Raw genomic sequence first — 246,201 nt, 5'->3', positions numbered from 1 at the left:
CTGGGGCGTGGCTCTCCTGGGGCGTGCCTTCTCCGGGGGCGTGCCTTCTCCTGGGGCGTGCCTTCTCCTGGGGCGTGCCTTCTCCTGGGGCGTGGCTCTCCTGGGGCGTGGCTTCTCCTGGGGCGTGGCTCTCCTGGGGCGTGGCTCTCCTGGGGCGTGGCTTCTCCTGGGGCGTGGCTCTCCTGGGGCGTGGCTCTCCTGGGGCGTGGCTTCTCCTGGGGCGTGCCTTCTCCTGGGGCGTGCCTTCTCCTGGGGCGTGGCTCTCCTGGGGCGTGGCTCTCCTGGGGCGTGCCTTCTCCTGGGGCGTGGCTCTCCTGGGGCGTGGCTTCTCCTGGGGCGTGGCTCTCCTGGGGCGTGCCTTCTCCTGGGGCGCGCCTTCTCCTGGGGCGTGGCTCTCCTGGGGCGTGCCTTCTCACAGAGCTTGGCTTCTAATGGGGCAGAGCACAGCCTTGGCTCTGCACATGCTTGCTTCTGCCCTCCCTTCCTCCTCACAGTAACTGGCTGCCACCATCTTTTTCCTCCTCCAGCTGTCATGCTTCCTGCCTCTTCCTGTCTACCCAGCCACCTCATCTCGCTTGAAGCTTTTTCACTGAGGTATAATTGATATAAACACTATATTAGTTTCAGGCATACAACAAAATAATGCAATATTTGAATGTATTGTGAAAGGGCCACCGTAAGTTTAGGTAACATCCATCATCACAGTTACAGAATTTTTTTTCTTATGGTTCAGTTCAGTCCAGTTCAGTCACGTCCGACTCTTTGTAACCCCATGAATCGCAGCACGCCAGGCGTCCCTGTCCATCACCAACTCCCAGAGTTCACTCAGACTCACGTCCATTGAGTCAGCGATGCCATCCAGCCATCTCATCCTCTGTCGTCCCCTTCTCCTCCTGACCCCCAATCCCTCCCAGCATCAGAATCTTTTCCAATGAGTCAACTCTTCGCATGAGGTGGCCAAAGTACTGGAGTTTCAGCTTTAGCATCATTCCTTAACTTTTAAAACCTACTCTTAGCAACTTTCAAACATGCAATACGGTATTATTATCTATTGTTGCCATGCTACACATTAGATCCCTGGGACTTATAAACTGGAAGTTTATACATTTTGACCCCTTTCACTCATTTCATCCACTCCCACCCTCTGCCTCTCTGGCAACCACCAGTGTGTTCTCTGTAGCTCACCTTTTTTATTTTCAGATTCCACACATTAGTGAGATCTTAATGCTATTTGCGTTTTTCTGTCTGACTTATTTCACTAAGCATGATGCCCTCAACTTCCGTCCATGTTTTCACAAATGGCAAGATTTAAATTTTCATGACTGAAAATATTCTGTTGTATATAAGTGCCACATTTTTTAATCCATTTATCCATCAGTGGACACTTAATTTTATAAACTGGCTTAATGCTGCAGTGAACATGGGGCACAGATATGTTTTCATTTTGTTTGGATAAATACCCAGAGGTGGAATTGCTGGATTGTTTGGTAGCTCTATTTTGAAATTTTTGAGGACCCTCCATATTGTTTTACATAGTGGTTGCACCAATATGCATTTGCACCAACAGTGCACCCACCCCCACAGCTGTGACAACCAAAAGCATCACCAACATTGCCAGATATCCCCTGAGGACAAAATCCCAGCTGAGGGCCGCTTAGCTGGACGTGGTCCTGTCCTACTGTGGGCATTAGTTCTAATGCTATCTTAACTAGCAGCTTGGCAGTTTTAGAGATTACTAATTTTAGCCGTTACCTGCTCCTCCATTTACCACCTACGTGCCCTGAGTAAATTACTTAATCTTCCCATGCCTCACTTTAATCATGTGTACAATGGAATTTTTACAGGCTTCATCTGATACCAGAGACCACTGTGGTAAGGAATACTGGTAAGGCTTTTGGAGTTCGTATTGAAATTGGAAAGCCCTCAGGGCATATTGGCCAATGTTAGGCTGCTTTAGTGTGCCAGGGCTGCTTTCCAGAGAGGCTAAGACTCAGATACATCTTAGGGAGTGCTAACAGCACAGAGGAGAAATGGATGTGCCGCAAGCCTGGAGCACAGAGCAGCTCCTGTCCTGGGTACACACCAGTCATCTGGGGAGGATGCTCATTCACTGAGCACTGGCCTGGACTTCCTCTCTGAGGCAGCTACTGTGCCCATTTCACAGATGAGAAATGCTTGGAAGACTCCGGTAAGAAGCTTAGGGTCTCAGAGAGGTAGGTCTGCTCGCAGAGCCAAGTTGTCCTGGACCTCGAATCTGGAGTAATCATTTGGCGTAATGCTTGGTTCTTTTCTGTCCTGTCTCCTGAGGGCTGGTCTGCCCGGTGGCATCACAGGGCCACATCACCACAAAATGTCCTGCCTCATCTGCACGGCGCCATCATTCTCATCCCCCCCTGCTCCCCTGGGGCTGTATGCCCAACCAGGACAGGGAAGGTGTGCATGTCCTCATCTGTGCGGCCTGACATGCTTCCTCTCATGTGAGAAGTGCTGCCCAAGTTCTTGCTGAGAGCAGGACTGGGGGACGAATGTGCACACTCCTTCAGAAAGTTTCAGACTGTGTCAGCCTTTAAAAACATTTTTTTTTTTTTTAGTGTGTCTGTTTATTTTTTAGCATATGCTAGAAAAAAAATTAACACATTCAGCCTGGACTTTTACAAATATTATGGCTTGAAATATAGCTGAGTTTAAAAACTTGAATTGACTTTTTTTTAATGCATTAAGTAGATAATTGTCCTTATTTTTGGCAGCTGCAGGGGCTGGGATGAGGAATGATGAGGTTAGCATGCTCCCTGCAAGGAAGCAGATCCATACAAGCCCTTGGGAAGCACCAAACACCATATGCTGTGTTTTACCATGTGTATCTGTTTTCATCATCATCACCAACCTATGAGGTAGTCTCACCTCCACATTAGAGGTGAGGAAACTGAAGCAGGGAGTGAGACATCAGTAAGGGCCCATGGTGAGCGGTCCTAAGGCCAGGACTGCAACTGAAGCAGTCAGATTCCGGAGCCCACACATAGACCCTGAATACAAGGTGAAGCGGGAGTTGAAGGCAGGTGGAGCCTAGGATGCTCAAGGGTCTGATTCCTTAGGGTCAAACCCAGATAAGGATGATGCAGTGCACACTGGAGGGGTTGGGGTGGCCACTAGGGAGAAGATTGTTCCTCAAAGGAATGGATTCTGGGCTCCAGCCCAAGCACTTCAGCCAAAACGGGAGCCAAGGTCTTCCGACCCGCCTCGAGGGCTCCGTTTTGCCCGGGTTATTTCAGTTCTGGCTACTGCAAAGTCAAGAGCATTCCTGGTGGTGGTAAATCTCCAAGTGCCCTCAGCAGGGTCCTGGCCCTCACACCCTTCAGTAGCTCTGGAATGCAGGCACTCTCTGTGCCTGGCAGTTTCTAGTGTGCAGTAGTGGCTTTTAAGTGCTCTATGCAAATGACAGTGTGTCCACTAATAGTCTAGTCTTGAGGGAAAAGCCTTCCTGAGTGACAGGGAACTTTTCATTTAGCAAACTTGTCCACCCGTTTTCATAAAAATCACTAAAGTTGACATCTGCAATTTTGTTCATTTTCCTCCTGAAATAGGCTGCCTAATCATTACTTATCACATTTCCAATTAGTTTTTGTTTTTTGAACTTGGATAATTATAGCTCCAGACCATGAGTGTGGGGCCATGGCTTTGGGACCTACTTTGCAAACTGTTCAGATAAAGACAAGACTGGGAACTTTCCCCCATTACATGGCCTGCCAATCAGCCTCATGTGGTGAAATTTAATTCTAATATACCTCCTGATATTGGTGCATTTAAAAATAGCTTATTAAGAGTCTTCCTATTCTAATTAAGCTAAAACTGCACATGCTATGAAATGTGTGCTGTCTCACTTTTCCCACACACACACCCCTTCCTGAAAAGTCACACTTGTGCAGCCTATGCGAAACAGCACTGCTAAAACTGTCCTCTAATCTTCCCCCTCTGTGTCTGCAATGTAGACAGTAATGATAGCCCTGGTGCTAGAGAGTCATCAAAAACAATGACGTGTTATCAAAATGTCATATTTTGTGTATTCATAACAAAATCATTAAAATTGGGACCTCTGGAGCCAGACTTCCTTCAGTTCAGTCGCTCAGTGGTGTCCGACTCTTTGTGACCCCATAAATCGCAGCATGCCAGGCCTCCCTGTCCATCACCATCTCCCAGAGTTCACTCAAACTCAGGTCCATCAAGTCGGTGATGCCATCCAGCCATCTCATCTTCTGTCGTCCCCTTCTCCTCCTGCCCCCAATCCCTCCCAGCATCAGAGTATTTTCCAATGAGTCAACTCTTCACATGAGGTGGCCAAAGTACTGGAGTTTCAGCTTTAGCATCATTCCTTCCAAAGAAATCCCAGGGCTGATCTCCTTTAGAATGGACTGGTTGAATCTCCTGGCAGTCCAAGGGACTCTCAAGAGTCTTCTCCAACACCACAGTTCAAAAGCATCAATTCTTCAGCACTCAGCTTTCTTCACAGTCCAACTCTCACATTCATACACGACTACTGGAAAAACCATAGCCTTGACTAAACAGAACTTTGTTGGCAAAGTAATATCTCTGCTTTTGAATATGCTATCTAGGTTGGTCATAACTTTTCTTCCAAGGAATAAGCGTCTTTTAATTTCATGGCTGCAATCACCATCTGCAGTGATTTTGGAGCCCCCCCAAAAAAATAAAGTCTGACACTGTTTCCATTGTTTCCCCATCTATTTCCCATGAAGTGATGGAACCAGATGCCATGATCTTCGTTTTCTGAATGTTGAGCTTTAAGCCAACTTTTTCACTCTCCTCTTTCACTTTCATCAAGAGGCTTGTTAGTTCCTCTTCATTTTCTGCCATAAGGGTGGTGTCATCTGCATATGTGAGGTTATTGATATTTCTCCCAGCAATCTTGATTCCAGCTTGTGCTTCTTCCAGCCCAGCGTTTCTCATGATGTACTCTGCATATAAATTAAATAAGCAGGGTGATAATACACAGCCTTGACGTACTCCTTTTCCTATTTGGACCCAGTCTGTTGTTCCATGTCCAGTTGGTTTGGTTCAAATCCTAGCTCTGCACTGACTATCTGACATGGTGTGAGCCTTTTAATCATTCTATTTGATTCCTTACCAAATAAAATGGAACCTACCTGGGAGAGTAGTAAGAATAACTATAAAAATAGAGTTCACTATTTCCAAAGTGGTTAGGGCAGAGATAGGTGCATGTAAGTATTGATTTCTATTCAGTTCAGTTCAGCCGCTCAGTTGTGCCTGACTTTGCAACCCCATGGACTGCAGCACACCAGGCTTCCCTGTCCATTACTAACTCCCAGAGCTTGCTCAAACTCATGTCCATTGAGTCAGTGATGCCATCCAACCATCTCATCCACTGTCATCCCCTTCTCCTCCTGCCTTCAATCTTTCCCAGCGTCAGGGTCTTTTCCAGTGAGTCAGTTCTTCAGATCAAGTGGCCAAAAGACTGGAGTTTCAGCTTCAGCATCAGTCCTTCCAGTGAATATTCATGACTGATTTCCTTTAGGATGGACTGGTTGGATCTCCATGAAGTCCAAGGGACTCTCAAGACTCTTTTCTAACACCACAGTTCAAAAGCATCAATTCTTTGGCACTCGGCCTTCTTTATGGTCCGACCTTCACATCCATACATAACTACTAGAAAAACCATAGCTTTGACTAGATGTACCTTTGTTGGCAAAGTAATGTCTCTGCTTTTTAACATGCTGTCCAGGTTGGTCACAGCTTTTCCTCCAAGGGGCAAGCATCTTTTATTTTCATGCTGCAGTTACCATCTGCAGTGACTTAGGAGCACAAAAAAATAAAGTCTGTTACTGTTTCCACTGTTTTCCCCATCAATTTGCCATGAAGTGATGGGGCCAGGTGCCATGATCTTAGTTTTTTAAATGTTGAGCTTTAAGCCAGCTTTTTCCCTTTCTTCTTTCACTTTTGTCAAGAGGCTCTTGAATTCCTTTGCTTTCTGCCATAATCGTGGCCTGCATATCTGAGGTTATTGATATTTCTCCCAGCAATCTTGATTCCAGCTTATGCTTCATCCAGCCTGGCATTTTGCATGATGTACTCTGCATATAAGTTAAATAAGCAGGGTGACAGTATACAGCCTTGACATACTCCTTTGCCAATTTGGAACCAGTCTGTTGTTCCACGTCTGGTTCCAATTGTTGCTTCCTGCCCTGCATACAGATTTCTCAAGAGGCAGGTAAGGTGGTCTGGTATTCCCATCTCATTCAGAATTTTCCACAGTTAGCTGTGATCCACAAAGTCAAAGGCTTTGGCATAGTCAATAAAGCAGAAACAGATGTTTTTCTGGAACTGTCTTGCTTTTTTGATGATCCAACGGATGTTGACAATTTGATCTATTATCTACTCCAAAATGAAGTTATGATGGTGTCATATTTTAGAGACATAATATCTCAACATCACTATCAGAGAAATGCAAATCAAATCTACAATAAGGTATCAGCTCACACTCTTCAGAATGGCCATCATCAAAAAATCTACAGACAATAAATTCTAGAGAAGGTGTGGAAAAAAGGGAATACCCTTACATCACTGGTAGAAATGTAAATTGGTAACAGCTTCTGTGGAGAACAGTACGGAGGTTCCGTAAAAAACGAAGATATACCATATGATCCAGCAATCCCACTCCTGGGCGTGTATATAAAGAAAACCATAATTCAAAAATACACATTCACCTCAATGTTCACTACTGCACTATTTAAAATATCCAGGACATGGAAGCAATCTAAATGTCCATTGACAAATGAACGCATAAAGAAGTAGAGAGAGAGTGTGTGTGTGTGTGTGTGTGTGTGTGTGTGTACATATATACAGTGACCTCGGACTCGGGGTAGCTCCTCTCGGCTGCCGCCCCTGACCTCGAATGCAGGGTACCTCCTCTCGGCCGTTCCTGTGCCATCGCAGCCTGGCACTCTAGGCCGCTGCCCCTGACCTCGGACCTGGAGTAGCTCCTCTCACAGCCGCCTGTGCCTAGTGCGCCGGCTCTCGGCAGCCGCCTGCGCTTAGTCTCCGAGGTCAGTGGCAGCCGAGAGGAGCTACCCCGCGTCCGAGGTCAGGGGTGGCGGCCGGGAGGAGACACCCCACCTCCGAGGTCAGGGGCGGTGGCCGAGAGGAGCTACCCCACGTCCGAGGTCACTGGCGGCCAGGAGGAGACATCCCGCGTCTGAGGTCAGGGGCGGCGGCTGGGAGGAGCTATCCTGCATCCGAGGGCAGGGGCGGCAGGGAGGAGACACCCCACGTCCGAGGTCAGGGGCGTCCAGGAGAAGCCACCTCGCACCCAAGGCCAAGGGCGGTGACCCTGAAGAGCCACCCCGAGCCCGAGGCCAGGGGCGGCAGCTGGGAGGAGCCACCCACGCCCAAGGCCAGGGCCGGCAGCTGGGCGGCCAGGAGGAACATCCCCAGGAGCGGAGGCTGCGTAGGTGCAGGAGGGCCTAGAGAAGCTATCCCACGTTGAAGGTCAGGAACAGCGGCGGTAAGGAGATACCCCTTGTCCAAGGTAAGGAGCAGCGGCCTGTGCTTTGCTGGAGCAGCCGTGAAGAGATACCCCACGCCCAAGGTAAAAGAAACCCAAGTAAGATGGTAGGTGTTGCAAGAGGGCATCAGAGGGCAGACACACTGAAACCATACTCACAGAAAACTAGTCAATCTAATCACACTCTGACAGAGTGTGGTCCAATGGAGAAGGGAATGGCAAGCCACTTCAGTATTCTTGCCTTGAGAACCCCATGAACAGTATGAAAAGGCAAAATGATAGGATACCAAAAGAGGAACTCCCCAGGTCATTAGGTGCCCAATATGCTACTGGAGATCAGTGGAGAAATAATGCTAGAAGGAATGAAGGGATGGAGCCAAAGCAAAAACAATACCCAGTTATGGATGTGACTGGTGATAGAAGCAAGATCCGATGCTGTAAAGAGCAATATTGCATAGGAACCTGGAATGTCAGGTCCATGAATCAAGGCAAATTGGAAGTGGTCAAACAAGATATGGCAAGGGTGAACGTTGACATTCTAGGAATCAGCAAACTAAAATGGACTGGAATGAGTGAGTTTAACTCAGATGACCATTATATCTACTACTGAGGACAGGAATCCCTCAGAAGAAATGGGAGTAGCCATCATGGTCAACAAGAGTCTGAAATGCAGTACTTGGATGCAATCTCAAAAACGACAGAATGATCTCTGTTCATCTCCAAGGCAAACCATTCAATATCACAGTTATCCAAGTCTATGCCCCAACCAGTAACACTGAAGAAGCTGAAATTGGACGGTTCTATGAAGACCTACAAGAACTTTTAGAAGTAACACCCAAAAAAGATGTCCTTTTCATTATAGGGGACTGGAATGCAAAAGTAGGAAGTCAAGAAACACTTGGAGTAACAGGCAAATTTGGCCTTGGAATGCAGAATGAAGCAGGGCAAAGACTAATAGAGTTTTGCCAAGAAAATGCACTGGTCATAGCAAACATCCTCTTCCAACAACACTAGAGAAGACTCTACACATGGACATCACCAGATGGTCAACACCGAAATCAGATTGATTATATTCTCTGCAGCCAAAGATGGAGAAGCTCTATACAGTCAACAAAAACAAGACCAGGAGCTGACTGTGGCTCAGAGCATGAACTCCTTATTGCAAAATTCAGACTTAAATTGAAGAAAGTAGGGAAAACCGCTAGACCATTCAGGTATGACCTAAATCAAATCCCTTATGATTATACAGTGGAAGTGAGGAATAGATTTAAGGGCCTAGATCTGATAGCTAGAGTGCCTGATGAACTATGGAATGAGGTTCGTGACATTGTACAGGAGACAGGGATCAAGACCATCCCCATGGAAAAGAAATGCAAAAAAGCAAAATGGCTGTCTGGGGAGGCCTTACAAATAGCTGTGAAAAGAAGAGAGGCAAAAAGCAAAGGAGAAAAGGAAAGATATATGCATCTGAATGCAGAGTTCCAAAGAATAGCAAGAAGAGATTAAAAAGCCTTCTTCAGCAATCAATGCAAAGAAATAGAGGAAAACAACAGAATGGGAAAGACTAGAGATCTCTTCAAGAAAATTAGAGATACCAAGGGAACATTTCATGCAAAGATGGCCTCAATAAAGGACAGAAATGGTCTGGACCTAACAGAAGCAGAAGATATTAAGAAGAGATGGCAAGAATACACAGAAGAGCTGTACAAAAAAGATCTTCACAACCCAGATAGTCATGATGATGTGATCACTAATCTAGAGCCAGACATCCTGGAATGTGAAGTCAAGTGGGCCTTAGAAAGCATCACTATGAACAAAGCTAAAAGAGGTGACGGAATTCCAGTTGAGCTGTTTCAAATCCTGAAAGATGATGCTGTGAAGGTGCTGCACTCAATATGCCAGCAAATTTGAAAAACTCAGCAGTGGCCACAGGACTGGAAAAGGTCAGTTTTCATTCCAATTCCAAAGAAAGGCAATGCCAAAGAATGCTCAAACTACCGCACAATTGCACTCATCTCACATGCTAGTAAAGTAATGCTCAAAATTCTCCAAGCCAGGCTTCAGCAATACATGAACCGTGAACTCCCTGATGTTCAAGCTGGTTTTAGAAAAGGCAGAGGAACCAGAGATCAAATTGCCAACATCTGCTGGATCATGGAAAAAGCAAGAGAATTCCAGAAAAACATCTATTTCTGCTTTATTGACTACGCCAAAGCCTTTGACTGTATGGATCACAATAAACTGTGCAAAATTCTGAAAGAGATGGGAATTCCAGACCCCCTGACCTACCTCTTGAGAAATCTGTATGCAGGTCAGGAAGCAACAGTTAGAACTGGACATGGAACAACAGACTGGTTCCAAACAGGAAAAGGAGTGCATCAAGGCTATATATTGTCACCCTGCTTATTTAACTTCTATGCAGAGTACATCATGAGAAATGCTGGACTGGAAGAAACACAAGCTGGAATCAACATTGCCAGGAGAAATATCAATAACCTCAGATACACAGATGACACCACCCTTATGGCAGAAAGTGAAGAGGAGCTAAAAAGCCTCTTGATGAAAGTGAAAGAGGAGAGCGAAAAAGTTGGCTTAAAGTTCAACATTCAGAAAACGAAGGTCATGGCATCCAGTCCCATCACTTCATGGGAAATAGATGGGGAAACAGTGGAAACAGTGTCACACTTTATTTTTTGGGTCTCCAAAATCACTGCAGATGGTGATTGCAGCCATGAAATTAAAAAACACTTACTCCTTGGAAGAAAAGTTATGACCAACCTAGATAGTATATTCAAAAGCAGAGACATTACTTTGCCGACTAAGGTCCGTCTAGTCAAGGCTATGGTTTTTCCAGTAGTCATGTATGGATGTGAGAGTTGGACTGTGAAGAAGGCTGAGCACCGAAGAATTGATGCTTTTGAACTGTGGTGTTGGAGAAGACTCTTGAGAGTCCCTTGGACTACAAGGAGATCCAACCAGTCCATTCTGAAGAAGATCAGCCCTGGGATTTCTTTGGAAAGAATGATGCTAAAGCTGAAACTCCAGTACTTTGGCCACCTCATGAGAAGAGTTGAATCATTGGAAAAGACTCTGATGCTGGGAGAGATTGGGGGTAGGAGGAGAAGGCGACAACAGAGCATGAGATGGCTGGATGGCATGACGGACTCGATGGACGTGAGTCTGAGTGAGCTCCGGGAGATGGTGATGGACAGGGAGGCTTGGCGTGCTGCGATTCATGGGGTTGCAAAGAGTCGGACACGACTGAGTGACTGAACTGAAGTGATATACAGTGAAATATTACTCAGCCATAAAAAAGAATGAACTAATGCCATTTGCTGCAGCAGGAATGGGCCTAGAGATGATCCTACTAAGTGACCTAAGTTAGAGCATGATAAATATATCAATTTCACTCCTATGTGAAATCTAATTTAAAAAAAAAAACACAGAAATGAATTTATTACAAAACAAAAACAGACTCAAAGATTTAAAAAACAAACTTATGGTTCCCAAAGGGGAAATGTTGTGGTGGGGGAACAATTTAGTAGCTTGTGGTTAATATACACACACTGCTATATATAAAATAAATAATCAACAACGACCTACAGTATAGCACAGGGAACTCTGTATTCTGTAATAACTAATACGGAATAGAATCTGAAAAAGAATGAGTGTATATATATATTCAATCACTTTCTTGTATACCTGAAACTAACACAACATTGTAAATCAACTATACTCCAGTAAATTAAAAAAAAAAATACACAGTGTTCCCCAAGTCATTGGGTAAAATCATCCCATGAAGAAGATGAGCCATGTCTTCTGTATAAAAACCTTGCCACTAGCTCCCTTCCATGAAGTACTTCTAACTACTGATGGTTTGGCACTCCCCTATTCAAATAGATGTTTTCTGTAAGTCTTCACAATTTATTATGGTTCAGTTTACCTTTTAAAACACAAATACACCACAATTTCTTCATTTTCCTTATTCAAAGACACTGGGATTTTTCTTTCTTTCTTTTTTTATTACAAAATTCAGAATAGACAGTATGGATATATCAAAGAAGGAAATATATCAAAGTTAAAAGAAGTAAGATGATTTGGATTTTAGAATTCATTGCAAAATAGACAGATTGAGGATGCTAGTGAAGAAACTGGACAAGAGTAGAAGACAGCATAATGGCGACTTCCCCAAAGTAAGAAAAGCTCTACCAGCTTAAACACTAACAAAATGTATGCAGGATCTAGGTACTGGAAACCACAGTAAATTGATGAATATAAAAGACCAAAATAAACTGAATGCTATTCTTTGATCATGAATTGGAAGTTTCAGTATTGTTAAGATATCTATTCTCTCCAATCTGATCTGTAGAGTCAAGACAATTCAATCAAGATTCTAACTTTTTTTGGATAGATATCAGTAAGAAAATTCTAAAATGTATGTACAAGTTCAAAGGAACTAGGATGGCACAAACAATTCTGAAAGAACTAAGTTGGAAGGCGTACTCTACTTTGAAAACACACTATAAAGCTATGCTGACCTAAAGTAAATATTCTTCATTCATTTCTCTGGCAAAAAATGGGTTTATTTTGGATCCTCAAGAAATTGCAATTTGGAGGGGCGGTCCTAAGATGGCAGAGGAATAGGACAGAGAGACTACTTTCTCCCCACAACATTCATCGGAAGATCATTTGAACACCGAGCAAATTCCACAAAACAACTTCTGAACATTGGCGGAGGGCACAAGGCATCCAGAAACGAAGCCATTCTCTGTGAAAGGAGGTAGGACAAAATATAAAAGATAAAAAGAGACAAAAGAGTTAGGGACAGAGACCTGTCCCGGGGAGGGAGTCATGAAGGAGAAGTTTCTAAACACCAGGAAACCCTCTTACTGGCCGGTCTGTGGGGAGTTTTGGAATCTCAGAGGGCAACATAAGCGGGAGGAAATAAAAAAAAAGAACCCACAGATTACGTGCCTACCCGTGAGTCCCAGTGGAGAGGTAGCCCAGAAACTCGCGTCCGCCAGCAGCAGTGGGGGCTGAACAGGGAGGCGCGGGCTGCATGCATAGGGTGGGTACCGGGCCTGAATGCCCTGAGGACAATCCAAGGGAGCTAACCTGAGATAGCAACCCAAACTGTGGGATAGCCAGAGAGAAAAAAAAGAGAGAAAGAACTTTCTGTGAAAAGCTCTGAGGCACAGCCTAGCCCACTCACAGAACAAAGGATTGAGCAAATACCAGAGAAGAGCTAGCCGGGGGCAGACTGGGCCCTCCCCCCGCTGGAGGCAGGGAGGCAGGTGGGCAACAGCCAGAGCTGGAAGGCAAGTGGCATCCTCCACCAAACTGTGAGCAGGCTCCCAGTTAGTAACAAAGTCTTCCTGGGATCCTGGATGGTTGACATCCACCAGGAGGGTCACAGTCAGAGATCAGCTCCCCAGAGACGGCACACGGCACACCTGAGACACCGCTCACGCTGCCACCCAGGAAACCGAGGGGCTGGGACTGGGGAGGCGATAAGACGCACCCCCACCTGGAGAGAGAGCACTCACCAAACACCAGGTCGCCTGAGCTGCTCAGACCTGGGAAGGGCACAAAACGCAGGCCCAACCGAGTCTGCGCCTTTGTGGAGTACCTAAGAACCTGAACCTGAGCGGCTTAGACTCGGGAAGTGCACGCTACCCAGGGCCCACTTTAGACAGTTCCCCTGCAGAGCAACCTGGAGCCTAAGCAGTGTAGACCGGGAAAGCATACACATCATGAGCGGGGGCAAACCCAGTGTGGCCCAGACACTGCGAGCATTCCCCACACATGCCAGTGATATTTGTTTGCAGTGTTCCTCCCTCCCCACAGCACAACTGAACAAGTGAGCCTAAATTAGCGACCACCTTCACCCCCTTGTTGTCAGGGTGGAAATTAGACACTGAAGAAACTTGCAAACAGAGGCAGCCAAAACAAAGAAGAGGGACTGCTCTGGAAGTGACAGGTGCCACAGATTAAAACCCTGTAGTTAGCACCGACTACACTGGAAGGGGCCTGTAGACCTTGAGAAGAAGTATAAGCTGGAACAAGGAACTATCAGAACTGAACTGACCCCACACTGCCCTCAACAGCTCCAGAAAAATTCCTAGATATATTTTACTATTATCATTTTTTAATGTTTTCAATTTTTATTATTTTTAAGTTCTTTATTACTCCTTTAATTCTTTTTATAACCTAATATTACTTTGCAAAAAACGACCTTATTTTTAAAGCAAATTTCATATATATATTTTTTATAATTTTTGTGATTTTTTTTTTAATATTGTATTTTTGAGAGTCTAACCTCTACTCTAGATTTTTAATCTTTGCTTTTTGGTTTTTGTTATCAATTTTGTACCTTTAAGAATCCAATCTTCAGTGCCAATTTTTACTTAGGAGTATGATTGATTACTTTTTATTATCAATTTTGTACCTTTAAGAATTCAATCTTCAGTGCCAATTTTTACTTAGGAGTATGAAAGCTTGACTGCTCTCTCCCCCTTTTGACTCTCCTTTCTCTCCCCAGGTCACCTTTATCTCATCCCTCCCCCTTCTCTTCTCTACTTAACTCTGTGAATCTTCTTAGGTGTCCCGGGCTTTGGAGAACACTTAGGGAACTGATTAATGGCCAGATCTCTCTCTCCTTTTGACTCCCTCTCTTCTCCTGGTCACCGCTATCTCTTTCCTCCCTCTTCTCTTCTCTATGGAACTCCATGAACATATCTAAGTGTTCCAGACTGTGGAAAACACATACGGAATTGATTACTGGCCAGACTGCTCTCGCCTCTTTTGATTCCTCCTCTTCTTCTCCTGGTCACCTCTATCTCCCTCCTCCCTCTTCTCTTCTCCATGTAACTCTGTGAACCTCTCTGGGTGTCCCTCACTGTGGAGAATCTTTTCACCATTAACCCAGATGTTTTATCATCAGTGCTGTATGGATGGAGAAGTCTTGAGGCTACTGTAAGAATAAGACTGAAAGCCAGAGGCAGGAGGCTTAAATCCAAAACTTGAGAACTCCAGAAAACTCCTGACTCCAGGGAACATTAATCAACAAGGGCTTGTCCAAAAGCCTCCATACCTACACTGAAGCCAAGCTCCACCCGAGAGTCAACAAGTTTCAGAGCAAGACGTACCAAACTAATTCTCCAACAATGCAGGAACATAACCCTGAGCATTAAAATACAGGCAGCCAAAAGTCACACCAAACACACAGACACCTCAAAACTCACTACTGGACACTTCACTGCACTCCAGAGAGAGGAGATTCAGCTCCACCCACCAGAACACCAACGCACACTTCCCTAACCAGGAAACCTTGACAAGCCACTTGTCCAACCTTACCCACAGGAAGGAACCTCCACAATAAAGAGGAACAACAAACTACCAGCATACAGAAAGGCCACCCCAAACACAACAACCTAAACAAGATGAAAAGGCCGAGAAATATTCAGTAGGTAAACGAACATGATAAATGCCCACCAAACCAAACCAAACCAAAGAGGAGCAGATAGGAAGTCTACCTGAAAAAGAATTGAGAATAAGGACAGTAAAAATGATGCAAAATCTTGAAAACAAAATGGAGTTACAGATAAATAGTCTGGACACAAGGATTGAGAAGATGCAAGACATGTTTAACGAGGACCTAGAAGAAATAAAAGAGAGTCAATCAGTAATGAATAATGCGGTAACTGAGATCAAAAGCATTCTGGAGGGAACCAACAGTAGAATAACTGAGGCAGAAGACAGGATAAGTGAGGTGGAAGATAGAACGGCGGAAATAAATGAAGCAGAGAGGAAAAAAGAAAAATGAATTAAAAGAAATGAGGACAACCTCAGAGACCTCTGGGACAATGTCAAATGCCCCAACATTCAAATCATAGGAGTCCCAGAAGAAGAAGACAAAAAGAAAGGCCATGAGAAAATACTTGAGGAGATAATAGTTGAAAACTTTCCTAAAATGGGGAAGGAAATAGCCACCCAAGTCCAAGAAACCCAGAGTCCCAAACAGGATAAACCCAAGGTGAAACACCCCAAGACACATATTAATCAAACTAACAAAAATCAAATGCAAAGAACAAGTATTAAAAGCAGCAGGGGAAAAACAACAAATAACACACAAAGGGATTCCCATAAGGAATAACAGCTGATCTTTCAATAGAAACTCTTCAGGCCAGAAGAGAATAGCAGGACATACTTAAAGTGATGAAAGAGAAAAACCTGCAGCCCAGATTACTGTACCCAGCAAGGAGCTCATTCAAATATGAAGGAGAAATCAAAAGCTTTACAGACAAGCAAAAGTTCAGAATTCAGCACCACCAAACCAGCTCTTCAACAAATGCTAAAGGATCTTCTCTAGACAGGAAATACAGAAAAGGTTTATAAACTCAAACCCGAAACAACAAAGTAATGGCAATGGGATCATATTTATCAATAAATACCTTCAATGTAAATGGGTTGAATGGCCCAACCAAAAGACAAAGACTGGCTGAATAGATACAAAAACAAGACCCCTATATATGCTGTCTACAAGAGACCCACCTCAAACCAAGGGACACATACAGACTGAAAGTGAAGGGCTGAGAAGAAGATATTTCATGCAAATAGAGATCAAAAGAAAGCAGGAGTAGCAATACTCATATCAGATAAAATAGACTTTGAAATAAAGGCTGCGAAAGGAGACAAAGAAGGACACTACATAATGATCAAAGGATCAATCCAAGAAGAAGATATAACAATTATAAATATATATGCACCCAACCTAGGAGCACCACAATATGTAAGGCAAATGCTAACAAGTATGAAAGGGGAAATTAACAATAACACAATAATAGTGGGAGACTTTAATACCCCACTCTCACCTATGGATGGATCAACTAAACAGAAAATTAGCAAGGAAACACAAACTTTAAATGATACAATGGACCAGTTAGACCTAATTGATATCTATAGGACATTTCACCCCAAAACAATGAATTTCACGTTTTTCTCAAGTGCACATGGAACCTTCTCCAGGATAGATCACTTCCTGGGCCATAAATCTAGCCTTGGTAAATTAAAAAAAGTTTAAGTCATTTCAAGCATCTTTTCTGATCACAGTGAGGTAAGATTAGATGTCGACTACAGGAAAAAAGCTATTAAAAATACAAACACATGGAGGCTAAACAACATGCTTCTGAATAACCAACAAATCACAGCAGAAATTTTAAAAGGAATCAAAATATGCATAGAAACAAATGAAAATGAAAACACAACAACCCAAAACCTATGGGATTCAGTAAAAGCAGTGCTAAGGGGAGGGTTCATAGCAATACAAGCTTACCTCAAGAAACAAGAGAAAAATAAAATAAATAACCTAACTCTACACCTAAAGCAACTAGAAAAAGAAGAAATGAAGAACCCCAGGGTTAGTAGAAGGAAAGAAATCATAAAAATTAGGGCAGAAATAAATGAAAAAGAAACAAAGAAGACCACAGAAAAACTCAACAAAGCTAAAAGCTGGATCTTGGAGAAGATAAATAAAATAGACAATCCATTAGCCAGACTCATCAAGAGAAAAAAAGGGAGAAGGATCAAATCAACAAAATTAGAAATGAAAATAGAGAAATCACAACAGACAACACAGAAATACAAAGGATCATAAGAGACTACCATCAGCAACTATATGCCAATAAAATGGACAATTTGGAAGAAATGGAAAAATACTTAGAAAAGTACAACTTTCCAAACTGAACCAGGAAGAAATAGAAAATCTTAACAGACCCATCACAAGCACGGAAATTGAAACTGTAATCAGAAATCATCCAAAAAACAAAAGCCCAGGACCAGACAGCTTCACAGCTGACTTCTACCAAAAATTTAAAGAGCTAACACGTATCCTACTCAAACTCTTCCAGAAAATTGCAGAGGAAGGTAAACTTCCAAACTCATTCTAAGAGGCCAATATCACCCTAATACCAAAACCTGACAAAGATGACACAAAAAAAGAAAACTACAGGCCAGTATCACTGATGAACATAGATGCAAATATCCTTAACAAAATTCCAGCAAATAGAATCCAACAACATGTTAAAAAGATCATATATCATGACCAAGTGGGATTTATCCCAGGGATGCAAGGATTCTTCAACATTTGCAAATCGTACAATGTGATATATCACATTAACAAATTGAAAGATAAAAACCATATGATTATCTCAATAGATGCAGAGAAAGCCTTTGACAAAATTCAACATCCATTTATGATAAAAACCCTCCAGAAAGCAGGCATAGAAGGAACATACCTCAACATAATAAAACCCATATATGATAAACCACGGCAAACATTATCCTCAATGGTGAAAAATTGAAAGCATTTCCCCTAAAGTCAGGAACAAGTCAAGGGTGCCCACTCTCACCACTACTATTCAACACAGTTCTGGAAGTTTTGGCCACAGCAATCAGAGCAGAAAAAGAAATAAAAGGAATCCAAATTAGAAAAGAAGAAGTAAAACTCTCACTGTTTGCAGATGACATGATCCTCTACATAGAAAACCCTAAAGACTCCACCAGAAAATTACTAGAGCTAATCAATGAATATAGTAAAGTTACAGGATATAAAATCAACACACAGAAATCCCTTGCATTCCTATACACTAATAATGAGAAAGCAGAAAAAGAAATTAAGGAAATAATTCCATTCACCATTGCAACAAAAAGAATAAAATACTTAGGAATATATCTACCTAAAGAAATTAAAGACCTATATAAAGAAAACTATAAAACACTGGTGAAAGAAATCAAAGAGGACACTAATAGATGGAGAAATATACCGTGTTCATGGATTGGAAGAATCAATATAGTGAAAATGAGTACACTACCCAAAGCAATCTACAGATTCAAGGCAATCCCTATCAAGCTACCAGTGGTATTTTTCACAGAGCTAGAACAAATAATTTCACAATTTGTATGGAAATACAAAAAACCTCAAATAGCCAAAGCAATCTTGAGAAAGAAGAATGGAACTGGAGGAATCAACCTGCCTGACTTCAGGCTCTACTACAAAGCCATAGTCATCAAGACAGTATGGTGCTGGCACAAAGACAGAAAAATAGATCAATGGAACAAAATAGCAAGCCCAGAGATAAATCCACGCACCTATGGACACCTTATCTTTGACAAAGGAAGCAAGAAACAAGAAAAATCTCAAATACACTAATCTATAACAAAAGCAGTTCTTAGAGAGAAGTTTATATGGGTCTTCTTTAAGAAACAAGAAAAATCTCAAATACACTAACCTACCACCTAAAAGAAATCAGAAAGAGAAGAACAAACAAAACCTAAAGTCAGAAGAAGGAGATGACACAGATTAGAGAGGAAATAAAGAAAATACAGATTGAAAAAGCAATAGAAGGCATAAAACTAAGAGATGGTTCTTTGAAAGGGTAAACAAAATTGACAAATCTCTGGCCAGGCTCACCAAGAAGAAAAGAGAGAAGATCCAAATAAACAAAATAGGAAATGAAAGAGGAGAAATTACAACTGATACCACAGAAATACAAAAAATAAAAAAAAAAAACCCACAAGAGAATACTATGAACAGTTACATGCCAACAAATTTGACAACCTAGAAGAAACGGACAATCTTCTAGACACATACAAGCCCACCAAAATTGAGTCAGGAAGAAACAGATAACTTGAGTAGGTCAATCATTAGAAATGAAATAGAATCCATAATTTAAAAATAAATTTTAAAAACCCTCCCTTCAAACAAAAGTCTAGGACCAGATGGCTTCACTGGGGAATTCTATCAAACATACAAAGAACGTATATTTATCCTTCTCAAACTATTCCAAAAGATTGAAGAGGAAAGAACACTCCCAGAGACATTCTATGAACCCACCATTACCCTGACACCAAAATCAGACAAAGAAACCATGAAAAAGGAACATTTCAGGCCAATATCTTTGTTGAATATAGATGTAAAAATTATCAATAAAATATTACCAGCACATAAAAAAGGTCATACACCACAACCAAGTTGGATTCATTCCAGCATCACAAGGTTGGGTCAACATATGCAATAATCAGTGTAATACACAAATGAATGAAATGAGAAAAACCATATGATCAACTCCACAGATACAGAAAAAGCACTTGACAAAATTCAACATCCATTTATGATAAAAACCATTCTGAAAATGGATATGGGGGAACATATCTCAATGTAATAAAAGCCATTTATGACAAACCCACGGCCAATATAATACTCAATGATAATAAGCTGAAAGCCTTCCTGCTGAAATGTGGAACAAGATAAGGATACCCACACTCACCACTTCTCTTCAACATAGTATTGGAATTCTTAATTGCAGCAATCAGACAAGAAAAAGAAATAAAATGTATTCAAATTGCTAAGAGGTAAAATTGTTATTATATACAGATGACAAAATACTAGATAGAGAAAATCCTAAACACTCCACACAGAAACTACTAGAAATGATAAACAAATTCCATGAGGTAGCAAGACATAAGATTAACATACACAAATTGATTTCATTTCTTTAACAATGAAATATCAAAAAGGGAATGTAAACAAACAATCCCTTTTAAAAACACGTAAAACATACTTAGAAATAAACCTCACCAAGGTGGTAAAAGACTTAGATGCTGATAACTACAAAACATTAATAAAGGAAATTAAAGTTGATTCAAAGAAATGGAAACATATCCCATGCTCTTGGATTGGAAAAATTAATATTGTTAAAGTAGCAATAGTACCCAAAGCAATCTACAGATTTAATGTGATTCTTATCAAATTACCCATGACATTTTTCACAGAACTGAAACAAATAATGCTAAAATTTATAGGGAACCATGAGATCCAGCATTGCCAAAGCAATCCTGAGGAAAAAGAACAAAGCAGGAGGCCTAATCGCCTAGGCCTAAGACAATACTATAAAGCTATAGTAATCAAAACAGTGTGGTATTGGCACAAACACAGACATACTGATCAACTGGCCAGAACAGAAACTCAAGAAAAAAAGCCCACACCCCTACAGTCAGTTAACCTTCAACAGAGGAGGCAAGAATATAAAATGGAAAAAAGATCGTCTCTGCAAGTGATGCTGGAAAAGCTGTACAGCTGCATGTAAATCAATGAAGTTAGAACACATCATACAAAAAAAATAAACTCAAAACGGCATAACAACTGAAGCCTAAGGCAGGACACCATAAAACTCCTAGAAGAGATCATAGGTGAAACATTCTCTGACAGAAATAATACCAATGTTTTCTTAGGTCAGTCTCTCAAGGCAATAGAAAATTAAAACAAAAATAAACAAATAGGACCTAATCCAACTTAGAAGCTTTTGCAAAGCTTTTGCTAAGCAAAGGAAACCATAAACAAAAACCCAACCTATGGAATAGGAGAAAATATTTGCAAACAGTGTGACTGACAAGAGCTTAATTTCCAAAATATACAAACAGCTTATATAACTCAATAATAAAACAGAAAACCCAATTGGAAAATGGGCAGAAGACCTAAATAGACATTTCTCCAAAGGAGACATACAGGTGGCCAACAGACACATGAAAAAGATGCTCAGCATCACTAATTGTTACAGACACCAGTCAGAATGCCCATCATTAAAATGTCTACAAGTAACAAATGCTGGAGAGGGTGTGGAGAAATGGGAGCCCTCCTACACTGTTGTTGGGAATGTAAACTGGACCACTGTTGAGAATAATTTGGAGGTTCCTCAAAAAACTAAAAATAGAGTTGCCATATGATCCAACAATCCCACTCCTGGGCATATATCCCAATAAGACTATAATTCAAAAAGATACATGTTCACACCAGCACTATTTTCAATAGCCGAGACATGAAAGCAACCTAAATGTCCATTCAACAAGTGAATGGCTGAAGAGGATATGGTACATATACACAATGGAATATTACTCAGCCATAAAAACGAACAAAATAATGCCATTTGCAGCGACGTAGATGGACCTAGAAATGATCATACTAAGTAAAGTAAGTCAGAAAGAGAAAGACAAAAAACCTGTGATACCACTTACACTTGGAACCTCAAACATGACACAAATGAGCCTATCTACAAAACAGAAACAGCCTCACGGATGTGGAGAGCAGACTCCTGGTTGCCATGGGCGAGGGCTGGAGGGGGAGGCTGGGGTTAGCAGGTGTAAGCCTTTAAATACAGGATGGGTAAACAAGAAGAGCCTACTAGAGAGCATAAGGAACTGTATTCAATATCTGTGATAAACCATAACGGAAAATAAGAACATAGAAAAGTTTTCTTGGATAAGCCAATCTACATTAATTTCCAGGGGGAACCGTTCTCTTTTCCTGCAGGAGCACATATACTAACCAGAACAAGTGACATTTCAGTTTGTAGCACGTGCTGTAAGAAGTTGACTTAAGAGCTTTCTCTAAGACATGAATTAGTTATGTTTCATGTATGTTTCCAGGAGTTCCCCAAATAAAGAAGTTATATCCAAAGGCAAACTAGCGTGCCTACTGGCCAATCCTCCTGCCATGATTATTAACTACTATGTGCTAAGCCCCAGATATTACAGTTCAATTTTCTAATGCATAGAGAGAGATAATTACAAATAGTGATACATGTATTTTAAGAAAAGTATAGAGAGCTTATATTGGGGCAGACCTCCTTTTGGGTGGGTAGAAGACAGGCAGAGAACATCCCTAAGAAACAAAGAGATCTGAACTGTAGGCAGAAATTTCGCTGGGGGGGTGGGGGGAGGGCAGCATTGCAGGAAGAGGCAGGACCACATCCCAAGATTTTCAACAGCTGGTGTAAAGAGGAGTGGTGGGATCTGAAAACAGCCCAGCTTCTGGCTCCCATCAGGGCAGAGACAGTGCTACACAGCCTCTACGGGACAGGAAGGACACAACGCCTTGGCAGCCACTTCCAGCATTTGATCTTTATACTGGGAATTAAAACCACTTGCCTTCGTATAGCTTAACTATCGGGACTGCAATCACCTACATCAACATGATTTAGTTTTGTCCCAGGAGACTTTCGCTCAGAAAGTTCATGTTGTAAATCAGTGAGTGACTTCACTGTTTGCTTCAGGAAATTCCTGCCAACCCACTTATCCAAACACCTGACTCATCTCTTCCATCAGGATAAGAGGGCTCAGCCTGCTTATCACACAAAACAGTTTATGTATAGAGACCTGTGCCAAGATGCTCCCCTTGCTGTGCCTACCAACCCCACACTGTTACATGATGGACTATGTCCCAACCAGTTTGCCTTGAAAGACCCACCTTAAGCCACCTGAGTGCACACACCTGAAGCCTATAAACAGGCGTCTCCAGCCCCTGATTCCGAGATCCCACTGAGGCTCACTCAGGGCAGTGTTGGCCCCTACTCAGTCAGGCTAATAAATTTTTAATTAGCTTTCCTTGACCAATAGCTTTCCTAAAGGTCTTTTGCAGAGTTTGTAGTTGTCAATCCTAACAGCAAACAAAGTGAGAGATAGGACCAGTCTGTGTTTTAATCTGGTTGTAGTTTGGTGAGCAGATGGGACAAAGTCCAGAATCAATGCGTAGATGCAGTAAGCAGGCTACAACTGTAGTCCAGAGGAGAGGTGAGAGGAGCTTGGAATCTGGCCACGACAATGGAGCTGGGATAAGCGGATGGGCTGGAGGCAGGTTCTGCAGGTGAATCCACAAGGTCTGCTGATAGGCTAGATGGTGGCGGAAAGGCAGAGACAGAGATACAAGCTATCATCTGTAAACGTTGGTTTGACAAACTAGATAGACAACGATGTCATTCACTGAGATGGAAACACAGACAAAGGAACGTGTTTGAGGAGGGATATGGGGCTGGGGACAGAAAACCTTGAGTCAGTTTTGAGTTTGGGTGAGACCACTGAGTGATGTTGTCAAGTAAGCATGTGCACACGTAGACATGGAACTCACAAAGGTCTAGGAAGAAAGCAACAGCCAAATACTCAAAATATTCTCACCTCCGCTGCTGCTGCTGCTGCTGCTAAGTCGCTTCAGTTGTGTCCGACTCTGTGAGACCCCATAGACGGCAGCCCACCAGGCTCCCTCGTCCCTGGGATTCTCCAGGCAAGAACCTGGAGTGGGTTGCCATTTCCTTCTCCAATGCATGAAAGTGAAAAGTGAAAGTGAAGTCGCTCAGTTGTGTCTGACTCCTAGCGACCCCATGGACTGCAGCCTACCAGGCTCCTCCATCCATGGGAGTTTCCAGGCAAGAGTACTGGAGTGGCCTGCCACTGCCTTCTCCCACCTCTGCCCTGTAAAAAAAAATTACTGTTTCAAATAAAAAGGACCTCTAGACTGTTATCCTCTAACTTCAGTGGCAAAAACCAGACAGGAAAATTCCTATCTTCTGGTTTGAAAAACGGGACATGACAGTATGATATAATTATTGCCTCTTCAGTTCAGTTCAGTCGCTCAGCTGTGTCCGACTCTTTGAGACCCCATGGACTGCAGCACGCCAGGCCTCCCTGTCCATCACCAACTCCCGGAGTCCACCCAAACCCATGTCCATTGAGTCGGTGATGCCATCCAGCCATCTCATTCTCTGTCGTCCCCTTCTCCTCCTGCCCTCAACCCCTCCCAGCATCAGGGTCTTTTCCAATGAGTCAGCTGTTCGCATCAGGTGGGCAAAGTATTGGAGTTTCAGCTTCAGCATCAGAAGGCAATAATGAGAGCCTGGTTCTCGATGCTTTGTTTGCCTGGTGACTGTGGGACATCAGGCACAGTCAGGTGGCAAGATTAGTCCAGGGTGACCCTCTTCTGTCCATACATTTTCAGCAATCAAAGTGAGGACATTTACAGCCTGGGCTCTGGGGAGAGGTGGACTTAGGCTTGACTCCAGGGTCTACCACTCAGTAGTCTGATAATCTTGGAGAAATTTCTCACACAGTTTGAATGCCAGTTTCCTCAAATGAAAAATGAGGATAAGTCTCCCACCTTGATAGAGTTTTGTGACATGTGAATAAGACCATGTAAACGCACTAGCTGGCATGCAGTATGGACTCATAAAGGTTAGTGATTGCCACCACCCTTGGTCTTCTGCATTAGAGGAGGCTCAAACTTGTGGACTTTGCCATGAGAAACACCACACCTGCAGGACCAATAGATTAAAGAAACAGAAAACCTGCATCATTTTTTCTCCTTTTGGCTATGGCACTCCACATACTCCCCCCACCCCACAGGCATTTATTTGAAGGGTCTTGGTGTCCAGTGCTTCCCTGGTTCAGTCTCATGTCCCCTGGAAGTTGAGACTCGTAAGTAATTTCTTGTATGTATCTGGTTGGCTGATGTACAGACAGCTCATATTGTATGTGACTAAAACCAGGCAGAGCTTCTCTTCTTACAGCCCTCATGCCAAGAGCTGGCAAGTCCTTTTTTGAAGTTGTCCAAGCCAAAGATAAGTGAAACTATCCTCGATTTCTCACCCCTTTTAAAAAATGCTCAACTCCACTAGCCAAACCTACGGACTCCACCTTACAACACCTCCAGGATTACAGCCCTTTCCGCCGCTTCCCTCGCTACTCCTCTAGCATAAATGACCGTGGTTTCTTCCTTGCACTATTGCAGTTGCCCCCTATTTGAACTCCCTGAGCCCACCCTTCCCCACACATACCCTGTTCTCCAAACAGCAGTCAGAGTGATCCTCTGAAAATAGAAGCTGTCACGTCAATACCCTGCTCCGATGCTCCAATGTGTATCCGTCTGAGTCCCACCTATACAGTATCCTGACTCCCAGAGGCGTCCCTGACTCCTTTGCCCCATCTTGACTACCACTCACCCCATTGTTCCCTCCACTCCAGCCACACTGCCTTCACACTGGTCCTTGGATGGACCCCAAGTATGGCTCCTCAGCCTTCAGCTGACCAAGCCCTCCACCTGGAACACCCTGTCTCCAGATACCCACAGGGCTCTCCCCACTTCCCTGACCTCTGTGCAGAGGTTCCCTCGTCAAAGAGACTTTGCCTAACCGACTTCTCTCCAGCAGCCAAGTCCATCCTCAGTGACACCACGCTCCACCCCCTCACTCCCTTTTTCTTAAAAATACACACTGCCACCTGCCTTGTATTAAAAAGCAGACATCGCTTTGCTGACAAAGATCTCTACAGTCAAAGCTATGTTTTTTCCAGTAGTCATGTACAGATGTGAGAGTTGGACCATAGAGAAGGCTGGGTACCAAAGAGCTGAGCTCCCAAAACTGTGGTGCTGGAGAAGACTCGAGTCCCTTGGACAGCAAGGAGATCAAACCAGTCAATTCTAAAGGAAATCGATCTTAAATATTTATTGGAAGGATGAATGCAGAAGCTGAAGCTTCAATACTCTGGCCACCTGATGCAAAGAGCTGACTCACTGGAGAAGACCCTAATGCTGGAAAAGGTTGAGGGCAGGAAGAGAAGGAGATGACAGAGGATGAAGTGGTTGGATGGCATCACCGACTCAACGGACATGAGTCTCAGCAAGCTCCAGGAGGGTGAAGGACAGGGAAGCCTGACACGCTATAGCCCATGGGGTCACAAAGAGTCGGACACAACTTAGTGACTGAACAGCAGCAACCACCTGCCTCATTACAGGCTGGCTTGCTGACTATCTGCTCTTCACATGAGCAGGGACTTTTGTCTGCTTCACTCACCGTGCATCCCCCCACACCTAGACAATGGCCTGGGACAGCAGGCCCACTAGCAATATGTTTAAAGGTCGAATGAATTACAATTAACCTTTTATCAAAAGGGCCTCCCTGGTAGCTCAGCTGGTAAAAAAAATCCACCTACAATGCAGGATTCCATTGTACCCTGGTTCCATTCCTGGGTCAGGAAGATCTGCCACAGAAGGGAATGGCTTCCTACTCTAGTATTCTGACCTAGAGAATTCCATGGATTGTACAGACCATAGGGGTCACAAAGAGTCACACACGACTGAGCGACCTTCACTTTCCCTTTTATAAAAAAATGTTTCTCGATCATTCAGTCAAATATCTGATTGGGGGATGGTATGTCTGTACATTTTTTTTTTAAATGTCTGTACATTTTAAGGAGAAAGAAGTGGGATGTTTGAAGTACCTGGTAACATTATTCTTCCCCATTGAGCAAGAAACTGTGTCCTCACAAAAAAAGGCCTGACAAGAGTTGAACCTGGGGCTGTGGGGTCTCCCGTGGCCTGCCCAGATGAAGACAGACTGAATGAGAGGCAAACCCACACTGGTTATAACCGGTTTCTCTACTTCATGTAAGATGTTAACTAAAAAACAGACCACTTCCAACCTCAAGTATTATCTCAATAATTATCTCAATTATTTAACTAAAACACCAACAGAGCCCAATTCACTTCTAAAATGTACTGGCACCAAATAAACTAATTTACAAAAGAGAAACAGACTCACAGACTTATATAGAAAACTAACTTAAGGTTACCAAAGGGGAAAGGTGGGGGGAGCATAAAATAGGAGTTTGGGATTAACATATGCACAGTAATATACATATATATGTATGTGTGTATATGTGTGTGTACATATATATATATATAAAACAGATAATCAACTGTGCTCAACACTGTTATATATATATATAACTGAATCAAGCTGCTGAATCAATCAACTTATCACAAACAACACTGTAAATCAACTATACTCCAATATAAAATAAGGTTTTAAAAGATTTTAACACCTAAAAAATTAAAATGTGCCGGGGTCCAGCCCCGGTGGATCCAGGGTGATTCGAAGGTGGGGACGGAGTCGGCGTCTTTGGAAAAATACATATTTAATCACAGATAAAGAGAGATTAGAAATGGATAGTGCAGTAGGAAGATCAGTGGAGAAAAAGAGGCTGAATAACTTGGATTACGTGGAATAGCATCCATGCTCCAGATGGGAATTCAGCCAGAAAACAGGAGCAAGAAAGAAGCGACATGGGGGAATCAGTCTTTCTGGAAACTGATCCGATTTCTTTATTTTTGGGTTTGCTTATATACCTTTTGTTACACATAGGGATGAATACAGAGTCACGCAGGGGTCAGCAGTCCTGACCTTTATCAAAATCAGGTGCTTCACATAAATGTATAAAAAAGGTACATCATCTTCTGGCCGTGAGTGAGACCTGCTGACATTTTATGATCCTTTCTTTCTGATAACCAAAAAACTTATTTCTTCCAAGGGTGTTTTTTCTTAAACCAGGCACCACCCTCCAAATAAAGTTACATTCCTATGGGGTGAGGGTGTAGTGAGTTACAATCAAGAGAGGAATTTATTTAACCCAAGGTTAACATGATTAATCTTAAAAGTTAATACTTATTTCTCCTATATGCTTAAAGGTTAATACTCATTTCTTCCTATATGCTAGTTATATTCATTATAAGGGTAGGGAACATGGAGATTTAGCAGCAAACATCAGCCTAACAAATGAAAATCCTTTCACCAATGCTCCTCTTAAGATCTGTTTAGTCTTAAGATATGATAAAGTTACATTCTTACATAGCAAGGACACAGTGATTTATAACAAAGTACAGTGATCTATTACGAAAGAGAAAATCCATTAACTCAAAAAGTCTAGTATTGCTAACATCAGAAACTACTATATTTCCTTTGCTATATTCCAAATACATTAATTAATATATTCCCAGGTGCCTAAGGATATGGAGGCCTGGCGGCAATCATTGACTCAACAAGAAGAAAAAGCCCTATGCTAATTAAGACTCTCCAAATACTCCAAAACTCTCTGTGCTATTTATGGTTGAGAGGTAGTAAACAATCATGTGGCAGGAGTATGGATAATCCTGTCACACAAGCTAGTCTGTCAGCAGAGAGGTTTGACTTGAGACATCCTTGTCCCACCCAGAGCAGGGAATTAGCAGCAATTATTGACACAACAAATGAAAAACCCTTCACCAATATAATTCCTAACCAACCCATTATACTAATAATTTCTAACTCCCCAAAATAATTTGCCTTTAGTAAGTCTAAAACATCTCGTGCCTCTCAGATTGGGAGGCTGTAAATCACATGTGGCCAGACGAACCTATACAGGTGGGCTAGATAACCTTCAGAGGAGTCCGTAAGCTGAAACACTCCTGTCACGCCCAAGAATTTTTATTGCCTTGGAGCTGCACGTTTACTCCTTCTCTGAGAGAAACGGTTATGGGGGAGAGCCCCCCGTAAAGTCAGAGGTGTAGGTGAGAGCATAAAACAGACTCTGGTTTTGGGGTTAGATGCTCGGGAACAGGGGGTTTCCTGAGGCTTGATCACGCCTTTGCGTATGCCAAGCCTCCTTCCTCATGACCTTTGCCATGGGCAGAATTCCTCACGCTGGCCCCCCGAAAAAATGATTATCTATTGCTTACAAAATAAATAAATAACATGTATTGGTACAATCCAGTGAAAAGGGAAAGACAGGAAAAGAAAAGCCAAACACACTGTGTGCTCACATTGCTTTTTTATTTCATTAGACACAAATTATTGCAAACCTCAGTTTCAGAACATTTTAGGGAGATGTTTAAACAAAAAGGCAACAAGGGATGCAATACACATACCACAGATTAAAGTAGTTCAGAGAAAGTTTAAGATATTCTTTGACCGATAGAGATACTGAGAAACCACACACTCTAAAATGAAAATACGGAACACAAGGAAATAGTACATATCTGCTTTTTAACTCTTCAAAATTTAAACGGCGCAGGTTAGTGATGGCATACGAGATGGGTACTGAACATGCTACGTCTAATGTCTGAACACTCAGTCACAAGCCTTCCAAAGCGGAGCTCTAACCAGAGGTGTAACTGTGCCTTGCTGGCCCCTGCTCCCGTCTGCTGCCTGAGAACTCTCCTTCACTTGCCTTCCAGAGGGGAGCTCTAATGCGAGTCATCATTGTACCTTGTTGACCTCTGCTCCCACACCTCTGAATTCTGTTTATTTCTTAGTCAAAGGAAATTCTGCTAGAGATCTAGGACCAGGATTAGAGACAGAATTACAATTATCCACTCCCAGGATAAATGGCGGAGGTGTGTGCCCCAAAAGACCTCTAATTCCCTGATTCTCTGCCCAATATAAACCCTTTAATAGCCTACACTGCCATTTTAAAGCTTGAGAAAGGGAATGTCGTATAACCCTGGACGTCATTCTTGTTATTTCCTACAAGCAGAGAGCAAGATAAGAAAGGGGCCCCTCAAGCTAAGAGGCATCTAATTAGAGACATGTATACCTAACGTACTCCCAATTAATGACATGAACGATTTGGGGAAATGAATTAGGGATGTTGCTTTGATTAAAAGGCTACACTACAAAAGTCTGTCTTTTATCCTTAGCTCTAATTCAGATACTTTATAATAGATAGTGGTTAATTTTAACTTTTGAGAATAAACATTTAGCCTGAATAAAAGATACCTTTTCATAAAGTAAACATCTTCTATATATTATAGTTTCTCTTTTAAAAACAGCTTTGCTATACTTCTGATGCCCCTAAACATTAGTACTAAGAGGCCACAGCTGCATTTTCAGAGCCACCAAAGTATCCGATATCCCTTGCGGGCAAACACATCAGAGTGAGTAGTAGTCAGTTAATTCAACGTTGCGTTAAGTTAAACTGCTGGCTCTCAGATTTTACCTTGCCTAAGAAGCACCTGGAAGGCTCCGTGAAGTTCAGAGCACTCAGCTTCCCCCACCCGCCAGGGTTTCTGATTCAGTGGGTCTGGGGCAAGGCTGAGGCCAGGCATTTCTAACAGGATTCCCAGGCTGCTGGTCTCTGGGTCACACATCGTAAACCACTCTTCCACTCGCTAATTCAGCGGCTTTTTCAAGAGCAATGAGCCCAGAGCCCACCTGGTACTGAACCCTTTGGGGTTCTGTCCCAGGGGTCGTCCCAGAGAAGACCCACCTCTCACTACCTCCTTTATTGCAGCAGTAGGCCCCTGGCACCTAGAGAGTACTTCACACTACTTGCTTAGTATTTCGGTTTTGCTGGGCAAGGATGGGGCATGTGTCCTACTCGCTCCAGAAGGGCTGCAGTCTGTGTGTCCCCAGATGCCCTGGACCCTTACCCTCAGGGCAGGACCCGTGCCTCTGGGGGACCCAAAGCCACAGCTACATGTCCCTCCCCAGGAGGTCTATCTCATCCAGCAGGAAGTCCATGTCCTCCCGGCTGACTTGAGGGCTGATCACCACCTGCCGGAAGAAGTTGACCTTCCCCCGGTGGGGCTGGTAGCCCAGCATGAGGCTCCCCTTCTTCATCATTCGCTCCTTAATGGCCGGGGCCACCTGCACGGGAGAGGAGGGAGACGGTGAAAGACCAGAACACTAAGTGTCATGACAGCATCGCACCCAGGCACTGGCAGCTCATAGCGTGGCCCCTGCTGCGGAAGCCACTCTCAGGCACACAGCGAGGTCAGCGTTAGTACCAGCAGCCGGCTGAGCACTCGTGGCACAGAAGTAGTGATTCCAGCATCTTAGACAGATGAAGTCACTTAATCTTCACAATAAGTCCACGCAAGAGATACTATTAACATGCCCTTTCTAGGTGAGGAAATTGAGGTGCATGGAGATTAAATAGCCTGAGGTCCTATGTTTGGTAAGGGGGAGAGCTGAAAGTTAAAACCAGATAGTCCCACCCAAGTCCTTGCTCAGAACCTTAAATCACGATGCAACACTGTCGCGTTAAAAACAAACCAGTGTCTGCAGGGGTCACACTTTCAAAGGTGTCAAATGTTACGTACCAAATTTGTCAGAACTAAAAAATACTTCAATTCAGGGAACTCAAATACAGATTAGTCAGAGATGGATACAAATCACCCAAAATAACAGCCATGCCTTGACAGTCTACCAAGGAAAAGACTAAAACAGGTGCTATGTGCAGTTCTATTTTGAAGACTACCTTTATTAGCTTATTCATAGGACATATTGGTTTATTAACAGTAAATAAAAACATTGTGTCCTTTATTAAGAGTGCACAGTGGTAATTAAATAGGAACTACATATGTGAAGGGCTTCTGGTGAGCACAGGGAGAACAGGCCATGAACGGCCAAAGGCACAGATCTGTCTCCTTCTCCATCTCAACTCACAGCTGCTGAGCGTGTCCTAAGTGAATACGGGAGAGAGACTGCAAGGAGTGTGTGTTCTCTCGTCAGGACATGGAGTGAGCTAATAGGGAGAAACACATACGTAGCTAAAGTCAGACGCAGTGTGGTATAAGATGCCTGAGGGGAGGGGCATGAACCTCTGTTCCCAGGACTCGTCTCAGAGTGTGACCACCCCACCCCTCCCCACCCAGCACCACTCTGGTTTGAACCACACCTATGACTTGCCAGGTACTTCTTCCCTGGTGGCTCAGAGGTTAAAGCGTCTTCCCGCAATGTGGGAGACCTGGGTTCGATCCCTGGGTCAGGAAGATCCCCTGGAGAAGGAAATGGCAACCCACTCCAGTACTCTTGCCTGGAGAATCCCATGGACGGAGGAGCCTGGTGGGCTACAGTCCACGGGGTCACAAAGAGTCGGACATGACTGAGCGACTTCACTTTCACTTCACTTCACTTTCCCTGAAGACATGCCAAACTGCTTCATCCAGCTCTCAACTTAGGGATCTGTCCCAAGCTTCTGGGAAGATCAATGCTTCAGACCTCTGGAGATCTATGTTGGACTCAACTAGAGTCTTATCAAGGGATGTACAAGGATCCTTTTCATATGATAAAAGGATTTTTTCATCATATGCTCATTTTAGAACCTAAATCTTATAACGCATGGACCATAACCTGCTTAAAACAGCAAAAGCAAAGATCTACTAAGCTCAATCACACTGTCATTCCAGTGAAGGACTGAATGTCTCTCAAGGTATAAGGAACATAGAAAGAAAATACATGTTTTAACAAAAGGTAAATGTAGAAAAAGAAGATGAAGTCAGAGGTCATGTAAGTGAAAAAATACAGACCATCAGATTCTATACATTTTGGGAACTGTGTCAAAAATTTAATCTTGAACTTTTTAGAGATGAGGAAAACAGCTGAATCAGTACTACCTCCATCCTCTTTGCATAACTTAGAGACAAAAGTCCAGTGGATTATGAAGCTGGTAGGTAACTCTATGCACGTCCATTTGAAACCCTTCAGCTTTTATGGTCTTAGTATCAGCTTTCTTCCAAAGTTGTTTATGCAAGTACCATGTCTTATTAGATTTTACAATCTAGTGAAATAATACATAAGCAAATGAAAGTGAAGCGTGTTCTCCATAAAAACTAAGTTGAATCCTTTGGAAAGACGAAATAAGGGGGAAGAGGGGACTGCCAAACATTACTGCTAACGAGTTAGGTGTGATGGAAGAACTATAAAAGCTTTACAACAAAGCTTTGAGCGTCCAGGCCAAGTCTGTACACAGGTGGCTGCCCAGGTGCTGAGCACGCTCTCCATGTAAAGACTCCTGAGCTGGACATGACAGATGATTCCTGAAGAGTGTAGTTTATGCAAGAACCATAGGTGCTCTCTGAGCATCAGACTTCTGCTCAAGACAAGCCTCACTGGCTCTTGGAAATCCTCACTTGATGGGGAAAAAAAGTTCTATCAAAAGATGTAGAAATTGAAATGCACATAGATGTGTTTTAAGTTAAAATAGTTAAGTTATGTATGCATCACATTTTTTTCTAGGATTATTTGCTTTAACTTGACCAATCCGCATTCCCTTAGGTAGGCAGGCTTCCAGTGCAGCTGGGGATGTGAATGTGCATGTATGTGCGTGCATGTGTGTATTCATGTATGTGTATGCATGTGCACTTGTGTGTATGTGTGTGCCTGGGGTGTGAATGTGCATGTATGTGTATTCATGTGTGTGTATGCATGTGCACTTGTGTATATGTGTGTACCTGGGGGTGTGAATGTATGTGTTTTCATGTATGTGTAAGCATGTGCACTTGTATGTGTGTACCTATGGGTGTGCACGTTTGCATGCTTTGTGTACATGTATGTGTGTGCACGTGCATGCATAATCACATGTAATTTAAACTTCCAACCCCCATCTGTCATTTACAGCTCTTAAAATCCTTCCTATTCAGTCACAGGGCAGTGCAGAACTGTGGGCTGACTTAGGCTCACGCCAAAGGCACGTTTGTTTCTAACTCCCAGACTGCGTGGGCTCTTGCCTGTAACCTGCAGGTGTGAGGCAGGTGAGAAAGCATCACCACAGTGCCTGTGCTTACCCACCCCAGGAAGACCCGGTCCAGGTAGACAAAGGTCTGCCCAGGAGAGGCACAGACTGTCAGTTTTAGAGCTAACAGCTTGTGGCTCTGTAGATTTTTTTTTAAATAAAAACATCCCTTGTATTTACCTCTATCTTCCTCTAGGTACCCAGGGTATAACCTGCTCTGGCTTATAGCCAATTTTAAATTTAAAACAGGCATGTTCTGGGCTCAAACTTAATTTGCATTGTCTATTCCTGTTTACTTTTCCTCTATTTTTCTTCCCCAAATGATAATTTATGCCTTACCTTTGGAGAGCAGTAGAATTCTGATTCTGGCCCCTAATGTTATCAGGGGCTCACAGGGGGTGCTTATCAAAATGAATGTCAGGTCTGCATTTCCTGTAAGCAAACCCAAAACACCTTCTAACATGAGCAAGGAAGATAAAACTAAGAGGGCCACTTGGATGTTTTAACATAAAAATATTTTTGATCTTTAAATTCTTATTCCTTGTAAGACATAAAAATGTGCTTTCACGGGTAGAACACATGACCTAAGGACCAAACTTCTGAGACAAATTTTGTCACAGATTTTCAAAAATTATAAAGAAATGACTACCTTTGTGAGTCAGAGAACCAGCTAAGTAAGGGTTTGGCAGTAACAGCACACATCTTATCTTTGTACCCATGATATAAGCTTAACTCCTATAGGTAATTTCTCCAGATCAAGAGGGAAAAACCATCTTTGTTTATGAATACTTCATGGAAAAAGTAAACTGTAAGCAACACCAAGGCTGGTATTCATGAAATCTGCAACTGTATCGATAACAGTAGTATCGATTATTACTGTTGTTGTGGTTACTGTTAAATATTTTACCAGCTCTAAAATCTGCAATGGGCTTTCATGTGTCTCATTCTCATGAACCCAAATTAAAAACGAATCCACATTTTAGCAATTTAGAGACCAAGAATGTTCTTGTTAACAGCCAGCTTGTCACGTTTGAACCTAAAAACAAACAAACAAAAAAAAAACGAAAACAACAAAACCAAACCAAAAAAAACCCCACTTCCTATTTATAGAGCTTCAGGCATAACCCAGCACTGGGCAACTCGGAATATTCTCTTTTGCTGATCACAGCAGAGCAACAGTCCTAATCCGACAGGATGGAATATTCACAAGGGAAAGAAAATATGCACAAACTAAACATAAGCATTCGAATCTCGCCTCTAAATGGAGCACACACGGAGGAAAGCAATTTGGCGGGAATAAGATTGCTTTCCAGCTCTCAATTATCTTACTGCTGGTTTTCCTTCAAATTGTAAATCAAATTCTTTCCTTATGCCTCAGTGCACTTGTCCCTGCATCTTAAATGGAGGAAGATCCTGACATTTCTATTTGGTTGCACAGGAACTTAATCGACACATTTCTGTAGGATTGCTGTCCTCCCCCCACCCCCGCCTCTACCTTAAAATATGTTTCAGCAGTGATTTAGCCATTTAAATAGAATTCTGTTGTCACACCCCTGCCACATAAAGCAGCATCTGGTATTTAAAAGTTGTTTAAACCTAAGGGAAAAAAAGACAACTCTCTCCTTCTGGTCAAGCACAGTAATTTGATAGCAAATAACTGACCAGATGTTACCACAGCCTTTTATTAAAATAAAATTGTCATGTCTGTAAAATGACATTTCTTTTTTAAAATGTGTAACTTATTTAATGTTAAACAACATGTTTTTTCCCCCCAATATACAGTGTTTCTTAAACTCTCTGTAAGGAAGTTCGTTTTTTCCAGTCCATTACAGACATACATTTGTGAAATACAATAAAAGTGAATTACTAAATAAAAATAAAATAAAAAAGACATAAAAACAAGGTCCTATTGTATAGCACAGGGAACTATACTTAATATCCTGTGATAAACCATAATAGAATAGAATATTAAAAATAACACATACACACACATATATATATACATAACTGAGTCATTTTGCTATATAGCAGAAATAAATACAACATTATAAATCAACTATACTCCAATAAAATGAATTAAAAAAAATTTTTTAAGACACAAAAAGAAAAGTAAGAAGGTAAAAAAGACAAAAAATACAAGCTAAATTAGTTTTTTAAATTAACAGTAAAGTTACTGCTATTACACAAGTTTCTGAACAGTTACTCTGGATTCCCATACTTTTCCTGTCTCGGACTGGTAACACCCAGCTCACGTACCTAACAGGGGCTAGAGACCACATTTTGAGGACTGAAGCTGTGTTTTCCCTCCCTCGGTTCCTTAGGGGTGTACCTCACTTTAGTTATGAATCTGGGTGTTATTCTGCATACTTACTTTTGCATACTGGCATGATCTCCATACCATTTTGAGACATGATTCTGTTTTCACGATGCCACTGTGCCATAGCTTATCTAAATATGTCCCACTTGTTGACTCTTGGAGCTGCTCCAGTTTAAATGGCATTTCCGTGAAATCATGAACCTAATTGTGAAACCTCTATATCAGTTCTTCAAAGTCTGGTTCAGAGATGATTAGAGTAAATGTCTCAAAAGCTTCTAAACTTCAGGATCTTTATACAACTTTTTCCCATCATTTGCTATAGGAGTGAGTTAGTCACATTTTCACCTGGAAGACATGGGCTGCACAACACCCAGAGTGACTGAGAAGATACTCCCATAATTAAAGGAAGTGATCCTTTTCAGCAAATACAAGGGACGAAGACTACATACATGTCTGCTGTGATTCTGAGACAGCAGCATCATTCAGAGCTTCTAATAAATCTAGCGAGATCTGTGTTTGCTAAATTCTCCCCTGAATTGATGTTCTTCAGACTCAATTTTAGGGTTGTTTTCTCAACTTCATTTTAATTAAATCTTCATTCTTAATCTCCAAAGAGTCTTTGAGGAGTAGGAAGCTAAACTCATAATAACTTGCACATCTTGTGGGCGGAGCATGGGGTGGAAAGCTGGACTAAAAAACTGGAGAATAAACTTTAAGAGTTTTCTTGTAATTGATACTTTTTTTAGGATTATCTTGTCTAAAAGAGAGCTAGTTGTATTGAATGCAGAAAATTATCTACATTTTTTTTTCCTATGAAAGTCACTTGAAAGGAGTTTTTTATTTCTTTATATTAATATTTACATTAAGTTTCACACATCTTTGGCCTCTTCTGTATTTCCCAGAACAGAGTTTATAGCCATCCCAAAGCCACTCATTACAATACATGGTTAAGGAAATTGACACCAAAAAAACTTTATAGTGGGTGCTTAGTCAGCTGCCATGCTGAATGTTAGCTGTCCTGGCTCTAGGGTGACAAGTTTTCTTTTCTTCTGTGAAATGCCAGGCAGTACATGTTCGGGGCTCTGTGAAGTCACACGAGCTCTGCTGCAAGCACTCTACTCCGCCACTGTGGCATGAAAGCAGCCCTGGGCAATATATAGACAAACGAGCGCAGCTATTCAGGGACTTGATTCAGGGGCAACGAAATTTAATAGCATGTGGTTTTCAAATGTCAGGAAATAGCAACTGCTTTTCATTATTTTTCAACTTCTTAAAAATATTAAGCCATTTGTAGCTCCTACGTTGTACATAAAGAGGTGATAAGCTAGATTTTGTTTTGGACATAATTTACTAATTCCCTGGTCAAAATGGAAAAAAATGTATAATGATATGTAAAATCTACCCCTTATAAGGAAAAAGTGAATGAAAATTAGGTTCACTGGGCTTCTTCCAGAAATTTTGATTGAGCCAGGAAATGAAGAAGCTCTTCCTGGCCCTTTTTCTCCAGCACAGCATGAACCCAGAGCCACAGACGGGTGGGCAGGGTGGCCACAGTTATTCTTGAACCATCATTAACAAGTAGCTTGCTTTATATTGTTTTCCCAAATAACCTGGGTTATGAACTTGAGGTGAGTTCTTCTGAGGAGGATATTAACATTTAGCTCATGAAAAGAGTTGGTACAAAATGTCCACACTTGATAGCTGGTACCTAACACAAAAATGTTTCTGAAACTTATAATAAGCTATATAACTCCTTTCCCCTTTAAGTCACTTTTTTGGTATAGTCTGGGGACATCCCAGATTTGCTGAGCCCAGACAGAGATGCAGTGCAGATCAAAGTCAGGGCCAGAATTCCAGTCCTGAGGAGAACCAGCATGACTACACCGTTCAGAGTGCTTGAGTGGGCTTTCCAGGTGCCTCTCTTCTTCCAAGGTAAGTGCAGGCCAGGCCAGTGACAATCTAGGAGGCACCCAGAGCCTTCCCAGTGCATATAAGCTGAAGGCCAACCAATCATTGGGGAAGGGCTACCCTGAAGAGACTCCCCAGGCAGTCCTGAATGCCGTTTTGCTGTTGACAGAAAATAAGATGTGAGAAAAGGTGTAGCTCCTGAATTTGTGCATGAATTTCTCTGGAATCTGTCTCCATAACTAAAGCATCATGATGGTCTTTGCATGAGCCAGTAAATGGAAAGTGATCAGAACACCTATAACTGAATTATAGTCTAAACACAGATTTGCATCTCATTTTCTTCTCAGCATCAATTAAGAAATGAGATGTACTCTTCAGCAGAAAAGTGTTCCATCAATTTTCGATCATGAAAGAGCTCAAACATACAAAAACTTTCTAAAACTTAAATGAACATTTTTAATTGTGATTTCTTCTGACTATACACAGAACTGGCTTTTCCAAGTTTTAAAATTTGTATGAAAACACAGAAGACCGCAAATAACCAAAGCTGTCCTGAGAAAGAAAAACACAGCTGGAGCTATCAGGCTCCCTAACTTCAGACTATACTACTGCTGCTACTGCTAAGTCGCTTCAGTCATGTTCGACTCTGTGCGACCCCAGAGACGGCAGCCCACCAGGCTCCTCCGTCCCTGGGATTCTCCAGGCAAGAACACTGGAGTGGGTTGCCATTTCCTTCTCCAAAGTGAAAAGTGAAAGTGAATTTGCTCAGTCGTGTCCGACTTTTCACGACCCCATGGACTGCAGCCCACCAGGCTTCTCTGTCCATGGGATTTTCCAGGCAAGAGTACTGGAGTGGGGTGCCATTGCCTTCTCCGTAGACTATACAGAGCTATAGTAATCAGAACAGTACGGAACTAGCTCTGAAACAGAAATATAGATCACTAGAACAGAATAGAAAGTCCAGAAATCAACCCATGGACCTATGATTAATTAATTTATGACAAAGTAGGCAAGAATATATAATGGACAAAAAAAAGTCTCTTTAATCAGTGATGCTAGGAAAACTGGACAGCTATTGTAAAAGAAGGAAATTAGAACATTCTCTAACCATACACAAAAACAAACTGCAAATGGATCAAAGACCTAAATTTAAGGTTATTTACATACTGACTTAAAGCTCATCATTCAGAAAACGAAGATCATGGCATCCGGTCCCATCACTTCATGGGAAATAGATGGGGAAACAGTGGAAACAGTGTCAGACTTTATTGTGGGGAGTTTCAAAATCACTGCAGATGGTGACTGCAGCCATGAAATTAAAAGACGCTTACTCCTTGGAAGAAAAGTTATGACCAACCTAGATAGCATATTCAAAAGCAGAGACATTACTTTGCCAACTAAGGTCCGGCTAGTCAAGGCTATGGTTTTTCCAGTCGTCATGTATGGATGTGAGAGTTGGACTGTGAAGAAGGCTGAGTGCCTAAGAACTGATGCTTTTGAACTGTGGTGTTGGAGAAGACTCTTGAGAGTCCCTTGGACTGCAAGGAGATCCAACCAATCCATTCTGAAGGAGATCAGCCCTGGGATTTCTTTGGAAGGAATGATGCTAAAGCTGAAACTCCAGTACTTTGGCCACCTCATGCAAAGAGTTGACTCATTGGAAAAGACTCTGATGCTTGGAGGGATTGGGGGCAGGAGGAGAAGGGGACAACATAAGATGGCTGGATGGCATCACTGACTCGATGGACATGAGTCTGAGTGAACTCTGGGAGTTGGTGATGGACAGGGAGGCCTGGCGTGCTGCGATTCATGGGGTCACAAAGAGTCGGACACGACTGAGGGACTGACCTGAACTGAACATATTATTTACATACATTTACACTATAAAGCTCAGAAAAAAATATAAACAGAACACTCTCTGACATAAATTGCAGCTATATCTTTTTTGATCCACCTCCCTAGTGTAATGAAAATAAAAGCAAAAATTAAAAAAAAAAAAAAAAGAATGAGACTGGAGAAGAGTATGGAGGTTACTTAACAAACTAAAAATACAACTACCATATGACCCAGCAATCCTAGTCCTGGGCATATATACTGAGAAAACCATAATTCAAACATATTATCAACCCCTGTGTTCATTGCCACACTATTTACAATGGCCAAGACGTGGAAACAACTTAGATGTCCACCAACAGATGAACGGATAAAGAAAGTGTGGTATATGCACACAACGGAGTACCACTCAGCCATAAAAACTGACATGATGCCATCTGCAGCAACATGGCTGGACCCAGAGGTCATGACACTAAGGCAGACAGAGAAAGACAGATATCTTATGACATCACTTCCTTGCAGAATCTAAAAAATTATACAAATGAACTCATTTACAAAACAGAAACAGACTTTAAAAACAAGTTCATGGTTATCAAAAGGAAAAGGTCGGGGGAGGCATAAATTAGGAGCTATACACACTACTTTACATAAAACAGATAACCAACAAGGACCTACTGTGTACTACTGCGTATAGCACAGAGAGCTCAATATTCTGTAATAGCCTATATGGGAAAGAATCTTAAAAAGAATATATATATATGCGTGCGTGTGTGTGTGTATATATATACATATATATATGTATGTTTGTGTAACTGAATGGTTTTGCTATCACCTGAAACTAACACAACATTGTAAATCAACTATACAGCGATAAAATTGAGAAAAAATTTATTTTCATGGGTTTAACATATTTCTGCTATTTGGATATATGTGCTGCTGCTGCTGCTAAGTCACTTCAGTCGTGTCCGACTCTCTGTGACCCCATAGATGGCAGCCCACCAAGCTCCCCCGTCCCTGAGATTCTCCAGGCAAGAACACTGGAATGGGTTGCCATTTCCTTCTCCAATGCATGAAAGTGAAAGTGAAGTCGCTCAGTCGTGGCCGACCCTCAGCGACCCCATGGACTGCAGCTCACCAGGCTCCTCCGTGAGCTCCTCCAGGATTTTCCAGGCAGGATATATGTGATATCTACATAAATGAACACTACTGTAACAGTGAAACTTTCAACCAAAGAAAAAAGAGAACTGGCTTTTCCTTTACACATGCAGTTCAAAACATATTGAAATGGATTTTGAATTCAGCTAAATATACATTCTCCAGTTTGCAACCTCTACATTACACAGGGAAGTTATTGCTAAATGAGCAGCTATTGAAAGAAAGCATTTCCTTACAATCTAAACATGCTACAGTCCAAAGGAGAAAGTGATTTTTTAGTATTGTACAAAAAGTTCCTTGTGGTAATGGTTAGCTTTACATCTTTTAAATGGAGTAAAAGGAATCTCTCACCCATTACTAAAGTAATAGTTGCTACCTCACAATATAGAAACTGTTCCATTGTATTTCCAAGCACGTTGGAGTCATTTGCCCCAAATGTGATATTCTGTATAGCATAGGCATTTGCCCTCCTAACATAGTTTGCTTTTGTCTATAAAATTGTTCTGAGCTCACAGCCCTAAACTGCAGAAATCTTCTTTATGGCTGATCACAAAGGCAGTTTCCACCTCCCTCCGACCCCCATCAAGGAAAAAACCAGTATCTGCCAGAACATTAATGCACTTGCACATTTCTGAGAGCGTTTCTGACTCAAAGGTGGAAAACCATGATATTATAGTGCTGGATACATGATCACTGGTCTACAAACTCTGTTCAAAGCTGGGTCTTCACTTTATTTTTCTTTATATCCCTCAAAAGGTAATGTAAATCCTTGCCAGGAAATAATGCTTTACACTTGTCAAAACCCACAGAACTGCACACCTTAAAAGGTGAAGTTTACCTAAAGCTTGTCAATTTAGAAATGAATACATAAATTAATTAAGAGAGAGCACACAGATATGTGAGAGGAGGCTAATAACTTCAGTTCCTGGTGCCCCAGTCTCCTTACCTCTAGGAAGGAGATGAGAACAACAGTACAGACCTTTCCCTAGGATTGATAAAATATGGAGTGTGATGTTGTGGGTGAAGTGCTTAATGCTGTGAACAAGCAGTCTGTGATGGAGATTAATATTCTCACTCAAGAAGAGTCTAGAAATGCAAATAAAACCCACAATGGGGGTACCACCTCACACGGGTCAGAATGGCCATCATCACAAAGTTTATAAACAATAAATGCTGGAGAGGGTGTGGAGAAAAGGGAACCCTCCCACACAGCCGGTGGGAATGTAAATTGGTACAGCCGATTGTGAAGAATAGTACGGAGATTTCTTAAGAAACTAAAGCTAGGCCTACCATATGATCCAGCAGCCCCACTCCTGGGCACATAGGCAGACAAAATTTTAATTCAAAATGACCCACACACTCCTATGTTCAGGGCAGAACTATTCACAATAGCCAAGACATGGAAACAACCTAAATGTCCGTCCTCAGATGAATGAATAAAGATGTGGTGCACACGAACAATGGAATACCACTCAGTCATGAAAGAGAAGGAAATAATGCCATTGCAGCAACATGGATGCAAGCAGAGATCATCACAGTAAGTGAAGTCAGAAAGAGAGGGACAAATACCATATGACGTCACTTACATGTGGAATCTAAAATACGGCACCAGTGAACCTATGGAGCAGAAACAGGATCATGGACACAGATAACAGGCCCGTGGTTGCCAAGGGGAGGGGTTGGGGAAGGACGGAGTGGGAGGCTGAGGTTAGGAGACTTAAGTTTTTATATATAGAATGGATAGAAAACAAGGTCCTGCTGCACAGCACAGAGAACTATGTTTAATATTCTGTGATAAACCATAATGGAAATGAATATAAAAAGATATATGTATGTGTGTATATTATATATATATCTAACTGAATCACTGTGCTGTACAGCAGAAATTAATAACAGCATTATAAATCAACTGTACTTCCATAAAAAGATATTAAGACTGGAAAAAAAAAAAGAAGGAGAGTCTAGAGAACAAAATCTAGAAAGGAAATGGAGCCTGAATCAGGAGGTTTCTTTCTAGTTCTGCCACTAGTTGCTTGTCCCACTGCGACCACCTACGTTCTCTGTAGGTCTGAAAAGTCACGCTGACCACTCTTACGTGCTGTAAAGGGCATTTTGGACATGGTGGCACTTGAAGCTTTCCTTCATGGTGGACAGTGGCAACTATTGGAAACTGGCCTGAGGGTTTCTGGAGGCTCTGCAGCACACAAGATCAAATGGACTGTGACAAGGAAGACCAAACCTGGCTCTGCCTTAGACCTGCCCCTCTGCTTTACCCTTTGTGCTCTGTTGCTGGTGCTTAGCCACAGTGTCTGCACCTTTTGTTAGACGATGCTGCCTACAGCCTGAAACATACAGGAGAGCCCATTCTCAAGATTCTGAACTTTAAGAATCTGTTCATATACAGAACAGAGAATAACGTGTGTTTTCGTGGAGGTTTACAGGAGCATTGTGACCTGCCCTACGTGACGGCTGCAAGAATGAAGAATTCCAGAAGTCTGTAACAGCTAACCAGACCCCTTCTCCCAAGTTTGCCTTAAAAAGTGCTTGCTGACACCCTCTGGGGAGTCTGGGGTTTCTTTGGGCACGAGCCATCCGTCACCTTCCATGTCCCTGCGATAAATCTTTTCTCTGTTCCAAACTCCAATGTTTCGGTTCGTTTAGCCTCACTGCATGCAGGCACACAGACTTTAGTAACAATACCGCTATACTGATTGACTAGAATTCACATAAAATTATAGAGGATCTCAGCTGAGTTGTGACTAAGTTAACATAATCTTTCATTATGTTTGAATTTGCAGTTTTTCTTTTGTATGCTGGAGCCATCTTTAGAAGCTAGCAAGTATTTTTCAATGCCCTCATTCAATTTCTATGTCCCATCCCCATGCTTAAGTTGCCTGATGACTAGATAAACTAGCTTTATCCACATTACAGCGGCCAAACACCCAGTGTTCTCTACCTGTAATTATCAACAGCACGCCTTTTCACTTGTAAGAGTGTCTGAGTCTAGATGCTAAATTGTATGGTTTAAACTAACCATAAACAGACCGAGAGAATAGTTTATGGACCAGGGATCCAACTCCTGAAATTCCACATGACTCTGGACAAGCATTTAATTCCTCTCTGACTTACAGGTTTCTCCTATGAAGAATGATAACCCTTGTAGGACTGTTATGTGGACTAAATGAAATAATATACATAAAAAACCAACCATAGAATTGGCATCTGCTAGGCACTCAGTATGAACTGGTATTATTAATTTCTTAAAATGAATTTGCTTTTAATTGATTTACAGTCACACCTGGCCTTTTACTACTCCATTTCATTATCTTTCAAGACAATTTGAAAGTGTTGTGAAAACATGACTTGTAATTTATTCTTTCTCCCCAAAGCATCTAACTGTATTAAATAATTCTGTGAGTTAGCAGTTTTAGAAATTAAATCATACACTTCATGCATGCTGCCTTAATATTAATCTTCTACTTATGTTCTAGGTTTTTTTCAAATCAGACAGAAAATAACAAAATAAACTCTTTTTTTCCTTTAAAATGTAAAGCAGTTGTTGATTATCTTGGCAGTCTGGTAGTGGGGAGAGAAGTTTTCATGGAAACATTTTCTGAATGGGGATGGGTTCCCATTGTATGCTGGAAATTTCTATGTGTTATATAATTTTGCAAATTACAGAATCATTTCAAAGTAAAGAAGTTCCTTCTTTTTTGGACACATGAAAAGGTCATTCACATTCATGAGCTCTGTCCAAACTTCAGTGTCTTTGGGTTGTCCTGCCACATACATTTTCATCAAAGGATGATCAAAGAACTGTGTTAGGTGCTTCCCAAACGTGCCTGATGATACAGGGCACCTGGATCCAGACCCCAGTCCAGAGCAACTTAATTCGAATCTTGACAGGATAGGCTGCTAGTCAGTCTGTTTACTGACCAGGCACTCAAGTTCCTGCTATCGTGATGCAAGCCTGGGAACTTGGACAATGGCAGTCCTTTAACTAGGATGCTGCAGACATAGGGTGTGGTGAGGTACTGGACAGGAAAAACAATTTTGAGAAGGGAAGGATGTGAGATTGGGAGTGAACTGCTTATGTCAATTTCACAATAAACAAGTGACCTTCAAAAGAAGTGTGAGCCAACTTTTCTATTAACTATTAAACGCGAAAAAGTGTTCAAAACAATTATGGCCCAGGAAACAATGAAATTCTTGGCACTGATGCTTAAAAGATCAATTTGCCTCTCCCCATATATTTCCTGCCATTCCTCACCTCATCAATTCTCCTGCTCCTCTGCCTTCACTCATTTCCCCTGAAGCCCTGCCTGCTGCCATCATATAGAGGTGAGCAGCACTGGCATGCCTCCCAAGCCTACACCACGGAAACCTGAGTGTCTAAAGGCCATGAAATCATTTACATCTTAGAGGTCATTCCAGCCTGGCAGACATGGAGGAACCAGCCACGCTCAGAGCATACCTTTTTACAAGTATGGATTTTTACCCTTATGCTGCTCCGGAGTATATCTCAATTTAAGCACTGCCCTGTCCATATGCCTCCAATACAGATGAGCAGAGCCACGGAAGTGGAGAGCTCAGACCTCCAGGAAGAGTGAGGACCACAGTTAGCTCCACATGTGGTGTTTACATCGCAGAAACGACCAGGACGGCATCTTCAATAAACTTAATGTCAGTCATATATTCAAGGCAGCCGAAATGAACGCTCATAAAAAGAAACCAAACTGAACTGAAAGCTTTAACTGAAGTATGGACACAATAAACGTTTTATATCCTCTATAAAGCAAAGCCTTAATGCTCAGCGGTGTCACACCTGAGCTCACAGCTCCTCGGTAACTGCTGCGGGCCACTCCCCAGACAGCAGCCCACACTGGGAGATCCCTACATTGTCCCTTAGAGTGGCAAGGTCTGCAGGAATGCCTAGCCAGGGCTGACACCACCCCTCGGGGGCAAATATTTGGAGAGGAGTGCAAGCATTCCAGGTCATTGCAATGACGGCTGCATGCTTCTTGCACTTGATGTCTGAGGTCAAGGGTGCCAAATGCTTCTTAGACTCAACTGGCCCAAGGAAGAAGCATGTGGCCCCGAATGCCTATAATTCCCTGCTGAGAGAGGCTGGTCAGGAGCCATGTGGGCTCCAGGAACACCTTCTACACTTGGTCGTGACACCTCTTGGTCCTTTCAGATTCTCCTGCGAGTTACTGACCTTGCTTTGAGTCATAACAGGTGACTAGACTGGTGGGTCAGTCAAGTAAATGGAATCCTCAAGGCAGGGGGGGAACCCAGTGTTTTGTTGTTTGCCTAAGACTCTTTTTTAATGCTTTACTTTAATTTCATTTTTTTTCCAGCTTTATGAGGTCAATTTGAGAAGTACGAATGGTATGTATTTCTAAGTGTTTGACGCGATGTTTTGACATACACTTAGGTAACAAAATGCTTTAGGTTTGCACATTTTGAGCAAATTAATAAACGTGACTATACAGTCTCCCTTATGGAGCTCACTCAACACTGCTGAACCCAGTGCTTAAAATTAGAAGTTGCTTTTGAAACCACATACAAGCCCCCTGGTCTTTTGAAGTAAAAGGCTGATTCAAGAATTAACGACTGGGGAATGAGAAGATGCAGAGACAAAGAACAGCTATTGGGCTGCGGAACTGGTAATGATTTAGACTATAAATCCACCACATAGCAGAATCACGAAGTTCCCTGAAAGATTTTTTTTTTTAAGACTTGACACATATTCCTAAGTTGTTTTTACAGGAAGCAGACTTCTACCAGATGAAAACTGCTGACCAAAAGCAGACAGACCCTAGACTGGTTGGAACCAGAAGGTTGATGATGCTGACTCCCAATGACTTCACCACCAACCAATCAGAAAAATGTCTGCAAGGTGATAACCCCCTGCTCTTTGAACCATTCCTATAAAACTCCTTCCTACTCCCTCCAGAGTGGGACACACAGGCCTGAGGGCATGAACCTGCTGTGTCCCCCTTTGCCTGGCAAAGCAATAAAGCTATTTCTTTCTACTTCACCCAAAACTCTGTCTCCAACATTTACTCTGGCACTGGTGTACAGAGGCCAGATTCTGGTAACATTTTTTCCTTGAAGTCATGGTCCAGTTGTGTTCCAGGGCGCTGCAGGGTGCTGCCCTGGGGGAAAGGGGCTGCCACAAGTGGCCAGAAGGAAGCAAAGCAGACGGGGGCCTTTGTGGCCTCAACCCTCCACTTCACCTGTCTCACTACATGTCTGGGTTCTATGTAAGAATTTGACAGAAAGAGATCTGCCACTTTAAAAGACCAACTTTAAATCTGATTGGCAATGTGTTTATTATTGGGGAATCCCAGATGGCTCAGTGGTAAAGAACTCGCCTGCCAATGCAGGAGACACAGGAGACATGGGTTCCACCCCTGGGTCGGGAAGAGCCCCTGGAGGAGGAAATGGCAACCCACTCCAGTATTCTTGCCTGGGAAATCCCATGGACAGAAAAATCTGGTGGGCTACAGTTCATGTGATTGCAAGAGTCTGACATGACTGAGCATACATGCAGCTGTTTATTATTATTAATTTCAGATCTATCATTTTGGGATACCTGCAAAATAGCCCTCAAGATGTTGGCCAAGGAATGGTCCCTAGATGCAGAGTCTAAGGGCAGAGAGTGGAACCTAGGGTCTGACATTCTGAACTGGGTTGGGGAAGCTAAGAAAAGTCACAGAGAAACATGTCTCTTTGCTAAAGCCAAATTTCTTTTGTTTAAGAGGTAAGAATAAGCCATACATCATCGAGTCACATTCAAGTTTAATAATGACAAGTAGCCAATGGCCATCTGACATAACCAGACTTCAAGTACGTCCCACCCACAGCTAGGTAACAAAGCTGCATCAACCTCCTGTCGAGGGGCTCTGCTGCCTCCGGCAGGTAATCACCATTCCACTCCTGGGCTCCTACTCCCCAACAAGTGCCCCAGGGTTTCAACTCCGCTGCTGGCTCCTCGAATGTCCTCCTCTTAAAAAATGCTCATTCATGTTCTTTGCCCATTTTGGGTGGTCATCTTTTTCTTTTGATTTGGAAGAACTCTTTGTTGGTAAGAACAGTATCCAAGGGCTTTACATGTTGCAAGTGATTTATCTGCATTTAATTTTGTTTTTAGTTATTACAAGTACAGTTTTAATATTTATATAATCAGACCTGTCAGCTATACATATATAGTTTTCTAATACTGCTGTTAGAAAGCCTGATCCATACTAAGATTTAAAAAAAATATGTGGGTTTTTTTTTCTGATTTGATTCTGACTCTTAAAACTTTGAATCCATCTGAACATTCCATTTGCACCCTGTGTAAATTGCAGGTGCACTCCCTACACTCTCACATTTAACCAGCCATGTCAGTACCACTGATGGAATAAGCCCTCCTTTCCCCAGCACATACTGGGAACATGCATGATTGCCACATTCCTACTTGGAAAACTTGGATTACTTCAGTCCGAGTTTTCCATTCCATAAGATTGATATGTCTATTCTTAGAATAATCAAGTGCTTTTATTCACAGTTGTCTATGAAGTATTAAACTGCTTGCAAAGGGACTCCTCTTGTAATATTCATCCTTCTCAAAATGTTCTTATGTATTATTATCCATCAATTGCTTTAGATAACAGATATCTAGATAGAAACAAGTTTTAAAAGACCCTCTAACCCTCCTACACTCTTAGTCAGAATCTTAATTGGTGCAGCTACTATGGAGAACAGTATGGAGTTTCCTCTTAAAAAAAAATAAAATCTCAAAATAAAATTACCAGATGATCCAACAGTCCCACTTCTGGGCATATATCTAGAAAAGATGAAAACTCTAATTCAAAAAGATATATGCATGCAATATTCATAGCAGCACTACTCACAACAGCCAAGACATGGAAGCAACCTAAACGTCCGTCAACAGATAAATGGAGTAGATACGGTAGATATGTTAAAAGTTCAAATTAAACCATATATAAGCCAGAATGACTTTCCCATATCTCCATATGTGAAAATTTCTTCCACTGTTTTCCCCTTTTAATTGCAAATCTTTCCATAGAATGCACTGATCATCAATACACTTTTCCATCATTGCCAGAGTAGCTCAGTTGCCTGCTCTGGGTCCAGTCATGTCTCTTGATATTCGGTCTACATTTTGTTTATCTATCTGCCTAATTACCCATGTTGGGGGAAAACTAATCAGACAGAACAAACAAGGACAGAGAGGTATGCTGATGGAGAAACATTTCTTGGGCCATACTTTTAGCACTTATACCATATTGTCACATAAGCATTGTACATGTGCTTTGGGCAGTGAACTTAAGCCAACAGTGACATGTCGTATTCTGATAACATTGCTAGACAATTTTTTCCATCCTAACATTAGGGTCAAAAATATGGTTTGAGGCAAAACAACTTTTCCATTCGAATCCTTTAGATTTCTTACTAGTTTGGCAGTGTGATCTGAAAGTTATCCAACGTCTTCCATATAATTTAGTATACCAGATAATCCTAGTTACTTAAATATTTCCTTCTGAGATGCCCAGGAGACGTCTGGAATTCTCCAAGTTAGCTAGAGAAAGAAACTTGCAATTTGTTATCAAAAGCAGCTCAATATTTCAGGAAAATGTGTTCTCTTAACAGGGAGAACATTATCTGGGGACCAGTAAAAGAAAGAAAATCAAATTCCAGTCTTGTACCAGCTTAGTACAACCGGTCAGAATTCTGAAAACAGTATTTTATAAAGCTAGCTTTCTCTAACTGCATATGCAAAAAGAACCAGTTTTGGAATTTCAAGAGTTTCATCTTCACCATTTTTTCTGGAATCTAAAAAATACTGTTGTTGTATATTGTTAAAAAATTATCTTTTTCTTTAATCATAAAATCACAGCTAAATTTTTTCTCATGAAGTGAACCTGAATTTCCCATTTTACAAAAGGCAACAAGAATACCAATCACACAAATACACACACACCCACATACCAGAAGATAGAACTGTCACAAACCCTCCAACAAGCATGACCAATACAGAATCCCAAAAAAACACTTCCCAACACAAGTGGGCCTTGACGTCAGATACACGTCAGAACCAGCTGGCAAAACACCCAAAAGACCCTCAGTGCTCACAAAGGGTCCTCAATGGCAGACACACATCAGAACCAAGTGGCAAAACACCCAAATAGCTCTTTGTGCTCAAAAGAAAAGTTAGCTGGGTACACACCGATGGGCTGACTGGGTCTTGGAGCTCGTCGGCTTGTCCAGAGGCATCTTTCTGTTCCATCAGGGAAAAGCATAGTTGGGAGTCAGTGCCGGGCAGGGGAGAAACAGGGAGGATCCCTGAGACAAATGGTATAGGCAGCTGCTAGGAACTTCCCCCCAAATCCCTTGCAGAGGGGCCAGCGAGCCACAAGCAGCGGCTCCTCGAAGCCTTCCAGGTGCATCATGGGGGCAGCCTCACTGGGGAAAAACCGTGGGGAGCCAGATATCGCGAGAGGGGAGTCAGATATCGCGAGAGTGCAGCCTCAAGTGGGCGCCAATATCCATTAGTGAAAGTGGGTCCAGGTGCTCCCGGCTCCAAAGCCAATAAAGAAAAGGTTGGTGGAAAGGAAGGTTTGCTTTATTTAAAAGGCCAGCAACTTGGGCTGAGGGAAGGATATGGACTTCTGTCCCGAGGCCGATCCCCTCCTCCACCCACCAATCAGGGGGCAAGAAAGTTTAAAGGCGGGGTCTACATGCAGAAACAGCACTGTCAGCTCCGAAGGTCATCTTGAAATTGGTCGTCAGAGGTCTGACCAACGTCCTCCTGATTGTTTTAAGTACATGTGGTCTTTAGTTCCAGGTTTGGTTTGTTACCATTTCCTGGAGGCCGGTTATCGGAACTGCAGCATCTCCATGACTATAGCCTGGTCACCATGTAGTTAATGCCTTCCTCCTGGTGGGTGTCTTGGTCTCGAGAGAGACACGGGACATGGCTCAGAATATTATCTGTAGCCCTTGAGAAGGAACTAAAGCCTTGCCTTTGCTTACTGACTAAACTATTATTAGTCTCGTTGGACTGTTTTCCTTTTTTTCTGCATTTTCTCACTTCCCTGATTATATTTATTGTTTGGCTAAGGTTTTTACCCAGACAAAAGGCAGGCAGAAGACATGGGGTCAAGGACCCATAAGGTCCTGCTCCATTTCAGATGGACCTAGAGATAATCGTACTAAGAAAGACAATTACCACATATCACTTATATGTGGAATCTAAAAAATTGATACAAATGATTTTATTGAAAAGACAGAAGCAAATTCACAGACATAAAAATCAAACTTATGGTTACCAAAGGGGAAAGTGGAGGATGGATAAATAAGGAGTTTAGCAGTAACAGATATATACTACTGTTTATAAAATCAACAACAAATACCTACTATATAGCACAGGGACTATATTTAATATCTAGTAATAACCAAAATTTAAAACTGAAAAAAATATATATATATAGCTAAACCATTTTGTTGTACTCCTTAAACTAATACAACACTATAAACTAAGTATCTTTCAATTAAAAAAGATGGGATAAAAAGAGGATTAAAAAAAGACCCTTACATTGATATGACTAGAATTATATTAGGCCTATATATTATTTAGGGGAAATTGATCTTCTAATCTAAAATTATGGTGTTTCCTAATAAGGTGATTTTTAAAATATGGCTGCAAATTCTTTGGCACTGTTCTCAGAGATTTCCTGAACTGGAGAGGATCTGTGGCAGGTTAGTGAACAGTAGAAAGCAGTGGATGTTGTATGGCCTCGAGGTGAGGTCAGGGGAGTGGGGAGTCCAGCTGGTTCTCAGGCACTCTCACCTTTTGAGGTCCAACTGTCCTGGGCCCCAGCCCCCTGGGGAGGCCTCAAGCAGGTGCCCTGGTTGAAAGCCCCAGATGGGGTTCCCGCCCAGGGCCAACCATCAGACACAAGCATGAGATGCTTCCAGAATGTTCCAGACCCAGCCACTGCATCACCCTTGGTCTTGTGATCCCATTTGCTTTGTGCTGTCCAAATTCCTACCCACAAAATCTGGGAGCATAATAAAAAGGCTGTTTAAAGCTGCCACACTTGAAATAATTTATAACACAGAAATTGTTCCCAGAACATTAAGGGTATGTTTTTGGTCCTCCAAGTTTTATAGAGTTTTCTTCTGAAGGTACTATATTTCATTTAACTCTTATTTATTTTTCAAGTATTTTTTGCTAGTGTGGTGATAAAATTATTTTGACTAAAAATATGCCTTGTGATATAAGTTTCAATTTTCAAGCTCCTAATTTCTTACTCTGTATGTAAGGAAACTGTTTTTAGGTATTCAACTTTGATCTACTACGAAAAAGTTCTAAAGGTTTTTTTCTTTGCTGCCCTTGGATCTTACAGGTTTATAGTTATGCAATCTAAAATAAATGTATTTGGATCGTCTCCTTTTAAGTATTTTAAAACCCATGCCTTCTTCTGACCATTAAACTGGTAGTGCTCGTTAAACAACATTAATGCACAGCAGCATGGGCAGATGCACCTTATTTGTTCCTCAGTTTAATGGGAAGACTTTTGTGTTTAATACATATTAATCTAATACATCATACAAGCAAACAAAATGATATAACCATGAGATAACCTCTAGACCTTATTTTTTTTAATTGAAGTATAGTTAATTTACAGTGTTGTATTAGTTCAAAGTTGTGTTGCCGTGTTTGTACAGCAGTGCTTCAGTTACATACACATGCATATACATATAAATATTTTTTAGATTTTTTTCCATTTGGGTTATTAGAAGATACTGAGTATAGCTCCCTGTGCTATACAGTAGGTCCTTCTCATTTATTTTATGTTTAGTAGTGTATCTGTTAATCCCAAAGTCCTAACATTAATTTTGAAGGTCAGTCAACATGTATATTTCATTTTTCAATTTCTAAGGATTTGTCAGCATTTTAAGTGGGAGAAATACTTTTGGACTACTTTCTTGATTTACTTGTCCAGCGTTAGGTATAAAATGATGAAATTGCTTTTTCGAACCTGCGTTGGCTTAGCTTTGGAAATAATGGAGTACAGAAGATGGACCCTCCGCCACGTGGCTGACTAATCCATCTCCTTGGACCATTTTGGGGAGTCCAGAAACACTGTATAAATTAAGTTGGTCAACTTGTGTGAGTGGGTTATTGTGCGGCTTCCTGAAATCAGCCTCTCATCTTTTACCACAGTTCTGACCTAGTTTTGCGTAGGATCTTTAATATCTTTTTCTGCTTCCCCGACCTTGAGGCAGACTAGCCAGAAATACCTGCATTTAACTGGCAACTTTCATCTTCAGGCTCACAAAGCGGTCAGCTTTCTTAAAACTTATCCCACAAGGTGTCTTCCTAGGCGATCTGACTTTCTCTGTCGTGACCCCGACAGATGGAAAGCAGAGACCTGAAATGACTGAAGTGCTCAGAAAGGCACCCACCCGCTGATGGAAGTGAGTCAGGAGCGGCCGACGGGACCTGCTTAACCTCACCACTGATTGTCCGTCGAGTTACAGGCACTCGCCCAGAAAGAAGAACAGGAACATGCGGTGTGGAAGGTGAGGTAAGGCTGTGGGGTTAGAACAGGACACAGACAATAACCTACCCTGAAGAAGAGGGGGATTGTGACCTGCTTACGGGAAGCATAGCTCTGAGATTTCACAACACACCCTGGTTATTTACAGGATGCTTAGGAGGTTAGGGGTCCTCTAATGGTGGATGGGAGATTCTATTATTGTCCTCAGTTATCCACAGGCCCTTCTCGCTGTGGCTCCCTGCCAGTGCCTGGTAGCCTGAGGGGCCTCTCTGCAGCAGGAATGTGTAACATCCTCCCATTGGCACATGGCCAAGTGCTGGCTGAAACTTTAAGAGCCCTTGTGTGTTTCTGTCAGCTCTTTCCTTTCTCTTTGCTGTGAGGATGGCATATCCCAGATGGGGCCCTCCTTCAGTCAGGCTGTAAGGATGAGGGCCCTGTAGCAGAGCAGAGCATGAAATGTGATCAAGAAATAGACGTGCGATTGGGGTGGGGGAGCTCCTTTGCTCTGTATTACTACGTGAAAGCTAATGGATGTGATTCAAACTAAGGTGGAGAAGCTGAGATCTAGGACTCACAAAATCAAGCGAGTCCCACTTTACTTTAACTTCATTTTTTAAACATTTATTTACTGGCTGTGTGGGGTCTTAGTTGCTCCAGGGCACGTGGGACCGTAGTTCCCAAACCACTGATGAACCCATGTCCCCTGCATTGCAAGGTGGATTCTTAACCACTGGACCACTAGGGAAGTCCCTGAGTACCATTTTAGAAGAATCCAGGTAATTCCTCTTTGTCTGGAAGTTTGTGTGTGCGTGCTCAGTCATATCCGACTCTTTGCGACCCCCATGCACTATCGCCCGCCAGGCTCCTCTGTCCAGAATACTGAAACAAGTAGCCATTTCCTTCTCCAGGGGGTCTTCCCAACCCAGGATTCAAACCTGCATCTCCTGCGGCTCTTGCACTGGCAGGCGGATTCTTTACCACTGAGCCACCTGCGTGCCCAGTCTGGAAGTCTGGCTGTAACTAATTCTCCTCGCATTAGACAGGGGAGACTAAAGCCCTCAGGCTCTCAGGACACCACACACTTAGATTTCCACAGGCAGAATCAAGGCCACAGTCTAAACATTCAAAACTATTATTCAGGGCTTCCCTGGCGGCTCCGTGGTAAAGAACCCGCCTCCCAATGCATGAAATGTGGGTTTGATCCCTAGGTCTGGAAGATGCCCTGGAGAAGGGAAAGGCAAACCACTCCAATATTCTTGCCTGGAAAATTCCACAGACAGAGCAGCCTGGCAGGCTACAGTCCATGGAGTCTCAAAGAGTCAGACACAATTTGGTGGCTAAACAAGAACAAGATTCATTGAGGACCTATACTAGGGTTATCTAGGTTAGGGTGCAATAGAAACATTAAAAAAAAAACAACCCTAAACTATTACTTGATGAGTATCTGCCATCCTGAAAGTAGCTTAGTCATACAGAAACATCTTTGACCTGTAGTGCAAGGGTTGGCTAGGTTTTTCTGTAAAGGACCAGACAGTAAACACCTTAGGCTTTGAAGGCCATATAACTTCTGCTGCAACTACTCAGGTTGTAAGTGAAAGCAACTGTAGATAATAAAGAACACAAGCTTGTGGTCATGTTCCAATAAAACTGAATTTATAAGAACAAACAATGGGCTGGATTTGGTCTGTGGGCTGACACTGCCATAGCATAAGAGAACTTAAAAAACACACAACCAAGAAGCCTAAAGTCTTACATCCATGTTTATAGTGTTTTAACATTGAAAGCTAGCCAGTGGTCATGGAAAGACATGGGTAATTTCTCAGTTTTGCCACAGAAGTAATAAAAGCCACTTCATAAGGCTTTTGGAGGAATTAATTAAGATAAATATAAAGTGTCAATGAGTAAGCACTCAGTGAATCTCACTCCCGGCATCCATCTTTGTCCTGTTCTGCAGACTCAGGGTGGATTCTCAGTGAAGATCTATTTAACACACGTGAGTTAACACATGAGGCCAAACAGTAATGCGATGAAGCAGAGAATCCTTTACGTCAACATTTGCTAAACAATTGGTTTGATAAGACAAACAGGGTAACTGAGAATAAATATTAATATCTGTCATGACTTCCATGCCCATTAATTAGATTCTTAATTATATTGCCCTGACATGGAAGTGCTTTATTTTCAATTCTGTGTATTGAGCAACAGATTATAATTCTGTGTTCTACAGCAAAGTTAAGAAATTCCTGAAGCCTTGCATTAGAGCTTGTCCTGCATGGACAAGGGATAGAAAACAAGACCTCAGTGTCATCTGCTCAGGTACACAGAAGTCAGTTTTCTGACTTATTGAACTCAGACTGGGAAGTCAAGCTTTCTTTTAAAAGACAGTGAATCTCAATACTACATTGCTCTGTGTCCTGTCACTTCTGTTTTCTAACATCAACCATGAGCATCAGATGAGCTTAGGACCTCCCCACCTATATCCACCATCTTTGGCACACGGGCCACAGAGACAATTGTTGAGATAACTGAACCAACTTTTTTTCTCCCTGTAAATGTAAATGCCACCAGAGAAAAATATATTTAGTTTTCTGATACATTTTTTGGCCTGATGTAGCATTTTAAATTTATCTTCCAGGACTTCTGGATTCACTGCATCCCTGAATTAAAAGAATCCCCTCCCCTCCATCCTTCTCACGTCTTCTACTGCCAAACTAATGACCAACATCTTTAGCAACCACACAGTGTCTTTTCTGTCTCAGAAATGGATGATCTGATTCGCACCTTATCTATCACTGTTCCCTCAGAAGACCCAAGGCAGGTCTGAATGCCTGCCTCCTGGCATAGTGTACAGAGGGAGGGAGAAATATCCTTCTGTAAATTCTGCAGATATACTTAAGGAAGCTTGTACTTATTCACAGGGTTGCTGCTGCTGCTAAGTCACTTCAGTCATGTCTGACTCTGTGTGACCCCATAGATGGCAGCCCACCAGGCTCCCCCATCCCTGGGATTCTCCAGGCAAGAACACTGGAGTGGGTTGCCATTTCCTTCTCCAATGCATGAAAATGAAAAGTGATAGGGAAGTCGCTCAGTTGTGTCCGACTCTTCGCGACCCCATGGACCGCAGCCTACCAGGCTCCTCTTGTCCATGGGATTTTCCAGGCAAGAGTAGGGTGCCATCGCCTTCTCGGATTCACAGGGTAGAGGAGATTTTTAAAGTAAGTGAAATTGCTCTGAGGTGATGGTATGGTTGTGTGTTTTACAAAACATGTGGAGAAGGGAGTAAAGAACAGGAAAGTGATTTAATATTTGTTTAATCCTGACATCAACATACTTCAAGTGTAGTGGTGGGTGAAGACTGTAGCATTTACATGAGGCCCCAAAGCACCCTGTCTAGTATTTCTGGAATTTACATACCATGCCTGTGAATCATCTGGAGATGCTTGATAAAAATACGGATGTTGGTGTACCACCCACTGCAGACCTCCTGAGCCTTCATTCTGTAAGAAATTGAGCCTGGAAATCTGATTTTTACCATAACTGCCCTGTGATTCTGAGGTGAAGTCAAGGATGGGAACCTCCTTATTAAAGACACATGAAGATCAGGATAGAGGCAAAGAGGCATCCCCATCAGCATTTTCACGGCAACGTGAAGAGTGTACTGGGGTCCGTCCCACTGGGCAACAGGGTGACAGGTGGGCTAACATTTCTGTGAGAACCATCTTTCTCTTCCTCCTTTGTACTGTTCTCTAGGCCATTGGGCATCTCACACTCAGGAACATCAACAAATAAAAATGAAATATAATTTGGGGATGCAAGAAAAACAATTGTTAAAATAACTGTCAATTAAAATTGCCATTTGAATGCTTGAAAAAATGAACCAGATGGATCACATGCACAAAAATAATTTTCTGTGGATTCAGTGTTGTCTTTGAGCATTTAGGCTGGCTATGAAGGAGAGTAGAGATGAGCTAGTGTGAGTTAGCATCACAGAGCAGAGGACCACTGAAAGATCCCTTCATGAATGAATACAATCGAGACCAGGAACTCCCACCCTTTAACTTCACAGGCCCTCTTGGTCCCTTGGGAAACCAAAGCAGTTGTATACGATGGCATGTTTCTCTTTGTTGCTCAGATAATTTTCATCACCATTGGCCCAGCCTAAGCCTTGCACACGAAGCATATCCTCAGAACAGTCCAACAGAATTGGGCTCTCCCCTGTCTACGGTGATAGCAGAGTCATCTCAAGTGGAACCAGGCCATTGTTCCCTCCCAGGGATTTCAGACCCAACCCGCTGGGGTGTCTAAAAGTGTTTTTTTTTTTTTTCATGAAGCTGCCTCCAGACTCAAACGTGTCATGAAAAAATTCAGTCTCCTTGGCTACTGATGATAATGAATCAACTGCTTATACAGCTGTCAATGTGATGGTATGTTTAGCTATCTGAATAATCGAGCAGCCAGGGCAGGCCGGAGTGAGGAACTGTGGAGCCAAGTAGGACAAGTTCATGTCTATTCATACATCACATTGGACTGTTGTTTTTAGAGCATCCTAAAATACAGTTTGTTTTTGAAAGATGGTCTCCAACATCTTTTGTGAATCAAGTGACTTTTTCAGTATTTAAGTAAAACAACAGTAACTCATCATTTCCTTTGAAATAAAGACCCTAGACACAGTGCTAAGAAACACAGATCCAGGGTCTACATATGTGGGCACAAGTGTGCAGACTTCTGGGGCCTATCACCTTCTGTAAATATTTCTATTCATTACTCATCTGTCTACCTCACCCACCACCCTGGGTTTCAGTTCCTGCCGTGACAGTGGCCTGTGGTTTCAACCGGCCGTCTTCAACCAGGGAGTTAGGATGTATTTGTTTGTGATTTCCAGCACCAGCAAGAGTCAAGGGACTGCCGCTGATGGGTCTAGCAAAGCTTCCTGCCAATCACACCCAAACGCCTCCGGTCAGAACCCCCCTCCCCGCACAGATGCTGAAGAGCATGGCCTGTGAAACAGCTCCACAATACGCACACCTGCACACCTACTCACTGGCTAGCGGGGAGAGGTCCAGCCATTCTTGGAGCCAGAGGGAGGGACCGCGGTCGGTCACAGAGGGATGGCTCTGTGTTTCCCCCATTTTCCTGGACCAAAGCAACCACGTAGAGACTGTGGATTGACATGGAACGCCATCTAGTGAAGGATCTGAGGAAGTGCAGGGACAGAGAGGAAATCCCAAGCCCAGTTCCGATTCAATTCTTTGGGACTCTCAGGTGTGTCTGAAATGACGATGGTGTGATTTTTAAAGTGAGGGCCACAGCCAAACAGGATGACCTGCGTGTACTCCAGCCAAGACCAGCTGCGGCTAGTTACCCGCCCGCCCCTTGGGGCAGACAGGCGAGGCTCCCCTAGCACCTTCCCCTAGATCGTGGTAGGAATGGAGGGGGCACCTCGGTAGTCACCGCAATCAACAGCCCAACCAACCAGAGGCCACATCTGGGAACGACACTGAGACCCGGGAAGGATGAGGCTAGGCGCCAGGTTTTCAAACACGCATCTATCAACTGCCGTGTTTTCAGTTGAATAGTACATGTCAGAGGCCTTAGCTGCCAAAACGTTGAAAAAATTTCTAGAACTCAATCGCTTTTATTGGCAGAAAATGAGGACCAACAGCACCTTTTTCACAGTGGGCTGCACACAGAAAGTGCCCAATAAAGGTAAGATTGTTCAATAACGAGAGGTGGGTGTGAGAATTTTTAACTGGGGAGGAACGCTGAATATAATTCAACTATTACATTTTGAATTCTCCTGTATAAAGCTGTGTTCTTTGCTTACTTCTTCATTCGTTCAATTATCTATAACTTCTTCAAGGTCGCACCCCTCATGCAGTACGTCTGCATGCTCTTGGCTTTCAATAAATGTCATGTGACTCCTCTGAACTTCAAGAGGAAGAAATGAAGCAAACCACAAGCCCCATACCCCACCCTGTGGTGTGTGCACGTCTGCGTGCAGTCACTTCAGATGTGTCCGACTCTTTGTGACCCCATGGACTGTACCCCACCAGACTCCTCTGTCCATAAGATTTCCCAGGCATGAATACTGCTGTGGGTTGCCATGCCCTTCTTCAGGGGATCTTCCCAGCCCGGGGATCGAACCTGCATCTCCTGCGTTGACAGGTGGGTTCTTTACCACTAGCACCACCAGGGAAACTCAATATTACTTTGACTATGATTAACTATCAGTAGTTTCTAACAAATCTTCATTCATCTTATTCTGACTTTCAAAAAACCTGACTTCACTTTCTGGATCGGAGGCTTACTTTGTCATTTCTAGCTGTTGCTCAGAAGTTACACTTCCCATTTGCCATCTGGGGCATCACCGTTCCTAGGATAACTGATTCTAGCTATTCTAAATGGAAGTAAATGCTGTATTTGTTTCTCGTGTTGCTGAGTTTTTCAGTTCAGGTGAAGAAAAGCCTCCATCAGGTCTCCCAGCCTGGATCACTGGTCCCTGGGGAGACAGAGACGTTCCGTCTTACCCTTGGTCTTTCTCTAATCAGAAGGGAAGAGAAGCAGCCAGAATGCTGGGTGGCTGTCTTGCTTCCTCCTTGAACTCTCCCGTTGTGTGACAAATGGCATATTTGTGTGTGTACTCAGTCACTCAGTCATACCCGACTCTTTGTGACGTCATGGACTGTAGCCTGCTAGGCTTCTCTGTCCATGGGATTTCCCAGGCAAGAATACTGGAGTGAGTTGCCATTTCCTTCTCCAGGGATCTTCCTGACCCAGGGATCAAACCCACGTCTCTTTCATCTCCTGAACTGGCAGGCAGATTCTTTACCACTGTACCACCTGGGAAGCCCCAAATGGTATATTACCCATCATTATTGTAATCCAGCCCAGCTTATTTTTCAGCAACAAGTGACTCTTGGGGAATTTCTTCAAGAAGCCTATATATATATACATACATATATGTTAGTAGCTCACTTGTGTCCTACCCTTTGTGACCCCATGGACTGTAGCCCACCAGGCTCATCTGTCCATAGAATTCTCCAGGCAAGAATACTGGAGTGTGTTGCCATTTCCTTCTCCTGGGGATCTTGTCAATCCAGGGACTGAACCCAGGTCTCTCACACTGCAGGCAGATTCTTTGCCATCTGAGCCACCGGGGAAGTCCTCAAGAAGACAATAGTTTAAACCAACTGGACTTACTTTGAACTTGAGAATACAGCAGTTTTCAAACATTTCAGCTATGCTTTCCATGTATTTATTGGTGGTCCTATAACTAAGAAAGAGGGAAGCTCTTTCTCTGGCAGTACATCCTCAGTCTGCTAGACACCGTGAAGAGTGCCTGGAGGCAGGCAGAGGAGCGGGAGGCTGCTGCTTAGGGGCTTGAGTCCCCCTGCCCATGTCTTCTGCCCTAGCTCAGCACCTCGCATAAACCAGCCGCTGAGGGCGCTAGCAGGGAGTGAGCAGGAAAAGGCACATCACTTCACACAGAAGGGTGAGAACCCATGAAAATGACAGGAAATGAAGCTGGCTAAATATCAGAACTGAAGAACCAAATGTGATGGAGATTTAAGACTTGGTGGTCCACAGGCAGAGATCGGAGGTGGTGGCAAAGGATGCTTTGGGTAGGAGAGTTTGTACTTTAGAGAAGGTTCCAGAGATACTGCTGGCACTCAACAGGTGTATGGTGTGTGGGCAACTTATTATTAATCGAGTTATAGTACAGGAATTTGCAAGTAATACCTCCTCTTCATCCTCTTTCTTAAAAGTTAAAAGCATTTCAGATTATTCCCCATATAACATCTCCCTCACTCCTCTGACGTGCTTTTGTGAAAGACAGGGAAGGAGTTAAAATTACAATCAGAAGAATGTAAACCAGAGCATTCACCTGGTTATGAATGCTAAAAATGTAGAGGGGAGGGACAAAGTAGCTTGGGACTAACATATACACATTGCTATATATAAAATAGATAATCAACAAGGACCTACTGTATAGCACAGGGAACTCGACTAAATAATAGAGTTATTATTATATTATTAGTTATTATTATTATTAAAGCACAGGGAACTCTATTCTGTAATAACCAATATGGGAAAAGAATCTGAAAAAGAATATATATGTGTGTGTGTATAACTGAATTACTCTGCTGTATGCCTGAAAGTAACACAACATTGTAAATCAACTATGTGCTAAGTCACTTCAGTCGTGTCTGACTGTGTGCGACCCTGTGGACTGCAGCCTGCCAGTCTCTTCTGTCCACGGGACTCTCCAGGCAAGAACACTGGAGTGGGTTGCCATGCCCCTCTCCAGGGGATCTTCCTGATCCAGGGATTGAACCTGGGTCTCCTCTGTCTCCTGCATTGGCAAGCAAGTTCTTTACTACTAGCGCAACCTGGGAAGCCAACTACACTCCAATATAAAACAAAAACGAAATTAAAAAATGTAGAAACCGAAGGTTAATAATGCAAGACTGAGTTGTGTAAAATGATGGCGCATGCATTCTCTTGTGTGGATAGCCATTAAAATGATGCAAACCCACCCTGGACACCATGGAAAGATGCCTGAGTGTTCACTGAAAGCAAGCAGATTTGTAGAACATTATATATCATTTGATTCCATTTGTGTAAGAGTACATGTGTGTTTCTGTGCATGTATGGGAAATAGATGGGGAAACAGTGGAAACAGTGTCAGACTTTATTTTGGGGGGCTCCAAAATCACTGCAGATGGTGATTGCAGCCATGAAATTAAAAGACGCTTACTCCTTGGAAGAAAAGTTATGACCAACCTAGATAGCGTATTCAAAAGCAGAGACATTACTTTGCTAACAAAGTTCTGTCTAGTCAAGGCTATGGTTTTTCCAGTGGTCATGTATGGATGTGAGAGTTGGACTGTGAAGAAAGCTGAGCGCCGAAGAATTGATGGTGTTGGAGAAGACTCTTGAGAGTCCCTTGGACTGTAAGGAGATCCAACCAGTCCATTCTGAAGGAGATCAGTCCTGGGGTTTCTTTGGAAGGAATGATGCTAAAGCTGAAACTTCAGTACTTTGGCCACCTCATGCAAAGAGCTGACTCATTGGAAAAGACTCTGATGCTGGGAGGGATTGGGGGCAGGAGGAGAAGGGGGCGACAGAGGATGACATGGCTGGATGGCATCACCGACTCGATGGACGTGAGTTTGAGTGGGGTCACAAACAGTCGGACACAACTGAGCGACTGAACTGATATGCATATTTAGAGAAGACCAGAAGGATGTTCCCCAAACCGTGAGCAGTAGTTGCCTCTGGGTTCTGGCACTGCGACAGACTTTTCCTTGCCTTGCACTTTCTGTATTGTTGGGTTTTTCAAGTTGCTTTCACAATGAGTGTATATCATTCTCACTACAAAGGTCTCTTTTTCTAAGAAGATTCTGGTTTAATCAAACACATATATCAAAACAGAATTAAAATGTGCTTTCTGCTTTTGGAACTCGCCAGAGGAATAATCATGAGCAAGAACAACAAAGGGGCATATAACCAGGAATGCTGCTTCGCTCCAAGCTGTGTTTCTCTGGTATAATTATTAATACCATCCACTCCACTTTCAGAAGTGTCTTGAGTTGAGCATACATTCTGGGTCTCCAGACCCACTCTGACAGTCTGCCTGGTGGATGCTGCGTAAGTGTATGGAGTTGCCCACATGGGCCCGATGCACTAACATCGCCTACTGGCCCGGGAGCCTGTTGGTCTCCCCTCTGCTAAGGTTTCTGAAATGCTGGGTCTCCCAAGATAGCCAAACAACATTCCAAATGGTGAGGCTGTAAGAAACGTCACGGTGGCCATTGAGAGGGCACCACTGTATGCTTTCAAATGTCGTAGAGGATACGGCAAGTACAAATTTACGTCTCTCCCTTCCTTCCCCTGTGCCAATCTTTTGCCATAAGTGCTAACTAATTGCCAGTATTAGCAACACACACACACACACACACACACACACAGAAGCGTGCGTGCATATATGTAGTTTGTTCTGTGGTTTCATATTGCTTGATTTAAATTAGTATCTTTGTCAAATTAACTTATTTTCAGCTGGACTCCCAGTAAGTGCTAATTCATGAGCTTGACTTGGCTCATTTTTTATTTACAATGAACATCAGACCCTGATAAAGCAGCTAAGAAATAGAACATGATATATTCTACATAGTTTGGAAGATATAGGACTTCATCTGTTTCCCAAGGTCAACGTCTGCAGCAAAGCTAAAAGAGTATCTTTGGTAAAGAAAGAAGTAAACAGTCATTTCTTAGGCAAACTGAATATAAACAAGCAGAGCAGAAAAAAGCCCTCCAGGTTCGGAATGGCGGCATCTGTGGAATACAGGCTAATATATAAATTCAAAGACAAATGACTGGAGAGGTGGCCTCGCCTCCCCGAGTCTAGGTGCCACAGCTGTGTCCCAGAGACCATGGACAATTAGATTTCTGCTGCACTGGCGCCCCCCGCTGGTCTCACCACCTCACTGCTCTGCTCACAGTTTCAGAGGAAAGCCCTTTGGAAGTTTTTCACAGGTTTTTGTCACAGTCTGCGGCAGGATTTAAACAGCAAAATTAATCCAGCTTTCCTCTTCACCCCTAGCCAATTTCCTTTCTCTCTCTTTCCAGCAAGTGAACGGCAAAGGGTAATGAGGCCAAAAATGAAAAGGACCAAAAAAAAAAAAAAAAAAAGATGTGCCGATGGATGGATAGCTGTCTGAATAAAGCAGGCTGAGGTTCTGAAAGGACACCCAGCAGGCTGAATCTTCCCAAGACTGCCTGACCTGACGGCTGAAGCCTTTCATCCCAGTTCCCAGTGCTGTTCTCGGTCCACACACAGAGGGACCTTCACTGCCATAGCTGCGCTGGGGCCCGCTTCCTGGGTTTCCTCAGGTAATTTCAGGGCCATTACCAGGCAGATTCACAAACGGAGCGCTGGTGCAGGCTGCCAGGAGACAAAGCCTACTGCTCTCTTGTTTCAGACCCCGTGGGGCTTGTGCCTCTGATCTGACAGTGACAGGCACAGTTTAAGCATAAATCCACGTAAGTGGTGTGCTGTGCACGGAGGTGAAGAAATTCATGGCACAGGATGATGGGAATAGCAGAGGAGTCTGCACCGCGCCAACCTCAGCTTCGGCGAATGCCTTGCATCTATCTCATGGTTACCATAGTTACCGTGCCTCTAGGGTGCGGTGACATGGAAGTCTTTGCTTCTTTGAATCACCAGAACCACTCTGAGACCCCTGTCTCAAGGAGCTTCAGGTGACTCTTCCCTTGTTTTTTGTCTCCTCACCTCTCCCCCTTTACCAGCTGAGGATTGCTGGGAAACTGTGGTTAGAGCTCACTCCACAGCAGACGGCAGGAGCCAGAGGGCAGCATGGATTGTTCTAGAAGCAATTTCCCCATCTCCTAGTTCACCTGTAGGTTTCTAGAAAGTGCTGGAGTCCAAAGATTTGTTTGTTAGCGTCTGATGCTAATCAGCTATTAAAACAACCCAATTGTTGGGAGGTTGGTGTCTGTTTTATTTACATTAACAGGATAACTATTTCTTAAAGACTCAAAAATAGATGCTAAAAAAGGTGGATGGAAGTCAAACCAGTATAAGTGGATGACAGCAAACAGGTAAGACCTTTGAAGTCAGCTGAGAAGACAGACGCTTCATCCTCACCACCTTTCATCGGTGTAGGACACTCTACCATCCGTATCAATGAAGCCTGTCTTTGTGTTTTATTATGTTATTGAAGCACGGCTGTTTTACAGTGTTGTCTTAATTTCTGCTGTGCAGCAAAGTGGTTCAGTTTTATGTGCACACACTCTTTCCCATTATGGTTTATCACAGGGCACTGACTCTAGCTCCCAGCGCCATACAGGAGGATCTGACCTTGTTGTTTATCCACCCTGTACAGGCTGCCTCTGCCAGTCCCAAACTCCCACCCCATCCCTCCCCGGATGTCATCTTAAATTACACTTCAAGTATATTCAGATTCATAGAGAAGAGTCATAAGAGGCATCTTCATAAACAACTCCTCTTTAAAACAAGTCACTGCCAGCAAACAAATGCAATGCTTTCCCTCACTAATGAGACAGGGATTTATGGCCTCTGTGATCTCAATCTGCTAAGGAGGCTTGTGAAATATTAACCATACTCTAGAAACCCCCACCCACAACTGCAGACATGCACAGGACCTGCCTTCAGAGTGCGTGTGTGGGGACGGTTCCAACTGATGGTACACTGTGTGTCCATAACAGCATTTTTTTCTCCGACAGTCATTCCTTCGATTCAGAAGGCTTTCCTCAAAAGCAGCTTCCATAGATACAAATACAGCTTTAAGGACACCAGGGACAGGTTTGCATACAATATGCACTTTGCTTATTTATTTTGTTTAATTGGGGTTCCTGCTTATTGTCTATTTTTATATTTTCTTAATTTTAACATTTAGGGAAAACAGAATATAATACTCTAAGTAATCATTTTTTTTTTCAATTTAAAAAGAAACCAAACTGCAAAAATTGAACATAACACCGTAAATCAATTATATTTCAACAAAATGTTTTTAAAAAGAAAGCAAACTACTTCTGTTAAGAGTGGTTTCTTGCTGTTGTTCAGTCGTTAAGTCATGTCCAACTCATTGTGACCCCGTGAACTGCAACCCCAGGCTCCCCTGTCCTCCACTAACTCCTAAAGTTTACTCAAACTCATGTTCATTGAGTCAGGGATGTTATCTACCCATCTCATCTTCTGTCACCCACTTTCCTTTTGGCTTCGATCATTCCCAGCATTGGGGTTTTTCCCAATGAGTCGGCTCTTCACAACAGGTGGCCAAAATATTGGAGCTTCAGCAATTGTCCTTCCAATGAATATTCAGGGTTGATTTCCTTTAGGATTGACTGGGTTGATTTCCTTGCTGTCCAAGGGACTCTCGGAAGTCTTCTCCGGCACCACATTTCAAAATCAGTTCTTCTGTGTTCAGCTCTCTTTATGGTTCACCTCTCACATCCATACATAACACTGAAAAAACTATATGGACCGTTGTCAGCAAAGTGATTTCTTTGCTTCTTAATATGGTGTCTAGGTTTGTCACAGCTTTCCCTCCAAGGAGCAAGTATCTTTCGATTTCATGGCTGCAGTTTACTGTCTGCAGTGATTTTGGAGACCAAAAAAATAAAATTTGTCACTGCTTCCACTTTCCCATAAAGTGATGGGACCAGATGGCCATGATCTTAGTTTTTTGAATGTTAAGTTTTAAGCCAGCTTTTTCACTCTCCTCTTTCACCCTCAGCAAGAGGTTCCTCTTCACTTTTTACCCTTAGAGTGGTATCATCTGCATATCTGAGGTTGTTAATATTTTTTTCTGGCAATCTTGATTCTAGCTTGCGATACAACCAGCCCAGCATGTCACAAGATGTACTCTATATATAAATTAAATAACCAGGGTGACAATATACATCCTTGTCATATTCCTTTCCCAATTTTGAACCAGTCTGCTGTTCCATGTCCAGTTCTAACTGTTGCTTCTTGATCCGCATACAGGTTTCTCAGGAGACAGGTAAGGTGGTCTGGTATTTCTATCTCTTTAAGAATTTTCCAGTTTTTTATGATCCACACAGTCAAAGGCTTTAGCATAGTCAATGAAGCAGAAGTAAACGTTTTTCTGGTATTCCTTTGCTTTCTCCATGATCCAGTGAATGTTGGCAATTTGATATCTGATTCCTCTGCCTCTTTGAAACCCAGCTTGTCCAGCTGGAAGTTCTTGGTTCATGTGCTGCCGTAGCCTAGCTTGAAGGATTTTGAGCGTAACCTTACTAGCCAGTGAAATGAGCACAGTTGAGCAGTAGTTGGAACATTCTTTGGCATAGCTCTTCCTTAGGATTGGAATGAAAACTGACCTTTGCCAATCCTGAGGCTACTGCTAAGTTTTCCAAATTTGCTGACATACGAAGTGCAACACTTCACAGCATCATCTTTCAGGATTTTAAATAGCTCAGCTGGAATTCCATCACCTCCACTCACTTTGTTCATAGTGATGCTCCCTAAGGCCCACTTGACTTCACACTCCAGGATGTCTGGCTCTGAGGTGAGTGATCTCACCATCGTGGTTACCCAGTTCATTAAGACCCCCCCCCTTTTTTTTTGTATAGTTCTGTGTGTTCTTGCCATGTCTTATTTATCTCTTCTGCTTCTGTTATGCCCTTACCATTTCTGTCCTTTATTGTGCCCATCCTTGAATGAGATGTTCCCTTGATATCTCCGTTGATGGTAATTAACGAGAAATTCTTTCCCCACACACTAACACTGAGCTCATCCAACAAAACCAAAGACCACAGATGTTACAGGATAACTGGTTAGTCCCCCTCCTGATCAATATTTAAATCCACCCTCCTAACCTCACGTTTACCTGAAGGATGAGGCCTCCAGTCTGCCTCACTGACACATGTGTAATCATATGAGGAAGCCCAAATATGAAGTACCATGAAAAATAAACCTTGACAATCTCATCTGATTCTTAACTATTAAACTTGGAAGGCATGGATTTCTAGGTGAAATTTAGCTAATTATCATAAACTGCAAGAAAACAGGCACGTCTACTTGACCCCTTAACTCACTTATGAGCTGACTCAGTACCTTAGTTTTAGCAGCCTCTGCAAAAATAGGTAACAAGAAACTCGACTAAAGGACATCATCTGTTGGCTAGGAGCAAACTAAAATCATGGCCATGTGCAAGATTTTCCCGAGGGTGCTTAGGGCCACTTGCATCGCAAATTTTATCCTGTCTTCAACCTTCAGGTGAAAAACTCAACTAGTGACATAGCCTCCTATTAAAAAAAAAAAAAATGTACCTGATAGATATGTGGCCTCTAGATGATTAAAAGCTCTTTTAATAAAAAGTGAAATGGAAATGTATTAGTTTGCCTTTGACATATGATTCCATCCTTTTAACTTCCTCCATGGGTCACAAGTCCAGTTGTGTGTGTGGGAGGGGCAGCAAGCCCACCGTTGATTTTTATTAAAAAAAAAAAATGCACTTATTTGGCTGTGCCAGGTCTTACTTGCAGCATGTGGGATTAGTTTCCTGACTAGGGATCATATTCGGGCCCTTTGCATTGGGAGCTTGGAGTCGGAGCCACTGAACCGCCAGGGAAGTCCCTATTGTTCCAAGATATATAAAAACAGTGCTACACACAAGCGTGCAAACTGTAATCTTAAACAACAAATGAAATGAAAGCTATCAAGTAAAATCACCATGGGCTTTCCAGGTAGCACTAGTGGTAAAGAGCTTGCCTGCCAATGCAGAAGATGTAAGAGGCGTGGGTTCGATCCCTAGGTGGGGAAGATCCCTTGGAGGAGGGCATGGCAACCCACTCCAGTGTTCTTGCCTGGAGAAGCCCATGAACAGTGGGGCTGGTGGGCTACAGTCCATGGGGTTGCAAAGAGTCAGACATGACTGAAGTGACTTAGCCCGCAGCAGTACCACCTTATGGATTCCTTCAGAGAAGAAAAGTGGAGTCTGTTGTGACTGCCTTTTGAAAGTCACAATGCAGTGATGATAAATATTATGAAGCCTAAATCCTAGAGGGATCCAGAAAGAGGGAGCGTCACAGGATGCTCGTGGCAGGCTTCTGAAGCCTCAGGGGCCTGGGAGCATGAGTGTGGAGTCCAGCTTCCCCAGCTGGGCTGACGATGGTAAAGCGTGTATTACCTCAGTGGCTAAAGATGTGAGCTTCATGGAGTGGGGGATATTTGACCGTAAAGGAGCCAAGAGTACAAAATTAGAAGGAAAAATCTGCCTGCGAAATTATGCTGCAGATATAAATCCTCAGCTGCCCCAGAGCCCCAGTTTTTAAAAGCCGTGGTTGACAGAACAAATTAAGTAGTGAGATGTTTACTACGGTTAACAGAGATAAACCGGAGTGTGCGAAAGATGTAATTACCCAGCATGTTTTCCTAAAAATGAATCGTAACTCTGGGCCATGTGAGCACTGGTTTATTTTCCTCTTTTTCTTCCTTTCTGAAAAATCATCTCAGGTGCTTGGGGAGAGTTTTAAAACTTTTCTTTAGAAACTAAGCAGATGGTCAAATACTGAAAAAAAAAAAAAAACTGAGCCTTTCCCTGAGAAAGCATGACAGCCTCTCTGCAGAGGATTTCCAGGGTGAAGACTATTATTTGGGCTAGCAAGAAATCCAGAAGACTCACATTACTATCAAGGACTAACCTTTCCCTGCCTGTAAATTATATCGCAACTAGTTATGTCTTGTATATAACAGGAGGTAATTATTTATTGACTAGGAGGTAAAAACACAGAGATGTTTATATTACAAAACCATAAACCTGACTTATTAAAGAAATTGGTTTTTTTGTATTACTAAATAGCAGCATTAAAAGAGGGCAATTCCAATCTAGTTCTTGAAAAAAGAGAAGCAGTGTAATAAAGTTTTCTACATGCTGAAATGCTTAAAAAGTTAAATTTTCTCTAAGCCAATACTGGAGTAAATAGAAGGATGATGACTCACGCATTAAAACATATATTAAGCTAAACCCTTTGTGAAGAGTCTTCCTCTTTGTAAGCCCTTCCGTGAGCCTCTCCTAGAAGGGTTACGTTCTTTGCAATACTGTTAAGACAGAAAATTCTCAGGGGCTTTTGTTAGGGTGTGCCTTTGGAGAAAATATATACTTGCTGACTGATGATAAAATTATAGTTACTTATATATCTGTCTGTGTATTTAAGAAAGTGAAAGTCTCTCAGTCATGTCTGACTCTTTGTGACCCCATGGACTATACAGTCCATGGAATTCTCCAGGCCAGAATACTGGAGTGGGTAGCCTTTCCCTTCTCCAGGGGATCTTCCCAACCCAGGGACTGAACCCAGGTCTCCCACATTGCAGGCGGATTCTTTACCAGCTGAGCCACCAGGGAAGACCCTGTATATTTATATGTATTAATATATATTTTTTATACATATGTACATATACATGTATATATGGTCTGTACTTATATACACTAATGTAATGTTATTTCTTCATCTGTGTGTTATACAGTATACACACATATGTACACACATACATACGCATGTATAAGCACATGCAAACATACATGTATATATAGTTCCTTTATATATTTATACCATAGTATATCAATATATATAGAATATTTATGTGTTGTCTGTATCTCCCATTAGACCTCAAGCTGAGAACAGTGCCCAACACATGGGAAATGCTCACTAAGCATTTATTAAATGAGCGAATAAAATAAAAGCTGAACGTCCAGAAACGTGTTATGATAGAAAGTGATTTAAACATGTACAGAAGTACCCTCTTTTCCTCCTAAAGACAGTGCGAGGTACTCATCTGTACACCCAACCTTCGTCCCGGCAACCCCAAGTCAGCCTCATAGGGCGGTGCCCCGGGACCCCCGGCACCACCGCCCAGGGCGCGTGAAGAGCCGGCGGCAGACACGCACCGCGCAGGGGACGCTCACCGAGCCCGCGGAGCCGCCCAGGATGCCCAGGCGGTGTGGAGCCAGCGGAAGCAGAGACAAAATCACTCACGCGCTCCGGACACACACGATCTAGCCACATCAAGAGCACTGCTTGCCCCTTAATCATCTTCTCACACGCCAGGAACACAACACGGGCATGGTTACAGTTAAGAACCAAATGCATCCTTAATTTCTGCTTCTATTTTCTCATTATTAGTGTATAGGAATGCAAGGGATTTCTGTGTGTTGCTTTTATATTCTGCAACTTCACTATATTCGTTGATTAGCTCTAGTAATTTTCTGGTGGAGTCTTTTGGGTTTTCTATGTAGAGGATCATGTCATCTGGCATTGAAACGTATAATATCATATAAGAAACGAATCGCCAGTCCAGGTTCAATGCAGGATACAGGATGCTTGGGGCTGGTGCACTGGGATGACCCAGAGGGATGGTACCGGGAGGGAGGTGGGAGGGGGGGTTCAGGATGGGGAACATGTGTATACCTGTGGCGGATTCATGTTGATGTATGGCAAAACCAATACAATATTGTAAAGTAATTAGCCTCCAATTAAAATAAATAAACTTAAATTTGAAAAAAAAGAACCAAGTGTAGGTCCTGGCTCCACCCCAGCTCCACTGAGTTATCTACCTCATGAGCCAATCTAGACCTCAGTTTCTTTATATGGAAGATGGGGAATGATCATCAGAATTAAACTGACTTTACAGGATTCTTAGGCAAGTCGGGTGAGATTGTGGATGTGGAAACACTTGCCAAGCCGCAGAACATACTTTGCTGTACACCGTTATGCAGAAGACAGTCTGTGTGGCAGAATGCTAATTTCCTATCCCTCCGCCACGCTTTGCAGCGTGACTTCTAAGTCCTCACCAGCACTGGTGGCATCTATTCCTCCACTGCACTGCCTCTCTAATCTGGCTGGCTTCGCAATTTGCTCTGGTCTATAAAAAACCAGCAGAGGATGGTGTGCCAGTGCTGATGCCAAGAAGTCCTGCAAACTCTCATCTGTGCTCTTAGAACCTACCGCCCCCGGGACGATATGCCCAGAACAGCCTGGTGAGGATTAGCGTTGTTGGGAGGTGAGCTCAGTTGTCCCCGCCGAGGCTGTTCCTGGCCCAGGAAACAAAGCCATGGTGAGCAGAACCACACAGACCGTCTGATAGTTCATCAGGACTGAGAACAGCTTCCTGTTTGAAACCACTGGGTTTGGGGGTAGTCTGCCATGTGGCCATCACTAACTGACCCAGCATCACAGCTTCCCTCAAGAGCCCTCAGGAACATGTCCAGAGCAGAGCGCTCACGTGGTCAGAAACTGGGTGAGTCCGTGGCAACTGTATGGGATAGCTTTCCCCTTCGACTCCCTTCAGCATTTCCCAGGTGGCTTCAACCAGTTTCTGGCTGACCTCAGGACGAAGGCTGAGAGCTTCTGATCTCAGCAGAAAGCCTGCCCTGAGTTCACAAGACACCATGAGAGCAGCTGCGGTTTTGCTTCCAAGACGCGATCTAAAAGCAAGAGAAGGAACGGCCTCCTGGATCTCATCCCTCTTGAAGTATGCTGTCTCAGTAAAGAGCCAAAGATGCAGGCAGGTCTCTTTTTAAATATAGCTTCTGAAATCAACCTGCTCAGACTGACATTTAAAAATCAGCTGATATAGGAAGGCAGGAAGGGCCTAGCTGACAAAAATGGAGAAGGGAGAAGAGAGGCTAGAACATCAGAAGCCTGTAAAAACCATAAATGCTATGGACAGTCTGCATTGGGGAATGGAAAGGTGCTTAAGAAATAAGGGAAGGGTAAAAGCCATTTAGTCTTCTTGATGAGCAACTGTGTCTGCACTCACAGAGGTCTCGCCACCAAAGCCACAGCTAACATGATGCCCTTTGTGAACATTCTGAGGATAATCACAGGCCCAGGGATTAACGTTTCTCTGTGTTTCTATCTTACTGTTAGTGTTTTGTTTATTTCCCAGGACTTAACTCTCCCACAGAGTGTATATAAGCCTGGGATGAGGGCCCAGGACTCCAGTCATCCAAATATGTCTCAGGATTAATGGATTAGGTTCCCAAAGCAATGAGGACTTGAAGGAATTCTGCAATGCCTACAAATCTCTCCCCACCCTGGCCTGAAGGGTTTTCTCTTTATATTGTAACTTCTGCATACCCAGCATTGCCTCTTTCTTCTTTATTATCAAAATATACCAGCAGCAAAGCTGTTCAAACTACAAGCAATTCAGCAAAAACAGAAAAAGCCACTGAGCTTAAAATGAGAAGGCCAGGGACCTATCACCAATGACTGCAGGTAACATTTACCAAGTCCTTTACGAGGTACTGAGGAAGCCCAGGTGGCTCAGCGGTAAAGAATCCACCTGCAATGCAGGAGACATGGGTTTAATCGCTAAGGATTCCCTGGAGTAGGAAATAGCAACCCACTCCAGTATTCTTGTTGGGAAAACCCCATGGACAGAGGAACCTGGTGGGTTATAGTCCATGGGGTCACAGAGAGTCAGACCCAACTGAGCAACTGAACACGAGCACGTATGAGGTACTGAGGACCACCTGTTCATCCATTATCTCAAATTTGTCTTCTCAACAATTCCATGAGTCGGCATTATTAAGCCTACTTTACAGATGAGACTTGGCAAGATACGGTGGCTTGTCCCAAGGTCTCAGAGGTCATTACTGGCAGAACCGAGAGCCAAGCTAAGTCTGAAGATGACACCAAAGCACTTCCCTCCCAACAACCGCTTGAACCTCCAGCTTTGACTCCAGCCAAAATTCTTTGCATTTTAAAGTAATGCTTATTCAACATGTTACAAACTATCAAGTGTTTTCAGCTGCCTGCACCAAAGGTTTCCTCTCCCAGGGGCAGCCCTTTCCTCAGCCGAACTTGGTCCAGCTGCCTGCAGAGTCCCTTCTGGCTGATGATTTTCCTCGGGGACCCCTCTTTGCAGCCTCTTCCAGATCTGCCTTTTGCCCGAGCTTCACTACGTACACTTTGCCTTTTGTTTGTTTTTTCTTCCTTCCTTTTTCTGAGAGCCATGGTGCCTGGACTTAAGAACTTTAGGGTTAGACTAGCTGAGGGTCGGACACGACTGAGCGACTTTAGTTTCACTTTTCACTTTCCTGCATTGGAGAAGGAACCCACTCCAGTGTTCTTGCCTGGAGAATCCCAGGGACGGGGGAGCCTGATGGGCTGCCGTCTATGGGGTCGCACAGAGTCAGACACGACTGAAGTGACATAGCAGCAGCAGCAGCAGCTCTGTTGCTAAGAGACTAATTAACATGTGATGTCCCACATGTAACTTACCTTCTCTGAAGATAACAATAGAATCTACTTCATAGAAAAGACTAAAATACATAGGGCCCCAAACAACTCTCAACAAATTTAAGAGGACAGAAATTATTTCAAGCATGTGTTCTGGTCACAGCTGCATGAAACTAGAAATTCATCACAGAAAGAAAAAGCAGAAAGAAACAGTTACATGAAGACTGAGCAACATGTCACTAAAAAACTGTGGGTGAACAACGAAATCAAATTAGAAATTTAAAAATACTCTGAGACAAATGACAGTGAAAACACAACCATACATAGCAAAAACAAGCCTCAGAGGGAAGTTTATGGTGATACAGGCCTTCCTTAAGAAACAAGAGAAGTCTCAAATAAACAACCTAACCTACCACCTAAAAGAATTAGAAAAAGAACAACAACAACAAAAAAACCCTAGAGTCAGCAGAAGGAAGGAAATAATAAAGATCAGAGCTCAGGTTTTATTGATTTTTTCTATTGCTTTTTGATCTGTATTTTATTTATTTCCTCTCTGATCTTTATTTTTAAAGATAAAAAAGTATAAAAGCTCAAAAAATGTTATGGAAAAATAAATACAGGACTTCTATGAACATGCAGATTTGGTGGGAGAAGTCAAACCTAGATTCTACATTCTCATTTCTAAGAAGAAGTTCTCCATGGTGGCCCCATTCAAGAGGACTCCATTGGAAGTCCATAAAGCAAGCCTTCTTTATATTTGCTTGCTGCTTTACAATTTATAAAGTACTTCAATAAACAGAATGCTATGTTATCTTTGCTACAGGCAGCACTTTCTAAGTCCTGGTACCAATGTCACCCTCTCAATGACGTCTTCCTTGAACTTCCTGTAGGAGACATTCAGGATTCATTCAGCATCACCCAACCTCCTTCTCAATAAAGTCCACTCCTATCCTGAAGATGCTTGTACATTTCCAAGACTTCCTTGCAGCCAGGGTGTCTGGTGTGACTGCTAATCAGAGGCATGCATATAAGTCATCATTTTAGAACTGACTGGGAGAAGAGGCATAATGGTAGGGATCCACTTTTGCTGGGAAGTTCACGGTGTTGGCATCTCTCATGGCAGACTCACAATTAAACAGGCCACTCCAGGCTCAGGCAGGAGCAGCAGTACCCCGAGTGGCCCAGTTCTGGGGCAGCGCTTTGAAACGTGTCTTTTCAGCCCTTTGATGATTATGTAAGTCTTTAGTTTCCTAGAAATCCCTTTCTCCTTAAATTAGCCCCAGCATGCTCTATGTTCAGTACTTGATCTGTAAGCGGTCACTTAGAAGAGAATTCTTCCTGACTGCCTTCTTGTGCGCATCGCACTTTGTTCCTGCCCATAATTCTTGTGACATTTGACTTTTCATTACAGTAACTTTTTAAAACAGATAACTATCTCTCCTTCCAGTTGAAGGCTGCTTGATAGAAGACATCATGTTCATTTTTGATTTTCCCCACAACGCTCAGAACAATGCGTGTGCTGAATGGAATGCAGACAGGCTTCCTCAGCAGCGCCATGACTGACCAAAGGCTGATTTTGAATTATCACCAGGTTTTATTATTCCATGTCTGGGCTCTTTATGAAATCATGCCTAAATGCAAGACTTCAAAGTGGCCATCTTTATCTGTGGTCGGTTAGGTAACTCTTCAGAAATATTTCTTCTGCCTGCCTCTCTTCTAAGGGAGTCATATATTGATTTTGGCCATAGGGCTTGATTTGCCCTTGCACCGGCATGGGACATCTCTCCACATCTTTTCCTGTTGGGCTCACTTATGTGATTTTCTTTGGCCAGTCATCTGCTAGCAGACAATGATGGAGACGTTTGAAAAGCTCTTATGTAGTAGGTTTGCACAATTGCACTCACCTCACACGCTAGTAAAGTAATGCTCAAAATTCTCCAAGCCAGGCTTCAGCAATACGTGAACCATGAACTTCCAGATGTTCAAGCTGGTTTTAGAAGAGGCAGAGGAACCAGAGATCAAATTGCCAACATCCGCTGGATCATCGAAAAAGTAAGAGAGTTCCATAAAAACATCTACTTCTGCTTTATTGACTATGCCAAAGCCTTTGACTGTGTGGATCACAATAAACTGTGGAAAATTCTGAAAGAGATGGGAATTCCAGACCATCTGACCTGCCTCTTGAGAAACCTATATGCAGGTCAGGAAGCAACAGTTAGAACTGGACATGGAACAACAGACTGGTTCCAAATAGGAAAAGGAGTACGTCAAGGCTGTATACTGTCACCCTGCTTATTTAACTTTTGCAGAGTATGTCATGAGAAACACTGGGCTGGAAGAAGCACAAGCTGGAATCAAGATTGCCGGGAGAAATATCAATAACCTCAGATATGCAGATGACACCACCCTTATGGCAGAAAGTGAAGAGGAACTAAAAAGCCTCTTGATGAAAGTGAAAGAGGAGAGTGAAAAAGTTGGCTTAAAGCTCAACATTCAGAAAACGAAGATCATAGCATCTGGTCCCATCACTTCATGGCAAATAGAAGGGGAAACAGTGTCAGACTTTATTCTTTTGGGCTCCAAAATCACTGCAGATGGTGATTGCAGCCATGAAATTAAAAGACACTTACATCTTAGAAGGAAAGTTATGAACAAATTAGATAGCATATTCAAAAGCAGAGACATTACTTTGCCAATAAAGGTCCATCTAGTTAAGGCTATGGTTTTTCCCGTGGTCATGTATGGATGTGAAAGTTGGACTGTGAAGAAAGCTGAGTGCCAAAGAATTGATGCTTGTGAACTGTGGTGTTGGAGAAGACTCTTGAGAGTCCCTTGGACTGCAAGGAGTTCCAACCAGTCCATTCTAAAGGAGATCAGTCCTGGGTGTTCTTTGGAAGGACTGATGCTAAAGCTGAAATTCCAGTACTTTGGCCACCTCATGGGAAGAGTTGACTCATTGGAAAAGACTCTGATGCTGGTTGTGATTGGGGTCAGGAGGAGAAGGGGACGACCGAGGATGAGACGGCTGGATGGTATCACTGACTCGATGGACGTGAGTCTGAGTGAACTCCAGGAGATGGTAATGGACAGGGAGGCCTGGTGTGCTGCGATTCATGGGGTCACAAAGAGTGGGACACAACTGAGCGACTGACCTGAACTGAACTGAGTAGGTTTGTGCTCGTGGGTCTCTGCCATTGTCCTAGCATCATGCCCAGAGAGTCCACTGGCTTGAGGAGGAGGATAAGGGACCCATGGAGCAGAAAGCTCCCCACAAGAGTCCAATCTACATCCTTCCCCCTTTCCCCTCCCCGCTCATCTGTTTACTGTTGCTGATCACTGAGGTTTGTGACTGTTGGTTACACAGCGCAGTTGTAACAATAATCATATTCCTAGAGAGGTGAAGAGGGAAGCTCTCCTTTTCAAAGACGACTGGATGTGTTAGAAAGAGGAGGTGTCTCCTGAAGTTTAAGGCCTTCCTTAAACGCCTTTCCTTCTTCCACCCCCCGCCTTCGCTCAGCTCCTTCGTCTCCACACAGCATGCACTGCGCTGTGTGTTGGGGCTGCTCTCTGCCCTGCCTGCCTCAGCCTCCCGCGCTTCTCAGTAGATTGTGGATTCTCTTCACTGAGTCCTCTGCTTTCCTCTCTCTATCATTTCCCAGGACTTGTATCACTCTCTGTGGAAAATGCCCCTGTCCCTGAGTTGTCCTTAAGTCACACCCACTGAGTTCCAGGGGCCCAGCACCTCTCTGCGGCTGGCAGTCCTCTGGGATCTCACACAGAGCTCCCAGACCATGCCCAGCCACTTCTTCTAACTCATTCTTCTCTCTCCTCCTGCTTTGACTGACCATCTTCCAGGTCTGCTGCTGCTGCTGCTAAGTCGCTGCTGTTGTGTCCAACTCTGTGCGACCCCACAGACGGCAGCCCACCAGGCTCCCCCATCCCTGTGATTCTCCAGGCAAGAACACCCAACTGCAAAAAACTCAGGATTAAATAGTTCTCTTCCTGTCACCAGGAACCTGCCAAATACCTTGCAGGTGAACCAATGTGGCTTTCAGAAGCATGCAGAGGGAGTTACTTAGGTTCATGGAGAACTCTCTTTAGAAGCAGAGTGACTGTGGCAATGTGACTTTGCCATGAGTGTGTTCCCTAATTTCAGGATTTTTACTGTACACATTTTCCTTGAACTGGGGGTGGGTGGTGAAGGACAAAAGACAGAGCCTCACCTGTAAAAAGGCTGCAGGAACCAGTGAGGGTCTTGGTGGGAGAGAAAGGACATAGGGAGACCATGGCCTTGCGTGCTTTGATTTTCAAAATTAAAGGCTGATATCCTGTACTGTCTTATCAAAAATCAATGACTGGAGCTTTCTTGGTAGTCTAGTGGTTGAGAATCTGCCTGCCAGTGCTGGGGACATGGGTTCAATCCCTGGTCCAGGAAAATCTCACATGTCACGGAGCAATTAAGCCCGTTGCTACAACTACTGAAGCCCATGCTCAGAGACGCCACCACAATGAGAGAAGCTTCTCTTCAGAGAGAAGCCTGTGCATCACAGCACAGAGCAGCCCCCACTGGCCAGCTAGCGAGGATCCACACACAACAGTGAAGACCCAGCCCATGCAAAAACAGCAAAATAAACAAGTAAATAAAACTTTAAAAATAACTATAAAAATCAATGGCTAATAAACATGTACACAATATTAACTTGGGCTGACAAAGTAGGGATTAAAATTTACCATGCAGAACACAGCCCATAAAAATTTTGCAACTACATTTTTTTCTTTTGCCATTCTAAAAGGCAATTCTAAAAGGCATTCTAAAAACACTCTCAGTTTTTAGATAGGCATTTAACAAACGACCTCTGAACAGACCCTGGGCATAAACCTCATACTGGATGCTTTATCTACCTTGTCTTATATAATCCCAGCTTTTCTTCCAGTCTGGCTGACTTTCCATCACACTGTTGTCGAGAGATGTCTGTCACTGGAGAAAGTACTGAGAATTCTGGGCACAGCCTCCAGGGGGGAGGCCAGGAGAGCCTATGACAGCCCCTTACCAATTGCTGAGTTAAAATTGACTCAGAGAATATTTATTTGGTGGATTCTAGGAATGAATAACAACCGTTTACTGAGTATGTGTGGGGCTTATGAACAAAACAAGTGGCTAAGGCTTCTCCCAGGCACCCAGTGTCTGCGGCAAACACATTTTCACATCCCATTAACTGCAGAACCTGAGGTTGTATATGTTTATTTTTATTTCATGGTATATTTTAGCTCCTGTGCTGGCCAAGATGTTTTGTACAGATGGAAATTGGGTAAACTTCCTTCCCTGACTCTCTAGCTGATCCTTGTTCTTCACCTGAAAAAAGCCTCTGAATCTGGACTAAACTTTATCCAAACTGAAAATATCAGTATTTAGCAGACTGCAGTGATCACAAAGTGGGCTGGGATAAGATTTTCAGAGGTGTGTATGGAGAGAAACAGAGAAAAAATGAATTTAGTGGACCAGCATTAAGTCAAAAAGTCACATTGGAATTCTTATTCTACCATACGTACAATCAAGCACCCAAACACACACCAACTGTGGCCAAACCTAAGGGTGAGTATTTTAAGACAGTGCTGAAATAGTATACCACATCAATGTGCTGTCTTTGGCCTTATATATAAGAAACGTGTGTATGTGTATACACAGGTATGTGTATGTGGTATTTCAGGAAGATGGGGCCATCGGTGCAGTGAGATTCTAGGGAAAGGGGGCACCAGAACTGAATTAATTACAGAAGGGAGGGCAGAGGCCTTGAGCTTGGAGCTCTGGGATCTGTAAGGAACTCGTGTGGCCTGGACAGGTGAGAGATACAGATGTGCAAGGTGAAGCCACGTCTCCAAACACCCCAGTGGCCCTGCTCAGGCACCTGCATTTTCTAGAGAAGGTGGTGGGGAAGCCTTTAGTTGGATGGAACACGATTCAGTGTCTATTTACATATAGCCCACAACGCCTAAGGACAGAGGCTCGGAGCAGTGCTGGTGTTGGAAGCAGAGGGTAGCTGGAGACTCTGGGGCAATAATCTACGCAGGAAAAGAGGAGTGAGGAAATAGGTCTAAAACAGCCTCTGGTTCACCCAGCACCTCAATACAATATTCCTTTGGAAGGCTACAGTCAAGGTTTCCGTGTGATTTTTCTGAACTGCCATGACTTGAAAAAATACACAGCATATAGATCTGAGTTCTCCAGTGCAACAAGCTTACCTCCAAAATCAGAGATGAGAAATTTAACAAACATATTTTTATAAACGGTTTTTTAAACATACTCTCCACCGTCCGACTTCTATTAAAAATCTAAGTGTGTGAATATAAATAAATGTATATACACATATTAAAATTATATATATAGAGATATATTATACACATATATCTGTGTCTATATGTGCATATTTATATGGGTGTTTATGCGTATGCATGTGTGCTAAGTTGCTCAGTAGTGTCCAACTCTTTACAACTCTATGAACTTTAGCCTATTAGGCTCCTCTGTCCATGGGATTCTCCAGGCAAGAATACTGGAGTGAGTTGCCATACCCTCCTCCAGGGATCCTCCTGGTCCAGGGATAGAACCCACATCTCCTGCATTGCAGGCAGATTCTTTATCACTGAGCTACTGGGGAAGCCTCCTTTATATGTATATATACATATAAAATCTTTAGTCAGCTTTTGACCAGAAATTTAAAAATTATGTAACAAAGTTAGTACATCTACAAAGTGAAAAAATGTACAAGTATCAGAAAATATCTTTTTTTGAAATGATGTAGAATATGGCAATCTAAATTTAGAAAAAATATGGCTTTGTAACACAAAAGAAACTATCTTTCCATTGATTTTTTTCTTTGTAACAAAAAGAACCAAAATATCGCAGGGTGTTCTCATTATCTAACTTTAAATATCTGAATGGGGCTCTCAGGCCATAAAATGTTTATTTAATATGCTGCTGCTGCTAAGTCGCTTCAGTCGTGGCCGACTCTGTGCGATCCCATAGACGGCAGCTCACCAGGCTCCCCCGTCCCTGGGATTCCCCAGGCAAGAACACTGGAGTGGGTTGCCATTTCCTTCTCCAATGCATGAAAGTGAAAAGTGAAAGTGAAGTCGCTCAGTCGTGCCCGACTCTTAGCGACCCCATGGTCTGCAGCCCACCAGGCTCCTCTGTCCATGGGATTTTCCAGGCAAGAGTACTGAATTTTATGATAATAGCATAGAAAAATTTAATAACAGTTTTTTACAAAGATGTAAGTTTGCATGTTACATAGTGAAGCTATTTTATGTTTAAACTTCATACCAAAGCATAAATAAACTGCTTTACGAAACTTTCAAAATTTAGTTCTCTTAAGTAATAAATGAAGATATAAAAGGGGAGAAAATTTCTTAATAGAATTATAAGATTTTAGATTCAAGTTATTTTCTTTGTTCAGACTATAAGAAGATACACAGTATCCATCTTGGAAAATAGTTTCTAAGACATGAGCTGATAGATTCTGATGGTTAGAGTATAATAGAAATCATAACTCAGCTTTGCAAAATTTATGTTAGATTATACTTACAATGTAATGTATGCCTGTCAGAACAACAGAACTGCAGGACCACTGCATTATAAACTAAAAACCAAGCTAAACCTTCATTTGTAAAAACTGAGGAATGATTCAGTTTTAATTTTTAAAATCTTTCCTGTTATCCTTCATAAAAACTCAGCCTCTAGTTACAGTGTTTCCAAGCTCTGATCAACATTGTATTAGAGAAGTTACTCAACAACAGAGATGCGCTCCAAGCACCTAGAAGAGAATCTGCCACGTGGTAGGTGCTAGATATGCTTTCTGAATGAATGGGCAGATTCCAAAGCGAATTCTGACTCCCTGATTGTCTTTTTACACTGAAGCATTGTTAACACACATGAAAGATATGAGGAAGAGCCAATTCACTACCTACAAGATTCTGGTCCACTGTAGTACCACCTGAAAAAGCAGCTCCCCCAGGCTGTAGGCCGAAAGCCTCCATTCTGAGTCAGATAGGAGGCATTACAGTCAACTAAAGCAAGCTCTGCTGCTGTATTTCTAGCATTTGAATTACCCCTGCCCCTCCCCCAAACAGTGGGGTGCTATCATTTTTAAGACCTTTTAGATAAGGGGATATTTCCATAGGAAGCAGAGCATGATTCACAGACAGATAGTAGGAAAAGTCTGGACTAAAATTAAGAGAGCCATCTGAAGTCACACTTTAAACATCATGACTTCCAAAAAACGTTTTTTTTGCATTCTGAACTAATGATGATTTGGCCAACAGAAGACAACCACAAGACCAGCCTGCTGGATTCCCATGGAGACAGACGACTGGCCTCCTCCAATTCCCAAGTGTCTTCCTTACCAAGCTGCCCTTGTCCGGAGAATCCCCCACACAGATCATTCATGAGATGTGATGGTTCTCAGACCTTCCTGCATGTCAGAAGCCAGATAGAACAGACAATCCCAGAGCGTCACTCTGGACCAACCAAATCAGTTGAGAATAAGCAGTCACAGATTTTAAAATGTCTATGGGTGAGCTGATGGGCAAGAAAGATAAAAACAACTCACGTCTCTAGGAAACCACTGTAAGCATGTGAGCCAGTCACCCACAGGGCAACCTATTAGGCCATGTCTCTACTCACCAACTCATTCATTTATTGAGCGTCTGGTGCATGTTAGCAGCATTGTGAGATAATGCAAAGGCGCAACACTAGTAACTGCCCTCTTATTGGAGACACCAGATGAGTGTAGGTGATCACTAGGACGGGTTCACAAGTGTGCAACATGCAGCTGCAAAGGACCCTGGGTGTGGAAGAGCCTCGGGCTTGGTTTAAGGCCCTGCTGTCACTATCTTGAAATTTCTGATAATTTTGGAACAAAGGGCTCTGTATTTTTGCTTTTGGCTGGGCTCTATACTAGCCTGGCATAGGCTGTGAAAGCTGGAATATGGCTAACCCCAGTGGGACACCCTGTCACTTTCTTCATCTCCCTTTCCATCAACAGTGTCATCAACACAAATAAGTGAATTTTTGCTGATCGCAGGGATTGTCAATGCATCTTCCTTCCTTGTGCTAAAATCCATCAGCTATTTCCTCCAACAGGTGACTCCTGACTGCCTGCCGTCCTCTTCCCTGCTTTGTTGCCGTCTTTTCCACTCCCTGCCCCGGATGTTGCTGTCTCACAGTAACTGCCAAGACAGGGTAGCAAAGACATCCCAGGAGTATAGGGAAAGGGTGGTGGTGGTGGGTTAGTCGCTAAATCATGTCCGACTCGTGCAACCTCATGGACTGTCACCAGCCGAGAATACTGGAGTGGGTTGCCATTCCCTTCTCCAGGGGATCTTCTTGACCCAGGGATCAAAGCTGCGTCTCCTCCTCCTTACCAACAGCCACCAAGGGCACCCCATATGGAAAGGGTACTCATGCTCTGCTAAAGCGCTTGAGCCACTCAGGAAGTGCTCTCAGGGCAAGTTGGGGTTTGACAGCTTAATTGGAGGTTGACTCAGACCCCCAAATTCCCCATCTACTAGGTTGAAAGCTGCATTGAGGCTAGCAGAAGGCTAGGTCATAACCATGTTCCTTCAGAGAAGGAAACAGGTACGGTATCTCTGGAGCCTCCAGGAGGAGATCGCACGTGAAGATGGTGAGCAGGAGGCTGAATTAAATCAGATCTCCGTAGGTCCTGAATGACTGTGGACTCTCTCCTCTGGGACGAAGGGAAAGCTAAGCAGTGACATGATCAGGGTGGCATTTTAGAAAGTTCACCGTTATAATGGTATTGAAGTTGATCTGGAGGGGGACAAGAAAAAAGACATGAAGAAAGTGTTTAAGGCTCATACAGCCCTTCAAACATGGGGAAACAAGATTAATAATAATGAAAGGTAGTATTTAATGTACACTGACTCTGTGCCAGACACTGTACCTGAGTGATGCCAACCCTATCAAAACCCTTATGGTATGTGCTTTTTATTATCCCCCATGCTATTGAAGGGAAAGAGGAAGCAAAGGGACTTTAAGCAGCTTGTCTCTGGTTACACAGCCAGCAGGCAACAAGGGTGTTATTTATTCAACTCCAGATCTGGTGATTTTAAACTCCAATAAAAATCTTAACATGATACCTAAAAAAAAAAAAAAAGTTCTACGAGACGTACACAAAGTTTTAAATATTATATTAAAAACTGTTCTTTTAAAAACATCCAGATGGGTAGCATTTTAGCAGCCTTGAGAACTCATTATAAAGCAACACCATTTAAAACCTTTTGTTCCTGGAACAAAAACAGAAACACGTATCAATAGAACAGATTGGAAGATCCAGAAATAGAAAAATGGTTTTTAAAAAATGTGACACATGATAACACAAGCTTCCCATAACAAAAAGTGCTAGAAAGAATTATTTAATAAATCAAATTGAAATAACTAGATAATAATTTGGGGAACTGATCAGGTTAGATATATACTTTATACTGTACATAAAAATAGCCTCTGCATGGATTAAGGAGTTAAATACAAATAAAAAAAAATTGAATGACAGAAAAACCAACAGGAGATGGAATAGAATATTTATCAGATTTGGGAAAGAACAGTAACTTCCGCTTTGAAGCAGTGGAATAAATCATGAAGGGAAGGACTGACAGATTTGAATACATAAAAAATTTAAAACTTCTGTACAATGAGAAAACAGCAAGACTAAAATAAAAAGGACATTATACTGAGGCATTATTTGCATTCCATCTGACAAAAAGGGCTTTTAAACTCAAACTCTATATACCCTCATTCAAATTTATAAGGAAAACATCAGATCTGCAAATATAAATATGTAATATAAGGAAAAAATAATGGATACACAGAGAAGCACCATAGGTAAAGAAAAAATAGAAAATGGCTCAGTCCACCAACGATTAAAACAATAAAAGGAAAACAAACTTAAGATGGGAGTTTTTACCTTCCTAAGCAACATTCCCCCCAAGCAGACAACACACAGGTTGCTGCTGCACTTGGATGGAAGACTGGTTGCTTACTGGTGGGTGCGACCTTCTTAAAACTCAGTATCACAACACACAGCTGGAGTCAGGCTCCAAACCACAGTGATTTCCACAATCAGCAATTACATACTGAGCCCTTTTATCTTCCGGAAATAATAAAAGCAAAAGTGGACTGAGCCTGGAGACGGTCATTCATTATCGCTCACAAGGGGAAAATGCTGTAAACCACCTGAACATCACAGATTATGGGAATGGTTTTATAAACTGTGACACACACTATTACACAAGGTGAGACACTTTAAGCTTTTCAGAATTTTAGTCCAAAAGGATGGAGAGAGACAGGTAGCTATCCTGAGAGGGAAACAGTATGAAGAGCAAATCATAAAATGATTTCCTTTAAGGTTGTTAGAGCCTGGATGAGCTCACCATTGGAGGGGAGCAATATATTAGAGAAAAAAGAAGGAACATGTGAGAAAGAGAGAGAGAGAATCAAGGAGAGGAAGGCTGGGAGCAGAGGAGAGGGGAGTGCGTGGTGAGAGTGCAGGGGGGCTGAAGTCCGACAGCAGATGTCTGCCAAGGTAAGCACAGACGGGAAGACGAAGAGCTACAGGCACATGCTTGAAGTGGAGGCTCAAGGGTCAACTTTATCGTTCGAGAATTCCTCACCTAGGTAAGCTGTCCTTGATTTGGCAGGACCCTGTGCCCTTGATATCAGCGGTGCTATAATTCTGTAACCTTTTATAACAGCCAGCTTTTAGTGTCACTTCCCAGCTAGGAAAGGAAAAATGCACAGAAGTGCCACCAGGGGGCAAGTTTGGTACTGGCAAAGGGACTTCAAACAGAACATGCAAAAAAATATATATCTATTTTTCTTTCAGCACAGGGTCCATTCGCTGTTTTGCAACAGTAAATACTGCATCAAGTCCCAAGCAATTTCCTTAATGGGTGTGTAGTGGGTATGAATTTCGCTCAGGTGTACAAGAAATGTCACAGTGCTTCACAACCTTTACATAAAATTAAATCCAACCTCAAGCGGTCATCCTACTAGTTCAGGTTGAAAGTCAATTCAGTCATCATCACGGCTCCCGCAGCCTCGCAGGGTCCAGCAGAGATTCTTGGGGGAGTCTCAGTCAGGGCTGACATTTGGTCTTTGGTTCAGTATGTGAAAGGCTTATGGTTTGAACCAACATGGGCCCCTGATAGGCTGTGACTTTTTAGGAATGGGCAGACAGCCACCTGAAACACACTCACTCACACACACACACACACACACACACACACACACACACACACAAAGGTACCTCCTTAGAGCTCTCAGGGGAGGGAAGCTGGGGATCAAGGCCTCCTCTGCAGAGCCCTTATCTCCAGCATGCCATGCCCCTCTCTGCTCCTCTTCACTGTGCCTGCCACTCTGCCTCCACGGTCCTCACCTTCCTCTGCGGGTTTTGTCTCTGGCCAGCTGAAGCTTGCAGAAAATCTAGGAAGACAGACGTCTTCAAAACTACAGAAGTCCCAAGAGAAGCACGGAGTCCAGAGGGCAGGCCTCCCCTCAGGACAGGGACGGCTGAAAACACAACAGCAGCAAACACACCTATACCCTAAGTATGCTGCCACACTGCCCACAAGAACACAGTTCAAAAACCCCACTCACAAGTCCGCCAGCATGAGACAGTGAATTTTCTTTTTCTGGCAGATGACACAGAACTCAGCTATCCCTCAGAGTTGATGGCGGGCCAGGACTGGCCATCAGATTATCTGCCCTGGGGGAGCAAAGATAAGGGTGGGGCACATCCTCATCTCAAGGAACTTCTGGTGGCACACACACAGAAACGTGGGATCAGGTACTAGCGGATTTAGGGAAGAGTTGCAAGCTAAAAGCCTGAAGGCCAGATCCCACTGGCCTTAACACATTTTCCATTTGCCAACATTTACGACATTTAAAAGCAAAGGCCAGTTCTATTCACAATTTTTTAAGGAATCTCCACACTGTTCTCCACAGTGGCTGTACTAGTTTGCATTCCCACCAACAGTGTAAGAGGGTTCCCTTTTCTCCACACCCTCTCCAGCATTTATTGCTTGCAGACTTTTGGATCACAGCCATTCTGACTGGTGTGAAATGGTACCTCATTGTGGTCTTGATTTGCATTTCTCTGATAATGAGTGATGTTAAGCATTTTTCATGTGTTTGTTAGCCATCCATATGTCTTCTTTGGAGAAATGTCTATTTAGTTCTTTGGCCCATTTTTTGATTGGGTTGTTTATTTTTCTGGAATTTAGCTGCATAAGTTGCTTGTATATTTTTGAGATTAGTTGTTTGTCAGTTGCTTCATTTGCTATTATTTTCTCCCGTTCAGAAGGCTGTCTTTTCACCTTGCTTATAGTTTCCTTTGTTGTGCAGAAGCTTTTAATTTTAATTAGATCCCATTTGTTTATTTTTGCTTTTATTTCCAGTATTCTGGGAGGTGGGTCATAGAGGATCCTGCTGTGATTTATGTCAGAGACTGTTTTGCCTATGCCTTATGACCCAGCAATCCCACTGCTGGGCATACACAGCGAGGAAGCCAGAATTGAAAAAGACACATGTACCCCAGTGTTCATCGCAGCACTGTTTATAATAGCCAGGACATGGAAATAACCTAGATGTCCATCAGCAGATGAATGGATAAGTAAGCTGTGGTACATATACACGATGGAGTATTACTCAGCCATTATAAAGAATACATTTGAATCGGTTCTAATGAGATGGATGAAACTGGAGCCAATTATACAGAATGAAGTAAGCCAGAAAGAAAAACACCAATACAGTATACTAACACATATATATGGAATTTAGAAAGATGGTAATGATGACCCTGTATGCGAGACAGCAAAAGAGTCACAGATGTATAGAATGGACTTTTGGACTCTGAGGGAGAGGGAGAGGGTGGGATGATTTGGGAGAATGGCATTGAAACATGTATACTATCATGTAAGAAATGAACCGCCAGTCTATGTTCGATACAGGATACAGGATGCTTGGGGCTGGTGCATGGGGATGATCCAGAGAGATGATACGGCGTGGGAGGTGGGAGGGGGGTTCAGGATTGGGAACTCATGTACACCCGTGGTGGATTCATGTCAATGTATGGCAAAAACAATACAGTATTATAAAGTAAAATAAAGTAACAATAAAAATTAAAAAAAAGCAAAGGCCAGTTTATATAAGTTTCTATAAATCTAGACTCTCTTAAAAAAAATAAGGGGGCCTGGAAAGCCAGGTCTGCATCCCCATGGCAGCCATCCCTAGGGACTGAGCGGAGGCTGCTCCCGGCGCCTGGAACCAGCGCTCCCCGCCAGCTGGCCACAGCCCTCACCACTCCCTGCGGTACCATCCCCGTCTGCTTCCTTCCTGTGTGCTGCTGGCTCACCGCTACAGGTTTTAGGTTTGCAACTCCTGACTGAGTGGACTAAATGACGTTATACTCAGGACACAGCGGTAAGCGTTCCATGAAACTAACAGCGTCTTCAGTTCTTCAGGGCTCAGCGTGATGGATCTGGAGATTCAGGATTATTTCAGACAAGCCTGAAGATCTGAGCAGAGTAAAGAAACTGCTGTGTTTAAGTGACCGACTTGTTTCATCTGCAGATGTTACAGACCAGGCCAGTCATCCTCCCAGCTTCACACAGATAGTATGTATGACTGTGTGCCGAAGACCAAACCTGAGGCACGAACAGGAATTTGGGAAATGCGGCTGCGGCTCTGTTCTCTGGCCTCATTTCCCGTCACTGCTATCCTGATGGATCAGCCAGTCACACGGGGACAAGTGTGTGCTGCAGTGAGTGAGCTGCCAGAGGACATACCCACGGACATTCTTCTCTCAGACACAGCCCTGTCCTGACCTCGGGTCCACGGGCTCAGCCCTAGCCTTTAGGGACACCGGCTTCATTTTTCTGAACTTAAATTTGCAACAGATCATTAAAAGCTCAGAACTTCTTGCACAGTTAGAAAAGTCTAACAGAAATGTGAGAGACTGTTAAACTTAGCAGACAAAAATAAAGGAAGGAAAATAATAATTTTTTATTGAGAACATCTAGACTTGTTTGGCTTTCTTGGGGGGGTGTGGTTCAAGTAACAATCTGGGGAAACTCTTCCCTATATGTCTGAAAATAATGCTTAAAGACCAGAAAGCAATATATGAAATAAATTAACAACACCAATTTGACAAATGTATCCTACATGTTGAAAAGTGTTACTGAACACAAAGGACCATTCGTGTGAACCTCCCCTTTATACACACATCCCCAACATGCAGCCGTGTGAACCTTTAACTGCTTGAAACTGTACTGACCCAACAAAGGAGAGCTACTTCGAAAGACCATGAGGAAACACAGGGAAAAGAGATAGGCATCAAAGCGGCCCGACGAAGCACCCACCTCCTTCTGCAGAAGGGGCAGCCAGCCTCCCGGGCTGACTCTGAAGAGGCTGCATGCAAGGGACTAAGAGGCCCCTTGACCCCTGCTGACCCAAAAGAAACTGCTTACAACTAACAGAGTATCTGGCAGATTGTACAAAATAACATCTTTCCCTGAGAGAATACCTAAGAGAAGAGCATTTTATCTCTGGTCTTAATAGTTTGGGGAAAGAGGATATAGTATCTGTCCCCGATGGCTCAGCATGTGAACCCAACTCCCAATGCAGGAGACACGGGGGAGACGTAAATTCAATCCCTGGGTCAGGAAAAATCCCCTGGAGGAGGAAATGGCATCCTGCTCCAGTGTTCTTGCCTGGAAAATTCCACGGACAGAGGGGCCCGTTGGTCTATAGTTCAAAGGGTCGCAAATACTCAGACATGATTGAGCAACTAAGCAGGCACGCAGGCAAGACATAATAGAGTATTTTCAAAATTGACATCCCAGCCATCATCAGGAGGACGCCATCTCAAGTTACACTTGGAAATATTTTGGGCTTCCCTCATGGCTCAGCTGGTAAAGAAGCCGCCTGTAATGCAGGAGACCCTGGTTCGATTCCTGGGTCGGGAAGATCTGCTGGAGAAGGGATAGGCTACCCACTCCAGTATTCTTGGGCTTCCCTGGTGGTTTAGCTGGTAGAGAATCCACCTGCAATATGGGAGACCTGGGTTTGATCCCTGGGTTGGGAAGATCCCCTGGAGAAGGGAAAGGCTACCCACTCCAGTATTCTGGCCTGGAGAATTCCATGGACTATATAGTCCATGGGGTCGTGAAGAGTCAGACACGACTGAGCGACTTTCACTTTCTTTTCAAGACACTTCTATATTAGCTGCTGCTGCTAATTCGCTTCAGTCGCGTCCAACTCTGTGCGACCCCATAGATGGCAGCCCACCAGGCTCCTCTGTCCCTGAGATTCTCCAGGCAAGAATACTGGAGTGGGTTGCTATTTCCTTCTTCCTTCTATATTAGAATATTCTTAAATATGATTTTTAAAGTTTGGCTTTAAAATGAAGGATATCCACTAGCAAACAGGATTTTTAAAGATGTTATAATTTTTGTATCACAGGGTTAAAAAAGAATCTCATGTTTGGAAAAAAAACAAACACTGTCATGCTTTTAAAGAAAAGCATGGGGTTTTTAAGGGTTTTTAGTTCACAGTCAAAAAATGAGTTATTGATAAGCCAATGTCACAGATGATGAGGAAAAGAAAATCAAAATCAAGTCCCCAAAATACACAGAAGACTTAAAAACGTGTACGGACTCATACGCACTCGTGTGAATGCACACCCACAGAGGAAGTGAGTGAAGCACAGCCAGGGCACTGAGGCCCTCCCTGCCGCAGACCCGGGAGTGGGCATCCTTGGAAGCACACGACCCTCCCCGGTGTTCACGTCTCAAATGCTGTTCATCGGAAACCCACCAGGGAGAACAGGAGATTCCCTCCAAAGATATCCAGAGTGCCGTATCAAGCTATACCACCAAATAAGCAATAAAACAACAAAGCCATTAAGCAGGTTCTAAATGATTTAGTCTTCAACCAGAAATTAAATTGCCAACATCCGCTGGATCATGGAAAAAGCAAGAGAGTTCCAGAAAAACATCTATTTCTGCTTTCTTGACTATGCCAAAGCCTTTGACTGTATGGATCACAATAAACTGTGGAAAATTCTGAAAGAAACGGGAATACCAGACCACCTGACCTGCCTCTTGGGAAACCTGTATGCAGGTCAGGAAGCAACAGTTAGAACTGGACATGGAACAACACACTGGTTCCAAATAGGAAAAGGAGTATGTCAAGGCTGTATATTGTCACCTTGCTTATTTAACTTATATGCAGAGTACATCATGAGAAATGCTGCAGTCAGCAATCCTGATTCCAGGGAGAAATATCAATAACCTCAGATATGCAGATAACACCACCCTTATGGCAGAAAGTGAAGACGAACTAAAGAGCCTCTTGATGAAAGAGGAGAGTGAGAAAGTTGGCTTAAAGCTCAACATTCAGAAAACTAAGATCATGGCATCCAGTCCCATCACTTCATGGCAAATAGATGGGGAAACAGTAGAAACAGTGGCTGACTTTATTTCTCTGGGCTCCAAAATCACGGTAGATGGTGATTGCAGCCATGAAATGGAAAGATGTTACTCCTTGGAAGGAAAGTTATAACCAACCTAGACAGCATATTAAAAAGCAGAGACATTACTTTGTCAACAAAGTTCTGTCTAGTCAAGGCTATGGTTTTTCCAGTAGTCATGTATGGATGTGAGAGTTGGACTATAAAGAAAGCTGAGCACCGAAGAACTGGTGCTTTTAAACTGTGGTGTTGGAGAAGACTCTTGAAAGTCCCTTGGACAGCAAGGAGATACAGCCAATCCATCCTAAAGGAGATCAGTCCTGGGTGTTCATTGGAAGGACTGATGTTGAAGGTGAAACTTCAATACTTTAGCCACCTGATGCGAAGAGCTGACTCATTTGAAAAGACCCTGGTGCTGGTAAAGATTGAGGGCAGGAGAAGGGGATGACAGAGGATGAGATAGTTGGATGGCATCACCAACTCAATGGACATGAGTTTGGGTGAACTCCGGGGGTTGGTGATGGATGGGGAGGCCTGGCGTGCTGCGGTTCATGGGGTCGCAAGGAGTAGGACACGACTGAGCCACTGACCTGACTGACTGTTGAGGAGAAAGGAGCCTGTTATAAATGTCCAACATTAGTCACAAATCTGCAGGTCTGTGAACGAAAAAAAAATGTTGAAATGACCATGCCTGATTACAAAACACACTTTATTGATTACCTTTAAGAATGTGAATTGTGGTGGTGGAACGCAGAGCTGTTGAAGAGACGGCGACCGAGGAGGAAGCCTTCTGCATCGGAACACTGAGTGATGATGAAATAAAACAAGCTGACCAAGCTTCAGTTACATTCCCCAGGCCTTATGGCTTCAGCTTTCTCTCTGTTCCCTCTCCCCAGCTCCCCTGCCCCTCCCACCCAGTCACCGAGTGAGAAGAAAGAAAGTCGCCTTAGGGAGTGATGTGTTCTTGACCACAGAGCAGGCAGCCTTTAGAAGCCCTGGGCAGCCTGCTGAAGCTCTCGCTCTGGACCCAGGGGCACTGTCTCTGAACCTGAAATCAGTGCAGATAGTGGGTGTTTCAGCAAGGAGATGAGAGGAAGAAAAAGAGAAGTGGGCAGGGAACGCAAATGTTTGCAAACTAATTGATTGACTATGGCATAGTCATGGCCTCCAAACAAGACAGTCCCTTTGGTATAAGAAGACAAGATTAGAGCATCTCTGAGTAATTAAACATTTTAAGTCCATTCCTAAAAACACTTATTTGCTCTGTGACAATTGTGAAAGTCACTCAGTTGTGTCTGACTCTTTGGGACCCCACAGACTATACAGTTCATGGAATTTTCCAGGCCAGAATACTGGAGTGGGTAGCCTTTCCCTTCTCCAGGGGATCTTCCCAACCCAGGGATCGAACCCTGGTCTCCCACATTGCAGGTGGATTCTTTAGCAGCTGAGCCACTAGGGAAGCCCAATACTTATTTTGTGTATTATTTAAATGTACATACCATTTTTAAAATGAATACATGCAGGGGACTTTCCTGGTGGCCCACCTTGCAATGCAGGGGATGTGGGTCTGATCCCTGGTCGGGAACTAAGATGTCACATGCTGCAGACTAATTAAGCCTGCATTCCACAACTAGAGAGCCCACGCGCCAGAAGATCTCGAGTGCCGCAACTGAGACCTGATGTGGCCAAATAAATAAAGGGAAATTTTAAAAAATTAATACATATAGATGATTTAAAAACAACTAACACATATTGGGGTAAAGACTCAATTAAAAATTTTTTTTCTAACTGTTACAAGATTGTGGTCAAAACTTGGATAGCCTTTGTCCGGATAAACACTCAAGAACCTCTCTGCCTTCATTGGGTCTATACTTTGGTTTGCTATTATTATTGCTGTCATTCCTATCACCTTCACAAAAGCAATATATATTAAAGAAATTAAGGTATCACAGAGGAATAGAAAAGAAAGGGAAAATCACCTGTAACTCTGTCTAAAGTAGTTTGGTGTCTATCGTCTGCCGCTTCCCTACCCACATAAACAATATTTCATATGCACATGAGTATCTATGTCTATACAAACTATGGGCTTTCCAGGTGGCACTAGTGGCAAAGAATCCACCTGCCAAAGCAGGAGACGCAAGTTTGGTTCCTGGGTCAGGAAGATCCCCTGGAGGAAGAAATGTCAACCCATTCAAGTATTCTCACCTGGAAAACTCCATGGATTGAGGAGCCTGGCGGGCTACACTGCATGGGCGTTGCAAAGAGTGAGACACGACTGATTGAGCACACACACACAAACAGTAATTTTTCAAAATTCACATCACGCTGCTGCTGCTGCTGCTGCTAAGTTGCTTCAGTCGTGTCTGACTCTGTGCGACCCCATAGATGGCAGCCCACCAGGCTCCCCCGTCCCTGGGACTCTCCAGGCAAGAATACTGGAGTGGGTTGCCATTTCCTTCTCCAATGCATGAAAGTGAAAAGTGAAAGCGAAGTCGCTCAGTCGTGTCCGACTCTTAGCGACCCCATGGACTGCAGCCTGCCAGGCCCCCTGTTTCTGGGATTCTCCAGGCAAGAACAGTGGAGTGGTTGCCATTTCCTTCTCCAATGCGTGAAAGTGAAGTTGCTCACTCGTGTCCGACTCTTAGCGACCCCATGGACTGCAGCCCACCAGGCTCCTCCATCCATGGATTTTTCAGGCAAGGGTACTGGAGTGGGGCGCCATTGCCTTCTCCCGCATCATGCTATAATGACTGTTCTATAACTTATCTTTCCGGTTAATAACAAATTATGAATATGTTATTCTGGAACAAAATTTTAATAATCTATACACTACAAATTTGCATATAAATTGCATACTATATTTGAACCAATTCCCTATAGCTGAATATTGAAGTTTTTAAAAATGTCTTGCTATTTTAATGCCAGACCTTTGGAGGCCAAGCAAAATGGACTAGATTGTACCCTGTGGATCAGTCATTCTCAGGGGAACAGTACTACACCTCCAGGGAATATTCTGGAAAGTCAGGCAGATGCTTTTGGTTTTCTTGATGTTTGGGGGTTGCTACTGGTATTCAGTAGCTTGGGCACCCAGATGCCAGCTGCTCTGCCCTGTGCAGAGCAGTCCTGAGCCAGAAAAAGCTGCCCCACATCCTGCAGGACTTTCAAACGTCCTGCTGGAAATGCAGGAGCCCAGGAGCCTGATTATAGTTACCAGAACCTGTTTCACAAGCAAATGCAAACTATTCTATGCTCGTTTTAAAAAAATACTAAGTTTTCTACTATCATGTAAATCAAGGGGAAATATTTTCTTCAATGCTTTACCAGGAGTTGTGTGTCTTGTTTTGAAAATTATGGGGCTTTCCCCAGTGGCCCAGTGGCTGAGACTCTGCTTCCAGTGCAGCAGGCATGGGTTCAATCCCTGATCAGGAAACTAAGATCCCACATGCCGCACAGCACAGCCAAAAAGTAAAAATTAAAAAAAAGAGAAAAAAGAAAATTATGTCTTTAATATCATCACCCCATTCCTATTATTTGTATCAGCAACAACTTTTAAGAGTCATGTTCATGGTGATTCTAAGAGGATATATGAGGATCTTATCACTTCCTCATGTCTTCTAATCTTGTTGTGCCAAATGTTTAGGTAATAAAATACATATCTTTAAAGATTATTATTCCTTCATATGACCAGTAACACCTTCTGCTACCTTTTACAAAATTCCATGTAGGTAGGCCTTATTTTCTATTGGTTTCATCTTCAGAGAATAAAGAGAACATCAACAGAATTTATTATAAACAGTAGTTGGTGGTCGATCGGGTGGAAAGCTGTGACTAGAAGAACAAGGAAAGCATTCAGAGGCCTTCAGGAGGAAAGGGAGGAGGTAAAACAGGGCAGCAGGTATGACTGTGTGGAGAGAAGAAAAAACAAACAGGAGACAGAGACCAGAAAAGATGCAGGAACAATCTGCTTGGGGAACTGATGAAGACCTAGAAGGCCGCAATGTCGGAAAAAAAAATAAATAATAGCTCTAACGGAGGGCAACTTAAAAAGGAGTCTGGAACCCAGTGGATGCGCAGGGTCCGGGAGGGGCTGCCACAGCAGCAGGAGAATGACTGTGTTCTCAACAAGTCTCAGGTGTGCACGTGAGCGCACACAGAAACACACACTCTTACACACCGACATACTCAAACTCCAGATTCATTACCAAACAGTCTTCCTCCCCTCCTCCTGCCAGAGGGAAGCCTTCTCACACCATTGATTCCGAACCCTGACAGCTCCATCTGACACGAGTCTGAGGCAGGCGGGCAAAGCCTTATTCGGCTTATTTATTTGTTTGTGATTCTCCAACCAAGATAAACCCCGAAACAAATTTCAAGTGTGCTTTAAGTACGCTCTAGGTTATAAATCACACGCTTGCATTCTCATACTACAGTAAGCATGAAATCGCATAGATCATCAATAGATACATATGCCTCCCTGCCTTGCCGAATCCACGCACACGCTTCTACACCAAGAGAGAGGCTAAAAGGGAACTTAGACTGGGCACCCACGATGATTCACCTGCAACATATGTGTTTATGAATCAGAAGAAACCAGAACAATTAAAATCAGATGATACCAGACTGAGCCAGGGCCCCAAGGTTCTAACCAGCAGAAAAGCGTTCCCAAAATGAAAGGATGGAGATTCACGGATGTTAATCATGAAAGCACAAATGCTGGCCAAAACTGTAGGGAGAAGAGACGGCCCCGATTCATATTCAATTTCCAGTTAAGATTAAAACTGTATTATGTGCTGACTTATCTGATTTTAACTTATATACCCATCTTGATTTCAAATTTTCTGAGATTAGATCATGTAAACACTTCTTTAAACAAAGGAAGAGTGAGGGCACAGTATCCCCAAACATAAAAGGGACTATTTGGTTGTCCTGATCCATGTCCGTGCAATGGTCCATAAAAGATGAACATCACCTTCTCATGTGCTTTTCTTAACAATCAGAAAGACAGAATGGCCACCATATTTTTCTCAGCTGTTAGCAATTATCCCCCACATCGCCAAACAATGTCTGATGCATTCCATCAAAGCCAACAATGTCCCTGGAAACATCATGATTAAATTCTCACACCATTAAGCTCTTGTTTCTTTTTGAGTCACTTACCGTCTAAAATGTGTTTTTTAGTACTTTCTCATTTGCACTGTATGACATGAAAGGCAAGCCAGATCCTGCCTGAAATGGCCCATGGAGGGCTTGTCTAGGCAAAGGCACAGGTAACTCTGTCCATCTCTCCCTATCTCTGCAAGCTGATCGCAGGTTCAAGGAGCGGTAGAGTATTTATATACTGGGTATGTGCTGTGCTACCTTGCAGGAGAATAAATGAGCCACGAATAAACAGAAAGTGACCCAAGGCAAAAGAAGATGCTGCAGGTAAGGACCCAGGTGGCTATGGCTTAAAGGTCATGATCATCCCACCTCCATCCAACTAAGCACAAATTCCAAGCACCTCGCTGTGGGAGACGGGCCTCCATCTGCGCCCGCCACTCATCCTACCCTCCGCACCGTCCCCCACCCCACTCTGTTGGTCTTCCACCACGCCTGCCTCTCTCGAGCCTCTGGGCCAGCACACTGTGATTCTTCCTGCAACCCGCCTGTCAGGCAGCTACTTACTATTCAAGACTCCGATCTTCTGACACACACACTAGGGTGATATCCTTTCTCTCTGCCTTTATAGGGTTTCTCTCCCTCTAGGCACCTATGAGTCCCTTTGTGATGATCTCTTTACTTGCCTGTCTCCTAGAATTCGAGATTCCCAGGATGGGGACCAAGTCCCTTACGTGTGTATCTCCTGGGCCGGGCATAGAGAGCACCTGATTGGAAAGTTCTCCCTTTTCTTCTAGAGGGCAAGGAGAAGGGATACCGTCTATCGAAGCTGTTAAAACTATCATTTATTTCCCCACTGAGCGCAGAGAGGGGTTTGTATATAGTAGCTGTTACTGCCAGGCCCATATAGCTAGCTCACTGTGCTGGAGAGGGAGCAGGCAGGGGATACAGGGATACAGGGCTCCTGACATGACGGGACCCAAGAACTTGCCCTTTACTTGATGGGCACAGAGTGCTCAGGGGATGCTCATTCAATTCAATCTGCACTCCGTCCATGCAGCAGGGAGGTGGGGTCACAGAAGGTCGACTTGGGAGACTTCAGAGTTCTTGGGAACGTGGGTTAGGAGGAGGATGCTCCCTGGCAGGGCCATGCTGGGGGAGGGGCAGGAGGGACACAAGAGGTCCCCAGCGCCCGAGGCCTCTCCTCACTCTGGATGGCCAGCCCTCCCAAGCTGTGTGTGAAGGTTCCCTGCAGCATATTCAGTTCGATGGTGAGCTGACATTCATTGCTGGCATCTCTTTCTTTTTTATCACATTAGTCCCTTGGGCAAAAGATGCAGGGTCTTTGTTGACAGAAAGAACAGAAAGGCTCACATTCACCAAGGGGAGCAGATTTAGACGTTAAGGTTACTTTCTAGCGAGGTGATTCAAACAGTCACAGACAAGCACCAGTGGAGATGAAGAAAGAAGCATTTCATCACGTGACATTAGCCATTGCCAGATCACATGCTCTGAAGCGCACCGAGAATTAGAACTTCGTATAAATTCTACAGCCACTTTGCAAACAGCACAATTATTTTGAATTTGTGTGTGTGTGTGTGTCAAGTGTGTTGGCTGGTCAAATGTAAACAGTGCTTACAACTGTTCGGCGTGTGCTTAGCTTTTAATATACTAAGAACCACCTCTCCAGAACTTCAAGAAGATCTTGCCAGTCTGGGATTATTTACAGGCTCAATAGACAACAGGCATCGGATCTGCTTCATTGGAAGGAAAGATGTAATGTGCTTATTACTCACCAAATGAAGTTTTGCCCAGAATTCAGGTCCTTCTTCCATCTGTCTGAGGCTTGGTGGAATGTACCAAAAGCAAATATTGGCATATTCAGGCTGAAGAGGAAGAAAGTTTGAAAGCTGTTAATTAATCTTAGAATGCTGTTCAACTCTAAGCTAGCTTCTCTGAGTCATCATATGTGTCTAACGTTGGTAATATCAGAATCTGATAGATTAGACATCCATCCTGCCTTACTTTCAGTACTTACTGGGAAATTTTCTTCTCCATTGGCGTACCCAGAGAGTGCTATTTCCTCTGGATACAGGATGAGCACAAGATCAAGAATAAACACAATTAAGTTAGAAGCTGACCCAATGCAGATCTAACTAATCATTTGTTATAGCGTCTGACAAGCAAACACCCAGAGGTGCCCTCATTTGTCCCTCTGGTGTGATCACTCACCTAGAGCCAGACATCCTGGAATGCAAAGTCAAGTGGGCCTTAGAAAGCATCACTATGAACAAAGCTAGTGGAGGTGATGGAATTCCAGTTGAGCTATTTCAAATCCTAAAAGATGATGCTGTGAAAGTGCTGCACTCAATATGCCAGCAAGTTTGGAAAACTCAGTAGCGGCCACAGGACTGGAAAAGGTCAGTTTTCATTCCAATCCCAAAGAAAGGCAATGCCAAAGAATGCTCAAACTACCGCACAATTGCACTCATCTCACACACTAGTAAAGTAATACTCAAAATTCTCCAAGCCAGGCTTCAGCAATACGTGAACCACGAACTTCCAGATGTTCAAGCTGGTTTTAGAAAAGGCAGAGGAACCAGAGATCAAATTGCCAACATCGGCTGGATCATGGAAAAAGTAAGAGAGTTCCAGAAAAACATCTACTTCTGCTTTATTCACGATGTCAAAGCCTTTGACTCTGTGGATCACAATAAACTGTGGAAAATTCTGAGAGAGATGGGAATACCAGACCACCTGACCTGCCTCTTGAGAAACCCGTATGCAGGTCAGGAAGCCACAGTTAGAACTGGACATGGAACAACAGACTGGTTTCAAATAAGAAAAGGAGTATGTCAAGGCTGTATATTGTCACCCTGCTTATTTAGCTTTGCAGAGTATATCATAAGAAATACTGGGCTGGAGGAAGCACAAGCTGGAATCAAGATTGCCAGGAGAAATATCAATAACCTCACGTATGCAGATGACACCACCCTTATGGCAGAAAGTGAAGACGAACTAATGAGCCTCTTGATGAAAGTGAAAGAGCAGAGTAAAAAAGTTGGCTTAAAGCTCAACATTCAAAAAATGAAGATCACGGCATCCAGTCCCATCACTTCATGGCAAATAGATGGGGAGACAGTGGAAACAGTGACTGACTTTATTTTTGGGGGCCCCAAAATCACTGCAGATAGTGATTGCAGCCATGAAATGAAAAGATGCTTACTCCTTGGAAGGAAAGTTATGACCAACCTAGATAGCATATTCAAAAGCAGAGACATTACTTTGTCAACAAAGGTTTATCTAGTCAAGGCTATGGTTTTTCCAGTAGTCATGTATGGATGTGAGAGTTGGACTGTGAAGAAAGCTGAGCACTGAAGAATTGACGGTTTTGAACTGTGGTGTTGGAGAGGACTCTTGAGAGTCCCTTGGACTGCAAGGAGATCCAACCAGTCCATCCTAAAAGACATCAGTCCTGGGTGTTCATTGGAAGGACTGATGCTGAAGCTGAAACTCCAATACTTTGGCCACCTGATGTGAAGAGCTGACTCATTTGAAAAGACCCTGATGCTGGGAAAGATTGAGGGCAGGAGGAGAAGTGGACGACAGAGGATGAGATAGTTGGATGGTATCACCGACTCAATGAACATGAGTTTGGGTAAACTCCGGGAGTTGGTGATGGACAAGGAGGCCTGGCGTGCTGTAGTTCATGGGGTCGCAAAGAGTCAGACATGACTGAGTGACTGAACTGAACTGAAAACTGATTATTAAGTTATCTCACACATCTTCTAACAACTTCTTCTCTACTTAAGGTAGCCAAAGTTGTCTTCTATTACCTGCTCTACTTGACGAATGCAAAATCACCGATTACCTGTGAGTTGATAAAATATGACATACTTGGGCTTCACTTAACCAGCCTTGCTATGACCCTGATCAATATAGCATCAGAAGAAGAAGAAAAAAAAAAAAAAGAACATCACCTCGACTCCTGACTCTCGAGTATCAGTATCGGGAAGGGTGTTAAGTCTACTAGAGACCTTGTTCGCAGTGTACACTAAGCCCCTGGGCTCAGAACCCCCAGAGTGCAATTCAGTCCATCACAGAAAAGGCTGAAGTACTGGCATTTTCAGAAGCATTTCAGGGGACTTCCCTGGTGGTTCCATGGTTAAGAGTCCACTTTCCAGTGCAGGAAGCATGGGTTTGATCCATGGTCAGAGCGTTCCTCCATGCCTTAGAGCAACTCAGCCCGAGAGCTGCAACTGCTGGGCCCACGCACCACAACGGAAGAGCCCACGTGCCTCCCCTGAGACCTGATGCAGCCAAATAAGTAAATTAGTTAATAAATTAACTTTTAAGAAGAAGCATTTCAGGTGATCTTAAGCGAGCTGCACATCATCTAGGTTTGAGAACTTCTGGGCTAAAGTGGCCCAGTTATTTTCTCCAGTAATCTGGTTTTCCATTAGACATACTTTGGTTAAACATGGAATAAGGTCTCACAATAGGCTTCGGGCAGCTGTTTTCACAGAGACATAAACACAGGGCCTGCTAGGGGCAATCACAGACTTGTACTCAATGACCAGGTGATAACAGACATTACCTTGGGGGCTGACAACTCAGACACACCAAGCTGTGCTCAGAAAAGACCATGGGTCATGCCCGCCCACCTGGCACCTTCCTCATCGCATTCTTCGTGCTGATAGTTTCAGAAATGACTTCCATTTTCCCACCACAAGCACAGTTTGTAGGTAATAACCAGTGTCAGCATAAAGTTTCAAAGTATTTCAGAGAGAGAGGAAACGGCTATCATCTCATCTCCTAAAATCAAAACTGGTACTACAGAGTTTGGATTTTAGTGGATTTTAAATTACAAGTGATAGCCCAGAAACATTCCCAGCTCAACAAGATAAGCTCTTGATCTGATCATCCTTTCACCTTTGAAGTCAGTAACGGGTTTATTGAATTTGATCAAAAAAAAGTCAAAAGATTTAAAAAAAGAAAAAAAAAGAAGGAGCTACAAGTCTTCAAAACAGAGAGTAGTTCAAAATGGAGCACTCTGTAATTCTAGTCAATTTCCACAAACATTATTCATGAGACTATAACAGTCTTTACAAATCTACACAATTTATACTTGGTTTTCTAATTTATGATTAATTTGGTTTTTCTAGACTAGAATGTCCTGACCTTCGAATTACTTAATCATCTAATGTGAACAAATCTGTTGTTGAATAAATAAAGTCACTAAGGTTGATTAGAAAGTAGAAAAAAATGGAGTTATTATCTGTCACTGGATTCTAGGAATTGGTGTCTTCATGTAAACGAAGGATTTTTTTCCAGATACCATTTATGTCAGTTGCCAATTTATTGCCTCTCAGCTCCAAATCCACCCTCTCTCTATGTCCTGCAATAATGGAGGTGGACACTATAAATATGTCTCCTTGCCGTCTGGTCCCATCAGAGAGTTTATCAGCAGAGGGTGCTGGAGGGACACGGAGAAGGAGGAGCAGCCTCCTCCCGGTCTCCTGGCTCATCTCACGGGGCTCCTGCAGTGGGTGGGGCTCTCGCCAGCAGTTTTGGTGACCAGAACCAAGTGTCCCCAACAGCATCCCCCAGCACTGCAGCCTGGGCTGGCTTCACCACGGCCTGGTCACGGGTAGGCGCCCATAACGGTTTTCCCTTGCACACTCTCCTCCAGGGATCTCATCAGGAAGGCCGCCAGCTAGGCCAACTTGCCCTGGATGGCCTGAGTGAATCCAAGATTGAGCAGTGCCCTGAAATCAGCGTGCTGCTCTCCAGCACTCCAGCTGGTGGATTCCTAGAGACCCCACCAGCCTGACACCTTGGGGGATGTGCCTGCCATCCTGTGAGTCACACACACCCTTCCAACCAAGTCTGGATCTCAAGTCTGGGTGAGGGCGGCCTCTTGTCTGATGCTCCGTCTCAATTCTAGAAGTGATGGCTGTTCTCCACATCATCTGCTATTTCTGTACTTTCAAAGGTCTTTTTCTCTCTTATGAGGCATCTCCCATGACTCCAATCCCCTGTTAATAATTCTTTTTTTATGGAACTCTTCACAAATCTACATATCATCCTTGTACTGGGACCACACTAATCTTTTCTGTATCACTCCAGTTTTAATATATGTGCTGTTAAAGCAAGCATGATAATTTTTTTTTTTTTTTAACTTGGCTACACTGGGTCTTAGTTATGGCATGTGGGTTCTGATCTAGTTCCCAGACCAGGGATCCAGCGCAGGCCCCTGCATCGGGACTGCAGAGTTTAACCCAAGCACTATAATTCTTTACATTGCATGTTCCCACTTCAAATTATTGTGCAGTTTTTGTCTTCTTGTTAGACACTAATCCATCATTAAATTAGCCCTTCCCTTTCATTTGCAGGGCGACATTATGGACCATTTTGCAGTAGCTTCCACCTGATTCCCTGGTGGCTTAGATGGTAAAGAATCTGCCTGGAATGCAGGAGACCTGGGTTCAATCCCTGGGTCAGGAAGATCCCCTGGAGAAGGAACAGCAACCCACTCTAGTATTCTTGCCTGGAGAGTTCCATGGAAAGGGGAGCCTGGAGGGCTACAAATCCCTGGGGTCATAGACATGACTGAGTGACTAACACATCATTAAATTAGCCATTCTCTTTTATTTGCATGGCAATATTGTGAATCATTTTGCAATCATTTCTATCTGCTATCACATCTGCTCAATATTTTATAATTTGGGACTTAAGCCTTTTGAATCACATTTTAAACTTTCTTCCTTCAGTCAGTTGCAGTCTAGATATTTCAGAAGTGACAAACCTGGGGTCCCTTTGCCCAGCCTCTTTGAGAATGGTGTGGCTTCAGTGCTATGACATTTGAAAACTGGTGAAGCCTTTTTGACATCTCATTTCATTGGAGGAAATTTGATATGCCACTTGGTGGAATACCTTTATGATAAATCATTCCTCAAATTATTAAAACTTGAAAAAAAAAACAAGTTTTTTAAAAAAATAAACAATAAACCTTGAGTATTCACAAAGAGTGTTCATATTGAATTTTCCTGTCTCTGCCTATGTAGCTTTTATTTTGTATAGAGTTTCTTCAAATGCCTTCAAAGCACTAAACTGTGTTATCAGAGTAGAATTATTCACATGCCACTTAATTGCCTACATACACGAAAGCCTGACCTCTTGGGTGTCTTAGGACCACATGTAGCCCATATTGTCTAACACTGTAACACTGAGAAGGCATAAGAAGGAATCCAAGTGTCCAGACCAGGCAGGTGATAGAATGGCACAAAGAGTCTGTAGCAGTGAAGGTGTCATCATCTTTTTAAAAAATTCATGAAGACATACAGAAGTGTCACAAAAGAAAAGATGGGTTCATTCTACCCTGATTTTCACAGAGAAAGAAAGGAGCTGTATTCCAAGAAATAAAGCCCGTGCTTTAATGTCAATTCCAGCAAGGATTATTGAGCAAATAACATGAGACTCTTGGGGAAAAAAGGTCAATGGTCAGCAAGCTGTAGCGGCTCGCATTCTCTAAAACTGAGTTTTGTCAAAAGAAACTATTCTCCCTTTCTGCAATACCATTAAGTCACCACCGCCACAATACCAATAAAAGCCAGCACTCTGCTTTTTAATAAGTATAACTGTAGAGTCTAGCACATAGGCCAAAATGATCAGTCATGCAAATACACAGTGGACAAGGGGGTCATGACGGATTTTATTTGACTTCAAGCTCACAAATTTTAAGTAACCAATTACACTACTGAAAAATTCCACAGACAGCACTTGGTAGCACGAAGAGCCTGGGTTTTGGAGTCACATGGATGCAGTGTGAACCCCAACTTCACCAGATCTTTGCTTGGACAGCTATCTGTCCAAGCTCTCTAAGCTTCAGCTTCCTAATCTATAAGATGGAGATTGCACTGTCTACCCCACAGAGTTGGCTTGACGAGTAAAGGGATTATTTCCAATATTTACCATCACATATGGCACACAGAAGGCACTCTCCTATGTAACAACTATTATCTGGAACTATACTGGTAGGAAAATTCATCCTCTTCAAGTGGATGAACAGCACCATTAAAATCTCTACTACGTGAGACACATCGTTGTGCTAGTTTCTGCCTATATATTAGAAGGGGACCATGAAAAAATCATAGCATGTCAGAAGAAGGGCAACTTACATGTTCAATTTAATAAGAAACAGAATAGAACTCAAAATTTTTCTATGTTCCAGATATAAAATGTTGAAAAAAGTGACTTACTATTAATGCTTATCTCTAGGAACTCCGACAATAGTAATCAAGCTATTAAAGATACAGGTGATCAAACTGCAGTGGGATGAGTACTTTAAAAGCACTTCCTCATAACCCAAGGAACGTTCCTGACAAAGCAAAGAAGGTCACATGTAGAGGCCAGTGTACCAGGGTGATGACAAGCGCTTGGGATGAGCAGGGGTCAGTGTGCGCTGAGGAAGGGTGACGTTGGAGACAGAGACAGGCGTCCTTTGTGAAGGGCTTCCTCATCAGCCATGCTGGGCAGAGGGGCTTCCTCCCAGAAGCAACTGCAGAGTTTCAGTCCAGGGCACAGATTTCATTTTATTAGAGAGCCCTCATGGTGGCTGCAGTGTGGAGATGGGCTGAAAGGTCTGAGACTGGAAGCCGGGGATGGGTCGGGAGACAGTGCCGACCTGGGGGAGCCTGAACTAAGGTGGCAGCTGGAGGAATGGGGAAGGGAAACAGCGAAGGCAGTATCAAGACTTTTTAAAGATGGATTGCTGCTGCTGCTGAGTCGCTTCAGTTGTGTTCAACTCTGTGCGACCCCATAGATGGCAGCCCACCGGGCGCCCCCATCCCTGAGATTCTCTAGGCAAGAATACTGGAGTGGGTTGCCATTTCCTTCTCAAATAAAGATGGATTCGAGTTCTAATAAAAGAGAAACTGGCTCATAGCTCTACTGGAAAAGAATTCCAAAAATTCATCTGGAAAATGAATTTATCCAACTGTTGATAAAGAAAATGGCTACACCTCAGGTTTAGAAATGATGAATTTGAGGCTTCTGAGAGAGTCTAATTGAAAATTTCAGGACGTACAAAGGACTAGCGTTCAGGAGACAAATCAAGGGTGGAGACATAATTGAGATGATTGATGGCAAAGCTCTAGATACGGATAAAACATTTCAGGTAGAGTATATAGACACAAGACAGGACCAAGACAGAAGACTGCAGAACACTGAAGTGGCGCCCAGATGAAGAAAACCGGGTTTTCTTATAGAGCCGGAAAAGAAAAAGTCATATGGAAAGGAGAAAAACTAGGAGAGCAACCTAAAGAAGCCAAAACAGGAGCAAATTTCAAGAGCGGTTAAGTGGATAATGGTGCAAAACGCTGCAGAAATCCAACAAGGAGATTAAAGAATGCGCATTGGATTTAGCATTTATAACACTGTTGTGATCTAATATAACCGTAAAAACTATGTTTAAAAAACTGTAAGTTGCAATCTGCTTGATACATATTGAATCCTAAGAGTAGGATGCAGTAACTATTAGAATACAAATAATTAGAGCTCCCTGGAAGAGGAATAAACTGTGAATTCTCTTACATAGGAAGTGTTCAGGCAGAAGTTGACTTCCTGTTACAAGAACTATCAAGAGAGGTTTCCTGCAGTGAGCAGGCAGTTGGCTAGATGTCCTTGAAGAGCCTCTGTAATTCGGAAAGTCGATAAAACCTGAATAACTCTTTCTAAGGCAGAACTCAGGAAGAGAAAAACAAAAAGTTGAATAATTAGGACTCTCCCAAGAGATCAAAATAAAATATGTGAATGATAGTATATACCTCTAGGAAACCATCTATTAGATCTTAGGTCCAACATAGAAAAATAGAATTTTCAGGGGCCTATGAATAATGCAGAATTCATTTGAAATGATACGTTTCCATCATCTTCAAGAACATATATATTATTTTTATTCTTTTTAGGAAAAGATATTCAAGTACTGGATATGCTGTTTGGTGGTGTTCATTTACAGTTTTTAATGTTCCACTTAACACTCTCACAGGGAAAAATATATAAGGCATGACAGACTTTGGTTTTTCGTAAATTGACAGTCTTGCATTTTATAGACCTGGGTTCCCATCAAACCTGTGGTACCTCTTCTCTTAAGTATGCCTTCAACTTATATTTAATCAACCCAAGGAAGGGTTTTTTTTTTTTTTAAACAAAAAGAGGCTAATCAACTTGACTCTTGTATGTGACAGTCATGGTCTCAACTTACTTTATTTCTCTAAATGGATACAGAGAAAAGAGGTACATACAGAATCCCTTGTAAGTAGGAACTCTGGAGGACCACTGAAGAAACCGTCTTTCCTGCTTTGGGGCCACCTGGCTCCCAAAGATGAAATAACCAGGGCAGGAGGCTGCCTAATGATTACAATCCACCTTAACTTTCATTACAAGGATGTGAATGCTTGCATTTCCCTAAAGCTGATGGCAAGAGGTTCCTCCCTCAAACTCTAAGCCTTTAGGAAGAATATATACACAACTTTTAAATCAGTTCATAATTTTTCTCATCACTTTTCCTCTCAGCTCTATCAAAAGGCCATGCAATTCTGAAGCGTACAGCACTTTCCATAAACCTTTTAGCTCCTACAACCAGAGAAATAAAGAAGGCACTTCAAACTTGAGAAAATAAAGAAGTAATTCAATCTCAAGAAAATGCAAGATGGTAACTCAAACTCAAGAAAATTAAAAATGTGGTTCAGACTCAGACTCAAGCCAGTCATACAGTTGTTGCTTCATCCTTACATGATACGTATGTATCTCCAGAAAATACAGACATTTTCTTCCCTTGATACAATGCCATTGCCATGTCTAACACAATTACTGATAATTCCTCCCAGTTCATATGAGAAATTCCCCAACTGTTTCAAAATTTACTATTTATAATTGACTCCTTTAAAATAGGATTCCAGTGTCTACCTGTTGCCTTTGGTTGTCCTGTCTCTTAGGTGTCTTTGATTCTGAAAATGATCATCATTACTTTCTCCTTTATTTTTCTTCATGCCACTGACCTGCTGAAACCAAGTCAGCTGTCCTGTGGAATGCTCCACATTCTAAACGTCTTCTAGCTTCTTTCTAGTGTTATTAGAAAGTCATTTAAATGTGGATTCTTCTGCTATTTTTGCAAGTCCCTTTCTATCTCTAGTTTTCAAGGGGTTTGAATTCTTAGAACCTTCTGATCTGATGTCCCCTTGCAGACAGTGAGGAAATCCACGGCCAGGAGTCTCCAGAGAGTGTCTCGCAAAGTTGTCTGAGGGCCCTCCTCACACCCCACTGGAGTTACTGCACTGGTCTCCCAACTTGTCTCGCTTATTCTTTTCTTGTCCTCCCCTGACTATCACCACCCTCTTTCTGGTGACATCCAGCACCGTCTTTCAAATGGAAATCAGACTCCCTTCTGCTTAAAATTTCTTCAAGGGTTATTACACTTCAAGGGGGTATTGCAAAAGCCAAAGGCCTTTACCAGCACCTACATGGCGCCAGCAGACTCAGTCTCTGCCCACCTCTCCACACCAGCACCTGCTATACCCTAACCTCGCTCGATGCACCTTCCTTTGGCTCCTCAAGGGGGCAGAACTTCTTCAGTTTCATGCCTTGCGGATTCCACCTGGAACGCCTTTCCCTTGAACCTCTGCATGGCGTGCTTCTCACCCAGGCACAGCAGGTCTCAGCACCAAGAAAGCCCCCGGGGGCCCTCCCTGCACCCAAAACAAACAGGCCACCCCCACCCCCACCGCCATTTCAGCATGTTTGTTTATCTATCACTCTATTCCCACATCTGGAACTGTCCAATTAGCTATCCATAATTATTTATTATCGCTCATGTATCTCTTTTATTGTTTCCTCAGTGTCTGTTTTGCTGTTTCCTTAAGACTTCCCCGACCCTGGTGTTCCTCATTTAACAATCTGCTTGCTTAATTGCCTGTTACTTTCCCTTTGAATGTAAGCACCATAAGAGCAGGGAGCTTCCCTGTCTTGCATCCCCACCCCACAGCAATTGCTCAATAAATCTTGCTGAATGAATAAATACCAAAATATAGCCAAATTGCTTATACATAGGATAGATTCCTAGGCTATCGCCTCTAGGTGATTTTTACATTATCTTAAAAGTTGCTCCAAAGTATACACTATAAGAAGGTCTAACTGAACCTCACATTTCGTATTTCTTAAAATCAGATTTCAATAATATTTTATCATTTTAGCCATACATTAATATTTTAGGGGAAAAAAAAAACCAATATTCTCTTTGTAACCACTTTGTTTCTTATTTATAACAAACAATCCAACAACAGAATGATTTATTTTCCCATTGTTCCAAAGCTAATAAGCTCTCATTCTATAAAAAGAAAAAACTATCTGCCCTATTGTACATTCACTTTAACTGATTTTTCACCTACAGGCCCCACTATAACACAGTTCAGTATTTTCAGTACAATCATTATGCAACTTAATATATCAAGATAGAGGTCATAATTTATTCCATATTATCTTTGGTAATTATTATCGAGCACTTTAATTTTCAATACTCAAAGGCAAGTGTTCTCTGTGAGTCCAACAAAGGAAAAATACTCAGAATAAATTAACATAATGGACTCTATGAATTAAGCTAATGACTTGCTTTTAAGTCTGCAACACAAAAACCAATGGAATATAACAGATTAGAAAATTACCACCTTCATCACTGTTGACGGACAAAACCACAAGTACAACTCTGTAATCACTTACTTCCATCAGTAGCTTGAATCCTTCTCTTTTCTTGATTTCTTCTACTAGGTACCTAAAAAGAGTCACAATAATATTTATAAACTGCAATCTAAACATTCCATGAACCTGACTGACATACAATGAAACTATCATATAATTTCCAGTGTAGAGACAAGGCTTGGAAATAAGTACGGGTTCATACACAGATACAGGATTGGATTTAGATAGATACATCTATCTAAATGTGGATAGCTTACTGCAATCCACTGGGCCTGAGTAAAAAGCTAAATCTTTTTCATGAGATGATGTCTAGCTCATGTGTTAGCATCAGACTTTGAGTGAAAGCCACTCAGAGTAGACTGGATACATATCTCTGACCATGTGGGATTTCACATTCATATTCTAGATGGGGATTTAGCATAGGTACTTAAATTCTCTAGCTGGCATAGTGGAAAGGGTTTTCAGTGTGTAGTTCTGCTTGTGTGTTCTTTTTAGATCAAGGAAGTGTAACACCCTCTTTCCCAAGGCCAGGCCACAGGGAGCAAAGACTGATCACTGATATCATGCTAAAAGTAAGTGGATTATAGACATTAATAGAATGCCCATGAAATTATCACAAATATCAAGGAAAAGAGAATTATCATGCCATAAGCAAAGGCTGCAGCTGCATGAAATATGCAATTTTATGGAGAAAAGACTATGATGACATTGAAAACGTAGAGTAAATTAACATTGCCTCTGCCCTCCTGGGCTTTGTTATTGTCTATATGAAAAGATAAGTCTTTTGAACAACTAGTCTTGAAAACTAGTGATTTGATCATGAACTTTGAGAAATTCATAACATTTGACACAGAATTTCAAATTTGGAGGTCAAACATAAGGAAACAATCAGAGATGATGACAAAAATGTACTTGCCAAGGAATTTTTTATATATAGTAGCCAAAAGGAAGGAAGGAAGGAAAGAAGGGATAGAGGGAGGAGTAGTTTTGAAAATCCTGTCCATATCATATGGAATTACGATACCATGACATGGAACTGCAATCTCATGGCATGGAACATGATCATGTAACTGAATTACATACATTCAATTAACATTTAAGGACAACAAAGAAACGTTTCCCTTTGGACCTCAATTCCCTTACCTGTAAAACTGGAATAAACTATGCTGATTTTCCAATCTCAAATGGATGTTGTAAAAATATTAAATAAAATCATATGTAAAAAATTATGTAGAATATAAACTATGAAAATGGAGGATGATTATTATTATGTTTATTTACTAAAGGACATCCCAGAATGTGGGTATCGAATACATCAGTTAATGGGATGCAGTTCTTTTTTTTCCAAAACATTTAAGTTTTTTTGCATAAGGTTAAATATTGGTGTTTAACATAAAGATTATAAAAATAATCTTTAATTTATAAAAAAATTATATTAACTTTAATTTTAAATTATTAAAAAATCCTATAAGAATCCTATCAGTATTCAATGGATAAAAATGAGTATTTTATATTGAGCAATAATGTTGTGATACTACACACACACAGACTCACAAAGTATCTGATGTTCTTTCCACATACTCCTTTCCCTGAATAATTTTTCAGCAGATGTTATGTAGTTGTAAAGTTTTTACACCCTTAGCACACTGCCTAACTTTCAATAAAAGCAATTCTGATGGTCAATAAACATCAGAAAAATGCTTAAGGTCATTAGTAATCAGAGAAGTGCAAACGGAAATAACAATACTAAACCATGTTGCCAACAGGACACTGGAAACAAATTTAAATAGCGACAACATTTGGTGCTAGTGAATGTGACAGAGAGCTGCTACAAACCATTCAAAATTAATAACACTCGTATATTCTTATACAGCAAACCAGTTAGGAGGTGCTTGTCTACCGGGAAAATCTCATCAACACTAAGGTAGGTAGATAGATGGCTTATTGCATGGATGGATGGATAATAGGTTGGTAGGTAGAGGGATCGTTGGATGGATGGATGGATGGATAGGTAGGTAGGTAAGTAGACAGATTGTTGAATGGATGGATGGATGGTTGGATGGATGGATGAATTGATGGTTAGGTAAACAGGTAGATAGGTAGGGAGATGGGTGGATTGTTGGGTGGATAGATGGATAGGTAGGTAGGTAGATAGACAAACAGAGATGGCAATATAGATAGAGATAGAAATAGAGACAGATAGACAGACGGTAGATGCATACACATATGTTACCACATCTACATTACATGTGTATGTGTATGTCTTCCATACAGAATAATTAGAAGCAAAATTAATATCCAGAAATTGACAAAGGTAAAATAAAATGTATTATAGCAACACATGTTCTATGATGCAGCTATTAAAGAGGATGGATTATATCCACTTCAATTAAACCACAGAGATGCTCATGATGCATTAGACATGAAAGCAGGGGACTGAGAGATACAGATAATGTGATTCCACTTTTTAAGAAGCTCTAAAAAAGAAAGCATAAGTGATCCCTCTCCACATGTATACATGAGCGTGGAATAAAGCATGGACGACCAATCATAAGTCCTTGATGTACCTGAGGAAGGGAAAAACCGGATGCAATGCGGGGAAAGGGACTGTTCAATCTCTGCAAAGTTTCATAGGTGTGGTTACTTACAATTTTTGAAATGGAAACTAATAAATGAAAAAGATATAAGTTACAAAGCAAAATAAAACACACATACAAGCTTTATCTATACAAGGACCAGCTTTGTGAATCCTATTTTTTCCTTATCTTCTCAGGTACAAATGTAAAGGCAATCTGCAAACTCAATGCCAGGATTCCATCCTGAGGGGGCCTGCACTAACCCTGAACACCCCCCAGACTACAGAATCTGGGGAATGACTCTAGAAGATTCTAGATGTGTAACTGATTGACTCTGTGACTCTAGGCAAACTCCTCAGCCTCTCTGAGTCAGCCTCAGCTTTCTCATGCACAAAATGGAGAAGGAACTAGGTTGGTAAAACTCTTCCCCAGTGGATTATGACTACATGACATGCTGCCTATAGTCTTGATTTAAAATATCTGTCAAACTGGTGAGCACTGCTCCTGGGGAAAAGGCATGCTAGAGCACGTCTGAATCATTTCCGTTAACATTCTGCTCTGTGCTAACCATGAGGCTCTGGGTTTTGTGTCAAGGTCAATGTCCCCATTCAGCCACTCTCAGACTCTGTAAAACCTGGTGTAACACTTCAGCTGAACTGAGGGTAGAGGAGATCTGCATTAAGAATTATAACAATAATAAACGGTTTACACCAGAGTTCCCAAACTATTTTTCCATGATATACTGTGCTAATAGGTTTCCCACTTATCCATTCAAATATATTTAAGCAATGTTAGGCTTATCAATTAGATTATTTTTGTCTGAAAGTAGGCGTGTACTTGGCTTAATTCATAAGAACATTTATTGAACTGTTTGGGAGGTTCAATAATGTCACCAAGAACCAGGCTTTTTCAATTAGTTCAGCCTGCCATGTTTGTAGTGTTATTGAATTCTCTCCCGTTCACAAGACGGCAGCCACAGCTCTGCCCATCACATCCACATATGACAGTGTCCCAGGAAGGAAGGGAAGAGGTTAGAAAGTGTTTTCTCTTAGTTTCGTTCTATTTAGGTAAGAATATTTTCCCCAGAAGGCTTCACAGAATTCTTCCTGTCTCTTATTGACTGAATCTGAGTCATATATCCATCCCTAAAGTCATGATTGGCAAAGAGGGTAGACTTAGATCAAAGTTCCCAGCTGGAATACTGCTGTCTATACAGAATGGAGGCTCTGTTGGCAGGGAAAAAGGAATGGTATAGCTTTTCCAGTCCCCTTCTCAATTCACCAGCCTCCTGGAGTCTCCCTGGAGTGCTCTGGACCAAGTGAGTCTTCTGGTCTCATCTCCTCCTGGGAAATTTCTTCTGATGCAATGGAGCCTCCCTGAGTTTCTGAGATTTTTTTTCCAATGGTATTTGGATGAACACTCAACAATGTCTGCCTACTGGCTAAAGTGAAGTTAGAATTGTACCTATATTACAAGCCTTTCAGAGACTTCAATGAGCTAACACTTTGAACCTCCAAGAGAGGACTAATGTATTGGTTTGCATTTCTCAAACATACTTGACTGTGGAGACATTTTTTGGAACAACAACTATTAAGATCTTCTGAAAGCCTATGACCCCACAGAGTGTAGGTTCAAAAATGCTAGTTTCTAAACTAGTGCCTCTTCTACAGGGTACCTACCCTCTTCTTAAATAAATGCTTAAATAAACTGAGTTCTGGGGAGGAAATCCAAACAAATTCTGCCTATGTTCATAGGTGATTTATTCCTCACAACTTTTCAATATATAAAAACAGTCTAAAGATAGAATTGTGAAGAAAAAAAAAACTCTATTCTTATCTGATGCAAGCCATAAAAAAAGAAAAGATGTACACTGCGGTTTTGGATAAAACTCAGGAACCACAAACCACTTCTACCAAAAGGCATTGTATTGTTCAGAAGGCAACAATGACTTCATAAAATTCACTGTCCTTTCCACTAAGCTTAGCAAAAGAGAGAAATACTATACATTAGTAAGAGTTTTCACCAATCCTACTGGGTAAAAACAAACAAACAAAAACTCATTCTATTAAGATTCTGGCTTAGTTTTGAAGTGTACAAAATGAAATCTTGCTCTGAAACATTTCCTGTCCTTCATTCCATGTGTCCATCTAATACTTGTGTATTTCACTTGCCCTTTTTGCAGGGCATGCATTCCTTTCCGTAAATAGCTTTTCCAGTCCCCTTCTCAATTCACCAGCCTCCTGGAGTCTCCCTGGAGTGCTCTGGACCAAGCGCGTCTTCTGGTCTCATCTCCTCCTGGGAAATTTCTTCTGATGCAATGGAGCCTCCCTGAGTTTCTGGGATTTTTTTTCCATCTGGTTTGTTCATGCTCTGCGTGCATGAGAACACATGGCATGGCCTGTGTGATTCATCACAGACACCTGCATGTTCCATTCTACTGCACTGCGATGCTTTTAAAAAATAGAAATATAAGAAAAAATGCAAATGTTGGCCCTTCTAGAGTCTTCTACACTCTCTCGCTCTTCTCACCTAGAGAAATACACTAGCACAAAGGTGCCATTGTATAACCGCTTACCTTTTCCATACTGGTACCAATAAATCCCTCAGTATTCATGCAAGTCAATGAAATGAATTCCATCTGAGAGATTACAGAGATTGTGTGTCAAGGGAGCAGATAAATGATACACGGGAGACCTAGCAAAGCAGCAGAATGGGAGTTCCTGAGCTGTTTGTTGTTGTTGAAAAGACTTACGCACATGACTCTTCTGGATTTGCTTTAAAAATTGCCCCTCAGCGAATATCCATTTAACTAGTGTCGTAACAACAGCCTACAAGGTGCCCTCAGCAACCAGAAGCCCTGAGGACTGTAACACATTTTCAGCTTTCCTAAGCAGATATCAGAGATCACAACTGTCTGCTTTCTGCTGGAAATGGTGATTTTTGAACCCCAGCCTTCTCGGTTTCAATTATGCTTAATAATCACATGCTGCTTTAGGCTCACGATGTCACTGGTTTTCAAACAACCGAAGAAAAAGGCAGGGTTTTAGTCATTAATATTTCTTGAAAGCAATGTTCTCTCATCCAGTGAAATGACAAGGGTCAAATGGAAATTAGGGAATGCCTTGGAGATCTTCTAGGAACTAATTAGTTCCCTCTTTCTGGATTTGACAACTCATGAAACAGGAATTGTTGTCCTCTTGAGAAGGTCTGTTCTTGCTTCCCAGAGAGAAGAGGGAGCATCTGACTAGGGTGATGCTGTCCACTGGTCCATCAAAACCTGGGCCTTACATCTTAAGGTCAATATACAAATTTTTAAAATATTTACTTATTTTTATTTATTTATTTTGGCTATGCCAGACCTTAGTTGCAGCACGCGGGATCTTTCATCTTTATAATGGCGAGTGGGATCGTTTGTCATGGTGTGCAAACTCTTAGTTGTGGCATGTGGGGTCTAGTTCTCAGACCAGGGACTGAACCTGGGTCCCCTGAACTGGGGAGCTTCCGAGGCGGCGCTAGTGGTAAAGAACCTGCCTGCCAATGAAGGAGACGCAGGAGACGAAGGTTTGACCCCTGGGTCGGGAAGGTCCCAAGAAGTAGGAAATGGCAACCCACTTCAGTACTCTTGCCTGGGAAATCTCACGGATAGAGGGACCTGGTGGGCTACAGTCCATGGGGCCGCAAAGAGTCAGAGACAATTTAGTGACTGAAAAACAACAACCACCACTTCATTAGGAGCTCGGGGTTCTGGCCAGGGACCACCAGGGAAGCCCCCAATATACACATTTTCAAACTAAGCTCCGTTCTGGTTCAGGAACGTGCAAGTATTGCGTCCAGAGAGTCAGTGCAATCCTCACGGCAGTGGGCCAGGGGAAAAGACTTGCACAGCCTTCCCCGCGTTTGAGAGACCTGACTTAGGCAGGACTGTGGGAACGGATACCTTATCTACCTCGGCTACTAATGACTTATGTGCACCCCAAACAGCAACACAATTGTTATCTGCAGCTTTCCTTTGCTAAAGCTATCTACTGAAGAAAGTCATACTTCTCGGAAACAAAATGATGCCGCTGTGACCTAGCAATTAGCCAAATACAGTCTCCTGACCATGGATGAGAGTTTTTATTAGGTAAACTCTAAAACAAGTGGCTGAAGGTCAGTAGGCTTGATGAGAAGTGGTATTTTTACTCCTACCAGCCAGTGGTTGGAATGGATTATATTGGTTCATATAATCAATGGTGCTCTAGAGCTGGTTTGTACTGGTTAGTGAGATCCAACTGTTAAATATAAGAGCATTTACAAGCCATGGCTGTTGGCAGCTTGAAATTTTCCACAGTGGGAGTACTTATACCATGGAAATTGGCAGACATTACAAATTGTGGCTTTTCTTCCTCCTGAGATCCAGTTTACTAGTACACAAATGCACATGGGCACCAGCAAGTAGAATAAACTTCAGAATTCAGAAAATGTTTCCTCTTTCCTGAATAGCAGACCACACTTCATTTGAAAAAAATAAAATCATGAAAATAAAGCACTTATGTTGCTAACTTAAAATAATTGTTATTCCCAGAGAAACTTTCTCCAAGTTGATAATTTCACATTTGTTTCAAGTGACATGCCTAAGAGGACTCTGCCTCGGCACCGGGAATGGGGGACGTGGATGGCTTGTGCCCACTCCAGGAAAGGACTGCTGGATAACAAGAACGTGGGAAGTTAAGGCAAGAGAGCCATTGTGACTAACAGCATGACAGAAAAGGGACCATTTTTCAAATATTTAAATATAGGTCACAGAGCCTGCAGTGATGCTCACTGAAATGTTAATTCAATTCAATTCAACATGACAAACATTTACAAACAATAAGTGTTGTTGAATTGAATTGAAATGTTAACATTTATTCTCCTGTGATATTTCCCTGCAAAAATTAGGAGGTATCCTTAGACTATAAATTAAATTCCACCCTGAGATGAATGTTAACTTTGTAATAAATATGATCATCAAATATTTATATCTAGCTTTGTTTCAAGACACCTGCCATTGAATTACTTAGTGGCTTAGATAGAATAATGCAGAGTCTACCATACTCGTATAGTATGAGAAGAACACAAACAGGGCAATAGAACTTTCTGAACCTTTTAGTTCAATGGGCAACTATGAATATTTATGGTTGACAGTTTCACGTTTTCACCGCTGGGTAGTTATCTCCCAACTTCTGAAGACGACACCTGTCAGAAAGAACTAAAACCTTCCCGGGATTGTTGAAAAAGGAGTACTCTCTCCTCTAAACCTTGAAGTTGAACCTGGGAGGCTACAGATCTGACCCTCTTGGGAACTACCTTCCTACAGGGGAGTAAACCCAATGTGAAGGGGAGCAGACCTGACTGATGAACAGAAATTAAGGCCTGGTGAACTTGCCTAAGCACTTAGAACAAGCCATTCCACAGTCATCACTACACTGACTTATAAGTTACACGAGCAAATAAATTAACTTTGTTTATAATACTTTGACAGTTTCTGTTGCTCACCACCAAGCGTCCTAATTTATTAAAATATTTATAGAATTTTCAAACTACTTTTTAAACCCAAATCACCAGAAATGCTGACTTCTAACAGGCTTCTGAAAGTGCCAGGCCATCTCTTTTCCTGTCTTTATTTCGAAGCCCTTCAGCATATTAACCTTGCAGTTCTTCCTACCTCTTGATACTGACCTTGGCCATCTGATCTGCTTGGGCCACTGGAATGCTAATGGGCATGATGCATGCTATCAGGAGTTTAAAGCAGGCTTGCCACCTTGGGCTTCTGTCACCACCATCACAAGAACAGGTTCGGGCTCAAGGAAGTTACAAGACACGCCAGCAGCAGACCCAGGCCTCCCCCCACCCCCACAGCCACCTGAGAACGAGATGAAGCCACTCCAGCCAACTTACAGACCTCTCAGAATAAACAACTGTCGGTTTAAGATCCTGGGTTTTCACTATTTCCAAGGCAGAAATACAGACGCAGACACAGAGAATGGACACATGCGGACACAGTGGGGAAGGAGGCGGGGCGGGATGAGTCTGGAAGCGGCACTGATGTATATACACTGCTGCTGCCGCCGCCAAGTCGCTTCAGTCATGTCCGACTCTGTGCGACCCCATAGATGGCAGCCCACCAGGCTCCCCTGTCCCTGGGATTCTCCAGGCAAGAACATTGGAGTGGGTTGCCATTTCCTTCTCCAATGCATGAAAGTGAAAAGTGAAAGTGAAGTTGCTCAGTCGCATCTAACTCTTAGCAACCCCATGGACTGCAGCCCACCAGGCTCCCCCGTCCCTGGGATTCTCCAGGCAAGAACACTGGAGGGGGTTGCCATTTCCTTCTCCAGCACAAGTGAAAAGTGAAAAGTGAAAGTTAAGTCATTCAGTCATGTCCGACTCTTAGTGACCCCATGGACTGCAGCCTACCAGGCTCCTCAGTCCATGGGATTTTCCAAGCAAGAGTACTGGAGTGGGGTGCCATCGCCTTCTCCAGGCATATACACTAACAAATGTGAAAGAGCTGGCTAGTGGGGAGCTGCTGTCCAGCACAGGGAGCTCAGCCTGGTGCTGTGATGACCTAGAGGACGGGCATGAGGAGAGGGGAGGGGGGTCCACGAGGGCTGGGATATAGGCATACATATGGCTCCAAAATCACTGCAGATGATGATTGCAGCCATGAAATTAAAAGACTCTTACTCCTTGGAAGGAAAGTTATGACCTACCAAGATAGCATATTCAAAAGCAGAGACATTATTTTGCCAACAAAGGTTTGTCTAGTCAAGGCTGTGGTTTTTCCAGTGGTCATGTATGGATGTGAGAGTTGGACTGAGAAAAAAGCTGAGCACCGAAGAATTGATGCTTTTGAACTGTGGTGTTGGAGAAGACTCTTGAGAGTCCCTTGGACTGCAAGGAGATCCAACCAGTCCATTCTGAAGGAGATCAACCCTGGGATTTCTTTGGAAGGAATGATGCTAAAGCTGAAACTCCAGTACTTTGGCCACCTCATGTGAAGAGTTGACTCATTGGAAAAGACTCTGATGCTGGGAGGGATTGGGGGCAGGAGGAGAAGGGGACGGCAGAAGATGAGATGGCTGGATGGCATCACCGACTTGATGGATGTGAGTTTGAGTGAACTCTGGGAGTTGGTGATGGACAGGGAGGCCTGGTGTGCTGCGATTCATGGGGTCGCAAACTGAACTGAATGGCTAGTTCACCTCACTGTGCAAAAGAAAGTAACATAACATTGCAAAGCAATTATATTCCAATTAAGAAAAAAAGATCCTGGGTTTTCAGACAGTCCTCACTGGTACTCAGAGCACCCTTGTCCCACAGAGCGGCATGCAGAGCATCTACACTATTCCCCCCAAAGAAGGAGGAGGCTGATTAAGTCTCAGGGAGACCCTGCAGGGTTTTGCCAGTGAAATATGAACAGGGAGTAAAGAAGGAGAGGTTTTCCAAACCAGAGATCACAAACGCTGATGCTTCTAGGGACCAAGCAGGTAAGAAAATAATTTTTAAAAAATAATTAAAACACAGCATGTGGCATTTGCCAGGCACTGTCCTGGGTGTTTTACAAATATCAGTTCACGGAATCCTCCTAACAGTTATCTGAGTTCAAAGTCACTATCTTCAGGACTCTGGGATGGAACAGTACAGAAAGTTTCAGCAGCTTGCCCCAGTCATGAAGCTTGTCAAGGGTGGCCCTTGCTTTCCCTGGCTCTTGGCCTCTCTGAACCACAGTGAAACAGGCTTGACAAAACCCAGGAGCGTGGGGGACACCACTGTGTTCAGTGCCTCGTCACCATGTGGGACTGAGAGCGCGCTCATCTTCTGAAGAAGCCAGGAATCTAGACTGTTTACAATTTCCTGCTTTAAAACTGTTTGGAATGTTTGAATGCTCGATTTTTAAAACACAATCAAGGTTAACTCAAAAGAGCTCAGGCTCGGCAAATCACAATTAGAGCCACACTTGGCCGTGGCCTGCCCTCCACCCACCAGTCTCAGCAGCAGAGCCCTCTCAGGTGACAAGCGTCCAGCACGCACATCTCAAGACCTTCTCTAGTGTTACTGCAGTTCAGTTCAGTTCAGTTCAGTTCAGTTCAGTTCAGTCGCTCAGTCGTGTCCGACTCTCTGCGACCCCATGAATCGCAGCACACCAGGCCTCCCTGTCCATCACCAACTCCCGGAGCTCACTCAGACTCACGTCCATCGAGTCAGTGATGCCATCCAGCCATCTCATCCTCTGTCGTCCCCTTCTCCTCCTGCCCCCAATCCCTCCCAGCATCAGGGTCTTTTCCAACGAGTCAACTCTTCGCATGAGGTGGCCAAAGTACTGGAGTTTCAGCTTTAGCATCATTCCTCCCAAAGAAATCCCAGGGTTGATCTCCTTCAGAATGGACTGGTTGGATCTCCTTGCAGTCCAAGGGACTCTCAAGAGTCTTCTCCAACACCACAGTTCAAACACATCAATTCTTCGGCGCTCAGCTTTCTTCACAGTCCAACTCACATCTATACATGACCACTGGAAAAACCATAGCCTTGACTAGACGGACCTTAGTCGGCAAAGTAATGTCTCTGCTTTTGAATATACTATGTAGGTTGGTCATAACTTTTCTTCCAAGGAGTAAGCGTCTTTTAATTTCATGGCTGCAATCACCATCTGCAGTGATTTTGGAGCCCCCCAAAATAAAGTCTGACACTGTTTCCACTGTTTCCCCATCTATTTCCCACGAAGTGATGGGACTGGATGCCATGACCTTCGTTTTCTGAATGTTGAGCTTTAAGCCAATGCTTTCACTCTCCTCTTTCACTTTCATCAAGAGGCTTTTTAGCTCCTCTTCACTTTCTGCCATAAGGGTGGTGTCATCTGCATATCTGAGGTTATTGATATTTCTCCTGGCAATCTTGATTCCAGCTTGTGTTTCTTCCAGTCCAGTGTTTCTCATGATGTACTCTGCATAGAAGTTAAATAAGCAGGGTGACAATATAGAGCTTTGACACATTCCTTTTCCTATTTGGAACCAGTCTGTTGTTCCATGTCCAGTTCTAACTGTTGCTTCCTGACCTGCATATAGGTTTCTCAAGAGGCAGGTCAGGTGGTCTGGTATTTCCATCTCTCTCAGAATTTTCCACAGTTTATTGTGATCCATACAGTCAAAGGCTTTGGCATAGTCAAGAAAGCAGAAATAGATGTTTTTCTGGAACTCTCTTGCTTTTTCAATGATCCAGCGGATGTTGGCAATTTGATCTCTGGTTCCTCTGCCTTTTCTAAAACCAGCTTGAACATCAGGGAGTTCACGGTTCACGTATTGCTGAAGCCTGGCTTGGAGAATTTTGAGCATTACTTTACTAGCATGTGAGATGAGTGCAATTGTGCGGAAGTTTGAGCACTCTTTGGCATTGCCTTTCTTTGGAATTGGAATGAAAACTGACCTTTTCCAGTCCTGTGGCCACTGCTGAGTTTTCCAAATTTGCTGGCATACTGACTGCAGCACTTTCACACCGAAATCAGATTGATTATATTCTTTGCAGCCAAAGATGGAGAAGCTCTATACAGTCAACAAAAACAATAGCGGGAGCTGATTGTGGCTCAGATCATGAACTCCTTATTACCAAATTCAGACTTAAATTGAAGAAAGTAGGGAAAACCGCTAGACCATTCAGGTATGACCTAAATCAAATCCCTTATGATTATACAGTGGAAGTGAGAAATAGATTTAAGGGTCTAGATCTGATAGACAGAGTGCCTGATGAACTATGGAATGAGGTTCGTGACATTGTACAGGAGACAGGGATCAACACCATCCGCATGGAAAAGAAATGCAAAAAAGCAAAATGGCTGTCTGGGGAGGGCTTACAAATAGCTGTGAAAAGAAGAGAGGCGAAAAGCAAAGGAGAAAAGGAAAGATATAAGCATCTGAATGCAGAGTTCCAAAGAATAGCTAGAAGAGATAAGAAAGCCTTCTTCAGGATCAATGCAAAGAAATAGAGGAAAACAACAGAATGGGAAAGACTAGAGATCACTTCAAGAAAATCAGAGATACCAAGGGAACATTTCATGCAAAGATGGGCTCGATAAAAGACAGAAATGGTCTGGACCTAACAGAAGCAGAAGATATTAAGAAGAGGTGGCAAGAATACACAGAAGAACTGTACAAAAAAGATCTTGGCGACCCAGATAATCACGATGGTGTGTCATTGCAAGTGGTTTCAAAAGCTTTGTCCTCATGCTAGAAAAGGACGAGCGACCGGAGAGCCGGCACATTCGCCTCTGCCTGTCTGTCCTTCTGTCAGCCCCACACTCTCACAGGCCATATTTCGGGTCCTTGAAGTTACTGGGATCTCTCCCACACCCAGAGATTGGACCTGGGGCTCCCTCTGCCTGAAATCAATCATCTCTCCTCTCCTCACTGGGCCTTAGCTGCATGTCCCTTCCTCCAGGAAACCTCTGCCAGCACCCCTCATGACCATACTAGGGAACGCACCTGAGTGCTTCTGGAGCACCGTGTACCTCCCCTTACCAAAAGTAGTGCACCTGAATTTTATCTGCTCTGCCGCCTGGATGTATCTCTCCCCAGGCTAGGACGCTGCAGAGCAGAGGGGAGAGCTGCTTTGTTCCCAACATCTAAAATAGAGGGTGCTGAGAAAATGGTTATGACATGAAAGAAGGGATCTATATATGAGAGGACATGTACAGATCTTACAAACGTACCTTCAGTGAGTCTATTAGACACCCATGGACACACACACACACACACACACACAGCAAGTACCTAGATAAAGCAAGAGCGCGGTTAACTCTTTCTTCAAGGCCTAATGTGCCCAGGGCCTTCCAGGCCATCCAGAACTTGAATGCATCTGGTCTCCTGCTGCACTGGATGGACTTGTCACCCGTGTCATAGCTGACATCATAAAATTTATCCTGCTGGAAGAGGTAAGACGCGTTGGCCGAGTAGCATCTCTTAAGAAGGTCCTTTCGGGAAAAAAAATAGAAAGAAAGACAGCTTGTAATATTGTCCATTTCTCAAATACATTTGATTTCAAAATCACTCTCCACCAACAAAACCTCGTATAATATTCTACTGCTTTGGGCCAAAGGCATTTGGTCTGGCTCTGTGACTGACCTGTCACACTAGGTGTGTATTAACTTTGAGACATAGACAACTTCTTGTATTTTCAAAAAAACCTCAAATCCTCAGAGTTGAGAATGCTAAGTCCATCTTCACACTTGTATTGGTGAGTATTAAGAAACTTTAAACAACCATGTCATCATCTGTATGACATCAACATGGGCCAATTACTCCAGATGGGGGAAAAAAAAAAATCTATCTGTAACTCACTCAAGGTTCCACATTAGAAAAATACCCAACACACTGTGTATACTTTATACAATTTCACAGGTGAAAAAAGTAGGCCTTGGGGACTTTGCTGGTGGTCTAGCAGCTAGGACTCCAGACTCCCAACGCAGGGGCCTTGGGTCTGATCCCTGGTCAGGGAACTAGATCCCGCATACTGCAACTAAGAATTCCATGTCACAAGGAAGATTGAGGATCCCGTGTGCCACAACTGAGACCCAGTGCAGCCAAAGAAATAGAAATTAAACAAAAAACACTAGGCTTTAAAATCCCTTCTTTCAATTTATATCCATAATGAAAAGGCCAGAATCGACAGTTAACACAGAGATTAAAAAAAAAAAAAAAAATCTGAGGAAAGAGCAATGGAAGAGTAAAAAAAAAGAACCGACTAAATAGCACCTAGAGTTCCCTAGGGTTTGGGGTTTGGTCTCACACTGGTTTCATCTGTAATCAAATTCAATTTACATTTATTGACTGGTTACTTCTCTCTACAATTTACCCTGAGTGACAATTTACCCTGTTTATTTCCTTTCTGCAGTCTTTACTTTGACCTCAAATTATTAGCATTTAAGCCCTGTTTCCTTCAAGGCATGTGGGATCTAAAACCCCAGGATTCTGAACCCACCCCTCAGCCCCCACAGCTCCCTGAGCATCTCCACTCCCAGGGAACAGCTATTAGAACCACTGCTTCCCCAGCATAACAGACTATTCAATGTCCCTCAGCCACAAGACGATGCCCTGTCTATATCTTTGTTCACACTGTTTGCTCGACCTTTAATATATTAATATATATTTCTCTGCTTGAATATATTTGGCACATTCGGAAGAATATATCCAGCATATTTATAAGCTGTCAAATTTACTAACATCGAATGTGGCTTCCCTCTTTGGGTTCCATCTCAGGGTCTGCTTCCCGCCAGCGTTTTCTCCCTGCCCCTCTTGCTAGACCCCTTTCCTCCTCTCCCCCTTGACTGCATTTGCTGGTTTTGGTTCTGAGTCACCCCTACTCGGCGAGCAGCCCTCTATATTCTCTCCTTGAGAACCAAGCAGCTTCTCGACGGCAGGAATCATTTCCCGTCCATGTCCACACCCACAGGGCTTAACACAGCACTGAGCACAAGACCCTCACTAAGCTGTTAGCGGAGGACACGGCTCCCCGCACTCTGTCCCTCTGCCCCATCACCCTGACATATCATGTGAACAGAATAAACAGGGGCACAGCAACGTCGTCCAGACTCTAACAATGCAGAACCACCAGCACTGAGAGGAAGCCCTGGAGAAACTCCCCAGAGTCACAGAGGTCCTAGAAAAAATGATCCCTCCTAAAGAGGGAACATGCATTTTATTTTTTCTTAGAGACTACGTATTCATCCATTTAACAAACATTTAGAAATTTGCTTATGATGAGTCAGGCACTGTACTTTACAGTGTGCATATCAAACAGAAAACGTTTTCTAATAGTACGGATTTTCAGTTTAGTGGGAGACTGACGTATCATTCAATGATTATTTTCAATATCTACTTCTAAGAATAAGCTTTCTTTTGTACACATTGTTATATTTAAAATAAAATGCTTTTCCATGAGAGCATGTGTTTATTCCATGTACCCATCTGACTGATCAACAAGTATATAAAGAATAAAAATAAAATTTCAAAATTTCAAAATATCATATTCCAAATGAAAGCACACATTTGCTGTTTCAATAACAATATTGGCCTGTGTGGACACTAATTTGGGTATTATTTGCACCAGAAAGTATGATTCAATACTATGCAAAACAATGTGTACTGACTATAGTCAAGAACTCCCAAGTCCCACTCATCCACTATCCAAAAGTAAACTGATTTTAAAATAACAAAGGAATGCTCATAAGCCTTCAGCCTGGCTCAGACAGGTAATATTGGCAGACACAGGAGAAGAGGAGATTGCTCCAATGTGATCATTAAGGTAGAAAAAGCACGTATTCTTTAAGCTTTAACTTAATTCTATCATCAATCTCTCAACTCTGATCATAGCTGCCACCGCCCCATCTCCCTACTCTCAGAGGTCAGGAAATTTGGGTATTGTTTCCATAGCAACTACAGCCTGACCATATATTACATTAAAAGGCCACTGCAGCTTAAGGACAAAGTACACATGTGCACGCGCGTGCGCGCGCGCGCACACACACACACACACACACACACACACTTGTACTTGCATCATGAGTACAAATTTACTTTCATCAGCCATGAAAGATGCAAAAACATCCCCACAGCACATGAACCCTGGACACATCCTGGGCAAGTTTCAGTGCCTGCTGCTAGTGATTGAAAGGGAGAGGAACCCATCCATCCTGGGAAGACGAATGGCATCACTGTAGGCAAATGGAGGAGCGGAGAGCCCAGAGAGTACGTCGCAAGATGAGTGATTACCCCATAGACATGACACTGCTGATCTCGCTGCACTGAAAAATCCTCCTGCTTGGGAAGGTCTCATGAACAACTAAAGGCTTGGGACTTCCTTTATTGAAAATAAATGAGAACTCTCCCCGCAAAGTCCTGGCTTTGCATTTCAGTTTCTGTCCTTGCACTAAAATGGATGAGATGTCTCTAGTTTTAAGACAGGCATCAACTAAGAGGATGTTCAGATCTCCAGAGAAAAACAGCACTTTAGAATAAGTGTGGTAAAAGTGAATGTTTTTGAAAATAATTAGTCACTGTTGTGCTATTAAAGAGAAGGACTGTGTTTCTCTTGCTCATCTTTATATCCTTAGCCCTGGCAAGACAATAAATACTCGTTATCTAAATTTCAAAGACAAATATTCAATGAGAATGCCGATTGTTCCATACTGTGATAGCATCTCAAACAGTTCTCAGGAATTAGGAGACAATGGGTTAGGACACATAGAGTGACAAGTGAAAGAAATGAAATCAGCAGCTTAAGCAAAAAAGGAGAATTTTTATAGGCATGCATATTTTAAAATCCAGTCATATATATCAGGCACAGTTGGATCCGGGACTAAACTGGGAATCTATCTTTTCTCTCTTATTCTATTTTCTCATGTGTTGGCCTCACTCTTAGAACATGGGGAGGAAGCCTCGGAATGGGGGCTCCCAGTAGGACCTGTGAGCCCAGAGGGAGGCTCTGTGTGGAGAGCCAGGAGATCAGAGAGGAGGCGGCCTTGGCTGGTGATGCTACCCCTGCAGAGAGCGAGACCAGTGACCTTCCAGCCTCCAGCTCTGTCTGAAGCCAATGGGCCAGCGAGCGTGGGACACATAGTTCCCAGCAGTCAGACACCTTTCGGGGCAAAGCAGAGGAAAACTGGAGGACGAATTACACAGTAAAAGGATGTCTCTTTTACAAGCACACTACAAGAGTCTAGAGTCTAGAAACCACAACTCTCCTTTCCACTGAGCATGTAACAGGCCTGAGTAGAGCTAACATTTGTGGAGTCCTCATTGCGTGCCAGGTACTGTGTGTGGGTGAACTCGTAAGTCTCATAACAGCTTGAAGAGGTTATTCCATTATGTTTTCAACGCCACTGCAGGTGTGTGAAAGCTGCAACCTGGCAAGGTTCAGCTAATGACATAAGATCATGCGGCTACTGAGTGGTACAGCTGGCTTTCAGACTGAGGCTGCTAGGATTCAGGATGCGAACTCTCTAACCCATGACACTCTCCTCTCTCTACACTGGAGCTTAACTACATGTGGAGGAGAACGAAAAGAAAGAAAGTGAAGTCACTCAGTCGTGTCCGACTCTTTGCGAGCCCATGGACTGCAGCCCACCAGGCTCCTCCATCCATGGGATTTTCCAGGCAAGAGTACTGGAGTGGGGTGCCATTTCCTCCTCCAGGGGATCTTCCCCGACCAGGGATCAAACCTGGGTCTCCCAGATTGTAGGCAGTCACTTTACCATATGAGCCACCAGGGAGGTTATGTGGAGGAGAGGGCCCCATAAACATTCATGAAGAGCTTTTTGTTTGTTTGTTTTTAAATTGGAGTATAGTTGCTTACAGTGTTGTGTTAGCTTTTGCTGCACAGCAGAGTGAATCAGCTGTATGTATACGTGTATCCTCTTGTCTTTGGATGTCCTTCCCATTTTGGTCACCACAGAGCGCTAAGTAGAGGGAAAGGGAACGTACATCCTTTGTAACAGGATGTATCTGCCAGTGACACTACAGGAGTAGACCAAGTTGATAGAATATATTAAAGCTATTATAAGACATCTTAGAGCAATAGGAAGACTTAGCCACGGTCTTCATTCTCCAAGCAGAAGTAAGCCTGACCTTGCTTAGCTCTCATGATGACGGCTGTCTTAAATAATGTGGGTCTTTACAAGCCCCAGTGTAGTTAGAAGGAAAGACACAACAAGTACAGTCCAGGGTGAGAGTGGGGCTCACCAGGGCCAGGAGCCATCAGCTTGTTAGGGGAGGAAAATGATTGGAACCGCCCACCCTGGCCAGGCACCGTAGTAACCATTTGCATGAGTTGTTTTGTGACAGGAGGTCCTGGTAAGGGAACTAATAAGCCTCCACCAACCAGAAGAGTTCAGGAAAGGTCAAAAGGAAACACCACATGTCCGACCACCTCTCAGAATCCTTCTCTCCGGCATTCATTTTGGCTGAACAAGGCGTGCACCACCAAGAAAGACTCTTGAGTCAGAATGATTAGCTAAAGACAACTCAGAAATTAATCCCATCACCATAAAACCGGACACTGCAAGCCATGGGACAGAGCAGTTCTCCTGGGTTTCCTTACCCTCGTGCTCTCCACCCGGGTGCCCTTTCCCAATAAAATCTCTTACTTTGTCAGCACATGTGCCCCCTCATTTCCGAGTGTTAGACAAGAGCCCAGATTCCTGCAACCACCTGGCCAAGTGGAGCTGGTCTGGGGGTCTTCAGTTTCCTTAGGCAGAGGGGGGACAATGGATATGCTGACTGACCACTGAGGGGTAGGCTGGGGAGGAGGGAAGAGAGCAAGCCGATGACAACAATGTCAGTGTCATTTTCCATGAAAGGAAGTAGATCAAACAATCATGGACAAGGTGGCTGTATTAGGCAGAGCCAAGAAGAGTCTGGAAAGAAAATAAAGGAGAAAGAGAATAGAAAGAAGGAAGGGTAAGAAAATGCTCAAAGTTTATCTCTTTGGGGATTTTTTAAGTCTTTCCTTCTTTTATTTTCCTTTCTTTTCTTTCTTTCAGATGCAAATGGAACATTTTACAAACCCTTAGGAAGGAGAGTCGGTCATCAGAATCACTTGGAGCAACAAAAACCTTTGCCTTCAATCTTCCCTGTACTCCTGTCTCTGTCCGTGAAACTTCCACCCGATTTCCTAGCCCCATGCAGTCACTGACGACTGTGGCTTGTGTGTTTCATACGCTGCTCAGCCATGTTGTAAGATCCGCCCACTTACTGGGAATCTGCTTTAAACGGTAACCACTTCCGGGCCTCCACTTCCGGGACCTGCACTCACCGTATGTCTGTGTCATGCCCCACACACAGATGTGTCCATCTGTCAGACAGACACCTCAGAGCAGGTGTCCCCTCATTCCTGAATTCTTTACACAGGCACTTTTCATTTTCCATTAATCCCTCTTTTGGGGATTTATCTAATTCATTTTCTTCCTGGTGTAGTTTTCCTATTCTCAGTTACAGTAGAAAATTATTAAGTCATCTCATGCCACCTCCTTGGAGAAGGCAATGGCAACCCACTCCAGTGTTCTTGCCTGGAGAATCCCAGGGACGGAGGAGCCTGGTGGGCTGCCGTCTATGGGGTCACAGAGTCGGACGCGACTGAAGCGATTTAGCAGCAGCAGCATGTCACCTCCAGGTAGAGAGGTTTTTGTTTTTGATGAACAGCCATAGTTTCTCCCTCAACTCATCACCACATCTGAGTTCTTATCTGCCTTCTCCTCTGCCATCTGCACAGCTGGGTCAGTCACTGACCGCTTCAGTTTCTGCGGAAGGCTTCCATCCTGTTATGAGGCTTCAGCGACCAGCGAGGAGCTGTTTTCTGACAGGCTGATTCTGTGTGCTGTTCCATCCCCTTTGAGCATGTCCCTAGCTCTGGTGTCACCTACACGTCAGCCTCTGCCCACATCTTCAGTTAATTCTCCCAGTTTTTCCTCCTCCCCTTCCCCTCATCACCTGTATATTCTAGGAGATGTTAGGGTTAGAAGTGTGCTGATATTTATGGGGTCTGTGCTTCAAATTCTGAAGAGCTGGGGGATGGTTACCTGGCTCTCTGTTGCCACGTGGTGCTTTCCTGCCGTTTCCTCTTCTCCTTTCATAAAGTTCACATCAGCCTCTGTTGTCTCAAAATACAGCTGCGCTGTTACCCCTCTTTGCAGGGGTAATCCTGCATCACCCCCTGCTTGATGGACGGCCTGACTCAAGCTGTTTCCAGAAAGTTTCTGGGTACTGTGAGATGAGCTTTTTCATAAAAATGTAATATCCTCATGCATATAACACATTTAACCACACAGTGCTCTGTGAAGGGATTGATATATTCCTTGAGGAAACATCATTTCATCCATGAAGATCCAACTTCCATGGATGATCCATACTTGCTTTGTCTTCCTCTTTGGGGCAGAGATTATTTGTTCCCCATAATTCCAAAGCTGCTTTTGAACAGTTGAGTTCCAGCTCTCCTTCCTTTAATGCACTTGACATAGTTTTCAAATGATCACTTTTCCACTGTACTTCTCTAAGTTATGAAACAGATCCTACAACTCTGTGCCCCAGTTCAAGGTGGAAGGGGAAGAAAGCACACACCACCCCCATATTTTCTTCTGAAATGTAAATCTCCCTTAAATACCCCTGAACTAAGGGTTAGACTCAGCAGATTCTGAAATGAGGAGGCTGAGCTAAAAGACATTTTTAAGAAATGCAGACTTAATACTTTAAAGTGGAGGTGCCTATGGGGAGCGGAAAGTCAGGCTCAAAGTCTCAAAGAATGTGTGACGGCTTCTATAAATAGACAAAAACATTTGATAGTGCGGAGTTCATTTGGCAATACCTCCACATGCCCCACACACATTTAAAAATAGTTCAACATGGCCTCTCAGGACAGATGGAAATTTTCTGATCTTCCCTGGGCAGCTATCAACATACTTTCTCTGTTAAAGATAATCTAAAACACTGTTTTTCAAACTCTGAATATAACCCACAGTAAGAAATTATTTTTAAAAAGTGATAGCATCCACTCTAAACTACAAGAAACGGAAACAAAAGTTTTCTGATAGAGTGGCCATCATTTCTACATGAAATGCATACTGACATTTTCTATTCCATTTTATTGCCACTGTTCATTAAAAAGGAAAATAAAACCCTGACATGACTTATAATTAACCATATAACTCAAGATTAATTAGCATGGTGGTTCTTAATCCAAGTTAACATTAGAATTATCTGATGAGATTTTTTTTAAAAAATAGCAATTCAGGGCCCTTTATTCCAGACCAAAAAATCAGAATCTTTGATGTGGGGTATTTTTTTTTTTTTTCAAGTTCCCCAGGTAACCCCACTGTGCAGCCAGGACTGCAAACCACTGCTCTGAGGGATCTTGACCTTCTGTTGAAAAATTCTGATCTAGAAATTTCAGTAGGCGATACATTTATGTTGAATCCAGCGAACTCTCAAGTGCTGAGTTTTCACCAGAGCACATAAACCAGAGTGATTATCTGCCTTCTTTTTGTGCTGTGAAGGCCAATCATCAAAGATTTATTTGTGTGTGAGGACAAGTAAAGAGTGATTTTCATCCATGCACCTAAATAAAGAACATTATGGGGTCAATATGAATAATGCTGGAGTCTTCACTGGTGGGGAAAATGCTCTGAGCCATGAAAAATATGACCAAGGATTTGGCGTGGATGTGATGTGCAAAATAAATAAGTAAATAAGTAACCTTAATCTATTACCAGAAATCAAATTGGCAACATCGACTGGATCATAGAAAAAGCAAGAAAGTTCCAGAAAAACATCTAATTCTGCTTTATTGACTATGCCAAAGCCTTTGACTGTGTGGGTCACAACAACTGTGGAAAATTCTTAGAGATGGGAATACCAGACCACCTGACCTGTCTCCTGAGAAATCTGTATCCAGGTCAGGAAGCAGCAGTTAGAACTGGACATGGAACAGCAGACTGGCTCCAAATCAGGGAAAGGAATACATCAAGGCTATATATTGTCACCCTGATTATTTAACTTCTATGCAGAGTACATCATGAGAAAAGCTGGGCTGGAGGAAGCACAAACTGGAATCAAGATTGCCGGGAGAAATATCAATAACCTCAGATATGCAGATGACATCACCCTTACGGCAGAAAGCGAAGAAGAACTAAAGAGCCTCTTGATGAAAGTGAAAGAGGAGAGTGAAAGCATTGGCTTAAAGCTCAACATTCAGAAAACTAAGATCATGGCATTCAGCATCACTTCATGGGAAATAGATGGGGAAATAGTGGCAACAGTGGCTGACTTTATTTTGGGGGCTCCAAAATCACTGCAGATGGTGATTGCAGCCATGAAATTAAAAGACACTTCTTGGAAGAAAAGTTATGACCAATCTAGATATCATATTAAAAAGCAGAAACATTACTTAGCTGACAAAGGTCTGTCTAGTCAAAGCTACGGTTTTTCCAGTGGTCACGTATGGATATAAGAGTTGGACCATAAAGAAAGCTGAGCACCAAAGAATCGATGCTTTTGAACTGCATTGTTGGAGAAGACTCTGGAAAGTCTCTTGGACAGCAAGGAGATCCAATCAGTCCATCCTAAAGGAAATCAGTCCTGAATATTCATTGGAAGGACTGACGCTGAAGCTGAAGCTTGAAAACTTTGGCCACCTGATGCAAAGAACTGACTCATTGGAAAAGACCTTGATGTTGGGAAAGCTTAAAGATAGAAGAAGAAGCGGACGACAGAGGCTGAGATGGTTGGATGGCATTACCGACTCGATGCACATGAGTTTGAATAAGCTCTGGGAGTTGGTGATGGACAGGGAAGCCTGGCGTGCTGCAGCCCATGGGGTCACAAAGAGTCGGACACGACTGAGTGACTGAACTGACTGAACTAATCTATTACATTTTTTGATTTGCTAGGTGTTTGTGATTGGGACAAAGACTCATTTGTTTTTGGAAGCTTAATTGTATCCACGTGGATATGAGTAAACCTCATTCATTCAAGCCAATGGGAGGAAATGAGTTCCATCTGTTCCAACAGTTGCATTAGTTCCATCTCTGATTTTCTAGATTCTATCTGCTATAGCCAACCTTCTTTGTTGCAAAAGGGATTTAAGGAAGCTCACAAAAGTACAATATGGTGAATTAGAAGAGCAAAGGAGGAAGGGGAGGCAAGAGAGCAGGGCAGGTAGGAGAGAGGAGGGAGGTGAGGCAGGGGGGTAGGAGGGGAAGGGGGAGAAGCCGATGCGGAAACACAATGAAACGTGAAGTGACGTCTGTGCCAAAAGGAGGATGAAAGGGGACAGGCTATCTGCCAAGTTCTTGGCACACCTGGTCCCACGGACACAGCCAAGGCATCCAGGCAACTAAGCGCCGAGCCTTTACTGTGAACTGTCAACTGCATCACGCTGCCCCATCACCTCACTCCTCGTGCATCTGTAATTGGAAGATGAGGACACCGTGCTGCATCCCACCTCGTGGGGACGGGGATTCACGGCACAGTGTTGAAGCGAATGTCTGGAAGAAAACATTTATTAATTCAGAACATATTCTTTTAGTCTAGATGGTTAAATTCTCTCCAAGATGGGTGGACAGACATAGATGGAAATGAGGTCTTTCAAACTGGACAAAACAGACACTGAAAGCGTGCTGCTTTGGACGGAGGCCAGGAGAGCCATTCCACATCAGAATGCAACGTGGAACAAAATCAGACTATGTCTCCGGCTTATCACGGTGCTGTTCACAGGGGCAGGTCCAGTGGCAAGGCTGCCAGCCTACACTTTTGAGGCCTGAGCGTCGTTGAGAGGCCTGGCCTCTAAGGCCTAGAGCACAGGTGAGAGATCAGGGAATGCGACCCAGCAGGGCCATTTCTGAAACACTGCTCCCTGCTCGTCTTCGTACAAACCCCATGAGAGGGTTGGTTGATATTACCATAACCATGGGCAATCCTACAGAAAACTAGCCTAAGTAACAGTTTAAAAGGAGCCAGGAAGCACTCGGTAAAAATCTCTGAATAGATCCTAGAATTTGGGGAACAAAAGTATATTTTCCCAGACTTACGGTAAAATATAGAGATGTGCTAAAACCGCAAAGAATGTTCCCACTATCCACATGGACAGTTGCCCACATGGAAGAACCTGTGCCCTCAGTGGCATGGGGTGCCCACCACATGGCTGGCAGTGTGCCGTGCACTTCTGCACCTTCTCTCCTTCAAGGTCATAGTATTTCTTCAAAATGGAAAATGTCTCCATTTAACAGATAAAATAGTGAAAGATCAGAGAAGTTAAGTGACTTGTCAGAGTCACATAGTGAAGGACAGAGGGAGAATTTGAACACAAGTCTTGCCAGGCATCAAGGCCCCTACATGGATGTACCCCCTGATAAACTGTATTTAATGCCAGAGTTTCCTAGTCAAACTGTGATCCCAGAGCATGGGGAAGACAACCCCCTCTCCTCTGGAGTTTCTAGATCAGGGATGGGCAAACAATTTCTGCAAATGGCCAGAAGGAAATGTTTTCAGCTTCATACAATATTTGAGAGGCTTCCCAGGTGGCACTAGTGGTTAAGAACCCACATGCCAATACGGGGGATGCAAGAGATATAGGTTCAGTTCCTGGGTCAGGAAGATCCCCTGGAGGAGGAAATGGCAACCCACTCCAGTATTCTTGCCTGGAGCCTCCATGGACAAAGGGGCCTGGCGGGCTACAGTCCATGGGGTCGCAGAGTCGGCCACGACTGAAGTAACTGAGCATACGTAAGCCATGTACTTGCTGTCTCAGCTACTTAGCTCTGGGCCGATAGCCTGAGAGTAGCCTTATGTGACACGTAAATGACCAGACCACACTGGACTGTTCTGGGCTGTTCAGAACATAAATCTGAGAATAACTGCAGTGAAGATGTCACCCTGATTCCTAGCCTGTATCCTCAAGCCCTCAAGCCCCCTCTGTTCAGAACCCTTTAGGAAGGTCCTGTGGGCTGACCAGTCCTGTGCCCAGAACCACAGGAACTTCAAATGAACCACAGCTATATTTTTCTTCTTCCAGTCTCTCAAAATCCATGAACGGGTACAATGATAAAGGATAGCACGTCTTTACTTTTTTCTATTTGGGGGGCGGGGTACACTGCAGAGCATGTGGGATCTTAGTTCCCCAACCAGGGATCGAATCCACGTCCCCTACGTTGGAAGCATGGAGTCTTAACCACTGGATCACCCAGGAAGTCTCCAGTATTCCTTTTCTACGAATTCTGCAGCCTGGCACCGAGGAATGACATTTTTTTGGTCCAAAATAATTATGAGAAATGCCCTGAATGGAAGTGACGCCTTGCCTCAAGAATGGCTAAAGCAAGGGGGTGGCTTTGGGGGACATCCCCAGGTGGGGACCGTTAATCCCCACCGGTTCCCACCACTTCACTGGGAAACTCCATAGCCAATATCAGACTCTACGGTACACTGAAGACTGCCGGCTTCATAAAGTTTACATCAGCACTCATCGCCAGTGAACCCATCCCCAATCACAGCCTTTTTAAATTAAGGAGACATATAAAGAACTTCACTCCCCTGGAGATTTTCCTCCTGGCTTTCAGCTGAAGCCTTTAAGTGAAGGGCAGCCTATAGCTCTCACAATGGGAAAATACAATCTGTTTAAGTGACTAACCTTCTAACGCTTGCTGCTGCTACCTTGCTGGTAGAAAACAATCTTTTTCCTATTATATATAAATTCCTGATTCTCAGTAGCTCTGAAAAAAAGCTATGTATTTCATTGCATTTCACTGCATCTCTGGCAAGTTGGATATTGAAATGGCACAAAGATGCTGACAATCCTCTAAATGAATGCACTGGTATTTCCGTGACTGGTGACTGGGTGTCAAGGGTTTAATCCACACTATGGTGCTGTCTAAAACTGGTAATAAAACAGAGGAATAATACACCAAGATAAGATCCAAAGGACATATAATAGTGACATGTGCTGCTCCGTGACAAGGGCATAATGAAACTTACTGTGGGAGAGACTCGCTTTATAAAAAAGAAGCCGTGAACTTCTTTCTGACAACTGCTGTGAGCTAGAAACGGGCAAGATGCAATCCATCTTCCCTGTTCCATTTCTGTTTCTGGACCAGGTTTAAAACTCAGCAATCCATTAGTAAGTTGTCACAGCACGAGATGGAAGATGTTTATAGCTCACAATCCAGGCTCTCTGCCCAGTTGCCAGCGACCCCTTACTCTCCCTCTCTCCCACAGGGACGGTATCACCTTCCCCCAGGCCATCCCCCTGGTCCCAGCTGACTAGATAAGAGGAGGAGAAGACAAGCTATTTGGAACAAATACTGGGAAATCCTAATTTAACTTGCGCTGGTCTCTTGGGTAAAGATGTAAACATCATACTGTGAAGTGTCAGCTTTTACCTGTCACATGAACCAAAAAACAAAATTGTTATGAATTTCAAAATGATATCACTTTGGATAGGCAAAAATGAAACCCTTTTTCTTTTGCTGAAAACATTTCTGATCTGGAGCTATGTTTCTTTCTAATGCAAAATATTTAATCGGGTCATTTCCAACAAAACGCAAAACTCAAATTGAGTGATCTCTTGGACCATACAGACATAAAATATGGGTGACTGAGATTCTTCCTCTGAGTTTTCTTTCTTTTCTTCTTTGTTTGATATTGTTGGGGCATTCACAGATGCCACTGAGGAGGGTTGCCAGATAAAATACAAAACCATCTATCGAATTTGAATTATATATGTTTCATATAAACTCATAAAACTCAAAAATTTTTGGAAAGGTATTATCCATGCAATATTTAGGATATAGTTTTACTAAAATATTATATGGGACTTCCCTGGTAGCCCAGTGGTTAAGAATGTGCCTTGCAATGCAGGGGACATAGGGCCAATCCCTGATCGGGGAACTAAGACCCCAGCCACGAAGCAACTAAGCGCACGTGCCACGACTGGAGACTGCACGTGCCACGACTGGAGACTGCACGTGCCACGACTGGAGACTGCACGTGCCACGACTGGAGACTGCACGTGCCACGACTGGAGACTCCGCGTGCCACAGTGAATATCCATGCGCCGCAAACAAGACCCAGCGCAGCCAAACAAATAAGTAAAATATTATATGTCATTTGTCTGAAATTCACATTTCACTGAGCATCTTATGTTTTCAGTTGCTAAGTCTGATGACTGAAGGCAGGGAAGGGACATCTGTTTCCGCAGTGTGGTCGCTGCTGTCTTTGTACTGAGGCCTTGCCCCATCTCTAGCTCCTCCCAGATGGTCTTTCGGTTTACGTCTGAAGACCTCACATGGCCTCTGGCTGTCAGCTCACAGGAGTCGGGCTCCCGGCTTCTTGCGCTATTTCCAGGCTCCCTGGTGTCCCTGGTCCATTCTCAGTCTCTTTCGATTGATCTCCTGACCAGCCTCTCTAAAGCCTACAGGAGAACTCAGGGCTATCTCAGGCACCCTCATGCCTCAATACACTCCCTTCTTATCTCTGCTTAATTTCTATTATCCAAATTGACATGAAAGGCAGGGAAGGAGGGAGCCATCACAACTCTCTGAGCCTCACCCAGAACCTGAATCAAGAGAGGAAAGAACCCACAGAATCTACTTAAGGGGAAGTTCTGTTTTTTTTCTGGAACGCCCCTGGCTTTGCTTATCTATATTTAATGCTTGGTTCCCCTTCAAACACTCTTCCTTCATCCCTCCCCAAACCTGAGGACTGTTTGTCTCCTTGGGAAAGAAAATGCAAACTAAAAGTGGATTCTGGATAAGATACCCTTCCAAGTTTTGAGTTTAAAAGGTAAAAATTCATCACTCTTGATCTCTGCTTTCATTTTGATTATCCAACTACAATAAAACAAACTGGAATTTCATAACATGTCTTTAGCACTTGGGAAGTTAAAATTACTTCTATAAATCACCCTTGGCTTGAAGAGTAAATCAACACTATTATTAAAGATTAATTGCAAAATAACTTAAATGAGGATACTCCAAAACAAAACGAGGAGCTGAGCCAAAACTGTCCTCAACTGTAAAATAACATTTTTTACAGAACAAAAACATGAAGAAGCAGGAGTAAATGAATAACAGTTAAATAAACTTAATAAAGATGTGAACTGAAAAAAATCAATGCAAGAAGTGATTCTTATGGAGAAAAGATAAGCAAATTAGATCAGAAAATATTTTAAAAATTAAGACTTCAGGCAAGGATACAAGGTGGAAATTAGATGAAAATGATGAGATGATATAGATTCTATACAATCTCAATAAAATTTATTAAATATTTGAGAATATTCTTAAAATTGATCAAGCAGAGCAGAAAGTTCTTAATAGCTGAATAAATGTGACAATATAAACAAAGAATTATCTCCCCCTAAATTTCTGAACAAGAGTTTTATGACTGACTTTTCTGACCATTTCTTAAAACTAACGATCTCTATGCTCTTGTAATTATTCTAAAACAAATACAACAGTTGAAAGGTGACAGTCAAAATACAATCCAACCAAGACGACAGGTGCACACACACACACACACACACACACAGAGGAGACTAATCATATGTATGGAGTGAAAGTGAAAATATTAGTCACTCAGTCATGTCAGACTCTTTCTGATCCCATGGACTGTAGCCTCTGTCCATGGAATTCTCCAGGCAAGAATACTGGAGTGGATAGCCATTCCCTTCTCCAGGGATCAAACCCAGGTGTCCTGCATTGCAGGCAGATTCTTTACTGTTTGAGCCATTGGTTTAGTTGCTAAGTCATGTCCGACTCTTGTGACCCCATGGACTGTAGCCCACCAGGCTCCTCTGTCAATGGGATTTTCCAGGCAAGAGTACTGGAGTGGATTGCCATTTCCTTCTCCAGGGGATCTTCCCAACCCAGGAATCGAACCCAGGTCTCCTGCATTGCAGGCAGATTCTTTACCAACTGAGCTGTGAGGGAAGTCCGTCTGAGCCATTAGGGAAACCCAATTGTATGTCCATGGGCCAAAATCTAAGTATACAAACCCATCAACATATTAAAGCAATTTACTGCAACAAAGTGAGGTTAATTAGTAATGTAGAAAATCAATGAACATACACCTAACTTTGTTCACAATTTAAAGGACAGAACTACCCTTTGCTATTAGTCACTCAGTCATGTCAGACTCTTTGCAACCCTATTGGCTGTAGCCCACCAGGCTCCTCTGTCCATGGGATTCTCCAGGCAAGAATACTGGAGTGGGTAGCATTTCCTTCTCCAGGGGATCTTCCCAACCCAGGGATCGAACCCAGGTCTCCTGCATTGCAGGTGGATTCTTTACCACCTGCAATGCAGGAGATTCTTTAGGGCCACCAGGGAAGACCTAGAACTACTTAATCAGATATTAAAAAGGGATATAGTAAAAGTCAGTGACTTTCCCATCCCTAAGTCATTTCTTAAGAAGATTTATAAAGAATATATATTTTAAGGCAATTTTAATAAAATCACAAAGAAGACAAAAATGCCTTCTATTTACTATTACTACTGAACATATTTTTGAGGATTCTATCATAATTGCAACTTATATCATGCTAACAAAATAAATTAGAATATTAGAAAGAAAGCAAGTCATAGTTATATACTGATATTATATATTCAGAAAATGCAAGGAAACTCTCAGAACTAATACAAAATCTGGTAAGATAATGGTGGTCATCATTTAACAAATGAATAAATTTAAATCAAGATTTTATAAGCCCAAGTGCCTCTGTTTTTTCAATCATGATGGTGGTAGGAATGGGTAAAGGAAGGAGATGCAAAATACAGACTCTATAGATTCTATATTTTTATAGAAGCAAAACATATGACTATATCAATATAGATAAATAATATATAAATATTCATCTATCAATAAAAACTTAAATGATCTTAGTTGGTGGGTTACAAATATTATGCCTGACACAATGCTATTTTGATCATTGCTTTAAAAATGGAAAGAAAATACCATTTTAAAAGTTACCTCTGTTGCAATTAAATTTTCTAAACCAGCTTCTTCAGGAGGGTTATACTTTCACTTGATCTACATTTATTAAACAACTGCTTTTTACTCTGTTACATAAATAAAAGTATTTTATATATTTTAATTACTTGCTTAAAATCTGTCTCTCCTACTATTCCTTGAGCTCACTGAGGGCACAGAGCATGTCTCACTTGGCAACACATAAAGAGGCTGTGCGCACTTGCAGGCTGTGAGAAGGCAAGTAAAGCAAGGAACGCTCATCCCCACTGGCAGCACTGAAGTGCAGTTGACTATTAAAAGCCAAAGCCTGACATATATCAATTCTAGTAATAAAAGACTAGATGAACTTGAAATGTTCCTACCAAAAATAACAAAAAGGTTGGAAAAATATAAAAACTGCATCTAATAAAAGTGCTGCAGATCTACACAAGCAGAAAGAAACTTTTATTTATTTAGGATGCACAGGAGAGGCAGAAGTGGAGCTCAGAGGGGACCCAGAGGTGCCTACGCCGCCGCAGGGACATGCTCAGATCCAGGAGGGCAGCTTCAACAGGAGCAGAATGGGGAGAGGGGAGAGGAGGGAACGGGAGAGGGAAGGGAAGGGAGAAGAGGGAGGAGAAGAGAAAGAGAAGGGGGGTAAGGAGAGGGAGGGGGAGAGGAGAGGGAGGGGAGAGGAAAGGGGAGGGGAGAGGGAAGGGGAGGGGAGAGGGAAGGGGAGGGGAGGGAGAGAGAAGGGGAGAGGAAAGGGGAGGGGAGGGAGAGAGGAAGAGGAAAGGGGAGGGGGGAAGGGGGTGGGGAGAAGGGAGGGTGGAGGGAGAGAGGAGGGAAGGAGGGGAGAGGAAGGGGGAGGGGAGAGGAAAGAGGAGAGGGGGAAGGGGGAGGAAGGAAAAGGGGAGAGAGGAGGGAAGGGAGAAGGGGAAGGGAAGGAGGGAAGAGAGAGGGGTGGGTGGAGGGAGGGAGAAGGGAAGTGGGGAGGGGAGGGAAGGGGAGAGGGAAAGAGGAGGGGAGAAGGAAAGGGGGAAGAGGGAGGGAAGAGGAGGGGAGGGGAGAGAAAGGGAGGGGGGAAGAGGTGCCAGGGAGAAGGTAGAGAAGGAAGAGAGGGAAGGGAGGGGGAGGGGAGAGGGAAGGGAGGGGGAGGGGAGAGGGAAGGGAGGGGGAGGGGAGAGGGAAGGGAGGGGGAGGGGAGAGGGAAGGGAGGGGGAGGGGAAAGGGAAGGAGAGAAGGGGAGAAGGGAGTGTGGGGGGAGCAGGAGGGAAGGGGAGAAGGGGCAGGGTGGGGAGAAGGTAGAGAGGGAAGGGAGGGAGAGGGGTGAGGGAAGGGAGAGTATGGCCACCAAGTGTGGGGACCCAGGGTATCACCATCACTTCCTCCCAGCATCCAGTTAATGGGCTTCAGGACAGAGAATCAAAGTCGTCCGTATAACAAGGGGACTAAAGCAATTGTTTCTCTTGTTTAAGACCCAAAGTTCTCCACTGGAAAGAGAGGTCAAAGTTATACTCTGAAGATTCAAGAACCTTTAAGCCTTGGTCCTGGACTGCTAATCTCCCTAGATGCCCACAAAATGAGAAAAAAATCCTCTATAAAGGAAGAGAGCTTCACTTCTAGTTTCAAATTATTCCTGAAGGTAAATTTTTAAATAAAATATTCAGTAAACCATCAAGAATATAATAAGGGGCCTCTCTTGAAGAGCCAGGTCTCACAGATTGAAGAAACGATAGGCACAGCGCCTGCGGGAATCCAGATACTGGCGTCAGCAGAGGCAGGCTGTGAGGCAGAATGTTCACGAAGATAAAAGCTGATCGCAACGTCAACAAGGACCCAGAGACGGTCTACATGTGAAAAAGATTCAATTAAATACTGTGAAACTGGAAAGACAGTAATAAAGTAAGAACTCAAGGGATAGTGTTAACAGTAGATTAGACAAAGTTGAAGAGAGAATTACTGAATTGCAAATAGGCCCTAAAATTCTCCACAATGAAGAAAGCAAGGCAAGATAAAGTTCTTAAATTTAGAAAATAGAGTAAGAGAAGAAACAGTAAGGGAGTATAATGTGCATTTAATAGGAGAACCAGCAAAGAAAGAAGAAGAGGTAGGGTCAGTAATTAAATGGAGAGTCTTTAAAAACTATAAAACATGTTACTCTACACATTCATTCGAGAGGCCCGTTGAAGTCTCAGTGACAAAAACCAAATAAAATTCATATTAATAACATTATAGATAAATGGCAGAAAATTAAGAAAGTTTGAAAATTTTAAAGAAAACTAGAGAAAGGAGTCATTTTGCCATTGAAAGAATTAATTAAGTAGTTAACTTTCTAATACACAACACCAAAAGACCCAAAGGAGGAAAAGAAATAAAAAACACACACACATTAGAGTTCTAAAGGAAGCTGACAGAATTCTATTGCCAGGAAAAACAAAATTACCTTTTGATTCATTAAGAAGTTCCTAAATATAATCTTCAAGAAAAGAGAAAATTATACCAGACAGCATCTCAGGGATATAGAAGACATGCACAAAAAATGTTCATAGCAAAATTTTGTACAGGCTCCAAATTAGACTAACTCAAACGTTCATCAATAGCCAAATGGATAAACAAATGGTGATATGTTCATAAGGAATAGTATAAACAGTGCAAATGAATAACCCTCCAATTATGTGACATGGAGTGATTCCTAGAGACATAAGGTAAGATTCGGTAATAACAACAAGACCCAATCAAAAAATGCATACTGCGTGACTGCATTTATGTAAATCTCAAAAAGGCAAAAGTAAATATATATATATATATAATTTGAGAATATATAATTACAAAACAAAACTAAAGAAAATAGTTAAAAAGTTGGTATCAGGAACAAGGGAATTCCTGGGTTTTGGATCTTTGTTTTAATCTGTATGGAATCACCTGATTATTCTTCTTCATAAAAATAAATTTAAGCTGTTTATATATGTATCATGCATGTTTTATATTTTCCTTATATTTCATAATAATTAATTGAAAAAAGATCAGTATCTTCTAAACTCCCAAATAGCCCTCAGAATGAACTATCAGAGAAGATCCTGGTTTCTTTTGCAATTAACAAAACTCCCTAAATTATGGTTTTCCACCACCATCATATTGACCTACAGGTAAGTATGTTTGTTGAGTAAACACATGTGTGCTTGCGTGCAGGAATCATATTCTCTTTCAATATAGAAAATATGGTGATTATTTTACAGAGTTCCTCTTTTTTGATTCGGTCTACAATTAATTCTTTTATTATATGCTGGTAGGCTGCAGTCCATGGGGTCGCTAGAATCGGACACGACTGAGCGATTTCACTTTCACTTTTCACTTTCATGCATTGGAGAAGGAAATGGCAACCCACTCCAGTGTTCTTGCCTGGAAAATCCCAGGGATGGTGGAGCCTGGTCGGCTGCTGTCTATGGGGTCGCACAGAGTCGGACACAACTAAAGTGACTTAGCAGCAGCAGCAGCAGCAGCAACAATTTCTGTACAAATTAGGGTTTAAGCACAATGACTAAAAGTCTATATTAATCTTTACTTATCACCTCTGAATTATCTGCAAAATAAAAATACTCTCTTATTCACATGTACTTATATCAGGATTTTGAATTGCCATGGAAGAAAAACCCCATATGCACAAAAAATGGACTCTCCAAAATTATTTGGCCTTGAAACAACAAAGCTAGAAAGCCTAATTAGGAGTGTCAGATATGTTTTTAGATATCTTCCTTGGAAAACAACAAATATGACAGCTAGAATTGTGCAAAGGAAAACAAATGGAACAATTCATGCCAAGAAGTCAAAAGGGCCTCAAGTGTCATACCAGAGAGCAGAAATAGAAGAGAAAGCCTTGGTGCAGTGAGATAATAGTAAAGCAAAAAAAAAAAAAAAAGCAAAAAGACAGCTACTTAGAATCTTTTAAAATATTCTAAAATCAAATTGTAGCCTACCCCACTGAGGCAAGTGAAGCATGTATTTTTCCATTAACTTTTTTCCAGGTTTCCTTTTATGCCCTAATCCTTATGTTTCCCATTTTTCTTAGATTTTAACTTACATATAATCTTCCCATATTATGGGACCCTAATCAGTTTTGTTACAAGTTAGGATAGAAAAAAAAAAATTCAATCCATACATAGAATCTTCTTTCTGAGATACTTTTTCAACTGCTAGTTTTTATCAAATTAGAGATGACAAAAGGACACAACGGTAGAATTCCCTATTTTTCCCCTCATGGCCATTTCTTAGCAAATCTGAAGTTATCTGTGATGAATGGCAGAGAAGCAAAGGTTGCGGTCCCTTAGGCATGGGATGGCTGTCATGAAGAATGAGTTCTTTACCTGGAAGGATATCAGAAAGATTCCCACGCTCTTCAGGTTCTCCAGAAATAGACAGGCAGATGATATTAAATCCAGCCATGGGCAGCATCCCAACTCATTCAAGTCAAACTGATGAAATTAATGTAGGACGAGGTGGCAGCCACCCAAAGGTTTGAAGGAACTCAAGGATGAAATTGGAAAACTGTTGGCCAAGATGCTGGGTCCAACATTACAAACAGGCACCACTGTTGCCCTGGCAGATTGTGAATGTCATTCTGTTCATTAGAAGGGGTCAAGGGAGGACCTGGGAGCCTTAGGAAAGCAAGTGTCTCTTCCGCTTGTCCAATATCCAATGAAGTACAGCATCATTAGACACTGAGACAAAAATAACCTTCTAGGGGAAAGACAATATGGTTTCTGCAAAGAGGAAAGCATGAGTCACTGATTTATTATTGGTCTCTGAGGCACAGAGACAAAAGGCCAAATATTGGCACAGTTTAGGGGAGAGCTTTCCTAAGCATCATCATGAAACAGGATGTAAGGAGATAGTGGATATCTCAAACCCTATGCACAAGACAAATAATTTCTACATCCCATCAGAAAAGAAAAATTCTAAGTGCCAGCAAGAAGGGACAGTCTTTGAGACCTGAAGAGATCAGGTTGTCATGATAAAGGGTCTAGTGTAGGTAGCACATTTAAAACATTACCATTTGATGGTACTGGGGAAAGACACAAAGGAAGTTCACTTGGGGAAACCTTTTTATTGAGCATGAATCAAGAGTCAAGTTTTGCGCCAAGTAGTGTGTCAAGAGCAATGAGTAAAACCTCTTCTGCTCCCCAGTAACTCAGAGTTCCAGGCAGCGGTCGTGGTAAAGAACCTGCCTGCCAATGCAAGAAACGTAAGAAATGCAGGTTCAGTCCCTGGGTTGGGAAGATCCCCTGGAGAAGGAAATGGCAGCCCACTCCAGTATTCTTGCCTGGAGAATCCCATGGACAGAGGAGCCTGGTGGGCTACAGTCCATAGGGTCACAAAGAGTTGGACACGACTGAAGCGACTTAGCATGCACACACCATACAGATGATTCCAAGACCAAGAGATAAGCTCTTTGTTGGGACTTGTGCCCATTCATAACAAGATGGCAACTATGGATGGAATCAGATAGTACAATCCTGGTCAGGCACTAACACATCCCTCAGGGCTATGGTTCGCCAGGGAACTAGGTTCCTTGAGGCATAATTCTAAAACATACTACAAATCCCCTTGTTAAAATTAATGATAATTGCAATACAAACCCAATAAATCCTAAAACCCAATTTTATTGGTTTGCTCAGTGGAAAAAGATATAATGGATTTTAAACACATGCAATTCTAACATGAATTATTATCTGTCTTGACTTTGTGGGGAAGGGAAGCAGACATGATTGGGGTGTTTGTCACGACTATTAATACCATGTGAGGTTTTTAAAATGTGATGCATACACAGATACACATGTATGCATAAATTTCCAAAAGCCTCATGAAAAAAATTAACTTTCTTCATTATGATTAAAGAAAACTCAGCAATTAAAAAGAGAAAGGTCTATTTACCGACCATGAATTTGAAGAACTCTGCTGGTGTTATGGAATTCTCAACCTTGCTGAAAAGTTGAAGAATTCTCTCAGCTCAGGCAACAGTCTCCCAGATCTGAAGAATGATTTCAGCAACCTCAAGCCCAGGAGACCAAAGTCTCTCCTGCCAGTCAAAAGCCTCTTTATTTCCAATCAGTTCTAAGCACCCACCTTCCCCCTTTCCTGCTTCATTAGCTAGGGGGCTGTCATTTCAAAGAAGCATATAAGCATGCATGTGTAGAGAAAGTATTAGCATTCTCTGGCATGAGGAAAAAAAATTATTTGATGATCAGATTGCTCAGTATTTTCAAACTATTGAAGGCACTTCCGTAGGAACTCCATGAAGCAAAATCAGAGCTGATGAAGAGATCCACACAAAGGCAGACATTTTTTCCTAGTTTCTCTGATAAATCACCTCCTCTCCCTTTTTTCTTTTCTTGTACAATTTTTTTTTAATGGCATATAATAGCAGTCCTTTGAAATATCAAACATCATTCAGAATAGAAACTGAAACCAGTCTGAGAGAGAGCACATTTCTCAGGTGTCGTTATCAAGTGAGAAATCCCTGCCTTCCTTGGGAACCACATGGGGAGGTGGTGTTTGTCTCCTTTTCGGTTTTTTCCTCCCTTCGTAGCAGTGCTGGGCCCACAGCCTACCTTCAACGAGTGTGTGTGCTCAGCCGCTCAGTCATGTCCAACTCTTTGCGACTCCATGGACCGTAGCCCGCCAGGGTCCTCTGTCCATGGAATTTCCCTGGCAAGAATACTGGAGTGGGTTGCCATTCCCTTCTCCAGGGGGTATTCCCGACCCAGGGATCAAACCCATGTCTCCTGCGTCTCCTGCATGGGCAGGCGGTTCTTTACCACTGTACCGCCTGGGAAGCCAATGAGTGTGTGTTCTGAACGGATTTCCTACCCCTCTTCTCTCTGCTATTTCTCTTTCTAAAGAAAAACTAGGGTCATCCTGCACTTCTTACAGGCTGGAGATGAAAGGAAAAGAACTGGAAGCCTACCTCCAAGGCCTCACATCTGAAGCCTAGGAAACCCAGCACTGCAGGTCAATATTTCCAGCTAAAGATTCCTGAGAAGGAGGTGCAGTACATCACTGCGTAACATGAGAAGGAAAATGGTTGTGTGTCTGTAAGTATGGGTGTGCAAATGTCTTGCCTATCAATTCAACAAAGCTAAAACCTCTTGCGATGTCAAAGGCTAACACACAGACGCACATGCCTGCTCATACTCTGCTAGGGAGAAAGTAAGCTATTTTTTAGAAGGAAAATTAGGAAACAAAGTATAAGAAAACATCATGAAAGATGATCACAACTCTTTGACTTCTAGGAATCTATTCATAGGGGGAAATGGAGAATATACAAAAATTTAGCCTCAAAGGGAGCAGTCATATCTATATTAGCTTCAAATCAAAACAATCTAGTTAGTCAGTGGTAAGGAGGTAGTCAGGTTAATTATCAAATACCAAAATGATAGAACACTGTGCAGCTATGGAAAATGTACAGAATGCAGACTGACATGGAGAAATATTCACAGTTTTGTGAAAGAGAACAGGCATGCTAAAATCAAAATATGTTTTTATATTAGGTAAATACTTGTGTATATTTAAATATGTGTGCATACTAAATCACTTAGAGTTGTGTCTGACTCTCTGAGACCCTATGGCTTGTAGCCCACCAGGCTCCTCTGTCCATGGGATTCTCCAGGCAAGAATACTGGAGTGGGTTGCCATACCCTCCTCCAGGGGATTTTCCTGACCCAGGGATCAAGCTGTGTCTCTTACATCTCAGGCTTTGGCAGGAGGGTTCTTTACCACTAATGCTACCTGGGAAGACCCACATTTAAATATATCAATATGCATAACAAACTATGCATCTTCAGATATTTGTAAAGGGCATCTTTTTCTTCATCCTTCTCCCTATCTGAATTTTCTGATTCTGGTCTATGATAAATGTGAATTACTTCTGAAATAAACATAGAAATAGACATTTAAAAAATCCTTATTATCTACATAGTTTTTTTAAGAAAAAAAATGTCCCTTTAACCATCTATAGCTGCTAGGTTAAACAGGAAGTCCTTGTGAGTTGGTACTGGATGGCAATGATAAGTTGAAACAGATAGGAATAATTCATAGTCAAAAAGTCATCTGATTATCATGTTTCATATCTTCATATAACTGTCAGATTTTTTACACTAAAATGTTCTTCCAATAAACCTAAAAATCAAAAAGCCAGTACCAAGATTTTTCTCCATCTATGCATCTGATTCTCAGAATATGCCTTTTATTTTAGATCAAAGAATCAAAATTGTCTTTGATTCAAAACACCCATGTAGATCCGGCATTTATATCTAAAGTCAACCTATTTATAATCACAGATTTTTTGAAATCCCTGATTTTCTTTTCATCGCTGTCATGCAGAGTGCTAGTAATAGTACAACTTGGATAGTAACAGCTCTGCTTTGTTTCGCGGGCAGTCTCCTTCACGGATATAGGAAATTAAAAATGCAAACACTACAAGCCAGTCAATCAGGAAACCAGCACTGTGAATGTTACAGCTCTGAGGGTACAAATTAGGGAATCAATTTTTCCCTTAACAGAAGTATGCTCACTAAGTAATTTGTTGTTTTCTTTAACTGGAATTACCCCCTTCCATTAACTGGAGAAGTAAGTCCAAATTAAAATCGCTATTTGTCAATTACCTGCTAGAGGTCCGCTCAAGCCTTGGGTTGGGTGGTGGTGGTTTAGTCGCTAGGTTGTGTCTGACTCTTTGCGACCCCGTGGACTGTAGCCCGCCAGACTCCTCTGTCCATGGGATTCTCCAGGCAAGAATAATGGAGTGGGTTGCCATTTCCTTCTCCAGGGAATCTTCCCAACCCAGAGATGGAACCCTGGTCTCCTGCATTGCAGGCAGATTGTTTACCAACTGAGCTACAAGGGAAGTCCCTTGGGTTGGGACCAAGGCAATAAAGCTCATCAGCTGTCATTATAATCACCATTATCTCAAACCGCTCAGAAGGCATAATTTGGGGTAGGGGAGAGGTTGGAAACTCCTACTGTTGAGATGAAGGCAGACATTAGTGAGGATTTTAAATGTGCTGAATTACTCTCTTTTTTTTCAGTGAATTTTAATTTTTTCCTCGTTCTGGGAGGACTTGCTCAGCACGCAGGGTACAGTAGTGAGTATACTGACCTGGTCCCTCCCTGCATACAGCTTACATCCTAGGGGAGGGACTGTTCAGGCATGAGAAATCATAATCACAGATGTGACAGCTCTTCAGAGGAAGGGAATGGGCTCTGAGAGGGAGTAAGGGAGAGGTGACACCGGTGAGTCAGGGGGCCTTCTCTAAGGAAGCAGCACTCCAGCTGCGCTCCTCCTGATACGCTTCTCTCGTCTCTTATCATCACCCTTTGCTAGTCTTCCTATTGTCTCCCTGGCCGCTCCAGCTCTAATTTCTCTCACTGCGGGTTCCTCTTCTTCTATTCCAAACTGAGATTCTGAAGTTTTTCAGGTCTAAGATCTCCCTCTGCTTCTCACTCCAAAGCTCCCCCTAAGGCAAGCCCTTCCACTCTGATCTCAAGCATCACCTACATTCAGCAATCCCTAATTTGGTTTTCCAGTCCAGAACTCTTTTCCAAGCTTTGAATCCGTGTGTCAGCTGCCTACATGACACCTTCATTTGCATCCCTCACCGGCATCTCAAATGTAGCATAGCCCGTGCTGAAGCTAAGACATTTCCCTCTAGCATCTTCTCTTCCTTCAGCCACTTCTGTCTCCTTACATGGAACCATTCACCTAGCGGCTGCATCACTCGTCGGGACTCAACCATGGCGCCTGCTTCCTCCTCGTGTCCCATATATAACTGGGACTTCAGCCCGGTCTAGTTGGTAGCTGAAATACATCTCGAATTTTATCACATTTTCCCATCTACCCTACCATCAGCTCTTGTTTGGGTACTGCAAGCCTTTTCTCTTCTTGTATCTATTCTGTTCCCTTCCAAATTGCTGTCTTAAATGGAAATCTTTCCTGATTACTCCTTGTTTTTAAAATTCTTACACTGTTCTAAACATTGAATCTAAACTTGTTCAAATGGCTTCTAAGACCTTGCATGATCCATCCACTGCCTAATCTTTTGGTCTCATCTCATGCCAATCTTAGCATTATTCATTGTTCAATGAACCTCTTTCAGGTTTTAAAATTAAGGAGAAAAAGAAAAAAAAGGACCCTCCTTTCTTAAAGACTTTGCACACACTGTTCCTTCCCTCTGGAGCTTCTCAGGTCTGCTTTATAGCATGAGTAACATACTGCTTTCTGTCTCAGATACCAGGACATTCAGCTTCAAGTAATAGATTACCTGGTGGAAGAAGTTTTATTATTAATAACAGCAATAAGGATACTTACTTGTACCTCATATCACAAAAACTCTGGAAGTGAGCACTTCCAAAGTGAATACAATGTCATCCAAGACCAAGACTTTCCCCTTTTCTGTTCTGCTCTTCTGTGCTTGTCACTTTTTAATTTAGGGTCATCACCTCCTGGCTACAAAGTGGCTGTCAGAGCTCCCTACATCACGGTCTGACACAACACTGTTTCTGCATTCATGGTAGAAAAGGGGAAAGAAGGCTCTCCTCTTGTGTATACCAACTCGCTCAGAAACCAAAACATTTGTTTCACATTTTCCCCTCATCATATCTGTGTCATAGGGTGACTCTTAGCTGTCAGGGGGCGCTGGTTAGAGGAGCATCAGGAGACAGAAGGGAGGTCATGATGGCTGGCGAATACGTAATTAACTATGTCTGACGCAGCCTTCAGAGCACTTATCAAATCAGTAATCAAACAATTCACAGGCAGGCACACTTTGTTCACTGTCTCCTCTGTGAGATCTTATACCCTTTGACTATGGGGAACACATCTGTTTCTAAGCCCAGCAGCACTGCTGCTCCTGACCTATGTAGGAAGCAGCTGGCGTTGGGAGAACACATGAAAGTATGGGTGAACATCAGAGGCAGAAACCAGGTACAAAAGGGGGAGAAAACTCCCAGCACAGAACTTAAGCTGATGGTCGTCTCTCATACCTCACAGTTCAACTCTGCATTCCAGTTAATTTGAAAACAGTCTTTCATCAAAAAAGGGCAGCTTTGGAAAGTGCTGCTCTGCACCATGAACGCAATTTTCCTAACCTCTTAATCCCTGCCGTGTGAGTAGACATGGGGACTATAATTTGCATTGAGATCCAGGAATGAATTCTTCACCAAAAAAATTTTAACCACTGTTATAGAGTTAGATGATCCAGAAAATTTTAAGTTGCCTCAAGGACATGAATGTAAATCAATTCTTGGATAAATCACTCCAAATATCATTCAACAAGAAAAATTTATGAAAGCTAGAAAGTTATTTAAAAGAAGAGTCATAAAATTTGGGGTTTAAATTTTCCACTCCTGAGAGCACCACACTAACAGATAGAGAAGTTATCCAGATGACTGGATGAGGGGGAAAGCAGATGTAAAATGCCTGGCACTTGAAGGATGCTCAGCATAGTATTTTTGTTCTTATATCTGGACCACAGGAAAACCTGATTTACTCCGAACTCTTTCATGTCCTATATATGTAATTGTAGGCAAGTTGAATATATTCTTTGGTTCATAAATAGTATAGTGATCTTAAACCACCTTCCAGTTGTAACATGCAGTCACTCTACTATTTAAAAACTTAAGGTAATAGAAATTAAATGGCATTGAACACAGTCCAGAGTAGCGAATCTAATAAAACATGAAGGAATAGATTCATATTCCCAAGATGCAGAATCTGTCCATAGTTTCTGATGAGCGTTCTCTCTGGTCATCTCAAAACACAAAGGGCGCTCACTGACATGCAAATACCACAAAATATTTTCTTAAAGAAAGTTGTGACACAGACACGATGAGATTTCAGATTTTAAATATGGTTGTCGTTTGAAATAAAATTCCTTAAAAAGAGAAAATGACTTTAGCGTTGGCACAGGGAGTCCCCTAAGGAAAAGATGTAAACAGATGGCTGAGAAAGATCACCCACACGCTGCGCGCAGATCTTGAGGAGGCATTTCTAAGGATGAGGCGGCACTTCCCAGCCTGGGCCACAGCCCACGAGGATCCTTATTTAACCCACAGAAAGCAAAGGGTTTTCACCTCAAACCAAGAGGAACCTCAGCCTGCTTGCCTCACAGTGATCCAGACCAGTCTCCAGCACTCCCCAGTGTTCCAACAGAAGCTAAGTGCCAGTCGCTTGAGACAGGCAGTCCTCTAGTAAATCAGGGTTTGAGATCAGCCGTGAACCAACGTGTTCCCATAAAAATGGGCTGTCAAGCCCCAGCTAAGCATATTAGGCATTCAATTTAATGTGTGGCACACATCTGCTCTCCTTTCTCAGGGAGGAGAAGTTTCAAGATAACTTAAATCCTGGACTTAATCAAGGGGGAAAAAATTTGGCAATGTTTAAAACTGAGCTTTAAAATACAACCCCAAAGAGAGCGGGGGAGACCATTTAGCTATAACTAATGAGATTATATAACACCTAAATCAAACACAGGTTACCTGAGCTGAAGTACTCCATCTTTTTTCTGGGCCCATTCATCTTTCCACTTGATGCCATCAACACTTAACAAAGACTGTCATCTACCTCTGACCCCAGGCACAAAACACAAGCAAAAATGCAAATCTGGTAATCCACCCCCCTCCAAGCCCAAAGGTCACAAGAGGAAAACTCACAGATTTGTCTTTGACGAGGAAAGCGCAGCACTGAATCCCAGCCATCAACATCTTGTGTGGGTTCCACGCCACAGAGTCAGCTCTGTTACGTTAAACAGAGGAAAAGCAGGGTAAGGAGGGGAGACTCAGCTTCCTCTGGTGGGAAGAATGCTATGACCCCCTGCAGGTGCTTTCAGTATTCACGTCCAAGTCAGCGCTCCAGAGGCCTCCTGGTGTGAGTGGTTTGGGGAGTTTGTTGTTTGGAGATTTTTTTTTTAAGCAAAAAAGTGCTTAGTTTGGGGCCTATTATCAAAATGTCACCTAAGTGGGCAAAGTCCAGAGAGATCCCCTTGCCTGAAGAAAATGCACCAGGCCTGGGGAACCACGCTTACCTGTGGATACCCTGCAGGAGCCTGCGGTGCTTCCTGGACATCAAGGCTGAGCCACCCCAAGAAGCCTGTTGAGATAGTGATACAACCCAAACCACGTTATTTCAGTGTTATTTGTTCACCAGCCAGTTGTCATTTGATACTGTAAGTCAGTTTCAACCAATATGGAGTCTAGGAATTTTTTAAAAATTAGTTACTTTTAATTGAAGGACAATTGGTTTCTACCATACATCAACATGGATCAGCCATAGGTAAACATATGTTCCCTCCCTCTTGAGCCTCCCGCCCCCCTCCCACCCCATCTCACCCCTCTACGTTGTCACAGAGCCCTGGTTTGAGTTCCCAATGGACTCTGGGAAATTTTGATCACCAGTTCTGCTCAGGTGATCTGAACCTCATTGCAACAGAAGGGTCTCCAGTGACACTTAGGAATTAAATCCCCACATTATAAAGAGACTGGTAAGTAACTCATTGAGCTGCCTGTGGACAAAAGACACAGTCCACACGCTCTAAAATCTTAGAATCTAAAGTACACAATAGTCCTTCAATGTTGACAACTCCAACAAAAGTTAAGAAAGAGCCCAATATCATATGGAAAGAAATGGCAAGACTGGGTGCACCATGGGTGTGGAGGAGGCAGGAAACGAGAGGTCTCCACGTTCTCAGAGCATCACAAAAGCCGAGCTCACTGGTGGACAGCAAAGAGTGGCCGCAAGAGCAGCCTTCCCATTCAGGGCTGGCCAGGGGCAGGAGAGCGAGTCACCAGGCTGCACCCTTAAGGAGGGGCTCACTTGCAGAGCTGGGCTCTTACATGGCCCTGGGAGTGAATGTCCCATTGTTTCCAAGTACCAAACTGACGTTCTTACTGCTCACACTGATTCTTCCTCCCTCCCCTCCAGGCTTATTGACTCTGGGATTTCCTTTCCTCTCCTTATTCTCAGCTCTCCTCTCCTTTGCTTAAAACAGTTATCTGCCCAATGAACCCTAAGGAACCTCGAATGCCTCACATTCCAGCCCTGCTTCCCTGGACTAGACTCTCCAATCACCCCAGAAGTTCCCAAAGGTTTGTGGGCCAAAACTGGTGCACAGGCACGTCCTCAAGATTCCCAGATAAGGGACCGATGATCAGGATTGTCAGTCAAGCCTCCTTGTCCCTGCCCTTGTCTCCCACCGTCATGCATGACGGACCATGTGTGACCAAGGCTGAGCTGTGGAGGCAAGTGCCCTCAGCCTCTGGGAAAACTTGATCTGAACCTGCTAATTGAGCCTTCCCAGGCCTGCGTTTTAAGAACTTGACCCTCTCAAACATGAAAATCACTTACATTTTAGGTTCTTTTACTTCTCTTACACACCCTAAACTCTAAGTTGCCTGCTTTTCTCAATTCTCATATCCTTCAACTTCTTGAGAACCTACCAGTGGCAACTAGGGGGAGGGTTAATCAGGAAGACTCAGACACACCCAGGACTCTCACCCTTCCTGCCCAACTCACACAGCTGCTCTCCCTGCTGCCCCCTGCACTGCCCTCCGCCTCTTCTTCCTCCTCAAGAAGTAGACAATGTTCTGCTCATCTTAGGGAGCTGGACTGCAGTTTTAAAATCCAGGAGCTCTTTCAAGGCATCAGTTCACTGGTTTACAGGGTGGTTAGGCATGGTTGGGGCCTTCCCTGGTGGCTCAGACAGTAAAGAATCCACTTGCAGTGTGGGAGACCTGAGTTTGATCCCTGGGTTGGGAAGATGCCCTGGAGGAGGGCACGGCAGCCCACTTCAGTATTCTTGCCTGGAGAATCCCCAGGGACAGAGGAATTTGACGGGCTACAGTCCATAGTGTCTCAAAGAGTTGGACATGGCTGAGCAACTAAGCACAGCATAGTACTGGCCGGGTTAGAAACAGGTCAGCCACAAATGAATTCCTCAAAAGAACTAAGGAGAAACACAACACCCCAATGCCAGTGTCCTCCTTATACTGGCTTCCCTCTGTAACTTCGTCATTCCTAAGCTCGCCACATCAAACCAATGGATGTCACTATGGACCTCTGAGTTAGATGCCACGGGGACTGTTTGCCTATGTTTTTCTCTTTAAGTGACTAGTTAATAATCTTAAATCGTAGGGCTAATCTTGAGAGGGAAGTGGAGGCAGGGTGGAAAGGAAAGACGGCAGCTCCCAAAGCCCCCAATTTTAAGTGTAGTCTTTGCCACCTTCTCTAGGATGAGGACTTGGGATGGAAGTGTGGTGGGGAGCGTGAGGATTTGCAGCGGCCGCAGCCTCTGCTTCAGAGCAGAGTTGGACTAGCCCTGAAATCCTGGCCTCAGGCAGAGGCTGCAATAACCCCGGCTCTCACAGCCAAAACTTTCAACACGACTAAGGTTTTTCTTCTTCAGTTGTTTAAAAATGCATTGTGATTAACCAAATTTCAGATACTATCAGATGTAAGGGAACTATTTTTTTGTGGACCGCTGAGAAAGAAAAAAATATGACATCAACATACCAATTAGGTATATTAAAGATGTAAACAAAATATGTGTATCTTTGAAATAATAAGATACGGTGTACATGCTGGCCAAGTTGGTTTTAAGGAAAATGCAGAACAAGCAATCCTGATTTCATTTTTAAAAAGAAACCCAAGTAAATACCAGTTTTCAGTATTTTAAAGGCTCTTTAAAATACCATCTAGAAAACTTCAAACAGGCCAAAGTTATCACTGTAATGTTATTAATTTTTTATCTTTCAAATTAATAAACTTGGTATAGAAAGTTTCTTCAAGAAAAGCTACATGTTCCTGCATAGAATTTTTTCAACGGGACTTCCCTGGGAGTCCAGTGGTTAAGAATTCAGAGGACTTGGGTTCAATCTCTGGTCTGGGAAGGTCCCACGTGTGTGGAGCAGATGAGCCTGCATGCCGCAGCTATTGAGCCCATGTGCCTGCCGGCCGCACTCTGCAACAGGAGAAGCCTGCACACAGCACTGAAGAGGAGCCCCAGCTGCAGCAACTAGAGAAAGCCTGTGGGTAGCAACGAAGACCCAGCATGGCCAAAAATAAATAACATTTTTTAAAATGTTCATTAACAGAATGACGTCTGTAATATTAGAGGGTGAGTGAGTATTGTCTCAGTGTTAGAGCCAATTTCTTTAATAAGTCACACAAAAAGTTGTCAACTTTAATCTAATACTACATACATGCAAACAGAGCAATTTTCGTGGTTCAAATATTCCCTTATAAAAGGGTTTTCTTAAAAAATTCAACCTCTGATTTGTAAAAAATCTAGAGAGGTTTTCATTCACATCTTATCAATCACAATTCTCTCTAAGCTCCATAAATCTCTTAACATCATTCCCAATTTGGAAACTGCTGTAGTTACTCTGTTTTACAAAAACTATATAATCCATATTTGATGTTTCTTTTATGAGAGTAGAATGTTTAAGTATAACTGCTCATATATTTGATTTTGCCCCTATTTCCACAGTCACAAAAGTACTCACTTCATATTATCTTTCAGGACATAATGTATTATTATACTTCTAAGTCTATAAAAACCAATAACATATAAGTTGAAATGTGAACAGATACAAATCCTACAATCTCATTTAAAGAAGTCACAAATAATTTACCTGACATATTGCTATTTGCATACTAATCAAGCCTATAACTCTAGTGAGCTTCATATGACTATCGCTGCTTTTACCAAATATTAGTATATATTCAATGAAAGCTTTGAGTTGCTAAAAAATTCTTTTGATATTATATCATAGAAACCTTACTTTCAATCATCCAAACTATAGAATTAGGTGTAGGTGTATGCCCCAAACAAATGTTCAGTGAGTCAAAAATATTGTCCTTTTTTTGTCTGATAAGGAAGGTAGGAACCACTCACTCACTGGAGGAAAGTTCCCTGAAGTCCCATCTTTGGGTTCAATGGTTCTTTCTACCAGGTTGAATCAAACTAATTAACTGCTGGTGTCATCTACACACACAGTCAGAAAGCTCAACAAGCTTTCTTAACCAGCTGAACTCAATTTTTTAACCCTGACTAAGTAGAACTTTAAGTTACTTTTAATCAAGGAAAACAACATTATGAGCAACCCCTGGACCTACACAAAAAGGCCAACTCTTTAAGTTAGAAAATTATAAAGAATATATGTTATCCCAACCACTCTCCAATAGCTATCTGTGATAGATCCAGATAAAAGCTGTTTTAGTTACGGCATGCAGTGCAGCTACGCAGCTTTTGGCGTTTCCCAGCTGGCTGGAATCCCAGAACATTAGAGCTAGAAGATCCTTTACTGACCACATCAGGCACTCATTTCCCTCTTTACAAATGAAACCAAAATCCAGCGAGCTGGGGTCACAATGAAGAGGAGGCAGGTTTGAATCCTAAATCAGCCTCTTGACTCCACAGTGCGGAAGGGGTCCCCCATACTGTGCTGTTTTAATGACAGTAGATCCAAGGAAATAACCCAGGGGACAAGAGGAATAAGAGGAAACCTGAAAAACTAAGACGAAATCCCCATCGAGTCTTGGGTAGCTTCTTCCTTATTACCTAGCAGGATATGACATGTTTACCTCCCCTAATCAGAAATATTCCTGCTTGCGCTCAGCCGTGTCTGACTCTTCGCATCCCTATGGACTGCAGCCCACCAGGCTCCTCTCTCCGTGGAATTTTTCAGGCAAGAGTACTGGGGTGGGCTGCCATTTCCCTTCTCCAGGGGATCTTACTGACCCAGGGATCAGGAGGACACACATCTCTCGTGTCTCCTGCATTGGCAGGTGGATTCTTTACCCCTGAGCCACCTAGGAAGTCCCAATTAGAAATATACGTACATTTAGATACAAATAGCTGGAGAGCTCATGTCTAGCTCCTAAGAGTATGAAAAACTTCCCACCAAAGCTGCAGAAAGGCTGCACAGTTTAACAGACGGGCGCACATGGGTGAACTTACGTCTACATGGAGCCAGAGGCCATGCCTCTCGCAGATGTCTGCTATCTCATCCAGAGGATCGAAGGCCCCCAGCACCGTGGTACCAGACGTGGCGCACACAAGGAACGGAGCTGCACCCTGTGAGAAGCACCCACACGTCAGAGTTCAAGAACCGTCATCATCACCACAGAATCCACGGCACAGTAGGTCGGTTAACACAGGGGTTATACATCTGGACATTTATCTGGTTTCTTTGGAGACAAACATTCATTCAGTGAGTGTGTTTACATTTTTCCATCACATGGCCTCTGCCTGATATGATAAGTCACTTCAGTTGTGTCTGACTCTTTGCAACCCTAGGAACCACAGCCGGCCAGGCTCCTCTGTCCATGGGATTCTCCAGGCAAGAATACTGGAGCGGGCTGCCATACAAATAGCTTAAGAAAATAGAAAATGCCATGATAATAGGCTCATTTGTCCCAACTCCACATGCCTCCTTCTTCTCTCTACACTCATTTTCTTTCTTAAGTCTTCTCTAGCTTTCCCAGATAGAAACTGAATAAGCTAGCAACTAAGACTTGGTGCTGCCAAGTAAATAAATAAATTTAAAAAAGAAAGTGAATAAGCTCAACTGCCATGGCAAAATGGCTTGCTCTGTGATTCCTAACTCCTTCCCAGGGAGACCCCCTTAGCACCTCCAAAACAAGAAGGAACAGGCCTGGGAGACAGACCACAGCCTCCCAGGCCTGTCTGCTCGTCACCTGGGGAAGGAAGTGTAGCTACAAGGCAAGGGCTGTGCTGGGGACAAACTTGGTGGCAGATGGGGTACGGTAACCTCACTGGGATGCACTCCCCAAATAAGAGTCATGATAGAGAAAATTATTAGAATGTGCTGGAGAAGAGGACGTGTGTCTTTCTGCCACGATCATTCCTCCTCATCTAGCCCACAGCTCCATCTTCCAGAGAGAGCAGGTACCGTGAGAAATGGGAGGAAAGGGAGAATGTGGGAACAGGAATGCTAACTCCCGCCAAGCGAGCCCAGCAGGCGCCCTGGCCCCACGAGAGGCTTTATGGCAGCCACGAAGAAGAGAGCACATGGGGCTATTTCCAGACAGAGCCATCCCAGGGTGCTGGCAGGGGTATGCTTCTCTCTGCGAAAGTGTCTTCAGGGGAAAGTCTGCAGACAAAGATGAGGGTAGGGCGTGAACGTAGAATCCTGATCCAGAGCACCAGGGGTCAGGAACAACAGTGCTTACTTGTCAAAGTCATTTTAGGATGAGTCCTTTTCCCCTCAATTTTATCTTGAAAGACACTTGTTCTTATAATATATTTTATGTCCCACTTAACAACAGGGGTGTTCTGCTTGGACCAGATTCATTCCAATTTAGCTGACCTTTGACAGAAAGACATGACTTCCTGGCTTCCAGATGGAGGCCATCTAGAGCAAGGACGCTTAGCCCACATCTCCAGGCAGAGGTGCACAGGAATCACGGTGATGGTACACAGTGGGCCCACCGCCGTGTGGGGAGGTGGCCTTGAGCCCTGGAAGCCAGCCCACTGAGCCTCCTGGGAGCAGGGCCTGTGGCTGACAGAGCCCCTGGGAACCACGGGCTTCAGGGCTTCTGTCCTGTAATCAACTACCAACGGATTATGTCTTTATCATGCCCGTGACCTAAATGAAATGCGACCAAATTTACATCAGCCATTGAAAGCAACAGAAAAAGTAATTTACTAAAACCATTGAAGGTGTCTTTAATGCTGGGGCTTTCCTTATAAACTCTATGACATCCTGTCAATTGTGAAAAATATCTGTGCTAGCTATTATAGCCCATTAATGAGTTTTCCTCACCCTTTTAACAATCTAGCTACAAATACAAGACCCAGAAATTAAACTTTTGTAATCTGGATTTAACCTTCCATGTTTTTTCCCCTTTCTCGTATCTCATGCCGTTAATGAGAAAACTCAGTGGAAAGAATATTGATTGTGTGTTGCCAATCAGCTGAATTCTCTAACAAAGTTTGTCATTTCAAATGCTCATACACACAAATACCTCCACTTATTCAGCGATCATCTTAGTCTTCTTTTTTAAAAATAAGTACTTTAGAACCTCTGCTGCTTCTGTGGGTTTCATCATCTTTATAATGGCATCAGGGCAAAGGTCACAGCTCAATCAATTTAAAAAATTGATTGTGGTTGGTCAGGGAATTGAATCCCAGAAGAAAATCAGAGTTGACGTACTATCTGCTACCTCTAGAACGGCACAAATTTAAAAGTTTGAAACAAAAAGAAACTAGGTCTGGAGAACTGAGAAAAAGAAACTAGTCATGAGGTATGAAGGTCTCAGAATGGATGCAAGATCTGCCCTCAGTGAATCCAAGCTCAAGTTTCAACTGATGAAAGGAAACCAAGACAGACCAACTCTAACCCTGCTGTCCTACTTTCAAATGTGCCTAAAGCAATTCTTACTTTTTAAACACTTCCCTTTTCAAGTTTTCAGCTTCAGATATGCCCCTTTCATGGACTTTCGTTGTCAAAACAAACAGAAATTTGAACGATGAAAATAATAATGACTGCTGTGGAATAAAATCCATTCAGTATTTTAGAAGATGAGCTCTTCATGATACTTTGAAAAGAAAAAACTGTTTGGCTATCTTTCAGAATGTTTGGTAATTCACTCACTATTGTAAAAATTGGTAAATAAGGGGAAAAATAAAATATCGATTCTGTCTTGGCTTGTTCAAACTGTTCCTTAGGGTGACTAAATAGGGATGAAGGAACAAAAATGTTTACGATAGTAGGCCTGCCACTAAATGAGGAAGGAATGAGAAAATTAGCTAGAACATCACTAATGAAATAGTGGGTCTAGACAATGCCAACAAATGGCAGCAAAGTCCGTGAGGTGAGAGGCTGACGCCGAGTTCTGTGATAGATGGACTAATACTGTTATCACAAAAGGGGCCCCAAGATGTTTGCTGACTAAAGGGCAAAACGCCACCCGTGAAGTCTTCCTGGTAAAAATTCCAACCTGAATCTCCCCAAGTCTCAATATCTAACAGCCAAACAGAAAATATAGAAAACAGATGGAGAGGTATAGGAGCACTTAAAGGCAAATTCTCAACGGAATCAACAAAATCCACAATGTGGAAGACTCTACAGGACAGAGGACTTGGTTTCTCCAGTGGATCCATTGCAGGGGGGATAAAGGAAAAGAAGGCTGCGGGTGGGAAAACATTTATGTGATAAATCAGTCAAACGCAACACATGGACTTCATATGAATCCTTATTCAGACCACCAGCTATTTTTTATAAAGGACAATGGGAGAAAATCTAATGAGTGAATACTGGATAATGTTAAGAGCTTATTCTTTCTTTAAGTGTGTTATGTTTGTTTGTTTTTTTTAAAGAGAAAGTACCTTTTACAGATATACTGAATTATTTGTAGATTAAATATCATAATGTGTAGGATATGCGTCAGAATGATCCAGTGGTATTGGGAGGGAATGGGAGCAAAAGTTAATGATGGTGAACGTTGTATGACCTGTATGTGTAATCTCATTATATTAGTTTTATATATATTTAAAATTTTCCATAATGAAAAGTTTAAAATTCAAGAAAGGAAAAAAGAGAAAGAAAGAAAGGGAAGGGTGAAGGAAGGATGGAAGGAAGGAATCATATGAACCATACAAAAAGCGGAGTCAATATTCCCTGCCAACAAGCAGTAACAACATAAGTTCCTTTTGATAGGAGCTTCTGTAGAAAAAGATACAATTAGATTTTTTAAAAATAGATAAAGCTAAAGGTGATATCTGTAGTCCACAGCAGAACAAACAGGTTTCAATGTAGAATTTTACTCAAGAAGATAAAGAAATCGGATGACCTCTACCACAAGACAGCTACCAAATCCATTTGTCAATGGAATGTTTTAAAAACATAGATCTAAGGACACACACCAGAAGCCAGTACATCTGCAATAAAAGCAGAACGTTTAAATAGAGAATATCAAACCAACTACAGTGATCGGGCATGCTCCAGATAAGGTGAATTCTGGAGAAGTTAAAAATTATAAAGAGCACAAGAACATAAAAACATAAATATAATGCTAAAACTTAAAAATAAAAGAACCCATCCCTCAGTATGAAGCTCTCTGAGGACAGAGAAACTTCTATCACAGCTCAAAATCTGGAAACACCTGACGCTGTTGCCGCCTATTTGGAAGTGATGGGAGAAGGGTCGGAAGCTTTGCTGGCCGCGGGCCTTCCAGGGGATGGGAAGGATGCATAGATGTGGCTGTACCTAATCCATCAGGCGTTTGGCCCAAGAAGCAAGATGGCTGATGTCAGGCTTAAAAATAAAGCAGATGTCAGGGCCAGGCTTTGCTGCATTAGAGCAGGTGACCAGGGCCATGCCTTGCCTCCCCCAGCAATGGGCAGGCCAGCTTTCAAACATTCTGGAAGCCAAGGAAGAGAGGGCAGTTTGCCAGAGCAGAAATACTAGGCTCAGACCCAACGGGGGTGATAGTTCCGGATGGGCCTCACGTGGAAACAGCCCAGGAGGATCATTTGATCAAGAAGTCAGAAACCATCCTGGATGCAGCCCGGAGGTAACTGATTTGGCTAAGCATCCTCAGAGTCAGGAGCTATACAGCAGCAAGAGAGGCCAGAACAAGGTTCTGAAGCTTATTCTAGGCAAGGACCTGGTACAGGGTGGCATCAGCGTTTGAGTAGGCTCCAGCCCCTTGGGAATGAGCACATTCGAGAAGCTCCACAGAACACGTACAGCAAGCACCAGATACGGCACCTCTGTAGATGAGCTCCCTCCGTCCACCCTAAGAGGACCTCTTCTCTCCCCGACACAGACAGGGGCCTGGCCACTGCCCCGCGTCCTCCCCTTCATGCCCAGACACGCGCCCGTTTCCCCTCCCACCCTCTCCTCGCCCACGCACCTCTTTCTCGGCCTCCTGCACGCGCTTCTCCAGCTCCTCAGGTATCATCTTACCTCTGAGAGAACAGATTTGCGACACAGTCACACTCAGCAGTGAACAGACGTGGGACAGTTTGTAAATATCGATCCCCTCCCCACCGCCCCGGCCAGGCTTCTGGATCCTGTCCCCGTTACCTTCCATCTGTCTCCACAAAGCACACATTCTCAGTACCAATCCCAAGAAAGGAAGCAGACTTCTTCATGGAGTAATGACACTACATTCAAAGAGGCGAGGGGGAGAGAGAGACACGGATACACGGCATGAAAAAGGTACTGCTTATTAGCTACATGGGTGTGCGTCACACGGCTGAGCCAATCTCTGGAATCGTGTTGCCTTAAAACATAAAAAGCATTCAATTGAGCTCTTCAGTATGGTGGTTAAAAACACTGACTTCCCTTGGGATCCGAGAAACCAAGATTTAATTCCAGGTTTTCCCCTACAGATATGGACCCTTAAGCAAAGAATGCATGCTCTCCGAGCCTCAATTTGCTAATCTATAAAGTGGCTATATGGATGCCTCCTCCATCTGCTTGTCATGGAGTTAAAACGGTTAATACATGTGAACAGTTGGCACAGAGCCTGGTGTATGAACAAACTTGGTCACCAAAGGTGGTTGTTTTCCGAAACACTGAGGAAAAGTTTCTCTTGATGCTTCTAATAAAACTCAGTATTAATGGAAACAGAATCTAGTCCACTGTTGATCCAAAAACCCTCTAAGGGGTAATCAAGACTCTGTCTCAATAACTGTAATCACAGACCACAGAAGAAACTGTTTTTAAGAGCGAACAATGAGTTATACATGCTGATCAGATACTTGACTAGTCTCGTTTAATACTGACTGTAAGACTGAAATTAGACACAAGGGAATGTGGCTAAAATCATAATAACGAAAGTAGTAAGTTTGGGATTTTCCTGGTGGTCCAGTGGTTAAGAATCTGTGCTTCCACTGCAGGGGCACAGGTTCACTCTCCGGTTGGAGAACTAAGATCCCAAATGCCGCGTGGTGCAGCCAAAAAGTAAATAAACAAAATACAACTTTAAGAAGTAACACTAACTTACAGATGTACTGTGCGATATAGCCCTGGCAGGAATGAGGCTAAGAGCTGGCTCTGGAATTAGGCCTTGTCTATTTCTTATTGGCAAATAGTAGTATATACTCTGGATTGTTGGGCCTTTTTTCTCTACATAAATCCTATAAAATAATTAGCACTCAAACACTGGAGATGTGTCTCTTTATACATCAATGTGGACAGGCGGTCAGTTAATTCTTTTTCATGCCAGAAAAACTGAAGGTGCTAAAGGACATTACTGTACCAAAAACACCTTAATAATTTAATTTGTAGATATGAATACGTTAAAGAAGTAGTCATGCTTTCACACTTAACTTGATATATTCCCTCAAATGCGGTAATTTTTTCCTTCTTTTGTCAAGAGAGTTTTATGGAGAGCTCTTTTTTTAACTCTATAAAAATACATGCCGAAGTAACACCATCAGGAGAAATGACATCATCCTAAAAAAATTAATTTCCAAATATCGAATAGGACGCATTCAAAATGCCTGTAGGATGCATTCATTTCAGGCTGTTACAAGAACACATGCATAGTGAAGAGTAATAATGTGTGTGAAAACATAGTTAATTCTCGACTTGCTACATCGGTCTACCATAGCCAAGGTGACAACTAAGGTGAATTATTTCTCACCAGAGACTGGGGGCCTCTGGCACCAAACAGCTATTGATTTCATAATGATAAATAGCAGCCTACCCCCACTGACATCTGCCAGTAAGGAAAATCACACTGCTTTGCCCTGAAAAATAGCACCATATCCCCAATCAATGGATCTGCTGAATAAAAAACTTGTCCTCAGAATAAGAACAGCTTCTGGAGCTATTTTGGGGAATCTCTGGACAAACTGGGAGTCCAATGGCAATCTCAGATGCATAAGGACAGATTTTTTTTTCCAAAGCCTGAAAAACTGAAGTCTAAACATCTGAAAACATCAGAGGAGGAAAAGAACCTTGGAAGGGGGGAAAAAAAAAAAAGAAAGGGTGATGCTTCAGATATACCGAGTAGTTTCAAGGGAAGGAAAAACCTAGAAGCCGGAGTTCAGAAGTAACAGCTGCATTTAGACGTAAGAATGCCTGCTCCCTTCACTGGCAGAAGAGTAGTGAGTCCTTCTAAGATCCAGTCTCGCCCTGGGTTTCACTGTCCCACAGAAGGTGCACGATTCTCAGCAGGCATTTATTTCTATAAAGCAAGACAGCCAGTACCCACATGAAAGACAGGACTGCATGGAAATTTTCTTTCCTGGTTCCAGAAAAGCTTTCCTCCGTGACCTTGATTTTCTCAGAGCACTGCAGTTTTCCGCGCTCATGGGCTGTTGTGGACACTCGGAGTCCTAACATGTTAACTCGTGCAACGGTCAGATTAGCTTCAGGTGCGGGGGAGAGCAGGGTCGTGAATGTCACGCCTTAGGAAATGAAGAAAAGGAAGTATAGCGACTTCTCCAAGAGCATGCAGCTGGTTCGATTCCTAAAGAGGCAGAGCCGGGATCCTGGAGACACCCTGGAAAGCACCTGCTCACCCTGTCAGTGCCTGCGATGGTCCTAAGCCTGGGGCAGCCTCACAAGAGAGCAGGGCCGCTAAGGGGGTGGAGTGGGTGAGGCACCTCCAGTGCGAAATCTAAGAAGGTGTGACCTTGAGACATGTACTCTAGTCACCTCACTGCCTCATCCCAGCCTGGACCCTGCTGGAGAGGAACCAGGACAACTGGTTGCTGGCCTGGGAGTGAAAAGGGCTTCCTTCCTCCTCGCTTTTGAGTGGCAGACAATATTCACTATTTCATGCTGATTTCCAAAATGATTTGAATGACAAAACTAAGACTTCTCTAAATTTAAGGAATTCCCATGTGCTAAGTTGCTTCAGTTGTGTGCAACTCTTTGCGACCCCGTGGACTGTAGCCTGCCAGGCTCCTCTGTCCGTGGGATTCTCCAGGCAAGAATACTGGAGTGGGCTGCCATGCCCTTCTCCAGGGGCTCCTCCTGACCCAAGGATAGAACCCGCACCTCTTACGTCTCCTGCATTGGCAGGTGGGTTCTTTAACACTAGCGTTCATATCTAACTGCTAATGAAGCTACAGATGTTTTTTACTTTAATTATTTTTCTCCAAAAGCTCCCTTTTCTTTGGGTCCCCTCTGGCAAGGCTCAGACACTAATCTCGCAGGGCCTTGGTCTTGGAGGTCCCGGCCTGCAGATTTGTTGAGAAATACACGTCTGTTGTTTGGGCCACACACTCTGTATTTTGCTAGAGCAGCCTGAGCAGATTAAGACACAGGTTGAGTCTGGTTTTCTGGCTTCATCCTCTGCTGGCATGTCAGCCAAAGCGTATATTTTGCCTCTTCGCACACACATCTCCAACAGAGATTTTAAAAAATACTCAGCTCTTGGTTTCACAACTCCACAAAGTTTCAATTTCTTTTCATGCCCAATTTGCCAGCTATACCTGTGTTACCGGTCTTCCCCAGGCATCATCTTCACTCTAGTCTTCCACAGAATTTCTTCCCCACTTCCAGGGCAAGTATTCCATAAGAGAACTCTGGTACATTTTATTTCTTTATTCTTAACTAATTTATTTTTGGCCACGCCACATGGCACGCAAGACCTTAGTTCCCTGACCAGGGGTTGAACCTGCTCCCCGTGCAGCGGAAGCACAGAGTCTTAACCACCAGACAGCCAGGGATGTTCCTCTGGTACCTTTTAAACCAAATGAAGAATGAAAACAGGCAAAGGTAAAAGCACTGTGCTGATAGCAGGGCCCTTATTTAATCAGCCTTTCCAGGCACAGACATAGCAATTCAAATGCCGAAGGGACTGTGCATTTCTGATATGCTAGGGTTCCTCCACCTGAAATACTGAGGGTTGGAATCCAGGCAGCAGACTCTACTCCATCATCATCTCAAGAAACCAAGCATTTCCCCCTAGAAGTCCACATTCCTAAATATTCTTCTTTTGCTACAGAAAGAACATCTTGTGAGGAAGGGCCTGGGGAGGTAAATTCAGAATCTCAGAGGAGGTGACTCCTCCCGGCCGCCCCCAACTCAATGTCCACTCTGCATTTAGTGCTGAGCTAACCAGTGGTCAGGCAGGACAGGGGAAACACATGGGGGTGGTCAGGTTCCTGCACAGATGATACTTTTGTGATAATAAGATAACTTCTGCTCTTGGAAGAGAGTAACAGATACAGGAAAGTCCAGTTGGAATTAGCAGAAAACTGTCAGATTTTGCCCATCTCATGTGTTTGACAGGAGGTACAGGAGGGGACGTGGGGAAAAAGCAGTGGCGGGATGGACAGAGGCCCCCACTGGAACCACAAACAGAAAAAATAAAAAGCATCCTTTCCAAGTAAGACAGCATTTGAGCTGCGCCCCATGTTAGTGTAGCTGGGTCGTTCTCTCCTCCTGAGGGCGTGTGTGCTAAGGTGCTCCGTCGGGTCCGACCCTGCGACCCCACCGACTGTACCCTCCAGGCTCCTCTGCCCATGGGATTCTCCAGGCAGGAACGCTGGAGTGGGCTGCTGTTTCCTCCTCCAGGGGATCTTCCCGACCCAGGGATTGAACCTGTGTCTCCCACGTCTCCTACACTGTACACTGGCAGGTGGGTTCTTTACCACTAGCGCCACCCGGAAAGCCCTCTCCTCCTCCTAGGTCTCTGCCTAGTGCGCGCCAGACACTACTCTACACGCTTTAACTCATTCGCTCTCTGGTGACAACTAAGCTCACGTGGCCGCTGGGTCGTTTTTATGGCTCCAGACTGTTCGCCGCCCCCTGCATCCAATCCCGTCTCCGGGCAGCTTTGCAGAGACTCTCCTTGAGAGGTGAAGTCTGTTTCCCTACTTCTTGGATCTGGGTTCCTATATGCAACTTACTTTACCAAGAAAGTGAGGGGGGAACAACGTGCCAGTTCTGAGCCCAGAACTCAAGAGGCCCAGTGTGTCTCTGAGTTGTCTTTCACCGGCACCGCTGCCATGACAACGGTGGGCCAGCCTGCTGGAGCATCCCTGTTGTCAGCCCCGCCCAGCCACGCCCAGGGCAGCCACGGGCCAGGCAAGCCCAGCGCTGCTCGGCTGTCCCCAAACCTGAGCGCCGTGTCTGGCTATAGCTACAGGCTGCTGGGTTGAGGAGCAATTTGTTGCATATTAGAGCTAACTGATACACTCATCTTTATAAGTTAGGAAACTGCGTTACAGCAGGATTCACCACTTACCCAGGTCACTCAGAGTGTAGGCAGTGGAGACAGGAACTCAGCCTAGCCCCAGGCCTGCACGCTCACCCCCAGGCTGACCTCTCGCTTCAGTGGGGGTTGCGGTTACATCCCCTTGTGTGTCTGTGTGATGTCACTGTTACTGAATATCTCCCTTTCCTAGAAGCGCCCTCATGTTAGCCACTCAACGCAATCAGTTTCACAAGGAAATGGGAGCAGAAGACAGACCTGAGATCAGTAGCAATCACATAAAGCCTAATAAATAAGACACTCAAAGCAGAGATTCACAAAATGAGGTGGCGCTTTGAAATTAAGTGTTCTCTTTTCTCCAATAACATTACAGATTATAAATCTTAAATAAAGGTGATATACAAAAGAGGGTGGCCAGGGCTTACAATATCAAATGCATCAGAATTTCTTTTGGAATTAAATATGACGCTGTACATAGGCACATGATTTACACACTGACAAAACGCACCCTTGGGAGCCCCCAAACAAACAAGCCCTCTTCCATGACATGTTCATTTTCAGAAAATCTGTATCTCATATCAAAAATAATTTTTTTTTTTTTACCTCTGCAGATGTGAAAAGGATTAATCTTGGCAAGCCAGACAGCCCCTTTTCCTTAATATCAGGACAGTACTTGTATCTGGCTAAATTCATGGCATACATATTGGACACTGAACCACCTGCAAAAACAAAAGCGGAAACATGGATAGCATGACGTCATTGTCCCCAGAGTGCCAGCCACAGTGGGGGACACGGATGGCTGTGGGCACGCCTGTCTAATGACAAATGACTGTCAAAGTCAAGGGAGCACCCCCCTCCCATTCCTTTCACGTCCTCATCCCCAACTCCAGAAGTTTTGGTCTATCCTCTCATTCCAGAGTTTTTCTAAACTCAAAGCTTCCATCTATGGATGTAGGGCTGGTACCCGGGTCTCCACAGTTAACAGTAATAATATTCTTTCTGTCTTTAATCAATAAAATGACAGCATGTACTCCTCCCTGGTCCCCAAGAAAGACTGTAGGGGAAACAAAATGCAATTCAGGAAACTTCTCAAGTAAAATGACTTGATAAGCTTGGTAAACATGTAATAGCCCTTCAACTTCCCACCAGTAGATAAATTCATTTGTGTTGGATATAGATCTAAAATTTTAGACATCTCACTCGTTGGCATGTATGTCATTTCTGTAGCATTTATCCAAAATATCATACTCTGGAGAAAGGAACAAACTTGATCCTCCCCAAGTAGCATGATTCATACCTAACTTTGTGTCATGTGGAAATCTGCAGGGAGTTGTTCCTCATATTAAGGCAGGAATAAAATTGAAGATGCTTTAATGGAGGCAATAACTAATTGTACTTACCTGGGTTAAATATTCCATCCCCTTCTTTCCAGCCAATAAATTCAATCATTTTCTTCAGAACCGCTTCTTCCACTAACAGAAACACTGGGGACACCTCATACGTATAACTAGATAGATATAAAAAACACTTCACTTCTATGACTAGAGTCAAACCATCCCTATGGAGTCCCAAGAAATGCACATCGTTTTATTAAACCAAGTGGCTGCTGAAGTGTGGGTAGAGTCTTTGGAAATGAATCCTTCAGAAATAAAGAAATACACAGAGACCGTGACGGTGCTGGTCACGGCTGGACAAATGCCGGTAGCTGGTGCGCGAGGGACACTAGCTACTTCGAAGTCTTAATTTGCAGAAAACTTCTGCTTCCACTGGGCGAGATCAAAGCAGTGCGTCTGTAGTCTTTGTATTAGCCATGAGTAGTGGCCATTTTGCTCTTTGGATGCTGTTTTGGAGGTTGGTTAAAGAAAAACCACTGTCGCGGCAACCAGGTTTGTTAGGCTACTACCGTGAGCTACCCTAGCAGTCAGGTGTAGAGCCTGGGTTTCCTCCACCACACTCCCGTGTTGGTACAAATGTCAAGAGCACTATGGACATCTCTTACAGTGTGGTGATTTGACTATAAAGTGCTACCTGGATCCCTGTTGTGAAGGTTTGTGGCAGAGGGTTGGAATGCTGTCAGCAGGGAGCATTGCTGAGTTACCCCCTTTAGGCATGTCCTGTGGTCATCCATACCCGATGACTGGTCCATCTGGAGGACTAACTAGGCCTGGCCACATGGTCCCGACTCCAGAACACCCTGCAGGGCCAGGGTAGCTCCAGAGGCCCATGGAGCCAGCTAGTGGAGTCTCAGAGCCTGCACGGTGGCTTGACTCCTAACTCTGCCCAGCTGTTTCCTTCCCCTCCAGCACCCACAGAGATCTTAAGGGTTTCCCTTAATAAACACCCTGCTGGCGAAGCTCCATCTAGAGCAGCTGCCCAGGAAGTCCAGCCCGAGACAGTCACCACGTGTAACACTTCTTTCTTTCTCCAGAAAGCTGGAGGATGGCTACTCTGTATCACCTCCTTCTCCAACAATTCTGTGATGACACTAAATTGAGTCTGAATGAATGTGTACTCTACATAAGTAAGCTAAACAGCCACATTTAAAGTCACAGTCATGGAATTTGATGCGATTATGCTAACATCTAGAAGAAGGAAAAAGAAGACTTCAGTAAAGAGGGGAAAAAGAAGAACACCTACTGCGTATCACCTCCCTACGCGAAAGCACTCTACAGCCGTTACATCATTTTTCAACAATTTAGGTTCTATTCTCAACCATGTTTAAGAAACTAACATACTAAAAGTGTGAAAAATGGGACATATGTAAAAAAAAATGTATTACTCATAAAAGGGAAATAATCATTTCCTTTTTAGTATGAAAAAAAAATACTATTAAATTTGTCTTTGGAAACTAGTTCAACTATAAACCTGGAGGTGGAGGAGGGGGTGATACAGAATGTGCTCATGGCTTAGTGAGATTTTGAGGGGCCTGTTCAGCAATTTAATACTTCAAAAGCCTCTAAATATTTCAGTAAAAGAACCTAGATGAGGAGTTAGAAAAATCCCAGGACTTACAAGAAAAGGGTCACAGAATTGTGTAATCTTACTATCTTCCCTACCACTTATCGCTTCAACCCATTGTAACCTGGTATCTGGGACTGTCTTGAATATTCTATAAAAAATTATCTGACGGAAGTCACCCATGACACCCATATTGTTAATCCAGGGGATATTTGTCAGTCTTTGTCTTAAACACTCAACAGGACTCTGGACACACTCTCCTCCATGGCCCCCAGACTTCCCCTGGACTTCCTCCTCCTTCTCCCTCCATTGAGGTGGGCCCTCCGCCTCCCAACCAGGGAATGCCAGACGCCCTCAAGGCCAGGCTGAGCCCTCTGCTCGCCTCCCTCCGTGTTCTGTCCTGCAGGCAGTACTTCTCCCGGTCCTGGTTAAATTTTACTGAAAGTGTCTCCATCCTGCTCACTAAAATCACTTGTTGGGCTATGAAAATGTATCAGTGCCTGGGACACACTGACAGAAATTCAGATTTACCTGGTCTCTGTTGGGATTTTTCTTGGTTGGGGGTGGGGGTGAGGGTGGTATTTTCCTTTAATATTTTTTTAAAAGCTCCCAGGTTGAGTCAAAGAGCAGAAGGAGCTGCGAATGCCTGACTTAAGGAATCTCATCCATGACCAGTAACACCTAAATTTATAATTTCATAAAAATACCAGGATTCCAGTCCCCTGTATATCTCAACTCTCCAAAAGCATACCCTTAGACATTTTGAAATTACTGCAAACGCTCACAATTGAAAACTGAATTACTAAAAAAGAAAGAAAGAAAGAAAACTGAATTACTGCTCTTGCTTTTTCCACTGTATACTTGAAAACTATTATCTCAATGACTGACAAGACCATCAACCCAACTATTAAAGCCAGAAACCTAGGCATCATCTTATAAACTTCCCTCCTGTTCCCATTTCCAAGATCCAGTATGTTATCCAGGCTTTTCTGTTTTTATCTTCCAAACACATTTTTTTCTATTCCTACCACTTCTCTCTAAATCCAAGCAACTATCATCCCTCACCTGACTAAGGCACCTCACCCTTCCAACCCACGTTCTGTATTTCCAGTGATCTTTTCAATAAGCAAATGTCACTTGGTGATTTGGAAATCTTCACAGGCTTTTCATTGCACTTAGAATGACTCATGAACCTGGACCACTGGGTGCCCCATGTCTGGCTCCAGTCTTATCCCCCTGACACCCCTCACAGGTTTCTCAGCTTCCCCACGCTGGCTGCCAGTCCGTAGCGATGTCAGGCTGTTTCCTGCCACAAGGCATTTGTACGCGCTGTTCCCTCCTTTTTCACCCAGCTGACTTCCACTCATTCTTCACCTCTTAGCTATCACCTGCTTAAAGAAGACTTCCCCGAGTGCACAACTAGGAAAAATTGTCCCATGTATAATTATAGCATCATGTACCTCCCTTCATTTGAAAATATGACATTCATCTGTGCAGATCATTTGGATTAATTTGCATGCAGCATCTCTATACCTAGATTATTTGCTTCATGAAGGCAAAGCTAATATCTGCTTTTACACAAAGAATCTCTCCAGCACCTTAGCCCAGATATGGCTTTTCATGCAGGAATAAGTGAAAAGTTGCTTAATCGATTTTCTCATCTGTTAAGTGGAGAGAATTCCTGCCTTAACCATCTCACAGTACCACTATCAGATCAAACTGCTCTCTAAATACTGCTAAGCGTCAGAAGCCGCTTCCATTATTTATGATGACACTGCACAAATGAAACAATTAAACAGAAGTTCATGAAATAAAACTTCATCTACTTAACAAAATCCCTAATCCATATTCAGCGTAAAATTCCAGTAAAATGTACTTACACACTTGGGTTTAATGCTTCTGTCATAAATCTGGCCACCAGAGAGTAATAATCAAGTCCAGCATATAACTGGTTGAAAAATCTTGGATGGTCTGTAAATTGGAGCAGAATATTAATCCACACAGCAATAAAAAAGAAAGAGAACTATTGAAGAAGAATATTAATCCACACAGCAATAAAAAAGAAAGAAAACTATCGATACAGCAGCAACATAAGTGAATCCTTCGGACAATGAAAGCAGCTGGATACAGAGGGCATACAGTGCACGACTCCGGTTATATGATGCTCAATATGGGGCCAAGCTGACTGATGCTGCCAGAGGTGAGAATTCTGGGTACCTCTGGCAAGCAGACATTGATTAGCACCAGGTTTAAGGAGCCTCTGGAGTCCCAGGAATGGTCTATACCTTGATATGAGTGATGGTCACTTACATGCAGATATGTACAAATTCACTGAGTTGAGCACCTGAGATTTGTCCACTTTACTGAATGCACACTATATCTCAATTTAAAAAAATTTAAAATCTAATCATGTACAAGGGAACCAAATGTTGAAGATCCATCTCATAAGCCTGTCTACTGAACGTTTCTAAGCAAAACTTGAGCACTTTTTTGAGATCTTTGGTTTACTTTTTCATTTTCTTTTAATAATTTTTATTTGTTTGTTTATTTTTTGGCTGCAGTGGGTCTGTTGCTGCACGTAGGCTTTCTCTAGTTGCAGCAAGGGGGTGGTCCTCTCTAGTTGGAGTGCACAGACTTCTCACTGCAGGGGCGTCTCTTGTGAAACACAGGCTTAGGTGCATGGGCTCTGCAGTTGTAACGCTCGGGCTTAGTTGCTTCACAGCATGTGGGATCTTCCCAAACCAGGGATCGAACTCGTATCCCCTGCATTGTCAGGCAGATTCCTATATGCTATATCACCAGAGAATTCCAACCTGTTTCCTTTTAAATACAACCCAGACCCAAACCAGAACCCTGAGAAAGGGATTATTTGAGCAATCTGTCCACATATCAAAAAGCCTGAGGCTACGTTTACCTTCTGAAATTATCAGTGTCAATCTCCCTAATTTGAACACATTTCACTTACTGACAGGGTTCACTTCAGGCTCTTGGCAGTGAGTGGCCTTTTAATTTTTCAGATTGGACCATTTTTTTATAGCGCAGCTGGCATCCTGTCTATGGAGTAAGATGTGACTCATAGAGCAGCTTACATAAACTTTCTGATTCAACGGGCTTCAAAGGCACTTGCCTTTAAGACTTGAAAAACTTTAGTTCCAACTTTCTATTTTTTCCCTCCTATAAAAGGTCTCATAAAGGTTCTTGGCTTTACACAGTGTGAATATTCACACCAAACTCCAGGCTAACAGCTGGCTTGACATTCTCAATCATAAGAAGCCCAGCATGATGAAGAATAAAGAGGCAGGGGGCCTATTTAGAAATGTGGGTATTTGGGAACCATTTTAGTTAGTGACCTATCACAGCAACTCAAAGCTTTTTTTTTTCTTTAAACTAGTTCAGTGAAAAACAAGAGGCTCCAAAGAAAATGTCTTTTCGTATAAAACATGGCAAACTTCCTCTAATCTGGCAAAGGAAACCCGACATTGCTACAAGTAATTTTAATAAGTTTTTTTTTTAGTTCCATGTTAATTTATGATTGATTTCCATGGTAACATTATGGAAAATATCCAGTAAACTGAAAAATCTACTGCACTAAATGTCATTCTGTGCTTCTGACATGCACTATAATAATGAGATATGTATCTTTGCTTTTGAAATGCTAACTGGGTTTTTGATACATGCATCAGACTTTCCTAAGGGAATATAAACCAATTATTTTTAGCCAGGATTTTATTATGTTCTTTCCACTAAATTTAGTTCAGTGTCAGAACTCACAAAGCATAATGCCTGTATGGTCCTAAGTACTAGATTACCTTTACATCACACTGAGAAATGCATATTCTGGAAAGTTTTTTCCCCTACTTTTGAAACTTATTCGCTGGGTGTATAGTACATTAGCAGTCAGTCAGAGTAGGACTTAAGCACAAAACAAATATCATGTTGCTGCATTTACAAAAGATCACAGTGGTTAAGCGTTATTGTACCTTCTGAAAGGTTCTTATCTCTTGATCCTGATAGATGGGATAAAATAACTTGGTTCTTGCCAACTCTAAGAATACTCTTCAAATAAATCTATCCCTGTTTATAGGAAGACAGTCTCTGGAACATGTTGAGGGGCGATATTCTGGGAGGTCAAGATTTAAAATCCCCACCAATTCTATAATCAAACTACCATTTGTCAGTTGGCACCAACATAAGAAATGCTAAGTAGCAGTCATGATTTCTGGTCTTGGTTATAAATGGAGGATGGGGATAGCCGAGGAACACAGTATTTATATAAGGCTGCTTAACACCATCAGTTTTCTATCAACCTATCTTTGGCCCTGACAACACACCTGTCCCAGGGATTAGAGGGATCACCGTCAAAACCTCAGAACCACTATTTTTCATCCAGGTTTCTCATCCATGAAGAATCTGACAGCCAGCTTTACTATGAGGTCTGCGTATGCTAAGTCGCTTCTATCATGTCTGATTGTTTGTGACCCCATGCACTGTAGCCCGCCAGGCTCCTCTGTCCATGGGATTCTCCAGGCAAGAGTACTGGAGTGGGTTGCCATGCCCTCCTCCAGGGGATCTTCCCGACCCAGGGATCGAGCTCACATCTCTTACATCTCCTGCACTGCAGGAAGATTCTTTACTGCTGAGCCAACCGGGGACGCCCCGACTATGGGATAAACGCATGCTAAAGGAAACGGAAGAACTGTCTGCACCACAGATGAAGGGAGGGGGAGCTCTTACTGGTCTTGACACTGTAGCGTATGATGTCCTGGCAGCGCTCCAGCAGCCGGTGGTGGGGCTCTCCCGCGTCCCTCAGCTCCAAGTCGAGAAGCCGCTTCAGCTCTTCAGGGGGCCGCCACTCACAGACCTGGGGATTCGGCAACAGCACGTTATGGGCCACTCACGGGAGCCAGGTGTGGAGAGGATGTAGGGAACGTGGGCCCCACCCTTGCGAAGCTTCCAGACGAGTGGAAGACACAGAGATGCAAATGGGCAAGCACAGTTCCCTGGGACCAGAGCTCTGACATCTGGTAACGCAGACGCTGTTGCAACAAAGCAGGGGACTCTGTCCTCAATTTTGGAAGAAGTCCTGGAAGCACCGACATCCAAGTGGCACAAAATAAGACTGCGAAAGGTCGAAGGCAGAAGGAGAAGAGGGTGACGAAGGATGAGATGGTTGTGAATGGACATGAACTTGGGCAGACTCCAGGAGCTAGTGAGGGACAGGGAGGCCTGGCGAGCTGCAGCCCATGGGCTCACAAAGAGTCGGACATGATTTGCTGACTGAACAACTAAAGAACCAAGCAAAGATTATAAGGGAGGGGGGTCATGCAAGGGGCCTTCTAGGAGGAGCAGGACAGCCAGGGGCTGGGATACAAGGGCACCCATGGCCCATCTGAAGAGAGAAGTCCGCTGGGTGTGGCTTGAACTCTGAGCCTAGGGGAGGTAGGGAAAAGTGGAGCTGGAATCCCGGAACAGCTCCCCAACTTGTCTCTGTCCCTGGCCCCTGGCCCAACACCATCTGCTCTCAGCCCCACAGTCAGCATCCAGAATGCTCTTCTACCTCAGCCACAGGCAGCTCTCTGCTCAAATACGTCTGATGGCCCCTCATTTCCTTCAGAGTAGAAGCCCAAGTCCTTACAATGACCTGCACTGATCGTGTACATCTGATTCCCCAGTGGCACTGACACACCCCCCACCCCACACCCTGGCCTCCTTTCCGCTCTTTATACGTACCAGGCGCATTCCCATGTTAGAGTCTTCAGCCTCCGCCTGGAATGCAACCTCCACCCAAATCACCTCATAGCTAACTTCCTCACTTCATTCAAAACTCTTCTCAGATGTCCCGCTGTCAAGTCGGCAATCCCCAGTCTTTATTTAAAATCACAAGCTGTGTGTTCCTCTACCTCCAGAAGCACCCACCCCCAACTCTTCCTTCTCTTCCTTTCGCACAGCGCCTGTCACCTTGCAATGTGCCGTGTAATGCACTTGCGACACACACTCGCCGTGAGAGCAGAGGTGCCGGTCAGTTCTCTGATCACTCCCAAGGAACTAATTAACACCCTCCATACACGAGGGTGTCAACAGCGTGTGGAAGGAATGAATGAAGAGATAAGACAAGGCACAGATGGTGACAGGCTTCATGTCACATGTTACAAAGTTTGAATGTGGCTCTAAAAAAACACTGATATGCTTTGGACAAGGGAATTACATGGGATAATATTAGTTTTAGACAATGGCTTGGGTTGCAATATGGAGATTCCAAGTAAAACTGGAAATAAGAAGTTACTCTAATAAAGCAGGCAAGAGAAGGTAGTGGTCTGGATGAGGCTGGCTGCCTCAGGAATTAAGCATGTCTGGAGATATTGAACATATGCACCATCAATAGAACCTGGAAAGCAATAACACAGGAAAGATGAGGGCAAGAAGTAGCCAAAGGCCAACTTGAGCTTTCCAGCTGGCACGTGGTTTCATGGTGGGTGGGGTTGGGTGGGGTTGGATGATGAGTTTGGGGCATATTTAGTCCAAGGCTCCTACAGGACATCCAAAGGGGGTGCAATAGTTGGTCTGAAGCTCTTGCGAAAGATCAGACACAGCGTTGCAGGCATCTATTATAGTGTGACCCAAGTGACACGGCTCAGAGGGAAGCTGTAGTAAGAGTAGAAGGTGCGGGTCTCACCTGAGCAGCACCAGCACGTAAGCAAAGCGTGAAGGGAAAGGAGCTCACTTGTGAGGTGAGGACACGCCAAAGAGGCGGGGGGGCAACCCGGAAGAGTTCAGAGCTACTGCACAAAGGAAGAGGGATGCTCGGGGGAGGAGACGGTCACCACGGTCAGGTCCTGCAGAGAAGCTGAACTAGGCAGAGACTGGAAGCACTCCTGGGATGGATCAACAAGGAGGTGTGCTTGGCAAGAGCGCCTGGCTGAGGGAGGTGGGAGTGGAGGCCAGATTGCATGAAGCAAGGACGTAGGAGGTGAGGACGTGGAGGGAGGGGGCAGTGTTGAAGATCCTTAAAAAGTTTCCCTGTGGAGGAGAGGAGAGAGACAGGGGACTCTCCAGGGGGTGGAGGCCAGGATCGGAGAGGCTGGGGAAAGCAGGGCGAAACACCAAATTGTGCGAGAGATATGATATTAAACTCTGAGCTTAGAACCATGAACCACGACGGGCAGAAGTCAACCAAATGGGCTGTGACTATGCAAAGCAAGGACTGTGAATTCATGTAATGTTGATGAAAAATCTGCAAGGACAGCAAAACCCCACAGACACAAATCAGTGGTTGCCAGGGGCCAGAGGTGAGGGGAGAGGCGGACACGGAGGGGCACAGGGAAATGTGGGGTGACGGAACTGTTCTGTCTTGTAATTCTGTTGGTGGTTACACGATTTGTCAAAACTCATAGAACTGCACACCAAAGGCAGTACATTTGACTGAATGTTAGTTACAGTTCAATTGAAAAAAAAGTGGCTGAGGAAGAGTATCTGCAGAAGAGGGGGCCAGAGGTAATCATGTCACTAAGTATGGCTGCGCTGTGCGTGTGCTAAGTCGCTTCAGTCGTGTGTCTGACTCTTTGCGGACCCTATGGACTGCAGCCTGCCAGGCTCCTCTGTCCTTGGGATTCTCCAGGCAAGAATACTGGAGAGGGTGGCCATGCCCTCCTCCAGGGGCTCTTCCTGACTCAGGAACTGAACTCGAGTCCCTTATATCTCCTGCATCGGCAGGCAGGTTCTTTACCACTATCACCACGTGGGAAGCCCATCACTAAGTATGGGGACCCATCTGTCCTCAGGCCACCTTTGAAAGGGGACGTGTTGCATCTCTGACCAAGTAGGCTAAGTCAGCAGCATAAAAAACCTCACCTCCCTCTCCCAACTCCAACATAACAATCCTGCTTCATGTGGATGCCTGTCCACTGCATGGACTACCATATTGCAATGGGCTTGGGGCCACTGAGTTAACAACTTAGGATTTTAAGCCTACCCTTCTCATCCTGTCTCCCATCACTGCCCTGTATGAGCCCTTCTTTCCACGTGAAGGGGCCCCTTGGTGTAATAAATACCTTGCCCTATTAAAACTCTCTCCCCCTCATTCACCTTCCACTTTCTGCAACACACCTGGGCTCACTTCTCTCTACCCATCAAAATCCTACTCCAGAAACTTCCCTGCAGTCCAGGGGCTAAGACTCCATGCTCCCAACATAGGGACTTGGGCTCAATCCGGTCGGGGAACTGGATCCTTCATGCTGCAGATAAGACCAGACGCAGCCAAGTAAAAAACAACAACAAAAAACACCTATTTCATCCTCAGATTCTGCGTCAAAGTCCGAGGTGTCCACTTCTTTGTGAGATCTACCCAAAGTCTGCCTAAACCACACGACATTTATCACCTTCCGGGGACCCCCCTGTTTTTTATTCCGATTCTGTCCAAAGCTGAGCCTTTATCTTACTTTGCTTTATATCCCCCAGGCTGAATATGTTTTATCCTTAGCTAGACTCGGTTAATATTTAATGACTGAATAAAGGCCAATATAAAAAATTTCCAGGGGAGTACTGTACTCCAAAGTAAAGCAGGTCCAAAACGTTTCCCTGGGTACAGCTAAGACAGGAGAAAAACTCAATTATAAGCACAAATTAGGAAATACCTTCCGTGATTTGCAATATGAAAGGTGATCAATGTGATAGCTATTAATTGTGAGATTCTGAGAGACACAGGGAGAAGCCATGAAAAGCACAGACTCTGCAACCAGCCTGGGTTCTGGCGCCAGCTCCAAGACCCACTGGCATGTGCTTTGGGGCAATACCCTTGGCATCTTGTGCCACGCTTTGCCACTCGTCTCTAAAATGGAGTTGATCAATAGTACCAGCATCTTAGGGGTCTTTACAGATTCAACACACAAACACATGGGTTAAATACCAAACACATATGGAGTAGTTCTTAGGTTATCAATAGTACCAGCATCTTAGGGGTCTTTACAGATTCAACACACAAACACATGGGTTAAATACACAAACACATATGGAGTAGTTCTTAGGATATCAATCGGCACAAAGTAATTACTTTTAAGAACAGATGTCATTAGTGATGATTCCAATATCGATTTGTGTCTGTATTTGAAAGCTACAACAGGTCACTGGTACCAGTCAGAAAAGTCAGACTTAGCAACCCAAGATTTCCAGTCTAAGCTCAGACAAACTGCGAGTAAAGACCCTCAGATAAGTTTAAACACTTTTCACACTTTTTCTACCTTCTGCTTGATTCCACTACTAACATAAGGAATATGCACCGGACAGTGGGAAGCAGGGTGTGTGCTGGAGACTATACAAATCAGATCATCGGTGCTTTATAACTTGTATCGTCATCTGGGGCAGAGACTCTGCTTCACAACCTTTACCTGGTGAAACTCTGGGTCTTGGCCAGTCTCCCCACACTTGCTGGCTGCTTCCAGGAAAGCAGAAACTGGATGGGGGTCTGGAAGCTGAGGTGGGGTGGGAGAGTGGGGTACCAACTTTTGGTATCTGGGCATCCCCTTGAAACAAAAGTACACTGGAAATGAAAGCATGGCTCCTCTCCCTTTACAGCTAGCCATCCAGGGGTGGATGAAACCTAGCAGTCCCGTTCTCACGGTTTCTCACAGGCTTTTACATTTTTACCTTCTCACTGATGTCCGTAGCCTTCAGAACCACCTCTTCCATTATTAGTCTACAAGCATCTTCCACAAATCTCTCCCCTGCTTTTGCATCTGTTGTGGGGCCCGTTCAGTATGACTCCATCCACGAGCACCATGTTCTTCCTGCTCGGAACCATCTCTTGCGGACCGATATCTCCTGGAAGCACACAAACAAACCATGTTTTAGAGAGAATCTTATTCCAGCACAAAGCAAAGCATGGAGGAAATGGCTTGCGATCCCACCTTCAAAGGGCATCCCTTCATTTGATACATCTGAGGCACTGAAGCTAACAGCTTCTTAATGGCGCCCAATGATACGACAGAGTTAAAGAAAGAAAGCTCCATTTTCCATTCCTGCAGCACCTTTTGTTTAGCATCAGGGAGCAAGCAGGAGTTCAAGCAATGTAAATTCAACCCATTTTATTCGCTCGTACAAACATCTTTCAGATATGTGCAAAAATGATCTTTGTGAACACAGGCCCATGTCTGTTTCATGAGCACAAACTCCCTTGTAATTTAAGGAAATGGCTGTCTGAGGAGGCCTTCTAAATAGCTGTGAAAAGAAGAGACGCGAAAAGCAAAGGAGAAAAGGAAAGATAGAAGCATCTGAATGCAGATTTCCAAAGAATAGCAAGAAGAGATAAGAAAGCCTTCTTCAGCGATCAATGCAAAGAAATAGAGGAAAACAACAGAATGGAAAGGACTAGAGATCTCTTTAAGAAAATTAGAGATACCAAGGGAACATTTCATGCAAAGATGGGCTCGATAAAGGACAGAAATGGTATGGACCTAACAGAAGCAGAAGATATTAAGAAGAGGTGGCAAGAATACACAGAAGAACTGTACAAAAAAAGAACTTCACGACCAAGATAATCACGATGGTGTGATCACTCACCTAGAGCCAATCATCCTGGAATGTGAAGTCAAGTGGGCCTTAGAAAGCATCACTATGAACAAAGCTAGTGGAGGTGATGGAATTCCAGTGGAGCTGTTTCAAATCCTGAAAGATGATGCTGTGAAGGTACTGTACTCAATATGCCAGCAATTTTGGAAAACTCAGTAGTGGCCACAGGACTGGAAAATGTGTTTTCGTTCCAATTCCAAAGAAAGGCAATGCCAAAGAATGCTCAAACTACCACACAATTGCACTCATCTCACATGCTAGTAAAGTAATGCTCAAAATTCTCCAAGCCAGGCTTCAGCAATACGTGAACCGTGAACTCCTTGATACTCAAGCTGGTTTTAGAAAAGGCAGAGGAACCAGAGATCAAATTGTCAACATCTGCTGGATCATGGAAAAAGCAAGAGAGTTCCAGAAAAACATCTATTTCTGCTTTATTGACTATGCCAAAGCCTTTGACTGTGTGGATCACAATAAACTGTGGAAAATTCTGAAAGAGATGGGAATACCAGACCACCTAACCTGCCTCTTGAGGAATCTGTATGCAGGTCAGGAAGCAACAGTTAGAACTGGACATGGAATAACAGACTGGTTCCAAATAGGAAAAGGAGTACGTCAAGCCTGTATATTGTCACCCTGCTTATTTAACTTATATGCAGAGTACATCAAGAGAAATGCTGGGCTGGAAGAAGCACAAGCTAGAATCAAGATTGCCAGGAGAAATATCAATAACCTCACATATGCAAATGATACCACCCTTCTGGCAGAAAGTGAAGAGGAGCTAAAAAGCCTCTTGATGAAAGTGAAAGAGAAGAGTGAAAAAGTTGGTTTAAAGTTCAACGTTGAGAAAACGAAGATCATTGCATCTGGTCCCATCACTTCATGGGAAATAGATGGGGAAACAGTGGAAACAGTGTCAGACTTTATTTGGGAGGGGGCTCCAAAATCACTGCAGATGGTGATTGCAGCCGTGAAATCAAAAGACGCTTACTCCTTAGAAGGAAAGTTATGACCAACTTAGACAGTGTATTGAAAAGCAGAGACATTACTTTGCCAACAAAGGTCTGTCTATTCAAGGCTATGGTTTTTCCAGTGGTCATGTATGGATGTGAGAGTTGGACTGTGAAGGAGGCTGAGTGCTGAAGAATTGATGCTTTTGAACCGTGGTGTTGGAGAAGACTCTTGAGAGTCCCTTGGACTGCAAGGAGATCCAACCAGTCCATCCTAAAGGAGATCAGTCCTGGGGTGTTCATTGGAAGGAATGATGCTGAAGCTGAAACTCCAATACTTTGGCCACCTCACGGGAAGAGTTGACTCATTGGAAAACAGCCTGGTGCTGGGAGGGATTGGGGGCAGGAGGAGGAGGGGACGACAGAGGATGAGATGGCTGGATGGCATCACCGACTCGACGGACATGAGTTTGAGTGAGCTCTAGGAGTTGGTGATGGACGGGGAAGCCTGGCGTGCTGTGGTTCATGGGGTTGCAAAGAGTTGGACACGACTGAGCGACAGAACTGAACTGATATGTTTCCTTTCATAAGGCACTCCCAGAGAAGAAGAAATGTCAATGTGTCTCTTCTTTTGATTTTACATTTTAAGCCTGTGATTAAATGCCCCCTTGCTGTGTCTCTGAAAGCACCCTGTTAAATATACTTGGCCACTTCGTACTGTGAGGAGGAGGAAAGCTGAGCAGCAGGAAGGCTCCTGTAAGCCGTATCTCACACTTTGAAACTTCTCAAACTTGCAATTTAGGCAGGAGGGTGGAACAGAACACTTTCAGGACTGGACAGCTGTGGGTCCATGACTAAAGGTTAAAAGTCAACGTGGCAATCTATATCTGAGACTGAAGGTTACTGCCTACCCAAAATAGCTCTCCTCCAAATTAATTCTGGCAGCTTATCCAGATATTCAACCAATATTCTGCCTCAAGCTCTGATTTGATCGCATGCTCTCTTTCTAGTCAGTATCTCTTTCCTCCTTATTATATTCAATAACTTGCAAAAAGTTACACAAACAATTTTTAAATAATTTTCAGCACCTCGCCAAGCATAGCACCTCCTTTAAACACACTGATGGGTTGTGTGTATTTCAGATATTTTTATACCTACCGAGGGTCCTAACAGCATTTACATTTATTATGCCCTTTAATTCTACGGCTGGCAAACTCTCATGGTGTCCACAGGCAGATAAAAATGTAGGGGGAAGACTCTCCAATTCGAGAATGATAGAATCTGTAGCAAACGACTGATCTTTTATCCTCAGACTGAGGGGTAACCATTCAAAGCTCTCATAATGAATCTCAGCTTCATCCTTAGCTTTAATTTGTCTTCCACTTGGAAAGATGTATCTAACATGGTTTAGGGCCAAATGGTGAAGCCCTGGAATTGAGCTGTTGGATGGAAGTGCTTACCACTCAAGGCACTTTCCTCCCTCCCAAATTTTATGTCCTAAAAATAAATTGGAAAAGAGGGCAATTTTTCAGGGAACCCTGGTTTTGTCAGTAGGCAGTGCTTTTATTAAGCGCACAAAAAAGGTCTGATTTTTTTCTAACCTCATTAGTGGGATCTCACATTTCTATTATCCAGGGAATAGCAGCCACTCTGTAGGCCTCTAAGAGTCTCTTTCTCTCCCTCTCTGTTTCTCTCACACATACACACAATATCAAACACTCACTTGCAACCAAAATAGCAGAGAAACTGAAATTAAAATTGTCTCTTGCTCCACAGCCATCAATTTTATAAATCTATAATTTCTCTATAGATTTTGAACAATTCTATAGGAGAAAATCCTACTCAAAAGCTATAAAGGTTTGGGCATAGATTATGCATCTTTTCTTGATGTTTTAATTCTACAACAAGATGTGATCATGCACCTCTCCTCCCCTACCCCACCATATTGTCACTTTGGCCCAGACTGGAAAAGACCCTCTGGAGCCTGAATCATTGGCCAAGCTGTGCTCTTCTGGACAGGCACATCGGGACTCTATCTGCTAGAGCTGACAGCAGTAAATACTCAAGCCTTCCATGAGAAGAATGTTCCAGGAAGAACATACGCAGAATCTGTCTGCTCTTCCGTGCCCCCTCCCTTACCACCATCAAATGCCTGGGTTCACTTTCCAATGAACCCTGCAGCTGCCACCCTGCCCCAGGTACTGTGAAAACAATTCTCAGCAAGGCAGCTCCCATGTTTCTTCAAAAAGCTAAGTCAGATCACATCATGACTCCTGTTCAAACCATTCAATGACCCTTTATCAAATTAAAAGTCAAAGTCCTGAAAATGACTAGGCTTTAAATGAGCTCCTTCCCCCATTATCTCTTGGGCATCACACCACTTCTCTAGTTCCTGCCCTCCAAACAGCACATCCCCCTCACTGTGGCCTCTTCACTTTTCCTCGACTCTCTCCTTAAACACCAGTCTCTCAGTGAGGTGTCCCCAGTGACCTCATTTCACACCGCACCCACTCCTCTATCCCACATTTTTCTCTGCTTTATTTGACTCCAGAGTGGTAACCACCATGTGACATGATATATATAATATTTATTTATTTACTTGTTTAAATACTGTCTTTGCAAGAGAGATTATGCTCTACGGGAATGATCCAGTTCCTGTCAGCTGATGTCTGTTTCAGGGCACCCGAAAGTGCCTGTCAGATTGGAAGAGTTCCATAAACATTTTTTGGTTACTAGATACAAGAAGCCCGGGACCCTGGCTCCTTCAACCAGGCAGCGACCATGTCCCCTCCTCTGAGATGCCACTGCAGGTTGCGAGCCCTAACCAAGCAGGAAACACCTTTGGTAGGAAAAGGGCAGACACAGAACTCAATTCATGGACTAGAAAGGACCAGAAGGGGCTGAAAGAAGGACCCGGGGAACTGGGTCGATGAGGCAAAACTGAGTTTGCAGTCTGGGTCATCAAGGGAAACCGCGGGTGAGAGGCTCCCCCTCCTCGCCGTGCGTTCTTCTCACCAAGGCCGCTTTCTTTCTCTTCGCCCTCCTTCTTTGCTTTCTAGGCTTTTGGTGTCTGAAGGTCAGTCCATCACAAATCTCACTCCAGGAACCACACCGGCAAACGTGGAAACCAGTCAATCCCAAGACATTCTGGCTTCTTTATTTCCACCGATTCCTCAACTCCACACTTTCCAAACTCCTATCTATACAATTTAGCTCAACTGCTGTATTGTTTGCAAAGATGGACCATTCTTCCTTGCCAAACAAATCATAAAGTGAAAGTGTTAGTCACTCCGTCGTGTCTGACTCTTTACGACCCCATGGACTGTAGCCAACCAGGCTCCTCTGTCCACAGAGTTCTCCTGGCAAGAATACTGGAGTGGGCAGCCATTCCCTTCTCCAGGGGATCTTCCCAACCCAGGGGTCAAACTTGGGTCTCCTGCATTGATGGCAGATTCTGTACCACCTGAGCCACCAGGGAAGCCCAAATGATACATTCAGCTTCAAATACTATTTCAGAGTTTCACAGGATTAAGTGAATCAATGCAGATGAAGACCTAAACAAACCCTGGCCAACAGTGGGCTCTCAGTAAACATTAGAAATACTAGCAAACTCAGGAAGTGTTAGGTAACAGCAGTAGGCAATTAAAACTATTTATTAAATACATAAATAAACAGGAGTAATTACATGTGACAGTAAGCTATGACAGGGAAAGGGAGATCTCAATGATCAGACGCCAGGGCTCAGTTCAGTTCAGTTCAGTCGCTCAGTCGTGTCCGACTCTTTGAGAGCCTATGAATCGCAGCACGCCAGGCCTCCCTGTCCATCACCAACTCCCAGAGTCCACCCAAACTCATGTCCATCAAGTCCATGATGCCATCCAGCCATCTCATCCTCTGTCATCCACTTCTCCTCCGGCCCCCAATCCCTCCCAGCGTCAGAGTCTTTTCCAGCGAGTCAACTTTTCACATCAGGTGGCCAAAGTATTGGAGTTTCAGCTTTAGCGTCATTCCTTCCAAAGAACACCCAGGACTGATCTCCTTTAGAACAGACTGGTTGGATCTCCTTGCAGTCCAAGGGATGCCAGGGTAGTGAACTCTAAAGCAGCTGGTGAGTTATCTCCTGGAACAGTCGGAGGAAGGAGGCTTAGTAGGAGGAGTTTGCCCCGTGAAGAGAGCTGAACTTCTGGCCAGGTCAAGCAGCTCTGTCCGCCCCTAGTGGGCAGCTGTCCAAACTTCCTGCCTTGTCACTGTCCGCTTTGCAGGAAAGTGGCTATTTGTGTCGACATTTTATTTCCTGAACCAGAGTAGAAACAATGACAGAGGGGATCTGTGTCTCAGTCTTCTGGACGTTCCAGGAAACAGCTCAGTTGTTGGTGTTCACGAGCACTCAACAGCTCCGTGAGCTGTTGGCTGGCTGCATCGCTATCTTAGAGGTCATCTTATTTAACCCTTTCACACACACCCCCAACCCCCTCCCCAGCCCCATGGCTGAGACAACAGGAGAGCTGAGTTTGAGTCTCTCAGATTCTCTGACCCTGGAATGACACATTCTCTCTGTGCCTCACTTTCCCTCATCAATAAAATAGGGGGCAATCCAGGAAAAGTTCCGGGCCGGCTGCTCTCTCGCCTGCTGCTACGGCTGCTAAGTCGCTTCGGTCATGTCTGATTCTGTGCAACCCCATAGACGGCAGCCCACCAGGCTCCCCCGTCCCTGGGGTTCTCTAGGCAGGAACACTGGAGTGGGTTGCCATTTCCTTCTCCAATGCATGAAAGTGAAAAGTGAAAGTGAAGGCGCTCAGTCGTGTCCGACTCTTAGCAACCCCATGGACTGCAGCCCACCAGGCTCCTCCGTCCATGGGAGTTTCCAGGCAAGAGTACTGGAGTGGGGTGCCATTGCCTTCACTTATACGAACACTTCTACTAACACGCAGGTGGGTTTACGGCCCACAGTTTTTGTTGACCTCTCAGATGCTTCCAGAATCTAACATCTTTGGCTGCCTGGCTTCTCTCTTATTGTTTAATGATTATGTATCCATTTCAACAAACATGGATTACTCACCTCCCGTGTGCCACACAGCAGGCTGGAGGCTAAAGACAGGAACTTGATCATCTCCTTGCATATCTCAAAGTCTCTTTGGGAGTTAGGTGCTGAAAATTTACAACAGTCCAAGACATGTGGGGCAGACTCTGCTCTCAAAACTTTACAGAGTTGAAAAACTTAATTGTCACAAAATTTCCAGCTGCTTATTCAGTTCTATAGTTGAGGAAGTGGAGACACAGAGAGTTTAACTGGCTTGTCCAGGGGCGCAGAGCTGGTTAAGCAGTGAAACTGGGGTGAATAATACACTGAAGCTTTATGAAGGAGCAACAAGGTACCGTGCTATGGACATCTACAGTTTGTAAGGCAGTGTTACGGAATCAATAATGACAGCAAGACGAATTAGACCCCGTTTCTGTCCTCTGTTAACTGAGAGTCTCAGAGTTTGAATAATGCAACAGGAGATAATGAGTGTCCCGTGTCCTGAGAAGGACACCAGTAACAAGTTGAATGCAAACAATCTAGACATTTAGGGCTCTGGCTTAGGGTTACAGGAGAAGCTGAGGGGTCAGAGAAGACTTCTGAATTCGAAGATTGTCTTCTCTCTAAAAATCTGCAGGAATTAATAGTAATAATAATAATTCTAAAACCTCTTCATTTCTTAAAGTAACAGCTCCACAACAAACAGCTGGGGGGGGCCACGAAGCTTCCCCTGCGGTGACTCTGAATCTGCGCTTGTGGCATTTCTCCAGGCTTCTGCAGGAGAGGAGAAGACAAAGCAAGTCTGATTTCTCTCCCGTGGGGTACTAATCCGAGCCTGTGAAGACCTTGTGCTAGCTTCAGCAGCACATACACCAAACATGTGAAGACTTTCATCGATTCGCATCTAAATCTCTTATTTTGCCCATTAAAACTGCTCCGGCTTCTTCTATGGATCTGATAATCCATGGTTGCTCATCTGAATGAGTTTATCTCTAATAAAAAGAGGCATAACCCAGGTGTGGTCTCACCAGCTCCAAATACAGTGACTTGGCATTGCCCATTCTCTGGTCAGTGTAATCCCATTAGCAAGGCTTCCATTAGCATCTGAGTCGATGCCCAGGCTTAAGCTTTGAAACCAGGGAGATGCTGGCCCCAGTTCTAACTGTGCCGCTATGATGTTGCCCATGCTTAACATCCACATGACCCAGCCTTCTTATCTGGCCAGTGGAGAAAACACTGGGTCGTGGCAAGGGTGGAAGACAGCCTTGCAAGCCGCAGACCCGAGTGGCAGGAAGAGAGAACAGGACCCAGTGAGGAAGGACCATTACTGAGGCGGAGTTCATGGACTCTCCCGGTACCAACATTACACGCTGGTTCCGGTAAAGGTCAGATCTTTGCCAGAAAATCAACCCGAAAGAACCAAGCTCGCCATTTGAGAGTCTTTAATTGTTAAGAGAAAATTAGCTCTAGGAAAATAAATGCGTGCTCCCAAGGAACAGAAAGAGGAACAATGAGTCAAAAGTGAATCCAGGCATCTGGTGGGGAGGCTAAGGAACACTTCAGAAAAGCTGTGCCAGAGACACTGGGGCCCTAGTGAGAGCTGAGGGTCAGGACCTGGAGAGCCTAGTGGGCCAGTCCAAGACAGGCAAGAGAAGAAAACTGGGGAAAGAGGGTAACACTAATTAATAAATTAATAAGGGTCTCCTGGGTACCGAGCACCCAGCCTGGTGCCTGGGAATACAGAAAGTAAAAAATGCAGTCTCTGCTCTCAAGTTGTTAAAGTCTTGAAAGACAATATCCAGGGGGACAGGGAGAAAAAAACAGAGCTGAAAAGAAGTTGAAGAGACAGTGCTCTGTATCAGAGTCTTCTAAATCCATTGTTTCTTCTAAGCTTGAAAAAAATGGACACCTAATTCAGTCGATGTACCTGGCACTGTCAGATTTAACCACTGTTTGCATCCTTTTAGAGTATCATATCCATTTTAAGCCATTTGTGCTGTCTTAGATACAGCATGCCAATGAGAGGGTAGCTGTGGGCAGCCTACAAGGAAGACGACTCTAGGAAATAATAAATATTAAGAAATAACAATAATACAAGGCAGCATCCACAGAAGCTCCAAAGTACGGATAGTAGCAACAAGTTCAGGGACTAAGTGTCTGAATCTAGCTCTGTAACTGGTTTAATCAGAGACCTGGCTTAGACACCAAATGATGTCCACAGCACAGCCCTAAAATGTGAAGTCACAGGCGCAAGTGGTGAACTCCGCTCACAGCTTCAGTCCGCTAGAGACAGGCTTTGCTTGTGGCTTAGTCGCAAAGACTGTCTGACTCTTTTGCAGCCCAATGGACTGTAGCCTGCCAGGCTCCTCTGTCCATGGGATTTTCCAGGCAAGAATACTGAGTAGGTTGCCATTTTCTTCCCTAGGCAATCTTCCTGACCCAGGGATCTAATTCACGTCTCCTGCATGGGCAGGCAGATTCTTTACCACTGAGCCACCTGGGAGGCCCTGGAGATGGCAGCCAAAGGCAAAAAAAAAAAAAAAAAAAAAGAGAGAGACAATGCAAATCACTCCTTTGGTCTTATTTTGGGGGTTAAACTCACTGTAGCTGAAATTCACAGAGTTAATACTTCTTTCATTTATACTTCCCCAAATATTTATTGAATACTAGGTATGTGCAAGACCCTGGGGCAGGCACTGTGCGAGACTCAGAGATGAGTCAGACATAGAGACAGTAACCACAGGGTCCAACAAGGAAGCGCAGACACATTTGTGAATAGCTAGGATCCCATCCACAAAGTGTAAAGTATAAAGTATGATGCTTGAGGTCAGATAAAGCACACTGAAATTCCAGAGAAGGGCTTCTGACTGTGAGAAGCAGAAAGTCCTTTTAGGTTAGATGGTATTTAGAATGGTCCTTCATTCAAGCATTCAGCAAATATTTATTGAGGGCCTGTTATGTTCAGAACAATGTGTGAGGCACTGGAAGCTGAGCAATGCAGAGGAAGACACAAATTTACTTGGGGTGGATGGGAGAGAGACTTAATACAAAAAAACAAAGAAACAATTTAAATAATTGCAGACCCTAACAAATACTTTAAAGGAAGTTACCTGAATGGCTTGCTAGAACGAAGACAAGGAGGAATTTCAGATCTGATCAGGGGAAAGTATTTCCTATGAAGAAACATTTGAATTAAGATGCAAATGAGGAGAAAGTTCCAGATGTAAACAGACATGAAGAGAGAGTAGTTTAGAAAGAAGCAACAGATGTAAATGATCTATAAATTGTTCTCTCAAAGGACGAGAAAGAGATGGGTGGGGCCAAGGGGTGAGGACGAGGGAAGGGAGAATAGAGCGAGCTTGGGGAAGAGGTTCGGGAGCAGACCAGGCAAGGCGTTTCATTCCAAAGGCAGCGGCCAACCCGAGGGAAGAGCCGCGCAGTCTGGTTTGCATCTCCGTCGGACGTCTCTGGCCCCCTGTACAGGTGGCCTGTCTAAGGTCAGACGTGGGAATAAGGAGGCTGCCTAGGAGGCTACTGTGGAAGTCCACGCAGTAGAGGCACCAGCCTCTTGATCTGGGAGGAGACGCAGAAAGAAGATGCAGTGAAGCGCTGCACTCCAGGAGGCTTTGGCAGTAAAGCCGAGAGGGCTGGCTGATGAAGTGGATTCAGGGGGTCACGACAACAGAAGAATCTTCGAAGACTCCTGAGTTGGGGACCTGAGCCACCAGGGAAATGGTAGGGCCCTAGGCAGATGTGGGGAGCACCAGAAAAGGGCCAGCTGGGTCAAGTAGGAATGGAATATCAAGGCTTTAGACTGATTAGTCGAAGTTGGTTATGATGGGATAGAAACAAAGGTCATGGGAAAGACATTCAGGACCGAAAAGCAACCGGAACTAGGCAGAGAAAGGGCTGTGTGTGTCCAGGAAACCTCAAGAACTTCTCTTCATCCAAGGGGCAGGGTCTGTAAAATGGAGAAGTGACTGACTGCTGAGAGGTGGCGAGAATGTCTCTGAGGACTGAGGAATGTGGCTGTCATCTGATGGGCAATAGGAGCAGTTGAGAATTTCTGATGGAATAAGAAAAGTGCCTTAGAAAGATAAAGTGGGTACCAGTGATGGGTTCAGACGGCAAGTCAAGAGCTCAAGTTGGGGAAATATGATGGCAATAATCCAGGCCAGGGAGAGGGAGAACAGGATTTACATAACAGACAGGATGGGAAAGTGAAGAGCTAGTCGTTATGTCGTGTCCGACTCTTTGCGACCCCATGGACTATAGCCCGCCAGGCTCCTCTGTCCATGGAATTCTCCAGATGAGAACACTGGAGTGGGTAGCCATTCCCTTCTCCAGGGGATCTTTCCAACCCAGGGGTCGAATCCAGGTCTCCCATACTGTGGGCCGATTCTTTACCCTCTGAGCCAAGACAGAAGACAGGTTATACTTAATCTGATCTCTCCCCTATAATACCGTTACCGCAAACTTGAAGCCAGGAACCCCAGGTTTTTCTAAGAAGCCTTACAATTTTGCTTGGATAGTATAGCTTTTCTGCACTCCAGGAAGTCTGCGTTCTGAAGTGATCTTTGGATGGAAGGCGACAGAATAAGATACGTAAAAGTCATGTTGTGCATCCATACATCAGCTCCTCTCTTGCAAAGCATGCAGGAACGCAGAACGTTCCAGGGTGGCGACATGCTCCCTTCACCCCAAGTGTGATTTTGTGAGATCCTCTTGTGTTAGCACCTGGGCTGCCAGTTAGGTGATTCAGAGTCTATGGAAACACCAAGCCATGACCTTTAACGTAACAGCTAGGTCCATTAACACCATCCATTCTCCGAGACGGCAAGCTTCTTAGAAGGGAGTCTCTGACAGAGCCTCTCCGATATAGCTGTCACTGCCCTACCAATGGCTGATATGTGCACAGTTCACCATAAACTTTATTTATTTTTAATTTCAAAATGTTTACTTTTCACAGAGCACCAGGCCAGAAACTGGGTGACCTTCTGATATTTTCAGGAGAGTAGGATTTCCCGAGATGTCTACTCCTGTGACTTGAGTAAAGGTTACTTGACAAGATCTACATGCTGGTATGGGAAGTGTCATTTTGTCAGGCTGACAGGCAGCTCTCAAGACCACCTCACCCACCATTTCCCTCTCTACCTTATGAATTTCTCTGATGGATACAACTTCAGTTTGCAAGGACTTGGATGAAGCCAGGCTCGATGAGAACTCTAGATCGGCATGTGCATACGGTACATTTCAGCCCTGGCAGCAGAACTTGGCTACAGATGATGTGCTTCCGTCTGGCTCAACAGTAACGTGTTCCCCAGGAACCGCTCTCACTGTGTCTGCCCTCTCCTTCATTAGCCCTTCACTCAAGAGTCAATGCCAGTCATTCCTGCTGGCATTTCCCCTTGGCAATCTTCTTGGCTCTGTACCCTCTCTGACTCTTCACCTAACTTCTTGCCCTACAATATCTCTGAAACATTAGATTTGACTTGTAGCCTTATTATCAATGACCCTCCTATTTTTTGAGAGTTAAGGCTGAGTAGGGAGAATGTTCCTTTTGAGTTTGCTTGTTAGCTTGGGCAATTTTTGGCTTGGCCAGCATCCCAGCTGGAATCTCTCTCCCCCCAGTCTTGGCAGCACTGTTAGTTAGGTTTACCCCTTGCCTTGGCCCCTGTTTCTTCCAAGGTCTCATTATTTAGCTTTCTCACCAATTCTGTGAGTTCTCTCAAATCCTTCTAGTAAATTCCCCCTTCTAGTGAGCAAGAGTCATTCTGTGTTCGGCAGAACCAGAGAACCATAACTAATATTCAGAATAACTTGGCTTCGGTAGACATTTCTAATCAAGGAAAGTTAAAGCCAACTAGACGTAGTTTAGTAAGTATATTCTCCAGACCTTCAGAGCTTCTTATCTATTTTTAGTGTTCTCCAAAACTTAGAGGTCACCCAGCTACCATCAGAAAACAAATATGATGTTTCTTCTACTTTATGAAATGTTCCACTCCCGTACAAGTCAGGATGTTTGTGGCCAGTGGGTAGATCACTGTCTTAGCAAAAAGCAACTAGAAGAGCATGGCCAAAAATAAATGCCATGCCAGCCACCTGTGTGACTATCTTTTCTAGTAGCTTTTCCAGCAGTAGTATGCAGAAAGGGAACAAAAATACAATAGCAGTTAGAAAACAATAACAGTAGTTAACATTAAGTACTTGCAAGGGATCAGGTACTGAGCTAGGTATCATATACGTCACTTCATCTAATTCTCATAATCATTATCTTTATTAACTCAATTTTACAGACAGGATGGAAGCCAGAGAGACAAAGAGAACTGTAAGTGTCAGAGACAGAATTCAATGCCAGGTGACCTGAGTTCAGACCTCACATTCCTAAGGACTATATTCTATCATTTTCCCCAAGAAAAAAATAAATAAGGAGACATTATTTCTCATGTAACCACTTTAAACTATTTGGACACATATTTTGTACTCTGAGAGCAACAAGCAATTATTTTGGAACTGTGTATAAACTGCAGTGTGCCGCAATATAATATATAGTTTTAAAACCAATTTACTCAAGTGTTGACTGTGGGATGTTAAATGATTCCATTTAACCAGCAATTTAAATGAAAATTTAAATAAATGCTATAAATGGGTGCCTCATTTGCATGATCCGTTAATTAACTCTGACGTGATGTTCATCTGTGCCAGGGCTCTGCCTCCTTGTCTAGGCCTTCAGAAGGTCATCTTCTAGGTCAAAAGTGGGCAACCACTCTCAGCTCAGTATCTCAACATACACGCTAATTCACTTGTGGCCACCCTCAAGTGCAGAGATCTTCATTGACCAAAATCTCTTCATGAAGTTTATTACAATGGAACTGGAAAGGATATGCAGAGAAGCTTCCCGGAATGGCGACGGCCTCTCAAGAAGCATCTTTAAGAAATACACGGTCTAAACTGCCTTCTAGGAAGGGAGGGCTCTTATTTGCAGGGCGAATGCATTGCTGAATGGGGGATGCAAATGTGGGCTCAGAGATGAATCGCTCAGTAAGCAGAGAAGAGGGTAAACCATTCACTAGCATCTTCCTCCTCATCCTTTACGCTGCACAGAATCAGCCTCCCCTCCATATAATATTAGAGCAAAGATTGCAAAAAGCTGAAGCTACCTGGGAGGCAACAGTTGTATAAACTACAGTATCGATGGTGCCCCAGAAGCGGCAAAGGCAGCAGCTCTGGGGGTGCGCGCGTCTCGCTGCTGCTCCTGTGTTGATAGATGAAGCACTCAGAGGCACTGCATAAAAGACCGTAAAGGCGTTGGCATGGGCTAGTCCACAGCTGAGACCCAATGAGGCGTGAGTTTAGAGCCATCGAGAGGATGTGCCAAGCTGAGTTTGGGGCCAATTTAGTGTAGGATCATGGGATCTTAGAGCTTGAAAAGCACTTACAGATAATTTAGGAAATGTCCTCATTTTGGATTTGAGAGAACTGTGATTCAGTGGCATGCAGACTGACATTAATTATGACTCTATTGGATGTCCTAACAGCTGTCTGCACTACACCTCTCATAGGCATTCAGAACCTATTTCATATACAATAGCTACCGTTCATTTAGCCCTTCTGTGTGCCAGATTTTGATATGTCCTTTACAAAATGTAGCACATTCATCCTACACAACAGCATCCTATACAAACAACTAAAAGCCACTCTGGCTAAGTTAAGCACAAAATAGTTTACTGGCTGGGTGTGTAAGTTATCTATGGTTGTGTAACAAATGACCCAAAAACTTTGTGGATTAGGACAAGGGTGGAGACTTCCCTGGTGGTCCGCTGGTTAAGAATCCACCTTGCAACACAGGGGACGCAGGTTCAATCCCTGGGCAGGGAACTAAGGTCCTACAAGCGATGGGGCAACTAAACCCTCAGGCCGTAACTAGAGAGCCAGTGCGGCACCACGGAGCATCCCACATGACGAAACAGGGGCCCCGCATGCCCAGCTAAGAGCCAACACCGCCAAGGCAATAAACTTTAAACACAAGGTTGAATTATTTCCCACGATCCCGGGGCTTAGCTGGGCGCTTTTCCAGTCTTCCCTGGGTAACCCACATGCCTGCAGTGGCCTGTGTGGTGGCCTAGAGCCTGGCTCAGAGCTCCGAAGACTGAGAGAGCTGGGCCTCGCTCTCCTTGTGCCCTGTCGTGTCCCAGCGATGTGACAGGTCTTCAGAAGGGGAGGCAAGTTCAGGCGGCGAAGGCAAAAGCTGCCAAGCTTCTTGAGATTTCAGGGTGGATGTCACACAACCTTCTGTTTTCACTTTTACCATACTCTGTTGGTCAAAGCAAGTCACAAGGAAAATCATGCTCAAAGGTGTAGGAGAAAAGCTCACGCCTGATGACAGAGGGCAACATCACATTGCAAGTGGAGGTGTTCTAGGAAGGGAGGGATCTGAACCCAGCAGAGGCTACCCTCTGGCCGCAAGTTACTCCTATTCCTCCCTTCCACAAAATATGCTCTTTCCATCCCAGGACCAAACTAAATCATCTCGTAGAAACAGTCTTCAGTCTGGGATCTCAGGGTTTGTATCAAGTGTACAGGACAGACAAGGCAGCTCTTGGTCCAGGGACACATAAACTAAAACAGAAGTTACCAGACATTACACCCAACACACGATAGTGAGAAGGACGGGATAAGACCGCAAACACACCCCGGAAAGGAGGCAAGGCCCAGGGCCAGGCGCTGGCCCCTAGCAGCTCTGAAACCCAGCAAGCTGCATAGAGTGCATGTTGAATGGGGTCTGGCTCTGCCCCTGGGGTGGTCTCCTAACACAGCCTTCTCTGCGGCTCTCGGCTCTGCACTCGGGCGGAAGTGAACACGCAGTGCAGCCTCTCTGACGTCTGTGAAGGGTAGTTGCGGACTTGCCAGCACACTGTGGCTTGGTCTCACTCTCGTCTCCTCCCCACTAGAGGCTTGGCTCTGGATCTCCTGAGATGGCAGTCGCACAGATCAACAGCTCTATTGCTTCAGCTTCATTCACAGCAGTCACACCTTGGCAGCTTTGCATGCCTGCACTCACGGGTCCCACCACCTCTAACCTATCCATTCTCGACGGTGCTTTGGGAAGCTGGTTAGTGACTCTTCTCCGACTCCTAACTCCTCCTGTGGAATTTTCCTTTCATAGCTCCTCCCACATTGGCGTGAGGCTTAATTTCAATAATGAAGCCTTTGTTCCACAGTGTATCTTACAGAGAGCATGTTATTGTATTTAATGTCCATCACAGCTGTGTGAGTTATAGACATGCCCATTTTACAGACAAAGACATTGAGGCCCAGAGAAGTTAGGACATGGCTTCACAGCTAGAAGATGTCAGACTCAGGTTTGACCTCAGCTCTCTTTAATTCCTATTCCGCATCTCCTGGGAGGAAAGGCTGGGGGACAGCGGAGTGCTGCTAAAATTGTTGGTGTGCTGTGTTAGTTGCTCAGGTGTGTCTGACTCTGTGACGCCACAGACTGTAGCCCACCAGGCTCCTCTGTCCGTGGGATTCTCCAGGCCAGAATACTAGAGTGGGTAGCCTTTCCCTTCTCCAGGGGATCTTCCCAACCCAGGAATCAAACCCAGGTCTCCTGCATTGCAGGTGATTCTTTACCAGCTGAGCTATCAAGGAAGCCCCTCTGAGTCCCCAGGGAAACTTTAAATTATCTAAGGGAAAAAAAGGTCCTGCTTCAAAGCACGTGCCTGTTTCTACAGTATGAAGACTTCCATCAAGCTAATTTCAAGGGACCAATAGTTTACAAATTGGCTTACAATATTTTTTGAATATTTAACACCATCATGAGCTGGTATGAGGTGACTTCTACCCACGATGGGATAGGAATCTAGGAAAACAAAAGGTCCTCAATCAGAAAACATAATCACAGTTAACAACAGTCTGGTAATGTGGTTCTTCAGGTGCGTCTCTTCCAAGGAAAACCTACAAGCTTTCTAAGTGCCAGCACTTTCATCCTTTGCCTGTGACCTTTCTATACTGTCTGTCTGCTCACATCCCAAAGCTCTGAAAAATTAATACCCATACCAGCATCCCTCAACCAACAACTGATAGAAATGGACAGGCAGACATCCAGTTCTCCTGTCCTTCATACGGGATAACTTTGGGCTGCATATTCTTCACCAATGCTCTAGTTACCCAGCAGAAGTGAACTGTAGTTACCTGCAGCGATAACTCGCTTTATAACGGTTCTCTGTTGATCTCCCTGGGACCACCTTCCAAAGATTCTATTTACACACCAATCCTTGACTCACGGACTGCTTCTGGAAAATCCAAATCAAAACAAATGACTGCTGTTTTTTGAATGCCTGTGGACCAAACACTGTAACAGGTATTCATACTACATGTCTCGGCATGGATCTTCCTAACATCTTATAAGGCAAGTATCATACCCAATTCTACAAATATGGAAATGAGAACCCAAGAGGTTAATTAAATTTATGGAGGTCATGCAGCTGGCATAGTAAATAGCAGAGCTGATATTTAAACTATGATTGATTGCAGTGTCTCTTCTCTTTTCACTAAACCATGCAGCTACTCTCGCCAGGGAGGGTGGACTAACACAGGTCAAACAATAAAAGAACAATTAACTGCTAAGCTGACATACTGTATTGAACACTTCTGGGCAAAACTGTCATCATATGTATGTTCCACAATTACTTTCTAAAGTTTGCTTTTGTTGTGCCATCAACTTGAAAAATAAGACCATGGATGAATATTAGGAAATTCAATATTTCATAGATTTTCTTTCTCCTCTATCACTGCCTCATACAAATTAGGTACTGAAATAAAACTGAGTCGATGGCACAGCAGAACATATCACGAGGAAAATGCATATGAGGAAAATACATTCCTTGCGTGTATTTTTTTGGCCCGTATAGGATCTGAAAGAACAGATATGTCATAAAATATCAGCTAAGGCTCTATTGATTGTGTAAGCTGATACAAAGTATTAGAAGGTCAAGCAACACAGAATCCAGAGTGCTGAATGGGGGAACAGACTTATCAGCTAAGGCACTTAAACAAAGGGAGGATTTAGCCATGTATTTAAGAGGCAAAAATTGGAGTGTGAAAATTTAAGATTTCTCAATGCTACAGCTCAATCACCGAAATAGATTTTAATATTTAACAACAGCTGACATCAAGTAATTTAGATGGTCGCGCTGCAATATAGAAGCTCCTGGATGCTGAAATTCTTCATGCTGCACCAAGACATGGCAGATGCTGGTGGAAAGAAACACAGATCTAACTGATTTAATCAGTATCTTGCAGGGTGGATTTCTTACGCACAGAGAGAACACTCTGGAATTTGGGATGGGGCAGGGGTTCCAGACCCAACACTAGCCCTGGCTAGTTTCTGTGGCTGCAAAATAGGACTTTAACTTCTCTGGTTAAGCGACTGGTGGTGTTTAGTCGCTCAGTCCAACTCTTTGCCACCCCACGGACTGTAGCCCACCAGCCTCCTCTGTCCATGGAATTTCCTGGCAAGAACACTGGAGTGGGTTGCCATCGCCTTCTCCAGGGGGTCATCCTGACCCAGGGCTCGAACCTGTGTCTCCTGCGTTGGCAGGTGGAGTCTTTACCACCGAGCCCCCAGGGGAGCCCCGTGGTTAAATGATACCTTCAGTTAAATGGTGGGCCACAAGATGCCTTGCCACTCTGACGGTCGATAGAAGAGAGAAGTCGCTCAGTCGTGTCCAACTCTTTGCGATCTCACAGACTGTACCCTACCAGGCTCCTCCGTCCATGGGACCAGGCAAGAGTACTGGAGTGGGTTGCCATTTCCTTCTCCAGGGGATCTTCCCAACACAGGGATTGAACCTAGGTCTCCTGCACTGCAGGCAGACGCTTTACCGTCTGAGACACCAGGCAACAGTTAATAAATAAAGTGAAGTCACTCAGTCATGTCCAACTCTTTGCGACCCCAAGGACTATAGCCTACCAGGTTCCACCACCCATGGGATTTTCCAGGCAAGAGTGCTGGAGTGGGTTGCCATTTCCTTCTCCAGGAGATCTTCCCGACCCAGGGATTGAACCCGGGTCTCCCACATGGTAGGCATTGCAGGCAGACGCTTTACCGTCTGAGCCGCCAGGGACGATCAATAACAGTTATTAGTAACAGTTGATAATAGTCAATAACTCTATAGCTAAAGCCCTTTCTAAAATTAAATTCTTATTCACATAATGAATGTAAATCACATTCCAGCATTTCTAAAAGCAGTCCTCATCCATGATCTGCAGAACTGTGAATTCCTGTAATGTTTCAGGACGTCCATGGTTGTGGTTCAGGAAAGGAGCTGATGGAGAGTCTGTTTTGTCTCAGAAGTGTCTCTATACTGTTTTGCTTTGAGTTCACAGGCACGAGTGTACCATGGAACACTTCAGCTTCAAATTACAACATGACTGAAAGACATCTGACTGCCATTGCTTTTCCATCTTTAAAAAGTGGAAAACTTAACTTCTAAGCCTCTTGCCATGGGATTCTTCATCAGCAGACCCGAGGCTCAGCTTCACACACTTTTATCTTTGGCAACTGTACTCCCTCCAAACAGCGCTGATGTCAAGGGCAGTGGCTGAAGCAGCCGATCTCGTTTCAAGGGTGTCTGCGGCACAGTGACATTTACGACACTCAGGTATACTGAGAAAAACTCAGTACTGACATACTTTGGAGATATTGCTGGTTCACTTCTAGATCACCACAATAAAGTAAATATCCAAGCAAGTTATGTGAATTATTTGGTTTACCAGTGTGTACAAAAATCACGTTTACCCTATACTCTAGGCTATTAAGTATTCAACAGCATTATCTCTAAAAAAAAAATACATATACCTTAACTAAAAAATACTTTATTGCTAAAAAAAATGCTAACCAACATCTGAGCCTTCAGTGAGTCATAATCATTTTACTGGCCTTGACGCTGATGGCTGCTGACTGATCAGGGTGGTGATTGCTGAAGGCTGGGGTGACTGTGGCAATTTCTTAAAATAAGACAACAATGAAGCTTGCTACATTCATTGACTCTTCCTTTCACTAACAATTTCTCAGCAGCATGCAATGCTATTTGATAGCATTTGACCCTCAGGAGAACTTCTTTCAAAACTGGAGACAAGCCTCTCAAACCCCCAACTAAATTTACTCTAAATCCTTTGTCATTTATACAAGCTTCACAGCATCTTCACCAACTGTAGACTCCATCTCAAGATATCACTTTCTTTGCTCATCCATAAAAAACAACTTCTTATCTGTCCAAGTTTATCATTGCTGTTCACTCACTCAGTCATGTCCAGCTCTTTGCAAGCCTGTGGACTTCAGGGGCTTCCCTGTCCTTCATCATCTCCCAGAGCTTGCTCAAACTCATGTCCATTGAGTCGGTGATGCCATTCAACCATCTCATTCTCTGTTGTCCCCTTCTCTTCCTGCCTTCAATCTTACCCAGCATCAAGGTCTGTTCTAATGAGTCAGTTCGTCACATCAGGTGGCCAAAGTATTGGGGCTTCAGCTTCAGCATCAGTCCTTCCAATGAATATTCAGGATTGATTTCCTTTATGACTGGCTGGGTTGATCTCCTTGCAGTCCAAATTTTATCATGTGAATGCAAAAATTAAGCTTCATCTTCAGGTCCCACTTCTAATTCTAGTTCTCTTGGTACTTCCAGGACATCTGCAGTTACTTCCTCCGCTGAAGGCTTGAACCCCTCAAAGTCATCCATGAGAGTTGGAATCCGCTTCTTTCAAAGTCCTGTTGATATTTTGCCCTCTTTCTATGAAACACGAATATTCTTCATGGCATCTGAAGTGGCGAATCCTTTCCAGAGGGTTTTTTTTTAAATTGACTTTCCCCAGATTTATCAGAGGAGTCATTATCTATGCCAGCTATAGCCTTACTAAATGTATTTCTTAAATAATAAAACTTGAAGGTTAAAATGACCCATGGGCTACAGGATAGATGTTATATTATTTACCGAGCATTAAAATAGTATTAACCTCTTTGTATTAATATATCTCCATCAGTACTCTTGAGTGTCCAGGTGCCTTGTCAACAAGCAGTAAATATTTGGAAAGGAATCTTTTTTATTTTTTCCTGAGCAGCAGATCAACAGTAAGTTTAAACTATTCAGTAAACCATGTTGGCAACAGATGTGGTCTCATGCAGGCTTTGTTGTTCCGTTTACAGAGCACGGGCGGGGTAGATTTAGCATAAGTCTTAAGGACCTTAGGACTTTCAAAATGGAAAATAAGCATTGATTTCAACTGAAACTCACCGAGTTAGTTGCATTAGCCCGTAGCAAAAGAAATCAGCCTGTCCTTTGAAGGCTTGAAGCCAGGCATTGACTTCTCTCTAGTCATGAAAGTTCTTCTAATAGAAGGCTGTTTCATCTACATTGAAAATCTATTGTTTAGCATAGCCACTTATTAGTTATCTTATGGAGACCTTCTGGATAAGTTACAGCAGCTTCTATACCAGCGCCCGCAGCTTCACCTTGCACTTTGATGATAAGGAGATGGCTTCTTCCCTTCAATCTCATGAACCAACCTCTGCTGGCTTCAGACTTTTCTTCTGCAGCCTCCTCACCTTTTCCAGCCTTGTGAGAATTGAGGAGAATTAGAGCCTGGCTCTGGATTAGGTATTGGTTTAAAGGAATTTTGTGTCTGGCCAGATTTTCTTTCCATACTATTCAAATCTTCTCCATATCAGCACAAAGGCTGTTTCTTTCTTGCTCACTGAATAGCATTTTTAATTTCCTTCAAGAACATTGTCTTTGCATTCACAACGCGGCTGTTTGGTGTAAGAGGCCTAGCTTTTGACCTATTATGATGCGTGTTTTCCTCACTAAGCTTGATCATTTTTAGCTTTTGATTTAAAGTGAAAGACTTGGGACTCTTCCTCTCACTTGAACACTTAGAGGCCATTGTAGGGTTATTAAGAGTCTAATGTCAACACTGCTGTCTCAGGGAATAGGAAGGTCTGAGGAGAGGGAGAAAGATGGGGAATGGCTGGTTGATGGAGCTGTCAGAACTCCCACATTTATTGATTAAATTTCTGCCTTATATGGGCATGGTTCCTGGTGCCAAAAAACAATTACAATAGTAACGTCAAAGGCCATTAACCATAGGTCACCTTCAGTTCAGTTCAGTTCAGTCCAGTCACTCAGTCATGTCTGACTCTTTGCGACCCCATGAACTGCAGCATGCCACGCCTCCCTGTCTATCACCAACTTCTGGAGTTCACCCAAACTCATGTCCATCGAATGGTTGATGCCATCCAGCCATCTCGTCCTCTGTCATCTCCTTCTCTTCCTGCCTTCAGTCTCTCCCAGCATCAGGGTCTTTTCTAGTAAGTCAGTTCTTCGCATCTGGTGACCAAGGGATGGGAGTTTCAGCTTCAGCATCAGTCCTTCCAATGAATATTCAGGACTGATTTCCTTTAGGATGGACTGGTTGGATCTCCTTGCAGTCCAATGGACTCTTAAGACTTTTCTCCAACACCACAGTTCAAAAGCATCAATTCTTCTGCGCTCAGCTTTCTTCACAGTCCAACTCTCACATCCATACATGACGACTGGAAAAACCATAGCCTTGACTAGACGGACCTTTGTTGGCAAAGTAATATCTCTGCTTTTGAATATGCTATCTAATTTGGTCATAACTTTCCTTCTAAGGAGTAAGCGTCTTTTGATTTCATGGCTGCAATCACCATCTGCAGTGATTTTGGAGCCCCCAAAAATAAAGTCTGACACTGTTTCCACTGTTTCCCCATCTATTTCCCATGAAGTGATGGGACCAGATGCCATGATCTTCGTTTTCTGAATGTTGAGCTTTAAGCCAACTTTTTCACTCTCCTCTTTCTCTTTCATCAAGAGGCTCTTTAGTTCCTCTTCACTTTCTGCCAGAAGGGTGGTGTCATCTGCATATCTGAGGTTATTGATATTTCTCCCGGCAATCTTGATTCTAGCCTGTGCTTCTTCCAGCCAGCGTTTCTCATGATGTACTCTGCATAGAAGTTAAATAAGCAGGGTGACGATATATAGCCTTGACATACTCCTTTTCCTGTTTGGAACCAGTTTGTTGTTCCATGTCCAGTTCTAACTGTGGCTTCCTGACCTGCATATAGGTTTCTCAAGAGGCAGGTCAGGTGGTCTGGTATTCCCATCTCTTTCAGAATTTTCCTCAGTTTATTGTGATCCACACAGTCATAGGCTTTGGCATAGTCAATAAAGCAGAAATAGATGTTTTCCTGGAAATCTCTTGCTTTTTGCATGATCCAGCAGATGTTGACAGTTTGATCTCTGGTTCCTCTGCCTTTTCTAAAACCAGCCTGAACATCTGGAAGTTCACAGTTCACATATTGCTGAAGCCTGGCTTAGAGAATTTTGAGTATTACTTTACTAGCATGTGAGATGAGTGCAATTGTGCGATACTTTGAGCATTCTTTGGCATTGCCTTTCTTTGGGATTGGAATGAAAACTGACCTTTTCCAGTCCTGTGGCCACTGCTGAGTTTTCCCAATTTGCTGGCATATCGAGTGCAGCACTTTCACAGCATCATCTTTCAGGATTTGAAATAGCTCAACTGGAATTCCATCACCTCCACTAGTTTTGTTTGTAGTGATGCTTTCTAAGGCCCACTTGACTTCACATTCCAGGACGTCTGGCTCTAGATTAGTGATCACATCATCATGATTATCTGGGTCATGAAGATCTTTTTTGTACAGGTCTTCTGTGTATTCTTGCCACCTCTTCTTAATATCTTCTGCTTCTGTTAGGTCCAGACCATTTCTGTCCTTTATTGAGCCCATCTTTGCATGAAATGTTCCCTTGGTATCTCTAATTTTCTTGAAGAGATCTCTAGTCTTTCCCATTCTGTTCTTTTCCTCTATTTCTTTGCATTGATCTCTGAAGAAGGCTTTCTTCTCTCTCCTTGCTCTTCTTTGGAAATCTGCATTCAGATGCTTATATCTTTCCTTTTCTCCTTTGTTTTTCACTTCTCTTCTTTTCACAGCTGTTTGTAAGATCTCCCCAGACAGCCATTTTGCTTTTTTGCATTTCTTTCCCATGGGGATGGTCTTGATCCCTGTCTCCTGTACAATGTCATGAACCTCTGTCCATAGTTCATTAGGAATCCCTTAGAAGAAATCGAGTAGCCATCATGGTCAACAAAAAAGTCTGAAATGCAGTACTTGGATGCAATCTCAAAAATGACAGAATGATCTCTGTTCATTTCAATATTACAAGGCAAACCATTCAATATCACAGTACTCCAAGTCTATGCCCCAACCAGTAATGCTGAAGAAGCTGAAGTTGAATGGTTCTATGAAGACCTACAAGACCTTTTAGAACTAACACCCAAAAAAGATGTCCTTTTCATTATAGGGGACTGGAATGCAAAAGTAGGAAGTCAAGAAACACCTGGTATAACAGGCAAATTTGGCCTTGGAGTACGGAATAAGGCAGGGCAAAGGCTAACAGAACTTTGCCAAGAGAACGCACTGGTCATAGCAAACACCCTCTTCCAACAACACAAGAGAAGACTCTACACATGGACATCAGCAGATGGTCAACACTGAAATCAGATTGATTATATTCTTTGCAGCCAAAGATGGAGAAGCTCTATACAGTCAGCAAAAACACGACTGGGAGCTGACTGTGGCTCAGATCATGAACTCCTTATTGCCAAATTCAGACTTAAATTGAAGAAAGTAGGGAAAACCACTAGACCATTCAGGTATGACCTAAATCAAATCCCTTATGATTATACAGTGGATGTGAGGAATAGATTTAAGGGCCTAGATCTGATAGACAGAGTGCCTGATGAACTATGGATGGAGGTTCATTACATTGTACAGAAGGTCACCCTCCAACATATAATAACAATAACAGGAAAACTTGAAATATTGCGAGTTATGTGACACAGAGACATGATGTGAGCAAATGTTGTTGGAAAAATGTTGCCAACAGACTTGCTCAACACAAGGGTGCCCCAAATCTTCAGTTGTAAAAAACAGTATCTGGGAAGTGCAAACAAGCAAAGTATAATAAAACAAAGTCTGATTATATCTTTACTTTGGTCTCTAATTGATGTTATCGCCTCATGAATCTCCCCTGATGGAAAGAGGTGACAAAATTTCCATTACTTAATCCAATCTGGTCAAAATTTGGTCAGCGATGATAAACAGTCCATTTAGGCAATGCTCCAGTTTTACAATGTTCAATAAAAATGCTGATCGCTCAGATTCCCACTCCCCTGTCTACAAGCCATTTTGAAGGCTTCTACGTACATGGGGAGGAAGCATACGTTACTCAGCTTCAGAATGGAGGAACAGTAGTGGAGTCCTTGCATCCACGGGCGGCCCCTGGCTCTTCATCTCTGGCTGTCTCACTTGTCTGCGTCTTTACTCCTCTCCCACCTGGCAGTCATGGCTGAGGCATACTGTGGTCTCTCCTGGCTCATCTTGGTCAGATACGAGGGGTGTCTCCTCACTAAGGTGGACTCATCTTGGCTGTGGGCAATGATGTCAACCCCTCCAGACTTACACTGTTCTTCACCAGCTCCCTGATACAGTAGGCCTATCTGTCCCATGGTTTCTGCCGTCATCTTCATCAGAGAGAGATCCTTGCAAGAATCAAGGGCACTCCACCCACCTGCCTTCCTCTGAGGACTAGAGGGTGTTTCTGAGTCACTTCCATCCCCTGAAGCACTAAGTTCAGGCTCTGTCTCTCTCTGTCTTCAGAGAACCGTTGCTTCTTTGCTCTGAAGAAGCTGCAAGGTGGCCTCATCCAAGAGAACTCAGTAAAGATCGCTGTTGCTATCTTCAGTGCTTCCATTAAATTGGATTTCCCTTGTGACTGAGCTGGTAAAAAACCCATCTACAATGTGGGAGACCTGGGTTCAATCCCTGGCTTGGGAAGATTCCCTGGAGAAGAGAAAGGCTTCCTACTCCAGCATTCTGGCCTGGAGAATTCCATGGACTGTACAGTCCATGGGATCGCAAAGAATCAGACACAACTGAGTGACTCTCACTTTCACTTTCCATTAAAGAAAGTGAAAGAAAGAAAGTGAAGTTGCTCAGTCGTGTCTAACTCTTTGCGATCCCATGGACTGTAGTCTACCAGGCTTCTCTGTCCACGGGATTTTCCAGGCAAGAGTACTGGAGTGGGTTGCCATTTCCTTCTCCAGGAGATCTTCCCGACCCAGGTCTCCCACATTAGAGGCAGGTGCTTTAACCTCTGAGCCACGAAGGAAGCCCAACTTCTCACCAATACCCCCAGGGTTGGGATACAGTTGTCAAGAAGGAAGCCCTCTGTGTCTCCCCTTTGTCTGGCAAAGCAATAAAGCAATTCTTTTCTACTTCACCCAGAACTTGACGCTGAGATTCAATTTCAGTACTAGTGCACAGAAGCCACATTTTCAGCATCAGCTGGACAGCTGATGGGAGCAGTGTAAACAGAGCGAGTGAGGCATGCAGGAATTGCCCTAAGGGCTAGAAGTCAGTCACACTCCCAGTGCAGAACAGTGAGTAAAGCTATGATTTTCCCTTAAACTGAGACTTACATGCCAATTCTGTTTACATATGTTATCTATTGAGCAAAGTTATCCGTTTCTTCAAACTATAAGCATGAACTATAATTATTCATTCATATGTTTATACAAAAATAGTTTGCCAAATAGAGAAACACTCTATATGGAAGCTTCTTATCTAGCAACATCAACCATCCAGAAGTACCTAAGAATACTAGGAATGCAAAATAAATAATATAGAACAATGTCAGTGTGACAGGTATTTATAAACTTCACTCACAGTCCTCTTCACACCTCATTCAGAGGCAAACTACCTTGCATCCTGGACAATTTCAACATTTTGTAAGCTAAAAGAAGCAAGATGAGATAACTGCCAAAATTGTTAAAAGCAATGAATTGGAGTTAAGTGCAGCAAATGGTGATTTAAAATGCTACTAGAATTAGGAGAAAGAAACAAAGCTGACACTCATGGAAACTGCCTTGAGGAGGGAATCAGCAACAGGAGAGAAAAGAATTCAAGAGACGTGATCCGACATCATTCAACGGAGGGACAAAGAGACAGATGGACTCCTCTCAACTCCTAAGAACGTGATAACATTCAGTGCTCGTAATGGCAACATCAAAGACACAAAGAAGGTTAAACTGTACACGGAGGTGAGTTCTTAAACTATTTTATGAATTCTTCTATCCTGAAAAGTCTTTTTGCTTGTTTTTAAATTGGGTATTCCATTTTCATTGTGATTTAAAAAAAACACACACACACATAGCATAAAATTTACCTACTTAACTATTTTAACAATACAGTTCACTATGTTAAGTAAATTCACATTGTTATGAAACAGATCTCCCTAATTTTTCCCTTGCAAAACTGAAATTCTAGACCCATTAAACACATTCCACTCCCTCTATTCCCCCTGCTCCTGATAACGAGCATTCTGTTCCCAGCTTTATATAAGTGGAATTACACAGTATTTTGTCTGTTTGTGCCCAGCTTCTTTCACTTACCATAATGTCCTTGGGGATCGATCATACCTGCTGGAGCACAAACAGTACATCTATCATTTTTAAGGTTAAATAATATTCCATTGAATGCATATACCATATTTAATATATCCATCTATCCATCAATGCACATTTGGTTTTCTTCTTCCTGTTTGGCTATTATGAATACTGTTGCTGTAAAAATGGGCATCTCTTTAAGACTCTGTTTTCAATTATTTGGGATATTTACTCAGAAGTGGAATTGTGGTGGTTTGTGGTTTACGTGCTAAGTCGTGTCTGACTCTTGCAACCCTATGGACAGTAGCCTGCCAGGCTCCTCTTTACTAGAACTTATATGGCGGTTTCATGTTTCATTTTTAAAGAAACCTCCATACTGCTTTTCATAGCAGTTATACCATTTTACAATCTCAACAACAATGTACAAGAGTTTATAAAAACTGCCCCATAATACACCCAAGTTACTACTATTTGAAATAATTAGTAAATGAGAGCATCATTTTTCAGCCAACTCATTATAATGTTGAATGAAATTCATGAAAGAATTGAGGAGATGAATAGGAGAAACTTAATTAAATGCTTTATTACCTAATATTATAATAAAAAACCTAATAGATAAAATGATTTCATGGTTGTCTCTAGAATTTAAGTATCAGACTAAAAAGTGTAATTTAGCCAAAAGGACTGAGAAAGACGAAGGGCTAGGGAGGCACAAGCCAGAGTTCAAAGAAGGCAAGCTTCAGAGAAAATGTTAAATCATTAGCACAAAAGCAGTAAAATCCAGATTGCAGAGAATCACGTAGACCAAATGGCCCAAGTTCTTCAACAGATATATTATTTGAATAGAAAAGGTCAGGATAGTAAATCTATAAATTAAAAGACCTATCATAATTTTAAAAATAGGACTAAATTATTAGGTCTAGGAATGCATATTTGGTTGGTTGAATTATGAAATGCAAAAGTTAGGGTCAGTTCAGTTCAGTTCACTCACTCAGTCCTGACTGACTCCTTGCGACCTCATGGACTGCAGCCTGCAGGCTTCCCTGTCCTTCACCAACTCCCAGAACTTGCTCAAACTCATGTCCATCAAATCAGTGATGCCATCCAACCATCACATCCTCTGTCACCCCCTTCCTCTCCTGCCTTCAGTCTTTCCCAGCATCAGGGTATCTTCCAATGAGTCAATTCTTCGCATCAGGTAGCCAATGTATTCAGCTTCAGCATCCGTCCAACCAACAAATATTCAGGATTGATTTCCTTTAGGATTGACAGATTAGGTCTCCTTACTGTCCAAGGGCCTTTCAAGAGTCTTCTCCAACACCATAGTTCAAAAGCATCAATTCTTTGGCGCTCAACTTTCTTTATAGTCCAACTCTCACATCCATATATGACTACTGGAAAACCACAGCTTTGACTATATGGACCTTCGTCAGCAAAGTAACATCTCTGCCTTTAATATGCTGTCTAGGTTGGTCATAGCTTTTCTTCCAAGGAGCAAGCATCTTTTAATTTCATGCCTGCAGTCACTATCTGCAGTGATTTTGGAGCCCAAGAAAATAAAGTCTATCACTGTTTCCATTGTTTCCCCATCTATTTGCCATGAAGTGATGGGACCGGATGCCATGATCTTCGTTTTCTGAATGTTGAACTTTAAGCCAACTTTTTCACTCTCCTCTTTCACTTTCATCAAGAGGCTCTTTAGTTCTTCTTCACTTTCTGCCATAAGGATGGTATTATTTGCATATCTGAGGTTATTGATATTTTTCCCTGCACTCTTGATTCCAGCTTGTGCTTCATCCAGCCCAGCGTTTCTCATGACGTACTCTGCATATAAGTTAAATAGCAGGGTGACAATATACAGCCTTGACATACTCCTTTTCCAATTTAGAACCAGTCCATTGTTCCATGTGCGATTTTAACTGTTGCTTCTTAATCTGCATACAGATTTCTCAGGAGACAGGTCAGGTGGTCTGGTATTCTCATCTCTTTAAAAATTTTCCATGGTTTGTTGTAATCCACAGAGTCAAAGGCTTTAGCATAGTCCATGAAGCAGATGTTTTTGTGGAATTCTCTTGCTTTTTCTATGATCCAGCAGATGTTGGCAATTTGATCTCTGGTTCCTCTGCCTTTTCTAAATCCAGCTTGAACATCTGGAAGTTCTCCATTCACAAGCTGTTGAAGCCTGGCTTGGAGAATTTTGAGCATTACTTTGCTAGCATGTGAGATGAGTGCAATTGTGTGGTAGTTTGAGCGTTCTTTGGCATTGCCTTTCTTTAGGACTGAAATAAAAACAGACCTTTTCCAGTCCTGTGGCCACTGCTGAGTTTTCCAAATTTGCTGGCATATTAAGTGCAGCACTTTCACAGCATCATCTTTTAGGATTTAAAATGGCTCAACTGGAATGCCATCACCTCCTCTAGCTTTGTTCGTAGTGATGCTTTCTAAGGCCCGCTTGACTTCACATTCCAGGATGTCTGGCTCTAGGTGAGAGATCACACCATCCTGTGTTGTTGCTGCTACTGCTGCTAAGTTGCTTCAGTCGTGTCCGACTCTGTGTGACCCCAGAGACAGCAGTCCACCAGGCTCCCACGTTCCTGGGATTCTCCAGGCAAGAACACTGGAGTGGGTTGCCATTTCCTTCTCCAATGCATGAAAATGAAAAGTGAAAGTGAAGTTGCTCAGTCATGTCTGACTCTTAGTGACCCCGCGACTGCAGCCTACCAGGCTCCTCCATCCATGGGATTTTCCAAGCAAGAGTACTAGAGTGGGTTGCCTTTGCCTTCTCCGCCATCATGTCATTAATCCATGACAAAAGAGGAAAGAATTTACAATGGGGAAAAGACAGTCTCTTCAATACATAGTTTTGGTAAAATTGGACAACGACATGTAAAATAATGAAATTGGAACATTCTCTAACACTATATACAAAAAATAAACTCAAACTGGATAAAAGAGCTAAATATAAGACCAGAAACCATAAAACTCCTAGAAGAAAATATGGGAGGAACACTCTTTGACATAAATTGTAACAATATCTTTTGGGTCTGTCTGCTAAAGCAAAGGACATAAAAGGGAAAATAAACAAATGAGACCTAATTAAACTCAACAGCTTTTGCATAGCAAAGGAAACCATTAACAAAACAAAAAGACACCTAACTGAATGAAATAAAATATTTGCAAGAGGTATGCCCAATAAGGGGTTATTATCCAAAATATATAAATGGTTCCTACAACTCAACATCAGAAAAACAAACAACCCATCTAAAGAATGGGCAGAAGATATAAATAGTCACTTTTTCAAAGACTATATACAGAAGGTTCAGCATCATTAGTCATCAAAGAAATGCAAATTAAAAGCACCTGAGGGACCTCCCTGGTGGACAAGAAGCTAAGCTCTGTGTTCTGAATGCAGGGGCTCAGGTTCAACCCTTGGTCAGGGAACTAAGAGCTCACACCGAGCAACTAAAGATCCTTCCTACCACGATCAAGACTGAAGATCCCACACGCTGCAGCCAAATAAACAAACATTAAAAAACACACATGAGATATCACCCCACACCTGTCGGAATGACTACAAGCAAAAAGAACACAAACAAATGTTGGTGAGCATGTTTTAAAAAGGGAACCCTCCTGCGTGGTTGTTAGGAATGTAAACTGGTACAGCCACTGTGGAAACAGTAAGACAATTTCTCAAAAAATTAAAAACAGAAGCACCATATATAGTTTTGGGTAGACACTCAAAAATAATGAAACTCCACTCCCAGGTATATATGAAAAAAAATTAGGAAAACACTATTCTGAAAAGATACACACCCCTCAATGTTCACAGCAGCTCTCTTTATTGTAAAGATATGGTAGCAGGGAATTCCTTGTTGGTCCAGTGATTAAGACTCCCCATTTTCACTGCAGGGGGCATGGGTTTGATCCCTGATTGGGGAACTAAGATCTTGCATGTGATGTGGCAAAAAAAATAAAGATACTTCAGCAGTGTGTGTAATCTGAATTTATACTTAAAAAAACATGAAGGCAACCTAAGTGTCCATCAACAGGTGAACTGATAAAGATGTTAAAATATATAACCCACACCCACAGAATGAAACACTATTAAGCCATTAAAAAGGATGAGATTTGAGGGCATTATGTTGAGTGAAATAAGTCAGACAGAGAAAGACAAATACTGTATAATACAACTTGCATGTGGAATCCAAAAACTGAAACAAACTGGTGAATATATCAAAAAATAGACTCACAAATACAAGAAAAAATTAGTGGTCACAAGTGGAAAGAGGAAAGCAGGGAGGGGCATTATAGGAGGAGGGTATTAGAGATACAACCTACTATATATGAAATAAATAATCCAAAACTGTACAACAAGTCCCCTACGTATGAATGAGTTCTGTTCTGAGAGTGTGTTCATAAGTCCAATTTGTTCAAAATTCCAACAAATTTAGACTGGGTCCCCAACTAACACAAATGGCTATGTAGTACTGTGCTGTAATAGGTTTATATTACTTTTCACACAAATAATATATTTTTAAAAAAACCCAAAATAAAGAAAACATTTTCAGTCTTAAGGTACAGGACCTTGGAAAGTGCAGCAGGACAGTACAATGGTTGGCACACAGCTGGCATCCAGGGAACAGACAAGAAGAGATCCTGACTGGAGGAGGGAGAGGAGGTGGGAGATGGTAGAGCTAGAGGGTCGTCAGCAACAGGAGAAGGGGGGCGAGCTGCACTTTCACTCACGTCTGAGTGATGGAATGCAGGTTTGCACCTTGGAAAGTCTGGACTTTGAAGGTTCACATGGGGGGACTTACACATATTGTACAACACAGGGAGCTCAGCTCAGCTCAGCTCAGGCACTCAGCCCTGTCCGACGCTTTGCAACCCCATGAATCACAGCACGCCGGGCCTCCCTGTCCGTCACCAACTCCCGGAGTTCACTCAGACTCACGTCCATCGAATCAGTGATGCCATCCAGCCATCTCATCCTCTGTCATCCCCTTCTCCTCCTGCCCCCAGTCCCTCCCAGCATCAGAGTCTTTTCCAATGAGTCAACTCTTCGCATGTGGTGGCCAAAGTACTGGAGCTTCAGCTTTAGCATCATTCCCTCCAAAGAAATCCCAGGGCTGATCTCCTTCAGAATGGGCTGGTTGGCTCTCCTTGCAGTCCAAGGGACTCTCAAGAGTCTTCTCCAACACCACAGTTCAAAAGCATCAATTCTTCGGCGCTCAGCCTTCTTCACAGTCCAACTCTCAAATCCATACACGACCACAGGAAAAACCATAGGCTTGACTAGACGGACCTTAGTCGGCAAAGTAATGTCTCGGCTTTTGAATATGCTATCTAGGTTGGTCATAACTTTTCTTCCCAGGAGTAAGAGTCTTTTAATTTCATGGCTGCAGTCACCATCTGCAGTGATTTTGGAGCCCCCAAAATAAAGTCTGACACTGTTTCCACTGTTTCCCCATCTATTTCCCATGAAGTGATGGGACCGGATGTCATAATGTTCGTTTTCTGAATGTTGAGCTTTAAGCCAACTTTTTCACTCTCCTCTTTCACTTTCATCAAGAGGCTTTTTAGTTCCTCTTCACTTTCTGTCATAAGGGTGGTGTCATCTGCATATCTGAGGTTATTGATATTTCTCCTGGCAATCTTGATTTCAGCTTGTGTTTCTTCCAGTCCAGCGTTTCTCATGATGTACTCCGCATATAAGTTAAATAAGCAGGGTGACAATATACAGCCTTGAAGCACTCTTTTTCCTATTTGGAACCAGTCTGTTGTTCCATGTCCAGTTCTAACTGTTGCTTCCTGACCTGCATACAGATTTCTCAAGAGGCAGGTCAGGTGGTCTGGTATTCCCATCTCTTTCAGAATTTTCCAGTTTATTGTGATCCACACAGTCAAAGGCTTTGGCATAGTCAAGAAAGCAGAAGTAGATGTTTTTCTGGAACTCTTGCTTTTTTGATGATCCAGTGGGGGCTGGCAATTTGATCTCTGGTTCCTCTGCCTTTTCTAAAACCAGCTTGAACATCAGGAAGTTCACGGTTTACGTATTGCTGAAGCCTGGCTTAGAGAAATTTGAGCATTACTTTACTAGCATGTGAGATGAGTGCAATTGCGCGGTAGTTTGAGCATTCTTTGGCATTGCCTTTCTTTGGGATTGGAATGAAAACTGACCTTATAGTCAACATTTTATAATAACTATAAATGGTGCATAACCTTTAAAAATTATGTATCACTAAGTTGTACACCTGAAATTTATATGTTATATACCAACTATCTCAATTTTAAAAAGAAAAAATATGAAAGGTTAAAGCTACTTATTCACAGCTCTATTCCCAAAGAATGGTGACTCCACACCCCTCCCCCTCAAAGAAAGGAAAGAGACCACCTTCCCTGCTTTATAAAGTTCTTTTTCATGGAACTAACTCTGCAAACAAAGAAAGGATACTTAATGGCAGCCACTATGAAAGCCCCTCATGAACTGCCACAATCTTTACACATCAAAGGAAGGAAAGCCAAGGGCACAGGGGAGACCAAAAGTCAGCTATGATTTGCAGCAAAGCAATGTATTCAATATCACAGTGGAAAATCAGTATCTTTTGTCATTGGCATTAAGTTGCTTCGTTTTTCCTACTTTGAGTTTCTTTTTCAACGGCTCATCTCTTTAAATCAATTATGCTACTTTGTAACCCTGAAAGGTAGAAACTTATTTAAATGTTTAAAAAGAGTTGGGCAGACACATTTGGAAAGTCAGTTGAGAAAACAACTTAAGTGTCCAGTGCCAGGGAATTAGGGGATGCGGTGTAAGTGGTCTGTGGTATTACTTTCTTGGAGTGTAATTACTTTACAATATTGTGTTAGTTTCTGCTGTACAACAAAGCGAATCAGCTCTATATATACATATACCCTCTCCCTCTGGAGCCTCCCTGCCCCCACCCCATCCCCTGGGTCATCACAGAGCACTGAGCCAAGCCCCCTGTGCTACAGAGCAGCTTCCCACTAGCTGTCTACTTTACACATGGTAGTACATTTATGTCAAACCAAACTTCCCAGTTGTTTTATGGTACATAGTCCTGGTTTCGTGTTTCTTCCTTATAAAAGAAAGCAAGTTCATTACATAAGACTTGGAAACATACAAGCAAAAAAAATTGAGGAATATTTTTTATTCTATTAATCCTCTGTTGCCTTTCCACCTAGTTCCTTTTGCAACAGGTAATGATTTTCCAAAACCAGAATGCCATCACATTGTATTTTAAGGCCTATCATAATTTATTTGTGCTATCCAGCGAAGGAATATTTATGTTTTTAACACCCTACTGTTTGGCATGTAAATACTTGTGAATTTTCACAATTATAAACGGCCTGGAGGAGGAAAAAGTGAGTATGAATTCAAGCTTAAATGCAAAAATAAGGACTGATGGATTTCAGGAGTCACACATTGTTACCACCCATCACTTTCTTATTCACTTACACATTTCTTTACTCAACAGATAGATGTTGAATATATGTACCTACAGTGTGTCAGGCACTTAGCTAGGTACAGTGAAAAGTGAAAGTGTTAGTCACTTAGTCATGTCTGACTCTTTGTGACCCCATGGACTGTAGCCTGCCAGGCTTCTCTGTCCATGGGATTCTTCAGCCAAGAATACTGGAGTGGGTTGCCATTTCCTTCTCCAGGGGATCTTCCGGACCCAGGGACTGAACCCAGGTCTCCTGCATTGCAGGTAGATTCTTTACCATCTGGGCCACCAGGAAGCCTCCCAGCTAGGTGCTGGGGATTCAGTATATAGAAAGATGTGGGCCATGCTCTCATGGACTTTAGGTAAGAAACAGAGATGTAACCAATTACAAAAAACTCTGAAGAAAATGTTTCAATGTAGACAAAACAGAATTTACAAATTATTCAATAGGATAGAAAAGTCACTGAGCAAGAATCAATGTTTTCAAAGTGAATTGTGAGGGTAACTCCAGGAGCAACCAGCTTTCTGAAAAGTACTCTCCCAGGATTCACTGGGACTCCTAACTCATTTTTCTGTTTTAATATATAAATTAACTTTTCCTCACTCTTTGCACAAAATGAAAGCTCCAATTGCAAAGACACAGCAGTCAAAGCATGTGCACACGCACACACATACACACACACACACACACACACACACACACACACACACACCCCGTGTGTGGCTGAGCACACATCTGGCAGACTACCCGCATCAGTAGGTACACGGTGCCTGTTAAGAGTTGTGCAGCTGAATGGGTTTCACACTAACTATCTTTCTGGAAAGTTGCGCTTTGCCAACAGATTCTAATTACCTCATTTTACATCCAATTTTCTGGATATAATAAGTTTATGGAGAGCCTGCTACCTGCCAGACACTCTGTATATCAGTGCAAATGTTCACAATAATTTCCACTAGTGGATATCTTTATCCCTATTTTACAGATGAAGAAACTGAGGCACAGAGGTTTCATCATGTATTGAGAGGCACTACACATCCGAGCATTCGCTGGGCATCCTTCTCTTTCTTCTGCCCCCACGGTTCCCCACAGAGAACAGCTCTGCTCTACTGCAGGTCGCCTGCTCCCAGGGCGCTGTCTTTTTTAAACTTTATTTTATATTGGGGTATAGTTAATTAACAATGTTGTGTTAGTTTCAAGGGTTTAGCAAAGTGGTTCAGGTATACACATATGTGTATCCATTCTTTTCAAATTCTTTTCCCATTTAGGTTGTTACAGAATACTGAGCAGAGCTCAGGGCACCACCCTGTAATGTGGACCCATCTTGGGCAGCCTGAGAGAGCAGGACCCCTGCCACACCTGCTGCAGAGAAGGGCTGGAGAGCGTCCCGTGGGGTGCTGCCTCTGCCTCAGAAAGGGACAGCTGTTCTTCATTCCCAGCAACCAGAGGGCTTCTGCCCCCAGGGCAAAGCACGGGTCCCTACCCTGGCCAGAGGGAGAGAGGGAGCTGCTACTGCCAGCTCTCTGAATACCCAGGCTCTTCCCTCCCATCTTTCCCACCCAAAGGGAAAGGGAAGAATGCTCCTGTCACTTCAGTGAGCTTAGCACCACCTTCCAGGGGTCTTGCCAGCGTTCCCCTGTGGACATGCAACATTGTTTTCTAGCAGGAGAGGACCTAACACCCTGGGTTAGGTGTTAGGGGAACAGATTGAACACTCACAGCTGACAGTTACCCTCCCAGAGCCTGTTTTATTTTTAAAAAATTATAATTATAATAAAAACAGACAATAATAGTTCTCCTTGCTAGTGAGGCTTAGAGAAGCTAGTGCTTGTAGTTCAGCCTAGAAGGTAAGTGTTCAACAAATATGAGCACTTCATACCTTAAAGGAGGGATAAGAGACTGGGTCATAAATTTTACCTGCAGTGGGTTTCATTTAAATCATGAGCAAAAGGAATAAATAAAAAGTGAAAAGTTTATAGAGAGAAAGAAAACAAAGAAATATACAAAAGGCAAAAAAATTACACAGAAATTTTGTTCCTGAATATCATGGTTTCAATTTTATTCCAATATACCAGACTTACAACATTCCATAAAAGTCAGATTTTCAATGGAAAAGTTTCTGCCCCTTATTATTAGAACTTAAAACTTTCTTTCAGTTTAAAAGTGAAGAATCAAAAGCTGCATAAGAAAGAAACTATGACTTTGCAGGCCAAAATTATGTAGGAGGTTTGTCTTATAACTTGAAACCGGAAGGTAAAATATGAGTTGAGTCCAAAAAATTCTTTATTTCTACTGGAATTAAACTTCAGATCTGTTATAATTAGCCTAAATTTCTCTGGGATGTACTATGGGCAGACTCTAAACTAGATCAAAACATGTGGAGTAGAATAAGAATTATTTCTTTGTAATAAAATTCCCTATGACATTCTTCCATAATGTATAGTCTATAACAGATATTCAACCAGACAGTCTGTTTTTACAAGGTGTGTCATTTAACATACTCATCACATCACTTTCACAGTCTTGTCAAACTTACTTTGAAATTTACAAAGTCTGACAGATACATACCCTGTCCTCTTAAAAGATGTCATAGCAAACATTTGGCACAATTTGGTGTTATTGGACATGTTATCGCCTTGTCACCTGCTCAAGGATAACTGGACTGACAGCAGCCTAAAGCCTTTTGGTATCCTCCGAAACTCAGACTTAAGGTTAAACTCTGCACTTCACTTCTCATATATAGCAATCAATGAAGTCCTCACAAGGTACAGACATGCCTGGTTATAAAGACTTATGCGTAACTTAGGAAGACCAGATACTTTAAAAGTTTCTATCAGAGGTCTAAGGAGTTTGTGGCTTTAAAACAGGAATTAAGATTTCAAACAAAACAAAACAAACAAAAAGCATGCAGGGATAAGACAGTCAGATACAACTATCCTGTGTGTCCATCCCTCACATAAAGAAACCTGCTACATTATTAGGAATTTTATTTTAAAAAATCAGCCTAAAGTATCAGTTTTTAAAATAATTATCTTCCTTAGATTGCACTGTGTGTTGATCTCAGAAACATGAAAGTAATCATTTTACAAAAACAGTTCCAGCAAAGTGGCAGTTTTTACGTTATTGTTATTGAAAACGGCAACCATGCAACTTATAACTTTTCATTTTGTATTGGAGTGTAGTGGATTAGCAAACAATGTTGTGAAAGTTTCAGCTGAAAGGGGACCCCACCATACATATGCAGGTATCTCTTCTCCCCCATTCTCCCCTCCCATCCAGATTGCCACATAACATGGAGCAAAGTTCCCTGTGCTATACAATAGGTCCTTGTTGGTTATCCATTTTAAATGTGTGTGCAGTGTCCATCCCAAACTCCCTCACTATCCCTTCCTCCCATTCTTCCCCAGGGCCACCATAAATTCGTTCTTGAAGCCTGTGAGTCTGTTTCTGTTTTGTAAGAATAACAGTAACAATGCAACTTTTAAAAAATATTTTCAAAAGAGGATCCAGGGTAGCGATGCTGGTAACTTTGCCTAGGACTGTGAAAGGGAGGAATGAAATGTTTCTTGCAGCCCAGTGATTCTTGTTTTACCCATTACTGTGTGAAAATCCCCGCCCTTTACAGGACTGGTCTGCAGGGAATCCTGCCCTGCGCACCTGCCTCACCAAGCCCCCAGAGAGTTTTGGCTTAAAAAGCAACTTCATTAAATCATGTTCAGTACAGTCCAAAAGGGTGATTGATGCAAAGATGAGTTATTCCTGGAGGAACGCTCTTCCTAAAAGGTCAATAACTAACTAGCAAATAGCAGTAATGACGACCTTTCAGGGCAGAGCTTCTGAACCAGGGGTAAACCGAGGCAGTTAAGGGGTCAAGTTTGAAATCTTTAGCAAACAAGCGAAAAGGTGAATAGGTGAATTTTTATGGGAAAAAAGTTCAGAGTATTTCATCACCCATTCATAGCAACCTGAGGCTCTTCCCTCGCAGAATCATATAACCATCATTTACGAGACGGACTAAGTGATACCCGAGTTCTAAAGTCGGTTTGGGGAACTCTGCTGCACGATGCATGATGCCTTCTTTGAACAACTAACATTCCGGGTCCCCACCCCCAAGAACACGAGGGCTCACTCGCTATAAGATGAGGTAGCCTGTTCTAATGCCTGTTTGTGGAGGAGACAGGTGGAGGAGGGCAGTGCAGGGGTGATGCGCGGCACTTCCCAAGTAGAAGCACAATCATTTCTTACAGGGAAGGGGCTCCCTCTGCATCTGGAGATCCCCGCGGCAGCTCCGCGGTGAAACCTGTACTGCGCTTGATCTCAAAAACCCGCCCAGTACCCACCGCTCTTCAAGCGCGGTTCTGTGAGCTTTAGCAAAGTGAACTTGTCTCATTCTAAAAAGAACTCCCAAAAGAGCAGGAAAGGAGGCAAAACTCCAGGAAGACGTGGACTTAAGACCCACACCAGCCGCCTTACGGGGAGACAAATAACCCTCCTCCGGGACCCCTGATCCACCGACAGCGGGAGGTCAGACCTCGCGAGTCGTTACCGTCCGGGGCGCGCTCGCGGTCCGGGAGGCGGCTCATCGGGGCTCCGCGCAGGGCTGCCGGGGCGCGGCTCCTGCCGTCCAGGCCGCGGCGGCTGCAGTTGCCGAGGCAGCGCCCCCCGTGGGGCTGCAGGTGCGCGCCGCCGCTGCTGGGCGCGAGCCACCGCTCGGGACGGACGGGGACGCGCTCGCGTTGCCTGAGCTCGGCCGCCCGAGGCTCCCGCGCCTCTCTATTAATACTTGCTGAGCTGCTGGCGACCTGCCGCCTGCTTGACCCGGGGCCAGGGTCTCTCTGCCCAAGCTGGGAAGGGCTGGGGGACGGCGTTGGGGGGGGGGGGGGGGGAGGTGGTGAGGCATTTGCCCGCACAGGAACTGGTAAGGCGTACCCCGCAGCAAACTTTGCCCTGCTCCCCAACCCCCGACCTCCACCCCGAGGTAGAGACTGGGCATGAGTGAGTGAGCCTTGGAGTGTGCCCTTCCCAGCTTCCATCTTTTTGGAGTCACCACCAAGCAGGGTCCGATCTGGCTAGAGAAGCTCTAAGCTAAATCTGATGACCACTCCAGGCCACCAGCGCAGGGAACCTATTTTAGGGCAGCCGCTCCTCATTCATTCAGGCCTGCCTTGACCTTTAAGAGTTCCATAAGCAAATGCCTTACCCCGATCGGATTTCACCCTTTTGCCTCTGCAACATTTCAAGTTTGAAGAAGGGAAGGCAGTCTGCACCTTGTTGTCCAGGGGTAAAAAGAGCAAAAAAGGGCAGTGGATTCGAAAGGCCCACTATTTGTTTGGTGTTTAGACTAAAATGTTCACAACACTCATTCTTCCAGCAAGCCCATGAAAGTTGGGCTCCAGCCATGTTCCTATTGTAAATTTAAATCTCATCAGCGAGGGCTGCTTTTTTGCCATCCCTCCAACAAGTGTTATGTTTAAATTCCCTTAGGAGCTTTTAAGCGAGGCCATTGAGATGATAGGAGCAATCAGTTAACGCTAATTCAAAGAACATTGATGACAACTACGTTACAGACCTGCATTCATAATCAAGATCCTTCAAGGGCCTTAAAAAAATAAAATCTGGTTTACTTCTGCATAAAGCCTAGAGTGGTTTCTTAGGTGAATTATTTCCTCTGGCTGCATAATTAAAGCTTCTATCAGTGAAGACAGTGCAGCCCTTTTCTCTCAAAAGAACTGATGATTCCTAATATACCCAAGACTAGAGTTATTAAAAATATTAAAGTTAAGACCCTGCAGACAAATTTTATGAAGTTTCTGAGACCCCCCTCCCTCCGTCTACTCTTTGGTATGTAGCTCCGCTGACAAAGTACTGAGAGCTAGTCATGGAAGAATAAATAAGAACTTCAGGAGTTAACCTGTGGTGACTCTATTAAAAAATATGGAAAGGAATATACACTCTGGCAAGATTTTCATTGACTTTTTTTAGCTTTGTAATAAGTGGGCCCTCTCTAGCCCAGCTTGGAACAGTGACGAGTGTCAGCCTCTGCTAAATTACATCTCTCTCTGCGTGAGGCAAACCAGGACCAACCGGGCTTCAGTGGATTGCAGAAATGCCAATGTATAGAACTGTTCCCTCTTCCCCTCTGGCCCCAACCAGGGAATATACCATTTCAAATTTCTTAGATTAGAAGTCAAAAACTGCTCTCTAAGCTAACCTCTTAATGGCTTATCTCCCATTTTTATTCCTATATTTATTTCCTCTAACAGAGGCATAAACTATATGCCTTTGGGAGCAACAATAAACTCCCATGTTTATTCCTATAGCAAAGGCATTGTGTTATATTTCTTCTTGCTTTCATTCTTCAGTTACTTGGAACTTTCTCTGTGCCAGTAACTAGGGATTTCAAGAAAAATCCTGCCCTTAGAATGCTGTATAGTAGTTGAGAGAGACAGGCTTAGGAGCAGTTACTTTTTTCTCATCTATTTCATGTTCTATGAAAGAAGTGGACACTGAGGAGCCAGAGCTGAGAGGAGGGCTAATTCTACTTGAAAGATTAAGAAATGTTTCCAACCAGTAGTGACCATTTTCTCCAATGATAGTAGCTATTATTTTTAAACATGCCCTATGAGCTAGACACCCTGCTAAATGCTGTTCATACATTTCCTTCTGTAATCCTTACATGAATGGGAATTACTATTATTCCCTTGTACCATATGGACAAACAGAGGCTCAGCTTTAGTAATTTGCCCAGAATCACAGAGGGAAAGCATTTCAGAACCATGATTGGAAGGCAGCTTTGTATAATTACAAAGCCTGTGCCCAATGTCTACACTCAGTTGCACTGATTAGCAAAGGTATTTTCCGCAGCCGGTGGTAAGAGCTTTTCACCAAAACCTTTCAGGAAAATGGGTCTTTGGAGGGTACACAGACAGGCTAGTTGGTGCTGCAAGAAACTGGACTGTCCCAGCCATCGTGGCTCCTTACGGAGGAGCATCCACATTTCATAACAAGGCAGGGCCCCAAAATTGGTCTTAAGAAAGACTGCCATGAAAATAGCATTCATTCATCCATAAATCCATTCATCATTTGTTGAGCATTTACTCTGTGACACACTTTTCCTGGAAAAGTTGTCATCTTGACAACACGTTTCCCCCTAGGAATTCTCCAAGAAATTAGGAGTTTACATTCAGGAAAAGAAAGAGGAAGTAGCTCTAGACACAGAGATGGGTGGCCATTGGGATAATTTACTCAGAGTTGAAAAACTTCCCTTTTGCTGGAGAGGCTGTGAGAGAGAAGAAAGAAGACCCACAGCACCTTTTCCAGTGAGGAAACTTCCAGCAGTCACACCTACTCAAGGAGTACTACCCATGGGTCATATTGGTCTACATTCTGGTGGCAGGGGCAATAAAATGTAATAATCAAGAATTCAGCCTTTGTTGTCAAACAGACACTACATTCAAATGCTGACCCATCAGACCCAGGGTCAATAACGATCCAATATGGTCAATCCAATACTGTCCAGTGAATGAGTAACTTGGGTAAGCTTTACAACTAGCCTAAGGCTTTATTTTGTAAAACAAGATTAGTAGTATAAATTCTATAGGATTTTTGCATGATAATCTATGTATTAGTAAAGAACTACCTGCAGTTGCTAGCAGTAGAGGCCCAAATTAGATAGAAAAAAAAAAAAAAATCAGATTGGTTTTCTCCCTTAACACAAAGGTAGTTGAGCTTGATGTCCTATATTTGGTATTGTAGCCCCATGTTTCCATCTGGGGCCTGAAGCCTTTTCATTTTCTGCTCCAGTGTCCTTAATACAAGTTTCAGCCTCAGGACTTTGTCCTGGACACAAAATGGCTTCGAGAACTCCAGTCTGACTCATGTCCAAGCAAGGAGAGGGAAGGGGGAAAGGGCAAAATAGAACCTGACAGCTGAGTCAGGTTCCTTAAAATAACCTTCTTGGAAGCCTTATCCAACAATGTCCATGTAAAATTCAATATATATTCTTTCTGCAGGAGAAGCCGGGGTATGTCTCTGTGTGTGTGTGTGTCTGTCTGTTAACCCAGCATTTTAGGGATTCTGCTATCCAGGGTAAGGGGGAGAGTGGATACTGGGTAGGCAGCCAGAAAACGGTGCCATAGTTGGAAGCACATTTGACACAGTGCCTGTCACAAGTAAACTCAAAGAGGAAGAGACAGAGACACACAGAGAGATACAGAAAGAGGGGCAGAGAACGTGTTCGAGAGCCAAGAGTACTTCCAGACAAACAGACAGTAACAGGACTGATCTGAACGCATGTGCATCTTGGACAGGACACCGAGGGGCTTGGGTCAGGCAGGCATTTTTCATGAAAGAGCATTCAGTTCATTTCATAAATTTCAAGCAGACTTCAAAACTGCCAGGAAACATCACTTGGATTCAATCAGCACAATTCGGTGCTAGAAACCTAAGGAACACGACTTCGATAAGTCAAAGAACTCTTAGGCCGTGCTTAGTCACTCAGTCATGTCCGACTCTTTGTGACCCCACAGACTGTAGCCTGCCAGGCTCCTCTGTCCATGGGGATTCTCCAAGCAGGAATACTGGAGTGGGTTACCATTTCCTCCTCCAGGGCATCTTCCCAATCCACGGATGGAACCCGGGTCTCCCACATTGCAGGCAGATTCTTTACCATCTAAGCCACCAGGGAAGACCCATGAGGAAGAAGGACTATAGCAATTCATAGAAACAAAAGTGGAGAGATGGGGAAGAAAAAATGAAACAGCCATCTATTGTTTACTGTTTTCAAACAAACTAAATGACATCTGCCTACCTGAAGAATTTTCTTTTCACAGGCACTTTACCAGAGGATATCAGAAACATCAGACTTGACTAGAGGTTAGAAAATCAGGCTTGAAAGTCAAGCAAGAACCAAGCCAGTTCTTAGAATTCAATGAGGGGGCGGTACAGCAGGCATCTTTTTGGAGGGACAGGTCTAACCAAGGATGCCTGTGTCCTCCCTGGAAGACCCACTGCCCCCATGAGACTCTGCCTCAAGCACCTGGAGAGAATGCAACTTCTTATCTAATGTCACTTGATCAAATCAATCAGATGAGTGCACCCGATTGGTCAGTCTGGATCCAATGGAGGGTACAGGATGGCTATCTTCCCCAGGTGCTGAAGTGCCCTCACAATCACCATACTCAAAAAAGTGATCCCACACACAGAGGAAGGAAGGATAGATGCAAGACAGCCACCCCAAAAATGTCATGACCATATCCTAGTGAGTCAAGCTGTGTTGAGCACTCAGCCTGTGATCCTAGGAAACAATCGCAAAGTTCAGAGCGCCCTCCCCAAATGTGCCATGTTTGCAAGGTAGTTATTTTGAGCTGAAAGCAACCAAGACCCTGAAAGTTCAAAGGAAACTACTGCCCCTCCCTTAACTACCTACCTTGGAGAACTTAAACTGGGGACTTTTCCCAGAGAAGAAAAACCCCATTTTTCTTGGGAAGAAGATTTCCCATTTATCTTTCTACTGAAGATAGATGTTGTCTAACTGGCTGCATCTGTATGGCAGGACCAACACCTAACTACCGAGTATCTGCTCCTCCTCTGGCCATGCTGTGAACTGCCTTCCTGTCCCTGGAAGCCTCGGGCCCCTACTCCATTCCTTGGATCAGAATGCTACATGTGCCTCACTTCACCTTTCGGTGTCTGAAACGCTCATGTGCGTGGGGTTCTCATATATATGAAATTAACGTTGACATTCTTTTGTTCATGTGTCTCATGTTAGTTTAATTCTTAGATCAGCTAGAAGAACCCAGAAGGATACAGCTTTCTTTCTCTTCAACATTTAAGTTTTCTATTTTATAAAATCTTCCATTTTATAACTTTTCAACCTTTGTCTAAGGCAACATACTTAGTAAGCAGAGCTGGAATTCAAACTCATGGATTTCAAGAGCTCTTTCTTTTTGCAGTGTGTGACATACTTCGTTTTTATCATCCTCGCTAGGGCTAGGATCAAGGGATTTGGAGACTGACATTGGGATACTAAAAGCCATCTGACATTGAACGTGGTTCCTGCAGCTAACTGGTGATGAAGAACCAATCATTACTGGTCCACTCTGCAGTCATTCATTTAAATAACTCTTCTTGAGTTTTGATGATGTAACAGGCACTGAGTTAAATGCAGCTCACAAATAAGACATGGTCCCTCAAACAACACTGTCTGGCCAGGGAAATAGATGTGTAAATAGTTAAATCAAAATGTGTCATGTTAGAGGAAGCAATAAAATCAGGTATAGAGGTTCCCTGGTGGCTCAGTGGTAAAGAGTCCTCTTGTCAAAGCAGGAGACACCATCCCTGATCCGGGACGATCCCACATACTTCGAAGTATCTAAGCCCTTGTGGCACCACTCTTGAGCCCGTGCTCTGGAGCTTGGGAGCTGCAACTGCTGAGCACACGGGCTGCAACTACTGAAGCCCAAATGCCTTAGAACCTGTGCTCCACAACCAAACAGCAGGTACCACAGTGAAAAAGTCCACACACTGGCACTAGAGCAAAGCCCACACAGCAACGAAGACTCAGCACAGACCCAACTAAGTAACATTATCTAAAGAATTTGTTTTAAAAGTAGGTACAGAAGCATCCACAGAAGTAGTGGTGAGCAGGCAGCAACTGTGCCAGAATGACCTGGTTTTGTTTGGTAACAAGTAAGTCCTCAGATCCCGGTGGTTGATGACGACTAAGGTTTGTTTCTCATTCCTGCTAAATGGCCATCATGCATCTAGAGCAGCTTTCCTCATCACCCAGCTAGGACCTGGGATGCTGGAGCCACCTCTCATGGACCATTAACAGGCAAATCATATCACTGCCTCTGTTAGAGGAACAGCAGCCATCGTCTCTGCTGAAGGTTTATCAGGCAAAGAAAGTCACATGGCCAAGCCTGAAACCAACAGAACCAGAAAATAATAATCTTCCTTCCAGGAGGGGCAGTGAATGTTTGAAAAAGAGGATATCGTTACCTGGGATAGGGCAGCCGTGGGGAAAGCTTCCCTAGAGATGAGAAATAAGAAGTGACTCTAGGTGGGCGCTAGAATCAACCTGGTTTGAACTTCACATCTACCACTTGCTTCACAACCATTGGAAAAATCATAAAAATCAGCTTATTTTTCATCGACAGTCACTATAAAGGGTAACTAAAATCTTTAGCACAGTGCCTACTATACTTGGAGATTCTAGTACATAGCAAGCACTTCATTCGTTTCCCAGGTGCTACTAGTGGTAAAGAACCCACCTGCCAATACGGGACACGTGAGACTAGGGTTCAATCCCTGGGCTGGAAAGATCTCCTGGAGGAGGGCATGGCTACCCACTCCAGTGCTCTTGCCTGGAGGATCCCATAGCGAGACGAGCCTGATGGGCTATAGTCCACAGGGTCGCAAAGAGCTGGACCCAACTGAAGAGACTTAGCGTGCACACGTGCAAGAACCTCATACATGTTAGCCATTATTGGTGCGAAGAGCTACCTTTTGAGAAATGAATACAAGTATAACATGTTAGGAAACGAGGTGGAATGACAGTCTTCCAGGCAGAGGGATGGACATGTACAAGGTGTTGGCATCAATAACTGGGTCAGTGCTTCTCAGAAAGGCTAAGTGGGGAGAGGGGGCTGCCCAGAGATAAGGTCCTCAAGACCCTGTAGACCAGGTTCAGAAGCTTAGACTTTCTCCCGAGGCAACAGAGACCCAGTGAAGAGTTTTAATCTGGGGACAGATGGAGAGATGGAGTGGCGTTATGGAAGATGGATGGAGGGGAAACCAGAGGTGAGAACAGTCTTTCTAATAATCCAGGTGAGAGTTGGTTACAGAGACAGCTGAGACCAACTAGAGGTCTGTGTGCTGTGACGCTCTCTGCTGAGGACTGCAGACAGAGGTGTAGAAAGAGAATTAGGACACACAGGTAAGAGCTGTCTCAGGGGGTGAGTCAAACCCTGCAGCAGCCAGAACAGGCGTAATGGGACTCTGCTTGGCAAAACTGGGGCTCCCCAGAGGAGACAGCATACAGCTGGCTTAGAAAACGAGGCAGTGTTTACCAAATGAAGAAAAGAAACAGTTATTAGAAGAATCAGCTTGTGCAAAATCAGAGGTTTGCCGAAATGAGCAGCAGTTCAGGGTGGCCAGGACAGGGGTCTGAGGGGGTGGGGGGTGAGACGGAGTAACAGAGTGGTGGGGATCTGAGAAAGGGGTTGGGTACAGAACCGTCTTCAAGCCAAGGTGTTCAGATCTGAACTTGTACACTGAATGTCAAGCCAACGGGTGACATTATCAACTTTGCTTCTTTGGAAGTCAAATCTGGTGACATATTAAAGACAGACCAGGTAAGAAGAGCTGGGGATAGAGCGGTTCTGAGGCTGTTTTTAAACCAGAACTAAGGGGTAAGGCAGTCAGAAGGCAATTTCTAGAAAGTTCAAGTCATGCATTAAAGGTGGGTGTGTGACAGAACTGACTCAGCTTTCTGACTTGGGAGACTGGGCGGATGATGAAGCTGTCAACAGAAAGTAAAATATAATAAAGAGCCAAAATCATGTTTGGGGTAAGATGCATCAGTAACGCGGGCTTCCCAGGTGGCTCAGTGGGTAAAAAAATCTGCCTACCATGCAGGAGACACAGAAGATGCAGGTTCAGTCCCTGGGTCTGGAAGATCCCCTGGAGGAGGGCATAGCAACCCACTCCAGTATTCTTGCCTGGAGGATCGCCGTGGACAGAGGAGCCTGACGGGCACAGTTCATAGGGCTGCATAGAATCAGACATGACTGAAGCGACGGAGCACATACTCACACATGCATCAATAATGAATTGTTTGGGATAAACGTGAAACAGCCGTGAGGCCTGCAAACAGTGCTTTAAAATAGGGCATTTACAGGAGCAAGAGAACGAGGAGGAGATCCTAGACAAAGACCTCATGGATGGCGGGTGAAGACCAGGCAAGACTGATTATCACCTTGAGGAGAAAAGAAAGGCCAGGACAGAACCTCAGAGAGCCCCCTGGGTGTAAGGGGCAAGCAGAGGGCAGGAGGCAGCAACGGGAGAAAGAGAAGACGGGGGAGGAGCGGGACAGTCAGGTCTAGATGCCGGAAACAACAGTGAGGGGTCGTCAGGAGTAGTCCCCCAGACCTGCTCGCAGAGGCCAAGCCGGGAGACATCCTCACGGGACACAGTGACGCAGAGGCACCAGACAAAGCCACATGGGGGGGGGGGGGGGGGGGGCGGCGGCCAGAGCCAGAACGCAGAGGGCTGAGGAGCGACCCGAGGGTCTGCAGGGGTAGAGATGGTCAAGGTGAACTGGTAACTCAGAAAGCTGGGTGCTAGAGAGGAGCAGAGGGTCGGAAGCATGGTGGTGGGGTTTCGCCTTCGTCTTGCTTTCAGACTGTAGTGGGGGCGGGGGAACTTGAGCACATTTTCAAGGAGAGGGAAGGATCTGGTGCAAAGAGCCAGCCTGACAGTGCAGGGGAAGCGGTTCTGGGTCGTGCTCCAGTGAGACCACCATCTGGGACTGACGGAGGGACCAGAGGACAGTTGGTTTCAGAGGGGTCGCTGGAGGGACACCAACCCGAGGGAATGTCACTGGAGAACCGCATGTTGGGAGGGGTGGCACTGGAGCAGGGGAGCTCCTCCCCAGACTTGTGAAGCCCCCAAGGCAGGTGGCGCTTCCCAAGGATCCACCAAGTCAGAATCTCTGGGAGACGAGCCCAGAACCTACATTTGAAACCAGCTCCCCGGGGCTTCCCTGGTGGCTCAGACGGTGAAGAATCCGCCTATAGTGCAGGAGACCTCAAAAAGCCCTGGAGAAGAGAATGCCTCCCACGTCAGTATTCTTGCCTGGAGAATCCCATGGGCAGAGGAGGCCTGGCGGGCTGCAGTCCGTGGGGTCGCAGAGAGTCAGAGACAGCTGAGCCATTTCCATCCTGGGGCGCCAGGGTGAGGAAGGCCCTGGAGTGAAGGTGGAAAGAGGGGTCTCTGAGCCAACGTGCCTGAGTCCAGCTCTCACCTCTGCCCCTAACCAGCTGTGTGATCTCGGGAAATTTATGAAGGGGCGCTGAGCCTCCGCATCCTCCCCTGGAAAGTGAGGATGACAGTGCCTACTTCACCGGGGACTGCTGGGGAGTATGAGATGGCCTATGGAAAGCATTTACAGTCACGTCTAACATGTAAAATATGCATGTCAGCGGACTTTCCTGGTGGTCCAGTGGCTACAACTCCACGCTCCCAATGCAGGGGGCCTGGTCAGGGAACTAGGTCCACGTCCTGCAACGAAAGATCCCGCCTGCCACAGTGAAGATCCAGAGTGCTCACCCAAGACCCAGCACAGCCAAATAAATATTAATACATACTTTTTAAAAAAGAAATGTATGTAGACTGAAAAAAAAAAAAAAAAGCCCAACCTAAGAGCTGAGAATTATGTTCTACTTGGCCCAATTGCTGAGGACTTGAGCCCAGGAGACCACCCCTCAGATGCTCCGAGGGACCGCTCTGAAGGGGTAAGGGAGGAGCCAGGATATAGAGGGGATTTTGCAGGTAGCCAAAATACCAAAAGATTCCTGCCAATTGAAGAAAAGCAGGCCATCTCAAGTTAATCAATTTCGTGCTTCTCTGTATGTGGGAAGAGTCAAGAGTCGGAGCTCATGGAAATGATTCTGAAGATATGCACCTCAGCCCTCCAGGCCCCAGTTGCCTGTTCCCCATCCCGCGTCCCCTCAGGGCACAGGCGGGGCAGCTGTGGAGGCCACTGGCTTGATGGCTGCACCGTCCCTTGCTTACTGACAAGGAAGGCGACATCCTTGCATAAGAATGCACATTTATTGTTTTTATTCCGCGCTGTCTGTCATAATAATTCTGTTTATAGTTTGCTCACAAATCACCTGGGGTAGCTTGTTAAAATTCCACTGCTGAGACTCCAGAGATTATTGGAGTTGGTCTTGGTCTAAAGTAGGAGCTTGAAACTCTGCCTTGTAAACAAGGCCCTCCTCTTCCCGGGTGATTCTGATGCGAGCCGGTGCCAAGACCACACACCTAGAATCACTGTTCTACAGGATGCCCAGCAGGCTGGCTGTTCCCCATTCCCTGCTCAGCCCAAACACCGGAGGGTCAAGACAGCCACAGGTCTCAGGCGGCCTCATAAGAATCACAGAGAGGAGAGAAAGAGCTGCCAATTAGAGCTGATGGTGAAGAGTTTAGAAACAACTTTCCCTTTTAAAAGCCCTTGTCTCTCAAATGACTTTCCCCCAAATTAGTCATTTGTCTGCCTTAATTACTACTGGCTTTTTCTTTGAGGGCAAAGAAACTTTGAAAAGAGATATGTGTGATTGTGTAGGAACTAAGTTTCAGGGGCATGAAGTCATTTTTTGGTGTATTTATAGCACAGCTGTCCCTGTGTCTGTTGGCTTCAAACCTGACATTACAAAAAACAGGAACTGTAAGAAAGGTAAATGAACACAGCAAACCATACATTTTCTTCTAACCAGGTAGTGGTTCCCCAATTTCAGCCTGAATACTCAGCAAAGGGATGGTTACTTATTTTTCCAAATAAAAGTAATGGAAAAAATGATTGAAGGTGAAATTAGATTCCTCCTGGCAAAGCTATATAAAGGAGTGGTTTTGAAAAGGAGAGGCCAGGTGGCTGGCCACCAGAGTGCGATGCAAATGAAGCTCCTTGCTTGCTGGGATTTTTCTGGGCAACTTTTAGGTAACTTATCCTGAGACCTGGGATTCTCTGCTATGGAAAGGGGGTGGCCTGGTGGGTCAGTTTCTGCCCTTCCCCAACCAGAGTGGGTTCATATCAATTTACCAGGATTCACTGTGCTGTGCTGTGCTAAGTTGCTTCCGTCGTGTCTGACTCTCTGCGACCCTACGGACTGTAGCCCACCATCCATGGGGATTCTCCAGGCAAGAACCCTGGAGTGGGTTGCTGTGCCCTCCTCCAGGGGATCTTCCTGACCCAGGGATCGAACCCGCATCTCTAAAGTCTCCTGCATTGGCAAGCAGGCTCTTTACCACTGGTGCCACTTGGGAGGCCCAGGGTTCTCTGTATTCTAGATTAAAAACATTTGAGCTTTGCTGGATTATGTGGCTTCTAGAATCATTGACCTGAGGAGCAAGTGGGCTTGTCTGAAGCCATTGCTGGCCCACAGAAGTGCTTTGCTGGGCTTGCATAATGATTTTGCTTTTAAATATTTATTTATTTTTGACGGCATGCAGGTCTTTCTGTAGTTGTGGCGCGTGGACGTCTCATTGCAGTGGCTTCACTTTTTGCGGAGTGTGGGCTCTAGAGGGAGAGGGCTTCAGGAGGTGTTGCTCCTGAGTGCTAGAGCATAGGTTTCACAGCTGTGGCACACAGGCCTAGTTGCCCCTCGGTCTGGGATCCTCCCAGACCAGGAACTGATTGAACTTGTGTTCTCTGCACTGGTGGGTGGCTTCTTAACCACTGGACCATCAGGAAGCCTGTGCACAATATTTTTGTGTTTCTCAATAACTGCTTTTTTTCCTTAATTGAGAGAGTTCCTATTAAATTCAGATTTCAAGCTTTTTTTAAAAAAAAAAAATACAGGATTATGACCCAGATTCCTACATGTTTACAATGAGTAGCCACCACTTTCTTTAAGCTTCTGTACGACTTGCCCTGTGCCTCAGTTTCCTCACAGAAATAGGGTTAATAATTCTGCCTGCCCCACAGACCTGTGGTGAGCAAAGAGCTGATGTGTGTAAAATGCTTAGTGCTTGACTGGTAACAAGTATCATAGTCTCCACCCAGCTCGATTTATTCAAATTCCTATCAGGAAGTGATATGCACTTGCATTTGTGGCTGTCGCTATAAGCCATGCCAAAGTTAACTGACACAGAAATTTCTGGAAAGCAAAGAAGTTTGAGGGAGTTTGTACCTTTCTGCCAAAAATTGCTGACCACGGCAAATTTAAGATCTGAACGGACCAAGACTAAACTGCTGAGGAAAAGAAAGAAAGAGGTCAAATCTGTAATGCACGCTAGACCTCAGAACACTTGCTTGTTAAACTTTGTAGTGTAAATTTGAAGCTTTGGAATTTTCGCTTTTCGGTTATGTCTTTTCCAGTGTTTAAGGGTAGCAAAAGTCATTAGAAAACAGCACACAATCTTGGATGTGTTCCAAAGAAAGTAAACAAAAGATTCAAGAGAAGACTGTGATCCTGAAAAATTCCTAATATGAACAGTCAAGTGGCATCAATATTATGAAGGGAGTTTGGGCCTGAGTAATGCAACCCCCCACCCCAATCCTTCTCGGAGAGAAAGGCTCAGGGGAAGAGGTGCATACCAGCGGGGCGACACTGCTCTGTCACCTATGTTACCGTGCCGGGCATTTTCATTCCTCTTCCCAGACATCCTCCTCCTTGCTCCGTGCCCAGGGGGCTGGGCTGGGTGGGTAGTTCTACTGGGCTTCCCCACCTGCCTGCTGCCATCTAGTTGGATTCATCAAGCAGGGGCTTTGCTGGCAGACAGGCAGGGCCGGGGAGTGTGAGTTTCCTGTGCCCTCTTCCTGCCGGCTCCCTGCAGGCTGGTCATGTCTCCCCACTAATGACCAATGTGGCTCCTGCCCCACGGCCCTCCAAGCAGCCAGTCTCTCTGAGTTCCAGTAACCATTCCTCCAGCTTTGCCTCTTCAGGCAGGACAAGGATGACAAAGGATTTCACTGTCGCCAGCCCAAGGATGTTACTCCATCCTTCACTGGCCCCTAATGTCTGCTGGCATAAGGAGAGCCATCCCTCTAGTAAACGCTCAATTATCCCCGAGTAGATGGTGCTGGTCTTGGCTTCTCACCAGGACCCTGACTGATAAACCTGTCTACTTTTTAATATCCATCACCACTTACATCTTGCTTGTGTTTAAGAACAGGCCTTTCACATGTCCCTGAACCATGCCCTTATGGGTAAGTTATTGGATATGGCTCCATCACTACCTGGGAAGCAATGCTCAGTCAGCTGTAAGGGGTAAATTCACTAATGTGCTAATCAAAATATTTAGGAAGGGAATATTTAGTGAATCAGTTCAGTTCCGTCGCTCAGTCGTATCTGACTCTTTGCGACCCCATGAATTGCAGCATGCCAGGCCTCCCTGTCCATCACCATCTCCCGGAGTTCACTCAAACTCATGTCCACCAAGTCGGTGATGCCATCCAGCCATCTCATCCTCTGTCGTCCCCTTTTCCTCCTGCCTCCAATCCCTCCCAGCATCAGAGTCTTTTCCAATGAGTCAATTCATTCATTAGTGAATGGTGACATTTTAAAACATGGTAATATTAATCTACATGAATTTTGTCTACCATTATCTTGAAATAATGAGGGAAAAAATGCTCCATCAATGGCTGGACAATGTGGTATACATACACCATGGAGTGCTACTCAGCCACAGAAAAGAATGCAACCCTTCCATTTGTGACAACATGAATGGACCTTGAAGGCACTTTGCTTAATGAAATAAGTAACACGTGGAATGATAAATACTGTACAATCTCACTTATATGTGAAATCTTAAAAAACAAGAAACAAACAAACTCAGGCTCATAAATGCTGAAAACAGATTGGTGGCTGTCTGCGGTGGGACTGGGAGGACCAGGGAGTGTGTGAAGGGGGCCAGGTGTAAGTTTCCAGTTACAAGGTGAGTGAGTCATGGGACTCTAACGAGCTGCTCGGTGACTATGGTTAGCAACACTGCGGTGCACACTCGGGGGTGGCCAGCAGGGTGGGGCTTGAAAGTTCTCATCATAAGAAAAAACGTTTTTTTTGTTTGTTTTTACCATACGCAGTGATGGATGTTGACTGGACTATTATGGTAATCACTTTGTGACCTATACAAATATGGAATCGTTACATTCTATACCTGAAACTGGCAGGTTATAGTTCCATCCTCTCTCAGCTGAAAAAGAGAGCAACGCTTCAGTGTCTGTGTCCCATTACCTCCTTGGGCCGCGAGCACACCCCTGTCTTCTCCCCTCCCCTGACCACGCTGTTGTCGTTTAGCCGCTCAGCTGTATCTACAGCACTTCCTGACAACTCAGCTGGTAAAGAATCTATGGTCCACCAGGCTCCTCTCTTCATGGAATTTTCCAGGCATGAATACTGGCCTAGGCTGCCATTTTCTTCTTCAGGAGATCTTCCCAACCCAGGGATCAAACTTGCATCTCCTGTGTCTCCTGCATTGGCAGGCAAATTCTTCACACACTAGCACCACCTGGGAGGCCCCATCGTGGTTCTTAAGACATGTTCATGCTTTTCTGCTAAAATTTCAGGGATAGAAATCGGAAACATGACCCCAAATGGTGACTTGATTCTGCAGATAAAGTCTACAAAAATTTCCAAAATATCCTAGAAGCCAAGATGAAGGCTAGGTAACACTGTAATTAGGTACATCTACTGTGATTGGACAATTCAGGTATTATGATCAGCCTAGGGAGATTCATATTGGGTCATTTTTCCTTCATGTACTTTTTGACCAATAATCTGGATGGAGATATATGATTTCACATTGTTTCAGTAATGAAAGCAATCACACATAATTTGGAAAGTGAAATCCAGTTTCAAAGGAACCTTGATATACTCTAAATAATGAAATCTGAGATAAAAGTCCTACATTTCAGGTAAAACTTTTGACACATCAACCAAATGCAATATAAAAGTCTTGTCTGGATCATGGGCTTTAGTTTGAAAAGAAATATGTGAGACAATTTGGAAAAGTTGAACATGGACTCAAGTATTAAATAATATTAACAAAATATTATCAATTTTGTCTTCTAAGAATGATAATGACATTCTGGTTACTTTTAGAAAGAGTTTAAAAATTTGAACAATACACAAATGTTTAGAGGTAAAATTATATAACTGTGAGATTTACTTTAAAATGGTTCAAGAAAAAAAATGAGACGTAGATGGATGAAATACAGCAAAAAATTACAGCATTGGACCTTGGCGATAAATAAATTCCTGCTCTGGGGCCGATTATTACCTATCCCTCTGATTAAGGTTGGCAGATAGCCTTCAGCTTGTCTAAAATTCAAGTCCTGCTTCCTCTTTAGCTGTCAAGGAAGCACTTGCTGTGGGTGGTGTATCCACCCAGAAGGGTGGTTTTTATTTAGAAGGCCATCAGGCAAGCAGACCACTTGACTCTCCAAGCTCCATCACTCTCTTAAGTGAGGGTGAGGCCTACCTGTCTCCTCTGTCCTCCACAAGCCAATGATTTCCAGTTCTGATGTGTGACATACGTGCAGGCATGTGCTGAAGGAGCAGGGTGAAGCAGGGATTAGACCAGAGAGACAGACCTACCTCTCAGTCCTTCCAGAAAGTTAACCAAGTCAGCCAAAATCTATGAATACTTGGTCTCCCTGGACACTAGTCTCTACTTCAGCCCTGCCAGGCAGGACCCCTCCTTTTCTAGCCTGGTCAGTGTCCACTTGAGAAAATTAAACCGAAGTCTACCAGCCCACACTATCATCGTGGGGGATGCCCTGTGGGGAGCTGCAAGCTCTCACAGACTTGGTAGGAGGGCATACACCTAAGCCCGGTAATTAATTACCTAGGAGCTTATCAGCAAAAACAAGACCTGGAGCTGACTGGCTCAGATCATGAACTCCTTATTGCCAAATTCAGACTTAAATTGTAGAAAGTAGGGAAAACCACTAGACCATTCAGGTATGACCTGACAATTATACCGTGGAAGTAAAAAATAGATTCAAGGGATTAGATCTGATCGAGTGCCTGAAGAACTATGGATGGACGTTCATGACATTAGGAAGCAGGGATCAAGACCATCCCCAAGAAAAATAAATGCAAAAAGGTGAAATGGTCATCTGAGGAGGCCTTACAAATAGCTGAGAAAAGAAGAGAAGCAAAAGGCAAAAGAGAAAAGGAAAGATATATCCATTTGAATGCAGAGTTCCAAAGAATAGCAAGGAGAGACAAGAAAGCCTTCCTCAGTGATCAGTGCAAAGAAATGGAGGAAAATAATAGAATAGGAAGGAAGAGAGATCTTGTCAAGAAAATTAGAGATACCAAGGGAACATTTCATGCAAAGATGGGCATAATAAAGGACAGAAATGATCTGGACCTAACAGAAGCAGAAGATATTAAGAAGAGGTGGCAAGAATTACTAAAAGATCTTCATGACCCAGATAATCATGATGGTGTGATCACTCACCTAGAGCCAGACATCCTGGATGTGAAGTCAAGGGAGCCTTAGAAAGCATCACTTCACAGTGATGAGGAGCTGGTGGAGGGGATGGAATTCCAGTTGAGCTATTTCAAATCCTAAAAGATGATGCTGTGAAAGTGCTGTATTCAATATGCCAGCAAATTTGGAAAACTCAGCAGTGGCCACAGGACTGAAAAAAGTCAGTTTTCATTTGAATCCCAAAGAAAGGCAATGCCAAGGAATGCTCAAACTATGCCACAATTGCACTCATCTCACACGCTAGCAAAGTAATGCTGAAAATTCTCCAAGCCAGGCTTCAACAGTACGTGAAACATGAACTTCCAGATGTCCAAGTTGGATTTAGAAAAGGCAGAGGAACCAGAGATCAAATTGTCAACACCCATTGGATCATCAATAAAGCAAGAGTGATCCAGAGAAACATCTACTTGTGCTTTGTTGACTCTGCCAAAGCCTTTGACTGTGTGGATCACAACAAACTGTAGAAAATTCTGAGAGAGATGGGAATACCAGAGCAGCTGACCTGCCTCCTGAGAAACCTATATGCAGGTCAGGAAGCAACAGTTAGAATGGGACATGGAACAACAGACTGGTTCCAGATAGGAAACGGAGTACGTCAAGGCTGTATATTGTCACCCTGCTATTTTAAGTTATATGCAGAATACATCATGAGAAATGTTGGGCTGGATGAAGCACAAGCTGGAATCAAGACTGCTGGGAGAAATATCAATAACCTCAGATATGCAGATGACACCACCCTTATGGCAGAAAGTGAAGAAGAACTAAAGAGCCTCTTGATGAAAGTGAAAGAGGAGAGTGAAAAAGTTGGCTTAAAACTCAACATTCAGAAAACTAAGGTCATGGCATCTGGTCCCATTACTTCATGACAAATAGATGGGGAAACAGTGGAAACAGTGGCTGACTTTATTTTCTTGGGCTCCAAAATCACTCCAGATGGTGATTGCAGCCATGAAATTAAAAGATGCTTGCTCCTTGGAAGAAAAGTTATTAACAACCTAGACAGCACAATAAAAAGCAAAGACAATACTTTGCCAACAAAGGTTCGTCTAGTTAAAGCTATGGCTTTTCCAGTAGTCATGTATGGATGCGAGAGTTGGACTATAAAGAAAGCTGAGCGCAGAAGAATTGATGCTTCTGAACTATGGTGTTGGAGAAGACTCTTGAGAGTCCTTTGGTCTGCAAGGAGATCCAACCAGTCCATCCTAAAGGAGATCAGTCCTGGGTGTTCACTGGAAGGACTGATGTTGAAGCTGAAACTCCAATCCTTTGGCCACCTGATGCAAAGAACTGTCTTACTGGAAAAGACCCTGATGCTGGGAAAGACTGAAGGCAGGAGGAGAAGGGGATGACAGAGGATGAGATGGCTGGATGGCATCACCAACTCAATGGACATGAGTTTGAGTAAACTCCAGGAGTTGGTGATGGACAGGGAGGCCTGGCGTGCTGCAGTCCATGGGGTTACAAAAAGGACAGGACTGAGTGACTGAACTGACCTGAGGAGCTTATCACCTGACTGGCTGCCTCTTCTGACCCTAATGTTTCATGATGTACGGTGCTAAGTTGTTCAAAAGTCTTTAGGTGAAAGGAACTAAGTCTTCATGTTCTCAAATACTGAGGTATTTACTTTTATAAATAGATGGCTGTGCTTCAGAAAAGTCAGCTGGAGCTTTCCAACTGTGAAGTCATTAACTGAATGACAAGAATTGTCATGGTATTAAGTGAGGAGGCAGAAATGCAGGGGAGGCAAATGTAAATAATATGCTAAGAAATTAAATATATCAAGGTTAGAGAAACAAAACTGGATAGCAGAGAATTCTGAAAAGTATGGCTGAAAGTGAAAGTGAAAGTTGCTCAGTTGTGTCTGACTCTTTGTGACCCCGGATTCGCCAGGCCTGAATACTGGAGTGGGTAGCCTTTCCATCCTCCAGGGGATCTTCCCAACCCAGGGATCAAACCCGGGTCTCCCACATTGTGGGCAAATTCTTTACCCGCTGAGCCACAAGGGAAACCCAAGAATACTGGAGTAGGTAGGCTATCCCTTCTCCAGTGGTTCTTCCAACCCAGGAATTGAACTGGGGTCTCCTGCATTGCAGGCAGATTCTTTACCAACTGAGCTATCAGGGAAGCCCCAATTATGGCTGAGAAATAGGTTAATAATTAAATCAACAGTTAGTCAACCTACCGAATTATTGTGACATATATGCTAACTTGCTTCAATTATGTCCAACTCTTTGCAACCCTATGGACTTTAACCCACCAGGCTCCTTTGTCCGTGTGATTCTTGAGGCAAGAATACTGGAGTGGGTTGCCATTCTTTTCTCCAGGGGAATCCCAGGGATCAAACCCTCATCTCTCATGTCTCCTGCATAGCAGGCAGGTTCTTTACCACTGGAGCTACCTGGGAAGCCTAAGGTGACTAATATTTCAATTTGTTTTTTTAATCAAGCTGTACATTTTTCAAACTCCTCTTAAAATGAGCGGGTAGGGTCATACAAGCAAATGCTTATCTAGTCCAGGAAAAAGAAAACTGAGGATTAGGGAGGTGAAGTGCCAAAGTCACAAAGTTAATTAGTGTCAGCATGCAACTTAGGATTCAGATCTTTGAGCCATCCATTACTTTTTTTTTTTTTCAAACAGATTAAGACAAAGAGCTGGCAGCAAGCACCCACCTACAGAAACATAAAGTTATAGAAAGCCAGTAAGGCTCATCCTTGGCTACAGAGTTTGGAGTTTCATTTTAATTTTTGCTGTTATCATTAAGTACCTTAAAAATGGGGTTCTCCTGATGGCTCAAATGGTAAAGAATCTTCCTGCAATGCCAGAGACCTGGGTTTGATCCCTGGGTTGGGAAGATACCCTGGAGAAGAGACTGGCAACCCACTCCAGGATTCTTGCCTGGAGAATTCCATGGACAGAGGAGCCTAGTGGGTCTATAGGGTCCATAGGGTTGCAAAGAGTCAGCCACAACTGAACGACTCTGTCAAACACACACCTTATAAATACAAATTAGATGGTCAGAATCAGGCTCTCCATCAAGTAAGAGTGGACCCCAGAGTAGCCAGCCATCAGAATCGGCTCCTGTGGGCAGGACAGTGTGGCGATGCAGGGCTTGGGGGAACGGCTGGGAGCTCCGCTCCATGCTGGGTCAGACGCATCCACAGGACCTGTCAGAGCAGGGCCTGCCTCGGGCTCAGCTCCCGCTGGGCCCACCCACGTACCAGGAAGCGCTATCCCGGCTCCATAGGCTAAGAAGGTCTGGTGCACACACCGGCAGCTTCCTGCTGCCCTCCCCACACCCCGACTTTTCTCCGTGCTTCTCCGTGATTGCCGAGTCTACAATCACACAAAATCGCAAAACCATGCAGACCAGCACAGCTCTTGGCGATCACGGGGCGGTTGTATTTTTACAGTGTGGGACGCGACCGTTTGATGACTACGAGTATCTCTTGGAGAAGTGAATGGCAACCCACTCCAGTACTCTTGCCTGGAGAATTCCATAAGCAGAGGAGCCTGGCGGGCTATAGTCTGTGGGGTCACGAAGAGTCGGATAGGGCTGAGCGAATCTCTGTCTGCCTATCCCCGCTAGCCTGTAAGCTAAAAATAAGAGAGAAAACGCAGCCACCAGGCAGAACTCCGAGTCTCTCGCTGTCGGCCTCCAAGACGGCCTAAAGCTTTGCCCGCCCAGCCTTCTCCCTTCCCTCCTGCTACGGTGGCAGAGATGTGGGTGATCTCTGTCTCTGGCTGATCGCTCCGCCTGTGTTCCAGGTTGCAGCCCTTTCTGCTGGCTCATAACTTGCTACTGGGTCTTCCCAATCCTCTCTGCATCTTCCAACAGTCCCTCCCTGCTGGCTCCTCACCATTAGACTGCAGAGACCCTCGGGGCCCTGTCACCTCTCCCCCTGTCTCCCCTTCTCACTCTCCTTTCATTAGTGAACTTGGGGACACTTGTTCACACCCACTGTTTCCTTCCATGAATCTTCCTCTCCTTGGCCTCCTAACACCTCACTGAACATTACTTTTGCCAGCAACCTCCTCGTTACCAAGCCCAGGGGGCACTTTTAAAGTGTTGGTTTGACTTCATCTCTCAACAGTGTTTGACAGTGTTGACTCTTATCTACTGCTGAGACGTTTCTTTTTTTCTTGCAAGACACCCTAACCCTGTTTCGTCCCTCATCTGGTTAGCTGGGTTTAGTCCCTTTCGTGTGGCTTAGTTGCTCAGCCCGACTCTTTGCGACCCCAAGGGCTGTGGCCCGATCTGCTCCTCTGTTCATGGAATTCTCCAGGCAATAATACTGGAGTGGGGATCCTCAAGAAGATCTCCAGGGGATCTTCCCAACCCAGGGATAGAACCTGGGTCTCCCACAGTGTTAGTTCCATTAACGACTATTTAAGTAAGTAAGTAAGTAAAGTCACTCAGTCGTGTCCGACTCTTTGTGACCCCGTGGACTGCAGCCCACGAGGCTCCTCAGTCCATGGGATTCTCCAGGCAAGAATACTGGAGTGGGTTGCCATTTCCTTCTCCAAACGACTATTTATTGACCACTTGATGTGTGCTGACAATGTCCTAGGCGCAGAGCACAGAGGGGAGGATGCGTGAGGGGGAGTCAGATAAACAGATAAGTACGCTAACAAGATGAAGTCAGAAATAAAGCCGGCCTTTAGGCAAGGCTGTCCAGTGGTGGCTTCCCAGGTTCAGCAGCTGCTCACGCAGTGAACTTGCTGTCTTCTTTGTGCCTATTTCCCTATTTGGGGAAGGTAATTAGAAAAAGATGACAAAGATTAGTAGATTAGTGACTAGCATCTTGCACCTTCCCTCTTGGAAAAGCAAGTCACGAATAGAAAAAAAAGGAAGCAGGGTATATGGTTCAGTCCTCCCACAGAGATGCCACCTATTAAAGAAAATGCACTTCCTTGCCCTAACAGAAGAGGGCACTCTAAAACTAAGAATGTTACTGGCCCATTCAAACCTGTCAGCTACATTTTTTAAAATAATCACTCAGTTAAATCTAAGATGTAAAAACAGATAATAGGCCACACCAAGTAACGTTACTATATAAAAATAATGAAAATGGGAAACATTTGATAAAAATACTCTGAAGAAAGGAAAAGCAGAATAAAACTATGCATAACATTTCAACATGAATCATATGCCATTAACAATTATTTGCAGATACAGGAGGACACCACAAATACGGAATCTAGAAGCGAGCAGACAGGACATAGGAATACGTGCAAAAGACAACCAAGATCAGGAAGCAATTTTAATAAAAAGAAAAAGTATATAGAAATAGACTAAATGACAAAGTGTCCGAAGGAAAATCAACTTGATTTAAAAATAAATTAAGAAACATTGAGGAAATGAATAAAAAGTTAAAATAAAGGGGAAAAAAAAGCAAAGGATCTCAGAACAAGTGTAAGTATTCTTGGAGTAAGAATAAGTAACATTCACGAAGGAAGGAAGCAGAATGGGGGATCTAACTCACGTGTAAGAGTCTAATCCAAGAAGAAACTCCAAGAGAAAAGCATTCAGGAATGCACACACTGAAAAGGCCTACCGCGTGTTCAGGACCATCAACTTCAATCCACAACCTGGAAAAGTTTCAGACTTTAAGAGAGAAACAACAAATTACAAGAGCCTCTTGGCAAAATGATGGAGTCACTGGCAAGTATAAAATCTCGGGTTTGTGTCAGCAACATGAAAAGCAAAAGAGATTGGATTGACATTTTCTTAAAACTGAAAGAAACAGTGGACCACGGATTTTTTGTTTTTAAATCAGGCATGCTTCTAGAATCAAAGCTATTGAAAAACAATTTTAAACATGCAGGGATTTAAGTAATTATACTGTATTCATAAGTCCTTAAAAAACCTACTAGAAGATGACCAAGAGGAGTTTGGGAAAATGTCCAAATTTTGAATATATGTATATACACTCAAAAAAAATATATATGTATGAATATATATGTGAATCAATGTATATATTTTCAAATTTTTGACATTTTCCCAATCTTCTCTTAAATGTATGTATGTTATATATTTATAAACACACAGACATACATAACACACATATTCATGGATCTGAGACAAAAACAAAGGTTACGGTGAAGGTGGGAGGTGGTTTGTAAATGTTTTGTTCTGATAAAGTTGAAAGAGCACAACTAAACCATTAGAGATGGGAAGAAACAAATAAGCACATCTATCATCACCTAGGTGACGGGGGAGGTACCAAGGATATCATTTAAAGATGACAAATCAGATAGAAAGCTAACAAAAAGGGAAAGTAAGAATGTATGAAAACTACTAATACTTAGGTCAAGACGAGAACAAAAATAAAAACCCTTTCTAAATACCAAAAATAAAAATTTTAAAAGCAAAAACAGACTACCTAGAAAAGAAAAACAAAAACCAGAATTTATAATAAATCCACAGGAGATCTAAACGCTTGTCAGTGTGGTCTTTCCTTTCTCCTCTTTAGTCAGTTCCCTGCTCTGCTTTTTCCTTACCGCATCTCACAAAGCCCTCCCTCTCCCAAAGTAGTCCATTCCCATCTGTTTCCATATACATGTCAGTTATAAACACACACGCACACTCGTACACAGACACACACCAGAGGGTTTTTTAAAGGTACAAAACAACACGTATCAGTCACCCTTTCTGTATTTTATTTTTCTTTTTCTTCTCACTCACTCATCCTGAGGCCACACAAAACTCCAGGGTGTAGAAGCTCCCACTCATTCATCTATTTCCTGACAGTTTCGTGGCCACTGGAAATAACGCTTTACAGACACATGAGTACGCACATCCTTTTACTTCTATAGGAGAAATTCCAGAAGTGGGGTTTCTGGTTTGAAGGACACTCAAATATTATTTATTTCAATAAAAAATTGTTCAGTTTTTTAAATTTCTAGGTCGGTTTCCAAACTGGCTCTAACACTTCAAATCCCCATGAGGCAGGAATATTTGGCGGGGGCAGGGGTGTTCTGCACCACGAGATATGTGGAACCTCCCTGACCAGGGGTCAACCCATGCCCCTTGCACTAGAAGCATGGAGTCTTAGCCACTGGACCACCGGGGAAGTCGTTATCTCCCTTTTAAAAATTTTAAACTGATAGTGCAGAGAAAGTCAGGAAGATGCTGGGATCCAAAGCACACCTGGCTGGTTTCCAAGCCCCGGTGCTTTTTCCACGTGGGTGCTAAGCCTTCCAAGTAGTCGACACCTGTCCTTCAGCAGCCAGGCGTGGGTGCTTCAGGGTGGAGAGCTCGTTTTCTTCTAAACCTCTGTGCATGCAGCTGGCAATGCCCTCGCTGTGGCCACAAGGCCATCACTGCTGGGCTTGCGCTATTTACAACACATAATAGCTCTCTCATAAAAGTATAATGATGAACAATTTGTAAGAATAATGATACTCCAGAAGCATAAGCGGCTACTAGAGCTCGATGCTACTAAATTTTACCTGCGAGGTCACAGGAGATGGGTAATACATTGAAAAATACAGGGACTCTTCTTCCTGACTAAACTCATTATCCCAGGAAAGGTGCTGGAAAAACAGAATGGGAAGGAGAACCAGGTACTGAGGTCAGTTTGGTTACCACAAAGCTACTGTGTGAGTTATTAGGTGTTGTAGCTAACTAAAGAATGTGTCACTCACTAAACCCTACTTACTTAGGGGTGGGGGAGCAGGAGAGAGAGAGAAAGCAGAAAGCATCATTAATTTTGAGAATAAACAAGCTGATGTATCTTTCTGTAACTGTTGTCAATGGAGCTCATTTGGGGAATTCAGTCACATCCTGGACATGTACACTGGAAAAGGTTAGTTATAACGACATCCTTTCCAGATAAATTTGAGAAAAAACAAACAAGTTTCTGTTTTGACCACAGCGGGAAACATCAGCATGGTGTTTGAATCCTTTCACAGCATACAGGAACAAAGTTCTGCCTATGTGTGAGTTCTGGCAGGAGAGACAAATGCCGAAAAATATTGTGAATAATAACACGTCACTTTCTTTTTGGAAGAATGTAATAGAGTGGTCAAGCTGACATGGGAATGGTCAAGTAGGGCCAAACCATGAACTTCAACAGGTCTGATTTATGCCTGGTCATAAGCAGTGGGACAGGAGTTCCTGGGTCTCTGTGGCAGATGGGGAACCTGTAGAATAATATAAGAATCATGAAATACTGCAGTGATCCAATTCTGCATGATGGGCAACATGATGTAATCTTCTTAACTTTCAACTTTCCTTTAAACAGTTCTTTAGGTAAGTGAACTTCTGTTTTGTTTTTCTTTAATCTTATGAAAGAGTCACTTTGAATGAATGCTTTAGTCTGAACTAAAAAAATACCCAGGAAGTAGAGATTAGAAGAAAATGACACAGAATACCTGTGTATTTTGAGTCCATGGGTAATCTTCTATTGGTTCCATATTTGTTCCATTTTATGTCACTTGTAGCTTTCTTCATGGCTAATGGTATCTGTGATAAATATTTGTACCAGATCTTCAACTTTTTCTAAGAGCAGTCTTTTTATACCTTCCCAGTGAAATACACAAAATAGGTGTAATTACTCCCAATTACAAGTGTACAAATTAGTGAGGTCACCTACACAGGGTCATTAAACCAGAAATAGACTCAGGCAGGACCCACACCTCCAGATGCATAGCCCAGGGGCTTTCATTAGAACCCACCTTTGTACCAAGAGCTACATAGAGTCCAAATCGGCATTTATCACCTTCTGCATGAAACACCCAAGTTCTGGGTTGATGACACGCCACGTACAGAGGTGTTTGAGAAGGGTTATGACACCGTCAGTGCCATGATGGGTTGGACATGTCTGCCGCGAGTGAGGAGAGGGGCTTGTTAAGGTACACAGTGTGCCAGCCCCTGTATCTGTCCCTCTTCTCCATTTGGACCATAGTCTTCACTGCTCCTCAAGTCCATCAACCCAATCTCATAGTCACTTCCTGGACCACATTTGTCCGGATTGAACCATCCCTAACATCCTGTTTTTCCATCTCTAAAATCTCCTCTTTCACCATCGTTCTTTCATCTCAGAAACACTCCCAATTTCTTGAGCACTTTCTTACCAGTCTGCCTGACTTCACAGTCCATTAACTCAGTCTTCTAAGATGCCAGTCATCTCACACGCTAGTAAAGTAATGCTCAAAATTCTCCAAGCCAGGCTTCAGCAATATGTGAACCGTGAACTCCCTGATGTTCAAGCTGGTTTTAGAAAAGGCAGAGGAACCAGAGATCAAATTGCCAACATCCGCTGGATCATGGAAAAAGCAAGAGAGTTTCAGAAAAATGTCTATTTCTGCTCTATTGACTATGCCAAAGCCTTTGACTGTGTGGATCACAATAAACTGTGGAAAATTCTGAGAGAGATGGGAATACTAGACCACCTGACCTGCCTCTTGAGAAATCTGTATGCAGGTCAGGAAGCAACAGTTAGAACTGGACATGGAACAACAGACTGGTTCCAAATAGGAAAAGGAATGTGTCAAAGCTCTATATTGTCACCCTGCTTATTTAACTTATATGCAGAGTACCTCATGAGAAACGCTGGACTGGAAGAAACACAAGCTGGAATCAAGATTGCCGGGAGAAATA

At 43.4% G+C, this 246,201-nt stretch overlaps 1 protein-coding gene and 1 non-coding gene across 2 annotated transcripts; both read right to left on the bottom strand.

Annotated features, from left to right (window-relative positions):
- Nucleotides 1–28,985: 28,985 nt before the first annotated feature.
- GADL1 (glutamate decarboxylase like 1) lies at nt 28,986–219,955 on the bottom strand. The gene is given in 16 exon segments (XM_052636588.1): nt 28,986–30,810; nt 98,658–98,747; nt 109,636–109,687; nt 122,972–123,171; nt 152,384–152,465; nt 152,755–152,819; nt 157,687–157,803; nt 162,609–162,663; nt 162,782–162,861; nt 168,480–168,595; nt 169,277–169,383; nt 172,715–172,805; nt 175,569–175,695; nt 180,474–180,575; nt 180,577–180,647; nt 219,904–219,955. Coding segments are annotated over 16 exon segments (1,581 nt in total). The 3' UTR covers nt 28,986–30,636.
- LOC128058188 (U6 spliceosomal RNA) lies at nt 102,914–103,016 on the bottom strand. Its single transcript, XR_008200413.1, has one exon. It is a non-coding gene; the product is annotated as a U6 spliceosomal RNA (small nuclear RNA).
- Nucleotides 219,956–246,201: the final 26,246 nt, after the last annotated feature.

This window comes from Budorcas taxicolor, chromosome 1 (genome assembly GCF_023091745.1).
Source record: "Budorcas taxicolor isolate Tak-1 chromosome 1, Takin1.1, whole genome shotgun sequence".
Lineage (NCBI taxonomy): Eukaryota > Metazoa > Chordata > Mammalia > Artiodactyla > Bovidae > Budorcas > Budorcas taxicolor.
The sequence above is the reverse complement of the archived record's forward strand: the minus strand, read 5'-3'. Positions and strand labels throughout refer to the sequence as shown.